Source organism: Ochotona princeps, chromosome 25, assembly GCF_030435755.1.
Source record: "Ochotona princeps isolate mOchPri1 chromosome 25, mOchPri1.hap1, whole genome shotgun sequence".
NCBI lineage: Eukaryota > Metazoa > Chordata > Mammalia > Lagomorpha > Ochotonidae > Ochotona > Ochotona princeps.
The window spans coordinates 20651580-20917227 of record NC_080856.1 but is presented as its reverse complement, the minus strand read 5'-3'; the positions used below and the strand labels follow the sequence as shown (position 1 = coordinate 20917227).

The following is a 265648-nucleotide window of genomic DNA, read 5'->3' as shown; positions in this document are numbered from 1 at the left end:
CAGTCCACTCTGCACCCCAACAGGCTCTCATGCGCACCCCTTGCCTCCAGAAGTAGCCCCCATGTATGGCAGCAGCTTGGCTCATCAGCAGGAGAGTTTCCACAGTTCCTATATTAGGCCCACTCCTAACCTGGACCTTACACCTGTCAGGGTGTCCAGTCTGACCTGATTTGCACCCAGTTCTGGCACTTGCCAGTGGGTGCTATGGCCTAGCCCAGCTGACCTGCACCCATTCTGGCGCTCTACCTAGACGGGCCTGCCCCAGTTCTAGTTGTCACACTCACCAGTGGAAGCAGCAGCCTGGCAGAGGAGTTGCAGAGGTTCCTCTACCACTCCCACTCTCAGGATTGGGTCTTAGGTGTACCAGTGGGTGCTGCAGGCCAGTCTTGGACGGCTTGCCCCTAGTCTTGGCATTCTGCAGGAGCTACAGTCTGACTCAGGCTGGCCTGACTCGAGTTCCACTTCTCAGCAATGGGTACAGCAGCCTAGCCCAGCCTGGACCATTCCCACCTCCAGCCCTCATGTGAACTGGCAGTGTTGTGGTCCACACCTGGCCTCGCCTGCACCCCATCATGGTTCTTGCCCATGCTAATGTGTGCTATGGACAGGCCCAGTCCAGCCTGAACCTAGACCTAGCTCACACACTGAAGCCTCGCCTGGCCTGGCCTGCCCCTAGTCCAACCCTGGCTCTCACACCATAAGGAGCTGCAGCCTATCAGAGCAGCTCTCTAACTTTCCCTACAGGACTGCACCTCACAGTGGATCTTGCGAGTGCCAGCAGGTGATATAGGCCAGCCTAACATGGTTGTCCCCCAGTTCTGGCACTCATTAGTGGCTACTGCAGTCTAGCTTGACTGGCCTGTACCTATTCCAGGTTTCACTGGTGGGGGCTACAGCTTAACTCACCCTTGCCTGTCCCAAGACCTGGCTCCCACATGATGTGAGGGGTACCACAACCTACCCTGGCCTGTTCCATATCTATTCTGGCCAGGGTATCAGCAGGTGCTGGCAGCTAGTCCGGTTTGGCCTGCTAGCCCACATGCATGTCACTGGGTACTGCAACCCTGCCTAGCCTCGTCCACCCATGGCTGCAGCCCAGCAGGGGAGTCCCCAAAGTTCCCCTACCAGGCACATTCCCAGCTCCAGGTCTTGAGCATGCTGGCAGGTGCTTCGGCGCAGTCTGGCATGCCCACCCCTGGTCTCAGCTCTCTAGGTGCTGCAGCCTGGTCCAGCCAGGTGCAGGTCACACTCTCATGGCTCTTGTATGTGCCAGTGGGTGGTATGGCCTGGCTGAGCACAGCCAGTCTCCAGGCTGGGCTTATGAAATGCTGACGAGCGCTGCAGCCTTGCCTGGCTTGGCTCATCCTCAGCCCCAGTTCCTTCAGTTGTGTCTGGCCCACTCCTGGCCACAGATCTCATGTGTGCTGGCTGGTGCTGCAGCCTTGCTTGGCCTGGTCTGCACTCAGTCCTGGCCTTTCATGTGCTGGCAAATGGTGCAGCCTGCTCCAGCCTGGCCTCATCCCAACCCTGGTTCCTGTGAGTTTGAGGTTGGTTCTGTGGTCCAGCCTGGCTCAGCCTGTCACCGTCCACAGCCCTTGTGCAAACCAGCAGGTGCTGTATGTTCCACAGAGGTGAGCCCACCAGTCCCCTATAGAATCTGCCGCGGAATCTCACATTCTGACAGGTGCCCTGGCCCAACCTGAGATGGCCTGCCCTCTGCTGACACCCCTGGGCAGGCATTGCAGCCTAGCCCAGCCAGGCATTCCCCCGCAGCCCTATGTTTTGACTGCATCAGTGGGAAGCAGGGAGTTGCAGCCACTCCCACTCCAACAGGTAACAGACCCCCTTCCCCAGGCAATCTGCAGCTTCCCCTGCCTGGGGCTGGGATGGCATGTCCCAGCCTGGTGTTCCTTGCCTTCCGCACGTATTTTAAAAAGTAGAATAGACAACTATGCTGCCACACTGCTATAGTTAACATGAATTTGGCATTAACCAGGTCCAGAATGCCTGTCAGCTATTGGCTGCTTTTCTCCCAATAAATAACAGTTGCATAGGTACAAGGCAACCTAGGCAGTTCCTATAGCTGGGGGGAACCTTACATTTGATGATCAGTTATTATTATAAACTTTCCTATCTAAAAATGCTTTGACCTTTTTTTTAAGATTTATTTTTTAAAGCCTGATGTGGACCAGGTCAGGGAAGAGCCAGGATGGGCAGACTATTCCTACTGGTGCAAACAAAATTAGAGTGGGTGAGGGTTGTCTGGGCTTAGCCGCAGCAGAAGCTGGCACTGGGGGCTAACACTGTCAAGTCTAACCACAGAACCACCTGGAGAGTGCATCATCTGGGAGTGAGAGAGACCTGGGAGGGAAATAGTGGGCTCCTCCCTCTTGGGTTACCACTCCCATGGGAGGGCACAAAAAACTAGGACAGGGGCTGGGGTGGCTAGACAGAGAGGCACTCAACAACATCCCTGAGGGCTGGATAGTTGAGCTGGTTAGATGGAACTAAGCTTCAATACCCATTGACATGTACGAGAGCCAGATGGAACATGGGGCAGACTGGACTAGTCAGCTGCACATACTGGCAAACCAGGGTAGGGGGCGGGCCTGGTGGGGGTTACTGTGGGTCGCTCTGACTGGCTACAGCTCCCACTGGTTTATGTGAGGGCCGAGTGTGTGCTGGGCAGAACCAGGCTGGACTGCAACACCCAGTGGTTCCAGTGGAAGTCGGGGCTGAAAACAAAACCCACCCAGCAATTGCAACCACCAGCTGATCGGGGCGATGGACTGTGGCGGGCCCTATACTTGCTTGTACACACAAGAATCAGGTCTGGGAACACCTCAAAGTTTCTTTTGGGGATCTACCCTCAATCGAGAAGGCGGACTCAGAACCCTAACAAAGAAAAGACGGAAGACAGAACAGGTCAATCCATCACCTCAGCTATATGTTGGCAGCGAAATACTGGGCAAACGGAGACTCTATGATGGACTATGTCAATCAGTGGATTCTTCAACAGCCTCATCGTGCCTGGAGTGGCGAGATTGGCAGTGATTCACAACTGGTGAACTACCGGAACCACTTGAGCAAGGATCTCAGAGCGTGCCCTACATCTGGGACCTGGGATGGGGGGAGACTGGGTGGGGCCTCTCCCTTAATATTTCCTTTACCTCAGATATATGAAGGAAACAATATGGAAATAACAGTCTTACCCACTTCCCTATAGCCCTTGTACCTTTTTACCCTAATTAACTATGTAGATTGTCAAAAATATAGTAAAAAAGGAAAAAGGAATTAAAAAAGATTTTTAGATTTTTATTGGAAAGTCAGATATACATAGAGGAGGAGAGAGAGAAGATCTTCCATCTGATGATTCACTCCCCAAGTGCTGATCCGAAGCCAGGAGCCCGGAGCCTCCTCCGAATCTCCCACACGGAATCAGGGTCCCAAGGCTTTGGGCTGTCCTCAACTTTCCCAGGCCACAAGCAGGGAGCTGGATGGGAAGCGGGGCTGCCGGGATTAGAACCGGCGCCCATAGTCTGGTGCATGCAAGGAGAGCATTTTAGCTCAGACCACCGCACAGGGCCCTATTTTTTTTTAAAGATTTATTTTTATTGCAAAGTCAGATATGCAGAGAGGAGAGACAGAGAGGAAGATCTTCTGTATGATGGTTCACTCCTCAAGTGACCACAATGGCCGCTTTTATGCCGATCTGAAGCCAGGAGCCTGGAGCCTCTTTCAGGTCTCCCATGTGGGTGCAAGGTCTCAAGGCTTTGAGCCGTCCTTGATTGCTTTCCCAGGCCACAAGCAGGGAGCTAGATGGAAAGTGGGGAGGGCAGGATTAGAACAGGTGCCCATATGGGATCCTAAGGTGTGCAAGGTGAGGACTTTAGCCACTAGGCTACTGCACTGGGCTCCACATGCTATTTTTAACAAATTATTTACTGGGAAAAAATTATTGGGGCCTGTGTCATGGCTCAACTGGCTAATCCTCCATTGTCAAGCACCAGCATTCCATATGGGCACTGATTTGTGTCCTGGCTGTTCCACTTCCCATCCACTTCTTGCTTGTTGTCTGGAAAAGTACTTAGTGCTTTGGGACCCTGCACTTGTGTGGGAGATCTGGCAGGGAGCTGGATGGGAAGCAGGGCTGCCAGGATTAGAACCGGCGCCCATATGGGATCCCGGGGCTTTCACGGTGAGGACTTTAGCCACTAGGCCACTGCACCAGGCTACACTGATTTTTAAAAAATAAGTCCTTGGGCCCGGTGCTGTGGCCTACCAGCTAAAGTCCTCACCTTGAATGCACTGGGATCCCATATAGGTGCCAGTTCTAATCCTGGCAGCCCTAGTTTCCATCAAGTTCCCTGCTTGTGGCCTGGGAAAGCAATTGAGGACGGCCCAAAGCCTTAGTACCCTGCACCGCATGGGAGACCCAGGAGAGGTTCCTGGCTTCGGATCGGCTCAGCTCCAGCCGTTGCAGCTACTTGGCGAGTGAATCAATGGATGGAAGATCTTCCTCTCTGTCTCTCCTGCTCTGTATATCTGACTTTCCATTAAAAATAAAAATCTCTTAAAAAAATAAAGAAAACTATCAAAAACTGTACTCAGCATGACAGGCTCTGTGGGATTTGCAGCCAGTTCTGACTACCTGCTGCACCCACTTTCACCGACAGCCTTCATTAGGGTCTGAACCTGCGGCCTTCGCCAGCCCTGGCTGCTGCCGGCATCTGGGGCAGTGAACCAACACATGGGAGCTGTCTCCGGGCTTTGCTCTCTGTCTGCCTTTCACATGAAGTTTTTAAACGATCCTGGTGAAGTCTAAAAGCAAACCCGTTTTGTAGAGGTGCCATTCGCACCGGGTTTGGTCTTGCAGTGCATGGAACAGAGGCATCCCACTGGGGCCCCGGTGCTCCGGAGGCATGAGCAGTGCGCTCTCCCCCGATGCCTTCCTGCCGGCTTGCTAGTCCTCGCCTCCCTGCTCCCTGGCAGCAGTGCCTGTGGCTAAGCATTCTGGTTTTGTCAGCATTCCGCACAAAGTCAGAGTGCTGTGTAGGGGGAGTTTTTAACACCCGGAGCCTTGACTCTGCCTGTGTTTCCTGTGCATGCTGCGTGAGATTCACGTATGCGGCCATGCGGCTGGGTCGATTGCTTTCCCTTTTCCTGCGTGAGTAGAATCTAGGATGTACCCATTCCTCCGCTCCCTGCTCCTCACATGCTTATTAGCATATTGTGTGTTGTGGGTGAAGGGTCTGTCTCGCTCTTCGCCAGGGAGTGTGCGCTTCAGTTCGAGCCTGCGCTGAGTGGGGCTTTGGTCATCTGTGAATCTCATCTCTCAAGGGGACATGAAAATGTGGTGCGGAAGATTCCCACTGCTCAGCTACCCTTCACTTCCGGTCCTCCCCCAGGAATGTGTCTGTTACTGCCCGTGGCCTTCCTGGACTACAGGGTGGAAGTTTCCATGTCATTAAGGACCTGACCTCGCTCCAGCCCAGAGGTGGGACTAGAAGGTGCCGGGTAGACGGGCTGTGTGCGCTGCAACTGTAAGAGCATGTGGAGGCCCCGAGGAGCACCTAAAGCTGGGCCCCCCGAGAGGGTGACAGAGATGCAGGAAAAACAGCAGAGTCAGAACACGAACGAAGAGCCCCACTGCCAGCTGGTCTCAGCCCAGCAGTCCACAAGGGCGCAGGGTGCCAAGGCCTTGGGCCATCCTCAACTGCTTTCCCAGGCCACAAGCAGGGAGCTGGATGGGAAGCAGGGCCACTGGGATTAGGACCAGCACCCATATGGGATCCTGGTGCATGCAAGGCAAGGACTTTATAGCTGCTAGGCTATCATGCTGGGCTCGAGTCACTGATTTACTTACATTTTTCATTGTTGTTTGTTAGGATTCACTTATTTTTACTGGGAAGACAGAATTAGAGAGAAGGAGAGACCAAGAGAGTGATCTCCCATCCACTAGTTCGCTTCCTAAATGGCTGGAACAGCCACAGCTGAGCTGGTCTGAAACCAGGAGCCTGGAGCTGCTTACAGGTCTCCTTCACGGGTGCAGGGTTCCAAGCACTTGGACCATTCTCCACTTCTTTCCCAGGTACTTTAGCAGGGAGCTGGATGGGAATTAGAGCAGCCAGGACTAGAAATATTGCCTATATGGAATGCCAGACTCATAGGTGGAGGCTTAATCTACTATGCCACAGCCCCGGTCCCAATTCATTGTTTCTTAGAATGCTTGAGACTCAGAGTCCCAGCTAACCCACTAACTTGTGGATTCATTATGGAGACGAATGCAACAAACTGTACAAGCGCACCATGTAGCAGAGCTGGCAAAGGCAGCAGCTGCGGTGTCCCAGGATGGATGATCTTCCGTTAGCACTGCTACCGAGCTCTGCTGCCCTGTGCCCCTACATGTCCCTAGGGCTCCTGGGATTGCTACACGTGTCCCTTAGTCCATGGGCTCACTTGTGCACCCAGTAAGCAAAGACCCTAGGGTACCCTCACCGCAGAAGTCACCTCCACTACTGGTCACAGCTTTAACTGACAGGGGTTAACCACCTTTAAACACCCTGGAAGCAAGAAATGGCATCTGAGAGGCAGGCTGTGGTGCAGAACTGGCAGGGCCTTCCATCCTCACATCTTCTCTGGTGACTAGCGGCTCCACCCCTGATGGATCTCCTCTGTTGGTAGGCAACCAGTAGGGAAAGCCCAGAGAAAGAAGTAGGTGTGGTCTCCCTGTCTCCCAGCCCTCTGCCAGAGCAAGCAGCAGCTGCATTCCCCCCCACCTCACTGTGCCTTTGGCCATTTCACTCGCTCTGGCCAGGGACCTCTCAGGGAATGGACAGTGGGTCTGAGTTCTGATCTAGGCCTTCAAAGGCCTTGTGTGCCTTTACTGACCCTCTTCAGCTTCTTCCGTGTTAGGAGAACATGCCCCACTACCCTGGCAATCCAAGGGTCCGGGGAGCAGGAGGAGCTCAGCCGAGGCCTTCCTAAAAACATGACTGTCCCAAGCCAGCTTGTGGATGGAGGGTCCACTCGGCCGAGTCTCACAGAGCTGCTCCAGCTCACTGCAGGCACACCAGTCAGGTAAAAACATAGGCAGACAGGAGGAGAGACAGAGAAGAACATTTTCCATTCACTGGTTCATTCCCCAATTGGCTGCAACAGCTGGAGCTGAGCTGATCCAAAACCAGGAGCCCGGAGCTTCTTCTGGGTCTCCCACGCGGGTGCAGGGTCCCAAGGCTTGGGCTGTCTTCGACTGTCTTCCCAGGCCACAAACAGGGAGCTGGATGGGAAGCAGGGCTGCCAGAATATGAACTGGCGCCCATGTAGGATCCTATTGCATGCAAGGCGAGGACTTTAGCCACTGGGCTATAGCACTGGGCCCGGAAATGCAGTTTTGAACAGTGAGAAACTGCTACCTGTGACCAGCATGGCTGACATTAACAAGGGGCAGGCGTGGGGGAACAGGTTAAGCTGCAGCTTTTGAAGCCCACGTCTCATATCAGTTGAGTCCTGGCCATCAGCTCCTGCCCAGCTTCCTGGCCACTCATATCTGGGACGAGGCTGGAGTCCCAGGCCCCTGGTGTGGAGCTGGTCTACTCCAGCTGTTACAGACATTTGGGGGGTAAGCCAGGGAATGGAAGATTCCCCTTTTCTGTCTCTGCCTTGCTTTCTGTTACTCTGCATTTCAAATAAATACATATATTTTTAAAGCCTGTTATGCCACTGCACCAGCCTCCATGGGGTTTTTAAATTTTATTTTATTTTAAATGTAAGGAAATAGGGACCAGTGTTTGTTTGCCATGGGAGCCATCACTTACGGTGTGGCATCCCATTTAAAAGTTTGGTTTAGTCCCAGCTGCTCCACTTCTGCTGTTTAAATAAAGACTTATAAGGAGGGGCCCAGCACAGTAGCCTAATGGTTTAAGTCCTTGCTTTGCATGTGCTGGGATCCTATAGGGGCACTGGTTTGTATCCTGGTTGCTCCACTCCTTCTGGCCTGGGAAACCAGTCAAGGACGGCCCAAAGCCTTGGGACCCTGTACCCGCGTGGGAGGTCTGGAAGAAGCTCGTGGCTCCTGACTGGATTGGCTCAGCTGTAGCTGTTGTGGCCACTTGGGGAGTGAACCGGTGGATGGAACATGTTCCTGTCTGTCTCTCCTTCTCTCTGTAAATCTAACTTTATAATAAAAAAAAAAAATCCTAAAAAAAAGTATTGAAGAAAGGAAGGAAGGAAGGAGAGGAATGGAGGGAGGAAGGGAAGAAGGAATAGAGAAAAAACAAAAGGGCCTAGTGTGGTAGCCTAGTGGCTATTGTCTTGCATGCACCAGGATCCCATATGGGCGCAGGTTCTAATCCTGGCAGCCCCGCTTCCCATCCAGCTCCCTGCTTGTGGCCTGGGAAAGCAAAAGAGACCTGCATTAAGACAGACATGACCACTTTCACCACTTTGAACCAACATATCCACACAGCACTAGAAGCACAGGTAGAACCATCTGGTAAGAGAAAGCAAAGCAGTCGGCGTTGTAGTGCGGCAGGTTAAGCCACAGCTGGCGATGCCAACACCTCTGTTAGAGTGCCAGTGAAGCCCAGGCTGTTCTACTTCTGACCCAGCTTCCTTGTAATGTGGCTGAGAAGCCAACAGAAGATGGCCTCAGTACTCTGGGCCGCCCATCTGGGCGACCAGGGTGGCATTTACGGCTCTGGGCTTCAGCCTGCAGCCCTTGCTTTCGGAGCCACCTGGAAATGGCACTTGCAGCAAACGGAACATCGCACTCTGTCCCTCCCTCCTCCCCTCCCTCCATCTGCTCTTCCTCTGTCTTTTTAAAAAAGTATTCAAATTTGAAAGGAAGCAGTTAAATTTGCAGAGGACATGATTTTGTACATAGAAAATCACAGAACTCCATCCCCCAAAATACCGATTACAAAGAATTTCCAGCAAAGTGACAGAATTCAAAGTCAATAGGTGAAAATCAGCAGGTTGTGTCATGCCAGTATCAGAGTAGCTGAAAAGCCAAGAGAGCAATTCCTTTGCCGACACCTATTAAAGAAACCAGAGGGAAATTTAACCAAAGAGGTAAAGGGAAATGAGACATGAAAAATGGAAGGACGCTCCGTGCCCGTAGACCAGAGGAGTATGGTTAAAAGGTTTGTACCCCATGAATAAATCTACAGGTTTAATGCAATACTTAACAAAATTGAGATGACATTCTTTGCAGAGCCAAGAAAACACTGTAAAATTCACATGGAACCAAAAGAGTCCTGTGGAGGACAAGCAAATCTGAGCCAAAAGAACAAAACATGAAACATATTGACTTCAGAACGTACGAGAGCCCTAGCAAATGGGGGATCTTCCTCCTTGTCTCTCCTCTCTAAAAATCTGCCTTTCCAATAAAAATAAATAAATCTTTAAAAATATACTACAAAATTACAGTGATCAAAACAGATGGTATGGGCTTCAAAACAGACACAAAGACCAATGGGACCGAATTACACATAAACCCAAGCATGAACAGCCAATTGATTTTTTTAAACAAATGCCAAGAATATCATCAAACAAAATAATAATAAAAATGCTACGAACAAGTATTGGAGAAAGAATTATTTATCTTTAACAAATAACACTTGCTGTGGTAAAATTAAGTTGCATTTCCACCATCTCACCATTCAGCTTATTTTTTTTTTAAGATTTTTTTTTTATTGGAAAGTCAGATATACAGGGAGGAGGAGAAAAAGAGAGGAAGATCTTCCATCCATTGATTCACTTCCCAAGTGGCTGCAATGGCCAAACCTGAGCTGTTCTGAAGCCAGGAGCCAGGAGCCTCTCCTGGGTCTCCCATGTGGGGAAGGGTCCCAAGGCTTTCGGCCGTCCTCGATTGCTTTCCCAGACCACAAATGGAGCTGGGTGGGAAGCAGGACCACCACTAGGATTACAACCAGCGCCCATATGGCATCCCAAGGCATGCAAGGCGAGGACTTCAGCTGCTAGGCTACTGTGCTGGGCTCTCCATTCTGCTTCTGATCCAGTTCCCTGTTCATGGCTTGTGGGAAGACAGAAGATGGCCTGAGTAGCTGGGCCCTTGAAATCTTGTGGGAGACCTGGAAGGAGCTCCTGGCCCACCCTTGACTGTACTGGGCATTTCGGGGAGTGAACCAGAGGATGGAAGATCTTGGTCTCTCCCTTTTTCTTTGAAACTCTCTTTCAAATAAATAAAAACCTTAAAGTGATGTTCGATCATCATACAAGGAATGAAATTAAACCCATTTTTTCTCACTAGATACACAAATAACCTCAAAAATGGATTAAAGATTTAAATGTAAGATATAAATTTATGGTACTCCTTGAAGAAAGTATTAGCAACTCCAAAAGTGGGACAACAAAAAACAAAACACAAACAATCCAATTTAAACATGAACAATAGAGGGGCTGGCATAGTGGCGCAGCGTGCTAATCTTCCACCCGCAATCATTAGCATCGCATATGGGTACCTGCTCCACATCCTTATCCAGCTCCCTGCTTATATCATAGGAAAGCCACAGAAGAGGGCTCAGGTCTTTGGGACCCTGCACCGACATGGGAGGCCTGGAATAAGCTCCTGGCTCATCAATTAACTATTTATTTATTTAATGATACAGTTCGATAGTCTCTGGGATTTCCAAATCCCTCCTCCCCAAATCTCCCCACAGTAATTTCCCCTATGTTATTACAATAGGATAGTCCTTCATTCTGCTATTTAAGTGTATCCTGACATCATAGGTATGGACAATGGCAGACAGCTCATCATCCTATTGTCAAGATAACTGTTTCATTAGGAGTCGATCTTTGATTTGGAAATAGCAATGCATAGTGCATTGTATCTTCACATCTAGATGACTAAATGGTCTCTAGTTGAGACCACTCTGCTGCAAATGATTGAATTTAATTCTTTTTAATGGCCGAGTAGTACTTCATGGAGCGAATATACTACACTTTCTTTATTCCTCTTTCGACAGAATTAGGGAATGTATTTTTAAAAATGATATTTCCATTCAGTAGAATGAATTGCTGACAAATGACACAATATTAAGGAGCCTCCAATGTATTTTGCTGAATGACGTGCATGGCACCAGATTCTATTTACATGAAGCCATGCAACAGGTGAAATTGACACAGTGGGTGTGGGACGGAGGGACGGCTCTGGCAGTGTTAGGAGGAACTGTGCAGTCCCAGGAGGAAGCAGTCAAAGACAAGGTGCTTTCTAAATATTTGAAAGGCAGAGTTACACAGGGAGGAAATAGAAGAATCTTCCATTACTGGTTCACCCCAGAAATGGCTGCAATTATTGGAGCTGAGCTGATCTGAAGTCGGGAGCCAAGAGCTTTCTCTGGGTCTCCCATGTGAGTGCTGGGGCCCAAATATTTGGGCCACCCTATGATGCTTTCCTAGACCATAAACAGGGACCTGAAATGAAGTGGAGCAGCTGGGATTCAAACCAGGGACTGCACAGGGTGCTGGCACAGCAGGCAGTTGCTTTGCTGGCTATGCTATAGTGCTGACCCCAGGGATGTGTTTTTTTCTTCTGGAGTTTTTTTTAAAAGACTTTATTTTATTTTTATTGGAAAGTCAGATATACAAAGAGGAGGAAAGACAGAGAGGAAGAGCTTGCATCTGTTGATTCATTTCCCAAGTGGCCGCAATGGCCACAACTGAGCTGATCCGAAGCCAGGAGCCCGGAATTTCTTCAGGTCTGCGGTACAGGGTCCCAAGGCTTTGGGCTGTCCTTAACTGCTTTCCCAGGCCACAAGCAGGGAGCTGGATGGAAGCAGGACTGCTGGGATTGGAACTAGTGCCCATATGGGATTCTGGGGTATGCAAGGCTAGGACTCTAGCCACTAGGCCACCACGCTGGATGCAAGGATGAGGTTTAAAAGGTAGCCGATGTCATGTGTGCCTGTGGGCACAGTAGGGTCCTGTTGCTGAGCATAGTGGGGCCTACTCATGGGAACTTCTGGCTGTGTCAGAGTCTCCTCCTCCCTTTTGCCCGAACTGCCATTCCTGAAAATGATTCCCACTTTCTCCCCAGTTCTGAGCATTGTGGTTCTCCAGCAACCTAGCACCCACATGGGAGACCCAGAAGAAGCTCCAGGCTCCTAGCTTCGGATCGACTCAGCTCTGGCTGTTGCGGCCATTTGGGGAGTGAACCAGTGGATGGATGATCTTTCTGTTTCTCTTTCTCTGTGTAAATCTCTTTCCAAGAATAATACATATTAAATTAAAAAAAAACAAACCACAGCCTTTAGGTAAAATACAGAATAAATAGATGTGGCTAGCCAAGCACAGATATACTCTCACACATGAATGTATAATGGAGACTAGCATACTGGGAAGTAAAGTTACATTAGAGTCCATGTCTCTACTGAATAAAGTAGGATTCCCATTTTGAAACGTGTAAATATGCGTGTACAGAATGACATTAGATATTCTATCTCTGCCCACACCCAACACATCGTGATGCAGTTACACAGCAGTAAGTTAACTAATCTTGGAACTGTTACTAAGGGACTCAACTGCTGTAATCGTTTGGGGATTCACAGTGGGGGAGGGGTGGTGAAAACGGGGAGGGAGATCGGAATGGGAGTGTGGAAAACCCCTATGCCTACAAAATTGTATTGTGGTAAATAATAAATGCATGAAAAAACCAAATAAGCATGAAAAAAAATATTTTTACGATTTTCCCCGCCTGTTTGTGAGAGCTTCCTGACCTTCCATTGCCCAAGCACACACATCACTCCACCCAAGGGCACTGGCTAGTTTGCTCTAGAACATTCTGGAAAGGCCGAGACATCTGCTTGACACATTCCAGGCCCCCTCCACAAGAGCATGTTGAGGACCTCGTGGGTGAGTCTGTCTGTGTGTGGTGGCTCACTTGCTGAGTGTCCTGGTGCCTGCATTCCACTCACTTGATGCCACACAGAAGGTGGAAAACCTCTGAAGATTAGCCTTCCTGTTTCCGGTGGCCTTGAACACTGTCACCATGAAGAAAGTAGTCCCGGGCCCGGCGGCGTGGCCTAGCGGCTAAAGTCCTTGCCTTGAAAGCCCCGGGATCCCATATGGGCGCCGGTTCTAAACCTGGCAGCTCCACTTCCCATCCAGCTCCCTGCTTGTGGCCTGGGAAAGCAGTCGAGGACGGCCCAATGCATTGGGACCCTGCACCCGTGTGGGAGACCCGGAAGAGGTTCCAGGTTCCCGGCATCGGATCGGCGCGCACCGGCCCGTTGCGGCTCACTTGGGGAGTGAATCATCGGACGGAAGATCTTCCTCTCTGTCTCTCCTCCTCTGTGTATATCTGGCTGTAATAAAATGAATAAATCTTTAAAAAAAAAAAGTAGTCCCACAAAGTCAGGTGGCTTTAGATGTGCCTGAGGCAGCTGCACCCAGGGACACCTGTGCCCTGTTACCAGCAAAGGCACTGGGCTTAGTCTACCCTCCTTCATTTGCAAATACTCACTGGTGGTTGGCGAGGACAAGTGGTGGTCTGCGGTAAAACCATGCCTTATGCGAAGGGGCCTTGGCAGTGGAGGGGAACCCTGCTGGCCAGCCCTCCAGGAGCTGCGATTGTTTCTATAACATGCACCTGTGTTTGTCACCGACCTGAGTTCTGTTCACAGCACTTCCCAGCATTCTGCCTTTTTCTGCCTTCTCAAGTAACATCAGGGGAGGGTGGAGAGGGCCAGGAAGTGGGTTACAGGGTACCCCAGGGCCCCCCACATTCTTTTTGTGTCTTGACCAAAGTTCATGGAATGCCTTGATGGCCACACTTTCAAGCGGGTTTGAGCACAAGCTGGAGGCTTTGAACAGTCCAGAAACACTGAGAGAAACCGACCTCAGGTCTGAAGCAAAATTCCTTCAATCTGTACACCTCGCCCCAGCCCTAGCTATGCATGCGCACAGGCCGGAGGGCACACTTCTGTTACTGCTGTCTCCAGGAAAAGCGACCACTCAGTAACCAGCGCTTTACACTGGCCACCCTGGCGTTTGGGGTGTCCTTGCTTGGGTGAGGATCCTGGGCAGGCTCTTAGGAAGGACTCTGCAGCTTTCTGGGCTGGCTACTCTAGCTGTGGGTGGGGCAGGACAAGCATGAGCGAGCCTGGCTAGATCCCGGGGTTTGGGTTTGCTGGACTCTGTCCGGTGAACCACCCGGAGTTCATCTTTGCAGATTTTTAAGCAAATAAAACACACAATAAGAGCAACCCATGACATCACTACAACCAGACAGTTACACACTTATTGTTAAACAAGATCGTGACAGAATCTTTTTGCTGCTGCCACAAATGGCTATGTAGTAACCTAGGACACCGCACTGAAGGCTTACCTTTGGGGATGCTGTTGGAGTGAAACTGGGGGTCAGCCAGGTTGTGTCTTCCTGCGGATCGGGGCTGGAGGCATACCCTGCTGCCTTTCCCAGCGCCAGGGGCTGCCCGAGCGTCTTCTGCCCGCCTTCTGGGCGCCACGCGGGAACTGCAGCTGCCTTCAATCTCTTCTCCCCGCCCTCTTCTGCCGGTTGATTTACTTCTCTTCACCCTGACTCACCTGTTGCTCCTTTGGAACAACCTCAGTTTCAATACAAGAGCCCACCTGGGTAGTCCAGCCTCCTTGCCCCATCTCAAGAACCTTAATGACGACAATCCCAGGAAAGATTTGCAAAGCAAAATTTAAAAAGGAGAAAGTATTGGGGGGAGCGTGGGGAGTGGAGCAGCCAGGATGTGAACTGGCACCCACATGGGATCTCGGCACATGCAAGGCGAGGATTTAGCCACTAGGCCATTGCACCTGGCCCTGATCTAGCTTTCTATTAATGGGCTTGTTAGGAAGCAGCAGATAATAGTTCAGCTATTTGGACACACTTGTTACTCATGTGAGAGACTCAGATGAAGTTCGTGGCTTCAGCCTCGTGCAGCCCTGGACGAAGCAGGCATTTTGGGAAGGAACCAAAGGATGGAAGATTTCTGTGTATCTCAGTCACTTGCCTTTCAAAAACAAATAAGCCCTGAGCCCCTAGTAACTTTGTAGCCCCAATTCAGAGTGTCAACCTTGAGTGAACAAAAGATGTATCGATTTTTAGCAAAGTCAGATATACAGAGAGGAGAGACAGAGAGGAAGACCCCCGTCTGATGATTCACTCCTAAGTGACCGCAATTGGCCTGGCGCCAATCCGAAGCCAGGAGCCAGGAACTTCCTTCAATTCTCCCACGCCGGTGCAGGATCCCAAGGATCCTCGACTGCTTTCCCAGGCCACAAGCAGGGAGCTGGATGGGAAGTGGAGCTGCCGGGATCAGAACTGGCGCCCACATGGGATCCCCGTGCGTGCAAGGTGAGGACACCAGCTGCTAGGCCATCGCGCAGGGTCCGGAAGTGCATCTTATTAAATGTTGCTTATTGATGCATCAGACTTTTAATGCTTTTGTATAGAAATATTAATTGTATAGTTTAATTATCATTTAAAAAAAAAAGAACAAATAGAGCAAAGTTGGAAAACCTTGCAATCCACTCAGAAATACCCTTTCTGGAAGGAAAAAAATAACATCCATATGAAGTACAGTAAGCTTGCAAAGGTAAATAGTGATTCATACTTCTATGGTCAGGATACGAAAAATTACAATGGAATGTGCCTGGCCAGCCCTTTTTATTTCAGTATTAGCACAGTGTCTTGCCAGTATTGCAGTCAATGTATTATTTTAGTTCAACTGGATGAAATGTTAAATAAGCTCGAAATGAAAATTAAAAAAAAAAAAAGCAAACAAGACAGTCTTTGGTCAGTAGCGGCCTGTGGCAGTTGTCCTTCGCCACTGGACACGACCCTGGCAGACCGACTGCTTCCTTGCTTTCCCTGTCCAGCAAGCCAGGGCTGTTTCTTTTTTTTTTTTTTTTTAAGATTTATTTTATTTTTTATTGGAAAGTCAGATATACAGAGAGGAGGAGAGACAGAGAGGAAGATCTTCCGTCCGATGACTCACTCCCCAAGTGAGTGCAATGGCCGGTGTTATGCCAATCTGAAGCCAGGAGCCAGGAACTTCTTCCAGGTCTCCCACGCGGGTGCAGGATCCCAAGGCTTTGGGCCGTCCCAGGCCAGCTCCCAGGCCACAGCAGGGAGCTGGATGGGAAGTGGAGCTGCCGGGATTAGAACCGGCGCCCATATGGGATCCCGGGGCATTCAAGGTGAGGACTTTAGCCGCTAGGCCATTCCGTGGGGCCCAAGCCAGTGCTGTTTCAACTACACTGGAACTTAGAGAACAGATAACTCTAGATCCTTCCAATGATGTTGGCATATTACTGTGAAAACCTAATAAGATAGCAATTTTGAAAAAGATTTGTTTTCTAAATATTTATTTATTTTAGGGGCTGGTGCCATGGCTTAACAGGCTAATCCTCCACTTTCAAGTGCTGACCTCCCATGTGGATACCAGTTCATGTCTCAGTTGCTTCACTTCCCATCTAGCTCCCTGCTTATTACTTGGGAAAGAAGCTGAAGATGGCCCAAAGCCTTAGAACCCTGCACCCGTGTGGGAAACACTGGAGAGATGTTACAGAGAGGAGGACAGATAAAGATCTTCCATCTGCTGGTTCATTCCCCACATGGGTGCAATGACTGGAGCTGAGCTGATCTCAAGTCAGAAGCCAGAAGTCCCTTCCAGGTCTCGCACATGGAGTTAACTCTCCGCTTGTGATGGCACGATCTCACATAGACACCAGGTACAGCCCCTGCCAACATGCGTGAGAAAGCAGCCCAAGACAGCTCAAGTGCCTGGGCCCCTGCCGCCCAGCGCAGCAGACTGGAAAGAAAATCCTGGCTTGGGCCTCGTCCAGCGCTGGCTGTTGTGGCCGTTTGGGGAGTAAACCGACAGGTGAAAGACCTTTTAATCTCACTTTCTCTCCTCTGTAACTCTCTTTAAAATAAATATACGTGCTTTTTTTTAAAAAAAAGATTTGTTTATTTATTTTTATTGCATATACAGAGAGGAGGAGAGAGAGAGAGAGGAAAATCTGCCATCCGATGATTCACTCCCCAAGTGGCCACGAAGGGTGGAGCTGAGCCTATCAGAAGCCAGGAGTCAGGAGCCTCCTGTGGGTCCCACACGGGTGCAGGGTCCTAAGGCTTTGGGTCATCCTCGACTGCCTTTCCAGGCCACAAGCAGGGAGCTGAAAGGGAGGGAAATGGGGTGGTTGGGATTAGAACTCTCACCCATATGAGAACCCAGCACATTCAAGACGAAGATTTAGCAACTAGGCTACCGCGCTGGGCCCCAAATAAATAAATTAAAAAAAAAAAAAGTAAAATTACTGCCAGGTCAACCCATAGGCTCATGAGGTGAAAAAAAATTGTTTGTAAACAAATAGCAAAGTGGGAGGACCATCTATTTCAGAACAGCAGTTAGTGGAAGCCATGGGTGACCACAAGGTGGGTGAAATAACCTGGCACTTCTCTGCCCTGTTGCACCTGTTGGCTGTCCACTGGGCTGCCTCCACGTGCTCCTGGAACCCTCTAGAGTCTGCTAAGGAGGGAAGTGCATGGCTTTGGATTCAGGCAGAGCTGGGTCCTACTCCAGAACTCCTACTTTCTGGCAGGTCACCAGTGGCTCATCTCACTCCTGGCCAGGAAATGTCCCCCGTATAGGGTCTTGGGTTAAACACACTAATGATAATTCTTTCCTTGCTTTTTTAAAAATTTCATTTTTGATGATGTTTACATAGTTGATTAGGGTGGAAAGGGTCAAGCAAACATTAGGGGAAAGTGGGTGAGACTATTTCCAAATTTTCTTTTTCTTCCTCCTCTATCTGGGGGAAGGAGAGAGATACGGGCAGAAGCTACACCAAGTATCCTAACCACAGTAGTACCTGGAGATGGTAGACAGCCACCCAATGTCATCCCAGGGTCCTGATGTGGAGCATGCTCTGAAGGTTCTGCTCAAGTGATTTTGATGGTTCTGAGATGCTGTCAATCTCACCAATCCAAGGATGAGGAAATCCTTTGCAGGTACATCGGCTGACATAGTCCACCCTAGCCCAGATACTTGTCAATCCCTGGCTGGGGTAGTTGGCCAACTTGTTCTGCCCTCCTTCCTCTGCTATGATACCAGATGTCCTCTGTAGGCCCCAATGGGCTCCCATATCCTCCATGTGCATCTGGGCATGCCGTCTACTGCTCCATCCAAGCCACTGAGGAGGCCCAGCTCTGACACATTAACTCCATGGTCAGACCACAGATCCTGCAATTCTCCCCGTGGTTGGAGCTGAGTCCAGTGGTTCAGTTGGGGGAGTCCCCAAAGACACCTCATCTGAGGTGATCCCAGGCCTGATTCTTGTGTGTGCTTGCCAGTACAGGGTATGGCTCAGTCTGTTACCCACATCAGCTACACGCACACTGGTAGCTGCAATTGCTGGGTCAGTTCTGTCTCTGGCCCTGTCTCTTACATAAACCAATGGATGCTGTGGTAACAGATGATTTGGCCCAGTCCATTCCTGCCTACTACACACTCCACCTACATGTTTACCAGTGAAACCTGTAGCCCAGTTGGGGCAACTCTCCATAACCCCCACTAGGCCTACCCCCAACCCTAGTTTCTGTGCTTGCCAGTAATGTGTATCAGACTGGTCCAGTCTGTTTCATACCAATGGGTGCTGCAGCCTAGCTCAGCTCAACTGACCCCACTATTCAGCCCACACTCATGCCAATGGGTTACATCACCTGTCTAGCCAGGTCAGCCCTCAGCCCTGGTTCTCATGCTTATCAGTGGGAGTTGCAGCCATCAGAGGGTGCCCACCCTTTCCCTATTGGGCCCACCCCTAGTCTTGGATCTTTCACTTTGCAGTGGTTCTGCAGGAAGGAGGGCAGGAATTCCTGACGGGACTTGCCCCCAGTTCTAGCACTTGCTGGCTAATGTCGTGGCAGAGCCCAACCAGCCTGCATTACTCTGGCTCATGCACGCACCAGTGGATACAGTTGGTTAGTCCAGCCTGGCTCTCCCTCTAACCCAGTTCACATGCAGGTCAACAGGTATTGTAGCCCTGCCTGGCCTAGTCTGCCCCCAGTCAGTTCTCATGCTCACCAGTGAGAGTAGTGGCCCAGCAGAACTCCCTGAAGCTCCCCTATCAGTCTCACAACTTTCCCCCAGGTCTCAAGTGTGTTAGGAACTGGCCCAGCCTGATCTGCCCCAACCTGACAACCGTGTGTACTGGTGGGTACTGTAACCTGGCCTGGTCTGGGCCGCTCCCAGCCTTGGTGCCTGTGCTCACCTGCAGGGACGGTGTCCTGACAAAGGAGTTCCCCAAGCTCCTCTATCATGTCCTCCCAGTGGCAGATCTTGCACAAACAAGTGGGTCCTTGGCCCTGCCTTAGTCCACTTCCTGTCCTGGCAGGAACAGTGGTCTTGTACAATTGGTCCACACCCATTCCGGTTCTTACTGTTGGGTGCTACAGCCAAGCCACCCCTGGCCCATGCCCAGACACAGCTCTTGCATGGTTCAGTGGGTGCTGACACCTAGCCCAGCCCGCCCCATATCCACCCTAGCTCTCATGAGCACCAGTAGGTGCTAGAGTCTAGCCCAGTTTGGCATACCCAAGTCATGTTCAGCCCAGATTGCCACATACATTTTGGCTCCCACTCACCAGCAGGAACCACAACCAAGCCGGGGTGTCCCCTTCACTCCCCAACCAGGCCTGTTGTTCCCAGCCACAGATCTTGTGCATGGCAGTGGTTGCTCTGACTCAGGTTGGCACAGCCCATCCTTCCTTCCTTTTTTACACAAAAATTATTTATTTGAAAGGCAGAGAGAGAAATCTTTCACTTGTTAGTTCACTCCCTAAATGGCCACAAGATGACTGGAGCCAGGAGCTTCATCCAAGTCTCCTAGTGAATGGTAGGGGCCCAGGCACTCATTCCCTATTCTGCTGCCTCCTAGCATATTAGCAGGAAGCTGGATTGGAAGTGGAATAGCCAGGACTTGAACTTGAGCTCCTGCATGGAATGCTGGCATTGCAAGTGGCAGCTGAACTCACTGTATCACAGTGCTGGCTCTGATAAAGGATTCTTTGGTTGGAGCTTGGGTTTGTGGTCTGACTGTACAGAGGAAGGTTCGTTTGCATGGAATAATTGGTTCACAAGTTTGCATGCAATGGTTGGAGTACAGGTTTGACACAGAGACAAGGCCCAGGCACAGTACCATTGCTTGGGGAGGTCTAGCCCAGAAAATGTGCAGAGCCTCTTCTGAGCACCTCTGTGCAGGCCTCTTGGGCTGCTAAGGCTGAGGGTGCAGGAGCTACCTTCCGCTTGCCTGCATTCCCCAGGTGCCTGGCCTTGCTGCCACTTTTGCCTACCAAGCTGGAGTGCCCTTAACTTCCTCTGCTTCCTCCCTGCCTCGGTCATGCATGCCCTGGGGACCCTGCGGGCCCTACCAGCTGGGTTGGCCAACACTCAGGGGACTGGAGGAAACCACGCCTTGACACTCCAGGCATCACGTCCCCACTGCACAGCTCTTGCACCAAGCAGCACACGACGCTCTCCCTGACTTCCTCCTGGACAGAAACAGGGTGGTGAGGCAGTCGATGGGAGAATGGGCAATGGCCATTTTAATGAGGGAAAGTGAGACAGAACGGTTACGAAACCACCCAGAGTCAGGGATCAAAGCAGCCTCAGATGCTGCCGACCTAAACCAGCAGCTGCACTGCAGCCACAGAGGGGCTCCTGCTCCTTGGATGTGACCTTGCATCGTGAGTCCAGTACCCTGGGTGACTCCTGCAGCACCCCTGAGCACACAGCAGGGACGGCTAACAGCTAGGGCCCAGGGAGGCAGCTCCAGGTCTCACCTGGGTCCCCTTTGGGCTCAGGGCAGATGGCATTGGAGTCACTGGGCGTGCCTGGTACAGACCCAGGGTCTGGGAGAGCTGCAGTTCACAGCCACAAGCCTGCCCTCCTCCAGGCTCCCGCAGCTGACAGCCGGGTCATCCTCCTCTGGGAGCCTGGGGAGAGGGAGAGGAAAGGAGTGAGGTCCCTGGCATGCCGGTCTGCTCACTTAGACAGGCTCTGCCAGGCTCTGTGCCCATGCTACAGTGCCCCAGGCCTAGTTCCCCATCCAACCACCGGGCAGTCAGGGAGTGCTGGGCAGAGCACCCTACTGCTCTGAGCTGCAGACCCCTCATGCTGCCTGGTGGGTATACCCCCCAGGCACACAATGATGGAGTCTGAACCCAGGCTGGGCCTCAGGACACCCATGTGGCTTTGGCTTCCTGAGTGTGATGCTGGATGGGGGTAGGGGAGAGGGCACGGGGGTTAGAACAGGAAGGTTGAGTTTGGGGCCTCAAGTGGTTGGGGAAGGGCAGTGGAGAGAGAGGAAGAGGTAGAGGAAGTGACTCACAGCTGGGGCGGTAGGGGCACCCCATCAGTCCAGTACCAGCCCTGGGGGCCTCGCCGGGCCCCCAGCCACGACTGCTTGGTTATGGGGTATCTGCTCAGGAAGTCCTGGGGGAGAAAAGCAGGTGTCACCCTCCCCTTGAGCACAGCCACAGTCACTTGGGGCATCTGTCACCTGTGAGGCTTCTGTAGGATCCCAGCTTCACATCTGGAAGAGAGAATCAGCTCAACCCAATGGTGCTGAAACACCAATAACGGTTACAGCTGCATGATGCCTGCTGGGGGCGGAAAGGAAGGTGGCTATTGTGCCGGGCCCTGTTCCGTCTTTTCTGGAACGTGATGCGGTGCTACCCACAGGAGTAGTGATACCCCCACTACTGCTCAAGTGGGTGATTCCACTTGGAGGAATAAATCCAAGAAAATGAAGTCATCCCGAGAACAGAGGGCAATGTCTAAAGAAGCTGAAATTCTGCAAATGCCCTGCAGCTCGTGACAGCTAGGCAAGTTACGGGATGTCAACGTGATGGAAAATCACGCTATGAAATATGACAAGTGGAAAACACAGCTATACAGGAAAATTCAAATACATAAATTTGTCAAGTGAAAACCCAGAGGAGGTCACACAAACAAGCACACATTGCTGACAGCATCAGGGAGGGGAGGTTCATGTCGACGGAGGTCGTAAGCAGGCTGGCATAAATGAATTGAGCGTACGTTCAGTTTTCCATCCCTATGAAATTGAGCAATAAAAGGCAAAGCCATAATTCATAAATCCATAATGTCAGCACTGAGGAGATAGCTGTGCCTTTGGCTACACCCCACCTATCCCTTGGGGACCCCAGTTGACCCATTCAAGGTGAGCTCCCTCCTGGGGCTCCCAGGCTGTGACAGCATTGAGTTTGCTGTGCTGCATTTTAACAGGTGGCTTTACTAGTCAAGCTTCCTACATTTCCTGTGCCGTGGACTTGGTAAAGCCCGGCATGTCGTAGTCACCACTGCACAGAGGAGCCTGCACAGCCTTCTTCCTGTGCTCACTGCCAGCAATCAGCTGAGGCCTTTGTGAATCCCAAGGGCTGACACATTCATGAGCTTTTTGCTACTCTAAAACACAACTCTGGGGGCCTGTGGAGTGTCATAAAAACACTCATCCGCTGTCTGTCGTGCCAGCATCCCATACAGGTTCTGGTTCTAGTCTTGGTTGTTCTGCTTCCAGTCCAGTTCCCTGCTTATGTCCAGGAAAAACTGTGGAGAATGGCTCAAGTTCTTGGGCCCCTGCACCCACATAGGAGAAACAGACGAGGCTCCTGGCTCCTGATCAGCCCAGCTCCATTTGGGAAGTAATCCGGCAGACGGAAGATCTCTGTTTCTCTCTGTAACTTACAAGTAAAGTAAATAAATCTTTAAAAGGTCATAGCTCAGACCTGGCTTGGTAGCCTAGTGGCTAAAGTCCTCGCCTTGCACATGCTGGGGTCCCATATGGGTGCTGGTTCTAATAATGGCAGCCCCGCTTCCCATCCAGCTCCCTGCTTGTGGCCTGGGAAGACAGTTGAGGACAGGCCAGAGACTTGGTACCCTGTACCTGTGTGGGAGACCCAGAAGAGGCTACTGGCTCCTAGCTTCGGATTGGCTCAGCTCTGGCTGTTGAGGCTGCTTGGAGAGTGGATCAACGGGCGGAAGATCTCTGTCTCTCCTCTTCTCTGTATATCTGACTTTCCAATAAAAATAAAATAAATAAAAAATAACCGGATCAAGCCTCCAACCTAATCCAGCAGCCACTCATCCATTCACTGTTACTGTAAGACTTGGGGAGTCTAACCAGACAGACTGCACAGGAGAAAGGAGCAGATGGTCACAACAGACAGGGCACGCACAGCTCTCAGGGACCACCACTCATGGCAGGTTACAGCCCTGTGTTACAGCCCTGTTACAGTCCTGGCTGCTCTGCTTCCTATTTGGATCCCTGCCACTTGTCATAGGGGACCAGAAAGGAGTTCCTGGCTTCTGGCTTTGGTCTGGTCCAGACCTGGCCGTTGTACCTGTTCAGAGAATGAACCAGTAGATGTAAGATTGCGGTCTGTCCCTCTCTCTGCCGCACTGCCTTTCAAACAGGCAAGCAAATAAATAAAGCCTTTAGGTGAATTACTAAGTGTTGCCTTTGCAACCTCCTGTTCCACATGCACGAGAGGCCAGGCTTTGTCCCTAACACGTGACCTCGTTGGAGGTTTACAGTAACTTCAGAAGGGGCTGTTCTGGCCCTTGGCCATCTGGTTCCCCATTCCTTGCTAGCTAGGCCTTCTGCAAACAGGAGCCGAAGGTCTTCACCAGCCACTCCATCCTGTTCTTACAGTTCTACCTCCTGTTCTGTTACCAAAACGTATGGTATGAAAAAGGCAGTGTCTTAGGTTTTTTTCTTTTTTAAGATTCATTTATTTATTTTTTATTTGAAAGGCAGAATTTATAGAAAGATCTTCTATCATCTGGTGCACTCTTCAAATGGCCACAATGGCTGGAGCTGAGCCAATCCAAAGCCAGGAGCCTCCTTTAGTTCTCCCATACGGGTGTAGGGGCCTGAGCTGCTTTCCTAGGTCATAAGCAGGCAGCTGGATTGGAAATGGAACAGCTGGAACTAGAACTGGTGCCCATATGAGATGCTGGTGCTCCTAGGCGGATGATTAGCTTGTTGAGCCACCATACTGGTATCTGTCCAAGGTTTTGCATTCCAGGAACTTCTGGATTTTCTGATGGCTCAAAGACCCTCTCACAATGGCCTGAGAGATTCTGCGGCACCAGTATGGCCTTCATTTATTTTATTTTATTTTTTTAAAGATTTATTTATTTTTATTACGAAGTCGGATATACAGAGAGGAGGAGAGAAAGAGAGGAAGATCTTCTGTCCAGTGATTCACTCCCCACGTGAGCCACAACGGCCAGTGCTGTACCCATCGGGAGCCAGGAACTTCCTCCAGGTCTCCCACACGAGTGCAGGGTCCCAAATATTTGGGTTGTCCTCAACTGCTTTCCCAGGCCACAGGCAGGGAGCTGGATGGGAAGTGGAGCTGCCGGGATTAGAACCGGTGCCCATATGGGATCCAGACACGTTCAAGGTGAGGACTTTAGCCTCTAGGCCACGGCGCCGGGCCCTGGCCTTCACTTTTGTATTCATCTGGGAAGAGGGAATGTGGTCTCGAGTAGAACGGAGCTGAAATCTCGTATTTCACATGCAGTGTGAATCACCACCACCTCCGGTACTCTTTCCTTTCCATCCTGTTAAATCCTTGACTCCTCGTCCCAGCCTGGCTCCTGGCAACCACTCTCCCGCTTTCTTTTTATACATCCCCGCAAGTCATACATGGCTTCATGACTTTATGCTCTTGGTTTTACAGTGCACACATGTCCACCTTTTGAACACTTTGCAATCAACACGTGGCTTATGGTCAGCCCGCACCATTGAGCTAGCGGCTTCCTTCCCTGTGCTGTCCTATGAACCAAAGCTGCTATTACCCCAAAGGGGAGGGAGTGAACACTGGCTGACAGCACAGGGAATACTTCCCTTTCATTTCAGATCCGAGCAAACCCGCTTCTAGGGAAGCTGAGTTAGGGTTCTGCAGTGTATCCCTGAGATTCAGGTGCCCAAGCTGGTATGTTTCCCTGGCTGTCCCAGCTCTCATGGAGCTTCCAGCCCTTGCACAGAACCCAGTAGGAAAGCAGAACCCCCAAACCCTGGCCCTGGATTCCACCTGCCAGGCTGCTGAATCCCAGCTTTGGGAGACAGCTGACTCCACCTCTGCCTTTTGTCTTGTAGGCTTACTTAAAAAAAATTCTATCTCAAGCTCTTTGTTTCTTTTTTAAAGATTTATTTGGGGCCCGGCGGCGTGGTCTAGCGGCTAAAATCTAAAAATCTAGTGGCTAAAATCTTCAAAATCCATGCTTAGTTTTTGTAAAGATCCGGTGTCTTAAAAAGATGTATTTAAAAGGCAGAGTTACAAGGAGGGATCTTCCATCTGCTCGTTGACTCCTCAAATGCCCACAGTATGAATGCTGGGTGAGGCTGAAGCCAGGAGCTTTATTCAGGTCTGTTCCGTGAATGACAGGGTTCCAAGTACTTGGGCCACTCTCCACTGCTTTCCCAGGAGAATTAACAGAGAGCTGGATTGGAAGCGGAGCAGCAGGGATAGAAACCGGTGCCCACATGGGATGCCAGTGTCACAGGTGGTGGCTTCACTTGCTGAGCCACAGTGCTGGCCCTCTATGTCCAATTTTCTTTCTTTTTAAAAAATTATTTTATGTTTTAAAGATTTATTTGTATTGGAAAGTCAGATATACAGAGAGGAAGATATTCCGTCTGATGACTCACTTCCCAAGTGGCTGCAGAGCTGCGCTGAAACGAAGCCAGAAGCCCGGAAATTCCTCCAGGTCTCCACGTGGGTACAGGGTCCCATGGCCCTTGGGCAATCCTCGACTGCTTTCCCAGGCCACAAGCAGGGAGCTGGATGGGAAGCAGGGCCGCCAGGACAATAAAATGTACACCAAAATTTGGACACTCCCCAAATGACCACAACCGAGCTGAGTCAATCCAAAGCCAGGAGCCAAGAACTTTTTCTAAGTCTTCCACACAGATTCAGGGACGTAAGGCCTTGGACCATCCTCTGCTGCTTTCCCAAACCATAAGCAGGGAGCTGGACAGAAGTGGAGTAGACATAACATGTATGGGATGCTGGCCCCAAAGGCAGAAGCTTAGCTTACTACGCCATGGCATCAGCCATGTAATACCCAATTTGCACAGGGCTGCCTGGACTTTCAAGTGCTCTTTTCAGAACTATAAGCAGTTTGATAAAAATTAAATGTGGGCCCGGGGGCATGGCCTAGCAGCTAAAGTCCTTGCTTGCAAGCGCTGGGATCCCATTTGATGCCAGTTCTAATCCTGGCAGTCCCGCTTCCCATCCAGCTCCCTGCTTGTGGCCTGGGAAAGCAGCTGAGGATGACCTAAAGCTTTGGGATCCTGCACCAGTGTGGGAGACCTGGAGGAAGTTCCTGGCTCCTGGCTTTGGAATGGCACAGCTCCGGCCATTGTGGTCACTTGGGGAGTGAATCATTGGAAGGAAGATCTTCCTTTGTGTCTCTCCTGCTCTCTGTATATCTACCTTTGTAACAAAAATAAATAAATAAATAAAAAAAATTAAGTGCCGAGGCTGACATCAAGCACAGAGGGTGAAGCACTGCCTGTGATACTGGCATTGCACACAGGCACTGGTTCAGATCCCAGCTGCTCTCCTTCTGATCCAGCTCACTGCTAATGTGCCTGGAAAGTAGCGTAAGATGGCCCAAGTGCTTGGGCTCCTGCACCCATATGGGAGACCTGGATGAAGTTCCTGGCTGCTGGTTTCAGCTTGACCCAACCCTGGCTGTTGTGGCCCTTTGGGGGGTGAACCTACCGATGGAAGATTTCTTTATCTTACTCTTTGTCTCCCTTTAAGATTTATTATTTTTATTGGAAAGCAGATCAGATTTACAGAGAAGAGAAACAGAAAGATCTTCATCTACAGGTTCACTCCCCAAATGGCTGCAATGGCCAGAGCTGAGCCAATCCAAAGCCAGGAGTCAAAGCTTTGGGCTGTCCTTCACTGCCTTCCCAGGCCACAAGCAGGGAGCTGGATGGGAAGCGGGGCTGCTGCGATACGAACTGGCACTCATACGGGATCCCAGCACGTGCAAGGTGGACTTTAGCTACTTGGCTACTGTGCTGGGCCCGAGGCAGGAAATTCTGACACACATACTACACTGATGAACCCTGAAGACATAACTGACATTCTTAGAGGCATATCTGTAGACTGAAGGTGAATAGCAGCTCCCAGGGATTGGGGGAGGGGAGATCGGAAGTCGGAAGTTCAGTGCTTCAGGATATACTCACAGTCTGTTATCCAAGATGAAAGGAGTTCAGAAGACTGATGGTGGCAGTGGTTGTACAACATGAGTTATTTACACCACTAAGCTCTACACTGAGATGGTTAGGAAGGTAGGTTGTATGTTATGTATACTCTAACGTGATTTTAATGTAGACATTCTTGAAATCTCAGATCACATCACCATTCCACAAATACTTCTCATTCCTTTTCCTCTGAGAATGTGCTAAGCTGTCCTGTCCCTTTGATGCAGGAAGTGGCCATGCTACTGCTTTAATAGATTTGGCATGGATGGAGGCCTTAAATGATGCTTGCATACTTGGACTAGCTTGCACTTTTGCCATTTTTATTATTTTCTTAAAAATTTACTTATTTTTATTGGAAAGTCAGATTTATGGAGGAGAGACAGAGAGAAAGATCTTCCATCTGCTGGTTCACTCCCCAAGTGGCTGCAATGGCCGGAGCTGAGCCCATCTGAAGCCAGGAGCTTCTTCTGGGTCTTCCATGTGGGTGAAGGGTTCCAATGTTTTGGATCATCATCCTCTGTCGCTTTCGTAGGCCATAAGCAGGAAGCTGGATGGGAAGTGGAGCAGCTGTGACATGATCCTGGTGCTTGCAAGGTGAACATTTAGCCATTGAACCATCACAATGGGCCCACTTCTGCCATTTTTAAATAAAGACTTTGTCTCAGGCAGGGGGATAAGAGACTCAAGCAGCAAACACAAACTCAGCCTGCTATCTTCAGCCAAGTCTGGCCAATGTGTATCTTGAATCTGAGCTGCCCAGCCAAGACCAGCCAACCCTTAGAGTAATGATCAAGAAATAAATGCTTGCTGTTGCCAGTCATTGAAGAATTTGGAAATGATTTGTTACCTAACCTTGTAATACCAACATCTCACTAGTACCTCCATCAACATCACTTATTTCTCTCACTTCCTCCCAGGACCAGAATAGCAGAGACCAGCTGCGGACTCCCTGGTAACTGGTCAACCACTAGGCTGGACGGAAGCACCACTGCTCTACCTTCACTCGTTAAAATGAAGCCCTTGAAGACCTGACATCTGGTCCCCTTAATATCAGTTTATTTCTCTGGGCTTTGATGACTTCTTTTTTTTTAAGATTTATTTATTTTTATTGAAAAGTCATATTTACAGAGAGGAGAGACATAGAGAAAGAGAGGCCACTTCCCAAGTGGCCGCAACAGCCGGAGCCGAGCCAATCCAAAGTCAGGAGCCAGGGGTTTCTTGTGGGTCTCATGTGGTTGCAGGTCCCAAGACTTTGGGCCATCCTCAATTGCCTTCCCAGGCCACAGGCAGGGAGCTGGAAGCGAAGTAGGGCAGCTGGGATACAAACCAGCGCCCATAAGGAATCCTGGTAAATGCAAGGCAAGGACTCCAGCCACTAGGCTGCATGCTAGGCCTGAGGACTTTTTAAAAATTTAACATTTATTATTTTATTTGAGAGACGGAGAAAGAGGTCTTCCATTATTGGTTCACTCCTCAGATGAACAGGTGAAATGTCTGGGCCTGGGTCAAGCCAAAGTTGAGAGTTTCATCCAGGTCTTCCAGATGGGTGCAGGGGCCCAAACAATTTGGTCAGTTTCCACAGTTTTTCCCAGGCCTTTAGCAGGGGCTGAATTGGAAGTGTAACATCCTGGACTCCAATGCAGCCGTTTAGGATGCTTTACTTACCTAGGTGGTGGCTGCTTTACCCCCTATGCCACAATGCCAGCCCCCCACTTGGTGACCTTTATAATATCAAGTTGTTTCAGATAGAAAGGTTCCTTTCTCTGCCCAAATTTTGAAGGCCTTGCCTGGCTACCCCTTTCTCACCTGGGTGTGGCTCAGCAGCGGGAGGGTGGCATGGTGGGCTGAGCAGAAAGCCTGGCTGGCCTCCCAGGTTCGTGCCTCTGCAGAGAGGTAGTAACAGTGCTCCTCTGACCATATCCAGCCCCGCGGGCATGGCTGGCACCGGCCTCCTGCAAGCACAGAGACCGCGGGATGAAGCGTGTCCAGGCGGGAATTGCCAAGGGCTGCATGTGTACACACAAGGTCGCGGGAATAAAACCTGGCCATGGCCTAGACTGTGCTTGGAGCAGGTGTGTCATGATGGGCTGGAGGATGGGTGGGACCTGAGGAAGGCTGAAGAGTCTGCAGTGTACAACAAACACATCCATCTGCATGGAGGCTGCCTGGGTGGGGTCGGCATGCCACGGCACGCCAGGTGCATGCTGTACCTAGCAGATGGAAGGAGCCAAAGTTTCGTAGGTTTTAGGGGTGGGGAAACTTAGATTGCCATTTGGATATTTCTAACATCATTTGTGGGCTATACAAAATGATGAACTTAAAAAACAGCCTGCTAAAGATGGGATTTTGGAGCCGCGGCAGGGCCAGACCACATGATTTCGCAGGTCTCACTGGCCCAGGGGCCAATGTTCCTCATCCCTGGGAGCTCCCCAGCCCTGGGTCTTCTTGCATGTCCCCAGTGGCGATGTCTCCTGCGAAAATCTCAAAGGTGCTGTAAGGGCTGGACACAGCCCTGGTGCTGGGGCAGCGGGCAGATGGGACACAGTACCTGTCTTAGAGGCCAGGATGACAATGACAACCGTGGAGACAGCCAGCAGCACGGCCATGACCGCCAGGGCCCAGCGCAGGGACTTCATGTAGGTGGGCAGGCCTGGAAAAAACACATAGGAATTCCTAGAGCAGCGTTTCAAGAGTTTGCAAAGAAGGATTCCATATAAAACATGTGTGTGCATTGGCATATATCCACATGCAAATGCACCTGTGTGCATGTGGCACACATGCATGCACAAAGAACACGTGTTCAATCAGAATTCAACTTTAAAAGCATATGCACTTCTAGAATCTTTTGTTTTTTTTCATTTGCATTGGAAAAACCACTTGCTTTAAAGATCATAAAGGAAAGCGTGCTATGCTAACATGTATTTTCTTTTAAAGGTTACTTTCTATTCATTTGAAAGGTAGAGAGAGAAAGAGAGAGAGACAATTTCAACTCAGATCCATAGCTTTGCTCGTCCTGCCTGTGTTGGCTACACCGTGACTGCCATTCCCAAACTGCTGCCCAAACTCCACCTGCTCCCTTGCAAACACTGTCAGGGGGAGGAGGCATCCAGGTCTTGTGGAACTTAAGGTTTATTCCATGGAGGGGCAGGGAGGCATCTTCTCAAATGTCAAGGGGTTTTCAGGGGGCTCATGCCAGGGCACCAACACCCCAGAGTCCATACGGGATCTGCAGGAAGTTCATGGCGCACCTGTCACTCTGAGCTCAGTTCAGCTTCTTGGAGTTCTCAGGCACTCCCACACCTCTCTTTTCCCCTGCCACTACGAATTTTTGACCCCTGGCAAAAAGTGGAAAAACACTCTGTCAGCTTGGAACATGTTATGCTTCAGAATTAAAACAATGCAGAGGTCTCTTGCTGCAGCGACTTGAGCAGGGTTGCTAGGAGCCGGGCTTGCAGCAAGAAGCTGAGGGTCTAAGAAAATGGCAGACAAACCAGACATGGGAGAGATCGCCAGCTTCAATAAGGCCAAACTGAAGAAGATGGCCACAGGCGAACACCCTGCTGACCAGAGGCCATCGAGCAGGAGAAGCTGAGCGAGATGTCCTAAGAGCCTGGGGGCAGGCCCCAAGGTGTGATGTGGAAGATAAGGCACCTACATGATGGAACTGAGCCACAAAGCCTCACTGTGGACCAAGGTACTCTGTGCTGCTGCTACCCATCTGTGGGTCTCTGTCAGGACCCTCCAACTAATTGACTGCCAAATTTCTCCAGTTTGCCCTGAGATATTATAGAAAATTATTTTTGAATGAAAATAAGAAACACTTCGTGACAAACACACACAGAGAGACTACAATTTGAAAAGGAAACAAAAACACAGCAAAAAGTCCATGGCAAATGTGTACTAGGAAAAAAATAATAAAACTACACCTGGATTTCAAAACTTTTGGCACCAAAATAAACTTGGATTAACTTGAGCCAACTTGTCCAAACAGGCCCTGGCTTGAGTCATGGAGAAGAATAAAACACCGGTTTGGAAAGGGACCCCACAGTAGGGATGTGGTGAAGGTTGGCTGGAGATGCTTTGGTCAAAGCAAAAGTGGCCCAGAGAGGGGCAAGGTTTTGTAGGCAAGGCTAGCACAGCTCTCTGAGGGCTCGGAGAACAGTCGGCTCTGCTTATTTGGAGAGTGTCCTGCCAAAGCCCCCTGTGGTTGTTCTCACCACAACCACTGATGCACCTGCTCATTCTGCTCACCGAGAAGCACTTCTGAATGAGTTTTAGTGGCAAGCCACGAGGACTCCATCTTTTAGTCCTGACTCGGTTCCTTCCACCTTCCTTTTCTATCCTAAACTTGAAAAAAACCAAAAAACCTTTACAGGATGCCCATTTTTTTTGGTTATTAACATAAAAGATTGCATCAACATGGTTAAATTCCTAGGACCCATACTTCTTTTGTCTTTCTTTTTTTAAATATTATTTTCATTGGAAAGGCAGATTTACAGAGAAGAGAAAGAAAGATCTTCGGGCCCGGCGGCGTGGCCTAGCGGCTAAAGTCCTCGCCTTGAAAGCCCCGGGATCCCATATGGGCGCCGGTTCTAATCCCGGCAGCTCCACTTCCCATCCAGCTCCCTGCTTGTGGCCTGGGAAAGCAGTTGAGGACGGCCCAATGCATTGGGACACTGCACCCGCGTGGGAGACCCGGAAGAGGTTCCAGGTTCCCGGCTTCGGATCGGCGCGCATCGGCCCGTTGCGGCTCACTTGGGGAGTGAATCATCGGACGGAAGATCTTCCTCTCTGTCTCTCCTCTGTATATATCTGGCTGTAATAAAATGAATAAATCTTTAAAAAAAAAAAAAAAAAGAAAGATCTTCCATTTGCTGGCTCATTCCCAAATATTCCCTTGCTTCCAGAAACTATCTTTTCTTTCCTCTGTGCCCCCCCATTCTTCTCTTATCACCTCCATGTTTCTGCGCCAGTCTCTGCTGGTAGCTGGCTCCTCCTCCCATTCTTCTAAGTGTAATCTCTCCCAGAGCTACCTCGCATTTGTTTCTCCCACCCTTCTCTCTCTCTCCATTGTGACAGACTGCAATCGCTGTGAAGCTGGCTGCAGTCAGGAGTGCGGGAGATGCCCCACCTTCATCTGTCAGTGGTCTAGCCTTCCAGCACTGCCTCCTGAGCCCTCCCTCTTCATTCTGCACCGGACACATCCTCCTTGTCTTGTTACTGCTCTCCCCTGCTAACTGGCTCCCCTCCTTCAGTCTCACCCCAGCTCCAGGCTCCCTCCCCAGGGCTGGTGGAGTTCACTCTCCCATAGGAAAAGCACCCATGTCCCCACCACCAGCTCCTCCTGTGTAGTCACAGTTTCCGTTGAATCCAACAACAAGAAGCTACCAACTCATCATGGTAGACAGAATGTCTCCCTAGAAATGTCCTAAGTGCTGCACCCTGTGCACATGCTCACTCAGCAAAGAGGCGGGTGGGTAGTCAACAATCTTTGAGGGGAAACAGAGCTCCCTATAGACTGGAAAAGCAAGGTGAGAGACTTCTCCTGGGTGCCCCAGAAAGCAGCACACCTTGACTGAGACATCGAGCTGGCCTCCGGCTTCTGGGTCATGTAAAGCTGCAAGGTTGTGCTACTCTGTTCCAACAGGAGTTGAGTGCTGACGGCCTGTTACAGGGACAATGTTATGACACCAAACTGACAAGTTCCAGAGCGATGCGAACTCCTCAACTCCTTCCTGGAGGACAAGCCCTGGGGGAGGTGGGGTCTTCCCTCTCAGCCCACCAAGCTTTGGGCCATCAGCCTGCTAGACAGGGCTGTGGACGCTGCTGGCCTCTGTTCCTGCTCTCCCTCAGCCCAGAAGGGGCCTCCACCATTTACGGCTCTAACCTCACTGCCGGAGCATCCTCTCCCTGCCTTGAGTTCACAACCATCCTGGTTTATATCCGTGGCTCTCTTCCTTCTCTGCCAAGTGCCCGTCCCCTCCTTAAAAAGAAACACAATCCCAGCCAGTGGGCACAGGCCCCCACTCAGCACCTGCTGAAGGGATGCAGCGGGGGCCAGGTGCACATTACAGAGAGAAAGAACCAGACTGGGCCCTTGGCAAGAGATCTTCGCTGTGCTCCTGAAAGTGCTAGAGCCCCGCCACGCGACTGCCAATCACTTCCCCTCAGCTACAATTCCTTCCACCTCTACTTCTCAGAGGTGCTGCGCACACCATGACGGAATGGAGAAGTTGGAGGGTGAAGAGTGGGAAGGCCAGGGTAGTGTACACCAGAATGCTACGGATTCTCAAGTGGGGCGGAACACCCAGAAGGTGTGCGCTGGGGGAGGAGTTAGGGCGCAGGACCCCTACCCGGCAGAGGAGGCTCTGGGTGCCGGTGAGCACTCACCTATGAGCGTCATCGCTCGGGGGAGCTTCTTGGTGTCCCAGCCTGCACGCAGCAGCTGCACCGCCTCTTCATCCACTTCGTGCTCCTTGCAGCGACAGCGGCACGTGGGAGAGCCGGGCGAGCCCGCGCGGCCCTTGGCGTCGCTGCCGCGCTCCGTCGGGCCAACGGCCAGCGGCGAGTCCTGGCCTTCGGTGGACGACAGCGGGTGCGCGAGGGAGGCGGGGGACTCGGGCACCGGCACGGTGAGGAAGCGCGAGGACGGCGACGGCGGGGGTGCTTGGCTGCCAACGGCGGCGCCCATCGGCTTCACGCGCACGTCCACCTGCAGTTCCATGGGCGCCCAGGAGCCGGACGGCTGCTCTCCCGGCGCAGCCCAGGGCTCCAGCTCGGCTCCGGCCGCCGCCTCGCCATCCCGGGGCTGCTCCGCCCAGGCGGCGCCCGGCGACGGCGGTTCTCGGCTGGCCGACCCCAGGCGGCGGAAGGCGCCGTAGCCCAGGCTGTGCGGCGGCATGGCCAGGGGGCCCGGGCGAGGAGGAGGCGGCTTCTTCTCATCCGGAAGGTTCCTGGCCGAGCCCCCCGCCACCTCACTCAGGCTGCTTTGGGGACTCCCGGGCTGTCGCCTCTCCCCAGGGCCCTGCGGCTGCTCTGGGTCCGAGTCATGGCTTTCCAGGAGCTCCACTTGCGGGAACTCCGCCTCGGCTCGGCCATCTTCCGAAGCCTTCCGGGTGCCGTCCATCCCGCGCGCCGAGTAACGCCGGGAAGCCGAGAGGAGCTCACCTGAGCCCAGGTGGCAGGCAGCTTCGCCCTCTTGGGCCGCGATTGGCTCCCGCCGCCTCATAGGCGTGGCCAGGTCCCGCCCCTCCGGCAGGCGCCCCGCTCCGATTGGCTGCGGGTAGGCCCCGCCCCCACGCCCAGCCCTCCACGTGGCGTAGGGAGTGGGCGGGGCCGCAGGCTCTGCCGAGCGGTTTTTGGGGTGTGGGCGGAGGCCTTTGGGGACAGAGAGGAACTCGACTGCGAGCAGGGCACTTTAGGGAGGACCCTGGAGCCCCTCCGGGCTCTTCCCTCTGTGACTGTCCCTGGCCCCACTCACTTTCCCTTCCGCTCTTCCCACCGCCCCCTGGCGTCGGTTTTGGGCGGGAAGCAATGGGCCAACCCCGTCTGGATTACTGGGATCTCAAACCAGCGCCGCACCCCAGGACTGCCAGTCGACCCAGGCCTCCCTCGGGGACAGCGGCTGCTGCTAGTCTAAATCCGGGAAGGAAGAGGAATGAGGAAGCCAGCAGTCTTTATTTTCACCAGGAGAGAGAGAGAGAGCGCCCCACTCTGGTCGGCGCACTGAACACATTTTAGGCTTGCCCGCTGAGCTCCTCCTAGACTTATTGAGAGCTTTTAGGTGGGTGAGGCTGCTGCTATATATTTTATTAAAAGATCTATTTGAAGGCAAAGTGAGAAGAACAAGTCTTCTGCCTGCCGGTTTACTCCCCAGACGCTGGGCCAGGCTGAAGCCAGGACCATCAACTCCCACCTGAGCAGCAAGGACTTCCTTGGATAGGGGCAGTCTTCCATGGGCCATCACCTGTTTCCTTTCCAGGCCCATGATTCCGAAGCTGGGACTTGAACCTGTGATACCAGCTACTCGGCCTGTAGTATTTTAAACAAGTGCCCCAAGATAGGATTAGCAGTGTAAAACACGGGCAATTCAGTGATACCTGAATTTCCAGGAAAATCAAGGAAGGATCGCGTTGTAGTGTGTCCCAGTGCCGTACCCTACCCCAGGAGCTTCTGCTGGCTGGGCTAGGAGCAGCATCTACTCATTAGAATGTAACTGCTCTGGGCAGGAATGGCTCAGTTGGCTAATCCTCCCGGTGAAAGTGCGGAGATCCCACATCGGTGCCAGTTTGTGTCCTGGCTGCTCCATTTCTCATCCAGCTCCCTGCTTGTGGCCTGGGAAGGCAGCAGAGGACGGCCCAAAGCCTTGGGACCCTGCACCTGTGTGGGAGAGGAGAAGGAGGCTCTCGGCTTCTGAATTCAGATCAGCTCAACTCCAGCATTGCGGCCATTTGGGGAGTGGATCAGCGAATAGAAGACCCTTTTTTCTGTATCTGCTTCTCTGTGTATTTCTGCCTTCCCAGTAAAAACAAATCTTTAAAGAAAAAAAGAGTGAAAGAGCGGAATCAAGGATGGCCACAGTTTCAAATTTGATAGCTGGTGCCAAATCTCCCAACACCACTCCTAGGAACCTAGATGCTGGGATACATGTTACTGGGACCCATTTGCTTAGTTTTATTTAAGTGAGAGCCAAAAGGTTTCTAGGCTTACCTAACATGTCTGGGGGATGCTATCCCCAACACCCCACCTCACTATCTTTAGGAGCCAACCTCACCATAAGGAAGAGCTGCACAAACTATTTGTTAAGTCCTATCAAGTTCCTACCTTCTGGCCCGGCTCCGTGGCCTAGCGGCTAAAGTCCTTGCCTTGAACGCACCGGGATCCCATATGGGCGCCGGTTCTAATCCCGGCAGCTCCACTTCCCATCCAGCTCCCTGCTTGTGGCCTGGGAAAGCAGTCCAGCACAGCCCAGTGCTTTGGCATCCTGCACCTGTGTGGAAGACCTGGAGGAGGTTCCTGGCTCCTGGCTCTGGATCGGCACAGCACCGGCCGTTGCAGCTCACTTAGGGAGTGAATCATCGGATGGAAGGTCTCTCCTGCTCTCTATATATCTGACCTTGTGATAAAAATAAATAAATCTTTAAAACAAAGTTCCTGCCTTCATCCTCCTCCCTTTTTTAAAGGTGTATTTACTTGAGAGGGAGAGAGAAAGAGAGATCTTCCATCCACTAGTTCATTCCTCCAATGTCTGCAACAACCAGGGCTGAGCCAGGCCAAAACCAAGAGCTTCTTCTCAGCCTCCTACATGGGGGCAGAGTCCCAAGGACGTAGGCCATCCTCCACTGCTTTCCCAATCCATAAGCAAGAAACTGCATCAGAAGTGGTGCAGCCAGGACTCGAACCAGCACCCATATGGGATGTCGGCACCTTAGGTGGAAGCTTAGCTTACTATACCATGGTGCTAGACTAGCCTAGATGGTCTTTTTCCAGGCCTGGCCCTTGCTTATGCAAGGGCTTGGGAACTACCCCCGGAGTCCAATTCCAGGAGCTTGCATAGGGACCCCGGGATCTCTTGGGGTCCTGCAAGAGTCATCTCACTCCAGGGTCATGTTTCACAGCTCTGCTGCTTGTTCCTGGTATACACACAGACTCCAGGCTTCAGGCTCTGTCGCCTTTCATATGCACCTGCTGAACTCCACATTCCCACCTCTTCCCATAGCAACCCCTGTAGGGGCAGCCTCTGCACCCATGCACCCCACATCCCTCCCAGCCCTTGCCCTGTCCCCATACAGTGGCCTCCATCCTTGGACCGCTCCTAGGACTCTGTCCACAAACCCTTCCTCTCGCGCAACCTCCTGGATGATTATTTTATGAGGCCAGGCTTTTAGAAACAGAACACTCAGCTTTCCCTGGGGCCAGACACATTTTCACTTTGAGGACAAAAAGTCCAACTGTTCTCTTGAGAGGAAATAGCAGAATCCCTCTTTTGTGGGGTTCTGCATAGATAGCAAAGTCAGATGGCTAATTTTAAATCAGTCTGTGCCCAGCCATCGCTGGATGTGTCTATGACGGCTTGTCGGGAGCTGCGGGGATGGCAGCTCCACGCCAGGGCTAAGGCTCATAGTGGTGCCTCTGTCCATAGCACCTGCTAGGACAGCCCACAGCCTGCTCTGTTGGATGAATGGTTCTGGTCCAGAGCCCCTCTTCTAGTACCTGGCCTCTGGCTCTGTTGTATGACTAAACCACAGAGGGAGACTTAGGGTTTGTTTTTTTTTTTTTTTTTTTTTTTTCAAGAATTTGGCTACTCAAGGCTAAACTATGCCAAGTTTCCTGAGGACAAAAAGATTCAGTTCTCCTCAAACCCACCAGAAAGAGGTTTTTCCATCTTCTGGATCAGGCCCCAGATGACCTCAATGTTTGGAGCTGATCCAGGCTGAAGCCAGAAGCCAGAATCCCGTCAATGTCTCCCCTGTGGGTGTGTGGACACAAGCACTTGGGCCACCCTTCACTGCCTTCCCAGGCACATTTGCATGGAGTTGGATTAAAAGTGAAGCAGTTGGGACTTGAACTGGCTCTCAGATATAGGATGCCAGCACTAGATAGTGCAGTTTAATCTGATGTGCCACAGTGCTGGCCCCATCAAACCCACCACATTCTTTTTCTTTTCCTTTTTTTTTTTTTTTCACATTCTGTTTCTATCTGAGGATTGGATGGACTGCTGGTTGCTGGGCAGGAGGGTAGGGTTGCAGATAGCCAGTGGCCAAGACCATTCAGGATCAAGAATCAAGATACAAGGCCTCAGTCACCCCATAGATGGGGTCCTAGACTTCTCTGTCTTTGGCCATGGACGTGGCTGTATCAGCTCTGAACTCACCAGGCTGTCACTGGCTGTCCTAGATACAGGGCCCATGTCCTTACAAAAATATTTTCACTTATGAAAGGGAGGGGAAGGGGAGAGAGAGAGACACACACACAGATCTTTCATTTTCTGGTTTACTCCCCAAATGCCCACAATAGCTGGGCCTAGGCCAGGCCGAAGCTTGGAGCCTGCAGCTTAACCTGGGTCTCCCACAGGGGTGACAGGAACACAAGTTGTTGAGACATCACTTGCTGTTTCCCAGGGAGCACATCAGCAGGAAGCTGGAATGAGGAGCACAGGTGGGACCTAAACCCAGGCACTCCGATGGGGCACATAGGAGTCCCATGCAGCACCTTCACTGTCCCCGAGAAGGGGGGTGTGGTCTCACATGACAGCTGCGACTCACCACAGACAGCTACACCCCTCCCTGGGGTGCAGCCCCAGGATCCCCATGTTGCTCACACGCTGCTCCCTGCAGGGCTTGTAGTCCGCAGAGCTCATGGCCAGACCTTCCCTTAGGCCTTAACCCAAACCACATGTTCTTCCGCAGTGGCTCAGGGGCTGACCCCGCTTCCCACCCACACCACCAGCCCGAGTGGCCCAAGTGACTCCTCAGCTGGAGCTGGCTTCCTAAGGCTATTTCATGTAACCCCCTCCTGCACTTTCAAGGGTGGTCCAGCCAGAGGCTGAAATTCCACCCAAAGTAATTCCACCCAAAGTGGGGGCTGTGAGGGCAAGTGATGGATGAGTGAGGGCTGGATGCCTGGTGAGGCTCTGGAGGAAGTGGGACAGCTGGTTGAATTTAAAAGAATCCGTGAGACCACATGGAGAGGGGGTAGGGGGTCAAGTCAACCGCTATGACGCCAGCATCCCCTATCAGCTATGAGAGCACTGGTTTGAATCACAGATTTATAGAGAGGAAAGACAGAGAGATGGATCTTCCATCTACTGGTTCACTCTCTACATTGCCACAACGGCCAGAGCTAAGCTGATCTGAAGCCAGGAGCCAGGAGCTTCTTCTGGGTCTCCCACTTGGGTGCAGGGGCCCAAGAACTTGTGCCATCCTTTGCTGCTTTCCCAGGCATATTATCAAGGACCTGGATCAGAAGTGACACAGCAGGCCCAGCGCAGTGGCTCAGTGGTTAAATCCTTACTTTGAGTTAAGAGTCAAAGGGCTGGTGCCATGGATCAACAGGCTGATCCTCTACTTGCAAGCACTGCACTCCACATGGGCACTGCTGGGTGTCCTGGCAGCTCCACTTCCCATCCAGCTCCCTGATTGTGGCCTGGGAAAAGCAACCGAGGACAGCCCAACATCTTGGGTTACTGCACCTGTGTGGAAGACCCGGAGGAGGCTCCGGGCTCCTGGCTTCTGATCGGTTCAGCACTGGCCATTGCGGCCTCTTGGAGAGTGAATCAATGGATGGAAGATCTTCCTCTCTGTCTCTCCTCCTCTCTGTATATCTGCCTTTCAATAAAACTAATAAATCTTTTTAAAAATAAATCTTAAAAAGAGTCAAAAGAAAAGTTTTACTCTTATTGCTAACAATTCTAGTTTCATGATGTACTTTCCACACAAATTGAGATTATGGTCTTAAGCTAAGGACTTGTGGGGAATGGGGAATTTCAGAATAGCCATCTTGGATTGGTAGACATACACATTCCTTTGAGATACCAAAGAAAGTTGGGATCCCTCTTCCCAGCCAAAGTGCGCGTGTGCACACACACACACGATTCACGTGGTTTTCAATTTTAGGCTTGTAGCTGCCTGGAGCCCTCCTCATCCCCACTGCCTACTGCGAGTATCTCCTAAGAACCCCGGCCCATGGCTGGAAGCTCTAGCCATGGGCTTATGGATTCCATGCCAACTTTGCAACTGGAGGCCCATTTCCTAGCTGTCCCACTGGAACTCCCAGCTGGTATTATGGCTGCCTTCCATCTGCAGCTGGACCCGAACACTCTGGCTCTGAGAGCACGTATGTGGGCTGGCCATGATGCTTGAAATCACACCCTGTGATTCCAGCTGAAGCCAGGATGTTTCTGCCAGCAAAACTCACCTGCAAAACCCCAGGCTGGGGCCTGTTGTGGTAGCCTAGTGGCAAAAGTCCTTGCCTTGCACACGCTGGGGTCCCAAATGGGTGCTGGTTCTAATCCCAGCAGCTCTACTTCCCTTTCAGCTCCCTGCTTGTGGCCTGGGAAAGTAGTCAAGGATGGTCCAAAGCCTTGGGACCCTGAACCCATGTGGGAAACCCGGGAGAAGCTCCTGGCTCCTGGATTCAGATCAGCTTAGCTCTGGCCATTGCGGCCACTTGGGGAGTGAACCAGCTGATAGAAGATGTTTCTGTCTCTCCTTCTCTCTGTAGATCCAACTTTCCAATGGGATCCACTACACTATCGTGCCGGGCCTGAAATAAATAAAATATATCTTAACAATAACAACCCCGGGTGCGTCTCTGCTTCCTTGCAGCCTCTTACTGGAGGTCTTGGTTTCCCAGTCAGGTAAAAAGTGAATTCCAGACCCCAATGGCGCCTGGGTCAGGTGTCCACAACATACACGGCAGTGCCAACTGTGCCCTGCAGCCTCAACTTTCACACTTACGCCTTGGCGCTGGGGACTGGTCCTGTTGCCAGAGAATGACTGCTAAGGCCCTGAGCAGGGGGCAGTAGGTGCTTAGTGGTCCACTTGCTCTGTCCAAAAGGGCCTCAGCTCAGGGTTCCTGGGGTGCTGTCTGCCCCCTGAAGAAGAGAGACAGGAAAGAGATGGTAGGCCTTTGGGAGCATGCCTGTATGCAGAGAGCAGACATCCTCTTAAAGAAGCAGGACTTGCCCTTTCAGAAACCAAGCCACTGGCTGTCGGAACATCCCTAGCAAAGATGTGAGAGGATGATGGAGTGTGGTTCTCTGAGCACCTGTTGACAGCACACAGTTCTTGGGTCTGTACCTGGGTTGAAGGGGTGTACCTTCAGGAGGGTGGGAGGTAGGCCTTCTGAGCTGGGCTTTTAGTCACTACGGAGAACCCCCTGGGGGTACCCCTATCCTCCTGCACACTCTCTCCACCTCCCCTACAACAAACACTGGGGTCCTATTGCCAATGACCTCCAGACCTCTTGCTTTAGCTGAGTGTGGATTCTCAGGGGGCAGCTTTCGGTGGCAGCAGCTGGGGCATGGTCCACAGAAGACCTGGTGCCAACGTGTGTGCTAGCGCAACCCTCCTCTGGGGAGTTGGCCCCAGACCACGAGCTGCCGAGGAGGGCCGGGCCACTAGTCGTGCCCCGTTACAGGGTCTGGCATCCGGAACACTTGGGATCCTAAACCTTTCTCCCGTTCCAAAACGTGCCGTTATACGTCCTGATGGTCGCTAGAGGGCGGCCGTGTGTAAAGGGAGCGTTCAGCCCGGCGCGCGCGCCCCCAGGCCCAGTGGGGCGCGAGGCAAACGGGGACCCCCCCTCTCCAGACCGGGTCTCTAAAGCTACGGAGAAAGCGGCGCTGGCGGGCGGTCTATTCCGCCCAAGGGCTCAGAAGACGATTTCCCCACCTCGCCCCGGGGCTCTTCCCAGCGCTCCATCGCCCCAGGCGGAGGTTCCCGGCCAGCCATGCCGGTTTCCCCTGGCGCCCATCGCCGGGCGCAGATTGTCTGCGACTCTGGGAACCTGTTTTGTCCTCAAAGGCTGTTTACAGATGAAGTGCTATCTCCAGGGGGAAGGCATGAGCAGTGAGGGAAAGAGTACCTGCCGAGCTGGGCGCCCGTGGCGCCAACTCTCCAGAGCCCGAGACCGCGGCCAGCTGGCTGCCCATTCGCAGTGGAGTGAAGCGCCGGCGAAGTTTCCTTTCTAAATCAGGAAGGTTCAGGGTTTGTGCAATTAAGTGAGCATTAGGGCCCGGTGTCTGACCTAGCGGTTAGGACGCTCGGCCCCGCGTGCGAGCGCCTGCATTCGGCTCCCTGCTGATGCGCACCCTGGAAGACAGCAGGTGGAGGTTCAAGTAGTTAAGTTGGTGCCACCCAGGTGGGATTGAGTTCCCAGTCGATGGGAATCCTTTCTCAAATAAATATTTCTAAAATAATTAAAAAGATGTGAAAATAATGAGTCTGCAGCCTTCTATGTGGAACCGGGTGTGAGTTCACTGTGCCCTGCGGACCTCAGCCAGCCTGGAGGCTCCTGGGATGGCCATGGTTGCCAACTGCAGGTTTTCAACTCCCTTCCCAGAGCTGCTAGAGTTCTCTTTATGTCTCTCTCTTTGAAAAGATCATCATCATGATTATTTTACTAGAAAGGCAGAGCAACAGAAAGGGAGATCTTCCATTCCCAAGTTTACTTCCCCGTGGCTACAGTCATCACGGCTGTCCCTGGTAGAAGCCAGGAATTCCATTTTCAATGGTAGGAACTCAAGCAGGTGCGTCAGAAGGGAGCCGGGTGGGAAGCAGAACAGCCTCCACCCAATCCGGACCCAAGTGGCACTTCTGACATAGGATGCTATCCTTGCAAGCGGCAGTTTAACTCACTACACCATGATGCTGGTCCTTTTTGGTTTTTGACCTCATGACCATTGTTCCCATTGCTTCAGGAGCACCTGCAGAGGCTGAGTGAGATCAAAGCTGCAGTAAGCAGTGGACATCGCATGCTGGCCAAGCCCACCCACCTGCTCCATGATCCTTATTTTTATTGGAAAGGTAGATTTAAAGAGAAAAGGAGAGAGGAAGATCTTCCGTCCACTGGTTCACTCCTCAAGTGTCTGCAAAGACTGGAGCAGAACCAATATGAAACCAGGACCCCGGAACTTCTTCTGGGTGCAGGCCCATCCTCCACCGCTTTCCCAGGCCACAACAGGGAGCTGGATTGTAAGTGGGACAGCCGGGACACTAACTGGTGCCTCTGCGGGGTGCTAGCACTGCACATGGAGGAATGCGCTGTGCCACTATGCTGTGCCCCACCATGTGCCTTTTGGTCACTCACAGTCAGAGCCTCACGGTACCGGGTTTCTTAACATCAGCAGAAGAAGCCTAAACAGTAAATATTAAATGGTGAGTTTAACAATAAGTGAGAAATCAAACCACCATCTAGACAGGCAAAGGGATGAATCTGGTTGGCAGGCACGGATGCTGACAGTCGGCCTCCGCCTGGGGGCGCTGTGCTCTTGTCTCCCTGTGCTGGCGGGGGGCTACGTGCCTGCCACCAGCAGGGGCAACCAGGTCCGTTGTTATGGATGCCACCGTACAGACCCTTCCCAGGCCCCTAAGAGTGGGGTCTGGGAGACACAGAGTCGGGTCCCTTTTCTGCGGATTGTCTGTCTCAGTGAGAAAAAAGAAACTCGAACATTTCTGAGCAGGCCAGCCCAACGGCAGAACCATTCCTACCCTCGGGCACACTTTCCAGTTGGCCATGAATAATTAACCAGCTGTGCACGCTATTTTATGCTTCTCTGGTCCGCAGAGTGCTCCCTTACGCAGAATAATTATCCTCCACATCCAGTTCAGTCATTTCAGAGAACTTTTGACCCAGGAATCTCACTTTGAGAAATTTCTTCCTAAGAAATGTTTCACATGGACATAAAATGTCTGAGAGGCAGCGCTGGTTTTATTAGGGAGAAAGTAAAAGCCATTCAAATGCCGATCAAGAAGAGAAAAATGAAGCCATAAGAGTTATAGTAGCTCTGGGCCAGTCATGATGGCTGGCTCAGTGGCTAAATCCTCACTTCGCGTATATGTCAGCATCCCATATGGGCACCGGTTCGTGTCCTGGCAGCCCACTTCCCATCCAGCTCCCGGCTTGTGGCCTGGGAAAGCAGTGGAGGATGGGCCAAAGCCTTGGGACCCTGCACCCACATGGGAGACCTGGAAGACGCTCCTGGCTCCTGGATTTGGATCAGCTCAGCTCTGGCCATTGCAGCCATATGAGGAATGAACCAGTGGATGGAAGAGCTTTCTCTCTGTCTTTCCTTTTCTTTGTAAATCTGATCTGCCTTTCTAATCAAAATAAATAAAACCTTTTTTCCCTAAAGAGTTATAGTAGCTCTACACTATGAAGTTTTATGTGAAGAATGGGATAAATATACAGGAAGTGACACAAATGGCAGGTAGCAAAACTCATCTCATATTTTTGTAAAAAAAATTGTAAACATTTTAACTATATTAAAAAGTACTAGGGGCAGATGCTTGACCTAGTGATGAGGATACTGGCGAGCACGCCCACATCTGATAACAGGGTGCCCGGTTTGGAGCTCCAGCTGCGCCTTCTGATTTCAGCCTCTCGCTAGTGCACATCTCCGGGAGGGAGCACATGACAACTCAAGTAGCTGGACTCTTTTTTTAAAAGACTTATTTATAATTTTTATTGGAAAGGCAGATATACAGAGAGGGGGAGAAACAGAGAGGAAGACCTTCTGTCCAATGGTTCACTTGCCAAGCTACCGCAACGGCCAGAGCTGAGCCAATCCAAAGCCAGGAGTCAGGAGCTCTTCTGGGTCTCCCATGCAGGGGCAGGATGCCAAAGCCTTGGGCCATTCTTGACCGCTTTCCCAGTCCACAAGCAGGGAGCTGGATGGGAAGTGGGGCTGCCGGGATTAGAACTGGCGACCATACGGGATCCCAGTGCGTGCAAGGCGAAGACTTCAACCACTATGCTATCGTGCCGGGCCCAAGCAGCTGGAATCTGAGCAGCCATGCTAGAGACCTGGATTGGCCCAGCTCCTTGATTCAGGCTGTTTTGGGGTGGGGTTGGGGATGAACCAGCAGAGATGAGTCCTCTTTTTCTGCCTCCCAAATAAACAATTTCTTAAAAGAAGTAGTACAAAGAAATGATCACGATAAATCTAATTTTTTACAACAATGTGTCTAAGTACATAAAGGGTAAACTGTGTTGTAAAGAAATGTTCTTTCTGAAATGCCCATCTATTGGCTTTGCAATAAGGAACTATCTGTTCATTTCTGCTGTTTTAGAAAAAAATACATAATCAGATTTGGGGTTTTTCCTTGGCGGGGGTGGGGAGAGTTGAGTTTACTGTCACTTGCAGGGTCCTGTTACCCTCCGGGGACAGGCTAATGTAGGAGGCAGTGGCTTTTGGCAGGGTTATTCCTGAAGGCGTCATGTTCATCCATAAGGCAGTCCTGTGGCCAGGACCTGCTTTCCTGGCTGCAAATTTTAGTTCCATTTAGAAACACTATCCCTAGTTGTCCCTGGGGCAGCCTGGTGGTCTCCCACTTATGACCTGCTAGAGAGAGAGGGAGAGAGAGAGAGAGAGAGAGAAACTAGCAGGAGCTGTAGGACTGGACTGGCTTCCTAGTGCCTAGCACGGGACCAGTAAGTTGATGTGATGGCTCAGGCTTTACAGAATGCACATGTGCAAGAGCTAGACATCAACATCAACTGCTTCACATAAATAATTGTAGGGCTTGTTTAGCCAAATCAATCATTTCTGGGGCAGCTTTGGGGCTGGGCTGACAAGAGGGCACTCAGTGGGCTTGCGGCTTCTCTCAGACCCCTTTCAAGCCCTTTAAATCCCCTAATCCAGGCCCCCACCACCCCCTGCCATTGCAGGATAGTCCTCACTTTGTTTCTGGAAAAGGAGAAAAGTCCTGAGCCTGGAGCTGAACTCTGAATTCCTTTTTACCTCTGATGGTCCCCACCCCAGCCTCTACCCAGTACTCAGGTGGTTCTCTTTGCCCCAGCACTTGTTCCAGGACCCCCACCTTGCTACCCCAGTGAAAACCTCTTCCAAGGCTCAGATTCCATGCATCTACAGGGTCTCTGCACTCTCCATGAGGTGAAAATCCCAGCACAGATGCTCTGAATGGAACTTCAAAGTGGGCCTGGGGACAGCATTGTGGTCCAACAGGTGAAGACCGCTTCTTGTGGTGCCGGAGACCTAAGCTAGAGTACTAGTGGGGTACCGGCTGCTCAGCTTTCACTGCAATCTCCTCAGAAGATGGCCCAAATGCTTAGGCCTGCTGCTCACGTGGGAGACCACAATGAAGTTCCTGGCTTCGGAAAGGAAATGAGCAGACATTTTTTTCAAAAGAACAAATTCAGTTGGCCAATAGGCATATGGAAAAATGTTCAGATTATCTAACTACCAGGGAAATACAAATAAAAAGCACAGTGAAGGTCTACCTAACTCCAGTGAGAATGGCCTCCATAGAGAAATCTACTAACAACACCTGCTGGTGTGGATGTGGGGAAAAGCAAACCTACAGCGTTGCTGGTGGGAATGTAGACTAGAGTAGCTGCTATGGAAGTCAGTATGGGGAGTGCTCAGAGAACTGCAAATTGATCCACTGTATGACCCAGCAATCTTACTCTTTGGAATATGTCCAAATAACGTGAAATCTGCTTACGAGAAATTGACCTGCATCTCCATATTTATAGTAGCACAATCTAAAATAGTGAACACGTGGAACAACACAGATGTTCATTGACAGATGAATGGATAAAGAAACTGTGGTACATCTACTCTATGGAATACTGCTCAGTCATAAAAAAGAGTGAAATCCTACCATTTGCAACAAAATGATCCCAACCTGGGACCATTATATTTAATGAAATAAGCCAATCCCCAAAGGACAAATATAATATGTTTTCTCTGATATAAGACAGTCTTCAGGCAAATGTATATGTACCCATATACATTGACTCTCACAGATGAATAGCACAACAGGGACTCACATACCAAGAAGTGAAGATATGTTGCAGTAAGGCATCTCTATTCCCTAATTAAAGGAGGAACCCTGAAATAGCTAAATACACCTGGACAAGATGATACTAGATTGTCTACCTTTGTCTATACTCACAATGCTATGACACACTTACATAGCAGAATGTTTAATTTGTAACTGTTTTTTTTTTTTTTAAAGATTTGTTCATTTTATTACAGCCAGATATACAGAGAGGAGGAGAGACAGAGAGGAAGATCTTCCATCTGATGTTTCACTCCCCAAGTGAGCTGCAACGGGCCGATGCGCGCTGATCCGATGCCGGGAACCTGGAACCTCTTCCGGGTCTCCCACACGGGCGCAGTGTCCCAATGCATTGGGCCTGAGGACTTTAGCCGCTAGGCCATGCCACCAGGCCCAATTTGTAACTGTTACTAAAGAGCTATATTACTTTGATAATATGGAGAGAAATTGTGGGAGGACAAAATGGGGAGGGAGGAAGGCAAGTGTCAGGGAGGAATCTCTATACTTAAAAAACTGTATCACAGAAAACAATAACAATTTAAAAAAAGACACACACAAAGTTCCTGGCTTCTCGCTTCTGCCTGGTCTGGAACTGGCTGCCGTGTTGGGGAATGAACCAGCAGATTGAAAATCTCTCTGTTTTTCTCTGTGTGTCTCTCATCTTTCTGTTACTCTGTTTTTCAAATAAGTAAAAATCTGTCAATATCATCAACAAAAGACACAGAAGGTGGAGCTGGTTAGTTGATGTTTCATAAAATTGCCTATGTTAAACAGCCAGAAGGTTGGGAACTAACACATACACACAAGTTGTCACTCCATCCCACACGCCCAGTTCCTCTCTAAGAGGTAAACTTGACAGACTGTTGTCTATGCATCCAAAAATCTCAGGGTCTATATGCATAAACTGCCTTTGGCAGACACAGATGGCAGGCTCTACACACACTGCTCTGTACTTTGCTTCCTTCTTAAGCCTCCTGGAGGTTGCTCCAAACGAGCATGCAATCTCTGCCTTATCCTTTGTAAATAGCTACGCATGAATCCACCATCCCTGCTTCTTACCTTTGTCTTTTCTTCTGACAGTAGCCTGGGGTTTCTTTGGCAGCCATCTTTCTCCACTTCTGCATTCGGGGTGACCCTGAACTCCGCCCGGGCCTGGCCCTAGAGGGATCTTCAAGAAGTTCACGAGCACGTGTACTGTGGGAAGACTAGGTATGGGTTTTACAAGTGTTGTTGCACCAAAATAAACTTTAACATTTGGTTCTTTCATCAGCTTTTTAAGGTCTCTGCCTATGAGCCAGCCCTCGCCATACATTGGTTCAGAAGGCGGGGCAGTGTCAGTCAGGGCCGGGACCTGGAATTACTAAAACAGGAGAAGCTTGGGGTTGGAGCAGTGGGGCCGTGCTGGCCTCCCATGTGGGTTCAAGTCTCAGCTTCCCCACTTCCAGTCCAACTCCCTGCTTATGACCTGAGAAAGCAGTGGAGAATGGCCCAAGTCCTTGGGTCCCACCCACATGGGAGACTCAGAAGAATCTCCTGGCTCCTGGCTTCAAACCAACCCAGTTCTGGCTGATGCAATCACTTAGTGAGTGAACCAGTGAATGGAAAATCTCTTTCTCTGTCTCTCCACCAGCTCTCTCTAACTCAAGTAAAAAATAACTAAATATTTTTGGCCCCAGCATGGTAGCCTAGTGGCTAACGTCCTCACTTTGCATGCACTGGGGTCCCATATGGGTGTGGGTTCATATCCTGGTGGTCTCACTTTCCATTCAGCTCCCTGCTTGTAGCCTGGGAAAGCAGTAGAGGACAGCCCAAGGCTTTGGGACCCTGCACCCACAGAACAGACCCAGAAGAAGCTCCTGGCTCCTGGCTTCAGATATACAGAGAGGAGGAGGGACAGAGAGGAAGATCTTCTGTCCGATGATTCACTCCCCATGTGAGCGCAATGGCTGGTGCTGTGCCCATCCGGAGCCAGGAGCCAGGAACCTCCTCCAGGTCTCCCACATGGGTGCAGGATCACAAAGCACTGGGCTGTCCTCGACTGCCCTCCCAGGCCACAAGCAGGGAGCTGGATGGGAAGCGGAGCTGCTGGGATTAGAATCTGCGACCAAATGGGACCCTGGCGCGTCCAAGATGAGGACCTCAGCCACTAGGCTATGACGCTGGGTCCAGTTTTTTTTTTTAAATTATGAAGGGATATTGTATTTTCCTGTGTCTATTGAGAGGATTAAATGGTTTGAGATCACCCCAATTCTGACCAAGTGCACTGGGAAGCTTCCTTAACAGTTATACTATGGTGGGTTCCCTGTGGGATCTGAGCTCTCAGTGCGAGGATCAGCGGATCTGAGAACAGAGAGTTTTATTACCTGGGTACTTTGGTGGGTGAGATTGGTCTCCCCACTAAGGTAAGCAGTAACTCCCTGTTTGCGTGTGGGGATTTAGCCAGTGCAGCCTAACCTAATTCTTTCATTGAGAAGGGAGGCCTATGTGATGTAGGAGGCACAGGTCTGTCTGGATTTCGTCTTCCTTGCAGAGCAGAATCTATTTTGCTACTGCAGGACTCCTTTTAAAGCTCTGTGCGTTGGGGGCTGGCATGATGACTCAACTGGCTAATCCTCTGCCTGCAAGCACAAGCATCCCATATGGGAACCGGTTTGTGTCCCGGCTGGTTCACTTCCCATCCAGCTCCCTGCCTATTGACTGGGAAAGCATCAGAGGATGGCCCAACGCCTTGGGACCCTGTACCCACCTGGGAGACCCAGAAGAAGCTCCTGGCTTTGGCTTGGCTCAGCTCTGGTCACTGTGGCCACTTGGGGAATGAACCAGTGGATGAAGGATCTTTCTCTCTGTACATCCACCTTTCCAATAAAAATAAATAAATCATTTTTTTTTTTAGACTCTATCAGTGGTTGCCAGTGCCATGGCATGTAGGCTAAACATCTGTCCATAGTGCTGGCATCCCATATGGGCACTGGTTTGAGTCCCAGTTGCTTCACTTACAATCCACTTCCCCGCTTAGGGCTTGGGAAAACAGTGAGAATGGCTCAAGTCTTAGACCCCTGCACCCATGTGGGAGACCCAGAAGAAGCTCCTGGCTTTGGATCAGCTCAGCTCCAGTAGTTTCAGACACTGGGGAGGGAATCAGTGGATGGAAGACCTCTTTCTCTTTTCTCTCTAACTCTGCCTTTCAAATCAAAAGAAAATAAATCGCAGGTGCGATCTCCCGCATCCAGGCCGCTTCCCAGAGGGACAAGGCTCCTCTTCCTTGAGTCTCATTGCCCTGTCCTGGCAAACTTCACTAGAATATTTTAAAAAATGCCGTTAGCCCCCGGAACTGGCTAAGAACCCTCCTCCTGGCTCCAAGCCGACACTCTCAGATCTGCAGCGTCCCCCTCCGACCAAGCGCGGAGGTGACGGGGTCGCACCCGGACTTGTCCCCGCTTTCCACGCCTCCTTCCTCCCGCTGGCTCCACTTCACTCGCCCCGCAACGCACCTCCCTCGGCCTCCAGCTCCCGCGCGCCGCCTTGCGCGACTCCGGTGCGCCCAGCTCCGCGGAGGCGCTGCGGTTCCGCCAGGGCAGACGCGACAAACACCGCGAGGGCCACTGGGCGCAGCTGCTCCGGCGCGGGGAGCCGGGCTCAGTCCCGGCCTTACGAGCACCGCGGCCCTCACCCACCTCAGGCGGGCCTGGGGGACTCCGAGGGTCGTACGGAGCGCAGAGTGCGCGTCGGGCTGGGTCCCGCAACCCCGGCACCGGAGCGCGGGTTCGGCGCGGCAGAGCGCCCGGCATGGAGTCCGCCCTGGAGCCGGCCCGGGAGCTCCCGGCGAGGACCCGGCCGCCGCCGCCCCCCGCCGCGCGCCCCGCACCTGCTGCCGCCGCGCGCCCTGCACCTGTCCCCGCCACGCGTCCGGCTGCTGCCCCCGGCGCGCCCAGGCCGCGCTCGCCCGCCGAGGCTGAGGGCCGCGGCCCCGAGGGGGTGCTACGGCGATCGGGGTCGGGCTACGAGGGCAGCACCAGCTGGAAGGCGGCCTTGGAGGGTAAGCGACCGGTCTCCCGCCCTTCCCTCCCAAGGACGACCCCGTCCTGGACCTGGGGATCCTGGTCCGGTCACAGTCACCTTGATCGTTCTCTCGGAGGGGAGGGCGGGGAGCGCAGCGCTGGGACTGGGAGAATTTCAGGGCCAGCGCCACTTTGTGGAGGCAGCGCCTGCCGGCAGACGGGCAACCAAAAAGGTAACGGGAGACTAGCCCAGGTCACAACCTTGACCCTGCCTCCTTGGCTAACTCCCCTCCCCCCCTTTTTTTAGCTTGGGGGTCAACCTGGTGCTCCCAGCCTTTGGTTTCTTACGCGGGAGGGAGGACTGTCGCCGCCCAGCACCCACCCTACCCGCGCGTTGGGAGCTGGCTTGAGTCTGGTAGTGGAGATGGTTTGAGCAAAAGCTATAGACCCCTGAGGTGGTGCTGGGTTCCTGGGAGGTGGCTCTAGGGGGTCTTTCTCTCTAGGTTGGGTTGCTCCACCCCCTTCCACCAGATGGGCTCAGGAGGTGACCCCTGACTGTCCGGGAAGCAGCAACCCAAGTAGGAGGTAGGGTTCAAATTCTAGCTCGCTTAGGAAACTTGTGTTGGCTGCTGGTGGTGTGCTTGTGGCAGATGGAGTTGACAGAAAAGGGGAGGGGGAGTGAAGAGGAAGAGAGAGAGAGAACCTGTGCTAGCTCGTCCTCCCAGTGCTTATCAAGGGGCTTTTTGGGCCCCACCCCCAGCAGGCCAAGGAAGACCTGGGCAGCATTAACTAGGAAAGCTCAGTGCCTGGATCGCCTCTCCTTAGGGAGCAGGTGTCAAACAAGGAGGGCTTCCTGGAGCCCATGGCAGGAAGAGGAAAAGGGGGTCTGGGAATGGCATGTTAGGTGTCCTGTGGTCATAGCTAGCTTGTCTTGTGTCGAGTGTTGAACTGTAACTTGTCCATTGGGGCCAGATGATGAGGAATGAATTGGAGTGGGGAGGGTCCAGACCCTGAATGGCCACCTGGGCCTTGCCACAGTTTGGACTTTGTTCTGAAGGGACTGTGGAGGGGCCGAGATGGTGGGCCTGTCCCTGTACCTTTTGGGCGGTGTGAGGTCATTGGGGAGGGGAGGGATGTTGCCAGGATCTGCACTGGGAATCTCGGGTCGGCTGGGGGCTGAGAGAGGTGGCTGTGTGGGTTGGAAGGGGAGGCAGACAGATAGGTGGCCAGATGTTGGGGCAAAAGAGGCAAAGGTGTGGCAGCTGCGGGCGAAAGGACCAATATCTGGACCAGGAGGGAATTGGTGGAAATAGGTGGATCCAAACTGCTCCTGATTGGTGGCGAGGTCAGCCCTGGGAGGCCAAACTCACTTTCTGTGGTTCCCTGCTCCACCTGGGTTTCACATCTGGCCATATGGAAATGTTTCTGAAGGTCTACACTGCCCATAGGCCTGACCCCCCCAGTGGCTCCTGCTCACTGGCAGCCTTGTGTTTCCTGCTGCCCTCGGTGCTGGGCTTACCCCCTATCGTCTGGCGGCAGGAGGGCTGTGCCTGCATGGGGAGCACCTCAGAGGTGCCCTTTCCTGTAGGCCAGCCTGGTTTCTCCTGGCCCATAAGGCTCTCTGTCTGTGGCTCTGTGACCCGTGCCTGTTGCTTTTTCCCTCCCTAGGTGCTCCCACTCCCTCTCCAGCCTCACAGCCTGCAGTTCTGGGGGCCAAGTTCTGTGAAGTGCTCTGGGCCTCTGGGGCTGGGACTGGTGCTGTCCAGGGTGCTGCCATGAGGCTCAGCCCTGTGCTGCTCCCAATAGGCCAGCACACAGCCTCCCAACTCTCATTTATCCTGCCTCCATCACCCGGCCCAGCCTGGGCCTGAGCACAGTCCGGCATCTACTCCACTGCTGTGGGCCAAGGTTTTAATTTAATCAAATTTTATAAAAATATACTTATTGGAGAGGCAGAGTTGTACAGAAGGAGGGAGAGAGAGGCAATTAAAAAAAACATTTATTTATTTTTATTTGAAAGGCAGACTTACGGAGAGAATGAGAGGCAGAGGGAAAGATCTTCCATCTGCTGGTTCACTTCCCAAAGGGCCGCAACAGTCAGAGCTCAGCCAATCCAAAGCCAGCAGCCAGAAACTTCTTCCAGGTCTCCCATGTGGATGCAAGGTCCTTAGGTTTTGGGCCATTCACCGCTTCTTTTCTCAGGCCATAACCAGGGAGCTGGATGGGAAATGAAACAGCTGATATATGAACCGGCACCCTTATGTGATCCTGGTGCTTGCGGGGGTGGGAATTTGCCAATTGAGCCATCATACTTGGCCTGAGAGAGATCTTTAATTAGCTGGTTCACTCCCCAAATAGCTGCAAGGGCAGGAGCTGGGCCAGCTTGAAATTCCTGTGGGTCTCCCACATGGATGGATTTAGCTACTCAAGCACTTGGACTATCTTCTCCTACCTCCTCAAGCCGTATGCAGGGAGTTGGAAGTGGAGCAGTTAGGACTGGAACAATGCCCCATATGGGATGCTGGTGCTGCAGGCAGAGGCTTAGCTGACTAGGCTACAGCACCAGTATGTTTTTGAAATCGTTTGTGCCACAGTTTCCTCATCTGTGGTATCTGGGAATAATTTGTACCTCCCAGGGTGGCAGACACAGGCCATGTGTGCAGTGACACCTCTTCCCAGTTCCTAGGGCTGGCCGCCTGGAGAGGCAGGCTGTGGAATGCAGTGATGGATTGCTGTTTTGCTTAGTGTAAGGCTTGTCGTACCCCAAACTGGGTGGCACACAGTGACACACCCTCCATGCCGTGAGACACCTGCCTGTTCTGCGGAGCCAGGACCCTGCTTAGCCCAGCACCTGTCATCAGGGAGATGGGACACTTCTTGCCTTGGCTGAGCTGAACACTCCTAGGGGTCCTTCCCATGTGCTGAGCACTTAGCCAGCACCTACTGTATGTTGACCTCACGCTGAGGGCCTGCAAGATAGCTGTGTGGTTTCATTGTCACCTGTCCCCCTTGTGGCAGGTGGGTGAATGCCCTGTTGGATGGCTGAAAGCTGACCAGAGCCATGCCTTAGGGTTTGTTGGGAGGCCCTGGTGAGTGATGTGGAAGCTCGCACTCTTTTCCACCCCTCCTCAGGCCTGGTGCAGAAATTAAACAGCGGGTCTTTCACTTGTTGCTAGGCAATCTGCCACTCCCAAGGTAGATGGAGGACCCCTTCCACACACGTGTAGGGCGTTGGAGACCATCTTCAATCAGAAGATGGAGTGGAGCCCAGGGCTCTGAGCCTCTTGTCAGATGGACAGTTGGCTGTATACATGGACAGCTGAGCATCAGTTTATTAGCTCCGACTCTCCTGGTGGGTGAGGGCCTCTTCTTCCACCATAGCCTGCAGGGAGAGGCTGGGAGAGTTGATGCAGAGCTCCTGTGTGGGGGTCGGGGTTCTGGGTTCTGGAGGTGACTTGAGATGGGGGTGTTTCTGGCTCCAGAGGGGCAGTGTGGCCTGAGAATCAGGTAGAGGGGACATGGTGACTCGGCAGACCACAGACTATAGATTTGTCCATCCTGGCCGATTCTGAATTTTTAATGTTGAAAGTCTCTTGATTAGGCAGCAGCCCACAGCTTCCTGATGAAAACCACACACGCGCATTTAGAAAAGCTTCTAAAAATTTTTAGAAATGACTGAGCTCCCCCTTTGATAGTTTTTCATAGTCAGGATTGTGCTTGCCAGGCTGTTCCCCGCCCGCTTTGAGATGTTGGTTCAGGAGGCCTTTTTTGGGGATGTGGACATGGGTATAATGGGACATTTGTCTTGCTTTGGGAGTCAGGTTTTCTTTTTTTTTTTCCCTTCCAGCTATTTTTTTTTTCTAATATTAGGCTACATCACACACATTTAGAAACCTAAACAAACTGAGCCCTTAATCCCCATCAGACATGGGGAGAGATTATTGCATAGTGGGGATAATGATTGAGTTTTGGTAAGAAGTTGAAATGATTCATTAAAAAGATTGGTTGAAGAGGTTCCTGGTTCCCGGCTTCGGATCAGCGCGCACCAGCCGTTGCGGCTCACTTGGGGAGTGAATCATCGGATGGAAGATCTTCCTCTCTGTCTCTCCTCCTCTCTGTATATCTGACTTTGTAATAAAAATAAATAAATCTTAAAAAAATTTATTGTTATTTGATAGGCAGATTTACAAAGAGAAGGAGAAACATCTTCCTTCCGCTGGTTCACTGCCCAAGTGGCTGCAATGACCAGGGCTGAGTTGATTCGAAGCTAGGAACCAGGAGTCAGGCGCTTCTTCCAGGTGTCCCATGTGGGTACAGGGTCCTTAGGCTTAAAGTCGTCCTCTACTGCTTTCCCATGCCACAGACAGGGAGTTGAAAGGGAAGTAGAGCAGCCAAGACACCAGCCGGTGTCCATATGAGATCCTGGTGCATACAAGGCAAAGATTTAGCCACTGAGCCATTGCGACCGGACCTAGAACCTGGTCATTTGATGCTGAGGGTCTATATATAGTTCCCCCATCCTGCCAAGGCCCTTAAAACTCAATTGGTGGAGGCTGTTGTCACTGCATGTAGCTAGGTCCTCCTGAGGGTTTCTGAGTCCCTGTTGGCCTTGTGGCCTCTGTAACCTCTGTAACCTGATGGGCAATGGGCAAGTCCTGAGCTTGGGCCTTCAAAGGCCAACACGGCCCAGTGCTGGACGCCAAAGGGGTGCCACCATGTGATTGGGTCTCAGGTGGGACAGCAGAGCGTATGGTGGGATAGGTGTGTTAGGGCCGCAGGTCAGCATGCTGGCATGGTGTGCTGGTGAACTAAGCTTGTGGATTCATTAATATGCTTGAGTCCTGGCTGGGTGGAAGGGTAGCATCCCAGGCTGGCATGTGTGCCAGAACTTTGGCTCTAGGGTTCCCGGTGGGCAGGCAGGGCCCCAGGCCAGCACACCACCCCACCAGAAGACTAAGCTGGGAAACACATGTGCTTGTGGGTGCGGGGGCTGTGGATTGATCAAGGAGGGGGGCAAAGGATGTGTGCGAGGGGATCACTGAGGGAGTAGGTTACAGGTGAGGAATGACTTCTGGGGAACTTCTGCTGACAAGGCCACTTTTACTTGCATGTGAGTGGGCTGAAGCCAAGTGGTTTAGAAGAGGGAAGCTAGAAGATCCTTCTGAGTAAGACTGATGTACCCACCCATGTAAGAGATCTGAGCTGGGCTAGATAGCATTGACCACCACTGACCACCGCCCACTGGCAGATAGTAAAGTTAGAGCTGGGGGCCTACCTGGTGGGGTAGGATCACAGTATTCACCAGTGAGGTCATAACAGGGATGACACTAAACAGAACATGAGAGAACCAGGTCTGGGGACAGATTTTGTGGGAGATATGTAGGCTCACCCCCGTGGAACTATAGTTTGCACTGGCTTGCTCAAGAGCTGGGGTAGATGGTAGGCTGAACTAGGCATGACCATGGAACCCCCTGACACTCATGGGTACTGGGGTTGGGGACAGGCCGGGCTGATCCAGGCCTGTAGGGGCACCTGTAGGTGCATCCAGGAATAGGGTGTGGGGTGGGCCAAGGTGCAACATCCACCAGTACACAGAGGCCAAGACAGAGGGGGCAGGCTATGTTGGGTAAGGGCATAGCACCCACTGGCACATGTGAGATCTGTGTCTAGGAGTGGATCTGTTGGGGGATCTTGGATCTTGGGAAACTCCCCTGATGGGCTGTCACTCCTGCTGATAAGCACTTGAGTCAGGCCTGGGTATTGGTCAGGCCAGGCAAGGCTGCTCCAGTTGTCAGCAAGTGTGTGGGCTGGTTTGTGGGGAGGTAGAGAGGGAGCAAGGAGCGAACCGGTCAGGGCCAGAGCAAATCTTAGCACCCTGGCATTTGCAGGAGCCAGGATGGAATGCGGGCCATGCTGGGCTAGGCTGTAACATCTACCAGTTTGCATGAAAGCTAGATATGGGGGAAAATTGGGCAGGGCTAGGTTGTAGCACCAGCCAGTAAGAGTTCGGACGGGGTAGGCCAGGCCAGGCTGCAGTATCCAATGTCAAAGGCCAAGATGGGGGATAGGCTATGCTGGGCTGTGTCAGAGTAACCACTAGCATGTACAAGATCTGTGGCTGGGAGCAGGCCTGGTCAGGGACCTAAGGAGATGCCCCAGCTGGGTTGTGGTTCCTACTGGTGGGCACAAGAGCTGGAATGGCGATGGTGAACTGGCTGTAACATGGCTGCTGTATACCTTGGCATGGGTGTGGACTGGGTCTGGGGTATCCCAGAGTTGACTGGGCTCCAATACCTGGTGGTGCTCATGAGAACTGGAGTAGGTGTGGGATGGGCTGGGCTAGGTCTCGGCATCCATGATCCACGTAAGAGCTAGTCTGGGGTTGGATCAGGTGTGGTTGGGCTGTGGCACCCTACATAAAAGCTGGAATGGGTGTAGGCTGAATAGACAAGGCCATTGTTGCTGCCAGGACAGGAGGTGGGCCAAGCAAGGCTGGACCAAGGAGCCACCAGTGTGTGTGAGATCTGCCACTGGGAGGTGACCTGATAGAGGAGCTTGGGGAATTCCTCTGTCAGGTCGCAGTCTCTATAGGTGAGTGTAAGAATCAAGAATGGGAGTAGCCCAGACCAGGCCAGGTTATAGTACCAACTGGCATACGTGTGAGTCAGGTCTGGGGACTGGGTCAGTTCATAACACCCACTGGCAAATCTGAGAAACAGAACAGGGTGCAGAACAGGCCAGGTTGGGCTGCAACACCAGTTAGTTCACATTAGGCCTAGACTGGGGGCTGGCTGGGTTGGGTTGGGCAGCAGCACCTGCCAGTGAGAGCTGGGACTAGGGGTATACTGGGCTGGGCCAGACTACAGCACCTGCCAGCAAGTGCTGAGGTGAGGCAGCACCCACCAGCACATGTAAGACCTGGGGTGGGGTGAGCCTGGTACGGGGGGCTGTGAGGACTCCCCTGCTGGGCTATTGCTCCTACTGGTGAGCGTAAGAACTGGGATTGAGGGTAGACCAGGCTAGGCAAGGCTACCTACCTGTTGGCCTGCATGTGAGCTGGGTTGGGGGAGAGCCAGGATGGGCTTTCTACTGGTGCATGCATGAGCCAGAGTAAGTGCAGACTGGTTGGACCTTGCTGCAGCATCAGCTGGCAAGTAAGTGCTGGGAATGGATGCAAGTCCTGTCAGGCTAGACTGCAGAACCACTTGAAAAAGTGCAATATCTGGGAGTGGAAGTGGGCCCAGTAGGGAAATTGTGGGCACTCCTTTGAGGGGCTGCAGCTGCTGCTGGTGAGCCTGAGTACCATGGCTGGGGGTGGACCTGGCTGAACAGGCAGTAGCAACCCACCAGGATAAGTGGGATCGGTTTGGTTGAGCTAGGCTTTAATGTCCATTGATGTATACAAAAGGTGAATGGGATGCAGGACAGACTGGACCAGTCTGCCTCACACACCTTCATGGGCAGGAACCAGGGCTGGGGGCAGGCCTAGTGGGGGTTTTTGGGGGTAACTCCAACTAGGTTGTAGCTCTTGCTGGTGTACATGGGGGCCGAGTGTGTAGTAGGCAGGGTTGGGATGGGCCACAGCACCCACTGCTTTATGTAAGAGACTGGGCTGGAGATAGATCTGACCCAACAATTGCAACTACCAGTGTGTGTGTGTGAGTGTGTAGGCTGGTGTAGGTGATGGACTGAACTGGACCCCATACTGGCAAGCACACATGAGTCAGGTTTGGGATCACCTCAGACAAGATTTTTTGGGGATTCCCCCTAACTGAACTGCTGGGCTCAGCTCCAACCATAGGGAGCATCACAGGCTCTGTGGTCTGACTGTGGAGTGCCTGTGTCAGAGCCACACCAAGGAATGAAGAACTGACACCCACCAGGATCAATCTGGAAAACACTTGCCAAGTGACGCCAGCCAGGCTGACAGGCACGATTGTATGTGCCTGTTTACATGAAATGGTTAGCACTGACAGCCTCAGCGAGATGGAGAGCAGAAGGGTGACTACCGGGGCTGGAAGTGGGCAGAATGGGGAAGTAACTACTTTGGTGGGTACCAAGAGTCTGTCTGGGAGGATGGACAAATATACAGATAGTCACCAGATGAACGCTACCAGATGAATATGCTAAAATGGCTTGACCCTGTGTTGGAGCAAGTTAAGTTGTTGGCTTGTGATGCCAGCATCCCATGTGAGTGCCAATTGAAGTCTCAGCTGTGCTGCTTCTGATCCAGCTCCCTGCTAATAGGAAGGCACCTGGGAAAGCAGCAGAGGATGGTCCTAAATGCTTGAACACCTGCCATCCATGTGGAAGTTCCTGACTGTTGGCATCTCCTGGCCCAGCCCCAACCAGGGTGGCTAACAAGAGAGAACTAGTAGATGGAACACTCCATCTCTCTCCCTCTTTCTGTAACTCTGTCTCTCAAATAAGTAAAAAATGGTTAAAATGGTACATTTTATGTTGTATATATGCTACTGCAATGAAAACAAAAAAAGGCTGTTTAAAGTCTAGAAGAGTTCCTTAATGAAACATAAAATTGAAATGCTGAGTGATGCTTAAAGGCAAATGAAAGGGAGGGTCCAGCAGACCAGGAGAGGTTGAAGATGGTGTAGGAGTGGGTGGGAATTTAACAGGAGCCCGTGGAAGAGGAGGACTGGGGGAACAAAGCCGGCTGTGTGGACAGGATGGGGACCCTTAGCCATGTGGGTGTGACTGAAGGCTGGAACTGTGCAGAGTGGCAGCAGGCGGGGGTGGTTTTCTCCACCACAGGATCCTGGGCGCCACTCAGCAGGTATCTCACCATTTGGGCTAGGGGCTGGCGGTGGTCAGAGAGTGACCCCTTTCTCTTCTCCTTAGACACCACCACGCGGCTCCTGCTAGGGGCCATTGCTGTCCTTCTGTTCGCCATCCTCGTGGTGATGAGCATCTTGGGTGAGCTTGCATGCCAGCATCCGTGCCATTCTGCTTTACACACGTGGTCTGAAGCACGCCTTAGCCAGGTCCTGAGCACAGTCCTGCGGGGAACACAGTGAGTAGAAAGTGCAGTGCTCACTGGCAGGAAGGATTTAGCCGAATGGAATACACTTGACTACACAACATTTTTTCTCTTAGTATTTTTCCCATCTTTTTTTTAATGTTCATTAATTTATTCATTATTTAAGAGAGAAGAAGAAAGAGACAGAGAAAGAGAGAGATAGCCCATCCACTGCTGACTCCTCAAATGTCAGCTGGGCCAGGCTGAAGCTAGGTGCCTGCAATTCAATCAGGGTCTCCCATGTGGGTGGCAGAGCCCTCAAGTGCTTGGGCCATCACCTGCTGCTCCCCTGGAGCGCATAGGAGCAGGAAGATGAAACTGGAAGCAGAGCTGGAACTCAGACCCAAGCCCTCCGACAGGCTCTGCAGGCATCCACAGCAGTGTCTTAACTGCTAAGCTCAATGCCTGCCCCACACATCCCTTTGATTAAGCTATGTGGGTGAAGCAGAGCTGCTACTTCGGTGTTGTTTCCTAAGTGCTGGGAGGACTTGGGACAAACCCCGGGTGCACTGGGCAGATGCTGCTTCTTGGAGGAGGCAGTTTGTGGATGAAGGCCTTTCCCAAGAACACACATTTAACAAACGTCTATGGAGTCCACCAGCATTTTAGGCCCCGCTCTAAAGAACTAGCAGCGGGAGGGAAAGAAAGAGGGAGAGAGAGAGAGAGAGAATGAGAATATGACACCGTCTCCTCTGTCTAGGCTGAGTGCAGTAGCAGAGGTAAACTGGCTCACTGACGTTCAGGGGAACACATGGGCTTAATTCTGAAGAGTGAGTAGGAACTTCCCAGACACCAGGAGGAAGGGAGGGAGAAACTGCCTCTACCCACTTAAGTTCAGAACCTAGGGGCCTGCAAATTCAGTCTATAAAGACAGAGGACAAAAAGGCACACAGAATTTTTATTAATATTTGCATTCAATGGAACTTACAGAAAAGAAATTGAAGCCAAAGAAACATCTAGACTCAGGGGCTCATATGAGGGGACTTCAAAAAGGTTTTGGAAAAAGTAATGAAAACCTAAGTTGATTTTGATGCAAATGTTTTTTTTTTAAGATTTATTTTATTTTTATTGGAAAGGCAGATATACAGAGGAGGAGGCACAAAGAGGAAGCTCTTCTGTCTACTGATTCACTCCCCGAGTGGCCTCAATGGCTGGAACTGAGCCAATCCAAAACCAGGAGCCTCTTCTGAGTCTCCCACACGAGTGCAGGATCCCAAAGCTTTGGGCTGTCCTCGACTGATTTCCCGGTGCAAATGTTATTAAAAAAAAATCCATGCATAGTTTACCTGAGTTTCATAGTATGTGTTTTTTTTCCTGAGCTTTTTTGAAGTTCCCTCAATATGCCTTTTTAACAAAGGCAAGAGAATTTGGGCTTCAAGGGATGCTAAATAGTTGGACAGTGACAAATACATGGGGGAACTGGAGAAAACGGAGGCTGTTAGTAAGATAATGCAGACCTGTCTCCCTGGCACAGGACAGGAGGGGTCGTGTGGGGTGGTGCCTTCCTGAGAGGGACAGGGATTCACTGCTTTGATGCAGATGCGGAGCGGGCAGGGAGCTCTGCCCACATCTGTCCATTCGCAACTGCCTTCAATTCAGTATAGTCCTTATTGCCCGGTGGTGGGGTGGGCGTCTTCTGGATGAGTGTGGCACATTTTGGACTCCATAAAGGCATCAGAACAGTGTACAGGGGAGAGGTTGGAGGGCCTCAGAGTAGGGTGTGGGACTTGGCAGAGATGGAACAAGTTACAAAGAACAGGGGAAGTTGTCTGAACCGGGAACTTGGCTACCCTGATGGGATCTAAGCCAGTGTGTGTCATGGGTTCTGAGGCACTTGCAAAAGAGATTTCAGGGCCTCTCCTTTAAGCTTTGAGAAATTCCCTAAGACTGGAGGCAAAGTGCTTGAAATGGGAAAGAGTCTGTTGGCAATATTGTTCCTGACCAAATTATCCTTTTAAGACTTGCAGTATCAGTGGGGAGTTAAGGCATGCATATAGAGGCCACTGGGGCCAGCCTGGATTGACTCAGAAAGACGATTTTGAATTAAATCTACTTCTTTCTTTTATCCTGTCTCAAGGTTGGAAGTTCAAGGTCAGGTGTAGACACAGCAGTGGGTGATTCTAGCAGACCATGATGGAGTCTCGTAGGAGATTCTTGTGCAAAGACAGCTGAAGGATAACTATGCCATGGCCGATTCTCCCAAGTAGTGCTTCTCCCTGGAAGACATGGCCAGGGAGTGTTGATTAATTAGCCTGTGTCCACGTGGCTGTAGGTCCCTGGGGCCCAAGCACCCTGTAGATTTGGCTCTTAGCTCTCTTCTGGTCTCTATGTTCATTAATCATTTGTAGGAAAACAAAACAAACAAAAAAAATGTTTTTCGGATTTGTAGCTTACACACTCCCAGGACACTATTCCATAGAACAGATGAGACCCTGGAAAAAACAATCAAGATGAAAATTTGTCTTTAAATACTCAAATGATGAGCCAAAGACAATTGACAGTCACCTTGAAGAAACTCCTTAACTTTGGGCTTCAAAAGTGGATTCTGCCTGTAAGGACGTGAGCGAGGCCCAGTGTGGAGGCAGATTGTAGGAGTATGGGTCAGTTGCTTCTAGCAGGAAGGCCCTTTGACAAACCTGATGGCGGCTCTGAACTTGCTTTCAGGCGAGTGCAGGTAGGCTCAGAGCTGGAGCCGGTCACTGCAGCACCTGCAGACCAGCGATCCTGTGACATCTGTGAGTCACGACTGGGGTCACTGCTGCTGGCAGAGTGTCCTGCTGGCCATGTGAGGAGTGGCAGGGAGCAGGCAGGATGGAGAGCGAACCCTGAGGGGAGGGCCTGGGAGAGACCCAAGGCAGGGGATCTGGTGGGAGGTAGAAGAAGGAGCAGGTATGCTCCAGGTCACTCCTGAGGACAGATGCCAGACAGCAGGTGCAGGGTTCAGGAGAGCAGGCTGGGAGCCAACATCTGCTAGGGACTTCCGGCAGCTCCGTGGCAGGGTGGGCTGTGTTGCTAGCTAATGAGGGAGGACGTGGTTAAGAAAAGCAGCTCAACCATCTACAGACACAGAGGCTGCGTGACTTTCAGTTCCCTTCCACATGAGTTTTGGGGCATTCTATGCTTTGCGAAGCTCAGAGAGATGGTAACCCAGGAGCTGACATGCCACTGGTTCCTCTCAAGGAGTGAACCTGTCAGCCTCTCCCTTAAAGGAGCTCTCACTGAAGGACCCCAAGGGCAAGGCAGGTGGAAGGAATCGCAGGAGGTGGAGTGGGACTTGGGGTAGGGAGAGGCATGCCAAGGGTCCTGAGCCTTCTGCTGCATCCCCACAGCTTCCAAGGGCTGTATCAAGTGTGAAGCGCCCTGCCCAGAGGACTGGCTACTCTACGGAAGGAAATGCTACTTCTTCTCTGAGGAGCCGAGAGATTGGAACACAGGCAGGCAGTACTGCCACACGCATGAGGCCGCCCTGGCCGTGATTCAGAGCCAGAAGGAGCTGGTGAGTTTCCCAGGGCTGGGGTTGCAGGCCGCTCAGCACCCCTGCCCCTTGGCTCCAGGGAAAGCCACCCAACCCCACCGTGGGAGCCTGTCGTATCCCTCCATGATGCGTCTCCAGAGCCAGCAGCCACTGCCCATGGCATGGGGTTCAGGCGAGTCCTGTGAAATCTGAGTGGGTCAGCTAGCAGCCATGTCCATTGTCAAGACCACTGGTTTTAACTCAAGGCTGGTTGACTCAGCTAATGCAGTGAAGTATGGGAATTAGAGAATACGAGCATGCTTGTGAAATGCTAAAGCAACATGTAATTATCTACTGATCCGTTCCCTCATGTAACATCGCAAATGGTTTGGTCTCTCGACCAATGTTGTGGCACACTGAACCAAGCTGCTGCTGCTGCTGTATTATTTTTTAAAAAGATATATTTAATTTTAATTTAATCCATATACTGGTTTACTTCCTAAATGCCCACAATGGCTGGAGCAGGTCCAAAACCAGGAGCCATGAGCTTTTTCCAGGTCTCCCACATGAGTCCAGCGTCCCAAGGTCTTGGACCAACTTTTGCTGCTTTCCCAGGTACATTGGCAGGGAGTTGGATTGGAAGTGGAACAGCTGGGACTTGAAACAACATCCATATAGGATTCTGGCACTACAGATGGAGGCTTAACCTATTCTGCCATGGCACTGGGTCCAGCTATCTGTAATGTTGACATTCTGTATTGGAGATCTGATTTGAGTCTCAGCTGCTCCACTTCTTGTCCAGCTCTGCTAATGCACCTGGGGCAGGGGAGTGGACCTTATAGTTGTAGTTGAGCTTCTGCCACTCATGTGTAAGACCCGGATGGAGCTTTATAGACTCCTAGCTTGAGCCTAGACCCACCCTGCCATTGCAACATTTGGGAAGTGAACTAGTAGGGGGAAGATCTCTTCCCATTATTCTGTTAAGAAATGTGAGGAACAGACATTTGTGATCCTGCACACTGGCTAGGATATGGCTTGGGCTGTCACATCCCACATCACAGTCTCAACTCAGTCCCTATTCCAGCTTCCTGCCAGTGCACACTTTGGGAGGCAACAGGTGATGGCTCAAGTCGTTGGGTCCCTATCATCTCCACGGGAGACTCAGATACAGTTCCTGGATCCTGGGTTGGATCTGGTTCAGCCTTGGCTGTTGTGGGCACTGAGGGAGTGAGCCAGCACTGGACGATCTCTCTCTTTCATATAAAATAAAATAATAAACGAAAAGTGAAAAAAAAAACCACAGGTAATTATCTCTTGGCCATTTTGGATTTTGAACTGCAGTGGTGTGGTCATCCAAACTAGCAGATTATTTAAAAACCATTATATGTTGTCCTCCTGCTGCAGGAAAATGTCCCAAAAGTATGCTGCAGTTGGAGGGAGAACTCACCTGGAGGATCCAGCAGGCAGCCCCCGCCACCGGGGCTTCCTGCAGGTCTGGTGTGCTCAAGGGAAGCCTGATGAAGCCATAGCTGGGGCGGCACTCCAGAGCCAGGGTCTCCTTCAGGCTGTCAAAGGCAGCTGCAGGGAGCCCTGTTTGAGCAGGGTGACTGCAGGGGATTCTGTTGGCCTGGCTGCAACTCCCTCAGGATGGAGTGGGGTATGGTTACTCCCCCCATTTTTGTCTTCCCAGAATGGGTTGCTTTTGGGGTGAGCGAGCAATCAGGAGATTGTGTCTGACTCTGAGGTTTTTCCCTCTTTCCTGGGTGCAGGAGTTTATGTTCAAGTTCACGCGGAGGGAGCCCTGGATTGGACTGCGCAGAGTCGGGGATGAATTCCACTGGGTCAACGGGGACCCATTTGACCCAGACACGTGAGCAGAGGCTTCATCTTGTGATCGTCGGGCTTAGACTGGAGCAGCCCTAAGTCCCAGAGAAGCAGTTAGTTTTGTGCTAGCTGGGGACAGTGGTCCAGAGTGTGTGACAGAAACCATTCACACAGAGGGACTCACTTCTTTCTCCCCTGTGGAGGCACAGCCCAGGGAGGTGGCCCTGCTTCACCTGCCAGTCAGAGCCCACTGGGGGCTGTGCCCAGGCTCTGGTGACTTCCCCATCCCAGCACTGTGGTTCCTCCACATCCTATTCAGCCAGGAGTCGGTAGGGGATGGGGACTCAAGGGAGGGTGTGCCCTGAGCATTCTAGCCCCACTGGCCAGAAGCTAGTCACATGACTGTGCCTAGCTGCAAGGGAGGCTGGCAGATGGAGCCTGCCCTGTGACTTGGGAAGCCAGTAAGCATTACCACTGCAGGAAGAGATGACAACTACATACAAGACTCCACCAGCACTCCCAGTCACACTTCTTAGAGAAAGCACCTCTTGCCTGGAGGGGCTACTGCTGGGTAGTGGTAGACATGCTGGTAGCAGTGGCACAATTTGCACAGCCCAAGATGTGTGTGATGGCAAGTCTGGTGTGTGGCATGGGGGTGCTGGTGGCCATGGTTATGGGAACAGTCGGGGGAGGCACTCTAGGATGTGGGAGGTGCACATGGGTAGGGATGTAGACCCTGTGGCCTGAGGAGTCGCCAGCTGGGAAGGGGCATGACTGCTGATCTGATGGAGGTGACACTTGAGTGTTCCTGTGGCAGCAGCTAAAGCAGGCAGAATGGCCGCCCAGCTTCCTACAGGGGACATGGAGCCTGGCCAGTCCTCCTGCAGCCTCTGGAGGAGCCATGGCTGGAGTTCTGCTCCTCCTGCCCCACACTCCCATGTGTGTCATGCTTACTGCCAGGGCCACTTCCTGTTATCCATTTCTTGCCCCATCCCAGGCTGTTCTAAAGCCGCTGAGAAGGTTTTGTACTTGCTATTCCTTTGCTCCCTTTCTCAAGTGTCCTGCTCTCAGAGTTCCTGGGGCACTGGCTTTTCTGGGAGAACCCAGGTCCCAGGCATTGTGGTGAGCAAGCAAGATCGTGGAGAACACCCCCAAACTGCAAAACAGGATAAGGGAGACTGGGGCAGCACCCTCTCACCCCAACAAAGGTCCACATGGGATGCCAGTGGCCTCCTGGGCAACGCTGTGCTGGTTGTCCCCATTTAATTTGGCCCATCTGTGCTCCTACTGTGTGCTGCACACTGGGCATAGCCAAGACAACAGCTCTGAGTCTGCACAGGGGGAGCTGATCTGGGAGGGCCAGGATGGGGACCTGCATAGGGCATCCCCAGGGTGGGGTGAACAGAGCAGAGAGATGGCAGGAGGCCAATCTGGAGAGGAATTGTAGGTACTAGAAGGAGCCCTAAGGTTCCCGGCTGTCCGCTGATGGGTGCATGCACCTGCTCTCTTCTCTCCTGGCCAGATTCACCATCTCGGGCCCCGGGGAGTGTGTCTTCGTGGAACCCACCCGGCTGGTGTCGACGGAGTGTCTGACGACCCGGCCCTGGGTGTGCAGCAAGATGGCCTACACATGAGGTGGGTCGGGCCAGAGGCCGCCCCTCTGCCCAGGCCTCCGGGAGGTGCTGGCCTCGCGTCCTGTCTCCAGTAGGGGCTGCCTGTGTTTCTGAGATGAAGCAGCTGGGAGGATGATTTCTGCCACCTCGACCCCAGCTCTGGGTCCCGTGTCCCACAGGCAGGTCCTGTGGCTCAGCAGTTAACTCCTCTCTGCTAAGTAGTGTAGACATCCATCCCCTTACACATGCACACATGCCCAGGCTGACCCACATGCAGGCGCAGACGCGGATCCCTCTCCGGCTCAGAGTCAGCATTAGCCTGCCCACGAGTCCTTCCCCGGCCCCGCCAGCACCCAGCCCTTCCTTGCTTCAGCTCTGGTGCTTTGGGAAGGATGGGGCTGACACAGATGGGGTGGCTGCTGGCACAGCAGGCCTGCCTTCCATGATAGTGCCTCTCCTGGTGGCCAGGGGGAGGCAGGCAGCAGGGCGCCCCTCTCACCTTGGCCAACCCCCACCACGCTGCATCAGCCCGCTTTGCTTGGCCCGGGGTTCTCAGGCAGGGCCCCTGCAGTGTTGGTGGTGCTGTTGCATTGGTCACTGATGGAATAAAGAGACAACTGGCATCCCGAGGAGTTTGTTGCTGTTTGTTGTTCTAATGCACAGCTTGGGGGAAAGAGGGGTGCGGAGCTGTGGGCAGGGCTCTTAAGTGCCAGTCCATAGCATGGCAGGATAAGCCTCCACATGGGACTGTCACAGCCCATATCGGAGTGCCAGGTTAAGCCCTGGCACCTCTGTTTCCACTCCCTGCTAAGCTGCATTGGAGGCAGCAGATTGGGGCTTGGGTGCTGGGTCCCTGCCACTCACCGGGGAGTCACAGAAGTTGTTTCTGGCTCCTGGCTTTGGCCCAACTCAGCTTCAGCTGTTGCGGTCATTGGAAAGTGAACCAGGTGATGGAAGATTTCTTCCTTTCCCTCTTACTCTGCCTTTCAAATAAATCAGTCTGTAAAAGAAAACGAACTTTGGGAAGGACACTGAGTTACTTGGAGTAAGGAGTGTGCTGCATTCTGGATCCATCATTACTGTCCCACTTGACACAGCCCATGTGTGTTCTTCTCTACCATGTGCTGGGCACCTGCCCCCCGCTGCCAGGCTCTGGGATCCACAGCCTTACCCTCCACTGACCACACAGGGAGCAGAGGACATAGCTTAGAAAGTACCAGAATATTCTGGAACAGCTGAGGCCCTGCAGGAAGGTGGATTGAGGGGTTGAGTGGGAGGGTCAGGTGGTGTTCATCATCTCAGGATGGGTGAGAGTTTGGGAGCATTTTCTGGCTTCTTGCTGGGTCTGCCTGGGGGAAGACATGGGGGCTGGCAGCTCCCTGGAGCCCATGGAGGTGGCCCAGCTTCGGATCGGCGCAGCACCGGCCATTGCGGTCACTTGGGGAGGGAATCATCGGACGGAAGATCTTCCTCTCTATCTCTCTGTATATCTGACTTTGTAATAAAAGTAAATAAATCTCCCAGAACAGAGAGCTTACTCAGGTACACACAAAGGAAGGAGAGCCAGCTCATCTGGAGCAACAGAGGACATCGACTACCTCAAAGGATGGAGAGAAGGACAGGTTGCACAGCAGGCACCTAGGTCTGTGGGTACATTGAGGTAGATAAGGAGGGACAGCAGGCCTTAGAAAGAATTCCATATGCCTGGAGTAACAAAGCTGATAATCTCCAGAACCATCAAGACCACTCAAGTAACACCCTCAGAACATTCTTCCCCATATTGTGGCCTCAAAGATAACATCAAATGACCATCTCCATCCCTGGGTGCTGATGTAGTGTGACAGCAAGGAGCAGCCTGCGTTCTCCTCCCCTCCCACCCTTGCCACAAACATAGGAGGGAACACTGGAAACCGCACCCTGTCCCATCCTAGTTGGAGGCACATTTGGGTCTGCAGTCTTATCTTTGTGATCGATACTGAAATGTCAAAAATCAAAATTTTAAAGAGGACCTAGAAAAGTGAAGATTTTAAATAAAGAAAAAAATAATAATAAAGACTGGGCCAACCTTGATGTCATCCAACCACTGCTGTTCCTGCTGGTACACCTCTGTCGCAAGGGTTATGTGTTGCTGATCTCTTAATAATACACAGAGAAAATGCTCCAGAGTGGCCACATATGGCTGTGGGACGGCCACCACCATTGCCATCATCACTATGTCCTGGCTGTGGCCATGGTCAGACTTGTCTTCTTGGCTCCAGTGGGCACAGCACGAGCCCACCCATTTTCTCCCAGGGCAAGCAGATACAAGTGGGTTGCAGGTGTGGCGCAGCACACGCCAAGCCCGGCAATGAGGAGACAGCTGGAAGGGAAACAAGGCCGGTTAGATTTGTCATTAGTGAACTTTCTGTTGCTTGTGGTTTGAGTGAGCAGCTCTCTGCTTCTGTTGCCTAGCATCGAGTGTGCCTGAGGGGGGACACTGAGGCATGGGGTTAATCTTTTCACTTACAACTTAAATTCCAGGGACACTGGTGGGAAGTCCCTTCCCATGTGTCACCACACTCTGCTCTCACAGGCCCTCATTCTGTTGGGCTCCTTGGTTTTGCTTGCCTCCCCATTTCTTTATGGAATGACCCCTACCTGCGCCTTTGCAATGTGAGAGAAAATGATAAAATGGGATGGGAGAGTTCTGAGGCTCTGTCACAAACTTTTACACACATTTTTGTATAATTTGGATTTCAATTGAGTGGAACATAATCTAACTTCCAGTTTAACGTTCAACGTTTTGTTGGTAGGACCAGAGTTTTAGGAGACATCCCATATGGAGAATGGGAAGGTGAGTGGGCAAGGGACATGCCAGTGGGCTGAGGAGTTTGTGCCTTTGTCCACATGCTCACCTTGCTGTGTGTGCCTGACATCATAACTGCTACCCTACAAACAGAGCTGCAAGACCAGTCCCCAGCTGTACAAATTGGAAGGTTCTATGGGGAAGGAAAGCAAGAACAGAAATGCTGACAGTGTAAGACAGTGAGAGCTGGGCATGGGGGTGGGTGGGTCTACCTTAGGAGCATCAGGGTAAAAGTCTCAGAGGGGTCTCAGGCTGATTCTTTTATCATGTTTTGAATTTATTTATTTATATTAGAAAGTCAAATTTACAGAGAGAAGGAGAGACAGAAGGGATCTTCCATCCACTGGTTTACTCCAAATGGCCATAATGGCTGAAGCTGAGCTGGTCTGAAGCCAGGAGCCAGGAGCTTCTTTTAGGTCTCCCACATGGGTGTAGAGGAATCCTCTGCTGTTTTCCCAAGCACATTAGCAAGGAGCTGGATCAGAAGTGGTGCACTGGGCCCAGCACAGTAGCCTAACAGCTAAAGTCCTCACCTTGCATATGTTAGGATTCCATATGTGTGCTGGTTTTAATCCCGGCAGCCCTGCTTCCCATCCAGCTCCCTGCTTGTGGCCTGGGAAAGCCATCAAGGATGGCCTAAAGCATTGGGACCATGCACCTGCATGGGAGACCCAGAAGAAGCACCGGGTTCCTGGCTTCAGATTAGCTCAGCTCTAGCTGTTGAGGCTGCTTGGGGAGTGAATCAACAGACAGAAGATCTTCCTATCTGTCTCTTCTCCTCTCTGTATATTTGCCTTTCCAATAAAAATAAAACATATCTTAGAAAAAAGAGAAATGGAGCAGCTGCAACTTGAACCAGAGTCCATAAAGGATGCTGTCGTCACAGGCAGAGGCTTAACGCTCTATGTGACAGCACCAGCCCCAACCTAGGCTGATGCCTGAGGGCTAGTGAAGGACAAGCAAAACATGAAAGTCAGAGAGGGAGGGGATGGTTGGAGAAGGATCTGAGGAGCAAGGAAAGGAGGAGGTGAGCACAGGGCCCTGCATCCCTCGTGGTTGGAGGGAAGGAGAAAGAGGTGCCGAGACCAGTGATCTGGTCTGAGGTCGAGGGAGCTCTGTGTAGAAGCAAGGTTTCCCTGGTGAGCAGGGGGTCTGATGAGGTATGGGGCAGGCCTTGGAGAGAGTGCTGCTTCCATTGGCTGCACATGGAACTCATGAGCACAGGAGGCTTGGCAGAGGCCGCAGGCTGCTTCTCGGGAGAGTCAGGTGACCTGCTGGACCTCTTGGAAACACAGCAGGTGGAGGGCTAGATCCATCCAGGGAAAGTGCACATGGTAGAAGCCAAAGGCCCAAGGAGCCAAGGAGCTGGTGGAGCGAGTTAAGGAATGTGGGAAGTGGGAGTCCCCGAAAATGGAGGAGCCAGGGGCTTGGAGGCTGCAGGATGCTAGAAATAGAAGCCAGGGTCATAATGCTGGAGAAGACATTGAATTGCTTGCCTGCTGCTGTTTGGGACTGTGAGATGGTACACTCCCTGTGCAAAACAAGATGGCAGTCCCTTGAAGGGGTACTGGATGATCCAGCCTCTCGCTTCTAGGTCCAACCCCTCAAATTGAAATCAGAGATATGAGTAGACACGTGCACATCAGTGCCTGCAGCAGCATAATCCACGAGCGCCCAGATGGCAAAGCAAGTGAAGCATTCAGCAGCGGGCGAACAGATAGGCAGGATGTGTCATAACTATACATGCCCTGTTATGCTCCTGTAGAAGGAAATTTCCAGGCCTGGTGCGGTAGCCTAGTGGCTAAAGTCCTCCTCTTGCATGGGTGCCAGTTCGTGTCCTGGTGGCCCCATTTCCCATCCAGCTCCCTGCTCGTGGCCTTGGAAAGCAGTTAAGGATGGCCCAAAGCCTTCGGACCCTGCACTCAGGTGGCAGACCTGGAGGAGGCTCCTGGCTCCTGACTTCAGATTGGCTCAGCTCCGGCTGTTGTGACCACTTGGGAAGTGACTCAGCAAATGGAAGATCTTTCTCTCTCTTTTTTCTCCTCTCTATCTGACTTTCCAATAAAAATAAACAAATCTTTTTTTTTTTTTAAAAAAGGAAATTTCTAATCTATGCCTACAAAACTGTGCCACGGATAAACCTTTTTTTTTTTTTAAAGAAAATTCCTGCGGCTGCGCTGTGGCACCATGGGTTAAAGCTGCTGTCTGAGGTGCCAGCATTCCATATGGGCACAAGTTTGAATACAGGCTGTTTCATTTTCAATCCATCTCCATGCTAATGCACCTGGGAGAGTTTTGCAGGATGGCCCAAGTGCTTGGGCCCTTGCACCCACGTGGGAGATGCGCAAGTTCCTGGCTCCTGGCTTCAGCTTGGCCCAGCCCTGACCATTGCAGCTGTTAGGGGAGTGAACCAGTGGACGGAAGATTCTCTCATCTCGGGCCTGGCAGCGTAGCCTAGCGGCTAAAGTCCTCGTCTTGAATGCCCCGGGATCCCATATGGGCGCCGGTTCTAATCCCGGCAGCTCCACTTCCCATCCAGCTCCCTGCTTGTGGCCTGGGAAAGCAGTCGAGGACGGCCCAAAGCTTTGGGACCCTGCACCTGCGTGGGAGACCTGGAAGAGATTCCTGGTCCCGGCATCGGATTGGCGCGTACCGGCCCATTGCGGCTCACTTGGGGAGTGAATCATCGGATGGAAGATCTTCCTCTCTGTATACCTGACTTTGTAATTAAAATAAGTAAATCTTTAAAAAAAAAAGATTCTCTCATCTCTCTAAATGCCTTTCAAATAAAATCAATCTTTTTTTTTAAGGTAAATTCCTATGTATGTTGCAGCATGAATAAATCCTAAAACCATTAAGCTAAGTGAAATGAACCAGTTACAGCTATATGGTTCTCTTGATAAGAAATATCTACAACAGGCCAGTTGAGAGAGACAGAAAGTAGAAGGGTGGTTGGTGGCAGGTGATGTGGAAAAGGCTGAGTGGCAGGACCTGAAGGCCTCTGTCTGCAGCCCCGAGTGGCGTGAGGGCTGAGCGGAGTAACTTCTGGAAGGCGGTATTTGCTCTAGGTGTGGTGCTGCGATAAATGAATGTGCCAGATGTGTACAGTGATTTCAAACAGTTTAATGTAATTCCAAGACAAAGTGTGATTACATTTCTACACATATACAATATGCATATGTGAGTTTACAAATTTTAATTAATAACTCATTTCACCTCAGAGACTGAAAAATGATCAAAAAAGAAACTGTGAGTAACACGCTATGACATAGTTCACCACGACGGGACTCCCCCCTCTCTCACCCTACAGTTAGTAATATTACAATTAAAATAACTATATTCTTCTATAATTTTTTCTGTTAAAATCATCTCATAAATTTACAATGCTATTATTAGTTTCCAAGACTAATATAAATTCACTCCATTTTTTTCTACAACGAAAATGATTATTAATTTAGAAGCACACGACGTCAGGATGGAAAAACACAAGCAATTTTAGTAGCAAGGACTTGATCAGTTCAGAATTAGTTTCCTTGTAAAACATTCTAAAGCCAAGTAAAATATCCATTCTTATAACATACCTATAATATGAGACTAAGGAATAGGTTACATTTAGGTCTACAACACATTGGTTTGTCTTTTCAAAAAAAAAAAAAGTAGACATTTATAAATAAAAAAGAAGAGAGGGACAATTCACATAGGAAAAAGAGGTACATGAGAAAATACTGTTGCACGCAATAATTTTTCACACAGATTAACATGGATTAACACTTTTTATTACAGAAACCGTACAGTGAAGGAACACGACAGATTCAAGGGCTTCCACAGGGCAGCTGAGATGGAGCTGAGATGGCCTGGAAGAGATGTGAGCTTGGGAGGGAACCCCGTCCTCGGGGCTTGGGCCCTGGCCACTGCCCGGTGCTTCTCCTCATTCTGGGAGTGAGTCTCTCTATGCAGAGGGTCCTGAATGCACGGGCAGTGGCAAGGCAAACATTTCTACAGATCTGTTCATTCTATCCTAATGGATATCATTTTTGGAAAGGTGATAACAGTATCAGAGGCTGCAGCTCGATATGTGTGGTCAAAGCCAAAATGGGATGGAAAAAACTTGTCGTTCTGATTGGCTGCCCCCCTATCTGTGTCCTTGAGGCTCCAGACCCAGAGAAGGGCAGGTGGCACCCTTCCAGGGCCTGGTACCAAGCCATGCCCCCCCTCCCCTACCTCATGCAAAGGAACAGCATGTGACACAGGTGTGCTGGCCTTCGTACCCCAGGGCCGGCTTCAGCCTCTCCACACCTCCTTCTCCTCTTTCATAAAGCTATACTTGTCCTATCAGGAATTTGGTTTGAGATATTTACACACACACACACACACACACACACACACACACACAGGTTATCAGCATCTACATCTATACAGTGATCAACTATGCTAGAAGTTCGGCTGCCCCAAAGTTTGACTTGCTTGTCTACTTCATTTGGTTAAGAAAATACACACACAGAGGGTGAAGAGATGCTTTGGGAGCCAGAAATGATTGTGTCCTGGAAAATACACCAGGAAGCTTTCAATGAACACTAACACAAGAGCTAGCCACGTGGGAGGGGGCTGGGCGGGATGGGGTTCCACATTCCATTCAGAAGTCACAGAAAGCTACCAAGTGTGGGCATGGTTAAGTCACTCTCCATTTCCCAAGTGTTTCCTTACTACCTGAGCTAAACTTTCTAGACAAGCAGTAGGCAAGCCACAGCCCCTGCTAGCCCAGCAGGGAAGTCTCTGGCAGCGAGGCCTAACCTGACTGCCCCAGGGTCAAGTGGGTCCTTCCTGCTGGCTTGTGAGCTTTCTGGGGAGTCCAAGGTGCCTGGACATGGGGGCTATGGGGATACAGAGGAGAGGCAGAGGTGGTCACAGGGACAGACACCCAACACAGTTTGTGTGTGTATGTGTGTGTGTGGTGGGTGGGCTGGGGTGGGGAAGGGCATCAGGAGAGCATTGGAAGGAAACCAGAACAAAGGATCAGGCAGCCCCTTCCCAGGTATGTTAGCTTTTCAAATGGAAGAAAGGGGTGGTGGTTTGGCAGTTTCTATACCTCTAGGTTTTACAAACATGCTGCAGCCCCCAAGCAGGGATACACAATTCATTTGGCTGATTAGTGCAAAGGAAAAGACATGCAAACAGGAGCACAGGAGTATGATTAGGAGGGCGAGATGAGAAATGCTTGACAGTCACCTAACAAAACGTGTGATTTCACTAAAGAGTTCCCTGGTCCCAGGTCCTCCCCAGTTTGGTTGGATGGGACCACAACCCAGAGACCTCAGCATCCCCCCAATCGGCCGGTGGGGCCCAGTTCCCATCTCCAGCATCTCGCTCTGACATCAGACATCTATTTAGACCCCAGCTGGCCCAGGAGCCAATCTCGTCCTCCTGCCCAGTATCTGAGTAGAGTATCTGGCCAGTCCCCCGAGCAGGGCTGGGCTGCTGGGGGAGGCATCTCCTCTCATACTGATTCGTTTTAAATGAGTAAATGAATTAATGACAATGAACATGGGCCTGGGATGGGGGAGAGGTATTGGTGGTGTTCTGGTTCTTCCCCAACCCCCAAGAGACTCTGGTCAGGATGTTGCCAGGGACCCAGAAATAACAGCTGCTCCCTTGGGTCCAGTGGAGTCTGGGTGCCTTTTGCCTGGTGACTGGGAGTTTGAAGAAGCCATTAGTGAGCTACATATATGAACACGATGACAACAAACAGGCCAAGTTCTTTTTTTTTTTTTTTTTTTTTTGCTGCCTTTTGCCGCCTCTTCCAAGTTGTTACCGGCAAGGCCTCGAAGACAAGTGCTGGCTGGACAAAGGCACGAGACCTTTGTGGCCAGCCCGACCCAACTCAGCCATTCTTACTCTGGTCTTCCTCTCACGTCCTCTTGCCTTCATACGGAAACTGACAATGTGGGAAGAAACGCATGGGTCAGGCTACAGGACAGTTTATGGGGGAGAGCTGCCCGCCTTGGGGAGACATGGGCTCCCAACTAAAGAGGCAGTCCCTGGGATCTCAAGGTGTCAGTGATACACAGAAAACCTCTTTAAAAGGAATGGTTTAAATATGAACTCTAAAACATGCTCACCAGAACGCAAAGCCAGAAGTCTCCTCAAGTCTCCATGGTTACTCATTTAAAATGTGACTCTCTTAACAGGCGGACAGCATTTTTCAGTAGCTAAAAACATATGCATTTTGCACATAATTCAACATCACATTGGATCACAACACAGAGATCACCTTCTGCTTGGTTTGATTTCCGCTGTAAAGACGAACCACTTCCAGAACACACTTAGCAACCACCAGGTGAGCGTGCATTGTTCTTTTCAGCCCATTTAGAATCCATGGTCTTTGAAGTCCCAAGATCAAGCTGGCTACATGATTAAAAAAAAAAAATTAAAACCAGGATGAATGCCCACATTTGAGGTAATTATTGCCAGTAGGTCACAGTTTGTGTAAGATAATGTATCTAAAACCTTTTACAAACAAAACAAAACAAAACCAAAACTGAAACATCTGTAGGTGTTATGTCAGAATCTCAGAATACCCCTTGCCAACAACCAGGAGGAGTTGGGCTTGCTTCCAAAGGAATTGGAAGTTCTAAGGATTCTAGAACTTGCGTAAACCACCCAAGAATTTAGACAAACAAGCCTGGAACCAGTCAACAAAGAAGTTTAGGCAAAAAAGCAAAAAGCAACAGGAAGAATCCCCCACCCCAACAACTGATTTCTAACAAATTCCTAACAAATGATCATAGGTTAAAAAACAAAAAAAAAAAAACCCCAAAAAACCCAGAAGCACTAAATCTCATAGCAGATCTAAATTCTTGCCACTTTTTAAGCATCTGTGTTATCTCAACCTCTTTTGTGGAATCCTGCAGTGGGTAGGGATTTGCCTCGGTTTCTACAATGGTTGCCTCCTGTCTTCAGAGAAGGGTATCTGCCTAGAGAGAAAATTGTGTTCCTTCTTTTAAAACAATCATCTTGTCCTCCTTCTTTTTTAAAATAGAAAGAAAAAAAAAAGTGAAAAAGTTCCTGGACACCAGACTCACACACGGTACTTACAAATTTGGTGTGAATCCTGCGACTGGTCCTGACCAGGGCTGAAGAGTGGATCTGCCACAGGAATCAGAGCTGTCCTGGTATTTAACAAGTGCAGTAAAAAATAGCATTTTGAAAAAAATATATACTTTTAATATTGCCTTTCTAGAAGTAACTATAGGTGAGACAAAAAGTATCTTTTTTTTTTTTTTGTAAAAGAAGAAAACTTTTTTTTTTCCTTTACTCTCTAAGAGTTTGTTTTAGCAGCATGGCTAAAGCTAGTTGGCAGGCTGGGAAGAAATCTAAATGGAAATCTACTGAGAATTAAAGAAACTCCCCTTCCCCCATCAAGATTCTTCACAGGAAGTCAAACTCACTTTGCTGCTTCCTCCTGCATGCAGCTCGCACTCCTTCTCCGCACAGACTTTCTGCTGATGCCACAGGTTAGGGGTGGCAGGGGTGGGTGGGCGACACGCCTGAAAGGTCTTCTGTCGTACAGAGCAGAAGCACAGAGGTGGCCGAGGATGGCTGCTGCAGGCCCCATGCTGAAGCTGGGCAGCTGTAGCAGGGGCTAGCCTGGCTGCCCTCTTCCAAGCTGTGTGTCCTCAGGCGTGGGAAGTGGTAGGGCTAGGAGCTCAGCAGGCCCAGAGCTCCCCCTTGGTAAGGGACCAATATTGCCAATCTCTGGGGCTGTCATAAAGACTCAGAGGAATGGAGACAACCAGTGAGCAATGCACAGTGTTTGGCACATGGGACATGGGAGTATCTTAGTCATCGGTCACAGGGCTAACAAATGGAAACAGTCACACAGAGGTCACATCCTGGTTAAAGGTCTGATGACAAAGAAACTGACTGGCAAGTTGAGGATTCTGGACCACTGTTACAATCTCTTTCCTTGATGCTCCCTAATCTGTAAGTAGGGACGGCTGGGGCGGGGCTGAGAGGCTCTGTGTGTCTAGACAAGGGAGAGCAGCCCACAGATGCTGCTGTCCCCCACAGCAGGGATCCAGTTCGCATTAATCAACAGCCAGCCAGTGTTGTAAACCACCGCAGGCCTCTCCAAGGCAGTGGTGCACTCTCACAGATCTGAAGGGGAGCATGGGGCTGCAGCCAGCTCTCTCTCAGAAGCCCTACGGGGAGGGCGCTGCCGCACAGACATAAAACGTCCGATGCACAGGATGCTACTGCCACGTAACGCCCCACACCTGGAGGGGGGTCTCTCTTGTGTCTGAAACCCAGCCTGCCATCTTCTGAGACTGGCCTGTGGAGGGGAGACGGCCAAGCGTTCAGGCATCAGAGAGGGCAAGTCCTGTCACCTGCAGCCCAGGAAGTGGCTGAGCTACCTGGTGGGTTGGCATGGCACCATCCCCAGGGTGGCCCACCCTCTGACAGCAGCATTGAAGGTCACTACTCCCTTCCTCTCAGAAGATGAGTGCAGGCTTGAAATAAACACAATTTATTTATTTTAAGGGAGAGGAAAGACAAGGACGAATGGAGTGGCATTACCAATGATGTCATTATTGCCCAGAAAGGAATTAATGAGGGAAGGGGGTGGGGTGCCATTTCATCTATCTCTGGAGGTGTGTTTGAGAAGGGGTTCTTTGGCTAAAGAAAGGAATGGCTTTGCCTTCCTTTCCAAGGTGGTGGGGAGCATCTCTGGCCTGCTCAGTGGTGAGGCCTCCCTGCTGGATCTCTGCAGAAACATGTCAGAGAGAAACACACACACACACATACACACACACAGGAGAAGCTCAGCAAGTCCCTGGGGCTGCAACAAGTTGGGGCAGAGCCACTGGGCTGGTGTGGCACACTCCCGGCCTAGGCCTCGCTGTTCACTGAGGGGAACTGGCTGTTGGCTTCTTGCAGTTTTCCATCTCAGCAGCTGCTCAGCAGGCCAGCAAGGGTAATAATGGTCCGCTAGGACCCTCTGCCCTTGGCACCACCAAGGAAGACCCTGGGATGCAAGTGGGGACCCACGCTTGTCCTAGCAACCGGGAACCATCTTGAAATACTTCCTCAATCCTCCTCACCTGCTCCCTCCAGTTTTCCAAGAACATCTGCTCTACTCACTCGTCCACAACGCATACCACCCATGTCGTCTGCCACAAGCTCAACTTACAAAGAGGGTTTGCGATTCCCATCATGACAGCGAGCTGAAGGAGTTGTTAGCAGTGGTTGCTAATCTCCACGTCACCCAACGTCTGACACCCTGGGGTTTCAGCACCCCAAAGAGGACACGGCCCAGCCTGCGAGGCCCTCCATTTCAGGACAGCCAGTGATGCAGACAGACCCACACTGATGTGTCCAGATCCTTCTCCCTTCGAATTACCCCTAACCACATGCTGTCCTCCTGCCTATTGGCCTGTTCATTCCATTCCCTGGAGAACACCCCAAATGTCACAAAGTATGACTCATTACAGAGGCAAGTGTGCTAATACCTGGATGCATCAGCCAGGACTCAACATGCAGAAGCAACCGGACCTGTGGATGACATGGCGCCAATTGGTTGTCCTCTACATCCTGCCCTCAATCGGAACTGCTGTCTTCCCCGCATGGGGCTCCTCCTGGGCCAGCTCCGGCCTGGCACTAAGGCATGTGCCAATGTGGGTTGAGCAACCGTGGAGCCAGCCATCTCCACTTTCTTCATTCATGGCTGGTGGTTTCCAGGTTTGGTGCACAGGATGCCAGCACCCATTACACACAGCACAGAGTCCAGTGGGGCAGCTGTGGGGCCTCACCAGGCTCTCTTGTTGGTTAGCCATATCTGAGTAGCTGCTGGACTCCATTCAGGAACTCTGGGGTCTTACCCCACTTGCCACCCAGCGTGGCTCCCTCTAGTGGTGTGCTAGGAGCTAAGAGGACACAAGGCAGGCTGAGCAGGGAAAAGCTGGTGGCATGGTTATGGACTACAAGGAGGAGAAGGAAGCTAGAAGGTCCTGGGGGAGGTGCCCCTGGCCTGTCTGTCACTCTCACTCTAGCTCGTTACAGCCATGGGGGAGCCTTTTGCTCTGTGCGGACAGGGACAAGTCAGATTCCAGGTGTGCTGATGGGAAAGCAGTGGGGCCGCTGTGGGCAGAGAAGTTTCTTCCGTTTTAAGCATTAGCGATGCGGCAGGCCCAGGGTGCAGCTAACAGATATGAGAAACACGGAGAAGTGGGGCCTAGGGTTCAAGAAGTCATGCAGGGGCTTGAAGACTCAGTGCCCCCCACCTCTGCCACGGCCATGAGATGCTTCATCAGGTCATGGGAAATTGGAAACTGGGGGAAACATATACAGCGGAGACCACCCTGCAGGCGCCTGGTAGGGGCTGAGCGCAGCCCAAGGCTGTGCCGCCTCTTCAGGCTTCCATGCCTCGGTGCAGCTTCCGTCACGGCTCTTTGTGGGACACAAGTGACAAGGACTGTTTCCTTCTCGCCTGACAAAGCTGGACATCTGTCTGTCCGTCCAGTCTATTTAACATACTCACAGATACATCATAAAAGTAAGTTTAAATATTAAAGGGAAAAACAGAGATACCTGGTATACATGTGCATTTAAAACCCTGACTAAAATATCAACACGATGATCATGATCACAATTACAACGGCAATAACAAAAATAATTAGTACAATATTATCTTTATGAGCAGCATGGAAGTTTCAGTCCTGATCCGGAAGAGGAAAGAAAACAGGCCAAAGAGTAAGAAGCCTCCAACGTAAGCAGACGAAAGACTTTTTCTTAAGATGGTAGGAACATGTTGTGTTGTCCTTCTCCCCTACAAGATGGGTTCTACAAAGGGCTGGAACTGCACTGTGCTGGGGAGCCCAGGGTGCCCCCCAATAAGGCAAATTGAGGCTTATCCCTAGGTGAGACTGGAGCCCTGACTGGCAACTGCTGCCATCTGGCCACCCAAAATCTGTTACCAGGTGCTATACAGCAGGTGGTTCTGGGAGGTCTCTGCTCTCACCTGTTGCACGTGACCTCAGGTTAGGCACCCCCTCCCCATCTCTATGTAGCTGGTGTGGACCACGAGCCCAGGAGAGAGCACCTCCCTGCTTTCCCCCCAGATCCTGACACTGCTTAGTGATGCCACCCGAGTAGCCTTCCCTTGCGGCGCAAGCCCTTCAACTGAGGCGTTTCCAGTTTGGGGATCTTTCTCTTTGTGAGTGAGAATTGATGGTGGAGTAGGGAGTGGAGGTGGGGAAGTATCCAGAGTCATTTCACAGCTAAGAGCTAAGTGATGGCTTCGTTAACTAAATCAGGGTGGCTATCACTACAAAAATCTTTCACAGTAGCCAGCTCACAGGGACGGCAGAGTGAGGAGGCAAGCAAAGAGGATGAGGATGGAGCTGTTGAGACAGGGAAGCTCTCTTTGTGCCTCGGAAGCTTGGTGAAGGGGGTCCCGTGAGGACTGCACAGCGATGGTCACCTTCTGAGGCTGCATGCCCAGCCTGATACCCTCCAGCGTCCCTGCGTTTCACAATTGTTAACTATGCATGGAGGGCGCACTCCCCGCCCCCGCCACCAACTCCCCACATCACCGGCAGTGTTTAGAGCCTGGAGTAATTCCAGGACACATGAAAGGAGCACACGAGGAAGGGGGGCAGATTTCTTTGGAAATGTAACTGTTCCTTGGGTGGGTCCTCCCCAGCAGGGCAGGGCCCCTGGGCCCTTGCACCTTCTGAAGCATCCCTTCAGCCTTCCGCCCACCAGACCCCTCCAATACTGAAACCAGAACCACAGACGTGGGTCACGCGTGAAGGAAGAACTCAACAGCAACTGGAGGATGGTAGTTGTCTATGGAGGGACGGGGTCGGGCCAGAACGCAGAATGTAGCCCCCTGGGAGCTGGTAGGGCTCCCTGTGTGAGTGCAGGACCAGCCTCCTTCCTTCCTCACTGGTGGCCAGGCGGGAAGGTGGGGGAGTCCCTCTGGGTCTCTGCACATCTCCCATCCCCACCCTAAGCAGAAGTCAACTGAAAACCCCCAACCGATCGTTGCACATGCCTGCAATCGTCAGCTCCCACGTGGCTCGTCCCACGGACTCTGTCCTTCCAGCCGCTGCTGGCTTCCCTGACATCCGTGAGCTGACAGCCCAGGGGAGACAACGGGCACGAGAAACCAAAGGGAGAAAGGAGAGACCAGAGTGAAACGTGTGACAACAGCACAACAGAAGAGCTGAGACCGAGCGGTGAGCCTCAGCCCTGGTTCTTGGAGTACCAGTGGAAGTAAACCCTTACACCGCGTCCGTCGTTTGCTAAGGCACTAGGAGGGAACGAGGCGGAATTGAGACTGCGCGGGCCGTGACAGCGGTGCTAGGAGGAGCCGGGTAGGGTGGCCAGGGCCCCTTGTCTGGACCCGCCACACTGGTGACTTGCCTATGTTCTACCATTTTGTCTCTTTGTGCAATTACATGGAGGAATCGTCTATTGGTATCATCGGGGGTGAACACAGGTAGAGGATTGGGGGTGCAGGGTGCTACATTCTACTTGGGCGTCCACCATGAACGCTAGCCCTACACTATGGGACTAGGGGCTGATTAAGAGAAGAAAGAAATCTTCGGGAAAAAAAAAGGAACCCCAAAGTTTGCAACACACATTAGTAATGACATTTGAGGCATAACATTGCTTAGGGATTTGTCCAGAGTGCTCAGAGACGCCGCCCGCTCCTCATGGGAGTGTGGGGGTGGGGTCTTCTCTCAATCTGGCTGGCCCCCAACATTCCTGACAAAGCTTTGCCAACCCCAGCCCAATCCCGAAATCTCAGCCTCCTCAGGCTACAACCATGACATTCTGGAGGGGGTGTCGACTCTGTAGAGTTCTGGAAAAATCCCTAATTCTCATGATTAATTAAAAATCTATTGGATTTCCACATGAGGTGCCCCTGACAGCAAAGTCCTCAATGTCAATTGCTGCCATATGAAAATAAGCTTTGAAAAGTTCACAGATAAAGTTCTTCCGACACTGGGGCCCCCTTCTGGAATCTTCCTGTGGCTCTCTTCTTCTCCTTTCCAGTTTGGTGCAGAATGGGTGTGTGAGCTGTGGTTTTTGTTGTTGACTTTTTTTTTCCTTTTTCTCTTCTTTCTTTTTTTTTTTAAATAAAAAGCATAGATTTCCCCCTCCTGAATCCCTTCCTTTTTAAAATGTTCTCTTCTTTGCTCTAAGTCTTCCCACTTCCCAGTTCAAGTTTCAGTTGCATCCCATCCCTGTCCCCACCCCCTCCCCCATTTGCATTGTTTGTGTGCGGTGTCTTCAGTATAAAAAGCCAGCTCCTTCCTAGGTCCCGGAGCACCTGCCCCTCCTCTGCTCCCTCTACAGGGCCCTCCCCTCCCTCCCACCTCCCCCCTCCTTCCAGTGTTTATATGTAAGGGTACTGGTTGACCTTGGCAGGGCTCAGTGGGTATCCAGTGTAGACGGTGGAGGCTGGAGAGGCGCTGATGTAGGTCTGGTGGGCAAACTGGGCCGGATACTGGCTGGGGTGGATGGTGGGAGAGGGCAGGACCCGGGGGCCCATGCTCACGGGCACCTGGTGGACGATGCTGGCCGGGTAGGCAGTGTGCTGCACGGGATGGCGCGCTGAGCCTTGGGAGGCCACCAGGTGGGCCACGGTGCCAGTGGAACCCAGGGCGGCGGGCGCCGTGTAGGTGTAGAGGTGGGGCTGGGTGGGGAGGTGGGCAGTGGCGGCGGCCAGGTGGGGATGGACGGTGCCATGGCTAGGGCTGTTGTGCGGGAAGGAGTAGGGCGCCTGAGCCATGGTGGGAGCGATGTAGGCCTGCTGCCGTCGGTGGCTTCCGGAACGGTCCGTGGTGACGTGCTGCTGGGCCTGTGGATGGGAGGTACTCAGGAGGGCTGCAGGCTGGGAAGGGGGTGCAGGGGTAGGAGATGGCAGGGGGGAGAAGAGGAGTGGTGGGTGTGGCCAAGGATGCTTCCTTCTGTGACACAGTGACAATGAGCCTGGGCTGAGTGGGGCAGTTCCCAGGCCTGGTCTTCACCATGTGGACAAAGCCAGTGGCAAGGTTACCAGGACCCAAAGGACTCCTGCTTTCTCACTTGCTGAGAAAGTTCTGGAAGCCTGGACTGGGAATCACTGCTGTTCAGGATTCTCCCAGCTGTCTCTTACCTGGAGAAGCTGAGTCATCATTATAAGGGGTCAGAGGCTAGCACATTCCTCCCTGGATTGGGGTCTCTGGGATGCATCCCTTGCCCCTACCCACCCCCACCAGTGAGGGGCACTGCAGAGCTCTCCCTGCTGTCTGACCCTCTGCAGGTGGGGGAGGGGGAAACAATCTGTGGGCTCCTATTTTTAGCTCCACACCACATGTAGAGTGCTTGGTAACCTTAGACAAGTCACTTTGTTCTCTGCTCTCCGTGACCCAGTGACAGCAACTTGCCTGTGAGTCACTGGCCACAGTCACTGGAGTGTCACTTGGCAAACTTCCTGCTCCCGGCTGAGCGTGAGGGGGCCACTCCAGAGGCCTCCTCTGAGGCTCTTGGGCAGGTGCTGGGCAGGGATGGGAGGAGGTGGGGGATAGGGAGAATAAGGTGGGGGTGGCAGGGCCCCCTGAGGCTCTTGGGGCAGGTGCTGGGTGGGGGGTAGGTGCTGGGTGGGGGGAAGGTGCTGGGGGGGGGGGCCGGGGCTCACCTGGCTTAGATTCAGAGGCTGTTGCTGCTGGAAGTGGGGGCCCGGCCGCTGTTGCCGGTAGGCGATGGCTCCAGATGAGCTCCCTGAAGAGTGACCGCTGGTGGAGGTCACATTGTTGGAGGACTTGGACTTGTAAGAGGACACGTGGTGAGTGGTGTTCACTGTAGCTGCAGGAGAGAGGTCACAGGTTAGTAGCCTGAAAGTTGCTCTCTTCTCAAAGTAACCTTCCAGGAGAGGATGTGACCCACCTCTGCACTAGCCTCAAGAGGTCCCCAGGCCCAGCAAGGTCATGGCCTTGACCCTGGCACTGGCAGCTTTGATGTGTGTATTCCCTTCATCTAGAGGGTGGGGGATTGGGGCTGCAGATGAGGGGACGAAGCTAAGAAAAAGGGGGATAGTGCATCAGGAATGAAGTAAGCTGCCACCCACAGCTGGACCCAAAGCTACCCTGTCCCCTGGACTTCCAGCCATGTGGTTTCCAGTGTCTGAGAGATGGCTGTAGATTCCTGTTTAGTCTCCTTGGCGGGCAGTAATGGGGATTCCATGACATTGTGCCTATGGAGGTGCTCAGGGAGCGACTAAAATGAGCTATGGCAGCTGAAACAGCTGCTTGGGAACTCTCTGGTCTAATCTCTTCACCTAGAGCAGGATGAGAGAAAGGCAGCCAGGCAAAGGCATGAGAACTGAATGTGCCCAAAACGAAGGACTCTCCCCACAGCACTGACCAGAAGGCCGTAACTGGAAGAGCTCCCTCCTCCCTACAGAGATGCTTTCTGGCCAGCAGATGGCACCATAGCCTGGGTGGGCCTCAGAGTGCACCTTCTAACAGGTGCCAGGGTGCTGCTGACACACTGCTGGGGTGGGCCACACCCCCAGTGGCTGGCCAGAGACTGTCAGAGTGAGGCAGGTGACATACCAGCTAGGATGGCTCCTGGAGGCCCAGCTAGGGACAAAGAACCTTTACAGAGGCTGTTTAAACCCATCCAACCATGTCTTCCTGAGTTGCTGCCATGTCGTGAGAGTAGCAGCTGGTGACAGTAAGGAAGTGGAGATTGGGCAGCAAGGGGTGGAGGGTCAACTTCAGGTCAAGGTCATGGAGGAGTACTGGATGGCCCAGGTCAGGTGTCCAAAAGACCTGATGGACAAGTATAGAGAGGTCCAATGCTATGCTGAAGTGGTCTTGTGCTGGCCTTGTCCCATGCTCAAAGCAGGCAGTGCGGGGTCCTTAAGATGAAGCCAAAGGGCGGCTCTGCTCGACGGGACGAGGCCGAGCTGAGGAGGGGAAGGTCACAAGCCTCCCCTCCCCGCCCCTTTCACCCTCCTTAGCTGACTTGAACATGTCACTCATGGTGCCCTGCATTCAGTGAATCCTGGCATGTGTCCAGAATACTTCTACCAGCTGGATTTCTATGCCACCACAGCTACAGTTCTCCATGTTCTGCAAACCCTGCCAGACTTCCCTATTACCATCTGGTGACATTGAAGAATTTAAGAGGGGCTCCAAGAGGGGACAGAAGGGCACAGTTGCAGCCTGGGGCCTCTCAAAAGCCAGGGTCCCTTGTCCTAGACTAGCAGGGGTGGGGAACCTTTTTTCTGCCAAGGGCCAGTTGGCTATTTCACCAACCATTCATAGGCCACACAACATGATCATCTTAAAAATCAGCCTGCTATAGATTCACTACATTTTCAGACCTGTGTGCAGCTGCTGTGACGGGGCCAGACCACACGATTCTGAGGACCTTGTATTCCCCACCCCCCATGAACTCAAGTTAAAAAACTTGAAGGAAATTGATAGGTTAAAGAGGTTTCCCTGTAAAAACTCCTTCTGGTAAGTTTCAAAGTTCAGGGCTCTGCAGCTGTGGGCTCCCAGCAGCAGGGACTCCATGTGACAGGCCCAGGTGGGATGGTCACACTCAGGATGACGTTACAAGACAGACAGTGCTACCGTTTGCCCGTTGGGCAGCCTCTCTAGAAACCAGAGCTGCTTTCCTGGGACCTGTGTCTAGCACGGCTGCATAACAATCAGCATGTAATCATGACAGACAATGTGAGAAGGGTCTTCGGTGCAAGGGACCTGGGGGAACCTCCACCGCACAGAAAGCCGCTGTGGATAGAGGAACCTTCTCTAGAGGACAAGAGAACTCATGTGAAGTGTCCACCACGAAGGATGAGGTGGCAAGGACTGGTTATAAATACCCCGAGGAGGTTAAGTTACATCTCTTGTCTGCGAGCAGCAAGGATCCAAAACATTTCCCCTTGGGCCTGAGTTAGCTCAGATGAAAACAAAAAGCCTACAACAATCTCATAAGATAGCCTGTGGGGAGCCATGGTAAAACTGGTGGGATCTGGCCATCCTTGGGGTAGAGAGTGCTCCCTGTGACTGGGCCATAAATAATAAACAGCACGCCCTTGACTGAATTGGGCTGGGTCGATTCTATTGCAGTTCTCAGAGTGATGGAATCAAAGGTTGTAAGGCAAGAGAGAATGCTGATTAACTGTTGACATGGAGAAAAATGTCCCTTCCCAGGCCCTGGCTTTGTCAAGTGAGCAGAGGGAAAATGGAACCCGGGGGATAGGAGGCTGTGGCGGACACTGGAGGCAGAAGGGAGCCTCGTGGTTCCCTCAACCCACCACCTGCCCCTGAGAAGGAGGAGGAAGGCTGCTTTGCTATGGAGGGTGATGATGACCTGAGCCCCCACATCTGACTGTGCCTTGGCATCTGGGGTCCCTCCCTGCCACTTACTCAATGAGAATCCCTAGAGGAGGTGTCTCTGAATTGCCAATTTTCTGGGAGAATCCAGAGCCAGCCTGGCCCTGGTGCAGTATATCTGCATTTAGGAACCAGGACCTTGAAACCCAATGCTGTGGGCAGGCCAGACTCCATTAGACCCTCCAAGGCCCTCAAAATCTCAGGGGTGGAGGGTTTTTGTAGACTCACAATATGGTTAAACAAAATTGAGAAGTTGCCAATGTTGGTTAGCAAGAGTACTTCAGCTCTTCTCCCTCACTTAGCTATCGGGCCCCTGTGTTGGAGTTAATTTTTTCCCTGCATGCAGCAAAAATATTAGGCATACGTGCTGTTTGGGTCCCGGCTGTGGATGTCCCTGCTCTGTTCCAACTCTGACTTTCTGGGTACTTGGTGGTTAACTATGTTTAAGAAACATCATTGAGCTTGGGGAAGTTATTGCTTGGGCCTGCAAAGTGAAGAGGTTAGGGTTTGACAGGAAGTGAGCTTGACAGGGCCTGGCATTTCACCTGTTATTGCCCATGCAGGGGCAGGAAATGAGAGCTGGGTCAGTGCAGGTGAGTCCTGAATAAGGGGGAAGGTGCAGAGAGGGCTGAATAATTAACATGGCCATTCCTCCTGCAGAGATGAACCGAGTAATGATGGATTGGTGCTGAAGGTTGGTCTCCTAATGGCTAAGTAGGGAGACTAGGTAGGATTTTCTGGTCATGCCTTGCTCAGTCTTCCCCTGCTTGGGGAAGACCCCTTAGATCTCAGTGTGGCCTCCAGTGTTTGAAGTAAGGGAGTGCTTAGCGGATGGATAGGCTCCACAGCCTGACCCTTGGAAGGCTCAGCCCTGTGGGATTAGGTTAACCTCCCTGGGCCTCCATGCTTTTACTGGTAACACAGGGGACATACTGGCAGCTAACTACAGATAGAGTTGTCACAAGCCTTAAATGAGTTAACACACAGACGGTTTAGCATGTAGCATCTAAATCTCAGGAATGGAGACCCTGGCACCTGAAGAGATTAGTGTTAGCCATGTCAGCTACTGTTTGTGTCATTATCCCTGGATTCTGCCCCTTGTGGAAGCTGATGTTCAGGAGCAGGTGTCTGCTCCAAGCTGTGACAACGGATTCCATCCTCCTGGAAACAGGAGATCGGAAGCCTGAGAGTCACTGACTCTGAGTCAGGCGAGGACAACTCCAGGGGTCAGCCATCTGGCTACTGCGGCTCTGGTCCCAGGAGACCCGGTGCCTGGCCTGTCTGGGACTGTCCTGCCGACTCTTCCCTCAGCCCTGATTTTTGCCAGTGAATTCTTTGTCTTAAGTCAAAGTAGAGTTCACTCTGTGGCCATGCAAAAGAACCCAAGAGACTGAGAAGGCCACGTGAGAAATTCCTGGGCATTCAGCCCACGCAGGGGCCCCCAGAAAGGACAGTACTACGGGCAGCTGGATGGTTACACAGGTAGCATTCATGCAGACCTTGTGGCTCAGGGGCCCTGATGCTCCAGCTGCTTCAGCTGGTGTGTCCACAACCGCCTAATACCTGTGCCTGCATACATCACCTGGGCAGCAGGATGCTGAGGCTGCCTGCCCTCCCCCACAGTCTCCCAAACCCAAGATGATCTTACAGTTAAAGGAGAAATGCCACAGGGGAGGGTAGGTGTCACCTTGCTCAGAAGGGCACTGGGCAGTGTGTTCCACAAGCTCCATCTACAGCTTCAAGGCTTTCATAAATTCCCATTTAAATAACTCAAACAGGTGTTGGCACTGTGGCATCATCGCATAAACTAACGCCTGAGACACCGGCATTCCACATGAGTGCCAGGTTGAGAATCGTCCAATCCACTTCTAATGCAGTTCCTGTTAATTGTGGCTGGGAAAGCATCAGAGAATGGCCCAAGTATTTGGATCCCCACACCCATGGGTAGACAGGGATGGAATTCCTGGCTCCTGGCTTTGGCCTGGTCCAGTTCCAACTTCATGGTCATTTGGGAAGTGAGCCAGTAGATGGAACATCTCTAACTCTGCCTTTTCAAATAAATAAAATAAATCTTCAAAAAGATGGATAAATAATGTAAATGGTGATACAATACACACATGATAGATATATCCTTTGCAAATATTAAAACCCAAAAATGTGTGCTGGGTATCGTTTAAAACAGTTCCAGGCTGTGTGAGTGGGAAAGCGGACAGGCCATTGGCATGCAGAATCCTGTGTTGCGGAGTGAATTACTCTCCTCGTCTCCACAGCTCCTCTTTGCTACTGCCCTAGAATGTTGCTTCCAATCAGGTCTTCTGCTTTGCCCGGGTAGAGGAACATATTTTTTTTTGAGGGGTGAGTGGGTGGGTGGGAGGTGTGGGGCATGGACTGGCCATGGGGAAAGTGAGTGCTAGCTCTCTCTAAAGGCTTGTGGAAAAACAGGCTTTGCTTTCTTTCCCTCACAAGGGTGCCTCACTTGGGAAGCCTGCAGTCTGGCCCATGCCTACTCATGTGCTGGCATCTGGCCCTGTGTGAGGGAGCAGTGGGGGGCCTTGCTCCTGAAGGTAGGGCCTCCTTGTTCTGGGACTGTCTGGCCACAGGGAAGAGGCCATGCAGATTCTGTCCACGCAGCTTGGCAGTGCTGTGTTTATTTCTCTGGTAGGACGCAGAGGCCACTACATCCCCTGTCTGCATGGTCCCCTAGCCTATTGGAGGGCAGACCTCTGGGAACCTGCACCAGCTGGTTAGAATTGTGGGGACCAAGCAGGATGTGAAACTGGAATCCCTCTTAGGGGTGGGGGCTGTCCGACCTGTGGGCTACATATGCGTCTGACCTCATCTTGTCTGGCCCTGCCAAGGCAACCGCAGGTGGGACTCGAAATTCAATCAACCTACAGTGGGCTGGTTTTAAACGGACAATTCTGTATGTCCCACGAGTAATGTTATAACTGAACTTGGCAGAAAAAGGATTCCTCGCACCTGTTTTAGAGAGTGCAGGGCTGGTTGTGTTCAATGAACATTTCTTCCAGGGAAAGGAAGGTAGCTGGAATAACCAGAAAGCCAGGGACAGAGTGTCTGATGCCAGTGTCTGAAAGTGAGCTCGCACCTAGTGTACCGCAGGAGTGCACAAGAGGCCTGCGGCTGCTCGTGCTTCCCCTGCATACAGAGCCATGCTGGGAAAGTCCCTAGAGACCCCACTGCTGAACCCCACTCTTTACCCTTGGGAGTAGCACCCAATGGCCCACAAACAATGGGCCTTCCAGGTGACAACTTTTGAGGTCCTTCTCGAAGACCGACTTTTGTAACTAAGGAAGTCTTCCCAGCAATCGCACCCCCTTTCCTTCTAAACAGTCCCACTGTGGTGATGTGGCCTGGCCTGGGTGTGTCTACTGGTGTTTTGGGGCAGAAAAGTTGAACAGGAAGATTTCTTCTGGGCTAGTCAGTTGCTGAATTTTCCCACTGAATTTATAACTCTATCTGTAGTTAGCTGCCACTATGTCCCCTGTGTTACCAGTAGGAGTTAGAGAAATGCCGACTAGAGTCAGGGTGAGCTGGCAGGCTTATTCAGGTTAAGGTCCAGCCTTTATTCCAGGGCCCGGTTTGCACGACAAGCCTCTCCTTAGGATGGCAGGAATCTTTAATGAGTCCAGAGCCCCGATTTCTCCTCCTACAGCACTACTGGGGACCCATGGGAGACCACTTCATCCCTCCCAGCGCCATGCAGGAAGCCTCTCCCTATACTCTGTGTCCATGGCACCCCCATTCCTGCCTGCCAGGGAAGATGTGAGATGTCAGCTGGGAACTCTCATCCCGGGTAGCCTTTTAGACCAGTGGGTAGGAACCGGTAGTTTTATTGTACAGGCGTCCACTTAGCCAGCCGCAGAGCCATTGCAAAAGGCAGGCAGTGAGTGCAGAATTAAAAGAGGAAAAGGCTGCTGATAACACATTCTGCTAGGCATGACAGGAAGGCTTATCTGTGATAATCGGGCACTTCCTGTCTCACCAGCGCTCGGGTTTGGAGTGGTGTGAAAGAGGAAAAGCAGCTTGCATAGGGACAAGTTCCTGGGCTGCGTGACCTCGATTTACCTGGTGCCAGGCTATCGCACTCCACCAGCACGTCGCTGGCCTGGGTTTTCAGGGGTGGCACGATGATGGTGCGGGGGTTGCCAGTGCAGTGGTTCTCCACGCTCCCCTTGCTTTCGAAGGCATTGGTGTTGCTGTGCCCGGCGCGTTGCTGAACAGAGTAGGGGCTGGTGTTGCTGGAGGAATCCGAGTACGGAGAGTCATGGACCGTGACGCAGCTGATGACATTTTTCCTCTGCTTGGACACAGTGCTGGGAAGGGAAAGGCAGGGGCAGGAGTGAGAACTGAGAGAAGATTGTAAAGAGAGGTGTGTGGCAGGAGGACACACTGTGAGTGCAAACGCTCCCTGCCTGTGCAGCCAGTAGTGGGGGCAGCTGTGGATGAAGATGCATGTGCGGGGCTGGCGCTGGGCCCACGGGTGCTTCTGGAAGCTACAGAGGGGGGGTGTTTCTGGGAAGGCCTGGACCCTCCTGCCGAGTGTGGGAGCTCAGCAGAACTGCAAAGGTGCCACCTGGAGCCCAGAACTGTGTGCCCACTTCTTCTGGATCACCCAAAACCTGTGGGGAGAGCCAGCAAGAGGCAGGCCAGCTGAGAGCTCAGGGCAGGAGAACAGCACTGTGGAAAGAGAAATGAGATCCAGCAATGCACAGCTCTGAGCAGGGAAGGTGACACTCTGGGAACAGGACACAGCCAGGACGCAGCTGCTCAGCCAGGCACGGAACGAGACATCGAGATGCCCCCTGCCAGCTCTCTGTTCCTAGAGTGCTCTGTGGGATGACTGTGAAGGCCACCCAGGACCCCAGGAAGGCCCTTCTTAGGCTGGTCTTGCAGCTTTCACCCTATCCAGTCTGTGAGTCAGAGAAGAGCCAGCACTGCACAGGGCCTGGTGGGAAGGCTCCTGCTGGGTGGGTCCTGAGAGGGGGTCATTCTGAATTTCCAGCTTTCAGCTGATATGTGCAACTTCATCCAGTGATAAAGGAGGAACTGGCTGGGGGTGGTTTTGGCCAGCATGTTTTTTCCCCAGAGCTATTGTTAGTGTGGTCTGGGAATCAATCCTGTCTGCCCCCAAGTTTAGCAAGAGACAGGTAGGATGACAGATGTGACATTTATTGCTTATAGTGTAAGGTTTTAAAAATGGATGCTCTTCCATTTTTATATATTGATCATTTATTTTTAAGAAATCACAATTGCCTAAGTAAAGTGATCTGAGCTAATTTGGTAAGAGAAACAGCTGAGATATAGGAGTTGGACAGAATCATGACACACTCCCACGGGATCTTGGCGAAGGTCACACAGCTAGGCCAGGCCAGGCTCTTTCCAAGGAATCTTGCCCATCCCAGGTACAGCAGATAAGTGGGCCAGCTCAAGGGCCCACGGCAGCTGGGCAGCAGGCAAGTGTAAGGACAGAGCAGGGCTGTTGGCCTGCAAGAAGCTGGAAGTGTGGAGGAGGAGACACCCAAGGGAAGGACGGGCCCTTGTCCCCAGTCCCAGACCTACTGACATCAGGGATAGACAGTTCTTCTCATGGCTGCACACTCAGTCTTCTCTGGTTCAAGGGGTCCCAACTGTGTCTGTGAGTAAGAACACAGCCCCAGTGCCAGATACCCGACTCCAGGACATCCAGCTGCATGCCTACTGCGTGCAGGTGACAGGACAGTGGGTGGGCTCATCAGTAAAACGTGGGGAATGACAGTAACTGCCTATATCCTATAGGCTGCTTTTCAGAACCAAGTGAGAGAATAAAGTGAAGTGCTTTGGTTAGTGAGCGACACATGGTAAGTATCCTGTGAAAGCTAGCTGCCATTACCATCACAGCTTGAGTGTCACTAATCAGGAAATGCAAAATGTTCTATAACCTGATACTTTCTGAATACCCACATGATGCCTCAAGTGGGAAACTCCAAACCTGACCTCATGTGACAGATCACAATCAAAACACAAGTGCACTAAAAATACTGCCAAAAATAACCTTCAGGCTGTGCATATGAGGTACATATGAAATACAGATGAACTTAGTGTTTAGGCTTGGGTTCTATCTCCAATAAATCTCATCACATAGATGCAGATGTCAAATACCAAGGTAGGCAAAGAGAATTCTATCAGGGTAGGGACTTGCTGGAATAGCTTCTTCTTTTCTAGTCTATGAATAAACCAGAAGATTGATACAAGAGAAAATTAGAATCCATCAGTTAGATATCTTGGAGGTCTACGCTAGGTACTACAGGGAATACCTGTAGAAAGAAATAGAATACCTGTCTCTGCCCTCGAGAAGATGAAAGTCTCAGTGGGAGACTGTATAAAAACATGACAAGTTCAACAGTAGAAGCTTTAAAATAGCAGTTAAAGAGAATAATGGATGTCACAAAGCCCTCCATGATTAACTGTCAAATGAGTTGTAACAGATGATAATTGTTAAGAACTCAAAAGAAAGTGAGAAGCGAATTGGGTGCATACATTTATGGCTCTTCTCATTAACTTAAGATAAAATAAATTTTAATTAATAAAGACTAACGCTGCCCACAGATAACCCTTTAAATGAAAAAGTACAAGTATAAGCTTTATTAACATGTGAAAACAGGTTTGCAGATGAGGTTAAGCTAAATGCAAAGTTACCATGTGATCCGTAACTCCAGTCCTAGGAATGTATTCAGAGGGATTTAAAGCAGAGACTGGAATGCCAACACGCCAGTGTTCATTGCAGCACAGTCACAACAGCCAAGTAGTGGAGACAAGGGTCCACCAAACACACAGATAACAAGCAAAACTGGCACATCTGTACAATAAGACACGATTTGGTCATAGAAACAAACGATTTCTGATACTTGATGCAATATGGGTCAACTGTGAGAACATTAAGAGAAACAAAAAGACAAACATTGTGTGACCCCAAGTAGGTATATTCACACACATAAGAAATAGATGAGAGGTTACCAGAGATGGGGAAGTCACCACTTAACAGGTGTAGCATTTTGGGTTGTGATGACAGGAAGGTTTCTGAGACAGATAATGGTGATGTATACAATCAGTGCCAATTTGCATCACTAGGGTTATATACTTAAAAACTGTTCAAATGTCAAATCTTCTGTATGTTACATATTATGCAAAAAACCTGAATTGTATAGGGTGTGCACTACATCTCAAAACAAATAAATAAAAGTCCATAGGCGCATTCAGAACAAAAAAGCAAATAGTCTTGGGTAGTAAAGACACCCAGAACAAGGGCAGGAAAGACATTGAGACTTGGCAAAAGAAATAGAAAGTAAGATGCTAGGAAAAGGTCCCTGGGCTAAGAAAATAGGGACAACGAAACATAGAACAGTAAGTAGTTTTGGAAAGCTGAGGTAAGAGGGAGTAAGGCGTGGGGAGGGGTCAGGAAGGAGGGGAAGTAAGGTAGGGAGACAGGCTGGATTGTTTGAAGAAGACAATGATTTGGGTGGGCGTTTGATGCAGTGGTCTAAACTACTGCTTGGGATGCCCATATCCCATATTGCAGTGTTTGGGTTTGAGTCAGCTCTGCTCTACATAGCAGCTTCTCATTAATGTGTACCCTGGAAGGCAGCAGGTGATGGGTCAAGTAGTTGGGTTCTTGCTGCCCATGTGGGAGATTCAGACTGAGTTTTCAACTCCTGGTTTTGGTCTGCCTTGCCTGGCCTTGGCTGTCGCAGGCATCAGAGGAATGAATCAGCAAAGAGATCTCGTTCCATCTCTCTACCTTTAAAATAAGCAAGTAAATGAATGTAAAAATAATATGATAAAGATGAATGAAGTGTGCAATTGTCTGTGAGTGGGGTGGGAATGGTCTACTGTGTAACAAGGATGTTAATAAGAACCCCTCACCTCCACCCCACCGCTGGCACTGGTAAAGTGCTCCCAGGGCCAAGGGAAGAACTAGGAGGCTGCTCCTGCACACAGAGAATCATGCTCCCTTGCCCTGCACTCATGAATTTGGTCATGGCACTTTGGAGTAACACACACACACAGTGGTGCTTCTCGTCATCTCACAAGACGTGGGCGTGTTGTATGGCAAGCACAAGTTCTGGGAGTGGGAGACCCACTGATGACATAGACTGGCTCACAAGTGTGTCCTGGGACAGTCCAGGCCTGGCTCTGCTGCCCTTTTCTGATGTGACTCTGGACAGAGGCCTGTGACATCCATCCTGCCTCAACCTGACCTGAAGTCTGTTAAGGACAGAGGAAGACATTACTCTCATCATCCAAAAGTCCACTATTAGGGCCCTTTGAAGATTTATTATTGCAGGTACATCAAAAAGGGTGGCTCCAGCAAGCCAAAGGGCTTCCCACTACAAGGTGGTCTACATTGTGGTGTCTTCCTGCCTACTGACGAGTGTGGAATATAACCTCCATTAACTCTTGCTTACAGCTAGGAAACCCCGGTGCCTAAAGAACAATTACAGACAACAGGGTTTAATGCTTATTTACTTGCCTTTTCAGATTTACATGTGACAGGCTTAGAAAAGGGTGAATTAATATGAAGGCTGTTTTCAATCTTTTCTATTGTTAGAAATTTCTGCTTTCCCCAGATACGCTATGCAGATCAGAGAACAAATGAGAAGCTGCTGAGCTCACATTTGAGATTACTACTGGGGATTCTTTAGGCTCATGTTTCTGTGGCTGTACTACTGGGATTCATCCCACTGCTATGTCTAATTATTAGTTATAGCTTATCAATTCCATTAAGGGGTGGCTACTGGAAGTGAGATAATGAGAGTAGGATGAGAAATATGTGCTTTAATGGCCTTGACAGAACATCATTTCTGAACAAGGAACAAATCTCTGTGAGTTCACGATTGCATTGTGTTGTCATGGCAATAGATGATTTTCATCATTTGAAAATGATGAAAAGAAATGAGGAGCTAACAAGTAAGGAAATCACTCGCAGTGGAAGAAAACATTATCTGAGGCTCAGACACAGATCTGTGACCCTGGCCAGTGGGGTCCCAGCTGGGCTGGACTTCTGATTTCTGTTTGCTAATCTCAAGTCAATTTCATCCTTCAAGACCAGGATCAAACCTCATCTCCAATAAGCTTCCCATGATTTCTTCCACTGCTTGGATTTCATAGCCAAGGCTGCATGCGAAAAAAAGAATCATCTTCTTTCAGTTATTGTGACACTTATTACTAAATGTAAGCAATGTTTATTGGATGCATACTAGTATTTGAAGTGTTTGTATTGTTTCCTCTCATCCTCATGGAAGACTTTGGGCACTTCCTTGCTTGAGATCACAGAGCAGCTGGGGCAGAGATAGGATTAAACTCAGCACCTGTGCTCTTTCTCTTTTCTTTGAAAAAAAAGTCTTTTTTTAAAGTTCATTTATTTGAAAAGGCAGAATGACAGATGGGCAGTGAAGGGGGACAGAGAGAGGCCTTCCATTTGCTGATTCACTCTCTAAATGCCACGAGCCTAGAACTCCATCCAGGTCTTTTACATGGAGAAGCAGGAACCCAAGTCCTTGGGCCATCAACTGCTGTGTTCCCAGGTGTACAAGCAGGAAGTTCACCAGTTATTTTTTGCCAGTAATTAGGTTTGCCATTTTGTTAACAGCACAGCATCTGAATCTCAATTCTGCCTCTTAGACCCTTTATCAGGGATATTTTCTGGGCCTTAATTTGCTTATCTATCCAGTGGGAACAGGAACCTCGGCTCTGCACTTGCTGAGTGTTGAGTGCGACGGTGTGGGTGAAAGCCCTTGGTGACTAGTCACTCTGACTCCCAGCCCGCCTCCTACATGCCCTGCAGCTCTCATCAGTGGCAGCTGCTGACCTTGTGTCTGCCCTGGCAATCAACAGTGTCACACATCTGTAGTCAGGAATGATTTTGCCTGGGCACTAAACATACAAAAATCTAGGTCATGATCTCTGGTCCAGTTAGGTCTAAAAAGTTGGCTTAACCATTATTTGTCTCACTTTGGTTCCAAAAGACAAGTTGGTAGTAGAGGTGCTGCCATCTCTGTGGAGAAGCATCAGTTCGGACCCTCCAGGTGCTGTGTTGAGGTTGAGCCACACTAGAAGTCAGAAGAATTGCAGGCAAAATTATAGGGCCAGCCAGAAAACTAGAAACGCCAGAATAGCCATAGGGAGCAAATCAGAAAGGAAGTCAGGGAGGTCAACATGAAGACATCCATGGGTGGGAGAATTTGGGATTAGGAAGCAGTGGGATGCAGTCAGGGAAGCAAGGGCTCCACTGGCCAGGCAGGAGCACGGGAGGGCTGGACTCTCCATGCAGCAGGACAGCAGCCAGGCGGCACTAGGGCTGCAGCCTGGCCACCCCAGGCCTGAGGCTTTCCTTTGAGTATGTCAGCAACTCCTGACAAAGCTCACCATGGCTGTCTGAGGGGCAATGCTCCAGCAACCTCCCTTTCATCCTGAAGCCCCTTCCCTCCATGCCTTCTGCTGTCTCCCCCAGACACTTCCCCTTTGAACTCCTGCTTTCATCCGCCCACTGCTGAGGTTCTAGCCAACCAGTCCCTGGGCTTGAGTTTGCAATCCTTTCTCCTCACTGTTGGTCCACAACCATCCAGACCCTTGGCTTTAAAAAAAGACGCGTCCTCATTGCTGTTTCCTCAAGCTACATTCCTGTTGGGTCCCTGTGGAGCTTTGCTGGCTTTTATGGAACTGACAATTCTGTTTTGTGTTATAATGACCTGTATGTATCTTCTCATGCTTACTGCACAGTGAGCCTCATGGGGACAGACTGTCTGCCTTATTTATGTAGGAGCCGCAGCACCCGTTATAATATCGCACACCGGTGCAGCTGCTGCCTGTTTACAGTGTTATGTCTTTGATTTCTGCAACTGCTCATCACAGGGGCCATACCCCTCCCCCACCCTCAGCTTTCATTTCTCATTCCCGAATGTCATCATAATAATGGGACTGCAATCACACAATGGCCCCTTTATAAATAAAAACAGCCACTGGCTTCTCAAATACACTCTCCTACTTTCTCGGGTCCTTAAACATTTTCTAAGGAAACAGCCATTTTTTCCCCCTCTGCAGAAAACGTTATTATCACTGTTTCTTATGCTTTTGTGACCATTTTCTGATCTTAGTCTGCAGCTCCTCCTCTTTACAAGCTGTCTTGAGCACGTCTTTGCTGTCCTGGCCAGTGCCCTTCACTTGCCACTTGGTGACGCCACAGCACTGGGCAGTCCACAGCTTGGCTGTAGTTGTCTGTCACACTGCACTTGCCCTCGGCTGCTGCCCTTGCCTCCCCAGGGGCCCTGCAAGTCACTCGCATCAAAGGCTTCACACTTTGCCAAGCACCACAGTTCTGCCTCTTCCTGGGGCCTCTGGGACTACTGCGGGAGCAGGTGCGTGCTCTGGCTCGACTTTTTGCTCTCAGCACTGTCAGTTGTCTGGCTGGAGAGATGGCTCTTTCATCCTCCTTTCCCCAGACGCCCCACTCAGTTCTCTCTGGAGCACACACAGAGAGGCGATGTCAACTCAGATCTCATACTTCAAAAATGATGTCCCAATCTAGTTGATTGTCAGACATTTAAATGGTGTTTGCTTTTTTCCATTGGTGGCAAAGTAGTGCAAGGTTGTTTGCCCCTCTGATGACCAGTGCTATATAAATCTGTGGACAGACTGTTTTAGGCCAGGGTCCTGTCTGTGTGAAAGGACTGCTGAGCCCACGGGAGCACTGAGCTTGTGTTCCTGGGTGGGGAGAGAGGTGGGGTACTGGGAGGTGGTGGATGGAACAGTTTTTAAAAGACACACACACAGATCTTTCATTTGCTGTTTCCTTTCCTATATGGCTGCAATGGCCAGAGCTGGAACAGGCTGAAACAGGAGTCAGGAGCCTCATCTAGGTCTTCCAATGAGTGGCTCCTGCAGTTGGATCATCTGCTACTGCTTTCCCAAGTGCATTAGCTGGGAGCTGGTTTGCAAGTGGAGCAGTTGGAACAGGAGCTGATGCTCTGATATGGGATGCCTGGCATCACAGATGGCAGCTAACTCCACTGTGTCACAACTATAGCACGAAAGACTGAACACTGATTCAACTTGGGGCTGGGATAAAAAAGGTAACTGGGGCCCATCCTTGGAAGAGGCAGGTGAGGAGTAAAGCAAACATGGCTGTCAAATACGTACATCCCCGTGCTTGGTCTCACTAGCCCAGTGTACTTTCCGCACCAATGCCAGGACCAGAAGTGTTCCATAGTCTTCTCTGGAATACACTAGCACTAAGGTGAATCATCCAACAGGAAAGAGGATACTTGAATGAGAAACTCCAGTTCCCAGCCACAAAAGCCAAAACCAAAGCATTTCCCTCTAGAGACGGGAAGGGAATGCCCCCTCCAGGACTTGCTCATCAGTCTCTCTGTACATTCTGTAATGACCTCAAGTAGGAGGATTTATTATGTAATCAAAAGGCTTTGTGATCGCTAATTAGTTACATTGTACGCCATCAGGAACGCATAACTCAGACCTGCCTAACTGTGAATGGTGGTAAGCCTGGTTCCCAGCTGGGGGATGCCTGCTGATGGGCAGTGCTGGGCTGGGGAGGGACAGGCCTCCTTCCCCAGCCCTTGGTTCTAATGCTGAGGAGTCAGAAAACTGGGGTCAGGAGACTGCAGTGTCTACAGGGTCCTGAGATATCCTGGGGTGCAGAAGACCAGAGAACCAACTGCCTTGGAGGGGTTTTCCAGGATGTCCCCCCCACCGTGCTGAACAAGCCAGATAAAAACTGCATTTTGTATGAGGGTTAGTAGTTTGGCAAAATAATAAAATAATACTAAATAAATATTTCTTCCTTCTCTCCAGGAAGCACACAGGGTAACATGAATTACTGCTACTCTAGAATAAATAGTATTGCTCTCTGGGTGAGGAGCCAACTGGCAATGTGAAAGATTGGGTTAATCAGATACAGAGAAATTTCTGATTAATTGGACAATTACTTCAAATTCTGAGTGAGCCAAGGCAATGTTAGGGAAACAGCCTGACCAACTGGGAAAACATTCAACAGCCTGAGGCAGAGATTTTTAAGCTTTATTGGGGTTGCAATGCTCTGGCCTCACTGTGGGTCTAACTTTAGTTTGAAGTTTCCGAAGTGTACTGAGCCTATAACTACTTAGAGGAGGGTCACAAAATGATCCAAAATGACTTTGGCTTTGAACTAATATGGAAAACATGCCTGCCATTCCTTTGCATTAGCTTTGGGACCCTAGGATACAGCAACACTGACAGGTAGGTCTGGAGTGTGGGATGGTTCCGTCTGATGATGGAAAGGACCCAGACACCTGGGTCACTGTGTCTGAGCTGGCAACGCCCTTGACCCACCCACTCAGGCTCCTTGTGGGAAGCTGTAGCAGTGGCACTGCCTCACCTGGTGGGGGCGTGTTTCTGTTCCTCCTCTTCGTCTGTGTCACTGCTGATGGTGATGACGCTGACTGTGGGACTGGGGGTGTCAGGAATGACAATTGTCTGCCGCTGCCGCTCCCTAGTGGTACTGGAAGCCATGTCGCCCCACCCGCAGGTGACCGAGGTGCTGCAGGCCGGGCTGCTGTGCACCATGGCACAACGGGGAGGGGTGTTCTCCTTGACGCGCTTGGATCGCTGGGGGGAGCTGATGGCCTGGGAAGAGGACACTTCACAGGTGGAGACATTTCTGTAACGACAAAACCGTGCACACTGACGAAGGAAGGTCTACCCCAGCGCTGCTTCCAAGGAGCCCAGCTCTCTACAGACATTCACTTTCTGGCTTTGCATTAGCAAGAGGTCAGAAGGTCACAGTGATCTGACATGGTCTGTAACTGGGGAAGTCAGTGGCCACCCATAGGGATCCCACAGACAGCTGCTGTGAGTTCAGGGAGAGCAGCCTGGCCTTCTCTGGGTTCTGGCTTGGCGCCACATGAGCTGTACCTGGTGGGTGAGTCTTGTAAAGGCAGATCATCATATCCGTGATTTCAACCATACAGTGACACTCAGATCTGATGTGCCTTCAGAGATTTTAGTATCTTTTAGCTAGTTGGATTTACAACTCAGTAAATGTAGATTTACTTAATTTTCTTTTCTGGTTGGTGTCAAGATATGCTTCTTATTCTTTTCTGAAGCTGGTAATAAGCTTTGCTAATAACATGACTCATGATTCACACCATAAACCTATGTATGTAACTGCTGATGTGTTACAATTTTATGTTTTTTCACAACTCTAGCAGTCACACTGTCTGCACTTGGTATTACTAAAATAACAACAACAACAATCCATGCCACAGCACCTGACAAGGGAAAGCCTTCTGGTCTCAGAATGTTTTTGCCAAGGCATAGGTTTTAAAACAAAGGGTTCTGAAAATGTATGCTAAGAAAAAACTATGTACAGTTTTCTTTCCTTCCTTCCTTTAGTATAAAGTTAATGTATTTTTTAACTACGTTTTCCACAAACTCTGGGAAGTATCTTCCAACATAATTTGCACTAGAATTAACATTGACCTTGAGTTATATTGGTCATTACCCTTATTAACGCCAGTTAGATGGCGAGCAGACACCTAGTGAGATGAACCTGCCACACAGGTAGGAAGGCTGGGGTTTCTGCTCATCTGTACCAGGCCAAGGCCTGAGGGTCCCAGTGTGGCTGTGAGCCAGCTCAGTGCCTGGCATGGTTGCCCCCTTAGTTGGGCATGGTGGTGCCCCCAGTGGCAACCACCAGATCAAATGACGACATGGGAGTATCGTCAGAGAGCTGCCAAGCCAAAGTACCCTGGAGGGCTGACACTGACCTGGGAAGAACTTCCCTGAGGTGTCAGGAATGCCTGGAGGAGGGGTTTTCTCTTGGTAATCTCCCACTCAGTGACCTTGATTCTGCTGCACTATTATAAAACCTTATACAAGTGGCGTTTGTACTATTTCAGTGGTACTGAAAAAGTCTTCCCTTGGCAGGTACTAGCAAGTATCATTGAGTAATTTTTTTAATTTGCTTGTTTCCTGTAACAACAAACACAGAAGCTCTTAAGGTATTGTACATACTGTGACTCTGGGCTCCTACACTCAGGATGCCAGCAGGGTGAGATGAGAGGCTGAGTTCATTATCACCAAGCCCAGATCACTTCCTACAAACCTCAGGGTTAGCCATGGGACCTATAGTTTGAGGAGCACTCCCCAGCCCGTGCCTGCGAAAGCTGTCTCTCTTTCATGTTTCTATGGTCTTTCTCCTCCACTCTGACTACTCACCTCACAGATGACTGGTGCTGCTTACTCTTCCGGGAGGAGGTGGTGCTGGTTGGCTGCTGCCGCATCACGTGGGCCACACCCACGTTTAAGGGCTGGGCTGCTGGAAGGGTCACGTGACCTGTCAACAGTGCAGGCTGCTGCATGATGGGATTGTAATGGCTGCCATGAGCGTGCGTGTTCCTGAAAAGGAGAGGGCACACAAAGCTGGTTACCGGCTTTAGGAAGGCAGAGCTTTATTTATTTACTTTACAATATGAAACTTCTCCAATAATAAAGTAACTAGGTGGGATTTAAAAAACTTTTTTTTAAAAAATTTACTTCATTTGAGAGGAAGGGAGTGAAACAGCACTCCCCTCAGCCTCTTTACTGCCTGAGTGCCTTTCACAGCACAGGCTGGGCCAGGAAGAAGCTGGGAGCCAGGAGTCCATGCTCCTCTTCCAGGAACCCATCACCTGTTCCTGGCATCCCTGTAGCAGGAAGCTGGGATTGTGTCAGTTAGCTGTGAGATGGCCCTAGAGATGAGATGTGTCAGGTGAGCCCCAGGTGGGTCTCCTGGGAGCTGTAAAGTTCTGAAGGAGCAGGAGGAGCCCCACTAGGTGGTGAGTAGGAAGGGTGACCAACAAGTGGGAGGAATGCCAAAGGCGCAGGCTCTGAGCTTTACACTCAGGGGACAGGAGACAAACCCTCCTCCAGCTTCCCAAGTCACCAAGCAGGTACTTATGCTGTGAACTATGTACACTGGATTTATAAAGTGTCTTCAATGGGTGACTTCATTTTGCTCTGTGAGGTAGGCAGGAAATCTGAGTATTACTATTTCATTGATGAGGACATGGTAGTTTACGTGAAAAACACACTTGGAAGGCTGGGAGTTTACCCATTTCTGGTGATAGCCAGTGCTAGCTTCACTGAATTCCCTCAGTGGCTAGCACAACACTCAGGTGTGCAGGAGCTGACCAGAAACATACAGGCTTGTGAATAGCAACTAGATGAAGACTGACTACACCTGTACAGAGTTTGATATTAGAATCAAAATTAGTAACAGTCCAACACACGTAGGTGGAAATACTAGCCAAATACACCCTGAAAATGGGTTATATTTCAAAGTTCTTCCAATCTGTGATGGTCAGACTGCAAAACCTTGCTTACCACAGAAATGTTTAAAGTGATGATTAATTCAGATATCTGCTCATAAAAGTCCAGTTAACACATAGTAAAATTAAAAGAATCCATTTCAGTATCAAAAAAGTTATAAAATTTGTGGACAGGTGTCTGGCATCCGGGTTGAGCCACCACTTGAGATGCACCCCATTCTGGAGTATGCGGGTTCAAGTCCTGGCTTTCCTCCTAATTCCAGTTTCCTGCTAATGTGCTTCCTGGCAGGCAGTGGAGGTGGCTTAAGTTCTGGTCAGACTCACGAAAGGAATAGGTTCCTTCTTCCTGGTTGTGGTCTGGCCCTGCCCCAGCAGCTATGGACACAAGGGGAGTGAACCAGTGGATGGGAGTGTATATATTGCATACTTATGTTTTTCTCTCTGCTTTTCAAATGTGTTTGTGTGTGTGAACATTCATTCCTCATTCCTACCAGATTATAAAATGCTGCCTTGCAAGTTGGGAAAAGGATAAAAACAGTAATATAAATACTTTTTGTAGAAATGGTGGTAGTGTTTTTAGGTATTTACATGAACTTTAGAAACTGAAGCTGCTAGGCCCAGTGTGATGGTTCAGTGGCTAAATCCTCGCATTGCATACATCAGGATTCCATATGGGCCCTGGTTCATGTCCTGGCTGCTTCTCTTCCCATCCAGCTCTGTTTATGGCCTGGGAAAGCAGTAAAGGATGATCCAAAACTTTGGGACCCTGTATCTGCATGGCAGACCCAGAAGAAGCTCCTGGCTGCTGGCTTTGGATCTGTTCAGCTCTATCCATTGTGGTCACTTGGAGAGTGAACTAGCAGATGGAAGTTCTTTCTCTTTCTCTCTGTAAATCTGTCTTTCCAATAAAAATAAATAAATTAAAAAAATAAACTGAAGTTATTGCTCTTTATTTCGTTGTGGTTATTTCTCCTGTAGCAGGAATGTGGCACCCTTTCCCCCTGGTAACAGGTCTTTTGCTGATAGTTCTCTTAGTAGCCATGGTTGTGGATGCTTGGGGTCAACCCGTGAAATGGAGAGACATTAGCAAGAGCTTGTGTTGGCCTTAGATGTTTTCTGTAGTCAGCAGATAAGGGACAAAAGAGGAAGGGAGAATGGACAAGAAATAATCATGAATGAGTGGATGTGTGACTATAGCTGGAACGAACCGTGCTATCATGCTGAAAGCCCAAAGCAAAGAGAAGTATGGCAGGAGTGTGGCCTTGCGGGAGAAAATGTGGCGAGCAAAACCCGAAGCAATTAGGCCTCTTTGCACTCCACTGCTGCTCCTAATGAACTAGAAGAGGGAAGGCCATCCTGCTGAGCATGATGCAAAGCGAGAGGGAAGGAGAAGATGACAGGTTTATTTATTGCCTGCCATGTGCCAGGCATCGCTACAGTATGTGTTAAATACAGGCCAAATGTTTGTGTTTTTCTTAATTTAACTTCCAAATCATCCCATGAGGTAGGCGTTATTATTCTCACTATATTCAAGAAGGGACTGTGGCTCAGAAAGCTTCAGTAACCTGTCCAAGCCTTGCAAGGCCAGAATGGAAGCCATGGCTGCCTAGTTTAGAAGTGTTCAGAGTAGGTGAAACTGGTGTGGAGATGCTGTCAGTGGGAAGTGCACCGGGCTGCAGGGCAGGGCCCAGGTACTCCCTTCTTTTCCATGGTCAGGAAATTCAGTGGAAAATGGAGGAAGCTGCAGCAGAGGTTCCATAGGGGCTTTGCATGTCTGTCTCCCTTTTCCCATGTACCCTTTAACTTCCAATAGCCTTTAGGTCACAGAAGGAGACCAATGGGGGCAGCTCAATGACTGGCTAATCATCCATCTCTAAATGCAGGCATCCCATATGAGCATGAGTTAGTGTCCTGGCTGCTCCACTTCTGATCTAGCTCTCTGTTTATGGTCTGGGCAAGCAGTGGAGGATGGCCCATAGCCATTCCCACATGTGCTCATGTGGGAAACCTGAAGCAGCTCCTGGCTGCTGGTTTTGGATAGGTTTAGCTCTGGCCGTGTAGCCATTTGGGGAATGAACCAGCAGATGGAAGACCTTTCTCTGTGTTTTTCTTTCTCTCTGCAAATTTCTTTCCATTAAAAAGAAATCTTTAAACACACACACACACAGAGGTGTTGCTGAGAGGACAGAAGACAAAACGGGAAGTGGTTATGAAAGCACCAGGAAGGCAGTGAGTTGGCCGGAATGTACTGTGCTGGTGGGCAGCAAACCAGAGGACTCTAGGATCTGTGAAAGGCGGATTCTGACCTCGAAGCTGTGACCCCTGAAGTGGCACACTCTCAAACATGCCACAGTTCACCATTGCTAAAGCATCGCCCTCTGCCCCGTCTCCCCCTGGGAAGTTGGGTAGACTTGATGTGCCCACGTCTCCTAGCATCATTGGGACACTTCCCAGAATGGCTAGGGCTTCAGGGACCCTGGTGATCAAAAAATGTAATTATGTTTTTGGTGGAAAAGGACAAGTGACTAAATTAATGAAGCTGAGTTTCTTATATTCTGGTGCTTCATTTATCTATTTACTTTTATTTAGTAGACCTGCACTTGCGTAGGAGACCTGGAAGAAGCTCCTGGCTCCCGGTTTTAGATTGGCTCAACACCAGCCATTTTGGCTACTTGGGGAGTGAACCAGCAGATGGAAGATCTTTCTCTCTGTCTCTTCTTCTCTGGTATGTCTGCCTTTCCAACACAAGTAAATAAATCTTAAAAAAAAATTACTTTGGAAAGAGAGAGAATGAATGAATCTTAGCTCCCGTCAGTTGGTTCATTACCCAGAAGCCTGCAAAGGCTGGGGATGGGCAGGGCTGAAGCTGGAAGCTGGAAACTCAACCCAGGCCTTCCATGTGAGTAGCAAGATCTCAATTACTTGAGTCATTTCCATTGCCTCCCTGGCACTGGTAGGATGCTGGCTTCAGGACCTGGAGCCAGGAATCAAACAAAGGGACTCAGGAGTGGGACCTGCACATCTTAACCACTAGGCTAATCGTCTACTCCCTTTGGCACGTTATTTCAGATGAGCCTCTGAAGACACTGCAGTCACAATCCACATACTACTTTAAATGGAAACAGTTCTCTACAACCTGGGGAATTCAGTTACAGGTCAGCCTGACAGCTCTGCATCAGCAGCAGACACACTTGCCATTCACACCCACCTGCACTCCTTGGAAGGGTTTCTCACTCACCTCCAGTCGGCCAGCTGCTGGGTGCCTGCCATGCTCTCGGGAATCACGGTTGCATGCTGCACTGAGGTGTGGGTGGCTACTCCTGTTAGCTGCTGCCAGGCTGGGGGGAGCAGGATCTGCTGGGTCCCACTTGGCCAGGCCTGCTGTGGGAGAGAGAATGTCTGTGGTCACTGTGTTTGTTAATCGCATGATCGGTTTCTAAGAATCCAGCACTTATTCTGTGCCTGTGGTTGTACTAGACCCAGTGATGGGTGTGAAAATGGAGAAATGGTTTCTGTTCTCAAAAAACTGAGGGAAGACAAATAAACATATGTGAAAGAATTGAAGATGATTAAGTATGTGGATAAGGAAGAATTCATTGATATTAAAGCATGTCTAGTTCTAAATTTGTTCTGGTGAGTGGTTCTGGAAGTTTCTAGAAGTCCATTAGCTGACTCATTTCATACAACTACGTAAAAGATGACAGTGGGTGAATTGGGATGTTTTTCCCTTAAGCAGCTTTCTTTATTTTAATATTCTACTTTTTGTAAACTTGAAATGTGAGCCACTATAGTTAATAGCATCTTTCATTTTATCAACAGGTATTTGTTAAGCATTTAAGGAATGAGCTGTGGGCTCTGAGCTCTCTGACTATATCAAAGCAAATTAATAATCAAGCAAGTGATATCAAAAATAGCACCAGAGATTGCATGGATGCTCATTTGCAACATGACTGGACCACTTCAAGTGTCTATTCAGATCTAAAATATGGCTGTGCCATTTTTATGCACTTCACTATGCAGTAAGTCAATTTACAAAAGTTAAAGCAGAAGTATTAATTTAATCAGTCAAAACAGTTACAAATTCAAAATATTGTTTTTTGAAATTTAAAAAGAATTATTTTAAATTTTGAATTTTATGGTACAATTCTGTGTTCTCCCTCCTGATTCCTACCCCTCAACTTTGTTACAATAGTATAGTTCTTCATAAAGAGTTATAATTCCATCAGTCTGTTATTTAAGTGTGCCCCGACATTGCTGGTACAGACAATGTCAGACAGTCCATCATCTCATTGTCTAAATATGTCCCACAGTTTCACTGTGAGTTCATCTTTGAATTTAAAGTAGGGATGCATGTTACATTGTGTCTTCACATCTGGATATGATAGTCTCTATTACTCTACCACTATACATTCCAATTTCCATGATGATTTCCTTATATTAGAGAGAACATATAGTATTCGTCTTTTTGGGATTGACTTGTTTCACTCAGTATAATGCTCTGGGACCATCTAGTTGCAGATGGTATAATTTCATTCTTTTTAATGGCTGAGCAATATTCCATGGAGTAGATGTACCACAGTTTCTTTAACCATTCCTCTTTGGATGGGCATATGGATTGTTTCCTTGTCTTTGCTATTGTACATTATTTACAATTTCATATTATTAAATGAGTAACAATTTCAATGGAGTAAGCTTCTCACTGACTTAGTCATCTGGACTTCATGAGTTTTGACTGATCCCATTTAAAAAATAAATGCTGATATCAAGCTAAGGTCATTTTTTCCTATTTCCCTGAAATGGATACTAACATTTTACTTCAGAGACGGAACAAAAGGCTATTCTGACATTTCCTTTTACTGGTTGGTACACACAGCTCGACTGAGAGGACACTTCCTCACACATTTCTGTGATTTATCAGTACTGCTGGGAACGGAGCTAATATTTCTCGATGCTGTGCCATGAGTTAAGTAATAAATGGATTTTTCTGACTTCTCAACATCAATTCTATGAGGAAAGGACTATTCTTTCCTCTTGATTCTCAGATGGATAAACCAAGACACAGAGAGGTTAAATAACTTGTGATTATTAATGTTAAATTAATACATAACTTATTAATACATTTATTGTTCTCTAAACCCAGGAGAGATGATAGTGGAAATTTAAAAATATGGATTTATAAACGCAGAGAGAACAGGAGAGGGACAATAACACTTAAAATTTCAGAAACTGGAAAACGGATGGACAATTACTAAGTGAGTTAGCAGACTGAAGGATTTCCAAGGTCAAGTCTGAATATTAAACCTTTCAGTTTCCAGATCCCTGGTGTGTAGGTTTCTACTGCCACTGAAGCAGGGAGCTGGAAGTTTCTTCATAGGGGAACTGATGAGTTCAAGAGAAAAGAACCATAGATAGGACACTTGAGGGCCCCAGGATCTGGCAATGAAAATACTGGGCTTGCCTCTTAATGGACAACAGAGAAACCCACATTGAGTGGTTCTCTTCCCCTTCCCCCCCCCGGGGGGCTTTCCACTAGTTTTACACTGTTTTCAGCCAAGCATCACCAGACAGGAAAATAAACTACTAACAGGAAAATGGCAAAGCAAGCAAACAAGTGAAAGACTCAGAGGAAACAAGCATCAAGAACAAAAAAGTAGTATAGAAGAAAGGAAAAAAAATTCACAAATCTATAGTTAGTGTCTCCACTGTTAAAAACATGCATGGAGTCTTCAGAAAGTTCATGGAAAAGTGTATCATGAAAAATCTATGTGTGGATTTCAAAGCTTTTTTTTTACATCAAAATAAATGCATTTTTAGATTGCATGAACTTTCTGAAGTAACTTCATACATCCACAAAACAGGATCATATCTAGAAATACATATTTAGATAGTAAAATCTATGTTGTGCTTACAAGAAAAAACTCAGAAATGAAAACTAAGCACAGAAGCAAACATTTCAGAAGAAGATTCTTAAAAAAACCCCAATGCCACAGAAAGTGCAGACACAAGATACAGAGGAAATGGGGCGGGGCGAGAGAGAGGGTCAGAAACAAGAAAACTGGAAGGCTGGTGTGGAAGCATCAAAGCGTAATCAGGGGGAACTGTGAAAATAAGAATCAGGAGACAGAGAAGAAACTGTCAGAGGAGAATGACACCTTTCCAGGTGCAAAGGGCACTTAGGGTGTCCGGGACTCTGCAGGAAAAGCAGACCCACAGGAGAGCATGCAGCCAGGAAATCCACGACCACTGCAGACCAGGGGAAAGCCTTCAGAGCTTTCCCAGGGAGAGCAAATAACAGACGCTGAAGTCAGTCAGCGCAAACAGGTCAACACATCAAATGCACCAGCACATCAAACACACAGATCTATTTATAGCTCTGGGAAGGATTGGAGTGCCATGAGAATGGACGGGTAAACAACTGACCCAGCGGGGGTGGAGGGTGGGTGGGTGCATGGGTGGGGTGGAGTGGGTGGAGTGGAAAGGAAAAACTCCAGGAAAAACAAAAGGACTTGTACAATAAAGGAATACAATCACTGTACTTGAGGGAATCCAGTTGAGAATGCTATAATATTGATGGCAGTTATGTAAAATTTATGAAGTGGTTGAATAAATTATATGGGAGGACGAAAGAGAGTGAGAAAAGGGTAACAGGAGAAAGACTGTGTGTGTGTGTGTGTGTGTGGACGGGCTGGGTTAGAAAGCTGTCTTCATCTTTCATGATGGAAAAACTTCAGGAGGAAGCCAATCGGCAATGTTCAAAGTGGAAAAAAAATCAGTGAAAAGCAGTCTTGTATGTTTAGAAATATGGAGTTAAACAACAGATTTAACAGTGAAGTTGAAAATTACTGTTTTGGCGGTAGTAGAAATTAAAGATGGGAAAGAATGGGAGACTGCAATTTTCTTATAAGGTTGTGGCATCTTTTTAAACAATATGAACATGGAATATTCTGACAAAGAATAAAATTTATTCTCTCTGATATAAGACAACCTTCATACAAAATACAAGATCAATAGATATATAGGTAAGTGAATATATAGGTACATATCCATATAGAGGAACTGTATAATGGAGACTAGCATACTGGGAAGTGAAGATGCATTGTAATATGTATGTCTACTTCTGAATAAAAGGAAGACTGTCAATTAAACTGTTCAATGTATCTTTTAGACAATAGATCATTGGATGTCCTACCATTGTCTATATCTACAACGTCAGGATACACTTAAACAGCAGTATGATGGACTTGTGACTGTTGTTGAAGGACTCTACTACCATAATAACAGTGAGGGGCATAAGGAATGGGGAGAGTGGAAGGGGAAATCCCTGAGCCTATGGCACTGTATTATAAAAAATAAAAATGAATTAAATTTAAATTAAAAAATAACTTCCTCAAAGTCATACAACTAGGATGTGGCAAGGCTGGCATGTGAATGATGGCAATCTAATTCTGATGCCCATTGGATCAGGTGCTGGTGGTGACTATATCAGGATGGGATGGACAAGTCACCCTTACTCATGAACAATAACAGGGGCCCAGCAGGACAGAACAGAGGGCAAGAAAATGGGTTGGAAAGACTAGTTGCTCGAAATGTTATCAGAGGAGATTTTGAGTAATAAGCACTGAAGCTTTGTATTTTGGACAATTTAGAGTTCAAAAAAATGATGTGTCCTTAGGGAAACACTTAAAGGATTCAGCTGATTTGATCTGATTGGTGATAAAGGCACAAAAATTAAAATTCTTCTCGAAGGGCAGCACCTGCAAGGTACCGTCACTTCTGAATTTTGGAGCCAGTCTTCCTAGTCAAAGGGAGTTTTAGATCCTGTCACTTGGTAAGTCAGAAAAATTCAACGTTGTCTTAAGCAAGAACTCTACCATTCCATCCCTCCACCTGCGGCAGGCCATTCCCAGATTCTTCTGGAGGCTGAGAGAACGGCTATGGCCTAGGGTAAGACACAGGTGCAAGGCAGTCCATGAGTATCACCTGCACATCACTGAGCTGACAGATGTAAGATGCCCGCCCCCTCCTGCTGCCATACACAAGATCTCAGAGCCCACCACAGAGGCAGCATTCTTACTAACAGCCTGGGATGATGGGAGGATGGGGTAGGGGGAGGCTTAGGAGGAGGGAGGAGAGGGGGCAATACAATGGAATGAACAGGAGGAATTGTTTCAAAGATTCTATATTTTAATTTTTTACAAACAAAATTCTTGAAGATTTTAGATACCTACATAAAGTTAGAAAGTGAGAATGCACAATTCTAAAAGTAATAAGTCTTTGCAATGCTCTCTGTGATATCCAGAAATTTACCTATAGAAACATGAAGAATGGGGCTGGTGTTGTGGCATAGCAAAGTAAGCCTCTTCCTGCAACCAATATGGCATCCCACATGGGTACAGATTCAAGTTCTGGCTGTTACACTTTCCATTCAGTTCCCTGCTAAATCTCATGGGACAGCAGCAGAGAATGGCCCAAATACTTGGTCCCCAGCACCTACATGGGAAGCCAGAATGAAGCTCCTGGCTTGGTGCAGTCCTGGCCATTGTGGCCATTTGGGAGAGTGGATCAGTTGTCGGAAAATTTCTGTCACTATTCTTTGTAACTTTGTCTCTTGAATAAACAAGTGAATCTTTTAAAAAAAAAAAGGAGATTTTAATTTAAGCGCTTAATCACAGCTTTTAAAAAAACAGCCACGGCCCAGCAGCGTGGCCCAGTGGCTAAAGTCCTCGCCTTGAACACCCCGGGATCCCATGTGGGCGCCGGTTCTAATCCCCGCAGCTCCACTTCCCATCCAGCTCCCTGCTTGTGGCCTGGGAAAGCAGTCAAGGACGGCCCAAAGCTTTGGGACCCTGCACTTGTGTAGGAGACCCGGAAGAGGTTCCTGGTTCCCGGCTTCGGATCGGCGCAGCACCAGCCATTGCGCTCACTTGGGGAGTGAATCGTCGGATGGAAGATCTTCCTCTCTGTCTCTCCTCCTCTCTGTATATCTGACTTTGTAATAAAAACAAATAAATCTTTAAAAAAAATAGCCATCATCGTAGTTTTACAAGTTAAAAGGGTCATTTAAAAACATCTAAGAGAGAACAGCACATTTAAAGCCTCATATGTTGGCATAGATTAAATGACAAGCAGAGATAAAAAGAAAAACCGGACAACAAGGAGACGACACGCTGCTTGATGGGGCATTTCTTGAAAGTCTTCATGTATCATGACACACAGGTCTGCTGCGTCCTCTTTAACGGCTGCAAGGTGTTTTATTTTATGAGTGCATCAATTTAACAAATTCCCTACTGATGAACACTGAGCTTGCTTCCAACAGATCCCTGTTATAAACACTGAAGCAATTAAAGATCTTTATACATACATTTTTGGTTCACTCTCCCAATTACAGCTTTACGTTAAAAAAATATTTGGAGATTTACAACCCTCTAGGGATTCTTTTTTAAGTTAGCAAAAGTTAAAAGTAAAGCTTTCCCCTGCTAGGATTAAAGGAGAAATTCAGAAATGCTGAACCTATTGGTTCTACTAAAGTGAACAAGGGTTCAGTGAATAAGAGCTGCTAATTATTATTTCCTTCAGAAATGGTTCTGGCTTACTAAAGTTAAGTGCGAAAATACACCAAAATGTTTATAATTACCTTTCAAGGTAATTAGCGCTTGAGTTGCAGGGGTGGGGCACCAGGAGGCTGGTCAGGATTTCTGCCACTAAGGTGTGAAAGACCTCTCCCTTTGGACTGAGCTGTGGTTCTTTCTCTTGATTTATCTTGGCCCTTCTGAACTCCCCATTACTGAAGTCTGCAAATAAGGGGACACTACTAGGACTGGTGAGAGAAGGAGCAATAAGCCTGTCTAAGATACAAGTGGACTCCAAAGAATTCATGGAAAATACACACTGTCTGTTAATTCAAACTTTTTTGAAGTCCTTTATACAGAAAGTTCTGCTTACAAACTTTCCACAAGCTAAATGTGCGTGTCATCAGCTTCTAGTGTTAGTGTTCACTTGCACAGTCTGGATATAAGAACAGACACAAGGAATGGTTTCCAGCAATCTTAAACAGGATGTCCTAGAAAAAGAAGAGGTGATGCAATCCAGATAGTTTATGAGACTGGAATAACCTTGAAATGGGAATTACATGCCATTCTTAGTTATGAACTTCAGTATTTACAAACTGAACCCAACATTAGAAAGCATAGTATCATATATCAAATATGACATGATCAAATAAAGCTTATTTTAGAAATACCAGCATACTTAAGCATTACAAACTCTATTAGGGTTAACATTCACATGAACAGATTATGGAGCAAAAAAGCCACAAGAGCATTGTACTAGATATGGAAAGGACATTTGCCAAAATTCAATACTCATTAAAAACTTAACCATGATGATAAAGTATCTATCATATTTATAGTAAATAAATACAAAATGGCAAATAGAAGAATTTACTTAAGTCAAGTCCAAGTTAAGAATGATCAATATTAAACACTGTTTTTGGAGTTTCTTGTCAGCTCATTGAAGTAAGAATATTAAACAATGGCCAGCACTGTGGTGCAGTGGGATAAGCTACTACCTACAATGCCGGGATCCCATATAAAGCACTGACTTGATTCCTGTCTGCTTTACTTCCCATCCAGCTTCCTACTGATGTGCCTGGGAGAAAAGCACAAGATGGCCCAAGTGCCTGGACCTCTGTCACCCATGTGCAGGTCCAGCCTGCAGCCTTCAGCCAGTCCCAGCCAGTTCAACCATTCTGGAACCAGTGCATGGAAGATTGATTCATTCTCTGGCTCCCTCCCTCCCTTTCACTTTTAACTCTTTCATTAGATCTCTCTCTCTCTCTCTCTCTTTAAAGATTTATTTCTTTATTTATATTGGAAAGGCAGATTAGATTTACTGAGAGAAGGAGAGACAGGAAGGTCTTCCATCTGCTGGCTCACTCCCCAAATAGCCACAATGGCTGGAGCTGAGCCAATCTGAAGCTAGGAACCAGGAACTTTTTCCAGTCTCCCATGTGGGAACAGGGTCCCAAGACCTTGGGGCATTCTCTACTACATCCTCAGGCCATAAGAGGGAGCTGGATGGGAGGTGGAACAGCTGGGATATGAACCAGAACCCATATGGGATCCTGGTGCTTATAAGGTGAGGATTTAACCATTGAGTCATTGTAACAGGCCCTAAATAAATCTAAACCAAAAAAAAAAAAAAAGAAAAAATTAAATAAAAAGTACTATCTTGGGTTGGCAGTATGGCACAGTGGGCCAGGACACCACCTGTGATGTTGGCATTCTCTATGGGTATCAGTTTGAATTCTGGCTGTTTCACATCCAACCAAGCTCCCAGAAAATGTCATCTGGGAACAGAACAGCTCCTTCCATCAAACTCTACCTTTCAATCAAATAAAATTTTTAAAAGTATTAGAATTGTAAAGGAGGAAATGAAACTATAACGCTTGCAAATGTCTACACAGCAAATGCAAGAGGATTCACAGAAATAATCAGATACTTGTCAGAGCCAAGCATAGGATTTTTGGGTAACAAATTCAATAGAATAGAATCAGTTATATTCTTGCAAAGGTGAAAAATTAGAACATGTAATTAATTCAATTATTAAAACCAAACTTATAAAAATCGTAATTTTCCAACAAAGGAAAACATTACTGAAATAATACATAAAGTCATATCATGTTCATGGATCAAAAAGATGTCACTTGTTCCTAAGATAAATACAAATACAAACCAGGTTTTGTTTTGTTTTTGAAATTAAAATTCTTATGAAAGAATGATGTGGAAATATAGATGGTTAGGGTAAGTGAAGGGACAAGACCAGACAAAGCAATTTGAAAGACTATTTTGGAGCAGGGCTTTCCTTAACAGACACCAAAACATATACTAATGCTATAATGGTCAAGACAGTAGGATATTAAGGAAGTCAACTGAAGTGACAACCTCCATTTAGTGAGATGCTATAAAAGTGTCTTTGGGAATACTTTGGTAAAAGCCTTTGGGATCCTAAGTTATTTAAAGATAAAAATGATTTTTAAGATAAAGACACTTTAGGTCAAGCCGTCCTTGATGCCCTAAAGTAGACATCATTATATACATAATGAAGAATAGTGATTGCTGTGGTTTGAACAGGATTTGGCTCTTCAAACCATGCAGCTGTTTAAACCCCTAACCGGCTAATGTATTAATGCTAATGGATAAGGAACGGAGACTTGATCTAACTATAGCATCTGGGAGGCTGGTCTAGCGGGAGGTCTTCAAGGCCCTGGGGCCTTGTGAGGGTTGGCTCCATAAGTCAAGTGCACTTTCTATCTGCTTCCTGCGGCATCATCCTCCAGCCTTGCTAGATATCTGAACCAGTAGGACTACCTCATCTTGGAATGTAAACCTTGAAAATTGTAAGCTAACACAGTTTCTTCCCTCCTCAATGGTCCCTCTCAGGAATTTTAGTGAAGGTGACATAAAGCTAACTAGTGTGGTGGTTACAATACAGAGGCTGGTGCTAGACTTCTTGGGATTATGTTCTGTTTCTGTCACCTAATTGCTGTGACACTGAGTCAGCTACTGTGCTTTAGGGTCCCAATTTGTTACATAGGGACCAACACTTTACTCTGTTGTTGGGAGACTTAGCAGCTGTAAAGTGCCTGACATAATACCGATATATTTATTATTAGGGATCAAGTATCATTCAGGATTGACAATCATTATCACCCATGTCACAACTATTACCTTAAACTTATTCAACGTTTTATAAATTTTCAACCATTTATTGTGTCTGTGAGCTCATTCTACCATTAGAGACCTCCACAGTGGTATCTAAACAGTTAAGGCGGGTTCCAGGATTCAGCTTCTCTAAGCCTGCTCTTTGAACTGTAAATAGGCGGTCAATCTCCAAGGTTCCTTTCAGCACGAAGAAAAATCTTTTCTATTATGTAAGAATAAAATTTAAGGCAAAGAGATGCTGTCTTGCCTTTGGTCATACAGAGATACCAGCACAGTTAGGCTTAAAACCTCACTCTCTCAGATTAATTTGCATTACAAAAATACAATAATAATTTCCCGGGACTCTCCCAGTAGCCAGGTTTCTTCCTGGGACTGTAAGCAGATGCTCAGGCAGCTAATTCCTTCAGGAATCATTCAGATGATTATGGATAAAGCCCAACGACTGGGAGCATCCAACTCCTTAGCAGGGAGGGCGTTAGTGGGGAAGCATCAGCTGTGAGCAACATCAGTATGGATAACGGTAATAGCAGCGGTAACACAGGATTACCTGGGCAAGCAGACCTGGTTGGATCTGAAGAGGCTGAGCTCCTGGGGCCTGAGTGACGATGGGCACTGCATTTTCCATTCGCACTGAATAGCCAGCATGCTTGGAGGGGGAGGCCTGCAGGCCTAGAGTCGCACAGTGGGGTGAGGGAGAAAAGGGTATGTTGAGTGATTCCAACTGCTGGGTGGAGAGCCTCTTTCAAATCACTGTTTCTCTGCCCAACAACAGGATACTACCCAGTCCTTTGGAAGTTTGCCCTCCCTCCTGTCCAATTCCCAGCCCTATAAAAGAGAAACAAAACAGTCAAATGAAAGCTAGGACAAATGAAGGAATCTGAAGGCTAACAGTGGAAGAGTTAGGCTGCCAAATCACAGCAGGAAAATCAGGGTTTCTTGAATGTATCAAGTTGTATATTTCAAAGAATGGGCAGAGCCCAAGTGGATCCACCTGGAGTTGCATTGGTGGACACTGAGCTTACACTGTGAGGTTTGCAGAAGTTAAGTCCTTAAGCTTGTCTATGTAAACTGTAACAAGCAAGCAGCTGACCTTAGCTTCTTTTAAAGTCTATGGGAAAAAAAAAAAAAAGTCTATGGGAGAGGATTGACGGCCCTCTCCTGACATCCCTCCCCCAACCCTGCCCCCACGACGCATCTCCCCCCACCCCCTTGCCCCACTCTGGGAGGTGCATTTCAGACAGATTTCTATTCTGTGTGTGAGCTGGGACTGTGTTGGCTGTCAGAACCAGCAATTTTCTATTGATAACCCACACAGAGGATATCTCAGAAGGGAAGCAGGAGCTGACATCAGCATAACAATGGGAGTCCAAACAATGTGCTATTAACAGACAGCTGAAAGGGGACACCAACTCTGGCAGGTGGCAAGAGGAAGAACAAATTGTCTTGGTGCTGAAGCACATAACTGTTTCTGGGCTGGCCACAGTAGGCCAGGAAGCCTGTAAGTCCAGTGATGCCAAGCGCTTGCGAGTGAGCATGATGATGTGGGATGCCAGAGTCCCAGAGGCTGGTGGATGGGAAGCAGGTAGGAGCCTGTGTCTACCTCTCCTTACCTTGGAAGCCGGGAGGGCACACGATGAGAGCTTGCTGGAAGGGGTCGGGCCGGGCACAAATCTGGGCTGTTCCTGTCTGCAGGGGCATGCTCCGCTGGGCCACTGCGGCCATGGATGCCGCTGAGGGCTGGTAGAGTGTAGATTGGTAGTTTAGTATGGAGACTTCGGGATTGGCTAAGGAAATAGTGGCACTGGTGGAGGTGGGAGCCTAAAGGAATGGCGGGGGTTAAACAAAAATAAACAAAAATAAAAAATGAGGGAGGTGGTATGCTGGGAGAAATGAATCTAAAAAACAAGTGAGCTCAAAGAAGAGGGAACAAGCAAACAAAACAAAAGCCAGGAACCAAAACGCAGAAACAGAGAGGAAGAGACATCCAGTCGAAAGGCTCAGAGAAAGCCCTGGAGCCACAGGGGGACAGTCTCTTCGGAGGTGGATAGCCTAAAGTTTTGGGGGCTGGGACAGAAACACAGTGACAGTAGGCTAGAAAATCACTCGATAAGGTAGTCTACTCCTCCACTTTAACAAGGACACCTCCATGGCAACCTGGAAGGCCGGGCTGGAGTGGAGGATACAGATTCCGTTCTGCTGGAACACAGAGTGGGGGGCTGAACTTTGCCTTCATCCTCCCTGCCTGAGTTCTGTTCCCCAGCTGAAGGGGTTTGAGGTGCACACAAAGGTGCTTGGAAAAGTTTATAAGCACTGTAATTAACAGACGAGCTTATTTTAGTACAAAACATTGAAATTCAGGCTTTGTTGTTTTTAAATGAACCATTTGAAGATTTCTGCATGTCCAAGCTTTGCTTACCCTTCTGTCCCCTTGGGCCAGGAGGTATGGTCTACACAAGGGAGGCAAATTCTGGAAGAGGTTCCTGCAGGTTTTATTTTATTTATAAAGATTTGTTTATTTTTATTGGAAAGTCAGATATACAGAGAGGAGGAGAGACAGAGAGGAAGATCATCCATCTACTGATTCACTCCCCAAGTGGCCGCAATGGCCAAAGCTGAGCTGATCTGAAGCCAGGAGCCCAGAGCCTCTTCTGGGTCTCCCATGTGGGTGCAGGGTCCCAAGGCTTTGGGCCGTCCTCGACTGCTTTCCCAGGTCACAGGATGCCGGGATTAGAATTGTCGCCCATTTGGGATCCTGGCGTGTACAAGGTGAGAACTTCAGTGGCTAGGCTACTGCACTGGGCCTCCTGTAGGTTTTAAAGAGCCAGGGGTCCAGGTCCCCAGAATTTGGTATGGAAGCACCCTTACTCAGAAGAGGGGCACGAGCAGAGCCCAGGAGGAGCCCTCTTCTGAGGCCCAAGGGCAGTACTGTTAGTAGAGGTGGCTACAGAGCATAGCTACTACAGACACGGGGGTAGGGGATGGGGCAGAGGGCAGAAACACCCTGAGAAGACATGCTGAGCCTGGGGTTTCTTATGGGAATCCCAAGAAGTTATGCCAGGGTTTAGCTAGAACAGCTGGCAAGCAGAGGGGAAAGACATCAGTGGGTAAAGAGAATTTCAGCTGACAAACAACAAGCCACTGAAAAGAGGTCCATCCCCTCCTGTCTCTTTCATTTGAGGTTGAGGCAAGGTCAACGAAAGAGCATAAGCTCTGAATTGAGAATTCTCCAGTTTCTCCCCATCTTAAACCTTCACACTCATCTTTTAGCAAGATAGATTGGGGCCAGTGTTGTGGCACAGCACATTAAGCTGCCACATATTTGATATGGCATATCAGCTGCTCCGCTTCTAATCCAGCTCCCTACTCACGTGCGTAAGAAAGCGGTGGAAGATTGTCTAGGTACTTGGGCCACTACTACCTGTTGGGAGATCCAACTAGAGTTCCCAGTCCTTGGATTCAGCCTGGCCCAGCCCCAGCAACTGTGGCCGTTTAGGGGAATGAACCAGTGGATGGAGGCTAGTGGAAGATCTCATTATTTCTTTTCTTTCTCTCTCTGTTACTTTGTGTTTCAAATAAACAGAATTAAAGATACACGGGGTTCACCCATGGTTTCTTCACTCTGTATAAGAGGCTTTGCCTCTAGAAGTTATAAGGATTAGGGGATGGTGACGGCAGGGAGGGGAGAGAGAAGAGTTACAAGGGCATCTTGGATGCACAATAGAATTTTGAGTAGGGTACATGCACATGGCACATTTAATAAAATGGACAAAATCTCATGTATGTTTTCAAATACTGAGAGAAGTTTTGTGCTGAATTTCAGTACAAAGTATGCTAATTCATCTGAAGAGAACTACTAGATATGTGGCCTCCATGTGTAGGTTTTCAGACATCACATGTGTTTGGGTAGCATCACCTACTCTGGGCATGCACACGGAGAAGCCAGTGTCTGTTTAGCCCTGACGATGTGACATGCATTTCCTGTTTTTCCCACACCACCATCTATTTCTTTTGGAGGCCTCCCAGGATTAATTTCCCCTTGTCACTCAGGTTCCATGTGCCAGAGTCTAGACCCCTCAGCCTTGGCACCTGAGGGATTCCTGCTGGCTAGGGACTCCTGGCATGAACAGCTGAGTCCGGGTTTGGACTCAGCTGCCCCAGCTTCTGGCCAGGAGCTGCTCCTGCCACTTCTTCCTTTCAAACATACCTGGAACCCACTGATTCTTTAGTTGCCCCTTCCCGGTGCCTGGGACCTGTCTACTTTGGCCCCTCCCATGCTTCCTGGGCACAGAGGCAAGATCATTCTTTCCAGGAGACTACATTGTACATGCCAGCACCCTGCTCAAAAAATTCCCAGTGCGCCCTTCTGAACATGGGGTAAGGACTGCACTGCTTCTTTCCCATGGTTTGGATTTCCTTCTGCAGGCCTCTCCAGGCAGATTAGTCCACGGGCTGCCTCGCAAGCCTCCTGTGAGCACAAGCTCTCAGCTCTCACACTTCCCTTGGCCCACAGCCTCTCCGTGAGCTGCTGGGCTTTCAGGCCTGGTCCTGATCGCCCAAGCTTCACAGTGCAACTTCTGACAGGAGCAACAGAAATTAATTATTCCTCTCAGCATAGTGTGGCCTTTTGGCCCAGCTTTTCCCAGTCTTCCCTGTGGTGCAGATGGTCTCTCCAGACTGAGGTCTCCTTTGGAGCCTCCCTCTAGCCTGCGGTGCGCCTCTAATTCCTCTCCACTCTGTTCATTTTTACCTGGCCCTTGGTATGCCATTCTGTACTCTCATTGATCTGCTTTTGCTCGTGGCCTGTCTCTCTATGGTGCCCATGGGAGTTTGAGTCTCTCAGCTTTTTGCAGGCTCAATGACAGACGGAACATGTGTCCTCGTGTGGGCCACAGTCACCAGTGCAACCATCATGCCTGCGGCCAGCTGTCTTCTAGTTTCTGATCCTGCATGAGGCCTCACTGAAGAAGCATGTGCAGGCGACACATGTTGCTTCTCTACGCCCTCTGTGGCTTTCATCTCTGATAGAGAGGGCACAGGGAGAACTGGCTGAGCTACTGATGTAGCTCATAGCAATGATATGAGAAAGCGCAAGTGGACCGGCAGCACAGTTTTCCAAAAATGGAAGTGAGTTCTGAGACTCTTGTTCTAGATGTTTCCATGATGACATCTAATATGGGATTTGAGCTTGACCTAAACTTCAATTAAAATTCTTGGTAGAAGGCTAGGTGCACAGAAACGTTAAGAGAAATGGCTGAACCATGGGCTTTTACAAGAAACATTTAAGATGGGATTCTTTTATTCAGCATGTTACCTGCTGGACAACCTTAAAGTTTTAGAATGTGGATGGAGTCAGTTTCCATGAGGCATAAATCATTACAGATTAGGGAACATTTGGGAACACATACTTTAGTTAGTCTACGTAGATGCATGTTCAGGGCTGCAAGGAACTCTTTAGGTAGTTTAATGTCCTTCATTTCTAACATAAAACTATGAGTACATGTTGTTGCTTCTAAATATCTGATCAAGCAACACTAGGAAACTCATGCAGAAAGTAAAGGATCAGAAACATGAATGAACAAAAGAAGTCTTGTTGGAATGAAAGGGCACGTGCCACCTAGGATGGGCACTCACGGACCTTCACAGATCCATCTGGCACTGTGTGTACATGCGTGTGTTCTAAGTATCTAGACTCTACAGTTTGGTTGCCTGGTTTAAAGGTCAAGCTAATCTCTCACGCACTAGGGAAGAAGCCTTAATTTATAGTAACATTAATAGAGGAGGGATAGCACATCTTAGTACCAAGACTAGGTAGCAATTATTCCCCTGATATATGGATAAATAGGGAATAATAAAATTCAATGCAAGACAGTGGAGATCCTGTTATCAGATGCCTTGCATCTGAAGGCTGTCTTTCCCCTTTATCCAGCACTCTGGTCCAAGCTTCATGCTAAGATCATAGCCATCTTCACTTCACTCCAGCCCCGAGCCAGATTTGGATGGTGTCAGTACTTGGAGAAGAAGAATTACTTCCTAACTGCCTTCCTGATATGGAATCCTTTTAGTGTGCAGAGTCTTTGGGACAGATGTGCCAGCTGCCACACTGTGTGTAAAATGGAGGGGACCTTTGCTGGTATGGTTGGGGACTTGGGGCCTCTAGCCTAGTGGCAGACCTCCAAGGACAGGGCAGCCTGCCATGAGGTGCACTCTCCCCTCTGCCTCTTTTGACTGACTGGGGACAAGAGACGGCAGATGGGGATAAGCAGCTTAGGTTGGAGTTAATATCCAATGTCACATGAGGACTGATTGGAAAAACAAACCTTCAAGAGGCAGGGGATCAAAACCCTGCTAACAGGCTTGCATGCCTGGTTATGGATGCCTTAGCTTTAAGGCTGGGCTAGGGGTTGGGTGTTGCTTTTTGTGGCTTCAAGCATTGGGTAACACTAGCTTTTCACCACAAGGACAGCCTCGAGAACACCAGTGGTCCTCAGGGAACAGCAAATGAAAAATGCTTGAGCAGACAGAGAGAGGACAGGGGAAGGAGGCTGGGTCTAAGTAGCTCACAGCAGTATAGGGATGGCCAGGTGAACAGAGCAGGTAGAAGCAAAGGTCAGAAAGCTGGGGTCAAGGACCACCACTATGGCACATCAGATTAAGCCTTTGTCTATAATGCTGGCAACCCATGTGGGGGCCAGTTTGGTTCCTGGCCACTCTACTTCCAGTCCAGCTCCCAGCTAATCCTGGGAAGCAGCACAAGATGGCTCCAGTACTTGGGACCCTGCACTCATGTAGGAGACCCAGATGAAGTTCCTGGTTCCTGGCTTTGGCCTAGCCCAGCTCTGGTTGTTGCAACTATTTGCGGAGTGAACCAATAGGTGGAAGATCTCTCTCTCTCTGTGTAGCTTCAACTTTCAAATAAATGAATGAAATTTAAAAAGAAAGGAAGAAAAGTAAAGCTGGGGTCAGCAGCTCCTCTGTTATTAACAGGCCAATAAAGGGCAGAAGCTGTATGCTCAGGACATACATGCTCAACTCCCGGGAAGGAACACGCATGTGCACACACACAGGAGTGGGGCTGTCACTCCAGACTCACACAGGATTGACATACTTCCTCAAGGGGACGGGTCAGACTGGAAGATGAGGGTAAAAGTAAAAGGTACAGAGGGCCTTGAGGCAATCTGAGCTGGGGGTTTCTTCTGTTCGCACCTGCTGGCATTCTGGGGACAGGCTCAAGAACTGATTTCCCCCACAACTTGGAGAAAGGACAAGGCTTCTTAGGAGATCCAGGCTCAACATGGGCATGAGGGGCAGGGCCTTTGGCGGAGAGCCACCTCAGTCTCCCCCAGTCCTAAGTCTCCTTACCAGACAGATGTGGTCAGCATGGAGAGAGGTTGGCTGAGGACCCAGTCCCTTCTGGGGGACACCAGGGGACCAATGCTCAGTCCAGTGGGGTCTGAATCTCTCAAAGAAAGGAACCGTGGAAGCAAATCCTTCCTTCCAGGGTTGAATGCAACAGTACAGGACTTTGATCTCTACCATCTCAGTGGGCAAATGGGAGTCTGAATGCTTATACTGTGTGGGCACTGCCCATCTCTCCCCTCTGCTCCCCACTTACCTGGTTGTGGACAGTGGTCAGTTGGTTGTTAAAGGTCATGGTCAAGTTGGTGGATGTGCTGGGGGCCACGTGCGTGATGAAGGGGGTTTTGCTCTGATTCACTGTGTCATACATATTCACCCGACGTTTGCAAATCTCCATGTTCTGGAAACATGATTTGACGCTGTCCACGCAGAAGGCAGAGGCAGACAGAGACACAGGGACAAGGTGAGAGGGTACATGGGATGCACCGGGGAAAGTCAGGGAAAGGGAAAAGAACCATTAATCTGGTAAAGTAGACAGTTGGGGAAACTTTAAACTGCCTGGGTTTCTGCAAATTCTGTGCTTCCGTGACAGTCCACATTAAGATTATTTAGATGAATTTCTCATACGTCCTACTAACCTTTCTCCTCATCCCAGAGGTGTGCGGATTCCACACAACATGTTTAACTCTTCCAACTGCACTCTCACCGGGCTGATTGGCCTACAACTTCACTTTCATTGTGGTTCCTGGCCTGTTGATGTGTACTCTTTGATTAGAAAGACCTTTGCTAAGAACGCCTGTGGTCACCTTTTCCTGCTACCCTAGGTGACCAGCGCCATCTAGGGGACAGAGAGGGAATGCTACTAGCCCATCTGAGGAGCTAGGGCTGCCATCTCCCTGTCTCTCCTCTGGAATCGTCCATGGAACCGAAGCAGTAGTGGCTAACATGTACTGAGAGCAGTGGGAGGGGTTCACAACGCCCCTTGGGTGAAGACAGAATTGCTGTCTGTTCCCGTTTCACAAGGAAGGCTGACCCCCAGGAGGGACGGTCCTTTGCCAAGGGCCAGGACTTGGTGTACCGACACTCCACGTGTGCGTGTACATCTTGCTTCCTTTCTTCGTTGCTCACGCTCTAATTCTTGTTTAGTTACATCAAATACAGTTTGCTGCTTCATTGTGTTTGTGAATCGTAAACAAAACCTTAGTTATAGATGTAAAGCATTAAAGTGGAGCTGATACCAGCAGCAGAGGAAAGGAGGCACAAGCTACCTCAACCATTCAAGTTGTTGAAACGTATCATGAAGGGTCCCTCACAACTTGTATCTTGCTTCTCATTCGCTTCTGTGTCTTCTAATACAGTTACTCTCCCTCAAATGCTAATATTCAAGATAATGAAATCCCACTGATTTTTAATGTAGAATGCTATTTTAATTACAAACAATGTAATAACTGAGTATAAGTAAGATAATGGCTTTCTACTGTTTTTCACAGGTGTCTACTCTTTCTGCACACTGTTGGTGTGCTCTATTGTGGACCAAGCAGGTGTCTGTGAGCTATGTCAGAGTCCTTTCCTTGAAACATGCATTGTGTTTCAAACAACCAACTCAGATATGACACAGAGAATCCTAAGTTCATGATGGCCTACACCAGCCATGTCAAATGCATACTAGATAAACATTAACTGACTCACGATACTGAAGAGAAAACACATTCCATGGTAACCAACATATGAAAATACTATTACTACCAATATTAACGTGTTCTGAGCTTCTACTGATGCTGCCAGATGCTTTCACATGGAGGCCGAAGTTAACAAACAATGCACTGTGCATTCTTTTTGGGAGGTATTTAAAGCATTGGTGGTTTTAAGACAGTTCAACACACACTAAACATTCAGGCTGCTTCAGAACCTTCAAACTGAAACGGTTGTGTTTCAGGAAGCAGCAAGCACTTTTTCTCTGAGTCAGTTTATAGAAAGAGTGATTTTGAAATGATCTATATACTGGAATTCTGACAAGGAGAAATGGATGGGGCTCTTCCATCTAGTAGCTGGGATGTCACGGTGGCTGTGGGCAGCTTGTCTCAAGGGCAGGGGTCTGTAGCCGGGGGAGACTGGATGTGTACTCTCACCCCCAAGCTCTCCAACACCTTTCCAGCAAGTTCTAGGGACTCCTTGGGATTGGATCCACTCTCAGTCAAGCCGAGGTATCCTCAAAGACCTGGCTTTCCTTCTTAAGCCCATTTTCTGACATCTCAACCATCACCGCTCTCTTTGGTGACTCTCATCAACTTGGTGCACATAGCTAATAGGAGTTCTCTAGAGGGTACACCCCATCCGTGTGACTGGTGATCACTGACTGAGTGACTTCTAATAAACTTGGTTACTTCTCCAACCTTACCCCTGAATATAAGACATACCAGGACAGTGCTTATGGCAGCCGTCCCACTCAGTCATTCCCTAAGCTTGCTTTTCTTCCAGGGATACCTCCTTGACTGTTCCATACCACATTCAGAGAGAGGACAAACCCCACAGCGTGAATCTGGAAAGGGTGAGTCCAGACTCCTCCTGCACACTGGAGTTGGGCTGTCTCTCATACATGCTTCTCTCCATAAATCTTAAACAAAATCCTCTCGGGGCCCGGTGCCGTGGCCTAGTGGCTAAAGTCCTCGCCTTGAACGTGCCGGGATCCCATATGGGTGCCGGTTCTAATCCCGGCAGCTCCACTTCCCATCCAGCTCCCTGCCTGTGGCCTGGGAAAGCAGTTGAGGATGACCCAAATATTTGGGACCGTGCACCCGCGTGGGAGGGTCCTGGTTCCCGGCTTCGGATCGGCGCAGCACCAGCCATTGCGCTCACTTGGGGAGTGAATCATTGGACGGAAGATCTTCCTCTCTGTCTCTCCTCTCTGTATATCTGACTTTATAATAAAAATAAATAAATCTTTAAAAAAAATCCTCTCATAATTTTTCAGGGCTCTTTTGCCCTCCGGTTTACCCCAGCGGCTTCAGCCTACCACTCACTCACTGCTGGGTCTGGTGCTTGGTTTGCCCATGCTAGAGCCTACACAGGCAGTGCCCTGTCTCCTTGTGCATTTCACCCCCACCCCAAGTCACTTCCTCAGGGTCTTCCATGATCTAACCAGGCCAGGTTCCCTTGCTGTGTGCGCTCATGGAACCAAATCCCTTTGCTGTTGGCACCCTGTCTCACACCTTTCTCTGTCTTCTAGATCAGACACTCCAGGGGGCAGGGGGCTCCATCTGCTTTGCTTGGTGCTGCCTCGGCACCTAGCACAGTACACGGTACACTGCATGCTGAATAAATGAACAAGTCCAGGTTCAAACTAGACAGTCACTCCAGGCTGTTTCAGGAGCAATTCTGGGTGTTGATGCTGCCACTTGGGGCACTGCCCTGGATGTAAACCTACCCAAGCCTGTTCACCCAACCTTGTGTTCTCACTTCACTATTTCCTCCTTTAACACAGCAAAGTTTGGTCCAGGGTTCCAATCTGGCTACCACCTGTTTTTGCAAATGTGTTGGAATGCAGCCTGATGCGTCTGTTCACGCGTCGCATCTAGGGTCACTTTCAACTGTTAACTCCAGAGCTGAGTTGCAGTAACAGAGACCAGATGGCCGCAAATCCTGAAATGTTTACTATCTGAGCCTGTAAGAAAATATGTGTGCTGAGCCCTGATATAAAACAGGGGGTGGGGCACTTACTGTGTGCTATGGGGAAAATCAAGTAAGTGTGTCATGGTGACAAAGGGGTGGTTTAGGGTTTCGATCGGCGTGATTCTCTTATCCGCATCTATGGTCAGCATCTTCTTCAACAGGTCAATGAACTCCCGCCGGTCTGCCTTTTCCACTAACATGTCGCTCCCTTCCAAATCCGTCGTCATATTCACCTGGAAGAAAGTAGGGACAGGTTACCAAGAGCCCCGGCTGCCAGCCTTGCTGCCCCTTTTTCTCTGCCCTGCCACTTCCTTGGCATCTCTCAAGCCCAGCTCTCCCGGGCTCCAGGCCACTGTGCTCTGTCCCTGTGGAAGGCACCAGCCTACACGCTTGTTAAAGTCCAAACGATGCAGCCAGGCTGGAGAAAGTGCTGAGGACAAGGGCAGAAGGCTGCTGCAAGATGTGCAAATCCATCTCACCACAGGACAGGACTGCTCCCACTGTAACCAGGTAAGCTCTCATCACACCTCGTTGAAAATAACCATGAGATAAATAGAGTTCTGGAGCCTGGCTGCATAACCATGTGAATGGACTTAATGTCACTGAACTGTATGCTTTAGAAAGGGCAAGATGGTAAGTTTATGCTCTTGTATTGCAATTAAAAAAAAAAACACAGCCTAGTAAATGTAAAAACAAGATGCATAAAAAAGAGAGGGTGTGTGTGTGTGTCATTTATTTAACCTCTGGATGGAAATGGAAGGGTTAGAGTGACTTCTTCCTCCATCTACAACATATCACCCTTCACATGCTTCCTGTATGCAGGCTGTCACCTCTGGCCAAGGCAGACAGGATATCTGAATGCAGTTTTTCTTTTAAGAGTTAAGTCTAGACTAGGATAATGGTGCTTTCTGTTTTCTCCAGGATATGCTCTGGAAACTGAATTCATCTTCTCAGATAATCAACCGACAAGCATACTTTACTCAGAATCCTGATTTTTGGTTATACTCATCTGTGGTGAGAGATATACTAAGTGATGATTGGCCTGTAGCTTTATTTTGCATGCTTTAAGGAAAAATGCACTTTCAGTGCTTTCATGTTTAGACTAGTCTTCACAGGAAAAGTAGCTGAAGTTCTACAACTTTCTCTGGGGCACACAAGTCAAGAGTCTGGTCCCCACCGGCAAGTGAAGGGAGATTGAGTGTGATGGATTGAGTTGTGTCTCTCTGAAACGATATGGTTAAGTCCTAATTTCCGGTAATGGTGACCATGACCTCATTTGGAAATTAGAACTTTGTGGAGGTAATCAAGCATGGAAGAGATTATACCAGAATAGGGTGGGTGCCATTCTAACAACTAGTGTCTTTCTGTGAGGACAGACTTGGACCCTGAGACACAGAGATGCAAGCCACCTGGACAGGAGGCTGATATGCGTGCAGGCAGCCACGCACCACAGGATGCAGAGCACTGCCAGGAGATATGGGTGGCTTCAGACAGAAATGGCTTTCATACAGATTTCAGCCTCCAGAATTTTGAGAAAACAAGGTTTGAAGACACCCTGCTCTTTGTATCTGGTTATAGCAACCCTTGGAAACTAGCAGGCTGGGTAGATCTTGAACATGTACTAATGGGCTAGAATTCTCCTCATGAAAAAGAAAATCACTAACAAGGGATTGGTCAGTACTGTTTTGCTAATGAGAACTAATATACTGAAGTTATTAAGAATTTTTGAGAGACAGACTGAGTGAGCATATACCCACAACAGCTGGGGGTCAGAAGTCAGAAGCCAGGAACGGTCTGGGTCTCCCACATGGGTAGAAGGGACCCAACCTTAAAGGCCATCCCTGCTGTCTTGCAGGGTTAGGAAGCTGGAACTAGGAGCTGGAGTTGGGTGAAGAACCCAGGCACTCCAATGTGGGGTGCAGGCATTCTAATCTGGGACTTAACCATGAAGTCAAATGCCTGCCCCCATGAAGCTTTTTTCTAAAGAGCTGGTGTAAGGTTTAACAACATTCCACAAACCAAATGGTTATCTCAACAAGACTGACATGCAATTGTTCAAGGTCAAAGATAACCACCACAGTTGTGCACTATAGGTTTCTACCCATTATCCTTCTATCCCTATTGCAGAAATCTTGCTGGCACTTGGTTTTTGAAGGGCTTTCAACTCATACTCACCCACAGAGCTTACCTGGGCCATATCATCTAAACAGTTGAAAATGTACTTTCTTGCTTCTTTTGACTTAATGCCCGTCTCTGCTTCATGGTCATCCGGTGTCTATTAAAAGAGATGAAAGTCAATCGCTAACGTGACTTATTCCTTAGTTGGCACAACTCCAACTCTTGAACTCTTTCCCCGTTTGTTGGAAGAGACTGGTCTCCTGCTATGGTTTACCCTGAGTCAGGTATAGAGGATTCTAAGATGCCACACCCCTGATCACCCATTCCTTAAGTGTCCCTAAGTCCCTAAGTGTCTAGCCTTCCCTAAGTGACAGGGATTAAGGTGAGATTTCATTATGGACAGTGGAAGCCTTCTCCCACATGATGGTGCATGGAAAAAATTATTTAGCATGTACTGATTTAAGCCCAGTTTCACACAGTTCTGGCACTGTGTGAAACACACAAATGCTTTTGCTTATCTTCATAACCATATCACACAGGACTGCTATCCCCATTTTCCACAGGTGAAAGCAGGATTAGAAGGCCTAGGAGCCGTGCCAAGGTCACATGGCCATGAGGTGGCAGGTGTCTCTGGAGTCCATGGTCCATGCTGTTCTGTCGGGGGCTTGGGCACGGACATCCATTCCCCCTGTTGGCTTGGCAAACTGCTATTGCAACTGCTGTGGGTTTTGAGGGTCATCCATGGGCCAGAGGTAATTAATCCTCAAAACCTTAGTCAAAAACAACAGCAGGTACAGCTTAAACTCCGAGAACATCTGGGCCTGCTGCACTGCGGCTTGTAGTAACACAGAAGTGACTCCTGCCTGTCCATTCCCCTCCTTCATTCTCAGGTGTTATACTGGACATGACCTTGACATTCATCTTCACAGTGGGCAAAGGTCAGGTTTCCCACCAGTAACGTGAGTGTACTTGTTTGGGTTCCAATTCACTTTTCACAACCTTTTACTGCCATTGGCCACACACTCTCTTTAAACTACATAAAGTTTACAGTTTAAACTGGCTGTGGTTCAGTCAAAAAGGAAAAGAAAAAACACCCACCCAGGATCTCTCCAAAAAGGAAAGCACCTAGAGTGAATATAAAACACATTGAAAATGTTTATTATTTTTTCCTTTTCAGGAAAATGTATTCATTTTCATTACTGGGCACAGATCAAAGGAAAAGTAAAATATGTTTCTGTTCAAGTAAAACCACCCAAGAGTTTCTGGCGTTCAGCGGTGCGCTGCACCACCTGCCGGCCCAGGATGAACTGGAGCCTCTCTGGGGCCCTGTGATACTCGAGCTGTTCTGGCAGCTTCTCCTTACTTCTCAATTGGGGCCTGGCTGAAGTGTTCCCTCTTGGTCCCCTGCTCCAGGCAGAATTCAGGCTCTGTGCCCCCTTGGCTCCTGTGTACTTTCCCTTTGAGGAAGAGGGTATTGTTTAGGGTGGCCCAGAGCTCGTGGGCCTTGGTTCTGCCTCTCTCTCGGGATTGTGGCTCCTGGTTCCTTTACGCTCACTGTAAACAGCAGATGGCTAACAAGGTGTATCAGATCACATCCCAGGAGCTCGGCAATCATGCTATGGAATTTAAGCTTGGCCCAGGCCAACAGCCCAAGGAGAGAGGCATTCTGAACCCTCAGCCTCAGCCACGCAGGCATCACCAGGCCGCAGCCTCCTGCACTATGTGGGCTGGATTCAAGGTGAGACCCATGTTGAAAGCTCCCCACCAACGGGAGATGTGCCCAGTGTTGAGCCACTGGTTGGAAACAGAGCGAACGAGCTTCCTACCTTGAGCCTCCACAAAGGATACGGTGAGTCTGTGTCACGGTTGAAAAACCTAGTTGTCTTTGTGCCTGCGCTTAATAAATATTCAGCTGGCAAACCCTGTGTTTGTGAAATATACCGAATCTGCAAGAAAAGATGAAAAACAGGTCAGGGGTCCTACTGTCACCGTACACGCAGTATACTAATGACTCTAGTGGCTTTGGGAAGAACAAAAAGACAGTTTTAAAGAGAAAGAAAAGAAGTAAAGAAAAAAAAAGTAATAAAGGTAAGGAAACTAAGGTTTGGGGGGTCAACATAACACCCTATAATCCCAGCCCTATGTCATGTTACAAATGAAATACGAACCCAGGCTATCACCCCAGAAAAGAACGAGGTGTTTTTGTGGCTGCCCAAGTTACCTGGACCCACCTGATCATACTCCGAAGCTCCCGGATATAAAGGCCAACCCAGGAAGAGCTCCGCGATGACACAGCCCAGAGACCACATATCAATCGCCTCACAGAATGGTAAACCGAGGATGATCTCAGGTGCCCTGAAGCAGAAGAATGAGAGAAGCCATGAGCAGAGCTGTTTCTACAAGAATTCTGTCTCCCACATCCATTACTGATGGCGGCCTGTGGTTCATGGGACAGGTGCTGGCCCCTCTGTTCCCTTGCTAGGTCCTCCTCACTAGATGAGGACCCAGGCGGAAGGTGGGCCAAGACGAAGGGCAGGTTTGAGGCTTTGGAACAGACCAAGGCGAACCACATCCACTGGCTTCATTACGATTACATCCCAACCCAAAGAGCCAATGGCCACTTTAGACACACTTGGGAGTCATTTTCTGCAGCTGAAAACCTGGAACACAATTTTTGGAGAATGCCTGATTTTGGTAAAGCAGTTCTGGGATGCTGGTGTTCTATTTACAGGAACAAATAAAACAAGCTCCTTCTGCCCAAAGTAATAGGATTAAATCTAATATCCACTCATGCCAATGACCTCTTTCTTCTGAATCTGCATCCCTTAGTCCCAAGGGCACATATTTTCCCCTCCCAGTAGCTTTTGAACAGATAATCTTCAAAATTCTCTAATATTACAGAGATAAAACCCTGCTTGTGATGGCATAGCATGAGCACTGAGCAGAATTCTGCTGTAAATGGCCCATGGCTGACTGGCAGTTGCTCAGAAGCAAGGTCCACTCACACAACAGACAAGACACGAATTCAGAAAATTCCACGTGTAGGTCGGCAATCAAACCCAAAAGGTCCACAGAGTACATCTTCTACTCTGAGAAAGTGGTATGGTTTTGGGTAGGAGTAGGTGTTGGGGGAAACCTAGCTCAAAATTCCAGAGATAAAGTTTCTATTTTTAAAAAAGACATGGCTCAAGGCACTCAGCTGATAATAGAATGCATTATCTCAACTTCCGTTTTCTCGGTAAATTCCCCCATTTGATACGGGGATGCTGAGAGGCTATTCCATCACCCTTCACCGGCTGGAATGAGAGTGAAGGGCTAAGGATGCCTGCCTCTGTCAAGGTCATCTCTCATGTCTGAACTCAAGGTGGAGAAGGAAGTGATCAGAAATGCCCCCAACATCCTTGGATCTCCCAGATGAACCTCTCTCCACTTAAAAAAACAAAGTACCCCCCACTTCACCTTTTCAAATTTACTCTCATGGCTAATGTTTCCTTTGTAACAACACTGCCAACAAACAAATAAAATGTCTGCTATAAAATTATAATTTTTTCACACAGAGGGGTATATATTCAGTTCTGAAAGCTGCAGATGGGTGTGTGGGGAGTGCACAGTGTCCAGCCTGGCACCTGGCACCAGGGGTGGGCAGTAAGCAGCCTCCCGGGGCATTTAGTGGATCCATCTCACTGCTGGAAGCAGCTGCAAGCATTCTACCCAGCCCTTCCCCTTCTCTTTGAAATTTTTGGAAAGAAAGGTTAGTTATTTTTATTTGGTCTGAAAGGGAGGGTAGGAGGAGGAAGGCAAGGAGGGAGGAAAGGAGACAGAAATAGAGTATCTTTCAACTGCTGGTTCACTCCCCCAAATGCCAGCAACAGCCAGGAGCTCTAGTGATGATCATTTCAAGGGACAGCAGACACTGATTTTGATGTTTGACATGACACAGACAGGGCCTTTGGGAGTGCTCTGAGTCCACCAAGAGAATGAGATGGCCCCGCAGCATCATCGCATGTCCAGCTGAGTACTTCTCTCGTGACCACAAAGAACAGTGCTCACAACTGGGAGAGCAGGGATGCAGCAGCACAGTCCTGCGAAGGACCTCCACAGCACACAGACAACGAAGGCTGGACACAAAGGTGTGCATAAAAGAGACAGGGAAACAGAGCCAACACAAGCACACGGTGAGATGCAGCTCCTACATTAGAAGTGGGACCCAAGAACAAAGCAGAAATAAAACCCAAACCCCATATTGTCTTTAACCCCCTTTCCTTCCTACAGAGGTTGTGTGTGATGGGTCATCTGCCCCTGTGGCTTCCTCCACTTTACTTCACAGTATCTTCTCAACCTCTGACACCACATGGAAGCTGTTCGGTTAGATGCTGAGACGGGCAGTGGTCTCCACAACTCCTATGCATGGGGCAACTTCTCAGCCCCGGGACCTGGAAGCCACTTTTCCTTCCCACAGTTGATGCTTCTTTCTGTTCTGAACCACCTGGTTGTCAACACATCTCACTATTGGTCTGCTGTGGCTTCTGGGGTTTGTCTCTTCCCATCCTGCTATGGCACTTTGGCAAAATTCCAGGCACTTGCTCCTTTTTCTGTCACAGGTTGAACTGGGTTGCCCTCCCTCCAAAAGATACACCAAAGTTTTAATCCTCAGCCTTTTGGTCGGGATCTAGTTAGTTAAGAGGGGGGTCACATTGGAGTGGGTGAGTCCTGTTCCAATGTGGCTGTTGTCCTTGACTTAAGGGACACTTGCACACTGAGTGGCAACAAGGACATGTGATGACAGAGGCAGAGACTGGTGTGATGCTGCACACGAGGAGGCCCACCTGAGCCACTTAGAAGCAGAAAGAGGCCAGGAAAGGTTCTCCCTGCAGCTTGTAGAGGGAGCGTGGCCCTGCTACACCTGCTTCCCAAAACCCACTGGTCTTAAGCCAGGCACTTTGTGGTGCTTGGCTTCAGCCACCCTGGGAAGCTGCTATAGCAATTCATCTGTTGCCAAGGGTTTACAGTCTATTCTCATGTTTGAGTTTTCAGCTCCATCCTGGCATCCCTTTGTATGGATTGTCATCTTGATATTTCCGTGGCAGTGCTTCCCAGTCCCCTCAAGATTGACCTGCTTAAATGGGAGCACATCTCTTCTCTCAATGACTCCTTCCTGCCTCCTCATTTTCCTAAATGAAATTTCAGTTTGGGAATGAGCGTTGAGTATTCCCTCTCTTCTGTCCTTTCCATCCAAACCATTCATATCATCAGTTTGACAGTCCAGCACAAACTGATCAGTTCTTCATCACTGCCACCACTGATCTGGCTTTGGCAACCCCTGAGTCACCCAGAGTGTCCCATCCCGTCTTTCCTTCCTCTACAGTAGCCAGGTGTCATGTGTCACACCTCCACTGCACTCAAAATATGATCTGAATCCCTCTGCAGCTCACGGACCTGCATCAAAGGACCTGGTCCGCCACTCCACTGCCACTGTAATCCGCTCAGTGAGCTCAGCGCACCCCGGTGACCCTTCCATGTCTGGAACACACCAGGTCCTCCTGCACTCAGGGTCTTTGAGTGATGTTGCTGCTTCTGCATCTGATGCTCTCCCTGCTGGCTCTCAGAAGGCTGCCTTCCACTTAAGTCTCAGCTTAATTGTCTCTGCCACAGACCGGTCTCCCTTGACAGTGCCCTGAATGTCACTTTACAACCCTCTCCCAATCACCTTACCCTCACCATAACCCCAACCCCCCTCCCCTGCCAAGTGCACGAAGGCAGCACAGTGCCTGGTGTTGGGAAGCCCTGCAATTGGTAAAGCATGATTAAACACAAGAAAGGGGGGCCCGGTGTGATTGCATAGTGGTTAAAGTCCTCACCTTGTGCATGCCGGGATCCCATATGGATGCTGGTTCTAATCCCAGCGGCTCCACTCCCCATCCATCTCCCTATTTGTGGCCTGGGAAAGCAGTCTAGGACAGCCCAAAGCTTTGGGACCCTGCACCCATGTGGGAGACCCGGAAGAGGCTCCTGGCTTCGGATTGGCTCAGCTCCAGCCATTGTGGCTGCTTGGGGAATGAATCATTGGACAGAAGATCTTCCTCTCTGTCTCTCCTCCTCTCTGTATATCTGCATTTCCAATAAAAATAAATAAATCTTAAAAAAATACAAGAAAGTTATTAACTATGTGGTTCAGATGGAAAGGTCTAAAGTAGTGCAGAGTAGGCTAAGGGGAGTAGAAAGAACAAATCTTCATGCAGCAATCAAAGCTCGGGCCTGAGAGGGCAGGATTCAGCCCAAGGAAGGGCATAGGCATGCACGCCACATCCCCCTGTGGAGGGGAGTTGAGGAATACCCACCTAGGGAGTTCACAAGTGAACTAGAGCAAAAGAGAGAATGGCAACAGGGGTGCTGGAGGTAGCATCTGGATCATGCGGGCTCTCAGACATGCAGTGCAGAGCTCTTATCCTGTGCCCCTAGGGATGCCCCCCACCCTAGAGTCTACCTCTTAACTCTGTCTTGAAGCCTTTTGGCTTCAACTGCTACTCACTAAATTGAGAACTCTTCAATCCAGGCCTCTCCAAAACCACCTACTGTGCTCTCTCTCAATCCATCTACTCTGGGTGCTGTGCCCATCCACTGCTGCGAGTCTACAAGGCTCCGAGCTCCTGAAGTCCAAAAGTCAAGATGAAGATCTGTTTCTTTTTGTTTAGCTCACTTGAAGCACACGTGATGGCTGCTAAGATATGTCTAGTCTTTAGTGAAGCTCATTGCACCAAGAGGATTTGGATGGAGCTCCCTTCACTCGATTATTCAGACATTCACCCACTATGAACAAAGTGTCGCTGTGTGCCAGGCACTGTGTGTGTGCTGAGGATGCAAAAACCCACCCAGAATCTTGGGCCCTCCAGGAGCCTGCTGTCTCATTATGGGTCAGCACACATGCACAGCTCACACACAATGTGCAGGGTGTGAGGGTTGGGCAGGGTGGGCTTCCCAGGAGAGGTGTGAACTGTGTCTACCTGCAGCCAGGCAGGGATGGCTCCCATGCCTCTGCACTGAATCCAGCACCTCATACAGTGCGGGGGCAGGACCAAGTCCGACACCCTATCCCTATAATGGTTGTCAGTGGTCTCTGAAATTGGCAAAATCACCCCTCCCCGCTGCAACATTGCCTAAGACAAGAGAGTAGCTGCTTGGCCTTGCTGTATCTGAGTTTGTGGGTTGATGGACCAGTTCCATTTTCTTCCACGGGGACCATTTCCATTCTCAGTTCAGTTACAGCACAGGTAAGACTGCTGGCTCCTGAACATGGGAAGTGAGGCTCTTCCAGGTTCTGCAAACAGCTCAATTGTCACTTGCTTCTCCTCACCTCCCCTGCTGAGGAGCCTGCCCCTGTTCCAGCATGGAAGCATCTGAATGAATCTCCCGTCACTATTCTGGGACATCAGAAATACTTAAACATACACAAAGTGTCAGACAAAATTTGCACCTAAGAGAGGGAACATTCCTTTCCAAAATTTCCATAGCAAGACACCAAAATTCTGGTATTTTTTTTACAGTATGATTAAAAAATCCATCAATGGCAAAAGCTCCATCAGCCCTCTCAACAGTGCCCAGAGCTGACAGGCTGTTCTGAGATCATGTCCAGAGCGCATGCTCTTCAGGGGAGTGATCACAGGGGTCCAGGGACCACAAAGCGGATCGCTGTGTACTCGGGCCCAGCCATTGACCTGCTCCCTGCTGCTGGCAATGCCTCATGGGAAGCACAGGGCAGTCAGTTCAGAGGGAATCATTTGTCTGATATGTCTGAGTCCAGGGGATGGCAATGAAATAAACAGAGCATGTCTGGTCTTCATTTTAAAGCCCACGTTCTTTCTTGTACACTGAAATGCTAAAAAAGCATTTAAATACATTAAAGTATATACACGAAAACAGTTTCTGTTTCATTTATCTGTACTAAAAAGTATAGTGCGAAGAATAACATATCCTACAACCAAAAGCCTACTACATGGTATTGGAAACAATACTCCTTCCCAACAACCCCTCTTCTGTTCCCATGCATGGCAAAACTCACTCTAAGTTTGCGTGTTCTCTTTCATTCAGTCCCCTGCTAGCTACAGACCATATAGTGTCCTGTGCAGGAAGGACTGAAGTTCTACTAACAAAACCCTACCTTTAATTTATTCATTTGAAAGTCAAAGTTATGTAGAGAGAGATCATTGTGGCACGCCAGAAATGCAGCTTGGGAGAATGGGTTTGGGATGGTTCTTCTGTGGACCCAAGGACCTGCGTGGGCAGAGCCAACAGTGTCATGGTGTTGTTCACAACATCAAACATCTGGGCTGCAGGACACGGAAGTATAATGTCTTCTCATCCCAACCTCCCAGGCCTATTAAAAGCCTAGAGCTGATGTGGTCAGTCACACCGAATGTGAGGACAAGGACAGGGTTCATGACCACTCTCCACTGGGCAACAAATCCACCACACCCCTCAGTGAGCATGGGAGAGCTGTACATTCCTGGAAAAAACGTTACCCAATTTTTCTGAGTTTTTATTTCACCACATATAAAATGTGATTATTAATCTTGCTTTTTCTCTTGTCTCTGCAGCAACTTATGAAGATAAATTGTGATGAGCAGAATTATAAAGCAGTTTGAACTCCTTGGAAGCAAGACACTCTATTAGTCCATGGTATTTTATAATCACTCATATTATAAGGTGTACTTGAATTGAACTGCAGGGGAAAAGCCCGTTCTCGCAAATATATGTAGATTGAAAATAACCTCAGTATGGCTGGGGCAGAAGCAATCAAAATGTAAAATCGTATTTCAGATGGGTTGTTAAATCTTATGTTTCCACTGCGGAAATAAGAAGACTTGTCAATGCGGTCACGCGCTCTGAGCCACTGCTTGAGCTGGTGACCTGGAGCAAGGGAGGCAAGGGACTACATGGAAGCAGCACAGGAACCGAGAAGCAGGCAGAAATGGGAGCAGTGGGAAGGGGAGGGCTCCTTGTGAGAAAGCAGAGTCGGAAGCCTGACAGAGCTGCCCACAGGACAGTAAGAGAAGGACTGGGGAGTACCTTAAGGTGGCCACACAGACAGGGGAGAGACCCTCTGACCGCAGGCAAGCCTGCCAGCAAAACAAAGAGCAGCACCTGCCCGAGATGAACTGACAGCACCTGCAGCATGCAAGGAAGAGCCCAGGAGATTCAAAATAGCAATGACCTGAGGCCAACCTGGGATCCAGTTTTTGAAAAAGCTTCTTGGGCAACCAGGAGGTAAGAGAAATCGCTTTGTCTTTGGGATGCTAGGTAGCTGTGCAGAAGGAAAATGAGACACAGGGGCACAGAACTTGGGTGTAAGCCAGGGTAGGGCTGAGCAGGAACCCTACGACGTTAGCTTGCAGATCATCGGTCCCAACACTGTGGACCCCAGATCCCTAGCAGCACTCTGAGGTACAGTTATGAGTCCCAGAAGACATTGTGATGGAGCACTGTTGAGAAGGTGCAAGGATATGCCTTCCAAAGGAGAGAGCTAGGAAGGAGCCTCCACTCACGCCTTTGGGTGGGTTAGCGCTTACGAAAGCACAGGGGGCAAACTGGCAGCAGAGGTCATTGCTCTAGGGATTCTCCCTGGGGGTCACCCCTCATGTCCACCACACTGTGTGCTGATGGGATCATGTTGAGAGCTTGAGCAGCAATTCTGTTGTATTTGAATGGTCTTTGGCCATCACCGGCAAAAATGCTGAAGATATGGGCATGAGGCATTGTCTTCCTCTTGGGCCACACCTGGACAATATCCTGTAGGAAGGTGGTTTCCCTCATTCCACTGGTCATTTCCAGGACAATGTTAATGATAGGGTGGAGGTTCTTTTGATTTGCATTGACAGTGGACATTTCATGCTGAACTGTTGATCACCCAAATCTAACTTTGCTGCTTATATATCAAAGGGAAACACTGGATCTGGAACTTCAACTGTAGCTAATTTCCAAAGGCTTCTGAGGATGTTGGGGGTGAACCAGATACCAGTTTTTACACGTCCAGAGATTAGGATGATGGCCTACAAATTTTTTGTGATGCTCTTGGCATGGAAAAGAAAATGAAGAAAATATAGCTAGAGATGAGGGGCTACTCAAAGGATACTGACTTAGCTTGGCAAAATAGGAAAAGCAAGAAGGGAAGGGAAAGCAAAGAGAATGGGGTCAGTGTGGTGGTGTAACAGGCTAATATTCAGTCTGCCAGTGCCAGCATCCCATATGGGTGCTGGTTCTAGTCCTGGCTACTCCACTTCACAATCCTGTTTGTGGCCTGGGAAAGCAGCAGAGGATGGCCCAGGTTTTTGGGCCCCTGTACACACATGAGAGACCTGGAGGAAGTTCCTGGATTCTAGCTTCAGACAGTTCCAGTTCTGGTGAATGCGGCCCTGTAACTCCCACAATCCTTACCATCCTGACAGGTGCTGTTACCAGTCATCAGTCTGGGTAGCCCTGCATCTCACAGGCTGGCTTCTAGTAATTCTGCCAGGAAGCCAGAGGCTGCTGGCCTGCCAATATCCTTTGGACTACAGGAGAACCAGCCCGGGTTTTATTCTGGCACCTTTTGATGAAGTACATACTCAGTAAAAGCCTTAAGAAGCACCTGTCACCCAGGAAATGGAATCATGATTCTCTGCAATGTATCAGAGTGAGCCTCTTCACACGCACACTGCCTTGTGTTCTTTGTCCAGGATTTTTAGTCGTGTGTGTGTGTGTGTGTGTGTAAGAGATAGCAAATACACCAATTAATGTACAACAAAACATGTATAACACAGTAACTTAGCAGGAAACAAAGACCAGTGTCACTACTGGTTAAGTGATGAAACCTGACCCTCAGGATCAAAAACAAAAACAAACAAGCAAAAACCTTCTTCTTTGTCTTCCCAAGGGGACTTGGAAATCAGTGTACAGGGTGGTGATGTACAGGCTGTACACGTGGGCCTGGGAACGGTGTACATCGGTGGGGTGGACCAGCCTCAGCCCTGTTCTGCTCCAGGAGGCTCTGAACAGGTGCACACAAAGGCCTAAAGCTGGGCAAAGTGAGCAGGCCGTGTGCGAGAAAGGAGACAAAGCCTTGGGCATGCTTTCATGATGTTCCTTATCACAGTTCCTTTTGTTGATTGTTTTTCTTGTGCTTTGTTCTTCTGTTGACTGAAGCTGTGGGTTGAAAATGTGCATTTGTAGTTTCTCAGGGGAAGACTCCTGATTCCAAACTGCACTGTCGCCTGCTGTCCCCTTTCAGCTTTCTCCAAGGCCATTCCCCTCATCTCTGCAGGGGGAGGGAATTTTGCAATTTCCGTGGATCAATTGCAAACGCAGTATCTCGGCCTGATGGGCATGTTACTTCCCAGGAGAGTGAAAATTAGAAGGCAGGCCAGGGAAAAGTCTGGCCCCTTCCACACAAACCAAATGCTACATCCAGGGTTGCTCTTCCCCCCACACCAACACATACTGAGAAAGTCATAGGGCTTCTCTACAATGTTGTTGATTTAAATGTAAAAGTTCTCATTGCGGTAATATTTAGTGCTGACTGGTTCAGAGGGAACACTCAGTAACTGCTTGAGGGATGCGTGAACGAATCCGAACCGACATGAGCCAGAAGAATCATGACACTTCCCTTGCCAGGGTTCCCCGTCCCACTTGGAAGAGCCCCTCGATTTCCCAACTCCCAGAGGAGGGGCTATGCCCAGAGATGAGCAGGAAGCAGCTCCCGTCCTCACCCCACCATCTGGTCACGTAGCTTGTGGGCTCATCAGTCACCATTCCTTAACCTTTGACAGCGTGGGACATGGGGAAGTGGGATGAAGGCAGAAACTTGCTCCTTTTTCGAATGGGAGCTGTATTCAGTGTCACCAGCAGGGGAATGGGAGCCAGGAACCCGGGCAATGAAAAAGAACCCACTGAGGGAAGGCACCAAAGGAACGCTAGAGGATGAATTTCCACTACAACCCTGGGGGAAGGGGAGTGTAGTTTCCCTAACACAGGTGTTATCACAGGAGGTGTCTCCTCTCGTGCTTTTAGTAGACAATTACTGAGAAGGAAGGGTCCAAACCACTAAGTTCTAAGTGAGTTTTCAAACAGAGCCAGAATCTATCCCAGCTGATAGAGAAGGTTTGCCTATACTAAGTATAGGATGCGCCTGTTTAGTGGGCAGGTGTACATGGGGTAAGAGGAGCCTGTGGCCGTGGCTGGCCTTGCACCCTGGGGAAGTATGTGCTGTCCTGGTTTTACCAGGAGATTACACCAGCCAAAGAGGACGCACTTGACCCATGCTCTTCCCCCAGTTTCTCAGCAGGAGGTGCCCTCAGAAAGGACTTGACCATGGCCCATCTTCTCCCAGCATGGTCTGCTCACGGTCAGGACCATGACAAAACTCATGGTAGCTCACTGTTCTGCTCTGGCAGGAGCTAGGAACGGGAGAGCTCTGCCAAACAGGATGGGCATCAACTCTGAGTTTCCAGCCCAGGGCAGCTTATTTAGAAAAAACCTTCCATTCCAACTTGTTCTAAACAAAATAAAACAGAATCCAAGTTTGCCTTTTCTTTCTCTTTGAGTCATGGAGGAAAAACTATGTTGGCTCTTTCGATCTCCCACTAGGGGGTGCTAGCGGGCAGCAGACACACCCCCTCAGGCTCTGAAAACACCGTGAACCTTCAACTCCTTGGGGTGCTACCCGGAACCCACTGAAGCTCACAGCATACTGAACAGAGTGGGTAAGATGTTACTGATTAGAATACCATCACCCCCATCTCCCCATTAACTGCTTTTCTCATCCTTGCAGCAGGGCATCTTGGTGATCTACAAAGTGGGACATATATGCATGGTTTTGGAAGGGAGCAACTTTTAAGTCAAGAGATTAGAATGTTCACTTGGTTCTTCGGGCTGTGAACCTTCCTCTAGCAGAGTGAGCTAACCAGGTTGTGGAGTCAGCAAATTGCCCTACATCAGCTGGGACTCCATGGGGGAGGGACAGAGTGGGAAGGAGGACAGCCAGAGTGGCCAGAGAGGGACCTCATGGTGGGTTGCCTCCGCAGACAGAGAGACAGGAGTCTCTGACATGGCCAGGCCATCTCCATTTGGCTTCCTGAGTACACAGCTCTGTCAGCTGCTGCTTCCAAGGCCTACTCAGAGCCTGCCCTGCTCCCTCAACACCAAGAGCACCTCTCTGATGCAGAAGCCTCTTAGCATCACGTGCACCTGCTGCACCGCCATGGCGACCCTCACTTCAGCTCTCTCACTCATCTTCCTGCTGGTTGGCTTTTTCTTTCCTTCTTCATCTGCTGGTTCATTCTGCAAATGGCCATAACGGTCAGGGCTGGGCCAGGCTGAAGCCAGGAATTCCATCTGGGTCTCCCACATGGATACCAGGAGCTGAAGTGCCGCAGCCATTGTCTGCTGCTTCACCAGCGTTCTGGCACAGGATGCTGGCATCATGGGTGATTGCTGCTGGGCCACGATCCCCTACATTTCCCCCTTTCTTTTATTAAAAATGAGGCAAACCCTTGATGGGTTTCTCACATCGATGGGAACCATCTTGAGACCCTGGCCCCATGCACTGTTAGGCTCCGTACACCTTGAACAGCCAGCAAATTGTCATGGCTACAGGAGGAAGGCGAGGCAGCCACAGGTATCATTGTCGCTGTTCAACAGTGAAGACCAGAAGATGCTGAGGATGTGGCTTCCTGCACACCACCAAGCAAGGTGCTCGGAGCAAAGAGGCTCAAGAGACAGGTGTCTGCTGGACTGAGTGCCTGACTGTGAGCAGGAAGTAAAAACAGGTGTTTCTCACCATTTAAGGAAGGCAGGGGCAAGAAGCAGACTCTTTGTGGGATAATGGGAATTTCAACAAACCTGAATACAAAGCTATGTTCAACAGGGGAGGCTTGGCACAGGAGATTATTTTTTTCAGAAAAAAAAAAAAAGCCAAGAAACTGTGTGAAGGGAGAGAGAGATGAGGGAGCCAGGGAAGTTTTTTTATTTGTTTGCTTTTTTAAAAAAATTTTTTTGACCAAAATTTCTTCTATTAATATTTTACAGATTTATTTATTTATTTAAAAGGCAGAGTTAGGGGGCCCAGTGCAGTACTAGCGCTGAAGTCTTCATCTTGCATGTACTGGAATCCAATATGGGCACCAGTTTGTATCCCAGAAACCCTGCTTCCCATGTAGCTCCCTTTTTGTGGCCTGGGAAAGTAGTAGAGGACTGCCCAAAGCCTTGGGACCCTGCACCTACGTGGGAGACCCAGAGGAAGCTCCTAGCTCCTGGCTTCAGATTGGCTCAGCTCTGGCCATTGTGGTCTCTTGGGGAGTGAATCAGCGGACACAAGATCTTTCTCTTTTTTTTTTTTAAAGATTTATTTTATTTTTATTACAAAGTCAGATATACTGAGAGGAGGAGAGATAGAGAGGAAGTGGAGCCGCTGGGATTAGAACCAGCGGCCATATGGGATCAAGGCGAGGACCTTAGCCACTAGGCCACGTTGCCAACACAAGATCTTTCTCTTTGTCTCTCCTTTTTGTGGATCTGCCTTTCCAATAAAAATAATCTAAAAAAAAAAAGGCAGAATTAGAGAGAGATCTCCCATCTGCAGGTTCATTCTCCACATATGGCTGCAACAGCCGGGGCTGGGCCAGGAGCCTGGAACTTCGTCAGGGTCTCCAAACAGCGGTGGCAGGGGCCCAAGTAACTGAGTTCTTTCACTGCTTTCTCAAGAGGCTGGCAGGGAACAGGATTGGGAGTGGAGTAGCCGGGACTTGAACTGGCCCCCCTTTGGTTTGCTGGGATATTAGGAGGTAGTTTAAGCTCCACACCACAATGCTGCCAGGCTCCTTAACCAAAACTGAAAAGGCAAGCGATTAAATACCTGTTTCAGAGTGTCCATGCTCATTGGTGTAAAGAGCTCTTTCTTCCCTCCTCCCCGCCTTTTTTTTGTCAAAGTATAGGAGTTTTATGACATCATTTAAGCCTACAGAGAGGCAGCTCTGGAAGTAGGTCTTTGCGAGCCTGCGTAGATCTAGGCTGTCCTGGATTCCCCCTGTGAGATCAAGAGCTCCAGGAGGAGGAGGAGGAGGAACCTACATTTGCTTCCTAAGGAAGTGCTTAGCTGCTGGGCTGCAGCTCAGCAGCAGTGGGGCTGCACACAGCAGGTGTTCAATCAGCATTAACGGACTAAATGGAGCTAACCAAATTCTGTCCCCAGTCTGAAAGGCTCTGACACAGAACTGTCTAGTTCCTTTCCACCCGGCCTCAAAAGGAGAGTGTTTAAAAAAAAAAAAAAAAAAAAGCAGAACAAGCTCAAATACCCAAAAGATTCAGCAGCTCCAGATTCAATTCTGCGGCTAAGTGAAACAATTCTGCCCAAGTCGTTAGTGACTCTGGCTTGTGTGGAAAATCAAACACAAGTCTTCCTTCTTCCCTTTTCTGGGGTTCTGTGACTGGATACAGGTTGATAGCCATCAAATGATCATACAGCCTAAAGTGCTGGGCCCTCCCAAGGGAGTCACGGCTCAGGCTGGGCAATGCACCCTGATAGAGTGACATCGAGTCTTCTGGGTGCGTGTGGGGGCGGAAAGTTGGATGAAAGCAGCCCCATGCACGCCTCTGGGCCTTGGCATTTGTGTCCCCCGGGGATTGCATCAACAGCTTTAACGTGAATGAGTGCCATTCCTGCCTGTTTGCACCAGCCCATCTGGTTGAAGTGATTCCACACTGTGAGCTGCAGCTCCGGCACCAAGTTCCATCCCCTTCCTTCCAGACAACCACATCCCACTCGGCTCTTCTCTGCGTGGCCTGCAGCACTACTGAGGCCCTTTTCCAGGGCTGGTCTTGGTTGGCAGGGAGGGTGGGGCAGAACAGTAGGAAGGATGCTCCCAGTTTTTCCCTCCCCTTTCTCCATCTACATTGTGTTCCATGTGCACAAATATTTGAGTAGCTTCTATATTTATCATTAGCGCTGGAATAGAGTCATTTAGCAGTTACATTTTCCTTTGGGAGGCAGCAAGGTATGGGGGAGAAAACAAACCCAGAGCGGAAGAGCAGAAACACGAAAAGCTGGCATCTGACGGTATTATGCAAAAACAATATGGGAAAAGGCAGAACTGTTATTTTCTCTGTTTTTCTAAGGGGAAGTTCAGAAAAAGGTCAGGAGGAGAACAATGTGGGCCATCTATCACAGCAGCCTCTAACCCAGAGAGGTCACTTACACATGGCCGCCTCATTTCTCAATTCTGTAATTACCACCCCTTCCGCAGATCACACGCCGCCACGGCCTGATGAATTATACATTTCATCTCCATTTACCAACACCCTCACTTGGTGGCCGCTGCCACCGTGGGCGGCTGCAGGGGGTGGGCTGAGGCCGGTCCCTTTCTCCCAGGCTCACGTATAAATGTTACGGGTCCGGATCACTGACGCACATGGCTCGGGCTGACCTTCAATTCCCAGTGTAAGGTTTTGTTTATCGAACAAACATGCACTGGCAATGAGGGGAAATCACACGGGCCACCTTTCCTTCCCTCTGCACAGTTTTCTTCAGGCAAAATCGGGTTCAGACGGAGGCTTGGGCTGGCCTTCAAGGAGGGAGGCAAGCGCGTGGTGTGGGTGCCATTGGGCAGGTGTTTACAGAAGCCGTCAGCGGCTCTTACTTGGTCCTAATGTTGGGAGGGTGGGTGGGTAACAAGTGGGTACCAGGCACCGATGCAGGAAAGGAAGTGGTGTAACCCCACTTCTCCCTGTCTGCTGTGCTAATTAACTGGCACCTGGCTCTTCTCAGAAGTTTGGAGGGTCCCAAGGTAGGTCTGGGGGCTGCCAGTCTTTAACATATTACAGAAGGTACTATTTGTCCCTGATGACTTTCCTCTGAGAAAATGATAGGTTTAAGAGAAAAATATCATGTCAGGTGACTATGAATGTGTGAACGAGGCCTCTAGCCCATGGAGCAGGCACAGCCTGTAAGAACAGGAGAGTCCCTCAAAAAGCAGATAATACACCTGCTCCCACTGCTCCCAGGGGCCAGCAAGGACTTTTAGATTTACTTTTTAAAAATGAGGTTAGATATACTCAGGGAAGACAGGCCTAAGATGGACTATAACAATACAATATTTAATTTCTGAGTTGGTTTCAAGAACACAATGTCAGTGGGATTACCATGAGGTAAAACCACTGTGACAAAAATGTTAATTTTTTTTAACTGCTCTCAGTATTTGATCATGCCTGTGAAGAGGATTCACTGGGGATGTGTGATGAGCACAGCTGTGACAGTCTCTAAGACGGAACTCTGGTGATCAGCACTTCCTGGTACTGAACTTGGTGGTCTAGTCACCTCCCACACTGAGAAGGGAAACGCTGTGTAACCACTAAGATACTGCAGAAACCATGATGTGAGACTTCTGAGATGGGGGTCCGAGACGGCACTGTGGATTGCTCTGGCTTGCAGCACTGTCTCTGGAAGACGCCAGCTGCCATGCTGTGAGAAAACTTAGAGAATCCTACTGGGAGGGCCACATGCAAACCCCCGGAGGTCTCCTGCCAGCAGCCCACACCAGCTCACTGGACTTGAGAGTCAGTCATTGTGGAAACTCTCCTAGCCCCTGTCAGGCACTCAGATGCTGACAGCCCTGACTGAGGGCTTGCAGCAACCCCCTGGGAGGAGAAGCCCCCAGCCAAGTTGCTGCCAAGGTCCCCCCTCATGGAAATGGTGAGACAATACAGGTCCACTGGGTGAGACTGTTTAATACACAGTGAAAGATAAGTCATGCCCAGTGTGAGTGTAGCTCTAGGAAGAGAGCAAGGACTGCACAACACACAACGGAAACCTGAGATTTGAGCAGCAGCTGTCTGATATTTGACACTGTACTGGTCCCTGTCCTGATAGCTTTATTTCATTTATTTGGCTTAGTTCTAAACACTCTTTTAAAAAGCAATGGATACAGGGACCGGTGTGGTAGTCTAGCGGCTAAAGTCTTCACCTTGCACATGCTGGAATCCCATAGGGCACCGGTTCTAATCCCGGCAGCCCCACTTCCCATCCAGCTCCCTGCTTGTGGCCTGGGAAAGCAGTCGATGACAGCCCAAAGCCTTGGGACCCTCATCTGCATGAGACCTGGAATCCTGGTTTCAGATTGACTCAGCTCTGGCCGTTGTGGCCACTTGGGGAGTGAATCAGTGGATAGAAGATCTTCCTCTCTTTCTTTCCTCCTCTCTGTATATCTGACTTTCCAATAATAAATAAATAAATCCTTAAAAAAAAGTAAGGGACACAGTGAAAAAACACTAGCACAATGCAAATGATGCCCGAAAAGACTTTAAGGCATCTAGAAGTAGGCAGGACTAAAGGGATGGGAGGAAGCAGGCTAGGTTACCAAACATGAAGACTCTAACAAGGAGACACGAATGGTGTGGCCTGCGTGGATCTGAAACTATGAGTTAGTAGAGCTCAGATGATATTTCCTAAAAGTCTGGGTTTCCAGCTTTTCCCTGCAAGTCACAAGCTCGGGCAACTCTGGCCACATTTGTTCATGGCAGTATGAACTCGGGCTTAGTAGTGCAGCCAGCTTAAATGGCACACGTGTGTTCCACCTGCTACTTTCTGTACCAGTTCATGAACTGTACCTGCCTGCCCCAAAGGCACTTGAGTCTGGAATCTGTAACACAGAGATTAGAGGTAGAGTGAGAGCTATTTAATGAAACTGGGATACTTTTTAAGAAGTAAATATAAAAAAAAATAGTTTTCACTTTTTCAATTAAACAGAGTTTAGTCAACAGATATCCCAGAGGTGAGGTACAACTTAGAACTTAAGAGGGATCTAAGACAGTGATTCCACTTCATATTGAATAGCATGAACTTTAGTAGGTGGGATCCCAGGTGAAACTCAAGCAGAATTTGTTTAGGAAGTGCTTCATTATATAAGGCCTCTGCAGGGAGGAAGTGAAATGTTTGCATCTCTGCTGATTTGGCTTTTTTACCATAACAATAATTTACAATAACAGAAGAAAGGAAAGCTCTGGTGCCATAACTCAGTGTATCTGCTGGAATTTTCCCTCCTACAAGATACAATATTATATCCTTTGTTGGCTTTCCGCCAACTCTTCATTGCAAACAGGATTATAATCAGTTTTCAGAGTGGCTTACTCAGGATTTAATAGCCAACCACTGGATAACTGATGCTTGAAGAATTCCATACAGTCCTTTGTATATTTCTGGAAGAGGAGTGTGATGCTAACAGCTTTATGCTCTCTGGACTGTCCTGCCTGCTGAAGCAGGGGCTGGGTGAAGAAAGTGGGGGTAGGGGGCCTTGCATTTGCTTAACATGCTACTCAAGGGTGGTCCTCCGTGAGACTCACATGGCAAAGACATGTCATCTGCCTCTTGCGCCAAGGCTCTGGGGACACTGCTACATTATGGAGGGATTACACAATAAACTCAATCCCTGATACATCCTGAGCTCTGAGTGTGTTCAACATTCTGTTAGCAGCTGAGACAGTCATGGTTTCTGTTGTGAAGCATTATATCACCTGGTACAGGTGTACAGCAACAGTAACAGATATGTAGGGTAGATTTTGCCAAGTGTCAAGGGCATAATCTTTCTCAATGTTTCCTGGGCATCTACTGTGTGCTGGGCTCTGAGTACTTGGCAATGAACAAAGATGACAGCCTTCTCTCAGGAAGCTCAAACTTTCAGGGGAAGAAGATCTTATGGAACCAGAATTTAATAAGATGTGAGGGATGGGCAGATGTTAGGTGGTCTTCAGGGTTTAGAGAAGGCAGAAGGCACTGAGCATTAACAAATAGCATCAGCAAGGAGAATGCGAGGAATCTGGTAGAGAGCTAGGCAGGGACACGGTGAGCTAGAAGGGGGGGACTGACACCTGTACAGAAGATAAGCTCCTGGTTGTCAATGCTAACTCTACTTCCCAAGCTACAGTCCCGAGGAGGGCCAACAAGGCCTTCTCTGACTGCTTGCCAGCCATGAGGGTATCTGTAAAAATGAGTAGGTGTGTGACACCACGCTTGGGCTATCTGTGCGTGCTGTAAAATGATGATGGGCTCAGAGACTTATGAGACTAATCCCACCTCACGGACTGCCACCCAAGCAGGGAAAAGTGGCCTAGCAGAGCTACAGAAGCAGGCCTTTGCCTCCTGGGAGAGCTAGCTGTTGAGCGGCCCAGGTGATAAAGGAGCAATAGAAATAATCCCTCACTGCTTCAAGGGCACAGCCTTGGATTACCTGATCTGGTGTCAAGGAAATCTCCAGGAGTCAGCTTGCATGGACAGAGCCTTCCTGCCCCTACCACATACCCACCTTGGCAAAAGTTGGGGGGAGAAAAGGCCACTCTCCTGGATCCCCAGTCTATTTTTCTACTGGAGACTAAGCCCAGGGAAGGTGAGCTGGCTGAATGGTGAAGGAGTCACACAGGGCTAGGTCTGCCTGTCCATCTCCTCTTCTTCTCTCAATCACAGAGAAAACATCTACATGTGAGTGAAGCTCTTCTAGTTAAACGCCATTACAAACACATGCTCAGAGCTGCTGGCTGCATTTAGGAAAGAGGGAGTCAGTGCTGTAAGACCCCAGCCCTCCAAGCCCTCTTTGAGAAGGCTGTCTCTACGGGGAGGCGGTATGGCATTATGAGAGGGACGACTCAGACAGGAAGGTCAGGGGGCAGGGCGGATGTCACAAGCCTAGTGAAAGTTGTCTTTTTATAAAGAGCTTGTTCACTTCAATATTCCTGGTAATATCAACTTTCAAGCTACTCTTTGGATCACCCACCCGATATTTATTCTGGGGAACAGTTCAGAGCAAGAGAAAGGCTATTAATAAGTGAAATAAAAGCTGTTGAAGGGATTCCTGTGAGTGGGAGGTTGAATAGGGTGGTTTCTAAAGCCCTTGCCAACACCATGATTCTAGGATCCTATTAATGCTTCCCTTCTGATCACACGCAATTACACATTCACAGGCAACAAAGAGCACTGGAAAATAGTTAATTCACATGAAGGGCTGTTGCAACTGGGGGAGGGATTCACTTGAATAAGAAAGTATCTCTAGGAATGGGTCCTGAGCCTGGAGCTGAGGTATTGATGGGCAGCTTGCTTGCATTCCAAGTACCCACAAGGTGCAGAATTCATGGCAAGGGCCACCCTCAGTCGGGGACAACAGTCGTAATCAATGCAAATCGGGGCGGGGTGGACCAGGAAGGCAAATGAAGCATTGCATGATAAGTAAGCAAATGTCAATCTTCTCTTTAGAACAAAGCTGCCGGTTGCCCTGCAAAGGAGGCTAGCATGGAGTTCGTGGTGGCGGGGAGTCTGTGAGGCTTGTCACTGGAAAGCATGTGTGAGGGACCCGGACAGCAATTCTATCCTTGGCAGTACCTTCAGCTTGTCTGGCACTGCAGGGTCCTTCCTGCTTTTGTTCTTTGTTTTTTTTCTCCCTAAAAAATAGATTTATTTATTTTACTTGAGAGTCAGAGTTTCAGAGAGAGGGAGAGAGAACTATCTTCCATTCACTGGTTCACTCCCCAAATGACCACAATGGTCAGAGCTGAACAGGTCCAAAGCCAGGAACCAGAAACTTCTTCCTGTTCTCCAAGGTGGGTACAGGGGCCCAAGGCCTTGATCCATCTTCCACTGCTTTCCAGACCATTAGTAAGGGGTTGGATTGGAAGTGAATCAGCTGGGACTTCTACCGGTGACCATAAGGGAGGCCAGTGCACAGGCAGAAGATTAGCAGGCTAGGCCACCACACCAGCCCCTCTTCCTGCTTTTGTTTCAAACACACTCAATTCTACCTGCTCTGTTCCCTTTTGCTTCTCTTCTTCATGCTGTTGAAATAGAACCACTGGTCCCCACCCCAACTCCACTGCACTTCTGGACATACTGCTCCAGTACCATCCCACGTGGTCTTCCTCAACCAAGTTATCAAATATACCAAGAATTTTCAATGTCACTCAACATTTTCAAGCAATAATATGTGCAAGGAGTAGGAATTCACAATTCCAACTAAACATCCTGCTTAAATCTGTATGTGAGACACAGACTACTCCCTGATTATGATTTTAAGCAAAGAGAACTCTTCCTGCTGGGCTCTGGGAGAAGGCTTGGGGGCAGGAGACCTCTAGGAGAAGGGGTGATCTGATGCAGATTTAATGAGCACCAGTGAGGCCCATGGGGTTTAGGGGGTTGCCCTAGAGAAGGGGTGTTCCTCATCGCAGGCTGCCTCTTTTGGAGAGCCACTGGCCCGTCCTGCTCGGTCTTTGCTCTGATGCCCTTAACTCTCTCTCTCTTTCTTTTTTGTTTTATTTTATTTTATTTTTTATTGGAAAGTCAGATATACAGAGGAGGAGAGACAGAGAGGAAGATCTTCTGTCTGTTGATTCACTCCCCAAACAGCCACAATGGCCAGAGCTGAGTCAATCTGAAACCAGGAGCTTCTTCTGGGTCTCCCATGCGGGTGCAGGAACCCAAGGCTTTGGGCTGTCATCGACTGCTTTCCCAGGCCACAAGCAGGGAGCTGGATAGGAAGCAGAGCCACCGGGATTAGAATCGGTGCCCATATGGGATCCCGGTGTGCAAGGTGAGGACTTTAGTTGCTAGGCTACCGTGTCAAGTCCCTTAACTCCCTTTCAAAATCTCCACGGGACTTACATGTGTTTTACTGGCTAGCTACTGGTTTCCTTCACCCTCTTTCCTTCTCTTCTGCTGCTACCTATTCCTCCTCTTGCACTGGTTTCTTCACTCGGGATGCACTGTCCCACCTCCCATGCTGAACTCATGTTGTCTGGCATGGACGTCAACCAGCTCCACCCCCAGCCCAACCTCTCCTCAGCTTCTAGGCACAGATTCCTGAAGACTGAATTAGGCACCTCTGCTTGAAAGCCTCAAGGTGCGCTTATCACCTTTGTCCCTCCAAAATGGGGTTCCTCTCCAATGCTGCTCGTTTCTCCCAGGAGAAACAGCATTTTTCCACCTCTGAAGCTGGGATGCTTAAGGGGGCCCTCAACCTGTCACATCTGCCCTCACTGTTGGAATGTACCTCACAGTCACTTATTCCTTCTCTTTCCCTATGTCATTACTCTCCAGGCTTCACCCAGATTATGGACATAGTTCCCTGGCATGAATCTCTGCCTCTATGCCTTTTCTCTTGAAATCCAATTTACAGCCTGCTGTGGGCTTGGTTTCCTAACACTGCTTTCTCACACCATTTCTTTCATCAAGAACCAGCTTGCTCATCACATGATAATCCAAATTCTACGTGCTGGCAGGTCCCTGCAGCAGTCATTCTTCCACAGTGTTTCCTCTCCAAGTTCAGTTCCTATCATCCTCTTCACCAGGTCAGAATCTTCACGGTCCTTTGTGCATACATGGGCTATACTCTCTTCCTCCATGCTTTCAAGTTTTGTTTGCTTTTGCTTCATTTTGTTTTGGGGAGGGGGATCTAAAATGCTTTCCCCTTCTTCTCTTCAATTGCTAAACAACCACAGAGTGCAGGTCCACTCCCCTCCTTGGCTCTAATCTAGAGCTTCCAGCTGCATCTCCACAGCAATATTATGCCATCCGGTGCTATAGTGCTTGCCTCAGCATCTTGGGTCTTGGAGTGGCTGGAGTAACCCAAAGGCTCCTTCTGACCTGACCCTAGCCCATTCCATGTTTCACATGACTGGTACATCACCAGGATGTACCTTGGCTGAGCTGCCGTCAGCTTCTCTACCTCTACAACTAGATCAGACCTACACATTCCTCCCACAGCCAAAATACCCCTGCCACAGTCCCCTGCTCTCCTGGGCCTTGGAGTTTTCTCAGTCCTGTTTCTGCCCAAAATTCAGTTTCAGGTCTTCCCCTAGGAAACTTCTGATGCATTCTAGATCTTTCCTCCTTCCTTTTATATACATTCCATTTAACTTAAGAGTCCCATAGGGGCACTTAACTGTTTCTGGGTGTAACAGTATTGATCTGTGCTTGATTGATTTGGCCACCATTCTTCCAGATGCTCTGTATCAGATACCTGTGTTCTTTACCCAACTTTACTATTCACTCATGCACTCATGTTGTGTTCCTGGTTGAGTCACTTCAGTGTAAGTAGCCTAACTGTCCTCAACTGTAAAATCATAAGTAACATTCCTGTCTAAACTCCTTACTTGTTAGTGCAGAGAGCAACTGAGGGGTAATGTATGTGCAAAACTGTTCATCTTAAATTTAGTAAACTTCTCCAATGTATACTATACAAATAACAAACCAAAACATAATTTTCACCTTAGAAAATACATATATCTTATAAACCAATTGCTGCAAATTATAGTAGAGTTTCTGGAAGCACAGATTTGGCTTCTTAATAAAAGACTTAACCCTGGCTAGCTTAAGAGTTCAGATAGATAGACCAAAGTTGGGAGGAGTGGTAGAGGCAAGGGTGTGATCTTATTTTGAATGGTCCTAACTCCAAGTGCCCATTGTCTTCTGCATCAGCCCAGTAGGACGCTGGGATGTTTGCTGAGCTTATACTGGGAGGCTAGTTTCTGCTCACTGCACGGCTAGACTTTCTCAACCAGGGTTCTCCATTTGAACTACCCCACACGGAAAATTATCTGCATAACCAGGGCCTAGCTGTGTACCACTCTCAGTGGCTTGGAGAGAAGTTGTATTGTTAACACAATGATGGCTTATGGAAGTGGGGCTTACTTCTCTCCTCGATGGGGAAGGCTGGATGCAATTGATAGACATGTTTCTAACTGAGGCCAACGGCCAGAGGTATTGGTACTGGCTGACCAAGAACAATAGGACTCTGTCTTTGCTGCAAGGAGCTAGAGGGATTTTCTTGGCTGAAGAATACTACCTTAATGAACTGAGTTGCTTTTCTAGGCCCCTTCTGTCCATGTATCCCTCACTGTTCTACTTCTCTGAGTGCCCCTTTTCTTAACCTTTTGCCTGCCATGTGTCACAATTGGGCCATTCAAATCACACTTGGTATTCTAATAACATACCACAGGTATGCATTTCATGCAACTAAAGATTTAACAGTCACAATTTAATGGCATTCAATTCTGCCTGTGCCCTTTGAAGTCAAGGCAATCTTTTTCATGTCCATTCTTCTGCTAGGTTCTCTATGCCCTGAACCCAGGGGTTACAGTTCTTGCCAGTAAGCCAGTTCAAATGCTTAGCTAGTTTCTGTACATCTAGAGAGTGATTCTTCTCTGGGCTCCAAGCATCTCCAATCTGGCCTGTCACTGACACCTTAACTATTACCCTATAGCTTTTGCAGTAGGAATATAATTTTTTCCCCTTCATTCCCTGTCCTTGACCTATATTACAAACGCTTCCTACAAAAAGTTTGTCATTAACCTATGAACTTCTATTGGCTACATTCTATCTCTTTTTGCTAGATCTTGCTTTTATTCCCTTTATTCAAATCTACTTGATCTGCCTTCATATTTACTTGGCTTAATTTCTTTAGAAACAGCTCACTGGGGCCATGCTGTGGTAGAGTGCATTAAACTGCTGCCTATGATGTCGGAATCCCTTATCTAAGTTCTAGTCCAAGTTCCAGTCACTCTACTCCTGATCCAGCTCCTTGCTACTGCAATTGGGAAGGTAATAGAGGATGGCCCACATGCTGGAACCTTTGTTACCCATATGGAAGACTAAAATGATGTTTTGGGCTCTTGGGTTTAATTTAACCTGCTTCAGCACTGGTAATTGAACCAGTGTGGGAAGATCTCTGTCTCCATTGTTACTGTGCCTTTCAAATAAATAAATATTTTTTAAAAAGACCTATTTTCAGCAGGCAGGTGTGATGACTCAACTGGCTAATCCTCCCCCTGTAAATGTCAGTATCCTATATGAGTGCCGGTTCATGTCCTGGCTGCTCTACTTCACATTCAGCTCCCTGTTTATGGCCTGGGAAAGCAGCAGAGGATGGCGCAAAGCCTTTGGACCTTGCATGGGAATCATGGAAGAAGCTACTGGATTCAGATTGGTTCAGCAGCAGTCGTTGTAGCCATTTGAGGAGTGAACCAGAAGACGGAAGATCTTTTAGTTTCTCCTCTCTGCAAAAATGCCTTCCAAATAAAAATAAATGCATTTTATTTATTTATTAAAGATTTATTTTATTTTATTGCAAAGTCCGATATACAGAGAGAAGGAGAGACAGAGAGAAATATCTTCCATCCAATGATTCACTCCCCAAGCAACTGCAATGGCTGGTACTGCGCCAATCCAAAGCCAGGAGCCAGGAACTCTTCCGGGTCTCCCATGCGGGTGCAGAAACCCAAGGCTTTGGGCCATCCTCGACCAATTTCCCAGAGCACAAGCAGGGAGCTGGATGGGAAGTGGGGCCGCCGGGATTAGAACCAGCGACCATATGGGATCCTGGCGCGTTCAAGGTGGCCACCGCACCGGGCCCAAATACTTTTTTTTTTAAATAGAGCTTTTTAAAGCAGCACTTATAGTTCAACTCCCTTAATGAAAATTTGTATTAATAACTGAATATGGAGATTCAGAGTTGTTTCACAATTAAAAAATCATCTCTGGATAAGTTATTTGCCAAGAAAAGTTCATCCAATACAGTTTGTTGGCTGGCAATTCACACACTGCTGCAAGGCCTCCCACAGTTTTTGAATTTTATACATGGCAGCCCAGCCCAAAGAGCCATGCACACATTGTCAGTCCCTTGGGAAACCAATAAGGCACAGCAGTTACAAAAAGGCACTGTTGGGGCATTGTGATTTCAAATACAACATCATGGGCATCTCCGAAAAGTAAAAACAAGCAATATTTTGACTTAGAGCCTCAGGACAAACTCAGAGAGAATTTGCATGACCAAAGCTGAATTTGTCTATTACATCTACCAAAGGGCATTTACATCATCATTCAGATTTTATTTAAATCTTCTCTTTAAAAAAGAAATGAGGAAGATTGTGTACCATAGATTTAAGTTATTCTTTGCTTTCTCCAGATAGCAGGGGGACAGAGGCTGCTGGGAGGTCAGCCTAAAGTCCGCAGCATTTAGGCTGTTACTGCCTAGAGCCTGCAGCATTGTGTTATGTTCAAGTTGGGCCTGGCACCTGTAACCACTTTTTCTCAACACTCCAGGTGTTTCCAAGTCCGAGTTCAATGGCTGAATTCATTTGATATTCACAGTCCTGCAGGTTAGTGTTGAGAAAGGGGTGGGAGGCACCTCTTGCAGAGAGTTAGCCAATCTAGATACATAACAAGGAAAGAATTATTCCAAGAAACAGAGGATCTCTGAGGTTCCCTGGCATATCCAGTGACAGGGAAACTCAGCGGCCCCAGGTCTTGGCAGGAGACCGGAGGTGGTATGAGCGCCCACACGGGGAGCTAGGCACAATGAAGAAGGGGGAAAAAAGAATGCAAAAAGTCCAGAGGACATAAACCTGGACCTTCCCTATGCCTGGTTTGCTTGTCCACATTCCACAGAGCCATGGTTAAAACAGATGCTCTTTATTACAGACAATGGGGGTGGATTGCTGGCACACTGGCCCTGGGGTGGGGGTGGGGAGAGGTGGCGTGCAGTGGGGCTGATCTGTAGGTTTGCTAACATCTACAGTGTAAGTTCAACCTTCACAGGCTATTTCAAGTGACCAACAGTTTAAGTGTTAACTTATAAAGTTCCTGATTATTTACATCCAGTTCATAGAAGTTGGTACAGACTAGTTCCTTCATATTGCTGGATAAGACTAGCATAGTGGGAAACCCTGGGGGAAAACCCTGGACCCAAATACAAGTCTCTTCTACAGGAACCCTGACAACTGCTCTTCAAGCCTGTGTCCTCTTCCTCCGATGAGCTGTGTCATTATCAGCCCAGCATAGGAAGAAGCCCCAAGTGGGCGCACTGGAGGAGCAAGGAGTGAGTCCACCTGCCTGTGGTATCTTCAGCGTATCTGAAGGTTACTCTCATGAACTCCGACGTTGTCTTCTTTCTTCCTATGCCAAACAAATAATACCCCGAGAGTCCTCAGCTACCCTTCACATTAAAAGTACGACTGGATCCACAACAAGATGACCATATGTAACATGATCGGACATGATATAATGGGACTATTCTCTTGCTCTACATACTATTTTCCTTACTGTGATCTAAGGTTGCATTAACCCTCTTAATTGTTACCTGATACTACCCATCTCCCTCTCCCAAAGTGTGTTAATATGCTCTAGACTCTACAAGCAATTCAGGTTTCTCCCAGATCTTTTTTTTTTCAAGCCAAACCTACATTGTTCTAAATGTTGTATGGTTAGCCTGACTCATGCTTCTATCCTATAAAGATCTTTTTCAACCATGATTCCATCAACCAACATCCTCCAATTATTGCTCCAAAGGTTGTGCAACCCACAAACTTGATAAAGCAAGTCTTTGGTGTCTTTGTTCCGAGAATGCTGCAAGGGACTTGGCTCTAGATCTGACAATTCTTTATGCTCTTTGAATATGGTTGTCAGCTAAAATCCCCCCAACTGCCCCACTCTGTAGATCATACTGCTCCATCTTGTTCACAGACGCACTTGGCAAGTACAGGTTTGAATATAGAATGTAATTTTTACAGGAAAGCACCATCTAATGATAAGGATTTATGTGCTATTTCCCTGCCACATCTATTTCTTCAAGAATGTCATGAAGAAAATAAATGAGATTCATCTACCATGCTTTTTTCTTAAGGAGGTCACATGGGCACTTCGTGATCTTCGGAGTTGCTTTATAAACCACTTGCCAAATAATTCCTCTTAGAATCATTCTGGGACCCAACAGGTCCTTCCACCTGGCTACCCATCTTTCCCTAGCTCTGTTACCTGGCTACCCATCTTTCCCTAGCTGTGTTTCCTTACTACTGCTGGTCTTGGTTTTTTTAAATGCTACCTTGTGTTTTGCTATCCCAGGTGTCCTTGACTTTCAGTGTCAATGCTCTCCATTTTTGGGTGCCACCTTCCCATTGGCCAACCACCACAGCCTTGGGTTGTATTTCAAGTGGCTTCCCTTGCCTGTCTCCTACTGAGCACACCAATTGCTGCTTACACTTCTCTCGGCCCATAAGCTTGCTCCCTGCTTTCTGCCTTATTCCCATAGATCCTTTCAAGTACACCCCAGGGTCCTCATCCATGACACCTTTCCTCACAATCTGGTCCCTACTGACCTTTGACTTCTTTATGTAGTATTCATCTACACTTAGTCTCAGGTTCAAACAATGGCCTTTACAACCTGGGAGGCTGGGCTTATGATCATCAAATCTAGCTCTCCCTCTTAGCTACCAAGAGAGCTCATCCCTGCCAGTGAGGGCTCGATGACCCCACAGGCTTTCCTGGTTGTCCTAGGGTTCAGATATGCATCTCTACTGGAAGTTCCTGATAAGTGGAAAAGGGTAGCATTCTTCCAAAGGTTTAGCATTCCTTTCAGGGAAAGATGTTTGGCTTAGAAGTTAAGACATCAATTAAGATAGCTCATCTCATGTCAAATGGCATGGGTTTGATCTTTAGCTCAAGATCCTGATTCTTTGCCCTATCCCCTCAAAAATCACCACCTTCCTTCCAGCTCTTCCTTCTTACCACATATTCTGTACTTTAAAAGCAAATGGAACCCAGAAGATTTCTTTCATATAAAATATTCATAATTTTCTATGTCTTCCTTTTTCCCTCAGCAGACGGCCCAGCTATGCATGCAGTGACCCAATTCTCCTGGCTTCAGCCCCATCTTCAGCCCCCTGGCCATGCCAATCAATCCACTCATGCATCCAGCAATAGCTTCATCACATCTTTTGTTTTACATTTTCACTCACCAGAAACAGGCTAGTGCTTTTTAGTCTTGTCACATTACAAAACTCATCTCTTTCACATGAATACCTGCCAATTAACTTTGTCTTGCACACATGCTCACCCAACCTGGGCATCCTGTGTCATCTGCTCAGCTGATCTGACCTGGCTCTTTGTTTGTTCAAGATCCCTCACTGTTCAAGCCTGTGTATCTGTGATGTGATTGGTTCATCCTGGGTTTTGAGAGCCTTCTTTAGTTGTGCATGTCTTCTCTTTTCAGCTAAACTGCAAACTCTCTAAAATCAGAAAGGAGGACTATTTGCTTAATACCAAGCAGCTCAGCTGGTGCTGTACTTCCAATCTATCAGTCACACAACAGGCCTTGCCCATGGGCAATGACTGCTGGAAGCAGGGAGCCAGTTTCCACAAGGCCACCAATGACACATGCTCAAGCTCATATCAGAGCAAAGGCAAGCACATCTCTGGAGATTGACATTTCCTAAATACCTGATTGGCACAGCTCAAGAGCAGTGTTTCACCTGTTTTGTCCTTCCTCCTTCTAACAAAATGAGGACTTGAAAATAAGCACAGCTTGAAATGTGGTGGGGAATGCCAACTATTCTTTCTCTGTGCACTAGTCACCATGGAGTCAGGCTCCCTGAGATGGCAGCAGGGGTTGGCCATGGCATGCCCTTGGTAGAGAGACCATCACTGAACACAGAAGCTCTGGCTTCACTGGACCCACGTAGGATCTGAACCCTCCTTACAAGTCAAGGAGGCAGTACACTTCCTTCCTGGGAGTTTGAACTCAATAAGACACCATAGAACAGGAATGCCTGACTTTCAAGGAATAGAAAAGGGATCCCTCTTCCAGGATGCCACAGATGGATGTGGTCACTTGTTAAGTGGCACCAATCACCAGAACACCCCTTATTTCTGGTGACATTACAGGAGGTATGAATTGATGCCTTCTAGTCCTCAGTTAATTAACAAAAGTATGTTAGAGAATATACTCAGCAGCTTTGTAACATGAAACGTTAAAATTTAAAAACCTGTATTCTAGCCTTAATATAATGTTTCACTTAATTCTATAAATTCATAGTTGTAATCATAGTGCCCATACAAGATTTAGTTTTTGCTACTTCATGGTTGATAATTACTCTCAAACTTTTAAAAAAAGATTTATTTACTTTTAGTGGAAAGGCATATTTACAGAGAGGAGAGACAAAGATCTTTCATCCACTGGTTCACTCCGCAAGTAGCTGCAATGGCCAGAGCTGAGCTGATCAGAAGCCAGGAGCTAGGCGCTTCTTCAAGGTCTCCCATGCAGATTCAGGGGCCCAAGGCTTTGGGTCATCCTGTACTGCTTTCCCAGGCCACAAGCAGGCAGCTGGATGGGAAGTAGAATAGCTGGGACATGAACTGGTGCCCATATGGGATCCCAGTGGATGTAAGGCAAGGATTTAGCCACTGGGTTATCGTGCCAGGCCCTCTTGTATACTTTTGAGTTTTATACTTAAAATATAGAGTTCATTGGCCATTAATATTCAGTTTTTCACACTTTCACTCATCACCGCTTATTTGCTGATCTGGCTTTGCCTTTAATATTCAATTTTAAGGTACGAGAGTTGGATAATCATATATTCACACATAGTTTCTAAAATTAATTACCTATAATTTGAGGAATGATGTCATTAGGTGAAAAGGATATAAAAATAGTTCTGCCTGCTGGTATAATTTGCCAATGGACTCAGCATGAATGCTCCAAGCTCTAAATTCAACTTCATAGCTTTTGATTCCCCCTGTAACACTGCAGAGTGTCACTAAACGAGTGCCCAGTCACTGCTGGAGGGTCCTAAGGTAGAGACTGCCATTCCAGAAATGGCATCAACCTCCTGGCTTGGACACTGGGTCTTTGCCAAAAGACTGAGAAGCTATGACTTAGTGGCTTTTACAGTCCAAAAACAACAACAAAGAATGAACTCCTTGGGGGCAAGCATCTGGGCTAGCGGTCACTTTGGAGGCCTGCATCCCAAATCAGAGGGTGCAAGGTCGAGTCCCAGCTTCTGCTCCTGATTCCAGACCCTGGAAGACATCATGGGATTGCTCAAGCAGTTGGATTCCTGCTGCCCATGTAACAGACCTACGCTGAGTGCTGGATTCCTGGCCTTGGTATGGCCCAGTCACAGCTGTGGCATGCATTTGGGTTGTGAACAAGAGGATGGGAGATTTGTTTTTTCTCTCTGATTCCCAAAACAACAAAACTTCTTTAAAAAGAAAAGTTATATTCTGGAATAAGTACCTGTACATTTATGTAACATATCAAAAACTTTTTTGCACATGAAGATAATCTGGTTTCAAATGTAGCTAAGCGTTGAACGCATTTTCTTTTACTCTGGATTATCTCAGGGAAAAGAACATTTGTTGCATATGATACACATCAATTAGAATCAGTAACATTTTATGAAATAATACTGACATAACCTCAATGTAAACTAAGTAGGCTTTTGGCGATTGTGAAATGTTGTAGTAAACAGATGTGACTTCCTTTCCATTGAACTGGGCATATAGTGAAACATCTCTCACCTAAAGCAGTGTCAAACGTCTGGAAACGGACTGGAAGAAAAACTAAGAAAAAAATCCAACATTTGGTTAGAGTTTAATGGCATGAGTTTTTTTTTTTTTTACTAAAAGTTGCACATGCTATTCAAAACTCCTGGGACTAGTTAATGCTAAAATTGCACACTGAAATGGATACTGTCTGTTCTGTTTAGTGAGACAAAATCCAGCCACTTGATTCCAAATGGTTAAAAATGGTAAGTAAAAACAAAAGGCCAATGACTATCTTTTATTCCCCTAAATGCAATTATTTACATGACTGGCTACTGTCATATAGACCTTTCAAATGTCAAGATATTTTGAAAATAATCAAATAACCATGGGAGAATTCAAGCAGCAAGAATACTATAACGTGTGCCTCTGACATACTCAATTCTCATATCAAAAACAACAAAATCAATGACTTGGTCTTGAAATCTCTTCCTTTGAGGTTAACCCCTGTCACTAACAACTGCATTCTGAAAACCCAGGGGCTGATTCTGGACAGGGAGGACTTTCCAGAAGCTTCAGAGCCCTCCTCCCTTCCAGGAGACCAGGGGGAGGGGAAAGGGGTAGATCACTGTGTACCCAGCCTACTTTTTAGTCATTTCAAAGGAGGAACAAGAAACAGAAGCCATGTTCTCTCAGAAAACATGGCACAAAGGAGCTAACTGCATTGTAAGCCCACATAATTAAAGACTAATAAGCCCATTCCTTCTTTGTGGACTAAGAAAGATCTTAAAAAAAATGATAGTCCTCTTAAATCCAGCCTTTTAAGAGTCATTTGTGAAGAAGAAAATTGGACTGTGACAGGTTCTCTAAAAATTATCTGTTGGTTCCTACATACATGGAGAGATGATCATGAAACTACACTTGCAAAGACAATGGGAAATTCCTGTCTCACTGGATTGTTCCATTAATAATCTTGTTGTCACAATCAGGAAAAGACAGCTAGGCGGTAATATAAAAAGTCCTAAAGTCTACAATAACGTAACAGATTATATCCCATCCAAAAATCGCACAACAATGCCAAGCTTCATCAACCATAATGGGAAAAAGGGGCTGCAAACATCATGTGTTAGGATGGCTTTTAGAAGAAATTGATTAAATATAAAGAGCTATTGATGGTAGTCAGGTGGCAATGAGGTCAACAGGAAAGCCAGGCACAACAGCACCCACGGCTGAATTCTAAACTGGAATAATTAAGCTTTATTTCCTTCAGTGCAGCCCATTATTTTAACCTTTTATTTATTGAGACATGAAGTTAGAGCAAAAAAAAAAAAAAAAAAACCAAAAAACAAAAAACAAACAAACAAAAAAACCCAACCAACCTCCCCCACCCCCAAAGAAAACCAGAGCACAATTAACAGGTTAAATTTATTTTTTATACTAAGTCTACTAGCCGATTTGGTTAAAATTACTCCCTAATTGCTTTAAGACATTTGGCAAATGAGAACTAATATGACAGGAACTTAGACCTTTTCAACTCTCATTATTGGTTTGAAAAGCCAGCCTGAGAAGGCTCAAATCCTATAAGAAGGCTGTTCTTCTGCATGTGGCCAGTGGAGGGGTGACCAGCTGAAAGCGTCCCCCCAGATCTATATTCTGAGTTATGTATCTAGATGCCCCACATCGCAGGAAAAAATATCATGTGATTACTGATCATTCCCATTGACTACTACAAAATTTTAATTTTTAAATTTTATTTTCTCAAAAAAATTTTAAAAAGGCACCTTTGTATTTGAGACTCAAAATAGATTTGTTTAAGCCATATTTAAATATCTCCCAGTTCTGATTACAACCTGAAAATAACACTTTTAAAACCCACAATTTGAAACAAAGATCCAAAGGGGTGACTTGTCACAAAAGGAACATTAAAGTGTCTGTATAATACTTGCAAACAAAGTATTACAACTGGAATTCGGTGAATTGAAATTGGTCTGTCAAACAATAATAGAAGGTTATAAAGGAAAAAAATAGCAAAATTAAGAGAAATAGCAATTATACCAAAGACAGGTTTATAGAAAACATCACTGGGGGATTCTGTATGTGCAGACTTATTTCCAGAGAACTGCTAACGTGACATTTTTCCCTAACATTGTGATTGCCCTGCACCTATCTTTATGCCAATCCCTGTAAACATTGCTGAATGCAGATCAGAAAACTGAAGCTGATTAGGAACTATTTATATGATCTGGGTGCCAAAACGGATTAGACTCTCTTCTATCACTCGGCTGAGAGCAAAGTTCTAGAAATGGCTTCAGTGAACCTGTTAGAAACATGCATTGCCCAAATGCAGGCGTTGAATGCTACAGTTCAGATGAGTAACAGGGTTTTTAATTACCTCCTGCGTTTGTTCACTCTCTATAGATGGGATTTAAAGAGATGCTTGAAGTCTGTTCTGAATTCTCAACTATTTTAGTAAAACTTAGGTCTGCGGCTCCGTCATTCATTAATTCAATAGTTACCTTGAAACACAATGTGTACCGTACTGACTTTAAGCTGGAGAAACAGAATAAAACAGATGCAACTCCCCTGGAAAAATCCTGGGCCTCCTGGAACTAATATTTACTTGATAACTCTTTAGTATTTAAAAGAATGAATTACTGATTTAGTGGTTTGAAAACTAAATACCACATTTATTTAAGATAACATGAATTATATAAAATTCCAGAAAGGGAAGATCCATTAGGATCATAAAAACAACTGGAAAAGTTCTAAATATTTGTATTGCCTCCCCACGTCCTAGTGTTAAGGGCAGTTAAAGTCACGACTTTGGGGACTTTACAGAAATAATTAAAAGTGACATTTTTATTCATTCTGCTGCTTAGTTACAGATCACTGAGCTGGAATCACAATTTACTGCGTCACTCTGGGTTGTCTTCTATATGACTACTCATCTTTAACTCCCATTTATATTATGTGGAATTCACAGTTTTACTATTCTCAGTCATGGTATGATTTAATGTTTTTATAACTCATTTGGTATCCTCCTTGCAAAACGAATGCACGTTGGAACAAAACCCATGAGACAAAATAACTACTTGCAACAATTAAAACAAATATTTTGATAGCAATAAATCTGTGCCAGACAGAAAGTCTCGGTGGTTAGAAAAGTGGTGATTTAAAAAGCAGTGGTTGGAACTCTTTTTGTGAAGAGAGGGGGGTGGGTGGCAGAGATGGTCACTAGGTTACATTTGACAGCCTCCTGTTGCGGAACTATGGAGGGAAGAGAGCATAAACTACAAACTGAGAAAGCACAAGCCAGAAAGCCCATGAGCCTGAAACGAGCCCAAGGAGCCTGCTGCCTGGCAACACTGAAGATGGCAGTGCCCGGCTTCTGACCTTGACAGTGATGTGGTCTCACTCTCATTCGTATTCTGTCAGTTCTTTCCTGCACAGAGGAAATTGGGCTATCTGGGGAAAAAAATCAGCCAGCCTCCAGTGTTTCTGGGTGCACTGTCAAATTCCCCCTGACCTCCTCTCTGAACAACCTCCTGACAGCGTCAGTGCCTTGCTGTAAGACTAATGGAGGAAGGCCAGGGCTGGGGAAACCCCTGGGGGTTGAGGTCTGTCACAGGCCATCTGTGGGAGGGCTCCCAGGGCTGGGGGAGCCCTCTTGGCTTGCTCTAGGGAGAACTAGTTTGGGCCAGCCCCAGGTATTTATCCATTACCACTTAAGACTCTTAATTGCTTCATGCAGTGGTCTTCCCTAGCTGCTGCCTATAGCAGCAGTAGGGAACTTGGCTGAACTTGACTGTTCTTTTTAAATTCCCAATAAATTATCTGGCACATGGCAAAGCCCATTCATAAGGGATGTTCAAAACCTTTTTGGCTACTGGTTTGGGGATCATTAAGTACAATGTAGAAGAGAAACTAAGATTCAGATATATAGCCAACCATAATGACATCAATAACTCCAACAGGGTCTTCCCCTACATGATCTCATTTGGTCTTTGGAGTTGCTTTGGTTGAAGTCCTCTTATTCGCTTAGTGAGGTTAGATTTCACGTGACTAATGCCAAGGGAATGAGACTGTTGTTTGTTTAACCTTTTAATTCTTCCCCAGTATTCCACACGTTTAGTAACAATAAAAAGTAAATGCTAAACTGTGTGGCATTGATTAGGTAAAATGGTGAATTTGAAAAAAGGGAGGTCTGTGATGCCAGGATGGCCCAAATCCACTTGGTGGGGGAGGAGGGGTGTGTGTGTGCACAGGGGATGGAGGGTAGGATAGGAGCTGGCCTGGGAGGGAAAGGAGGGTAGTGGAGAGAAAGCACCAATATACAGCTTTGCATTTGTGGAGCCAGTAGAAACAAAAACACCAAGATGGATTCAGAGAAGCTATATGGAGTAAGAAAAAACAAACCAAAGACTCCCCCAAAACAAAACACTGCTTCCAGGCACAGTGTTTCCAGTCTAGCCCAAGTACCCAATCTGACATGGAGCAGAGATTGGCTCCTTTCCCATGAAAGGAAGAAAAATGAACACAGTAGTCGTATGAATCAATTAGTCCTCTGCTTGCAACTTTAATCCCCACAGCTAATTAATTACCCCATTAAGTTTGGGATTCTCTCTCGATTTAGGTCATTAATGAATATGACTAAATAAAACCCAATTTATATTTCCCAAATTTGTGCATTTCCAACCTTTTTGAGGCTTGGAGTTGAAATGTGTGAGAGAGGACTAGCTAGGATCTTGGGAGCATAGTTTCAGGGCTCCATGTCCCTCTGCTACCCTGGTTCCTCTGCAATGGCCAGCCACTGACTGCTCTTGGAGGCTGGATGCTTCAGCAGCTGCTTTCAACAGTCTTAAAACTAACACTGGCATGAATGCGCTCATCTCAACTGTATTTCTGTGGTGTCTAATTCTAGTTTGTACTGAAATGACTGACGTGGGTTTAATTGCTTTATCCAAGAGATGCTGGTGCATTACACTAACAGATGTCTGCTCTTACCGTTATTAGCCTGGTGTATTCTGACTAATTTTTGGAACGAAATGGGGTATGTTTCCTTCTACAGCACATTCTGCTCTGTGACTGTATGTCCTTATCACAAAGCATTTAGAAAGGCCCAATTGCATTACAAGCGTTACGTTAACCACTGAGATCACACAAGTGTGGGCACAGGGCATGCCCTTTGGGGCACCTGCCAGGTGTGAGCCTGGTCACACATTTGCATGTGGATGACACCAGGAGAATGGGAAGCAAGGGCCCAAGCACAGAGTACTGGGAGTCCACAGGTCCAGACTGGCTTCCATGGGAAGTGCCATGACTTCCCATGGTGACTGAAGTCTGTCTAACGGCTCTCAGCGCTCCTTTGTGTAGAGAGATGGGACACAGCACTATGGGCAAACAAAGGGAGAGCAGAGACAAGTAAGAAAGTACAATAATTTCTGACCTCAAAAGAGTAATGTGGAGAAAGAAGAAACGATCCAGGGCAGTTAAAAAACAGATATCAACAGGAACCATGGAACTCAAGCATCTTGAGTCAACTGTATTTGTGCAGAGACCACCAAGAAGGAAGTAAGGGTGGGCCTGACCAGTTGGGTGTGGCTGATTGAGGTTTCTGGAAGGAACTTTGAGGTGGACCCCCAAGCTAGTGACTTGAATTGAGAGAAGGACAAAAGTTTCTGGTCCAGACATAACATGTGTTAGGCCAACATTCAGACCAAACTCAAAACAACATTCTTTATTCCAAGTTGTCTGATGGGCTGCAATGGTCTCCAAGGCTCCATTGCACTGAGTTACTTTCACGTTAACTTGACTATACCATGAGAACCCCCAATCAGGTTAGTCACCTTCTCAGCAGAACTCTCCTCACAAGGTGCTTTGGGAGGGAGTGCAGCTTTTAATGGTTTTAAAGCTTTTAAAGTGTTGTCACTTCACAACACTTTACAACTGAGATAACTGCAGCCATCAACTTTGTTTCTCAACAGCAGAGTTCAGCAAAGTCTTCCTGAAGAGGACAGAAAGTAACATTTCCTGCTTAGCTGACCAGGTGTTGCAACTCCACTACGTGCAATGTAGCATAAGAAGTCAGCACAGGCAACAGATGAATGAATGGAGTGGCTGACCTGCGTCGTTAGATATTCAGGCTCAGGTGTGGTACAGTATCCTCAGGCTCATCACTGACTCTCAGACCCACAGTCCCCCATCACCACACCCTCCGGCTCAGCCAACCAACTCCTCCAACAGGTGCCTGTCAGTCAGTGCTCACAGTGTGTCAGGCACCTGGTAAGAGCTGTGTGCTCAAAGTTGGTGGTAGGTCCCTATGTGTGAGCAGCCCAAGCTGGGGGTAACAGCAGTAGAGTGTAAGTTCAGTAGGCCCTGAAGACCAGATGCAGGTCCTCCCTTGCTCTGACTTAGATAGCACCTTTTCTTGTCTTAGGGGCGGTGTCTGTAATATATTCCATTATGGTTTCTTGCACAGAATGACGACTCCAGAAGCATGCACCACACTGATGGAAGTTTAAATTTGTAGTGTTTTACATGTCATTGACACATAAACTTTAGAACCTTAATAGATTTCCATGTGGAAAACACTACATTAAGGTGTGAAGGCAGACTCCTAAAGACTAAGATTGCGAGGAAACTGGAAAGAAATAAGGGCTAGAGGTTGACAGCAATCTATCCACCTACCTATATACAAACCAACAGCCCTGGGACCATGTCTATCTGGGTAAAACAACTTTAAGTTAATGGATAGCTAAGAAGATTAGGCTGAAGATATGTGGTTCCTCCAAGCAGGCAAAGAAGTAAGTGTAAACAGGATTATGGAGTTTTATTAGAACACCATAAGCTTTGAGTATCAATCTTTAAACAACCTATCAAGCTACCTTTATGCACACTGCAGGTTAAAAATATGCTATACCTGATGGGAACAAAATTCCACGGGAGCTTATAAAATCTTGTCAGAAGTATTAAAAACTCCTAGCCATTTCATGATTTGTCATTCAGCAATGTTAATATTTCTTTTTGTATTCCTACTGAAGCTTAAAATTAATACAGCTTTTTGTTTATTTCTTCATTTCTGTACTCCTGTCAGCTCATCTGAGGAATACGGCTTGTTATCCCACTGCTGCAGAGCCACACACAGTCGCCCAGAGAGACTCAAACAGGGCTAAGTGAAAGGCTCGGCATGAATATACATTTGTTTTTTAACCTTGCAGAAGTAGAACATTTAGCTTAACATAAATATTTACACTCTGGATGCTTTTATCAAGAACCATTTTGACGTGGACATTGGTCTCTCTCCATCCCAGAGCCAGAAGCCCTAGGCAGCCTAGCCTACTACAGATGCCTACAAGGGAATGGAGAGTCCTCGGCAGGGACAGAGAGAAGCAGGTGAATACTGAATTTCTTAAGGTAAAACAATCTCTTTAAGCATGTCCCCTCTCCTGCCCTCAAAGAATCATTAAACCCAATGTAGCGTAAGTTTGTTATTTTCAAATCACTCAGGGACACAGGTCCCCTGGAATGTTCCCTCTGCCCCAGGATTGTTTGTGTTGGAGTCTAGCCCGGGTCCCACACAGCTCCAGCAGGGTGAGGGGCCTGGGATGGGACAGCATTTCCCTGGGCTGGAGGTAATGATGGGAGCCAGAAGGAAGTTCTCTAGGGAAGAAGGCTCAGTTTACATTGCTGGCTTGGATGCCCTCCTCAGAAGGTGCTTTAGGAAGGGGTGCAGTTTTTAATGGGGGCCAGGGATGTTTGGAAAAGTACAGAGTTTGACACGCTTGGGTATTGAATGTCCTCTGGAATGGGGTCATTAGGAATCATTTCCAAAGATGGCTTGGAGAAACGCCTTAAATTCGGCAAATCACTTTTGAACATTTGTGTTAAGACTGAAAACCAGCAAAAAACAGGAACTTTCCCACACTGGCAGGGCAGGTATATGTTTACATGTGCTTCAACTACAACGGGACAACTTCCTGGACCACTGCATCTGGGAGGCTCAGGAGAACCACCTGAGTGTGGCTCTGTGTCCTGTTTCAGGCCAGCTTCCCCAGAGCTATCTCCAGCCCATCACATGGCCAAGATCCAATGAAGGAGCCACAGGGCCACCACATTCCACAGCCTACCTCCCCACCCATTCTCTTTTTGCTCACAACTTTGTCGTGCTCAGTTCATTTTTCCTCTTGGCAAACACTGACTCACCATTTGTTGAAGCTGCACTGAGTCACTGTTGGACACTGTTGGTCTCTATTTTGGGTGCACTTGACACTTCACAGAAGCTGGTAAGGCACCTTTCCTGACACGCATGCAGCTCCCTGACGGAGCCTGGAAGTTTCAATTGGGTCAGTGTTTTAGTTGCTGCTATCACTTGACCACTTGATTTAAATGTTTCAACTTTACATTTTCTTCTTTCTTACACAGCTGTACTGCCAGGTTTAATTTTTTAAAAAATTTATTTAACTATGTGAAAGGCAGAGTTAGATAGATAGAGAGGAAGAGACAGATCTTCCATCTGTTGGTTCACTCCACAGATGGTGGCAACAGTCTGAGCTGCGCTGGTCTGAAGCCTGCAGCCAAGAGCTTCCTTGGGGTTTCTTACATGGGTGTAAGGGCCAAAGAACTAAGATCATTCCATTGATTTCCCAGGTGCATTAACTGGGAGCTAGACTGAAAGTGGAACAACTGGAACTTGAACCAGCACCCACATGAGATGCCAGAGTAGAGGCTTTCCGTGCAATGCCACAGTGCTGGTTCCAAGCTCACTGTTTTTTAAGTTTAGAGTGAAATGGCCCTTTCTTTGGCTTATTTTGATAATGGAAGTATCTCAGTTCAGGACTAGGGCAGGATGGGGGTGAGCAGATAAAGAGGGAAGCAGTGATCCTGCTTTCTATCTGTATGAAGTCTAGCAGCTTCAGAGAAGAGGAACCATGCAATGTTGCGCTTTTGGAGATTGGCTTATTTCACTTAACATAAGGACTTCAAGTTTCATCCATGTCATAGCATGTGTCAGGATTTGCTTCCTCTTAACAAGGCATTATCGTCTGCACAGACCACATACTGCTTGCAGATTCCTCTGCTGATGAACACTAGCGCTGTCTGACTTTTTGGCTTAATGTGAAGAACGCTGCTATGAACATGGGTGTGCAAATATTTTTTCACATGCTAAATATGTAAACATGTTTTGAACATTTTCAACAACTCATGTCACTGACGGCATCATTTCAAGTCCTTAGCTGGCGACATCCTTGCATTTGGATGAGTGTCAAGGTTGAAGAGATCAAGCAAAGCAGCAGCTCCTCCTCAGGCTCTGCTGGACCAGGCTGTCCTTCCCCTGTGTCAGGTAGGGACATGGCATCTTGGCGAATGTCAATGACTGTGGAAGCTCAGCTGCCACTCCATTCAAAAATGTTGCGATACGTTTAGTTAGCTCTTGAAAAAAGCAATGCTCCTTAATAAAATAGATACATTATTTTTCAAAATTCAAGCAGCTCTATGGAGACATGTTGATAATAGATCCTGGGTTTGAGCCGCTGCAAAGGAAATACTTAAAACCAAATGTTGGCTCTTCTAACACCCAGCTCGTAATTCTAAACAGCTGGAGGCTTAAAATTAAATAAACAGACAATAAGCAGCTGAAGACAAAAGTTTGTCCCTTCTCTCTAAAAGGCCAAATATAGCCATATTGTCCACGAATTATTCTTCAATTGGCTACAGTTGCCTACCACTGAGGTGAGCCCCTGTGCAATGATGAACCCACTACCCAGAGGAGCTTTGGAAGCCAAACCAGCCAGCAGGCTGGAGCTGTTCCACAGAAGGAGGGCACCTACCCAGAGGTGTCCCATCCCTCCGGGGTTTAGCCAAGTGCTGGGGGTGGGGGGTGGGGGGTGGATAAGGACTGAGGATGAGCAATACGACCGTGAGATTCCATATGCACTTCAGGACTTCAGATGCCTACCACTGTTTAAATTCATTGACAACAGGCAGGAAACTCTGTATTATTTATAATGTACCAGGCGTTGTTAGGTGCTCGGGACATAGGATACACTGGTGAAGAAAACATACAAACATACTGAACACAGAACACTTTATGCTGCCTAGAATCTCAGGTATTAGTGGATGTAAGATCTGCATCTATCTCTTTTTGCCTTTTAATAGATACATATAAATCCTAAGATCATTAAAAAAATTTCTAGCTTCACTTAAACAGAATTAATTAAACTGCCCCATATGTCTAAAGCATTGCACTACATACCCCTTACCAGCATCAGTATGCCAGGCATCTGGAAAGGATTCTACTTTGCTAGACTTCTAAACTTGTTAACCTCAACGAGTTTGGTAACCAGCCCCTCCTGCTCCAATGTAGTAAAATTTTGGCTCAAATAGCTTAGATCTGGACTTAATTTTCTGAGGCAGCCGAGGAGCTGGTTCTCAAATGACATGGACTCTTGTCATGTCTACCCCCCTTGATGGTCAAGGTCAGAAAAGTCATTCAGCTCCCTGGGGCTGGAGGGACAGTGTACCAGTCCAGCACACACATGCACACACCCATCCTTTTACTGCCCAGGGAAGCCTGGCCAGGTCCAGCCTGTGAGAGCTGCCCTTCAGACTGGAAGGCTAGAGCTTAGGACTGCTCATCCAGGACAGGCTCCGTCTTTTCCTTCTCTTGGCCCTGATGCTGTCTTCTCACACTTTTCTTCAGCTCTCCTGTCGAGCCCCTCTCCTTAAACTTACCCTTGACTGAAGTAGGCATAATCAAGTAGATGGTAATCTGGCCTCTGAATATGAGAACCAGTTTGGGGTAGCTCAAGACAGAAGAAAGAGGAAAGACAGAACTGGCTCCTCCCTCTGTTCCCTCTAGCCTGGGACAATGTCAAGGACTGCAAGGTAGGAGCTGACGGCTGCTGTCAGGTTCTCTCCCCCCAGCAAAAGGTCAATGTCAGAAGGTGAGTCTCCTGTTTTTATCCACAACCTACGATTTTAGCATCACATCCTTCCTTGGATAACCATACAGGATAATATTTGTGTATCAATCACATGTCAACCTTGCCTATTTTTAACACCAGAGATCAGTTTCCATGTAAAACCACTTTCCCTCTTCCCACCTGTACACAGCAACTTTCAAATACAAATGTTCATTATAAGGAGAACTCTGCCTATATGCAGATTTGACATCAGTACTGCCAGAATCTGGGGGAAAAAACTGCAAAAGTGACCATTTAAGAATCAGACTCTTTTTTAAAACACCAGGGAGCTTATGTTTATTAAAACATATCACAATATGAATTTAAGTCTAAGAACTCATAGTTTATTGCAAATCAAACCCCAATATGAACAACGTAGATGAAGGGAAACACTCTAAACGAACACTTCACTAATTGCCAGTTGGAGACCCAGAGCAAAAGACAAAAAGATAAATGCTGGTAAAGCCTGGAGGTACCTGCGGGGTACTATGTTTGGCTGTAGTATGATGCAGTCATGCACCCTGCAATCCTGACCAAGAGCTTGTAAGTGGATTTCTGATGGGGCCTGTGCTGTATGGGGACAACTTCTAAGTTGGGCACATGCAAGCAGAAGAAAGTGGTTGCATTTCACTGGTGTTAATGGAGCTGCCTATTTCAATTGCCACTACGAGGCCTATGTACTGAAGAGAGCTCTCCAGATAAAGGGTTAGCCAGCACAGGTGTGTTGTCTTGAGATGATGGAAGGATGCTCTCTTATAACAAAGAATTGGCTTGCTTCCAAATTTGGAATGAAAATAAATATTTCTACTGAAAGAGCTCAGAATTGTTTTCACAGGAGATCCTTTATGTATCAGCTACGCTAATGCACAGATGTAGAATATTTCCATCCTATTAGTTCGTGGCTGTTGATGGTGCCCAGTGCTTGGCCTCCTTTAGGAGGGGTGCTCAGACATGTTTCTCATCCAGTGAGCTCAGGCTGGCTCTCTTCCCCATCCCAGCCTGCCAAACCCTACTTGACAGTTTCCGAGGTCATGTTTGATGACATATTCACTCATGTGGCCCAGAACTCCCAAGTTCTGGCTTGCACTATGTTAAAGAGTCAGGACTAACTGAGGCCTACAGATCTCCAACTCTAAACTTAAAAGGAGAGGGGCGGGCATGGGAGAGGACAAATGGGTAAGCAAGCACAAGAGATGGAGAGGGGATATCTCCCTTGACGGGGTACAGGGATAGAGGCAACTTCCAGTGAAAGCTTGGCAGGGTGCTGTAACTCACCATCTGAGAGAGCTTGTACACACAGCTCAGGCCACCTTGGTGTACGTACAAGGCTGGCTGAGCTTCACCCTGGCGCCCAATCAGTGCAGGACCCCCATGCAATTGGCAGCGGCTGATATCAAAGGCTTGGTGGGACAACAGGGACAGTGCCTGGGAAAGAAGCCATACCCAAAGGAAGATCACACCATTCAGAACAGTTGCTTACCAATGTTAGCCAAGTTAAAGGGGCAGTGACTGCCTCAACACAAGGGTCACTTACTAGAAAGGGTGTACCTCCGTTTGTATCATCAGCACCAGATACGGAGTTCAGGAAGGTGAAGAGCCAAGAACAGGGGCGTCAGCAGCCCCTCCATCAACCACATGCCTGATCCCAGCTGATTTGCCTTGCAAGTCTACAGGGTGCTCACTTCAGTATCTGGCTGAGGACTTTAAGCCTATTGTACTGGTTAAACAGGAGTCTGTGATGAAACAGGTAGGGTTAAATAATCGCCAAGATCACTTTTGGGGCCACAATGCTGGGGTTCTATGGGAAACTCCTTCTTGTTCAATTAATTTATTTATACAGCAGAGAGAGACAGAAAAATTTTCTCTCTGCTGGTTTACTCTCCCAAAAACGGCCAGGACGAGGCTTGGCCAAGACTAAGTGCCAGAACCTCAATGCTGTTCTTTGGCATGGGTGGCAGGGACCTAAGGACTTGAGCAATTACCTGCTGCTTCCCACGGGGTGCATTAGCAGGAAGGTGGAGCAGAAGTAGGGACTTGAACCCCGGCACTCCAACATGGGAACACAGGTACCACAAGCAGCCTCTTCACCACTCCCTCCCTTTCTCAACCAAACAAAAACTCCTGTCATTGTGAACACAATCTGGTATCGGCTACAGATGTGGTTAGCTGCAGAGCGACTGGCATGTTCCTACAGTTGCATAGTTTCTATTGTGCAAACAGCTGGCACCACTGCTGATAAAACGGAGCATCAAACACCATGGCGGTTACTGGTAATTTAGCATTCTGATGATCCCTTTACTATTACAGCTGATAAACTTCAGTGTTCCTATCTGTGGAAAGAGTGAGAATAAAGCCAGGCTCTCATTATGTAATAAGACAACAGGATCTGCTAAACAAAGGAACTAGGATTTGTTCTTTTGAGTTTTCCTTCTTGCAGTAAATGTTTCCTGGAGTCATTTAAACCTTGACATGGCATCACTGTATGGAAATAATTTATGTATGAGAAGCCATTGGGATCCAAATGGAAGCTTGATTCTTAACCTCAGGAACTCTCACAAACCACATGTGACAAGGGTGGTACCCTGGGCTGCTTAAGAGTAGCAGACCCAAGCAGCTAAGGCCACAAGCCCCTGCGCTGGGAGTGCTGGTTGTGGCTGGGCACCTGCTGGCCCAACTCCTTCACTGTTCTGTGTCTTGGAGGTAAGTCAGGTTCTTAATTGCCTCATCAATGAGTGGGGATAAAATTAAATCACACATGTGATAGTGCTGTGTCAAGCATAAAACGGTATCTATATCAGAATTATATCTTACAAGGAAAAAAGCCTCAATTTGCTTTTGACATATAATGCTATATGTTATATTTATTTCTCCTTTCAAGGAGGTATCAAATCAACCAAAACCAGAAGTGTAAAGAGAGAAGATTGTTAAAATTTCATGTTAAAAGACAAAATTTAAGGCAGAAAAAATGTTTTAATGTAATTATGTGCATATCTATACACAGATAATTTTGTTTATAATTTTATCAAAAAATTCCTTATTTAAAAAAAATTTTTTTTTGAGAGTGGCAGAATGCTAGCACTGGGCCAAAGCTGAGAGCCAGATCTTTCACTGGGTGGCAGGACTACACGGATGTGACAGACCCCGGTGTGTAAGCCATCATTGCTGCCTCTCTGGGTCTGCATTAGCAGGGAGCTGAAATCAGGTTTTGGAGCAAGGTATTGAACCCATGTGCTTCAACGTGGGATGCAGCTGTCCTAATCACTGGGCTAAATGCTCACTCCTATTTATACTTTTAAATAGTCAGTGCTCAAAAAAATTCAAGTTTTAATTATGATACATCTCAAACTGAGTTTTTTCTGTAGAAGAAATATTTGAATAACATTTGGAGTTCATTATTATTTGGCACCAGTAACCACCTAGAACCCAATCCAGAACACAGAAGTAAACTGAAATGGCTTTTGGGAAAAAAGAAAAAGAGGAAAGAGCCTTAATTCATACATACTAATTATGTACATATTGGTTACAGACAGAAAGAGAGAGGCGAGAACTTGCAAACATGAGAAGGTGCCAGGTCCTTCCCAAGAACCTGTAAAATGCCAGTGCTGCTTTGTAAGGTCAGGGTCCTGCAGCCAGCTGCAGATATACCAGACTTACACAGCCATCAAGGGTGCAGACAGGTGCTTTCCCTGTGGTATAGAGGGAGGGAACTGTGACTCCTTGACAGGAAGTGGAACTCGGTCATCATTTGCAGAACAGGGGGTGAGGCGGTTACATTCATATGATGGTAACTTACTATTTTCCAGTGGAGAATACACAAATGCCACAAAATAGCAGTAATCAAGTTACATTTTAATCTCAATAGTATCTATATGCATCAGAAAGGATAAGAGTTGTGTACATTTGTACAAACATAATTTAGTCAGCCCACCTTATGTGAATGGAACACATAAAAATTCTCATACAATTGTGATAAGTGAACAGTCAGGTGTGGGGCAGGGGCCAAGGGCTTAGTTTTAAATTTCAGAGTCAAGGACTGGCTCAGGGTCGCATGCCCAGCTTGATGCTAGATGCTAGAATCCTGAACTTCTGGCTCCTATACCTGTTTTTTTTTTCTGCCACTTGCAACAAATTCATTTACTTGGAACTGTGGTGATAAAGATAAAGAAAATGACATTGAAAGAGGAGAGGGAATTGGACTGGGATTAAGCCACTGTTTGTGTCTTAACTACCAGTTTGAGTCCTGGCTGCTCTAATTCTGATCCAACTTTCTGCTCGTGTGTCTGGGAAAAGCAGTAGAAGATGGCCCAAATACTTGGGCCCTTCCACTTACATGAGAAACCTGAATAGAGTTCTGGCTTCTGGCTCCGACCTGGCCCAGTCCTGGCCATGGTGAATAGTAACCCAGCAGACAGAAGCTTTCTCTGTCACTGTTTTTCAAGCAAAACAAAACAAAACAAAATAAAACAAAACAAAACAACAACAACAAAATCTCAAAAAACACCAACAACAAAAGAGAAAGCCATTGCAGGAGAGGAAGTCCAGCGCCAAGAATGGGCAGAGATGGCAGAGGGGTCAATCACTGTGAGGAAACAAATGCTGGCAGACAGAAAGTCCTGGTCTTCCTGCTCAGCGGTTACAGGATCAGGAGCAGTTGCCTTAACCCCTTGGAGCTGGTTTCCTCCTATATTACACAGGACCATATCCACCGGCGAGAGTTACAGAACCCAGAAGGAATGTATGTAAAGATCCTGGCACATAGAAGGCATTTAATAAGCGGCAGCTCTGGCTAAAATGTTAAGAACTCAAGAATACAGACACTGGGAGCCTTTTAACTTTAGAGCAAAGAGAATGAAATGTCTCTGTGGGATACCTATGTGTGTCTGTGTCTGAACACATTTCCTCACACGGACAGAAACAACCTGAGGGACTATGCGCAAAGCTTCAGCTGGAGGAACAGCATTGTCCGGCGGAGGGAACGGATGCATGCAGCTCTATTTCTAGCTGCAGTGCTAGCCTTGGGTTGCTTGCTTGCTTGTTTGCTGAGACTCAACTTTCTCATCTCCTAAATGGGACAACAGAGTTTCATCACAAGGATTCAATATTGTCCCTTCGCCTTTAGCAGGTGCCTATTAAATGTCAATGCCTTTTCTTTTTTCTCTTTTCATCTGTATCAGCAGGCAGGGGATGTCATGGTGTTTTATTGTTAAGCTTCCACCCAGAAAAGTGGAATTGAAATGAGTAAGTTTCAGTCACTTGGAAAACTTAACACACGTGGTATTATCTTTATTTCCCCATGGTGGGTGACTCATGTAAACATTTCTTAAAAAAACAAAAACCACATGCATCAACCAGAATACCGAAGAGTTTCTGGTATACAGTAGGCACTCAGTAAACACTTGCTGGAACTGAATTTATAAAAGGGATGATAATCCAGCTCTGAAATGAAGCCATTCATGTGTGCATAGAAAGTGTCCTCTCCCCTTGCAGAAATAACTGAGGTGTGGGTTGTGGGGAGGGGACACAAACCAGAAAAACCCTGGAATTAAAAAAGCAGGGACATAGTTCTCCCATTCAATAATTAATCAAGAATGGTTAAGTCTGAGTGGTCTGCATTACACAGTGCTTAAAGATTCTCATTTGATCTGGTAGAAATAGACACATTTTGAGTTAGCAAAAAATTCATTTGATCTTTCTGGCTCACAAAATAAACATATTAAGTTCAATCTGTCTCCTCCCAGCGCTCACACAGCCCATGTGAGAAGTCACGCTCTACTCTGCCAGAGACACATGTCCTCGTGTGCTCTGCAAGACACCAGATGTCACCCTGTCTTGTGACAGACACCCCCATCACTGTCACACAGAACTCGGACTGCTCATGTCAGACCCCAGAGCTCCACAGGTGTCCCCTCCGAAGGTACAGGGCACAGGTTGAGGAGTCATCCTTTGCCTCCACCCACAGCCACTGTTGGCCTCTGCACCCACATGGAAATCCCATGCTGGTCTATTAGGTTTCAAGGGGGCCTCACCTCACGCCAGGGTTCAGTGACCCAGGAATCTCTTCTACTACCTGGTAGCCTGTGTTCTTGCATGCCCTGTGATACCCACGGTTACACAAAAACATGGGCACTAAGAAGTGATAGGCGGGGAGGGCGGTGTCTGCTCTGGTGGGAAGAGATCAGATGAGAAGGAAGTAGGGGATGCAGGCTGGGAAGCAGGCAAGTGAGTAGGTTAGGAGATGAGGCTCAACAGTGACCCTAGGCCTAGTATGATCCAGGATCACTCAGGAAGCAGGGCAGGCAGCTGGCACACTCAGACATTAGAATGCAACAGGGCCTGTCACAGGAGAACCATGCCGAAACCCCAGACAACTCCACATGACCAGGCCTGCTACTACTTGTCACACTTCTCCTAGTTAGCTGCTCCTAAGCGTGCCCTTGCCCCTGGCTGCTCTCTTCGCCATTTTGTCAAGAAAACAAAATATCTGTCTACCGCTCAGTACATGGACTTCACTCACAAACACCATTTCCACGAAAACCTAATGAAAAAGTAATAAAAGTGAAATACAGCTTATAAATATTCATGCTGGCTCCCCGCCCCCCCGTCTGCAGCTGTGTGTGTTCCATCATTAGAGGAGATGGCTGTGTTGGAGACCAGTTCACAGGGAGCCGTAGTCCTCTGCATCAAAGTGACCAACACAGTGGGCGACCAGAAAGGAAGGTGAGGTCCAAGTAGAGCTTCAGAGCCACCTCTCCTTCCTGAGCAGCGGGGCAGCTGGGGGACTCATCATGGCGCCTCCTGGGGCCACCACCATAGCGAGCGGTGCTGAGGATGCTATACCACTGGCCTGACAACAGGGCTGCACCATGGGGGGGGCCCTGCTGCATCTGGGGCAGGGAAATGTGCAGCTCTGAGGTAGAAGATGTTAAAAAATGTTGAGAGGCCAGAGGAAGGCAAAGCACTGGAACAAATTGGAGCTGCTCTGAAGAACGAATGACAGGACAGTTGTTAAAGCCGATACGAACTTTCAAGAAGAGAAAAGGACACACACACAAGAGGAACATTTAGTTAACGGAGATTCACAAATAGTCACAAAATACACCCTGCAAAAAGTATGCTGAATGCATTACCCACAATTATGGAAGAAGCATGACTGAGGACTAAAATAGCTACAAAATCTGAGGGCAGTGTCCCATTTCAGAAAGCCTCATGGTGAACTAGTGATCTCTGCTTTTCCTCTCAGGATCCTCCCTGAAGGCAGGTCTAATTCGAGTGCGTCAGTGCCAGCTGCCCAGCCTGGAACAGGCGTCCAGTCACTGCTTCCTGGCCGAAAAGGAAAGAAAACAAGTAACGCGTCAGGATATGGGGAACAGCCTGCTTGCGGCGAATGCTTCAGACTTAAGCGCACTGGCCAGCAGGGGACATGTGCGTCGCTAACAGGAACAAGGATGAGCTGCTTGGGAAAGCCAGAGATTAATGCTGACCTTCAGCTGCTATTGTTGACAGAAGTAGGGATGAAGCAAACGGGTAAATACACAACGGTAATAGGCAAACTTCCTTATGGCCTATGAGATGAAATACAACTACTTATGTGGAAATGTGGGTGTGGAGAGAAAAAGTGTATTAAATACATATTTTTAAAAATAATTGTATTTTGGGGGCAAGTAGAGGTCTCTAATCCACTGGTTCACTCCTCAAATGCCTGCAAAGAGCAAGGCTGGGGCAGGCTGGGGGCAGGGAAGCCAATCCAGATGCCCCAGGCTGGATGGCAGGAACCCAGTTGTGTGGGTCATCACTCATCTCTGCAGCCTCCTGGGGTCTGAGCTGACAGAGTGAGGAACTGGAGTCAAGCACTGAGCCCAGATTCCCTGATCTAGAAAGAATGCTGGCATCTCAGTCACGGGGCTGGACTCCAGCGTAAACTCTTTTTGATTAAGGAACACAGCTGATTGTAAAGCAAAACCCAAAAAAGCCCCAGGTACTTTTCACTTCCTCGAAATGACAGCTCAAAGAGAAGGACACAAACGTAAGGGACAGTGGAAAATGGTAAAGGTGGAAGTGTCAGAGAGTGAAAGGTGTGTGTTTCTCCCAGGAGTCAGCACTCAGCAGGTGACACATTTTCGTAACACCTGCCTTCTTAGAAAGGTTTGTATTTCTGTCCATTTCCGCAAGCCAGGCACTGTGATTTGCTCATCAATCCTTTATGTGATGGCAGTATCTCAGGTGTAGGGATCAGAAAGTTGAGGTGCAGGGAAGGTTAAGCAACTTATTCAAGAACACATATATAGTACATTGCAGAAATGGAATTCTATTTTAGGCTTACCAACCATATACTTTAGGAATACTAAACCAACCACATACTTCAGAAATACAAAAATATCGTAAGTGAAGTATTTTTTCCCCTGGGATCACTCCTTGTAAGACAGATCCAGGGCCATACCAGGGGCTGCTGGCCTGGCTCCGTGTGTGCAGCGCACCTATTCCTCAGGTAATGCCACATCTGCCAAGGCCACACCCATCTTTGTTTTTAAATACGGGGGTGGCTCTGGAGCCTCCAAGGAGCTGGAAGCAAGCTTCTTTTTCTCTCGGAATCAACAGAGAACAACATAGTAACCTAAGTATTTCAGTTTGGAGCTGGAAAAGTATCTATCATTTCCCAAAGTTCTTTTGTACAGATTTTTCAAACCAGTTCCTATAGCTATTGTGCAAATACATTTCTCAAAGAAGATCATGTTCTAGCTAGAATTCTGCCTTAAACCTTTGCTAGTTTGTTTGAGAGACAGACAGAGAAAGGCTGAGAAAGCTCCCAACCATTGGGGTGCTCCCCCCATGCCCTGCTGGCTCCAAAGCAGGAGCTGGGAACTCAGCCCAAGTCTAACATGGGCAGGAGGAACTCAGTCCCTTGAGCTGTCACTGCTGTCTTCCAGGGTCCCCACTCATTGGAAACTGTAGTCCTAGATGGAATTGGACATCAAACCCAGGCACTCTGATATGAGACCAAGGCATCTTTTCTGTTGGGTCAAAGGCTTGGCCCTTCACTGGTATAGCTAACAACTCTAAGCCCATGCACCAGTACGGGCTCTAAATCTCAGCTCTCTGTAGCATCAACTCTTATTACAATACATCCGCCTGAAGAGATTTCTTTTTTCTTTTTAAACAAGAATTTGAGGTGAAACTCATTTAACATAACTAAGTCAATTTAAAGTGAGTAACGCAGTGGCATTTAGCCAATTCACAAGACTGTGCACATCACTTCTAACTAGTTGGAAAACTTCTGCATTACTTGGAAGTAGTACCCTTATCTGTTATAAGGGAAGTAGTACCGTTATCTGTCCATTCTCCTCTCCTCCCAGCCTCTGGTAAACTCCACTTTGTATTCTGTTCTTACAGGGTTTTTCTATTCTAATTTGAGTGTGTCATGTAAACATGTGATCTTTTGTGTTAGCCTTCTTATGCTGAATATGGTGGTTCAGATGGTCCTCCATACTAACCCATTGTTGGAATGTGCCACAGTTTGTTTACATAGTCACCTGCTGATGGACATTTGTGCTGTTTCCATCTTTTGGCTGCTGTGAACAGTGTTGCTAGGAATGGGCACGGACAAGGATTTGTTGGAGGACTTATTTTCAGTTCTTGCGGGTAAGGAATTGTGAAGATCATATACGGCAATTCTGTGCTGAACTGAGGAACTGTTAAATGACTTTCCACAGTGGCCATATCATGCTGTATTCCCACCAGCCATGGAAAAGGGTTCCTAAAAATGTTATCTTAAACATAATGAATGAAGAAAAAAATTGCTGAAATGATTTTCATTAATGCTGACCTTTGCAGCTCATCAAAGACTGAGGGGATTTATTTAACAGCTTTCCTTTTTACAGGCCTTCTGAAATCCCTAATCTCCTTTCCCTTCAAGTACAGAGAATATGTTAATTACAAGAACAGACACCCAGCATGGTAACAATCTAGCTGGTTGCCTAGGACCAACACCCAGGACACAATTACAAAACAGCTATCAGTCTAAAAGTGCCACTGAATGCAAGAAGACATACAATATCAATTGTAAAGGCAGCACAAATTTATGGCAGAGAAGGGAGAGATGTGTGGAGAACAGCCTGGCCCAAGAAAGACAAAGGGAGAAATGAACCCTGAGAGTGCCTGGGGGGCATGTGTAAGAAGTCCACAACAGAAATAATCCTCAGGGAGCACTCAGCATCATGGCTCTCTGTGATCCCAGCAATCTGCTCTGCTCACGCCCAGGAGTGTGGGCAGTAGGAATGTGCAGAGGGCAACTCGCTGGCCTGGGACCCTCCATTTCCCCCACCAGCACAGGGCAAGATCTCACTTCCCAAGGGCTGTGGGGAGCATGTCTCCTGCATAATAGCTCCCTTCTTACCTGCTAGCAAAGGTAATGTCAACATGTTTTGTTAGAAATGTTCAATTTCTGTGCCAGAATAAACCTAGCAATTCTCATGTTGTGCAGGCAAAAGGGAAAATATTTAAGTGTGGTGAGTCTTGCTGGGAAGAGGGATGGCAGAAATGTGTACAAGGTCCCTCCCTGCCTCTTCTTCACCACACAGAGAACATGGCTGCACTGATCCACGCATGCCTGCTTCTCTCAGGACACAGCAAGCAATCAACTTCCATTCAGGGAAGACTTGCCAAAGGGCTGATCAGTGTGTGTACCTTGGGGACACCCGGCCCTCAGCAGGCAGGCAGGGACTATGGTCATGGAGGGTGAAGCTGAAAGGGTCCCCTAATCCTGTATGACTGCTGTGTCTGCCATGGCAGTCCCAGGCACATACCCTTGTATCTTTCTGACCCTTGAGGCCAAAGAGGAGCCCATTCTGAATCCAGCAGCATGTGCAGAGTGGGCTTCACAAAGTGTGTGCACACACATGTGTGGTAGAAGCAGACTCTTCCCAACAGCCTTAATGTCTCACACGGACTCACAAATTCAGCATGGGGTGGGGAGGGTGGACTGGGCGCTGCTTTGCCTGGTGGTGTCAACAATATCATGGTGGCTTTGGACAGAACAAAGCAATAATAGGGGTCCACACAAAGTCCTGAGGACCAAGCACACCCTCCCATTCTCTGGAGCCTGTGAGGTGGGGGAGAGGATCAGAGACTGGGGGCTGTCTCTCCCTGCACCCCACACCTGGGGCTCCTCACTGCCCTTGTTCTCCACAGTGGCTGGGAATGTTCTGGTGGGAAGAGGCTAGCCATGTGTTCACGAATATGAGGAAGATGCAGGGCCAGCCACACAGTGTTCTGTGAATAGAGGACAGGAAGGCTGTCAGAGCTGGTCTCAGAGCCACTCTAATGGTCACAGAAAGCCCTGTTCCTGGAAATCACTCAGAAAACATGAGTCACCACCAGAACCAGAGGCATGGTCAAACGCAACTATTAGGTTTACTGCAAATGCACAGCTACGCACCCAGCTTCGGAAACGGCCATTTCCTGTGGGCACACAGCACCTTATTCCCTGAAATCTGCATTTTTTACAGCTAATCCTCCCACCTTACAGAGGGCCTATAGATACACCACCAATTCATTTCTCTCATGGGACTTTCTTCACAGAAGCAAGTCTGGCCAGTTCAAGGCCTGGACTCACTTCTTGGGTGGCCTCTATATTCCGGAAGTACTTCCCCACATAGGGTACACTCAGAAGAGATGGCGCTTCCCCTGCCCCAAGCCTGGGACAGATTTATGTCCCTTCTTTATATGCAGAGGCTCACACACTGTGGGTGAAGCCACTGTGGAATAGAGCAAAGTGGCGAAGTGAACTTGGAGGAGGAGGTTTCCCAAAACACCACGCCATAGAACAGAAACACAGCAAGTTGGGGCAAAGGAAAAACAGTTGTTTCTCAAAGAATCTCTCTTTAGTGTTCCAGTTTCTGTCAGTGCCAGTGTGGCTCTAAACAGAGTGGCATACTCCTGCACAGGCAGCCCTGTCACAGCAGCCCAGGAGTTCACTGACAGCCTTCTGGAAGTGGACACTTCTCCTTCCAACGTTCCTCAGTGTCTAAGTCTAGCTGGCATATCCACTGCCGGTGTATCCACCTGGATTTGTCTGGGGGATCCTTAGGAACGCAAACAGTAAAGAGAGGTCAAGGTTAGGAGTAACAACACATTCACAGTCCTCAGGGAGGCTGTGAAGTTCACACATGCTTCTGGCATCACACGCCTTGGCAGCTCCCCGGGCCATGAAGGAAACATCCTTGCGAGCTGAGAGAGGTGGCGAAACTGATGCTGCATCACATCTGTCTGCCTTCACCTCACCTCCCCAGACTAAACTGACGGTGACAAGTCATTCACCTGGTTAACAAAAGCACGTTTGCTTCTCCTACAGGGTCTCGGAGCACTGGACAGAGGGATGCTTAAGAAGGCAGATGACGTGAAATTCCAGATATTTAAGAGGGGGAGAACTCTCTTCTGGATGTGGTGAAAATTTGGCACTTACAAGTTTCACCCAGGGCATGGGGCAGGATTGGAATTAGAGGCAAACAACCCTGGGGGAGCAGTGTAGGTCACATGGGGCAGAGGAATAGGCTGGGGTCCACTCAGCAGGACTCTGAATTCTACAACTTCTCATGTCAGCTTAGGAACTGGGAGGTGGGAGCTAGAACAGAAAAGAAGAATGAGTGGTGGGTCAGGATACAAGCTTGAGGCAACATCTTCTAGAGAAAAAAAAGGACTGATGGGAGTAAGAGGCTGGCCTTGGTGCTGCTTGGAAGGTCAGTGATGCAGCCTCAGGGGTGGACAAAGTGCTGAGGTGTCTGCAGGCCCACGGAGCCCCCTCCAGCCAGGCATGTCACTGCACACCCATGTCTTAAACTGGCTGCCCTGAGCTGCATGAGACACTGTGGGATGAGACTGGCATGCTGCTGCCTCATTTCTTCTAAGGAAACAAGGGAAATATCTTGCAAATGGGGAGGTGAAGGCAAACAACCCAGCCTGATGACTAGTGAGCGGGTACTCCTGGAGGCCCCCAGCATTTGGAACTGGGCAAGATGGTAAACAGGTGCATGCTCACTGAGGGACAAAAGCCCTTCCCTGCAGAACCAGCTACTTCTCTGTGTTTGAGGTTCTCCCCCTCCCTCCCACCTCCCTGAGGGAAGGCAACATTGCTGTAAGGAAAATGGCCTGTCTCATAAGGCCACAACAATGCAAGAATCAAGGGCAGAATTCTGGGCTCAAGGCTGGGCTGGGGGAACAAACTCCACTAATTCTTGATTAAATCCTCTTTCTGACTTCCAAGGCCTTGGCATTCAGCAGTAACAGTTTGTCACTTCCATTTCAAGCAGTCACTGTCCTTGGCTTTGAGAGGACAAGTGCATGACCCACACAGACGAGCACACACAATAAAGAAGCCGCACGCGATCAGGGCTTCCGGCACCAGTGGCTGTTTACTCAACAGAGCTGTTTTCCTAGGCGTCCAGAAACAACTGTGACCCTCCTGTGGCAGGATGAACAAACTTCTACCCAAACATAAAAAAGCAAAAACTTGGAAGGGAAATTAGGCATGATAAGAATTATGGGCTTACGATCATTGTTGATTTCTTCAGCAGAGAGTGGATTGGTGGGTTGGGGGAAGCGAAGGAAAGAGACAGATTTTACATAAAAGGACTTCATTTTCGTGTGATGATTTGTGACACAGTTGTAAGAGTCTGAACCCCTGTGTACCCTTGTGCTGCTACGACCATGACCACACCAGAAATATGGAACAGCTCCATCTCTCCAAAGCCCTGGCCGCCTCTCACTTTCACAGGTGCTCTATTTACATTCCAGGGGTTCACACTAATTCACAAAAAAGATTAGAAATAGTTCCCTGGAGGTTAGGTGATGATCAAGAAGTGGCACTAACAGTTTGTCCCTCATGTTCTGGTAAAAGAATTTTACATTCAGCATCTGCATAAATACAGCTGTGACTCGAGACACTTATCCAGGCATGCTACTTAGGACTAGGAAGCAGGTCCAAATACTGGGACCAGCATGGACCTGCCCTGTTTTCAGTGAACACACACATAGGCACTCCATACACTGCTCACACATACCAATGCACACTGAATTCCTGCATCACCCCTAGCACATACACACAACACATGCGCAATCATGCCACAAACAAACTTTCTCAACACAGATTCTAATTTACTCCTAACCACCCCCCCATCAACACACAAACACCCATGCTGCCCACAAAGGAGTTTTTGACAACATTCTTGTCGTGGTGACATCAGTAGTGATGACACTGAGTGCAGGGAGCATCAGCAGGCATAAAGTATTCCATTCACTGGTTTGCTCCTCATATGCTCACAATGATCAGGGCTGGGCCATGCCAAAACCAGGTAACTGGAACTTCATTTGGGTTTCCCATATGGGTGGAGGGGCTCAAGTACTTGGATAATCTTCCATTGTTTTTGGACACATTAGCAGGGAGCTAGTTGCAAAACGTAGTAGCTGGACTCAAACTGGCACTCTGATATGGAATGCCAGCACCATAGGCTGCAGCTTGGCCTGATGTAACACAACGCTGGCCTTTTCATTAAGCTCTTGGGGAAGACAGAGTCACAGAGCACATGAGCAGCATGCCCAGAAAGCCTCAAAAGCAGATAAGGTTAGGAGGCCTAGAGGGTGACACTGTCATTCCATCCTCAGGGTTACACAGTCAGGCCTTTCTGTATTGGGCCCCTTATCTATGCAGCACCAGTCATTTTTAATATTCCATAAAGATCTAATGGTACAAGACAGATGTTGGCTAGTTTCAGGGAAATGATGTGTTAGAACCTGAGTCAGCTGTCTTTAGGTTTTACATTTCAATCTCACAGGTGGAAAGGCAAGATGAGAATAAAATCTTGGTGAGACGCATTTGCTTTGTGAATTGCTGAGACTGAGGACCCCTATAATCCAGCTAGTCAGCAGTAAAAATATCTGCATGAAAGACAAGAAACTGGGCATGGGTTTCTGGTATATGTCAACACGAGTTGGGCTATTTTAAAGCACATGAGGCCAGTGACACTATTTATTTTTCCACTTGGGCAGTTAGAATTCAGCTCATTCCACAACTGAGTCTTGGGAGTAGACACAAAACGTAACAGGCACGGATGCAGGAGACACAGAAGCAGAATCCTGCAGTTCTGTTCCAATTCACTGCTTCTCGGGCTGGACTTCCCACCTAGTCATCCCATCTTAGGACCCACCCCACCTCCTGGCCCTAGCTAGCAGGCCTGCCAGCCGATGGAGAGGGTAGAATAGATGCCAGATCATTTTCCTTTTTTGTCCCTAAGACTTGCTTATTTAATCTAAAGTCAGAGTTACAGAGAAAGAAAGAGAGACAGAAAGAGAGAGAGCTTTCATCTGCTGCCTCATACCCCAAGATGGTCAACACTGGGACAGGTCAGAAGTTACGAGCTAGGAGCTCCTCCCAGATTCCTTGTGTGGTTGGCAGGGAGCAACCACTTGGGTCATTTCTACTGATTTTCCAGGCCATTAGAAGGAAGCTGGATGGGAAGTGGAGCATCTGGGACATGAATAGGCCTCCATTTGGGATGCCGACTTTGCAGGTGGACGCTTAACCTGAACCACCACAATGCTGGATCCGAGGTGATCATTCTTCATGTTAGATCTCCAGGTACTTGAATACAAAAGTTAGAGCTCAACTCTGTGTTCTTAGCCTTCTGTTCTTAAGTGTGCCTTTAAAGCCATTTCTCCTTTATTAACTCTCCATTTACAAGTACCCCACATGTGATTGGCAGGGAGGACAATGATGGATGGCTCAGGTGCATGACTGCAGCACATACTGGGTTGAGGGCCCCAGTCCCTTGGTGTCAGTCCTTTGCTCCACATCTAGCTTGGCTTTTCTGCCTCACAGCTGGGTCAGAACTCACTGAAGCCCACTCAGTCTTTGCACAAACTTGGCTCAGATGAAGGCACAGGAGAGGGGCCAGTGTCGTGGCACAGTGGGTTAAGCTATACTTGGGACACTCTCATCCAATACAGAATGCTGGTTTTTGTCTCAGTTATTCAGCTTCTGGTTCAGCTTTGCTCAAGCTTCTGGGAGGCAGTAGGTAATGGCTCCCTGCCACCTAAGTGGGAGACCCAGCTGTAGCTCTTGGCTCGTGGCTTCAGCCTGGCCCAGCTCTGGCTCTTGAGCAAATCGGGGAGTGAACCATTTGATGGGTGATCGGACTTTGCTTCTGTCTGTCTCCCTGTTAATGCTCCCAGGCTAGCCTTCAGCCCTGGAGCCCAGAGCCCCAGTTTCCTGTTCTTTTATGCAGTTCTAAGGAGTTTTTTACATGCTCCCGAGAGGTGGCTTGGAGCCTTGTGGTGATAAAAGACAAATTAACTTAAGAAGTTAATGCCTGCATCCAAGTGCTTTCACAACTCCTCTTTTTAACCACACCTAACATGCAGGCAGTTCCTTTTTATATATTACAATCTGCATATGTTGTGCCATTTTTGAAATGACCCATGTTCTTGGCTTTATAAAGCTACACCTCTTTTGTGAAACAACTTGCATTTTCAGTCTATGGCATGAGTTTCAGAATATACCCTGCCCCCTGCGAAGGAAAGATCAAGCAGGACTCTCATCTGGGTTACTGAGGCCAAGGTTGACCCTCAGGACAGCAAACCGCTTCCTGACCACAGACTGAACTACCAACTCTCGTTGACTGGCAAACATAGGCCCCAGTGAAAATGGGATCCAGATGGAGGAGTGTGGGCCTCCAGGCTGACCCTGGACTGCTCAAGAGGCAGTGGGAGCCCTGGGCACGGGCAGCAGGACTGGAGTGGAGGTCTCTGGTCTCTGCTGGCAGAGCCTCTGATTCTACAAGCACATGGTGGGATTGGAAACCAGGTGCTGAAAGACCCAGGCTGCAGAACTGTGCTGCAGAACTGTGCCGAACTGTGCGAAAGCAAGCAAAGCAAATAAAAAGCTATGCCATCTCTCCATTCAGCCATCAAAACAGAAATATTAAATGTGCTGCAATGCCCCATTCACGGTGGGGGATGGGAATCCCCATCACAGCCTAGTGCCCCTTTCCTTTATTCCTGAATAACTACCATCTCCTAGCCTCTGGCTCTTCCTCTATTTAATTAATTAATTTATTTGATTTGACATTCCCATTGATTTATACCCTCGGCAAGTTCATTAACTCATTCCTTTGAGAATTTACAGTGGCTGCCAATGCTGTCTCTTTGACTAAAGCCAGGCCACTCAAGCTTTAGTCGAAACTCTCCATTGTCAGACCTCACTCACCTAACCATCACGTCCTGCCTGGCCCTCAAACTCCTGTTCACTATTGTTGTCTTTTCTCCCATCTTTGTTCATTTACAGTCAGTCACATGTCACTAAATAACAGGGATACATTCTGAGAAATGTGTCACTGGACAATTTCATTGCACTACGTTGGAATGACAACACCACTTAAATGAGATAATCTTGTGGGACCACCATAGTCTATGTGGCCCACTGTTGACTAAAATGTCCCATTGCAACACTTGACTGTACTCCAATCTCTCTGGCGCCAAGAACATCCTACTTTCTGGTCTTATCTATATCTCATATTTCCTTTAAAACCTATTATATTCATTATAGCCGTTGACCCATGAATCTCTCTTATTAAAAGGTTTTATTTCTTTTTTAAATCATGAGACAGAGTGTTGTGATCTTCTGGTTCGCATCCCAAATGCCTGCAACAGTCCCAGTCCAGGTCTGAATGACAAGCACCCAACCACCTGAACCATCACTGTTGCTTTCTTGATTACACATTAGCAGGAAGTTGGAGTCTGGAGCTGGAGCCAGGCAACAAACTGCTGTGGGATGTGAGCGTACTAACAGCTGGCCTAAGTGCCTACGCTCCTATGTTACAAATCTGTCATTGATTTTTCATGTATTTAATTAATTTTGTTCATTTCATTTCCTTGCCCATTGTAGGTTTGGCTAAGTTATCTGCTGCATGACCAAACATTTACGATATCAAAGCATCAGCATTAAGCCCTAGGCAGTTCGTGTTTCTCCTCTCCAGCTCCCCAAGATCAGAGACCAGGCCTTACCTTCCATGCTCCTGAGTGCACAAATAACACAGGGCATCCAGGAGGCACCCAATAAGCATTGAACAAATGAATCTGAGCTATAGACCACCTCCAGAAACTGATAATGATTGATATGGTGGTGAACTACTGCAGGAACCATAGGAGGCCAAGGGAGAAATGGAATACTGTGACCAACTTAGAAAGGAAACGTCGCTTCAGGCAGAAAAGGCAGGTCAGCCTTTCATGCTGACTGTGATGCCTTTGACACCAGGGCTGGTCTCCAAGAAGGTGACCGGGAGGGTCATAGGCCAAAGTGACCCTGAATAGGAAGAGGTCGCTCTGTTCCGAATTTTAGGTGATGGTCACTCACAGGTTAAAGGAAGGGCCCTTCAGAGAGAAGATATGGGGCCAGATGTGACTGGGCCAGTCTGTGACATGAGATGGAAGAAGAGAATGCATAAGGCCCCAGGACTGGGAGCAAGCCTGTCTTGAGCACACACCAGAGGTAGTTTTGAAAGGCTCGACTGTGTCACTGCAAAGTTCAGTTAAAGGATACACAGTCTGTCCCCGACCCTCACAGCCACAGGCCTCCTGAGATCCCCTGTGTCCTCAGAAGAAGGGACACCAGGGAAAAAAGAAGAAAAGAAAAATCGCAGTGTTCCTAGACAGGGTACCTAGGTGGGTAGCCAGGGCTGCTGCAGGAGCACAGGGATACAAAAGGGGCTGCAGGATTCTAAATGCAACCTGCTAGATTCACAGGTTTTGTCCTAAGGTGCATTTGAAACACATTTTTTTTTTTTTAAATCTAAGAGGTGACAAAGAGAGAGAGAGAGAGACAGAACTTCCATTTCCTGGATCACATCCCAGATGTCCAGGGGCTGGAAACTCAGTCATATCCCCACGTGGTGACAAGAACTGAGTGTTTGGGCTGTCACCTGCTGCCTCCCAGGGTCTCTGGAAGCACTTGTGGGACCTGAATCCATGCACTGTGACATGGGATACACATGGGATACCCATGGGATACCCATCCCAACTGTGTCCTAGCCACTACCCCAAATGCCTGCACTTAGTTTCTCGGTCTTTCTATAAGTTGCCAAACCCAACTTTAATGAATTTTCAGAAAACTGAATATCTGTTTACTAGACAGCAATTATGCTAACTTCATCACAAAAGCCTGGGAACCCTCTGGGTTAGCTGCAGTGTGCCCTAAATTAGGCCAAGAGCTAGGAAGAAATAGCTTTCCGGGGGTTGAACTTACAAACTGAAACACAGCCTCCCGCTTGTGAGTGGAAAACCAGCCCTGGGTGACTGAGCCATCACAGAGGCACGGCCATCACAGAGAACTGGCTTCCAGAGAGCCTCTGGGCTCCCTTCAGAGAGAATGCAAGCTTTTGGTTCCCGGTTCCCAGTCCTCCAGATTCGTCTCACCACACATCCTTCTATGCCCCTACCTTCCTCAGTGGCATCACTCAGGGCTTACTTCTTCCTCCAACCCCAACCCCGCTCTTCTGAGAAGTGCTAGGCTCCGGGGCCAGCCAAGCCATCTCCTCAGAGTGGTAGGGCCAGAGAGTGGACTGCAAGGCTCAGGAGGGGCTGTGTGGAAAAGAAGCAGAGTCCACAGGACTAGAACTGCTCCTGGTGGAGCCTGCAGTCAAAGTGGAGGCCGCTGGAGACTCCTACTACGATGGGGGAGCCGTGTGCACATGTGCATTTAGAGAGAAAGGAGCTGCTGGACAAAGTTGGGCTTAAGTAACCAGACCAGAGCTGCTGTAACTCAGAAAACACCCCTTTGAAGGAGCAGGGAGATAACAGTTAGAAGCAGTGGGGGAAGAGCTAACAATTAGAATGAGAAGTGACAGGGAAGAAGGTAAGGTGACCTGGAGCTCCTGGCTCACCCCAGTAGGTTGCGGGATGGGGTGGGAGGAGCAGAGGCCTGTGGGGGAGAGGCTTGCCACAGTACTGTGGGCAGGCAGGCGGCAGCCTTGAGGGAGTCATGGCTGGAGGGAAGGTCTTGCAAGGGTGATCTCGGGAATGGGTGACAGGTTGGCTGTGGTGACACGGCGTTGAGCAGTTTCCAGCTTTCTCTTGGTGGCCTTGAAGCCACCAGGGTGGAGGGTCTCAGGCATCGGTGGCTCTTAGGAACCTCTAAGATGTCATCTTTCTTCTCACAGGATTCTGAGTTTCCTTTCTTGCCAGTTTCAACTTCCACCTGACTGGTCACTGTAGCCTTAAGCACAACCCATCCCCAAACCACCTCTTGTCGCCTTCCCCCTGTGAGCTTCTTCCTGTGCACCTACCTGGGCTGGTTGTTGCCTGGAGCATCTAAGGCACGTAAGCCACAGTATGTGATTGGCCCAGTAAGCCTGCAGGCTGGGTTCTCCCAGGTGACAGATTAGGAAATGAATGAGTAGGGAAAGTAGACAACTGGACCCAGCTGCATAGCTTTGTGAGCGGAGGAATCGGGTCCAAGCCTGGGAACTCCTGACTCTTGGAGCCAGCACTCTCATCTCAGAGCCAGCAGAGCAGCAGGTGTTGGCCCTGACTGTGCCCTGGGGTGGCAGGAAAGCTGGTAGAGAACAACCAGCTGGACCCTACCCCTGAGCTGTGGATTCAATTTGTGGAGGTTAGAAGTTCCCCAGGTGCTTTTTATGTGCAGCTGGGGATGAGAATCAGCAGGTATGCAGGAGCCTCCAGGATGGCAGGGCCTCCACTACATCCCTCTTCCCAGCGCTGCACCTGGCTGGCAAAACTTTTTGGGTGGCTGACCACGTGAAGCAAGGGCAGCCTGATGCACATGGCTCTTCTGTCACCTAGACCCAGGCCCAAGGTCTCTTACTGCGTGAGTGAGCCAGTTGGCTCCCTGGCTAGTCCTTCCTCCTCGGGCTGGTGAAAGCAGTCTTCTCAGCCCTAACCTTTTGCTTTGCAAACTTGCCAGAGTTGTTTCAAATCTAAGGACACAGTTGCTGTTCTTTAGTCTGGCACATGATATCCCCAAAACAACCCGGTCTCAGTCAGTCCTGGCTTGCGACCACCTCTCCCCTCTGTGCTGCTAGGTGGACAGTCTCCCTGACAGCATTGTGCACATTCCTACCAGCGGGGCTTAGACGGCACATTCCATCCCCTCCACCGTGAGGACCCTATCCTGTTTTTCACCCCAGCTCCCAAGGATCCCTTCCAACTCTGACCATCCAACCTAAGCATCTCACATGATTCCAATCTTACCTGGCTTCTCATTGTCATGTCAAAATGCAACTGCCCTAATTTCCCAACTACGTTAAGATCGACTTTTGGTGCATAATTTTATCTCCCCCTTGGTGACTCCCACTGCACATTCTCTGTGTTTGCCACCAAGCATCTCACACTGTCTGTGGGTCTTGGTGCAATCTTACCTGTAATATCGGGACTGCAAGTATGTGGAGCACACAGCCTTGGACACATGACTGGCTGAACCAAAGTCGATGACCTTCACTCTGTATGGCTGTCTGGATGGATCCACCAGCATGATGTTTTCTGGCTTGAGGTCAGCGTGGATGAGACCAAGGCTTTTGAGTTTCATCAGGGCTGTGGCTACCTGCTGGAGGACTGGGCGGATGTATTTTAGGGGCAAGGGGCTAAACTTGTTCTGCTTGAGAAAGTCATAGAGGTTCTGTTCCAACATCTCAAAGACCAAGCAGGTGTGGTTCTTGTGCTGGAAGCACTCATAGGCCCGCACGAAGTTATAGTCATCGGCACTCTCTGTGCTCAGCCGGGCCAGGATGCTCACTTCAATCTGACCCTGTCGGGCATAGGATGGGTGGTTCTTCAGGATCTTGATGGCCACAATCTCATTGGTGCCCCGTTTCCAGCACTTGACCACTTGCCCGAATGTCCCTCGGCCCAAGAACTCTAAAACTTCATAAGTGTTGGTCATGGAGCACAGCACTTCATGCTGGACCAGCTGGTAATCTCCTTCGCTGTTGGAGCCGCTGTTTTTTGAGGTGGCAGTGGACGTGGTGGCAGTGGCTACAGTGGCCCCACTGGCATTATTCTGAATCATGGGTGGATGCTCTTCGATGATCTGTACGCTGCTCGTGTTCTCGATTTCCTCGCTCTTACGCTTGAGTCCACATTTTTGGTAGGTGTCAAGAAGGCTCACAGTGCTGCGACGCATTAGGTTATGTGGTCCACCGAGGACCTGCCCAGTGACAGACGTGCTACTTGCTGATGTTACCACTATGTGCCCGGTGCTTCCTGGGAAGATGATGGTCTGTTCGTAAGGTAGGCTTGGGTTTGGGATTGGCAAGGAGGTGCTGACGGTTGTGGTGGCTGGCTGAGAAGGTGCTATGTTCTTGCTCTGGCTGTACACTTTGCTGTGGGAGCCGTACCCAGTCATGTCCCAGTTGGAACTCGGCTCTACTTTCAGTTTCTTCACACTACAGAAGGCACTTGATTGGAGGGTGTGAGGGGAGAAAACTTGCACATGTGAGGCCATACCTGTAAGAGAAAGAAAAGAAAAAATAAATGCCAAGGCACCTTGGTGTGTATCAACCCAACATATCCATTTCAGCTCTTTCTGATGAATGGCTTGGATTAAATACAGCATTATCTGCCTCCCCAACTTCAAAATAAGCCCCATTCTGGGGCTATTCTGATTGATATCTTAGCTGCCTTAATTCTTTTTTTTTAACATATATTTTTATTGCATTTCTTTTTTTTTAAAACTAATTACATTGCATTATGTGATACATTTTTTTTATGCACTGGGATTCCCCCCGCCACTCCCAAAACCCTCCCCCCACGGTGGATTGCTCCACCTTGTTGCATTTCCATAGTTCAAATTCAGTTGACATTCTTTCATTGGAGGTATTTACCAAGCATAAAGTCCAGCATCTTATTGTCCTGGTAAGTTCAATGGTTTCTTGGTGAGACCATCTCTGGTCTGAAGGTAGAGCCGGCAGAGTATCATTCCAATCAATTAAAAGTCCCAACATAATATTTCCAACCATTTACAACATTATGGCATTAATTGACATGGTATTGATTAACCAGTATGTTAATAGGAAAATGCAGGTTTTCAACCACAACCTGTGACTTCTTCATAGACATTTCAATTTTGGTTTACATTCAACCGTATTCTATACACCTTAAAATGGCTTAGATTGCTATTCAGCTGTCTCATGCCTATTTTAATTTTAGTCTTTAGCAGTTTATAGCATTGAAGCATGATTTCGCTGAACCTGGCTGTTTTTCGGGTGGTCTAACTCTATAATTCTAACAGGATATATGTCAACAGTTTAGGTGAGCATGTTTAGGAGGGGTGTGCAGAGAAATCTTCCATACCCCAGTTAGGAGTAACTAATCTTTGTGTCCCACCCAGTGAGATATAAGTGCATCCCCGCTGACCGTTTCCTGTCTGGTTCTAAGCTTTTCTTGTTGTTCTCTGTCTATCTATTCTAGTTTTGTTTATTTGTTTGTTTGTTTTGAGGGGTTTCTGGAGCGTTCCTGATGGTTATTACGAGAGGGGGGTGGGGACCCAAAGTTGGAAGCAGGCAAGGACCAGAGAAAGCTCCTCTCCCTAGTCCCGAAGGAAGTTTACTGTTCTTCTGTTTCTGCGGACCACTCAGGGATCCTGGTTGTTGTTCCGATGACCTTGGAACCTGCTAGGCAGGATTTGGGCTTCTTCCATCCCATGTGGTAGATCCAAATGGGGGTGGTTGACCTCAGAGTTCTTGGTCTCCGAAGAGCTGCCTTAATTCTGTAGGATTGTTTTACAGTTGTTCTCCAGGCAGCTATTTAACCTAGTGCTTGACATCTGTATCCCAAAGCTGGATTCAACACCCAGCTCCAGTTCCTGACTTCAGTTCTCTGTCAGCATACATCCTGGGCAGCAATGGCTATGGGCCTCCTGCATGAGACCTGGACTGAATTCCTAGCTTTCAGCCTAATGCTGACTATTGCAGGTATGTGGGGAGTGAACCAGCAGATGGGAACTTTTGGAAATATATATATATATCGACATATGGATATATCGATATATATATATATCGATATATCGATATATATATATAGAAGAGTCCGGCATTTTCATTTAGCCTAAAACTCTATCAGTCATTTTGTGGGGTAGTGTGTAGCACAGATTACAGATTCTATTCACTCAATTTTCATGCTAAATTCATGTACCAATAAGTATTTCTAGAAAGTACTATTAGTTCATACTAACATTTTAGCCACACTTCCAATAACTTCAGAAATCTATAGGACCACTGCTTGGGAAGAGCTGTATAATTTACAATCATAGTGATTACTAGGAACAGAAATTTATAGAAAACATATTAAGGAAAAATAATAAGGAGATGAGGAAGAATAAGTCCTGTAAGCAAAATGTATCTGCAACTGACAAGCATTTCCTAAAAGAGTAGAAGGAAAGTAGAGTTTCTGTCAGCCACTATTGGTGTTTAGTCATCCTAATGGCCAGGCATTTGTGAGCCCGTGGCGTTAGGAAGAGGGGCTGTTTTAACCTTTCCTCTGTGCTCCATCATTCATCACCCTGGCCACCCTCACTCTCAACAGATGTCTCACCCCTTGCCTTGGTCAGAAGCCTGAGGCCAGCCTTACTTTTCTCCTTTATTCTTCTTCAGTTTAAAACCTGCCTGAACCTCTAGCCTCTGTTCCCTCTGTCAATTCTCTCTGAAGTCCATTCTCCCATTTCCTCTTGAATTCTGCTTACACCACTTTCTCCTGCAGCTTTCAGATTCTCCTTGTTAACTAGACCCAGTCCTTAGTGGAAAATTCATAAAGGTTGGCCTGTCTGTTTTGTTTTGTTTTGTTTGGAAAGGCAAGTCAGATTGACAATAAGAAGAGACAGAAAGAAAGATCCTCCACCACTCGTTCACTCCCCAGGTTGCCACAATGGCTGGATCTGAGTCGATCTGAAGCCATGATCTATGAGCTTTTTCCAGAATTGTCCCAAGGCTTTGGGTCATCCATCACTGCTTTCCCAGGCCATAAGCAGAGAGCTGGATGGGAAGTAGAGCAGCCAGGACAATGAATTGGTGCCCATAAAGGATCCCAATGCTTGCTAGATGAGGATATAGCCATTGAGCCATCTTGCCTAGTCCAAGGTTGGCTAATCTTTTTTTTTTAATATATATATTTTTAAAGATTTATTTATTTTATTACAGTCAGATATACAGAGAGGAGGAGAGACAGAGAGGAACATCTTCCGTCCAATGATTCACTCCCCAAGTGAGCCACAACAGGCCGGTGTGCGCCGATCCGATGACGGGAACCTGGAACCTCTTCCAGGTCTCCCACAAGGGTACAGGGTCCCAAAGCTTTGGGCCATCCTTGACTGCTTTCCCAGGCCACAGGCAGGGAGCTGGATGGGAAGTGGAGCTGCCGGGATTAGAACCGGCGTCCATATAGGATCCCGGGGCGTTCAAGGTGAGGACTTTAGCTGCTAGGCCATGCCGCTGGGCCCAAGGTTGGCTAATCTTAATAACTTACTCTTTTCCTTCTTCCTTAAATGCTCTGTGTATATACAGCTCCCAACTTGGAAGAAAAGTGACAGCTAGATTCCAACTCTCATTGTTATTCTTTCCTCTTCTCTCCTGTAATCAATGGTTGATACTCTACTTTTCCTTAGTGCTTACTTCTTAATGCATCTTCCCTTTACTTTTCATGCTTGACAGGACTATAGTCTTAAAGATAAATGACTTTCTAGATGCCCAATCCGATGGCATTTTCTCAACCTCTATTATTCTTGTCCTCTCTGCAAAATTGGACACCAACGACCACTAGTTTCTCCTTGATGCTCCCATCAGAATGTCTATGAATCTGTAACCTCTTCCGTCCAACTGTGCACTGTGCTTGTGTGGGTCCTCTTCCTCCTTTAAAGTGCTAACTAAAACACTGATTACTTTTTGATTCAGTTCTCCCTAGAATACATCAGCCATTCAAACAGTTTTAACTGCCATCTCTAGGCAGGTAACTCTCACATGTTTATCACAGGCTGGGCCCTACCTCATAGTTGCAATATTTTGACCTTCTGCCCCCAAATCAAAGATGATCTCCCAAAGTGAAATCTTCATACTTTCAAAAAAATCTAGCCATCTCAACTTCTTCCTAAAATCTCTATTTCTGTCCATAAAATATGCTACCAGTTATCTGGGTCCCAACTGTTCATTTTCTCTTACTGAGTCGTCTTCTTCTTTCTTTTTTCTTTCTTAATGAGTCTTCTTTACCTCCTTGAACAAGAAGATACAATGTCTTAACAATCTCTCCTTCCTTCAGAATTTCTCATGCACCCCACTCATTTTTTCTGTTCTTGCCGCCCCTTCCACAATTAAGGCACTCATCACTCTCAGGTAGAGCCAATGTAAATACATTGGTCTATCTGAAAACTTTTTGTCCAGCTTAGGCCATCAGATTAACCTTCCTGAAACATCTCTGAGGATGTCATGTTGTTCTGAACAAAAATCACTCATTAGTGTCTAAGTGATCCCAACTGTCTTGTTGGCTTCAGCGCCAATTAGTAATCTTTCTGAAACTCCTGACTCTAGTAACCTGATCCATCCACTCATTGCAGAATTTTTCCTATACTCCACCCACTCTCATTCCCAACCCCTCCCGAGCATACCTTCGTCACTCCTTTCCACTTGACCAACCCATGTTTGTCCCTCTCCTTTGTAAACCACTGCAACCCCAGTGTCATTTCCGATGCTCTGGTCCTACAGCACTTAGTATAGGTAGCATTTATTTGGTCGCAGATTGTGTTTCTGCCTCTAAAATCTTCATCCTTATTGAGTTATCTATCTTTTATGCTGTTCAACTACTTACCCTTTTAGGTTCTGGGGACAAGTGCTACAGTCTACATTTCAAGCTTCCCTTTATTTTCCCCAGCATCATAATAAGTTTAGTACACATGGCAGGTATTCAGATGATGGAATACAATACTCTGACCAGCAAGGCCTCCAGGAACACTTAGTTCTCTGACCATGCAGCAATCGCCAGCTGGAACCTGGACTTCTAGAGATTAGGGAGGAATCTGCCAATATTTGCCCATTCAAATCAAGGTTTTTTAAAACCAAGACAGAAGCTGGGCAGCTTCTGTCCTGGACTTAGTAGCCATGTCCATCTGCACTTCAGCCTTCCCAAGACGTGAGTGCCCAGCGAGTGATCTCACTTCCACTTTTATCCTGATCCCAGGGCTGTACAGAGGCTTCTTTTCTTGTTGGAATTTAGACCTCTAGCCTTCACCTGTAGGCCATGATTGCGTATCTGTGTACATCCTCAAGCCTTGACAAGACTATTCTGTTACTCATTGCAGAATCCATGTCACCTGTTACTGTTTATTATTATTATTATTAAGATTTACTTATTTGAGAGACAGAATTACAGTGTGAGAGATCTCTCTAAATGGTTGTAATGGCTGGGCCAGGCCAGAGCCAGCAGTCAAGCGCTTCATCCAGATCTCCCAAGTGGATGCAGGGGCCCAAGCACTTGGGCCATCTTCTTCATTTTCCCAGGCACTGGATCAGAAGTGCAGCACCCAGGACTTGAACTGGCTTCCATGTGGGATGCCAGCACAAGCAGGCGTTAGCTTAGCTCCTGGCACTGCACTGTCAGTGCCTAGGTGTCACCTGTGTTTTCCTTCTCTTGTTCAAGTCGGCCTCTCCTTAATTCTATACAATGGAAATGGTTGTTTTCTATTTATTAGTATTAAGTATCCATATTGTTCTATAAAAGATATTGTTCTAGATATTGTTCTGTATTGTAACAGAAACAATCGCTGCTCATCTTTCAATCACTTATCCACTAAAAAGGCTCAGTAAACGTTTCCCTCATCCCTTTGTCTCTAGCTGGCCCCATATGCCCTCAATCCTGCAAATCCCAAGTAGGCGTGGAGACTGACCTGAGGAAGCAGGGTACAGGCATGATGGTCATACACAAGGACAGTGAGACCTTCTTCTCTATTTTTGTTATTTCAAAAAGATTTTGCTGGAAAGGCCAGGGTGTAGAAGTGGAAATTTACAGAGGGAAAGACAGTGGCTTATGACTTCTTTGTTATTGGGATGACGGCCAAGGGTCATAAAATTGTGAAAACCGTCACTGGCTGTCTCTGGTGACAGAATCCCAGGATCAGAGTAGAAACCTGCATGGCCAGAAACCCTTCCACACAGCAGCTGCCTCCGACTCTGGCAAGGCCTGGTGTGGCCACTGTGGCTCCTTTATAAGGTCAACAGCCACCATTCCAAGAACTGCATGTAATTCCCAAGCCACTCTTGTCACCTTTGTTCTGTAGCAGAGGCGATTTTGCTCTGGGCAGCCGACTGTTCAAACAAGATTTCACTCAGGAAAATCTGTGCTATACTAATAACTTTAAAAATTCCTAAAATATCTTTGTAAGGAAGAAAACATTACTGGTGGTTTCACAGCTTAATTTTTAAATAATCTCGTGGCTATGATCAAATCATGTCCAATTATTTCTCCACGAAAGTATTTTTTCTGGAACAACCCTCTCAGTGAGTTCACCAACTTTTAATCTTCAGTTTAGCCCTGATCCCTGAAGTTGGGTGGGGTGCTTTATGCATCCCATTGTAAAGAAGAGCTAGATCTTTCCCGTCACTTGTGTCTGTGTTGACTCTGTACTCTCCCAGGCCCATTCCCCTCCTTATTTGTCAGTACTCTTTCAGAAAAGGCAGGGGCTTACTGGACACTTGCAGCTTGACCCTAAAGTGAAATTTCAATAGCTTTTAAAGTCATCTCTGCCCTTTCTAATTGGCCCTTGGAAGAGAAAAGTGTATTTTGCCCCTCATAAATGGAAGGCTGGGGAGGCTGTTAAGACACAACCATGGGACTGAGTTTTGAGTCCACAGCGAATGGTATGGGCAAGCCTCCTCCTTACACCCTTAAAAACAAAACAAAACAGTAGGACAAATCTGCTATCATTACACCTGTCCCCTAGAAGAGAGACCCAAATTAGATCTTTCAAAAAAAGCCTTAGTGGCCTTCCAACATAAAAATCTGACCAAATGGTTCCACTCTCATTCAAAGTATATATTGGCTCTACCATGGATGTTCTATGGACAGTGTGAGTATTTCAGTTTGGGATGGTTTAAATGTCCCTTGGAAGCTTGATATGGTGATGTTGGGAGTGGTATGACCTTTAAGAGGTGAGGCCTGGTGGGAGATCCTTGGGTGGTTGCTTTCAGGAAGGATTAAGAAAGCCCCTAAGGAAATTCCTGAACTCTTTCTAAATCAAGTTGTTCTTTGGCTCCCTGCTTGGGGATGTGATCTCTCACTCCCACACCTGCTCCCACCATTTGCCATAGTGCCCTTGCATAGTTTGTACCATGTTGTTTGGATTTTCAGCCTCTCTAACTATGAACTAATAAACCTCTTTTCTTTATAAAGTTAGTTGGCTCTCGGCATTTTCTCATTATAACAGTCGATGGGTGAACAGGGCAAGCAGACTTTTCCTGAACAGTCACGCATAACCATTGCTAAGCCAAGCTGGTTAATAAAAGCACCCTCTCCACTTTATTCTCATAAAGTATAAGTTAAAAAAATAGGAAGTCAAGTGATGGGCTTAAGCTCCTATGAGAAGTGAGAGCCTCAGAGTTTAAGCCTAGGTAATTCTATGTACCACTTTGTCCCTCTTTGTCTTAATAGTTTATTCAATTTTTAATGGTAATTTTTAGAAATTATTTATTTACCATATTTATTTGAAAGGTGGAGAGAGAGAGAGAGAGACGAGATCTCCCAATCCACTGCTTCACTCCCCAGATGTCAGCAACAGCTGAGGCTTATAGGCGAGGCTGAACCCACGAACTGGGAACTCAGCCAGGGCTTCCACCTGCATGGCAGGAACCCAACTCTTTCAGTCATTGCCTGGTATCTGCCAGGATATACATTAAGTAGGAAGCTAGAATCAGAAAGTAGCTGAGACTCAAATCCAGGCACTCCAAGACGGGATGTGAATATACCAAGATATGCCTTCACTACTATGCCAAATATCTGCTCCCATACCTTAAGGTTTAAGAAATTTCTTTTTCTGTTATGGATTTTTTTTCCAATTCAGTAAAAAGAAATCTAAAACTCTTCATAATCTTCTTGAGGTCATAACTCATAGGTTTGTTAAAATTAACATTTGCTAAGGAATTGACTTATGTAGTCTATTTCCCTTCCTTAATTGCTTAGTTTCTTCATAACTTTATATTTCACAATGAGATGAACTGAAAAGTTGCTTCACATCTGAGTACACTTCCTTTCCATTTCACCACCCTCAAATTATCTACTGGAAGATCAAATTCTGGTGAAACTGCAAGGATGAGCGAGGGTACACTTTGATAAAAATAATTAAATTAGATATCATTGAATTTGCCAGCGCTCAGGGGAAGGAATGATAAGTGAAACAGTAGCACTTTTTTTTTTAATTAGTACAAGTATATAATATTTAATTTGGGTTTGGCTGACATTAAATAGAGTATCACTCAGAATCCAGTTACATTATTAAAGAGAATGGAATCAAGAACATCTTATTTTAAGAGGTACCAGCTTTCTCACTTCGTAAAATCATCTGGACACACATTCAGGCTGAATGAGTATTTGATGAAAGCTGTAAATCTGTTTCTAAAAACTGAAATCAAGAACTCAAAGGAAGGACCAATTCTTATGCCTAATGGAATGTCAAACCATCCCACATATTTTGTATACAAGATACGATAAAATTACAGAACACATCAAAAGGAGTCTATTAAAAACATAGGAATGTTAGGCATATGCATCTGAATGGACACTTCCACATACTGAGAAAAGGTTTAATCTGTATGATCCTGAATAAAAGTTGATATGATGTCCCAGGAGGTTGAAAAGTACTTGGAAAAACTTACTCACTATGAAACAATATTCCTAAAATCTTGGTAAGTATTCTACTTATCAAGTTTGTATTTCACACGTAGTACAAAGATCACTTTAGGCTAGCCCTTTCTAAATGATACATTTTCCCAAAGAGTATATGTTAAATGTCTGCGGGCCTTTTCTGCTATTTTCAATCAAAATCTGTTTATCCACCAGCTATATGATGTTAACTGTGTAGTAAATTCCACCACAGCACAGTTTCAGATCAACCACAAGCCCAACAATAACAATACTAGTTAATTATAGCACTGGACATTGAAAGCTACGAAAAACAGTGAAACAGAATCGACTGTTAAATTTGCATTAAGGGTCCTCTATGTAAAAAAGACTGAGGCTAAGCACAACAGGAAATGCAAAGACCTCTGAGACATCACTTCTTGACTTGAAGGGGCTTAAAATCTCCTGGGGTTGCTAAGTTCAATGTAAATTTAAAAGGTCAACTGGCAGTTCCAGCCAACCTAAGCAATTTTCCAAAGTAAACAATGTTAAGAGTTCAGAGGCAGGAATCATGGTGGGCTGTGGTTAGACAAGGTCTCACTGCAGAACTAAAATTCTAGCTGCATTAGAAAGAGGGGGTGTCTTCTGCAAGGCAAATGCATGAAGTTCCAGACTCTAAGAATCAGTCATAAGTCAGTCAGTGAACCAGTGTCAGTCAAGCAAGCAACTAGCTCTGTGGTCTTTGTCCTCAGGGAACTTTGGCTTTGCTTGGAGACAACCAAAGCACTCTGGCATAGTAGTGATAGATCAGCAAACGATAAAGCAAGAAATAGCCACCTGTGTACACCAACCCAACCAGCCACCTGTCCAGGATTATCATCCCTGGATAACTTCAACACAGGAACAGCTTTTACATATGAAAGAGAGCTAGTGTGCAGGGCAGCCACAAAGCTATTCCATATCTCTCTTGACCTTCGTTCTTACTGTCACTAACACAGAATTAGCAAGTTTTAAGGGGACGGTCAATATTGTCTTTGCTCTGTGTCTGTCAGACTCTGGCTCTTACTTCCCACAAAAGTGAGGTACAGTGCAGCCCCCACATTTTACAGATGAGTAAAAGGAGTTTAGGGAGATAATATAAGTCTCTATGCTACTATTCCCATGTTAGCCATTCTGCTTCTTTGTTCTTTAGGCTCTTAGGTTAGAAACATTAAATAGAGAGACAGGTACAGCAGAAACCAATGGAAAGGGGAAAGCTGATGAGGGAGAGAAGGTGGTTGCAAACTGTGGGACATACTTGACTGCCTGGTAAAGTGATGGACATCTGCCATAATGATTTTAAGTCATCTATCATTTTTGTATTCTCTGGTGAGTATGACATTTGAGAAGTATAACCATCAAATCACTAAATGAAATTACTAAGATGAAACGAATTTATTTCTTTAAAGAGGTAAGTGTCACTCATATGATGCATGGTGGCACAGTGGGCAGAGCCCTGGGCTGAGTGACCTTGGGTGGGCTGTCACAGCAGTCCAGAGGGGAGGTGGGAAGGATCTGCACTAAGAAAGTGCCTGAGCAAACAGAAAGTAAGTAGTAAAACCATGAGGCTCTGTACAGAAGAAAAGGTAGGACATACTGATGGGCTGTAAGGGCAAAGCAGAGAGGAAATCAAAGATGTCTGAGAGAACCAAATGAGTGGTGGTTCCATGAACGGTGTTAGGGAAGATGATAATGGTGTTGAAATGTTACTATTTGAGAGAGGGCCAAAAAAATGGGACCAGCTTTCAAGAAGCTGAGTTCTAAGCACTCATTGTAGATCCAAGTTGAAATGTCCTGCACTCAGCTATTCATACTGAAACTCTGAGGCAAGGAATTAATTCACTAAGGTTAAAAATGGCAGGATCTGCTGGTCTTCAACATCAACAGCTACTTCCTATTTTTTGGCTGAAGGCTGTGAGAAGACTAACCATGCTAAAAAGACAATGGCAATCAACAGGATGGCTTAAGCCTATCAGGATTCATTGGAAGGGAAAGAGGATAAGGTGGTTAGGCCTGAACTCATTCGTGGATGTGGTCAAAGACAAAGGAACATGGCCAAAAATACTGTTAAACAAAGGACAGGATGACAATTACAAAAGCAGAACAAGTCTCCATTCCTAGCTGACTGAGAGAATGAAGCTGTTGACTGTGAGAGCATATTTAGCTAGAAGGGCTCTCCTGGAACGGCATTCATTTCAGGTATGAGTAACAGCAAAGAGGAAGTGTTTCATATGGACCAGAAGGAGAAAAAAACCAGGTCAGGAGAACAGGTGAGGTCATGGTGAGAGATGGCGATATGAGGGCTCCCATCAACACCCCGATGAAAATGAAATCCATTTGAGTAAAGCTGTTTCCCAGGAGAAATGGTGCAGAAAGTAGAGCAGATGGCAAATGTAGTAATCCTTGGGGGCAGAGGCATTGTCAAATCGTATGAGGAGGACAGGATGAGTCACAGGGAAAAGTCAAGGATAAAGTGATAATAAACACAATTAAGGGATTGATCCAGGAGAGTGAAAACTGAGAAGGCGGGTCGGGGCCTGGCTGGGAATAAGCCAGGAGTGTTCTCTTTCCGCAGCGGTCAGAGGGGAGAAAGCAGTGCTCCCCAGGAAGAGAACCACACACAACACGTTAGGCTCCTTGTTCTTCCAAGAAATGTGATTCTCCTAAGAACATGCAAAATCTTTTACATTATTTGCCTTAAATTTGTAAATTATACCATGAGCTATACTTTTTCAATTGGGAAAACATCTTTTTGCTACTTTTTGCAAATTATCCACGTATCTGTGCAGTTACTGGCTCATTATTTGTCAAAATCCGCCCTCCCTACATTCAGACTTAACTTCTTTTTCTGAACGTTGTCAGTCTCACTGACGACTCCAAATCTCTCTAAACACCTTTCTATAACTCTGTCACATAACTTTGGACTATACTGGGCTTTCATTGTAGTTGGTGTATTCAAATTTGACTATCAATAGGCCATAGTATGAAGTGGTCAAAAGCAGTCTGAAAATCCCTAAGCCGATACAATTTTGGTGCAAGACAGAATGACATTTATAATACATAAATGCTTCTCAGGTTCTTTGTCCATGGGATCTATGGAAGAAAAACAAATATGTACAAAAAAACCAAACAATCAAAAATTTTGAAGCAAGAGCTCATTAAGAATTTGAACTAGTGGGACTGACACTGTGGTAAAGTGAGTTAACCCACTCCCTACAGTTCCCACATACCATACAGGTGCTGGTTTGAGTCCCAGCTGCTCCACTTCAGATTCAGTTCTCTGCTAAGATGCCTGGGGACAGCCCAAGTGCTTAAGCTTCTACACCCACATGGGAGACCTGGAACAAGCTGCAGGCTCCCAGCTCTGGCCTGGCCCCGCTCCAGCTGTTGTGGTTATTTAGAGAGTGAACTAGCAGATGGAAAATTGATCTTTCTCTTTCTCTGCAACTCTATCCTTCAAATAAATATTTTTTTAGGGCCTGGCGCAGCAGCCTAGTAGTTAAAGTCCTCTCCTCGCATCTGCTGGGATCCCATGGGCACTGGTTTGTATCCTGGATGCTCCACTTCCATTCCAGCTCCCTGCTTGTGGCCTGGGAAAGTAACAGAAGATGGCCCAAAGCCTTGGGGCCCTGCACCCAAGTGGAAGACCAAGAGGAAGCTCCTGGCTTCAGATTGGCTCAGGTCTGGCCAATGTGGCCACTTGGGGGGTGAACCAACAGATGGAAGATCTTTCTTTCGGTCTCTCCTTTGCTCTATAGATCTTTCTAATAAAAATAAATAAATCTTAAATTATTTTAAAATTTTGATTATCTAAATAAGCCAAAAACAACAGTTAGGGTTTCTGTAAGAGTACCAGCCTGAGCTGCTTAAACAGAAACTTGATGCCATAAAACTCTGGACACAGGAGTCCAAAACCTAGGGGTTGGCAGGATTGGTCCCTGCTGAGGCCTGTGAAAGAAAGATCTGTTCCAGGCCTCTTACCTTGGCTTACAAGGTGGGCATCTTCTCCCTGTGCCTCTCCTACGTGCCAGCTATGTTGGATGATGATCCACCTGGAACACCTCATTCTAACATGGTTATCTTTAGAGATTGTGACCTACAGCTGAAGCTGCTACTTGAGATACCTTACACAAGAGCACCACTTTGGGTCCTGGCCACCCTATTTCCAATTCAGCTTCACTCTGGTCCATTCTAAGAGGCAGTGGACGATAGCTTAAGTACATGGGCTCCCGTTACCCAAATATGAAGCCTGGATGGAGTTCTAGGTTCCTGGCTTCAGCTTGCCTAGAGATTCTGTCTTCCCGCCCTGCCTAATAACAGACATTTGGGGAGCAAAACAGCAGACAAAGGTTTCTCAGTATGTCTCTTTGTGGTTTTGCTTCTCAAGTGAATAAAAATGAAAAAAATCTAAAAGACCTATCTCCAAATAAACTTATATCCTGTAGTACTATGGGCCAAGGATGCACCAGACGCATGAGGCATGGAGCAGGAGCACAATTCAACTCCTAACAATGGGTTTAGATAAACTAAAAACATTTAACTGAAATGCATTTTTTTCTCAGGACAAGTTATGATATTACCAAAACAAACAAACAAACAAACAAAAAAAACAAAAAAACAAAAAAAACCAAACCAAAAAAACAAAAACCCTGATTTTCCCTCCTTGGAGATAAGGCATTTTACTGTATGCTTTCATTATGTCTTGCTATAAATGACCTATGAGTATTTTACAATTTGTCAAATGCTTATGTGGAAATAAGGAAAAGCAAAGAAAGGGATTATTTTAAATCTAGTTCTTCATGAGTTGATGTTCAGTGCTTTTGCACAGTGCCACACAGGAATGCCAATCTGTGTATACTTCAGTGTAGAAGAGCGGGTAGTAAGATCTTCAAAATTAGGTTTTCAGTTCTAATTCTGAGGACTTCAAATATTTCAGAAGTGACCCATGTAGGCTCAAAAGTAAACTCAGTTACAACCAGGCATAGCATGATAATTTTTAAAAAGATTTTTAAAATTTATTTTTATTGGAAAAGCAGATCTGCAGAGAAGGAGAGAGAGAGAGAATCTTCCATCTGCTGGTTCACTCCCCAAATGATTACAATGACAAGAGCTGAGCTGATCTGAAGCCAGGAGCCAGGAACTTCTTCCAGGTCTCTCATGTTGAAGCAGGGTCCCAAGGATTTGGGTCATTCTCTATTGCCTTCCCATGCCATGAGCAGGGAGTTGGTTGGGAAGTGAAACAGTTGAATCATGAACCAGTGCCCATATGGGATGCTGTGCTTGGAGATGAAGAATTAGCCAGTTGAGCCAGAGCGGTGCCCCTGATTAGGGATTAGTAAGGTCTCCTCCCCAGTTCCATCTTGGTGTCAGTGAGGAACTGCTGGATGTATCTTTTCTTACAGACCCTCTAACTCTCCCCTATTACCAATGTTACTCTTTTAGCTCAAAATCTGTACAGACTGGACATTTTTCTTTCTAACTGAGGAGCTCAAGAAGATAGCCTTTAAACAAATAGGTGAAAACGGCAAATACCTACAATCAAAACAGTCAGCTACACTTCCGGTTTCAGCCCTGTTGAGTTCCATTTAAGTATGCTTTTCTTTTTCTTCAAAGATCTACAAAGGCTGTTCACTTCGTCCCTGATATGTTCTAAAAATAAGAATGGTTAAAGCCTCAGCAGTACTAGTTTTCAGGTGCTTGAGTCATAAATCTCTACAGAAGCAGTTGTCCCTGAAACCTTCTACCCATTCTCTACTGCAGACACATCAATCCTCCACTGGCTCAGCCCCAGGGGTGATGAACGCAGGAAAGGAGGAAACCGGTCTAGCAGCAGGTTTAGATGCGAGGTAAGCCTTGGTATGAACTTTTTTACACTTTATAAATGTTTCATAAAGTCTAAATCAAGATAGATCTGGTAGGTTTTGTGTTTTGTTTTATATGAAAAAAAATGTTATCTTTAGCTGTCTGGAACCATACTGGTAAAGAAATATAATGGACTATACTCACCTGGCTCCCCCAGGTCATGCCCAGCCCACAGCTGAATTGTCTTTTTGCGCTCACTCATGTTCTGCCTCAGAAATACTGGCCATACTCTGAATACAAAATGGAAACCTAGTTTGTTCTCCCCCATTTCAATGTTCCCATTATGATATGGCTGCTAATCCTCTTTAAAAAACAAAAAACAAAAAACATTCTATTACTCTGTGGTGCTCTATCACTGTGTCTCTCAAAATGATACGCTGAAAATTCTAAATCACAAAATGTTGCACATGACCTGTTTGGAAATAGGGTCTCTGCAGACGTAACTGAGTTAGGATGGGGTCATGAAAGTGAGTCCCAATCCAATGCGACTGGTAAACTCATCAAGAGATATCACACACACACACACACACACACACACACACACACACACACACGAGATGTAGATGTGGAGGCACACAGCTGCACACCAAGGAACTAAGGATTGTTGGGACCCTCCCCAGAGAAAAGGAGGAGGTAAAGAAGGAGTCTGCCGAGTCTGGGACGTGAGTGTCCTATTGATAACCTTGATTTCTAACTCCTGGCCTCCAGTGGTTGTTTAAAGCCACTTCATTTGTGGCATTTTGTTACACCGGCTCTAGAAAACCAATGCACTGTGCAATATACTTTAGGGGGTATTTCATGGAAAAAACACATTTGAACTCAGAGCTATGATAAAGTATTTATAACAATCATAGTTATACCAGCCAACTGGCAGGTGCCTTCACAGTCTTACAGCCTGTGTTTGTGGCCTCTGGGTTGAAAAGCAACCACGGTTTTACTCCCACGTTTTAGTTCCAATTCCTGCCAGGGTGCTAAACACCTCCTCTCTCTATGCAAATATATTTATTCATCGTGATGGAGGCCTGACTTCAAACAATGAGACTTCTGAAGAAGGCATATGAAAGTGGAATCTGCCCTCCCAAGTGGCAGCATCAACAGCTCAGGAATGCATTTGCTCAAACCTGCCTTTCCCCACTTGAGCTTCTTGCTATAGAGTCATACAAGGAGACCAGTACAAAGGACTGTCATCTGTGCTCTGCTCTCCCTGCAACACCTGTCTGCTGCCTCCTGCACTCATGTTTATGTATGTCTTGGAACATTTCTTTCACAGCCTGTTATCTAACTGCAAAGAAAACTTTGTGAAAGACATTATCCAGACACTGGGAAGCCTGTGATGCAGATGCATATAACCCTCTCCCCTGGGTTCTCTTCCATTACAGGATTCCTCTCATCCTCTCCCTAACCTGTAATACTCTATCCTTCCTATTTGGTTTAAATGGCAACCACTGTTTATAACAGCAGCTCTGCATTGCCACTCTTCTGTTCCCTGGAGGGTGGTTCATTCCTTCCAGTTGCCTTTAACTGACATCTGACTAACCTCCATTAGTGATCACTTTGGGAAGGTGGAGGAAGCACCACCTCCACAGAGTGACAAAGAGCAGGAAGGGCAGCGAGTCACCAGAGGAAAAAAATCCACAGGGTCATGGGGAGAGAAGGAGGACAAAGAAAAAAGAAAAGGCAAGAAAAGCGAAGGCTGGAGAAATTGAGAAGATGTTCAAAATAATAAAGTAACACCATCATAAGCTTTGGAAAACTACTGAGCACAATAAAAATACAATGTGCTATTATTTACAGTACTAAAACCGGTCTTTCTGTATGCATTTGTGGATATGGAAGTCAGGCATGTGACCAGGAGCCCAGGCTAAACTGTGCAAGTTAGTGAGTTCTTTGATTCTGTGCAAGGAAATTTTCACGTTGTAAGTCACGGTCATCCAATGTGCCACAGTACCAAGAGGAGGTGCCACTCTGCTCATGTTCCATTCTCGCTGTGGGGCACCCTCCTCTTAGTGCTCAGCTGACAGGCAGATAGCACTCCAATGGTTTGCTTCCTAACAGACAGGATGGCATTTGGCCATACAGGCCATTGTCTCCAACCTAACAGTGTCTGTATTACTGGAGCTCATTTGCAGATTGTTCCTGAATTTCAAGTCAGCTGCCAGCTTATCCGGTGCTGGATGTGTGATCTCAGCAAGTTAACGTCTCTGTATCTTTAGACCTTTGTCTAGAAGTAGAGGCAGCATCACACAGGGCCCCAGAGAATTAATTGAGGAGTATTCACTTACAACTACATACTATGCGATAAATATGTTCGTGTATACACCCACCCACATGCATACACACATGTAAAATCAGTAGGCGTGGTGCCCAACACAGCGTAAACCCTAAAGAAGTGTCTGGAGAAAAATGAGAAGACAAAGGCCAGAAAGTTCACCCAGGCTATCCAGCCTAATGTGGCCAATGCAGTGCTTACCAGAAAGATGAACACTCATGGCACTCAGCATGCTTCCTGGCACATGGGATACATTCAATATTCTGTTTCTGAATGAACAGACAATGGAAATAGACCATGGAACGGGATAAGGGCTCATTTGTCCTTTTTCTCAACTGAGATTCCTTGAGAACAGAGAAGTTTAATTAGGAAGACAGCAACTCCCCGAGATTCCCTAGAGGACGCTTGGGAAATGCCAAGGGCTTCCAAAGACTCAAATACAAGCCTGCGCTTTATGTAATTTACCTTCAAGACTTGTATTTTCTAATGTAACATTTTCATCAAAAGCACTAGCCTTTGTTGTAACTGAGACCCAGTTCCCATGCACAAAACATATACAGTACAGGTACTGCATATTTGTATTTGTTAGATACATAATGATGTCACCCTTGTAGATGGAGTGCCTAAAAGAATTGGATACTCACTTTTTAAAAGCATTTATTTATTTTTGTTGGAAAGGCAGATCTACAGACAGAAGGAAAAATAGAGAAAGATCTTCCATCTACTGGTTCATTCCTCAGTGGCTGCAAAAGCCAGAGCTGAGCCAATCTGAAGCCAGGAGCTTCTTCCAGGTCTCCCACAAGGGTGCAGGGTCCCAAGGCTTTGGGACATTCTCTTCTATTTTTCCAGGCCACAGGCAGGGAACTGGATGGGAAGTGGAGCATCTGGGACACGAACTGGCACCAATATGGGATCATGCTGCTTGAAGAGGGGAAATAAGCTAACTAAGCCATTGTGCTGGCCTGGACATTCACTTCTAATATATGTGATATTTGTTTTCTTTAGAATATGTGTATTTGTGCATATGTCTACTTCACTAGTCTACTTACTAAAAACACAAGGATAGAAAATGTTGAAGGATGAAATAAAATATACACATCAAAATACTTTCCTCCGTATCCTAATAAATTGCGTTGAACTCACTTCATTTTGAAAATCTCTGCTAAAACTTGGATAACTTGAATGATGCAATGCAGGATTAGTCCTGGCTGAAGAAAAGTACATAGGAAGTTATCCTTTTTGGGCCAAAGCTTTTCGCGCCAGCATGTCGGTTGCTCATTGGAGCTCTTTCCTTTGCTACCATAATCGGCAGAAATCCAGGAAGGAACCCTCCTTAGCCTGGGAAGTGAATAAGGATAAAGAGACTCAAGAGGAGTCAAAGCACAGAGTGGGAGAGTAAGTGTGAAACAAATCTTTGTTTCCAGCCCCTGAGATGGGAGTTGTTTGTTACTATAGTGCAACTTGGCCCATCCTAAATGCTGTAATTTTCCTTAATGCTGCTGTCCCTAATGAGTCTGAATTAATGAGGTTTAATGCAATTACACTGTGATGCACAGCGTACTCACCCATTAAAACCAGACCACCCATTCTTAGAGACAACTTTACATTTTCTAAACATTCCACATTTTCGCATTGCTTCCAAAACTTATCAAAATGTTTAATGAGATCAATGTGTCCAATATTGCAGAAGTCCTTGTCATCACCACTATTAGTGATTTGAAATGTGCACATACTAATTACCACCTATAACTTTTCTGCACAACTAGGAGGCTTAGGATTATCAGCTACAAATGTGCCTGCTTTTGAAACACTGAATCAAATTACTTCATGGTGACTAAAACTGGAAAAATTTCCTTCAAACTGGATGTAGGAGTTTGGCACTGTTGACTAAGTGTCCTAATGGGAGAAGCAGTTTTTCCCTGGGTTGGTGTTCTTCCTGGGGAAAATGGATTCCACACACCCTGGCCTCAGGGGTATTCTCACATTCCAGGAAGCAATGGTTCTACTCTTGGTGAAGAACATCACGTTCTGATGTCATAACAGTTGTGACTACTCCCAGTAAGCTCAGGCACTCAGCAAGGCACATTCTGTCCCCTCTTTGTCACTGAAGTCAGCATTGAATTTAAAAATAGCATTGCTTATACACCTAGGGTATCATGGATTCATTAATGGGCCAAAAAGTGCTATTCTAGGTATCTAACTTAGATGGGGGTTTAGATAGCAATTTCTAGAATTTGTGAGGCGCAGGCATTTGTTATTTCCCTGGTAGAGGCATTATGTTATGCTAATTATGATTTAATTTACAAACAGTGATTTTCAGACCCTAACAGGGAATCATAAAAAATTACAAAATGATCAGCCTAAAATGCAGTTAATGAGGATATCTATAAACTTGGCTCTATAATATGATGACTAACAAAATGAAGAGGGTGGTATCATAAACACCATCGGCAGTGCCTGTAGTAAAGTCAGGAGGTAAACAGCCTGAAGTTTCTTATTGCTAAGAGGGATTTGACTTCTGGTCCCTTAGTGGGCCCCCAAGAAGAGGCCTCTGAGCAGGCAGGAGGTGTTCCCACTCATATAAGCCTCGCCTCTCTGGATGCTAGGCTCTACATCCAAAGTGATTCAGGTTGATCACTCATGTGGGGTGAGTGCTTAGTGTAGCAGTTAAGATGCTACTCTGGACTCATTCCACAGAACACTGCCTGGGTCCAAGTCCCAGGGCTACTCTGAGAATGTGTCTCCTAGGGGAGGTAGCTCAAGTTGTTTGGGATCCCAATAGCAATGCAAGTTCCCAGTTCCTGGCACTGGCCTGATCCAGCCGCAACATTTGGAGAGTCCAATAGCAGATAAAAGATGTTAAATCCATCTATTTCCCTCTTTACCTTTCAAATAAAACTATGAAATGAAAAAAAAAATAGTGTTATGCAGTCCTTCAGAATCTAATAATCAAATCAAATTCCCAAATCTGTTATGTGGGGGAGTCTAGAGGTCACAGTGAGCACCCAGCAAGACCCACTGCTGCCTGTGGTGTGCAAGTGCCGCCCCAGCAGCTACAGGCAGACTCCAGACATTGCACAGAAATTCCCCCTTGCTTTTCAAGATACCAACATTACAAGATGAATAAGACCAGAAAAGGGAACTGACCAATATGGTAGCTGTGACCATCACTGATGGAACATCATAGGGCTCACAGGAAAGAAGGGGTGCTCTTGGCAGTGGATGCCATCTTTATACAGGAAAAGTCACTCAAGGGAAGGAGAAAGGTACCTGAAAAATACAGGTGAGTAAGCAGTAAACATTGTACTGGATTTGAGGGGACAAGAGTCGAACCATTTTTTTTAAAGATATAAATCTTAAATTCAGCTACTTCCCAGGGGACCTGGAATAGTTTGCAGGTATAATATAAACAATGGCGAAATGAGATAAAATAGGACTGAAGCCATCAGAAGGGAACACAAAGAAGAGTGAAGAAGCTGACCACAGCTGACAGCTCCCATAGGACAGGAGCAAACAGGTTTGGAAAGACAGGTTGGAGTTGGAAGATAACAGGTCTTGAGCGCCAAGTTGTGATTTTATCTTGCAGCCATCAAGGAGTCACAAGAGGTGTTTCTGGATGGGAAGCAGGCTTGGACCTACCTTGGAGATGTGTCTGTGAGGTAACGGGAACCTGAAAGAAAAGACGGTGCCAACAGAAGGCAGGACCAGGCCTGAGACAAGAGACTCTGAGGAACAATCTAGCAACCTAGACCACTGACTGGGAAAGGGAGATGGTGGCAGAGGACTCCATGCTAATGTGGAAGGTCCAGTCCCAGGAGTCAGGGGAATGAGGAGAAGGGGTGCCCTGCTGGTCATGGGCAAGCTGCTGGGTAGTTATTCCTTTGCCCTGACCAAGGCTGCTCCATTCTGCTGCTAGAAGGAACCCAGATACACCTGGGTGGACCTCACTAGCGAGCACAGAAACTCAATCCCTAAGTAGGGGACCTTGTAGAACTACAGGGTCAATCAAAGCAATTTTGGCAACCAGGGAACTCACTGAGAACATGCGAATTTCTGTTTTCCTTCTGATGGCTGGAGGCAGTGAACTCTGCCTTTTTGACCAGCAGATACACTCAATTTACTCCTCCAAATGAGCCGAGCAGGCACAGGCTGGAAGTCGTTTTGGTTAGTTTTCAAAAGGTGGAGAAGGGCAGACACTTTGGTGTGCTCTTGCACCACACAGCTCTCAGCTGCTGGCCTAGCAGTCCTGACCCTGCCAGCCAAGCCCTTTTCATTCTCTTTTAGTTAAGCACAAAATAAAGTTACCAGCTCCATTCCAACTCTCGCTGCATGAATCCATTTCCCTTTTCCATCTTGGCTCAAACTATATGGTTCATAGAGGATTCCCACTGAGTTCTTAGTGATTTTAACTTGCCAAACAGTGTTCCCTCTGAAAAATTGCTGAATCAAAACATAAGGTGGGGAAAGAAAGCCTAAGAACATATTTTAAGGACAAACAAATACATGGAAAGGACAAAAGAACAAGCCTGTTGACTTCTTGTTTCCCAGTTTTTATATCCATCAAAATGCTACAGATTTTGAGGAATAAGGGCAGGGGAATTTCTATGGATGCCAAGTCAGCAACCTGCAATCTGCTTTTACACTTACTCATTTCACAAAAACCCACTAAGTCACCAGAAATCCCCCAGAAGAGAAGCTCTAACTCCAGTCAGCACAAGAGCAGAAAACACTCTAATTTCTTGATTTCCCTAGCTCTTTGGGCAAACCTTGTAGCAGCTCAGTGCCAGGAGTCTGCCGGAGGAGAGCTGATGACAGCCAGAAACGGCATTCCTGGGTCCTGCACATCTGCCTCTGCCACCTACATGAAGCCTTGGCAAGAAGTTCCCCTGTGTCCCAAGAAGGAACCCAGTGCTCCAGATTCATGACTTAGCCAAGAAAACAGAAAACAAATATGGGACATGACAAGCTTTTGCTTCATTTCAGGGTAAAATGTGGGCAAATGATTAGAAAAGAAAAACAGTGCTGTTGCTGGGGAGACTGATTTCCTTTTACTTACAGGAAATCTTTCCTGCCGACTTCAGAGCAGGGCTGCACCTGCTCAGAGACCAAATGTAGAAGAGGAGGAAGCCGTGCTTATAACACCAGTGACAAAGACATGAAAACAATCCTTAGCTAGGGAGATCCAAGCTAGGCTCCAGGCCTCAGACCAGCTCTCTCTCGCTGCACATGGGTTAGAGGAAGCATTCAGGTTCATGGAAAGAAGGGCTGTGCAGAGGAACACCCTCAACTCTCGACCTCACAACCTTTACTCCATTCATGTGGCTTGAGCTGAAACTAAGCAGATGTGGGCCCACAAATAAGACCTAAGACCTACATTCCACAAGAAATGAGAACACAACTGGGCCAGCCAATAAAACTGGATTGCAAACAATGGGTTAGATAACAATGTCCATCAGTGTTAACTTTTCTCAAGTTTCTAACTGTACTGCATCTCTCTGTGAGGGTGGTCCTTCTTAGGAAACATACATTGAAGCATTTAAAGCAAAGCAGCATGGTGAAGCAGAACTATGAGCCATACCCAAAATGCCTTATGGTAGGCTGTCTAGCTAGCCACACATGTGGCTACTGTGTCCTTGAAAATGCAGCTAGTAAGACTGAGGACCTGAACTTGGAATTTTATCTAGTTTCAGTAGCCACTGGTTAACTGGTGGTTACTGTAATAGATGACACAGTAATAAAAGGCCTAACTTACTCTCAAATCATTCAGAAAAAATATCATCCAAGAGCCAGTATTGTGGCAGCAAGGTGAGCTGCCCACCGTGACACTAGCATCCCTTACGGGCCATAGTTCAAGTCCACATTGCTCCACTTCTGATTCAGTTCCCTGCTAATATGCCTAGAAAAGCAGCGTAAGATGGCCCAGCAGGTTGGGCCCCTGCCAACCATGTGAGGGACCCACATGAAATTTCTGGCTCCCGGCTTTGCGGTCATCTGAGAAGTGAACCAACAGATGAAAAGTCTGGGAGTGTCTTTGAGTGTTTTTGAGTGTGCATGTGTGTGTGTGTGTGTGTGTGTATCTCCCTATAACTCTTTCAAATTAAAATAATGTTTTTAAAAAATAAAAACATCTGCTTATGTAGATACAGTTGTACATCACCAGCCACGTAGCACTGGCTCCAAGAACCCCAGAAGATTCCAAAATCTATGGATGCTCAAGTAGTTTACATATAATAGCGTGGTCTTTGCTTACAGCTAACTCACAATTTCCATATACGATCCATCATCTCTAGATTACATATAATGCCTAATACATTGTGTTATCTAGATAGTTGTTACACTGTACTGTTTAGGGAATAATGACAAGAAAAAAGTCTAAAGTTATTAAGCTCAGATGCATTTTTTTCCTGAATATTTTCTACCTGTTGTTGGTTGAACCCAGGGATGTGGCGTTCAGAGTCAGCAAGTACCAACAGTGTACACATACAAAAGGTCTTCAAGTTCATAGAAAGTGCCTAACATGAAATATGTAGGGAGCTCAACTTTTCTTTTGTACCACATAAACATATATTTTAATTCCACTTTCCACAAATCTTTCAAAGTACCTTGTACACACACAAACATGTTGAGGCCGTGGTCCCAGGGAAGGCCCACAGAAGGCAGTGCTATGGAAAGGTATGCCCTTCTGTCATTCCATGAAACACTATAATCTACATTCAAAGCAAGAGTCAGGGTCTGTTTGATTTGAGGTAAATAAATGAGAGAAGCTGTGATTCGCTTGGTGCCAGCAGTATGCTTAGCCTTGCAGCATCCTGGAGAATGAGCCAGCACCTGGCATGGAGGACAAGGGCTGGCACGGCTTGCACTTGGTTGCCAGATGAAGAGCCGCTCTGTGCGAAGTGCAGCTGCAGCAGGACGCAAACTGGCGATCTCTTTCACTGTCTCATCACAGGGGCAAGGCTGTGCTGTGGGCTAGGGCCTTGGGGAGCGCTACTGACTGTCACCCACACACTGTGCTCCTCAGAGTGCCTGGCGAGAAACTGGCAGAGAGAAAACCTAGAGGGGGCGTAGACTGTGAGGACTCTGAAGGTATCAAAGAGACTGGCCTTGAGGACCACATGACTGCTGGTGCTGTTATGTGCCACACCAGCTCCACCACTGGGGCAACTGGTGATTCGGTATTAGGCACATGTCCTCTGCAAGCTGGCAGTAAACAAATGCTGGAGCTTCGTGTTCAGGCACTAGACTAAATTCCTAGGCAGGAGTGCAAATTCCAAAGTTACACAAGCAGGCTGGGAGGTGGGGGAGCTGGGTTAACGAGGCAAGGAAGAGTTCTGTAGAGGAAAAGCCCTGCCGTGGCTGCCTCTGTGTTCTGCTTCTCTCACAGCACTTCTCTAGCTCACATCCACCCCAAAGAGACGCTCAGCTTCACCACAGTCCCTGTGCTGCACCCTGCGGGACCCTCCTGCACTACAAACTTCAGGCTTGGCCTCCAACAGTTCTCTGGAGGCATTTCACTTCCCTTCCTTTGTCCTTCACATGTCTCCCTTTGGGACATATTCTGTTGACAAGTCTGACACTATTTTTGCTTTTTAAAGGAGTCGTATTCCAAAGGCAAACTGCTATTGTTTTAATAAGGACACCTCGACAACACTTATCCTCTAAGGGGACAGAGGAGGGAGAGACAGGTAGCTTGAGGTCCTGGACACAGCCCCCACTTGCAATCTGTTCACCTGGCCCCGGTTTACCACTATGCTCCAGTCCATCTCACTTGCATTTCCCACCTCTCCTCTGTAATCTCATGAATATTTCACAGTTAATATAGCTCAAATTACCATTGGCAATTACTCCTATCTCATGTGCATTCATTCTTTTACTCACTATTGAATAAATACTCATTATGATCATTTTCATGAATTTCTTGATATCTATAGGATGCTCAGTCTTGTAAAAAAAAATTATAGATAACTGAGACCAAATCCTGTGTGATGACGAAAGTCAGCAGAAGCAGAAATAAGAGTTCAGACTGAATCTTTTTGTAAGTGGTTTCATCTGAGCCTCATAGCATCCCAGGGAGGTCATCTTTGTCATCCTCATTTCATGGAAGAAATTCAGAGGGACCAATAGGTTTAGCTACCCAAGGTCAGAAGCTAGGAAAGGGAGCCAATTCCATGGTTCAACTGGCTAATCCTCTATCTGAAAGTGCCAGAATTCCATATTGGTGCCGGTTCATGTCCTGGCTGCTCCTCTTCCCATCCAGCTCCCTGCTTTTGACCTAGGAAGGCAGTGAGGGAGGATCCAAATCCTTGAGAACTTGCACCCATGTGGGAGACCAAGATGAGGCTCCTGTTTCAGATCACCTCAGCTCTAGCCATTGTGGCCATTTAGGGAGTGAACCAATGGTTGAAAAATCTCTCCATTTCTTCTCTCTGTAAATCTCCCTTTCCAATTAAAAAAATTATTTAAAAAAAAAAGGAAAGGATTCAAATGCATGCCAATACAACTCTAGGTCTGTGTGTTTTTCATTAATAATGTAAACAGGTTTTTAAAAATCATAAACCCTTATTCAAGCAGGATATGGTTATAATCTGTGAAAGGATAATGGAGTAGGAGGTGGAAAATCTGGTTTCAAAGTTCACTTTGCATTGACTTTGGGCAAGGAACTCACTAGTTCTAAACACAGGCTTACTCATAAACAGGGGAGGCAGTGCTTCCCAATGTGCTCACTGTCTTGTGAGGTGCTAACATCTACTATGGAAAAGAAGAAAAAGCACTGCTAGCAAAATGATTTAAGAGATGTTGGGTTAAAGCAACTGAAGCTACTTTCTCTAATGATGGCTTTAACAGGCTGGCATATATTCTGAATATCCAAGATGGCCCAGCAATACAGTCTGTGATCTCTATTTATTTATGCAAGGAAAACTTTTTTTCAACACAGAAGATTTAATATTTTCGGTCAGGATAGGAGATGGGAAAATAATAGATTGGTTAGTATCCAAGCTATCTACTAGCTCCAACACTGAGAAATGTCCTGGTTTGACTCACCCTTGCAGCTGCAGTACAATGTGCTCAGCTATAAAATGGGGAACATGGCAGGGAGGTAGTAGCAGGTCAGAATGCTCAGAGAAGCAAAAGGAATCAGAGTTGGGTCTGCCTCAGAAACTGTTCCCATCTATGGAGGGTGTGTCTGACTCAAGGTATCTCCTTCTAAAACATTAGCCAAATGCTTTTGGGCTGGCTTTGTCCTCCAAAGGAAATTCCTGGGCACTATATTTTAAACAGTCTTGACTGACTTAAGGGGAGGAATCAATAATGCTCGCCCATAAACTGTTGAACCCACAACTAAGCACAGGCCAAGGCTTTAGGGCCAGACTGCTGGGCAGCTCCACAAATTGGCAGAGATGGCTCTCTGGAGAGTGGTCCAGGCAGGAGTGCCCAGCTCTTCTAGGCACTTCTTCTCCAGTGTGCAGGAAATGGCTTCAGCCATAGAGAGCCTGAAGGCTGTGGAGAAGGGAGAGGAGACCTAGCTGGGTCTGGCGAGAGATGGTTTGGGGTGAGTAGATTAGCAAACTGAGTTAGCAGAGGAAGAGATGGTAAATGGGCAACATGCACAAAGACCAAGGGCAGCAAAACAGACACCATGTCTCAGAAATACAGAAAACAATTCTCAGAATAATGTCCACATCCTCTTAAGTAGCTGACAGGGTTTCCTCCTCTTTAAAATAGACCCATGATTTTCCTTGGGACATTTTTATATATGACTTAGGATTGCTAGATCACTCTTGGAAAACTCATTACTCATCCTGGCAGTGGAAACAAGCCAACATCCTCAGCTATATCTCTTTGTGGTCCCCAGCCCCAGTATCCAGACACCCACAGCACAGAAGGGAGAGTATGTTAGTGCTGCAGCAGCAAAAGAGCTATGAAATCACCCCAAGTTAAGCTGTCCATCTAGAAAAAACTGAGAGAACAGCTACTGCCCCATAGATTCAGTCAGAGTTCATGTCAGAACCTAGCTATTCCCTGCTGTCCCACCTTCCAGATGTGGGCTTCTGGATCAGAACATTGCATGGCTCTGTGCTAGGACTCAGAATACAGGGGACTTAACAGCTGGTCAGCTAGTTCTAGAGGTACCCTAGAAGATGAGACTTCCATGAAAGTCCTTGGATATGGAACCAACACTGATTATCTGCCTATTTTAAAGGCACTGTGGGACAGATACCAGCATCCCATAGGAGCACGAGTTCAAGTCCTGGCTAGCTTACCTATGATCCAGCTCCCTGCTAATGTGCCCGGGAAAGCAGTCAAAGATGGCCCAATTACTCGGACATGGAAGACATCGATGGAGCTCCAGGCTCCTGGCTTCAGCTTGGCCCTGTCCTGGCCATTGTGGCCATTTGGGGAGTGAACAAGTAGATGGAAGATGAATCAGTCAATCTCTCTATCCACCATCCCCTCCTTCTCTTTTTCTGTCTTCCTCTGCCTTTCAAATAAATAAACAGGTCTTAAAAAACAAAACAAAATGCTACGCACAGTATCCAGAATATATAAAGAACTCTTCCAAATCAACAATAAAAAAACAAAATTTTAAAAGGAGCCAAGACTTTACAACCCCATTTCTCTAATGATGGCATATAAACAGCCACTAAGCACACGCTCATGAAATGATTAACCATTAGAGAAATACAAATCAAAAGCACAATAAGACACCAACTGAAAACATATGTCCACACACAAACTGACACACAATGACTCAGCGCAGCATTATTCATAATAGCCAAAAAGTGGAAACCACTCAGATGTTCACCAAGGGATTAATGGATAAGCAAAACATGGTACATCCATACATTTGGAAATACAAAGCAATGAAGTGGACCCAGTGGTAGCCTAGCGGCTAAAATCTTTACATGCACTGGGATCCCATATGGGAGGTGGTTCATGTCCTGGCTGCTTCACTTCCCCCAGCTTCCTGCCTGTGGCCTGGGAAAACACTGGAGGATAGCCTAAAGCCTTGGGACCCTGCACCTGCATGGGAGACCTGGAAGGGGCTCCAGGTTCCTGGCTTTGGGTTGGCTCAGCTCAGTTCCGGCAGCTGTGGCCACTTGGGGAGTAAACCAACGGATGGAAGATCTTTCTGTCTCTCCTTCTCTCTGTGAATCTGACTTTCCAATAAAAATGAATAAATATTTTTAAAAAGCAGTGAAGTATTGGTCCATGCTACAACATGGATGAAACCTGAAGACATTATTTAAAAAAAGGCATCACACACATAAGAAATTTTGCTGTATGAGTCCGTTTATATGAAATGTCCAGGACAGGCAAATCCATAGAGACAGAAAGCAGATTAGTGGTAGCCAGGGACTTGGAAAGAAATGCAAGTGGAATGACTGCTAATGGGATTGGGATTCACTCTGGGGTGATGCAAAGGTTCTATATTTAGTGATACTGATATACACGTTAGAACGGACTAAAGTGCGAACAAATTGCACATGTCAAGAGAGTAAACCTCATGACAGGTGAAATATATACACTATTACCATAGGTACCAAAGTACAGTGATCTTTCCTTGCCTGAAGTACCATTTTCTACAGTTATACTTCAGTTAACCTTAGTCCACTGTGGTCTGAAAGTATCCAATTCTAGAAATAATACATAAACCCTAAATTCAGGTCCACTCTAAGTGGTGTGATGCAGTTCTGCTAGTCTTGCCTAGGCCATGAACTCCTTTGTCAAGCACATGCACTGTGTATCTATATCTTGGTCACCAGATCAGCACTTGGAGTATTGAATGTTTGTATTCCAGTAACCTTTAAGTAGTAATCCAACACTGTTTCCCAGCGCCTACTTATCATCTCACTTCATCCCAACATACAGGCCTTGTATCAAGTCACATCGTCATCATAAGGGGAAGGGTGAACACAGTACACTAAAGATATTTCGAGACAGACCACATTCACATTAGTATTTATTACAGTACATTGTCACACTTGTTCTATTTAATGTTGGTTACTGCTACTGATCTCTTGTAGTTAGTTCCTAATTAGCTTATCATAGGTATGTATGGATATATAGGAAAAAATGGTGTACATAGAGTTGGGTACTATTTAAAGTTTCAGGAATCCTTTGGGGTCTTAGAACACACCCCTCCCCCTTGGCCAGAGAGGGGAGACTATTGTGGTTGTCTGATATGCATTATCCTTCAGTGAACCTGAAATCCTATCACAGCCCCATTTTATAGGTATGAAAATTTGAGGGCTGGTGTGGAGTAGCGAAGGGCCAGGAGTCACACTGCTGGCTGTGTGATGACTGGGAGGAGTGCATCTGAACAAGGTCTGCTGACTCCAGAGGTCATGTGCTGCCCCTCTCACCACACGGGGTGAGAGCCAACCAGCAAGTGTACAATGCACTGGACCCTCTGGGAGAAAGCTCGCTCCCTATACAAAGGAACAGTGACCGACATAAAATGTTAGTGTCGGAAGTCACAGCAAAGGGCATCTTGCCAAACCCCTTTATCCTTTCATTGCCAAATCCCCAGATGAATAAGTAGGACTTCAAGGCACTAAACTGACCTGCCCAACCAAAGCAGCAAGGCTGATGGGCACACTCACCCTCTCATTTCACACGAGACAAGCTGGTGCCCTGTTCCCTGCAATTAGTTAGGAATCAAAAGGTGCATGGAGTTCACCACATTGAGGCATGCAGGTCAACAGGCATTCATGGCCCTTCAAAAATGCCAGCCTCGTTTCCAGGTCCCAGCTAGAAGATCACTTGGGCTGGCTATAGCTCACATTATTCTGCAGTTACCCCAGAATTTCTCTTGTAACCTGGGGAGTGCTCTGAAAAGTCCCGCCAGGGTGCGAGTGTTTCAAGGATCCCTTGGAGCTTTTGAACTACTTAGCAGGAATAGGGAGTTCTGGATTTAGCATTCAAACATGAGGATAAAGCATTCAAACATGAGGCCAGGGAGACTGAGGAAGAAACTTTCCTCCCCCCTAATCTAAAATGACTCAATGGGGATCCACTTAAGAAGGACAGGAAAGAAAAAGAAAAAGCCAGAGCCAAATGAATTCACATTGTAACTACAGGACTTGAAGTACTCCAAGTTGGGGGTCTTTTTACTGCCTACTTCATCTCCATGGGGATGTCCTATCTCAAACTTAGAATATCCCTAACCAAGCTCATTATCCCAGGTTTGAATCCCACAGCCTCATTCCTTCTTTTGTTTTCCCTTTCTCTAATGACTACATCGTCCTTCCTTGGGTGGCCTAAGCTAAGTACATGGGGTTTACCTTTCACATCTTGCTCCCCTCGCTTCCAACTTCTAGACAGAGGCTGACGCCTGCTGGCTCTCACTCCTCATCCCTTCATGCTTTGCAAGCACATAGTAAGCATCATCCTAGACACTCAATAATAAATGTGTAGTAAATCAGAGGTCAACCCCACCCACTACTAGTTAGGTCTTTCATAGCAAGTAATAGCCATGACTAGACACAGAAAAAGAGAGAAAGAGGAGAAAGAGGAGGTGGATGACCTCATGTGAGCAGGTGACAGAGGTTATTAAAGCAAAACTTGAGCCAGAAAGAGCAGAGTAGGTGGGGCTGGAAGCCCCTGTTTGTGTGTATTCCGCTGGAACACAAGGGCGCACCAAGACACCAGGGCTACCAACTATATCTGCAAATTAATCATTGGTTCCTTGTAGTTCCTATGAACACTCCCAGCCGCTGATGGCTATTACAGTCACATAGTCACATTCAAATGCAGAAAACCTGTGACCTGTAACTCAGTGAGTCAGAAATCCACTGTCCTCCAACCACGTGCACCCCTATCTGGGGCAGCCTCAGACTGCTTTGCTGCTTATCCAGCTCAAGGTCATCCTGCAAACAAGGCAGTCCCAGTCATTGGGACCTCCGAGCTTCTCTTTTTGTTGCTCCAATAGTGCGTGTCACAGATCACCTTGCAATCCTTTCTATCTTTTGTTGATTTGCTTAGTTCCATATGCAACAAGCTTACGAATTTTTTTATGTTTTTTGTTTTTTTTTTTACTTGAAAGGCAGAGTTAGAGAGAGGCAGTGGAGAGACAGACAGGTCTCCTATCCACTGGTTCACTCTCCAAATGGCTGTCCCCCAAGCCTAAGCACATAATGCCACGCTCAAGTAAGCTACCAAATCTGCAGACATGAACAACAGGTTTCCCTCAACATCTTTTCTCTCCCTAATCTTTTCTTGAATGAAAATTCCTCCAAAACCCCATATTTCTGACTGGGTGTCTCCATTCCCTCTAGGCCATCACTCCCCTGCCCCCAGGGCTTACAGAGTCCTATCAGCCACCAGCAGGCAATTTCTGGGGAGAAGCTGACCCTTTTCTGACCCACAGCGGCTCTGCAAGACACCTCTTGATTATCTCAGGGTTTAGAAAAATTATAAAAGATGCCATTTGCTTCTCTCTGAAATCAGAATGATAGCTAATTAGAGTTGGAGAAAGAAGCCATTTTTAAATTATACCAGGCTCAGAGCCAAAGCCACTGGGGATACAATGACAACACTCATTTGTCCAGGACCGGCCAAAACAGTCACAGGGAACCATTCTATTTCAGTGTGAAACTACATCTAATAATGCCCAGTTTGGGGTTCTATTTTGGATTCTGAAATGTACCTCACACACACATTCCATGCAGTAACATCAGTTGAGAGGTGGAGGGGTAGGGGAGGTGGACAGTCACGAGAGAGCCCATGGCGGCTGAGCTCTGTGGGCTGTCCCTGGGCACTGCTGATCGCAGGGCTTGCAGAAACACTGCAACAATCTTCCTTCCTAGCACTGGGCCCGGAAAGAAGGCCCCTCAGGGCACATCAGCAGCCAGCACGCAGAGCCTGAACTTCTCAGCCTCCCTATCGCTATAGCCGGCCTTCCTCTCTTCTCTCCTCTAGTCAGTTCAACCTCTGTGTTTCTTCAGATTACTACACCAGTCTGAGACTCTATGGAATACAACACTGGTCTAAAATAATTATGCTCAGAAAAAAAAAAACAAAAACACAAAGAACAAAGCCTTGCATTAGCATCTTTTTGACATAGCATCTAGAAAACTCTGCTTGTGTTACTAACTTTCACTCCCGCCAGAGTCCCTCTAATTGAGAACAGAACTACATGTGAGGGCCCCAGCAAAGCAATCCAAGCAACCTCATTTTTGCCCTTGAGCTCAGTCCCACTGCTATCCTCATGTTTTAGATCTTACAACCAATATCATTCACATTTAATTAAAAGAAAATGCTTAGTTCCTCAGCCCCACTACCCAATAGTCCTATGTTATCAAGTGCTATTATACCACAGCACATGGATCTAGAGCATTATCATTAGTACAGAGCTGTTCTATATAGTAAAACTTAAACGTGGAGGTGGCAAACTAAAAAAAAAAAGAGAGAGAAACTCACTTTATGGTCTTGAAGAAAACGAATTTCCAACCCCAACGGACCAAGCTGCTTTTCCTAAGAAACTTAATTGAGTAAAAGGTTGCCTGAGCGGTGACTTTGGGACAAAAGCTTGCATTTTGCAGAAGTTGGGCTGCTTGTTGGGACTGTATCTCTTCTTTCTACCACCTCAGCCCTAATTCCAAACTCTATACTGCAGTGGAAACTTGGGACAGATCACACACAGCCCTTCATTGCCCTTCTGAAGTTGGTAGGTCACTGCTTCTGTATTGGCCCTCCAGGGCTGCAGTGAAAGGTTTAACAATGTGGAGGGTTAACAAACTGAAGCACACTGTCTCACAGTTCCAGAATCTACAAGCTTGGAAGCAAGGTATGGGTGGGTGGGCTCCTTTTGAATCTGGGAGGGGGAGAGGGTAATGTATTTCAGGCCTCTCTTCTAGTTTCCAGTAACATGCTGGAAATCTTTGCAGTCCCTCAGCTTGTAGACCTACTGTTTGACCCCTCTGCCTTCTTGTTCACATGTTCATGTCTTCTCCCTGTGAGTGTGTCTGTGTCCAAATTTCCCCTTCCTAGATGGACATTAGTCCTGTTGGATTAGAGACCCTCTCTGTCCTGGTGTACCTTCAATTTAATTGAATCTGCAATGACTATATTCCCAAATCAGTTCACAATCTGTGGTATCAGGGGTTAAGACTTCAACAAGTGAATTTGAGAAAGAAGGGAATTCAATTTGTACCATAACAAGTCCTCCAAGCCTCAGAGCAAAGCCATCCTCCTGGCACACCAGCTGCCTTACCTTACTCTACTAATACACAAGGCTACGTAAAAGATCACTGTCTGCTCAGACTTGCAGGAGCAGGTGGTGACGCCGGGAAGGAGCTTATGCTACGAAAGGCTAATTCCATGATACATCAAAGTCAAGCTCATGGCCAGCACACTACATTTAACTAGACCCCACACCAAAATGAAAAACCTGGACTTGCACAGAAGTTTAAAAGGAAACTGGCCACCAGCCCAAATGTGGTGCTGATCATCTTTTCCAAGTTCATCTAGTCGAACCACTTCAGCGTACAGGCATGTTCTCTGGGCCGTGATGGCAAATACACATGACAAAAAAGTCTCCTGATCTGGATCCGTAACATAGTGCTCTACTGTCATTGTCATCAAACAAATAAGTCACCACCCACATTCATTAAATGTAACCACAAACGACAGAAAGTCATCTTGGTGGACCCAAAGAAGATTTTGGTTGATGACTCATTTATACCAACAGAGTCATCTGTAAATTACAGAACAGAGAAAAATAATAGGGCTTAATTTAGTGCTAGAAAACTCAGTCTGTATCTTAGCTTTGACACTTACTAGATGAAAGAGCTTGGGTGAGCTAATTTGCCTTCTTAGGCCTCAGTTTATCCACCTTTGCAATGGGGTGCATGATGCTAAACAAACCCATTTATGCTAAGACAAGCCTGTGGATGACTGTCTTTATGTTAACTCTCATTTCCTAAAGTCTGACAATGTATTCAGACAGCTCCCAGTGAGTTTGAGCTAAGGCACCATCGTATCTCCATTGTTTTTTGGATGGAAACACTTGGGCAAGAGTCTAGAGCAAGGAGTCTCTGGCTACAAAGCCCTGTTCACCACCATTTCCTGATGCTGTGTCCCAAAAGAGGTCAACAGGTGTATGCTAGGGACACAGTAGGAGCTCCATCAATGCTTTTTCCCTCTACTGGCTACTCCGTGCCTCTGGGCTCACTCACACTGCACATGGTATTGAGCATTCCTGAAATCTTCACAAGGACAGAAGATAACAGAAAGTTACTTATGATAAATAACACCCCTGACAGGACACAATCACACCAAACAACATTTTCATACCCTTTTGCACATGCCATTCCTAGCGGACTGAGGTACCTCAGGGACTACTCTTTCTCCTGCTGATCTGCCTCCATCACCCACTGCTCACCCATTTGAGATAACATGGAACCCAACAGTCTGGCTTTTGACTTCCCCACTCCTTTGTAAGACCATATAGAATGACTTTGGTGTGTTGGTTATAGCCTAATGGTTTAAACACTCAGGCTTTGTCCCTGAGAAGCGGTTAAATAAAGACAGTTATTAGCACAGCTTCCCACCCAATTATCCTATTTACAGAAATAGAACTCTCCTCTGTGATCATTCCAAATAGAGGTCTTAATTTCTACAGATGTCAATGTTACCAGGTCGGTTCCTAAAGCCTCCATCAGGGAGCTAGAACGCACCGCAATAGGCAATGGAATGTAATTTTCACTTGTTCTTAGCCAAAAGGCTGAGAAGTGATGGAAGTAATCTTAAACTATCTCTAGTTCTACGGCCGCTTATCCCTATTACACACACATAATCTTTACCTGTCTGAAGAGAGATAAAGGCTATCTGAAGACGTGTACACATCTTCAGTGTACTACCCAGTGGTCAGTAAGGCCACTGGATGTTCGGAGTTGCAGCACTGCACCAAACCTCCCCAGGGGAAGGCTAAGCACAAGTGGGAGATTGCTTGGAGAGGCAGCTTTGCTGGGCTGCATGGGATGCTGTACCCTGAGCTCCCAAGGAGGACTGCTATGAGAAGTCAAGCTTCCATGTGCTGAATACCCTGTTGAGGATACCATGCAGTGCTTCCCCGTCCACACACAAAATGTAGCTAGAATGAAAAGAACCGCTTTGCTTCTCCTGTGCGCCTGCCATGTCTTCCTCTGGCTGCATTTCTTGTTCTCGCACATGTGGTGTAGTCAGAGAAAGTGTGAGGCCTGGCTGGGCAGTAAAGTCGGGGCCTGAGTGTTCTGACAGCTGGGATTCTCCTCCTGACTCTGAACTTCCTTATTTTTTCTATTTATGCTAAGCCTACTCCTAAATTTTTGTATCACACTGTCAATTGCAGTGTAAATAAAAATTTGCAGAACAAGGTGAAATATAAGTAGTTAATTGAACAGACCTCCTCTAAATAATTATCACAGTTGGCCTACTGTGATGGCTCAACTGGCTAATCTTCAACCCTGCAAGCACAGGGATCCCAAATGGGTGCTGATTTGTGCTCTGGCTGTTCCCCTTCCCATCCAGCTCTCTGCTTGTGGCCTGGGAAAATAGTAGAGGATGGACCAAAGCCTTGGGATCCTGCACCCATGTTGGATATCCAAAAGAAGTTCCAGGCTCCTGGCTTCAGATCGGCTCAGATCCTGGCTGTTGTAGCCACTTGGGGAACGAACCAGGAGATGGAAGAACCTTCTCTCTGTCTTTTCATCTCTCTATAAATCTGTCTTTTAAATAAAAATAGAGCCCAGCGTGATAGCGTAGCAGTTAAACTCCTCGCCTTGAATTCACCAGGATCCCATATGGGCACCAATTCTAATCCCGGCAGCCGCGCTTCTCATCCAGCTCCCAGCCTATGGCCTGGGAATGCAGTTGAGGATGGCCCAAAGTCTTGGGACCCTGCACCTGCATGGGAGAGCTGAAGGAAGTTTCTGGCTCCTGGCTTCAGATCAGCGCAGCACCAGCTGTTGCAGTCACTTGGGGGGTGAATCATTGGACAGAAGATATTCTTCTCTGTCTCTCCTCCTCTCTGTATATCTGACTTTGTAATAAAAATAAATAAATCTTAAAAAAATAAATCTTTTATTAAAAACTACTATTAAGCCTGGCCAAATTTATTGAATACTGTCACTAAAAAATAATTACACAATCAGAACAAAATATGGAAAAAAAAAAAACCCCACACTGAAAACACACTGTGAGCTGCCTCCAACTTCATTCCTTGTTTCTCCTCTGGCAGAACCCTGATTTGATTCTGACGTCACCTTTGCCTCACCTCTCACCTTCCCCCTGCTGACTCAAGAGCCAACAGTGCTTCATACAAACTCATCATTTCCTGCCTGGGAGTAACCGATCTGGGTTATGCATGTTAACCAGTTCGCAACTCCAAAAAAGCGAGAAGAAAACCGCTAGGGCCTTCAGGAAAAGTTTCCTTATTTTATGAATGATCTGCTTAGATGGGCGGATAGCCAGATGGAGAAGTGAATAACCATGGATTTTTTTGCTGGGTGAGGCCTCCACACTAACTTTTAGCATCACAAAGTGCAAGGCGCTAAATAAGCTGCATAGTTTGAAAGAGAGAAGTATAAATGAGAAATGACCAAGGGTCAGAGCAGATGGGTGCTGTAAGCACTACTGTATTACCACAGCGCTCTCTTGATTCTTCCTTGAATAATGGGTGGTATAGGACAGGGCTGGGAGCTGAAAAGGAAATCCCTAACAAACACCTGGGGCGCTCTACAGAAATCCCAAATCACCCTTTCCCTCTTGGTCCCCCAGAGAAGAACCTCAGCAGGTCCACAAGGAACACAAAAGGGAGGCAGGCATGCCAAGAAAACTTACTGGCCCACTTCAAAAGCATACTTTGTATACTCTGAAGATTAGATAGAATTTTTTCCATGTGTCATGGCAACTACTCTAAGGCCACCAACAATCTCTTCCGATATACCAGACAGCACTGCAGGTTTGAGAACTATTTCAAATGTTCTCCAAGCCCCACCCGCCCTCCACCTAGAGATGCATCTTTGTGGCAGACCAGGGACTGGAGTCCTCACTACCTATACCTTTCCCTGCTCCCCCTGTGACCCAGATGTCAGGCACGACCCACTAACCCACCTCCTCTTGCTATCTGAGAGGCACCACCCTGTGTTCCCTAAGAGTGCCTGGAATGTGAAGCAAGGCACAGCTCTTCTCCACTCTCTGATTCACCACACATATGGCAGAAGAAAATGACAGTCATCCTCACCTGTCACACTGTGTGCCCTCCCCTAGCTGCTCATCACTCGCACCCTGCTCTCCATTTCCCTGAATCCAAATCATGCCCACCTCCCTTCCGAACGGCCTCAGAAACAAAATCCTCTGGAAGGCACCCAAAAGCACTCTCCGATCTTTAGGTTTGTTTTTCTTTTGAGAGTCAACTTTTGTAAAGTAAAATATAGTTCTTGCCGATCCATATTTTATCAAAGAGTTGACACTGTTTTCTCAAAGCGTTAAAAAAAAAATCCAATGATAAACTTGGCTGCAACACAGGCATAAGCAGCCACAGCAGACCCACGGCAACATAAGGGGCTTTCCTTCACTGGATTTCCCAGGCTCAAAATTCCTGAACTTTCCACATTAGTGCAATGTGGGCTGAGCTCGTACACATCAGATTTCATCCTAAAAGGGTCCCAGGTGACAAGCAAGACAAAAAAGTAAGCACAAGTGTGGTCCCACTACCAGGAAATCAACTCCAAGCACACATTCCACATGAGGGTTGTCTCTCCAGGCCTGGGACGGCATAGGTATGTATTTGCCCCAAAGTTCTTCTGTGCTGCACGGCTGCATATCTGTTCTGTGCTTGCTACACCACCCAGCACTGAGTGGGTCTCCAACGTGGCTGAAACTGACTTTAGAAAGTGACATGATGGGACATGGGTACCTCCAGGGGACACAGTGCAGCAGCACTGGCAGGCATATCACTGGAGAAGCCTCTGGTGCAAGGTGAGCAGCAGGAGCTAAAAGTCATGTCCCAAAGGAACTCAGCTGAAGGGGCTGGCCTGGCAGCTGGGCTAGAAATCAGGGAGGACGAGCAACCATGGGAATGTGGTACACGGCCAGCTGTTCACTGAGGACCAGCTCTGACTTGCCAGAGACACACCTGTAGCTCAGAGTAAAAGCAGAGAAAGAAATACAGGTGGAGAACGACACCAAATGTCCTGCGTGACAAAGCAAATTTGACTTGGGACTATGCAGAGAGAAAAATAACTTTCAGCTCAGGGTGCAACTTTTCCAGCAATGTACCAAAAGCTTTGTGCATCACTGTAACCAACTTACATTCAAAGCAAAGCTAAAAAACACCTGGGTTGAGAATGGCAGGAAAGATGCAAAAGTAAAGCTTATGCATTCCTAATGACGCTTAACCCTTCTGAGAAAGATCACTTTGGAGGGCTAATGGATGGGACATTTGTGCACAAATACGGGCATACACACAACAAGGCACCGCCCACCCACACCCACACCTCCATCTAGCCACAGTATAAGCAGTTAAAAAGGTGAACCTGTCCCTTTAATTATGCCAGTTGTGAGATGGGGAAGGCGCCAGTGGAGGAGGCATTTAAAACAGATTGCCCCATTTAGGGAGATAGGATTCTTGGAAATGAAGATTGGCATTTTTCCTAGACTAAAGGTTGCACTAAATAACCTAAGAGCAGGAGGGCAGCAGCCCTGCCTGTTGGGCTCCCACCTGACTTCAAAGGCCGGCGCCACGCTGGAGCCAGCCACTGAAACGGAGCAGTAAAGGGGGGAAGCTCAGAGCCTCAGGCTGCTCTCTGCCCCAATTTAGGGTCAAGTCCTGGTTCTCTGGGAGCCTACTCCTCCCCTGACACACACCCCTAGAAACTGCAGAGAGGAGATGCTGTCAGGCCCTTGCCTTTCAGTGTCAGAACACTGATTTTTTTTCTTTTTAATCTGTGTCTCCTGTAATAGAAAGCGCACACTTTGGTGGTTGCTCAGGAAGCATGAAGCTGAGGGTCAGAACATCCAAGTTTCATTTTGTATTACTGGAAGAGGATCATTGGACGTGTCCGAACCATTATATAGAACCCATAAGAAAAAAAGCTAGAAGCACATACCTTAGACCCAATCTTTCATAGTAGGACTGGGAGGTTGAGCAGGAAGGAGTCTGCAGATAGAGCAATATAGCTGGTTCCATCAAAAGCCAGGTCAGAATAAAGATACAGGTGCGCGTGCACACACACACACACACACACACACACACAGACACACACACACACACAGTCACACACTGAATTTGTGTATATACGGGCCATGTATAAGTCTGTATAGTACATGAAAAAAACCCATGGTTAGTTCTCTTTTACATAGTCACCTAAAAACTTCTACAAATTAACTTCTGGACAATAATGAGTTTCCTAACCAGTAAAACAGGCTGCCACACCTGAGGAGGTATCATCACTTCTATGCACAAACCACAGAGGGTTTGACAAGGGACTTCTCTGCTGAAAGCAGCCCTTGGGGAGGGTTGGGGAGGGTTCGGGAAGCTGGAGGGCACAGGAGGGAAAGACAGGATGGACTCCAAAGCAAGAGGGGCCACTCGATGCTCTGCGCTAACGAGGAAACCGAGAGGGGATGCGGCTTCCTGAAGATGACACAGTGAGTCTAGCAGGCACTGCTGACAGCAAAGAGGACACAGCTACAGCAGAACTCTCCACACTCACTGTAAAAGCATCCCATACCACACAGCGTTCCTTAGGGAACACGACCTTATTCCAGGTCTAGGGGCACACACATTCCGATCAGTTTCACTCAGTTGGGGCTCACATTGTACTCCTGTCCATGATTGGACTTAAGTTCCGGCACAGGACACCTCGCGGCCAATGAGATGGCACGGGAAGTCAGTAGCAAACCTCTGGGACTAGTCTCCTTGTTCTTACCAAAACAAGTCAGGCAGAGGCACCTAGGAAAGCAGAAGGCTACTGTGGCCACTTGGGGAGTAAATCAGCAGATGAAAGATCTTTCCCTTTCAAATAAATAAACACAAATATTAAAAATAAATGAAGATCAACTAGAAAGACATGCTCTTTTTGCCAAGCATCTTGCTAAGTTTGGATGTGATGTCTGAAATTGTGGCAGTCACTTTACCAATACACCATTGTGGAGAGAGTGAAGAAAGTACAGCAAGTGATTCTGTGAAATTAACCTGGGAACTGACCACCTCACAAGTGCATCTTACAGGCACTGAGTTTCCCTGTCTATTTTAAGCACTTAAAACTATGTTTCTGTCCCTGCAAGCTAAGAGTGCCCTCGTCAATGGTCTAATAAATAGTCCATAAAACAGACAGCAATTAGTCCTCTACTATCCTGCTGTCTCCGGGGAGAAGTGAGCGCTGTTGAGGCCTCAAGGGGACTCACTACCTGCCTGCTCCCCTACTTCTTCTGCACTGTGGCACGGTGAGTTAAGCAGCCACTCCAGATACCCTTAGCCCATGTTAGAAACAGGTGTATGTTCTGGCTACTCTGCATCCAATCCAGCTCCTGGCTAATATATCTTGTTAAGCAGTGAATGGTGGCTCAAGTATCCAGGTCCTTGCCGCCCATGAGAGGGAACTGGATAGAATTCCTGGCTCCTGATTATAACACAGTCCAGCCCTAGCTGTTGTGGCCCATTTGGGGAATGAACCATTGGATGGAAGATCTCTATCTGTCATTCTGTCTCTTTCTAATATGAATCAATAAATCTCTCTCTCTTTTTTTAGTCACATTTTAAAACAAAACTGGGGCAAATGCAATATTGTCACTGTCTAAATCCATGGGCAGTGTCAAAAGTCTGCTGCAAACACACATTGTAAATATGACATGACCCAACTGAAATACCTTTCTTCAAATACTGACATTGAAATTATTTCTTCAATATTATTTTTATGACACTTAATAGTCCCCTTTTCCTACAAAACGTACATATTTCAGCAATATTCTATTGACATTTTTGTGTATTACGTTTGTTTTTAGAGAAGTTTTTGGATCACAGCAAAACTGAGTGGAAAGAACAGCTTCCTCATATACTCGCTGTCTCACATACACATGAGAGCCATATACGTTCTCTTCTATGTTCTTCAAGGTCATCTTGATAGGCAAATCTTAAAAGATTCTCACTCTCTGTTGCTAACAGTAACGTGTATGAAATCCCCTTAAAAAAACAAGTGCTGGAACACAGCCCTCAGTAAACTGAAGACTTCTTAAATGTATATGAAGTCATTGATTTCATGCAAAACTCCCTATTGCCAGTCCCAGACAAACAGCTTCACCCAACTTCTCACTTCTGTTTTATGTATGTGGCCAAGCAGTGTCCAATAATGATAGAATCTAGGGCTGAGAATTATCCTCCCATAAAGATACTGCAGCTTTTGGACATCTACCAGCAATGCTCAGTCATTTTAATATAAGAAGGAGTAATGCTGATCATTATAACCACATATCATACAAAATGACTTTTACTAGGCTCTTTGACGTAACAGAGTAAAACATACACACACACACACACACACACACACCTTCTAATTACATCTTACTAGGGAAAAACAAAAAACAAAACTTACATGTGCTAAACCACATTTTATCTCTAAACAGTAGAGCTGCTGGGACTGTTGTGGCACAGCTAATTAAGCTGCCACTTGGAATGTTGGTATCCCATATCTAAGCAGTGGTTTGTCCCTGCCGCTCTGCTTCCTGCTAACGCATCTAGGAAGGCAGCAGAGAATGCCACAAGTACTTGGAGCCCTGCCACCCATATGGGAGCTGGGGATGTAATTTTGGCTTCTGGCTTTGGCTTGGCTCAGCTCTGGCAGTTGAGGGCATATGGGGCATGAACCAGCAGATGGAAGATCTCTTTCTCTCTCTCTCTTCCTGTCACTGTGTTTTATTTATCTCTTAGACAAATTTTTTTTACAGGGTAGAGGTGACCTGGAAATGTAATAAATGCAATCATTCAATTAATAAGCAATTATTGGATATAAAATATTTGCCAACCGCTATGGCAGGGAGTGGAGATTCAGAATTGAAAGCCCATTTTTTACAATCAAGAAATCTCACAGAAGTTGGAGGTGGGCATTGTGGTACAGTAGGTAAAGCCATCATCTGCAATGCTGGTGGCTAATTTGGGCACTGGTTCCTTCCCAGCTGCTCCACTTCCCATCTAATTCCTTGTTAATGGCCTAAGGAATATAGCAGAAGGGAGCTTGGGAGACCTGAATGAAGCTCCTGGCTCCTGGCTTCAGCCTGTCTTGCCCTGCCCATTGGAGCCACCTGGGGAGTGAGCGAGTAAATGGAAGACCTCTCCCTCCTCTCTGTCCCTCTCTGTCTCTGTCTCTGTCTCTTTTGTTTTTGTTTCTGTAACTCTTTCAGATACATAACAAGTCTTTAAAAAAAAAAACCCTCTCTCAAGTGGGTCTTGAAAGAAAATTACATATAGAAATCAGCTAATCAAAGCCACAATTAAATAGCATTTCATGCTCTGAAGGACAGCTACCCGAAAAAAAAGACATTGATTTGTACAACATGCTTGTATTTCAAAAATATTATGCTAAGTGAAAGAAGTCAGTTGCAAAAGACCATACCTTATATGTTTCCATTTACACAAAATGTCCAGAATAGAAAGCAAACTAGTTATTTCCAGGGGTTGGGGGAGGATGGTAATGGGTAGTTTCTTTTTTAGAACGATGAAAAATGTAAAATTACAGAGCAGTAATGGTTGCAAAGTTCTATGCATGCATTAAAATCACTGAACTGTATACCTTAAATGTGTAAAAAGTTGTCAAAATACATATGGAAATGAGATTGGCATTGTGCCTCAGCAGGTTAAGTCACCATCTACAATGCTGATATCCTATTGGGCATCAGTTCGAGTAATGCCTACTCCATTTCCAATTTAGCTCCTAGGCAATGTGTCTGGGAAAGCAGTGGAAGGGCCCATGTATCCATGTGGGAGCCCAAGATGCAGTCCCAGGCTCCTGGATTAGCCTGGCCCAGGCCTAGCTATTGTCATCATTTGGGGAGTAAACCAGCAGATGGAAGATCTTTCTCTGCTTGTTTCTCTCTGTAACTCTGCTTTTTAAATAAGTAAACAAACCTTAAAAAATACAAACAAGGAAATCAAAAGTCTTCATGCATGTAAACAATCAGAAGAATGCAAACAATTAGTTGGAAAGATATTATTTACAGAAATTAGTAATAAGAAATATGTATATAAGCTATACACAGAACATTTTTAAACACTGCTAAGAAATGCATAGAAAAAGAAGAAAACATAATGTTTGGAAGATTCCACCTTATAAAGATGTTAATTCTGCTAAGCAATTTCTAAATATAATGTGATCTCCATGGAAATATCAACAGGTTTTTTTGATTGTAGAGTTCATACGGAAAAACAAACATGGAGAATAACCAGGAAATGACTTACATGGAAGAGCAATGAGCGAGAATTGGTCCTTTCAAATATTAAGAGACAATATAAGCTGTAAAATAATTAACAAGCAATGGAAAAATACATACAGTCCAGAAATGAACCCCCAAACCTATAGAATTTAGTGTAGGATAGAGCAAACACTATGATACCATGGGAAAAACACAGACTTTTAAACAGATGTTGAGCCAAGTAAGTACAGAGAAAACAGAAAGGCATAGCCAAGCACCAGAATGGACTGCAGACAACCAACCGCATAAATCAACAAATAAGTGGGAGAAAAAATGAAATTACTGAAGTACCCAAAGGGTCATGAAAACACAGGTAGGAAAAGTCCTTCTAACTCTGACTCAAAATACAGAAGCCATCAATCTGCTGGAATAAACATAAAGACACTTTCAAATCGGAAAATTTCAACATCAGTGAATCAAAACTTCATACATGAATTGTGGAAAGAAAGCTCATATGAAAGATAATATACACTGAACTTTTAGAAATTAAAAAATGGTTAAGAATATAGTGAGAAAATGTCTAGTATATGTGCTGCCAAAGCGAGCACGAGAAAATGTCTAAAGTACAGAATGCAATTCATAAAAATATAAAATTAAAGGATATTTACTCTCATTTATAACAAAATAAATATAAATTACAGCTTCAGTGAAATATCATTTCTTATCTATCAGCAACTATTTAAACATTTGACAATAGAGTCTGTGAATACTGTTCTAGGGGAACAGGCACTTTTTAAAAATTTATTTATTTTATTATTTTTTCTATTGGAAAGGCGGATATACAGAGAGGAGGAGAGACAGAGAGGAAGATGACAGGCACTTTCATATATTATTTGTAGGAGTGAAATACGGAACAAACCTCACAAGGGAAACTTTCCAGTATGTTCTGAAAGCTACAGATGTAGCTACCCTTTGACAAAACAAGAACAACAACAGCAAAAACCTAGCCTGACTTCTAGATGCACCTGCTTGAATGTGAAACGACACGCACACAACATTACCTAGGCCAGATGACGTGAAAGAGCAGAGAACTAGAATACTTTGTGGCCATAAAAAGACTGAAGAAAATCTGTATGAACTAACTGGAGGGAGTTCTGGAATATGGTATTAAGACAGAAATTTAAGATAGAGAATGCAGATTACACTTTATATAAAATAAAATAATACACACACAAACACACAACCTGTACAAAGGCTAAAAGGGTTAGGCTTCTAAAACAAAATAGTTAGCCATGAAGAAACAGAGTGAAGATGCCAAGATTTCTTCCTGTATGCCTCTATATATTATGCTTAATTATTCTAACTTTTAAACATAAAGAAATAAAGACAGGATAATTCAACAAATTCCTAGATATCATCATCCAGATTTAACATTTGTATGATTTTGGTCTTTCAGTCATGTTAAATCCATACTTCTCTTTAAAAAGCTCAATTAAATTTTTTTATTAAATTGTAAAGAAATTATAAGCTCTGAGCCTATGTTTAATATCAAACTAATGACAGTCACTCTGAGTAAGAATCTATTCCTAGGGACTTCAGAAGATGACATTTAAATAAATACCCTTGGTGAGATACATTCTAAGGATAAAACAAAATACAAAGAAATGTTAAAGCTCCATTTTTATAATATAAATCTTAGCATTCTGAAACTAAATTCTCTGTATGCTAAAGAAAAAAATAAAGATTTTCTGCATGGGAAAAAGGAATTACAATGATGAAACCAAGGAAAGCCCAGGGATGTTACATCTAAATTAAACAGGGGCCAGCATGACGGTATAGCATGCTAAACCTGTGCCTGCGGCACCAGCATCCCATACAGGCACCGTTTCAGCTGCTCCACTTCTGACCCAGCTTCCTGACTGTGGAATGGGAAAGCAGTGGAGTATGGTTTAGGTCCTTGCATCCTTGCACCCTTGTGGAGGATCCAGAAGAAGCTCCTGGTTCCTGGCTTTAGACTAGCCCAGCTCTGGCCATTGCAGCCATTTGAAGAGTAAACAGGCAGATGAAAGATCAACCTGATCTCTGACTCAGCCTACTGAAATATGATAAAAACAAGTCAACCCCACAGTAATAAGCACTTCCAAGTCCTGGCTGTGGTCTCCATTACCACTGATACCATAGTCTAACACCTCTGAAAAGCGCAAGATGAGATGGGGCATCTCACACCACAAGGCAAGAAAGCTTTTCAAGATTATGGAAGTCCTGCTATAAAGTCACAGGAGCTTGCTGAAAGGGTCCAGCTATCCAACGTTGTAATAAGAGAGACTAATGATGAAGCCAAAAGTACCAAGTCCATAAAGCTCATGACTGCACAGTAAAGAAGGAAAACTCCTGTCACTATTCAAAGTAGTTACTCCAGAATTCCTAACCGAGAAATAGTAATTAGAAGAAAAGTCTTACAAGAGCTCCTACCTTTCCAGCTGGAACTAATGTCATAGTAACCAGACAGCCCCGACAAATGAGGGAAAAGCTCTATTCTATAAAGGAAGTCAAAGAATCAGAAAAACAGCTCACAAAACTCCAAGTATGGATCCAGGCAAGAATGATCATCTGATGCCACAGTAATTAAGTAAATGGTCTGTATACCAAAGCTCCACCACACAGATGCCCTTCAGTTCTCAAGGAGGAGAATGTAATGGACAATAGAGGGTTCAAGAGCGACACAGCCCCGAACCAGGGGTCCATCTCAGCATCACCAGCAGTGGGCCTTTTCAGGAACAGACAGTGAAGATTTTTTGGAATCACCTCTGGTGTGGTCAAGTCCAAACAATGAACTTGAATCCAGCATACCTTCAGATACAGGAAATCAGAAGATGAAGAAATCGACCCCACCACAAGGGAGCAAGCCCATACAGCCAGCAAGAGTCCACTACTCTGATAAGAGACAGCGCTAGGTTTAAAAAAAAAAAAAAAAGCTAAGAAGAAGTCCTAATCAGACAGAGGGCATGAGTCTGATTAAATACTCACTTCAACAAACTAGTTTCAAAGGATATTTGAGGGTTGATTATGGAAATTTGCATAGAACTTTACTACTGAAGTAAAAAAATGTTGGAACCTGTTAACCAAAAAAAAGTCAGGAAATGGTATTTTTTAAAAAATTGTACATATCTATATTAAGAGAGTATTTGTGGGGTGAGAAAGGGGAAGTGAGGTGAGGCTTCCTTGACTTCTCCAGAGAGTAACAATATTATGGGGGGGGGAATCTGAGAGGGTTGGGGTGAGGCCTTGTGAGAAGAAACGAGAACTTTTTTAAAAGAGGTGCTGAAATGCTGCCTCACGCACATTTTAACTCCACTTCCTGGTTTGAATACCTTACCAGCAAAATTCCAGAGGAAAAGGGAGACTAGTAGGATTTAAGACAGCATTCAAGTCCCAGGAAGAAAGCTTCGGGTATTCCTGTAGGCAGAACATCACCGGTTTCAGAATCACCCTTCAAGGCTATTTACAACGGTAACTTTGTTTCTAAGCATCACCGTGTTAATTTCAGAAGATATGATGTACACTCTAAAAAGGGCAGCAGTTTCCTCTACTGTGACGTTACACACAAAAGACTGTGTGGTACCATCACTCACTGACTGGTAAGCTGCAGGAAGTATCCATGACATGTGTAACAGCCACAAAGCAGAGGACACAAACCAACACAGAAAAGTTCCTAACTTCAGGGAGCTCTGAAAACAAACACACACGGATAACTAGATGGCTGGGAACTGTAAGATTCATGAAGGCTAAGAGTCAGCGCTCTGAGATTAGAAGAGGTGTAACATGATTTGCACTGCAAGGTCAGAGGTAGCCTGCCAGAGGAAGCTACATTTCAGGTCTGATTGCAGGGTAAGCCAGGATATCCAGGTGAAGAGAAGAGCATTACAGATGGGCAAGTCTTTATAAGGATAAAGTTCTTGCGCAGGAAACAGCTGGGAACCAACTGAAAGAACCCAGCACGTAGCAAAGTGAGAGGAAGACTGGTGTCAAATGGGATTGAGAAACCAGCAGGGACTGTGACGTAACTCACGTTATCTAGGACTGGGGACTGCATTCCAGGTATGCTGGGAAGCAGCCGGATATCTCAAGTGTGCCGAGACCAACTCCACACTTTTTATCACTAGGGGAAATCAATGGGGAGGCTGAGGAAGAGTGTGAGGGGACAAGATAAGAGGTCAGTCCAGCTGAGACACAAGCATCTCAACTAGAGCCCGCGCAAGCATCTCAACTAGAGCCCAACTGCACTCCAAGTCTGCTTCTGTAAAGAAAGTTTCATTGGACCGCAACTCCACCTCCTCTTTCAGGCCTTGCCTGGGTGCTTTCACACTCAAATCAACCTGTTGAGGAGGTACAGCAGAAACCATACATCACACGGCTGGAAAGTGGTCACCCCTGGGCTGAGGGTGGCAGCAGACAAAGAGGGATGGGTTTATAGCAGTACAGTCCACATTCATTTTTCCCCAATTCTGTGATTGTGAATTCACTAGCTTACTAAGACAGAGCAACAAAAACTTGCTGTGCTACTCACACGCACCTGCTCACCTGAGGCCTTACAAGGCGAACCTTTGCCTTCTTCAACCTCTACTACAAATGAATGTCCTTGAACCACTCTATATGGCACCACAGTTTAGGCATGGTTGTGTTTTTGCTGGTTATTTCACTGTTGAAAATGATCCACAAGTTCACAGTGCTCGAGTGCTATCTGGTGTGGCTCAGCGTTGAGACGGCTGCGCTGTGCCTTATTAGCAAGCATTTGTGTCAGCTAAGCTCACTCAGGCATGAGTTACAGTGCTCTTGGCTGAGTTTGATGCTAGTGAGTCAACAATATATATTAAATCATCTTTAAAAAGAAACACAGGGACTGGTGTGATGATGCAGAGGGCTAGGCTGTCACTTGTGACCACCATGTGCTGTAGCTTGGAGCCAGTTCCAGCTACTCTGCTTCCCATTTGGCTTCCAGGTCTCACACCTGAGAAAGCACAGCATGTGGACCTGAGCTGCAGCAACCCATGTGGCAGATCGGAACAGAGGTCCTGGCCCAGCCTTGCTATTACATCCATGTGGGGAGTGAACTGGTGGTTAGCAAGTGTCACTCTCTCTCAGGCTTCCCCTCTCTCTGTTGCTCTGCCTTTCAAATAAGAAAAAGAAAAGAGAAAAGGGAAGAGTGAGGTAAGACATAAAACAACATCTGAATAAAGACATCAACTAGGTTGCTGCCTTCAGGACTTTGTAGCTCAGAGAAGTCCAGATAAAGATACAATTTCAGAGTCACTGACATATAGAGATGGCACTAAAAGCGTGGAGATGATATGTCACCTGAGGAGAGAAAGCAGAATGAGAACAGAGCCCAGGCTTGAGTTCAGCAATGAACTGTTACTTCTCAAATGAACAGGTGGGTTAAACTAAATCCTTATCTAGCTATATGTATCTAGAGCCTGATACATGTTAAAACTCCTTAAACTAGTAAATCTATTTTGGTGAAACTACCCTGGAATTCAGACAAGCCTTAATGTTACATAACATTACCCTGAGGAATAATTCATGACAGTAATATTAGAAATAACCTGAACATTTGAGGACTGTTTATACTGACAAAACTAATGATATTTTCCTCCATGTTCTAATCTTAGAAATTTCACCCCCTCCAGAAGTCTGATAAAAATAGCCACTTCTATTTCCTTCAAGCTTTTGTTAAAGTGATACATAAAAAATGTGCATACTGGTTGGTCATTGTTGTTGTGCAATGAGTTAACCTGGGTTAAGCCACTGATTCCAACACTGGCATTCCATACGATCCTTACTCCATGTCCTGGCTGCCCCACTTCCAATCCAGCTTCCTGCTGATGGGCCTGGGAGAGGCTGGTCCAAGGCCTTGGGCCCTTGTATCCATGTGAGGCTTCTGGCTCCTATCTTTGGCTTGGCCCAGCCCAAGCTGTTGAGGCCATTTGGGGAGTGAACCAGTAGTGGAAAAATCCCTCTCTCCATATATCTCTACCTACCTCTCTCTATATATGTAGCTCTGCCTTTCAAATAATTTTTTAAATTGCACTTATTTATGTTCTTATTTATTTAATACCATGTAATGTTTCAATTCGTGTATGCACTGTGCAATGTTCAAACCAGGGAAAGCCGACCTATCTCTTCTAAAAGTTCTGTGTCTTTTGATAAGATTTAATTATTTGTTTGAAAAGTAGAGTCACAGAGAAACAGAGAGCTTCCATCAGTGGGTTCAATCCCTAGATGGTTGCCACAGCTGGAACTGGGCCAGGCCAAAGCTAGGAATCTGGAACTTCATTCTGGTCTCCCATGTGAGTGCAGGGGTCCAAGATTTGGGCCATCATCCACTATTTTCTCAGGTGAACTTATAGCGAGCTGCTTTGGGTGGTGACATAACTGAATGTACCAAAATGCCAATATTCAAAATCTTTTTGGATTAAAAAAAAAAGGTAAACCATCATTATCTATAATCACCCTACTGGGCAACAGAACACCAGAACTTCTAACTTGGCACCCATTAATCAGCCTTCTCCAGTCTTCACTCCTTCAACTTCTCTTTAAAAACAACTGCTTGCGCCCTGCACAGCAGCCTAGCAACTAAAGTCCTTGCCTGGCATGCACTGGGATCCCATATCGGTGCCGGTTCTAATCCTGGTGTCCCTGCTTCCCATCCAGCTCCCTGCTTGTGGCCTCAGGAAGCAGTCAAGCATGGCCCAAAGCTTTGGGACTCTGCACCCACATGGGAGACTCAGAAGAAACTCCTGGCTCCCGGCTTCGGATCGGCTCAGCTCTGGTCATTGCAGCCACTTGGGGAGTGAATCAGTGGACGGAAGATCTTCCTCTCTGTATATCTGACTTTCCAATAAAAATAAATACAGCTTTTAAAAAAACTGTTAATTTATTAGAAAGGCAGATTACAGATTAGACAGAGATCTTTCATTTGCTGGTTGCTCCCTTAACAGCCACAATGGCCAGGGATGGGCTAGGATGAAGCCAGGAGCTTCTTTCAGATCTTCTACATGGGTGATAAGGGCACAAGCATTTGAAACATCTTCCTTGGTTTTTCTAGATGCATGAACAACGAGCTGGATGGAAATGGAGCAGCCAAGACTCGAACCAGTACTTTAATGGGATGCTGGCATTGCAGGTACAGACTTAACTTGCCACAACACTTTGCTAGCTCCTCAATTTCTTTGAAACTGTGGATGATTTGCCTCTATCTACTAAAAGGCAAACTGCTTCAGGACAGGGATTTTTATGCATTTCATTAATTGCTCTATATCCAGGACCTGGAAGAGTCCCTGGCATGCTGAACAAGATAAACAGATTTTTTTGGGTTGAATTTCCTATTTTAATCAGGTAGAATTTATGGCGGTGTAAAGATGTGAGATGATGAGACCTGTTGAGATTTTTCAAATTGCTGTCACAATGTCCCACTCCCATTTGTCTAATCAGTTTTCCTTTCCCTGTTACTTTGCATCATCTGTTAAATGCTCACAGACTACAGGGCCTCAAATCTGGCTCACCTACTTTGCCCCACGGATGTGTCTGTCAAACTGCGAGACAAATTTGAAGCTTTATGGGTTTGTTTTCATATTTGCAAGAGCTGGTTGTGCTGCACTCTTACCTTTTAGATCTGACTGTTCTATGCTCACCTGCCACCTTATCTTTCCAGAGAAGCAAGAGAAATCAGTTTCTCAAATGTTAAGAGACTTACTCAGATTTTAACTGAAACAAAGCCCATTCACATTCAGAAGAAAACTGATGAATTTACACATTTCATACCCTCATCTGGGAAGGGTCTGGGAAGAATCTCTAGGATGCAGCTACAAGCTGGTAGTCACTGTTATGGTCTCTGGATGCACACTACCTGGGGCCAATCTAGTCCTGCACTGAGAATTAGAACATGGTGGAACTAGAGCCCACCTTGCAGCACTAGCGCAAGAACTCAATGAATTCATGTCTGTAAAATCTCAGAACAGAGCTGGCAATGGCAAGGGTTCTTTAGGTTTTTACTGTTCCAATCATCTTTTCACAACATTTTTTCTTTACAGGTCTTACTAAAGTTATTCTTAGTTGATCTGTTCTGCTGTTGTAGAGGGTTCACTGGGGGTAGGGTGGGGTGCTGCTGCTGGGAGTCCATGTACCCTGTAAGAGTGCCTGATTTAAATGCCTGCTGCTCTGCACTTCTGATTCAGTTTCCTGCTAATGCTCCTGGGAGGCAGTAGCTTACAGCCAAAGTAGATTCCTGCCACCCATCTGGGACACCTGGATGGTGTTCCTGTCTCCTGGCTTCAGGATGTTGGGGTGCTTGGGAACAAACCAGTGGACAACAGATCTGTGTGCGTGTGTGTACATGTGTGAGTTTCTGCATGCGTGTGTTTTTCCTTTTCTTCCTGTAATTCTGCCTTCTAATAAAGTATTAAGTCTTTGAAAAACCAACATCAACAAAAGAGGGTTCATGGCTAGGCTGTCCTTCATCAGATCCCTCCTCTGTGCCAGTACTGGACTAAGTGCTTTATACTCACTACCTCCTCTGACCCTATATGATAACTGTGAAGCAAATGGGACCACAGAGTGTGACATTTATGCTTAGGTTACTAACACCCTGTCATTAGAGGTCTCTAGCTTGGTTGCCTCTTCTCCAAAGAGAATCTCAGATCCATCTTACTTGGGTTTAGTCTTGTGCCTTCTTGCTTTGTGCTCTGTGGACTGTTCCAGATCACCTGGGAGAGGCAGGCAACCTGCCCATCAAGACAAGAGCATGCTCTGGCATCAGGTAAACTCAGGTTCAAACTCTGGCTCTGTCGATTACTGGTTAGGAGACTCTGGAAACATTATTTCATATCTCAAAGCCTCAATTTCCTCTTCAGTAGATGAAGAAAATCACAGAGCTCTTAAATGTTAGTTAATACTAATAATTTACTGTTGAGAAGAATATCTGCCTGTTGTATTCTGGGGCTCCAGGACCAATGTGAACGGACTACAGACTGGCTCCTGCGCTTGCTGACCTGCCCTTGGAGAAGATGAGAAGTAGGGAGGCTGGGTCTACTTAGTTCCATGGTTTCTGGAAGTTGGAGACAAAAGGCACTAGAACAGTGAATAATATTAACACCAAGTCTCTGGCTCTCACATGTCCAAGAAAAGCTGATTTAAAACTTCTGATTGTAATGATTTAGTGGTTTGTTTCCTTCTGAATGTGTCCTCCAGAACAATGACCCTCAATAGGAAATGCAATTTTTAGCCTCACCATAGGCCTACTGATTTAGAAACTCTGAGGATGGGCTTAGCATGTTTCCTTTTTGAAGATTTATTTATTTGAAAAGCAGAGTAATAGAGACAAATTTTCTATCCCCTGGTTTACTCCCCAACTGGCCAGCCAGAATGAAGCCAGGAGCCAGAACTCCAACCGGGTCTCCCACATGCCTGACAAGAGCCCAATTACTAGGGCCATTTTCTGCTACTTCTCAGGCACTTAGGAAGGAACTGGATCAGATGAAGAGCTGCTAAGATTCCAACCAGGACTCCAACTGGTTTTTCCATATGGAAAGCAGGTGTCATTGGTCAGGGCTTAACCACATTGTACCATAATGCCAGCATTCCTCTGGCATGTTTCAAAAAGCCTTCTAGGAGATTGATGACCAAAAAAATGTTGGGGAATCATTTCTCCAGAAAAGTTCCACACACACATATACCTCCAAAAGAGTTCCAGGTATATGTCCACAAGGACCCTCACACCTGCAGGTATGTAGCAAGGCAAATTCCACATCTAGGCCTATAAAGTCAAAAGAATAAACAGGTAGGGAAAGGAATCTGCGTTTGTGGGGAGATAATAAGTGGGTGGAAGCAGACAGGAGAGATGCCATCAAGGATGATGGAAGGAGAGGCCGTGTCTGCCAATACCTGAGACCCACAAAGAGAAGAGCAGTCAGGTTCACTGAGTTCTCTGTGAGGTTTCATGAGTGGGATGAACATACCAGTTATGGAACACCTTAAACAACTGCCTCAACTATGCCTTACTAAACAACTATAAACCTAGGACCAAGGTGAGGAGGGAGAAGAGGACAGAGCATGCCGTTGAAGCAATCAACAGCCAACGCTTGTATAAACAGGAAATGTTCCAGGTTGCCTTTGTTGCCTAAATGTTTATAGCAAGCTGTCCCCCTTATCTGCACTGCACAAGGGCTCCAGTCCTGGAGCTCATGCTGCCAAGGCCCCAGTCACACCCTCTTCCAGGGGAGAGGAGCCCCCTGGGTCTAGGCATGTGGCTAGGCCACTGATGAGCACCCACCCTCTCCCAGAACAGGCTCTGTGTACCCAGAGCTGTGGGATTCCCCTCATGCCTGCTGCCAGACCCTTTCCCAGGACCTGGAGGCACAGACTTAAGACCTGCCAGGTGGCAGAAAGCATCAAGAAAAAGGTAGGGGTGGTCATGGTTTGGACATGTAAACCAGAAGTAGAAAAAGAATGGGACGAGTGGCAGGCTGGGGGCCTTGTGTTATATTCTTGCCCCAGGACTACAGGACAGCTCTTTGCTTGTGCCCTTAATTAAGTGTGAGAGTCTGTGTGTTCTAATGCTCTAAAAGGCCACTCACTTAAAATGAAACACTTCCAAGGCAGGTCAGGAGCAACACCACACTGAAGATGCACCAGTAGAAGCCTATTTAGGGTCAGAATGTTAGGCCTAAAAACTCATTTTGGTTCTGCCAAAAGCAAAGAATAACTCTCAACTGTACCACCTTAGGAAATCAGTTGTGTTTTTGGGTTTTTTTTTGTTGTTGTTTTTAAATGTAACGACTTCAAAGTGCTTTCAGGCTCTGTGAAACTCATCAAGATTTTACTGGTTTTTCTCTTGTGATTTTGCTGCTGCTGTTGTTAATGAGTAGCTCATGGTGACAAGCTGTGAACTTTCTCAGGGAAACATAAGGAACCACTTCCTAATAGAAGACTAAATGCTGGAGCTGAGGGTATTGCAGCCCTGCTCTGCTTTGCAAGAAAGGGGACTCCTCCCTCAGGATGGGCTCAGGCAGTACAGAGGCTGCAAGGAGGCCCAGGAGGACTCCAACAGCAGCTCCTTAGGAGTCTGGGCAAAATAGGAAATGACTTCAGCAGCCTCTAAGAGATTGCTGACACTTGAAGCTCTACCTGATGGCACAGTCCAGTGACACTCACGTAGGTGCTGTAGAGGTTCTGGGAATCCCATGCACACTGCCTGGGGGCCCAGGTACGGGAGAGCCCTGCTCACGCTCAGCCTCTGTGCCACACTGGGCCAGCCTCTTCACTGCTCTGGGTGTTGGCTGAACATCTAGAACAAGTGAAGAAGTGAAGGCCCCACAAAGGTTCTTCTGTGACCCAACAAAAGGTAGCAGGAGATAAGCAAACTTCCATGTAGGAGAGATGTTTTAGAGAAACAGAAGACAGCTTTCCACAACCCAGGGCTCCAGGGCCCCACCAACAGAATAAGGATATTCAGGAAAAACCAGCTGTACTGAACTATTTATTCTTCTCATCATCATTCCCTTAACCATACAGTATGATAAGTATTTACATGGCATTTGTCTTATTATTATGAGTATCAGTAATATAGAGATGATTTAGACTACATGGGAAGATGTATGTATATGTAAGTTCCATACCATTTTATACAGCAGACCTGGGCATCCACAGAGTCTGGTATCGGTGGGTTTTCATCCAAGATACTAAGGGATGATCAAAAATATCACGGTATTGCCAACACCACTTAAGTTCTCCTGATTCTAAACCATTGCCATCAAGTATGGAGGGGAAAGCAAAACAGAACAAATACTGAACCCTCTGGACCAGACGCACCGATGACAGCCCTCTGGTAGCCTCCGATGGGAGCCCACCCCATTTCCTTCATGCTGGCCTCTTCCTGTTCTCCCCCACCTCCCAGCTAGGCTTGCCCCAGGCTGCCTCCTTCCTTCTATTACATACAGGCCTGTAAAAATTACCTTGTTCAAGTAGCATTTTGATTTTATCGGTCCCCTTCTCCACACCATAAAATGTCTCTTGAATTAGAACCCCTTTTAAACCTTTCAACAACTGAGCCCAAACACTTACCATTCTCATCTGCTGCTCTATTTTGTGCCTTACCACTCCAGCCAAGCAAAAATTACTTTGCAAATGAATTCCATTATGCACTCTCCTTACTCACCTTGTTAAGCCAGCACAAGAGCTTTGACTGTTCCTGTTGTCTCTTTATATAGGAATATCTCATTTATCCAGCTTCCTTGGAAATAAGCTGATCCACAAAACTAATCTACATAAATGAATTCTCCCTTCTACCAGAAACTTAACCCTTGATGCAGTCTTAAGTCATGGTATAATCACACACAAGAGTTCCTTTATTGTAAGCATATTCACGTCTGCAGTACATTAGAGAACCTCCCAGTCTCGGTTAACAGAACATAATGAACATCGATTAATCTTTTCCTGATGGTGCAGGTCATACTTAATGAATGTCAGTAATCAGCCTGTGCTGTGGCTGCGGATACAAGTGGTTGAGGGGATAAAGCTGCATGCAAGTGTGTGTTCCTCCTGCGCTCTCTCTATCTCAATCATCTTCTTGCTCTTTCTCCCTGTCCCAGGTTCCTCTCAAACCCACTCTCTTCCCAAAGACTCTGCTATCATCTTGGGTCCTGGTGAGCAGATGCAGTTACACAGACTCAGGAAGGTGTAGCCTGATATCTTGCAAAAATGCACATGCTGGTTTTTGTCAGAGCCCTGGAAAGTCTTTGTGTGCGTGTGTGTATATGTACGTATATATATGTATACACACACACACCCCCACACTCAAGGCTGGCATTGTGGTGCAGCGGGTTAGGACACTGCCTGCAACACCTGCATCCCATTCAAGCACCCATTCTGAGTTCCAGCTACTCCACTCCTCAACCAGCTCCTTGCTAACACATTTGAGAAAGTAGCTGAAGATGGCCCAAGCACTCGGCCCTGCAATCCATGTGTGAGAACCTCATGGAGTTTTAGGATCCTGGTTTGAGCCTCTCTTTTGTGGCCATTTGAATGTAAACCAGCAGGTGGAAGATCTCTCTTTCAGTCTCTGTTTCTGTAACTCCACCTTTCAAATACATAAATCTTGTTTTCAAGAAAAAAGTCACATTTTTAAAAAGATTTATTTATTTAATAGTTATTTCTTGTGCTAAGTCTTAGGAAAAATCATCTTATGATATGAATAATAATTGTACAAATCAAATCTTAGGAAGATACTGGTATGGGGGGAAAGTGATAAAAAGTATACAAATGAGTCTTTTTCATCCTGATGGAGTCTTTCTAACTGTGGGCTGGAAGTGCTCCTCTGACCAACGTTACAGAAGACTCCCCAGCAATCTTTCACTGCAGATGGACAGAACTACCTGGGGGAAATGCCCTTGTCGGCTCATACATTATAGCACCTTCTGTGTGAGACAAAGGTTTTATAAAGTCCAAAGCACTAGCACACACAGAAGAGTCAATCAATCTTAATTCTGCTTAAGCATGGTGGCATTTAATTAATCAGAAACTACTAGGGCAACAGCAGTTAGGGGAGAACTGCTCAAACAGATCGCTTCCAAAACCCTACAAATCTGTTCAGTGTTGAATTCAGAAAGAAATGGTTGTAAAACCACAAAATCATTTTACAGTTTAAACAACTGTGGGCTGGTTTGAGGGTTTTGCTTTTTTTTTTTTTTTTTTTTTTTTTTTTTTTTTTTTTTGCAGTGACTTCACGAGCCTGCTCTCTAATGGTAAAGTCAATCCATCAGGAAACACACAGGCCACACTGAGGCTGCTCTCGCCTCTTCCCTCAGCTTCGGATCAGAGGGCGAGGGCACTGCCTCCGAAGGAAGTCAGACCTGTGCTCTCACAGACACCTAGCTCACCTGCCTCCAACAGCCCAGTAAAACAGGTATGGATTGTGCTGATTCAGAATCTGCCCTTTGTAAGCCTGGACAAACTGACACTCCACTGAATCATCGGGATGCACCTGGAGTCTCTCAGGGTCATTCAAAACTCCGATACTCATGTCCATCACTTTCAGGGCGTCAAATCTGCAGATCATGAAGACTCCAAACAGGTGGAGGCAGCAGGGTGAAAGTCAAAGTGACCAAAAGTGTCAGACAGAGGGGTGGCTGTGTCAGAGGGCGGGATCCAGCAGTCTGTGCGAGAGAAATGGAGACTTGAGGGTGAGGTTGATGTGAATGGAATGTGAGTCACAGAGCCAGGGATGCTGGGAAGTAAGTTATTACTTAGATCTATTAAAAGGAACTGTCAATTCACAACGTATTTATGAAGCACCTACTAGGCTGAAGGCTGCACGGTTATTGTAGGTGATACCAAGATGATTCAGAGATGGCTCTTACCCTCCAGGGATTCACAATGATGCAAGAACCCTGAAGTCATTTCTCTTACATGAGCTGTACTAATGAGAACATTATTAAAGAACTATATTCAGTTTTGATCACCAGCATATTTTGTTTTGTTTTGGGGGAGAAACTAGAGAGAGTTCAGAGGAGATACTGTCAGGGACACAGAGTGGCTCTGTAAGGAAAAAGCTACGGAAACTCAGTTATTATTTTCAAGTGTATGAAAGGTTTTTTGAGAATGGACCTGAGCAAAACAAAACCAGTTTGAATGACAGCAGGTGAGATTTCAGCCAGGGTCAGGAATGTCTCACCCATCAGGTTAACAGAACAGTGGAACTGGTCACTGAAGGACTTCTAATGCCCTTTTCTGGGGGAAAAAACAAAAACAAAAAACACGAGCAAACCGACAATTTCAAGTTCTCCAGTGCCAGACATTCACCTTCCTGCAGGCAGGAAGTAAACCACATCTCCCCAGAGCCTCCTGCTTTGTGATCCCCACGTCCCCGAGGGCAGAGCCCGCCTTTTCTTCTCCCACGACTCCCCAGGTGAGCCACTCTGGGTAATTCGCCACCGATCAAGACGGGTGTCACTCCATCTACTTCCCCACCAGGAGCCACACAAGGCCACTTGAAACACAAGAGCTCTGCTGGGCAGCAAAGCAGGGAACAACTCTCCAACAGCCACGTGTGGGTGCCAGAGTTCCATGTGCAACACAGCCGGTAATACTAAACGCAGCAAACACCGGACTCCAGGCCAGCAGGTGCAAGTGAAAAGCATATTTGCATTGACAAGGAATGTAAAGTTTATGTAACGAAAAGAGGAAGACAGAATTATTTGCAAATGAAAAAATAGCAATACCTGAGAAATTTCTAAGGAACTTCACAATGAGTATTTTCTACTTACAGAAAAAAAAGTCTTTGAGTCCAAATGAAGAAAATATTTCAAGAGAAAATAGGGAAATGTAATCTTTCCTTTACACCTTAATGAAACATGAGCTTGTAAAAAGTAAGTACTGTCACTAAAAAAAAAGAAGAAAAATCCACTTTAAGTCAGACTCAAGGCCCAAGGAGTTATACTCAAAAGTCTTAACTTTCATTTCCTACCACTCCTCAACACTTTGAGCACAGGAGTCAAGGCCAAGTCTCTGTCACTTCCACAACCCCCAAACCTACCTAGCACAGGGCCTGGCACAGAGCAACCCTACATTATCAATGTTTGCCAAGTGAATGCATGCCCTGAGCCCACATGGGCAGCGGGGACAAAAAGCAGAACAGCAGGAGGGGCCTAAGGCACAATCATCATCATGAAGCTCTGTAAGAGAGAAAATTAAGAATCTCCTACATTTCACATTCACAATCTTCTTTTCTTCCTCCAACAGGGCACTGCTGTATGAAGCGGAACTGTTACGAGCTTGGGACTTTCAAGTTCACACTGCATAGGTGGTTATATAAAGTCTGCTGACATTATCCTGTCTTTGATAGCAAGCCTGGGTGCTTGAATTGTCATAAGACTTCCAGAAAGCACTGGGAAATTGCGTGCTCAGAGAACAATAAAATAGCTCACATATCACACCCTGCCGATCATCACTCCTTGGTTCCACGCAGATCTCAAAGTTGGTTCCCCCAGATAGCTCTCCATGGGAGGAAGGAAGAGAGAATTGAAGAAACATAACACGTAAGATACAAAGAATATGAGCAGCTGTAGCATGCATTGAAGCACCCAATTTTCTTTTGTAGGAAAGTGATGTTTTATGCATGATGAGGCAGCCCCTGGCTTGTGCTTGGCTGGGTGGGGGGTGTCTCTCCTCCGCCCCCAGAGGAGCCGGTAGGGAGCAGCTCAGGGGCGTGCCCTCACCAGGCACCAGGCCCGCTATTTTGTTTAGGAATGGATCCTGCAGTACGGCAGAGGTTATCTTTCCTCCTTGAGGATACTTTCTCAGGGGCACAGCTGCAGCTCCTGAAACTCAGCCCTGCTATAGCAATTTCTACGGTTTTTTAAGTGACATAGAAGGTGCCACTGTAGCAGAGAAAATTCTCTACCTGAAACCAGCAGAAACTCAATGGGAATAAAGAATCTGGAAAGGTCACAGGAGAGCGAAAAAAAAAAACAAAAAAAAAACCAGGTTCTTTCTTCTGTGGCTATAGGGGGCTTATTGTTGCTGGTACCCAAACTGGAAAGGGAATAGCGGGAGATTAATAATTGAAATGTTGCTATTATTGGTTTTCTAAACTATTTGTTGGTTATTCTTTCCCTGGAGTCATCACGCCTGCCAGCAGCTCAGAAGACAGAGGGATGTAACACACTCCATGAAAATGCCTGCAACTGCCGACACCTTATACACACTTGTTTCTAATGGGGTTCACACAGGGTCCAGCACAGTTTAAAAAAAATAAAACGAAACAAAACTTGGAGAAAGTATCATGTTCCCCCCCTCAATCACACGGCTAAAGTCAAACCAGTTTTTTTCTGACTCGAGCATCATATCAGATGTCTCAAATCAAGAAAAACTGTATTGATATTTACTCATTTTAAAAAATACAAAACAGAAAAAGAGATTTTGGAACTTGTGCTATCAAATTCTCTCTTTTATTTTTTTAATTTATTCATTTTTATTTGAGAGGAAGAGAGAGGGAGGTAGACACACAGAGAGCCTCCAGCTGCTGGGTCATTCCCCAGAGGTCAGCAATAGCCAGGACTGGACCAGGCCAACATTAGAGAATCGAACTCCATGCAAGTCTTTCTTGAGACAGCTGTGACCCAAGTGCGTGAGTCACCACTTGCTGCTTTGGAGGGTCCACGTTAGCAGCAAGAAAGACCCGGAAGCAGAACTTGGCACAGATCACTGACCGATTCCCACCCCTCAAACTCTCTGGAACAGAAGATGATTCTGAATCTCATTTCTTGGTTGGCACCTTGATACACAGCTGTTTACCAGGTATATGCGATGATGGGTTGCAACATGATAGTTTCTGTAAGTCTAGCTATTTACACATTAGTGTTCCATAATACAAGGGAACGCTTACAGGCATAAAGCACATCCCAGGTACAGTCAGGCATCATTAACCCGGAAGTTGCATCCCTCTGACTCTGGACCCTCGGTACAATAGAACTTTGTGGCTGGCCTTTGCACCACATATTTAAAAAGGCTTGCTAAGCAAGTTGATGGGGTAAATACAACTGCAAGGCAAATGTTTAACTTTCTAAAGAAAATAAACCCTTTTAAAAGAGGTTTAACTTAATCAGCACCAAACCAAGCCATGGAAAATGAATGTGCTATTTATGAACCTATCCTTAAAGTGAGCCCTGGAAGATCAATTACACTTTGTTATTCATGAATTCATACTGTCAAATATACCCTGCTGGAGCAGGCACAGAGCCTAAGACACCCGAGTACCTGGGTTTCCATTCTAGTTCTAGCTTTCTGCTAATGCAGATTCTGAGACGCTGCAACGATGGTTCAAGTTCCGACTTGGGTTCCTACCACCCATGTGGGAGACATAGATTGCATTCCTGTGTCCAGGCTCCGGCCACAGCCCTGGCCTCACCCTGGCAGCTACAGGCATCTGGGGAAGGAACGCATGCATAGGAGTGCCCCCTCCCTCCTCTCTTTCTCTCTGCCTCTCAAGTAAAAAATCTTTAAAAATACATTCTTTATTTCAAAAACAGCATTTCTCTCAAATAGTTGGCAGTTCTGAATGCTCCACTAAGCACTCAAGCCTTTGCTGGGTATTCCAACATGGCGTGGCTGCACCCCATTTAACCAATTCTAGCTGAAAGGCCTGTTGTGTCATTAGACTCGTCTGGAGAAGAATGATGTTCAATTTTTAGAAGCTTAAAACCCATTAGAAATGCATCTTCTTGGAGAATTGCACAGGATAAGCCCTGCTCACCCCAGACCCAATGTAGGCAGTCCTTGTGTCCTGATGGGGGTATGGTAATAATCCGGTCCCCTGAATCCAGCAAAGCTGGCCAAGGAGGGAAAAGGGACTCACCGAAATCTTGGAAGCACTTGTCACAGCAAGTGAACACAGTTCCCCACAGGGGACCTATGATCGTTTGATCGTAGAGATGATCTTTCTATTTTAGAGCATGCCCTACAATCCCTTTCAGGCAGACCTGGGCCTGGGCTTGGGGCAGAATGAAGTTGGACTGGTTAAGGAGAGCTAAGACCAGGAGAGCTAAGACTGTTAAAGATGCCAGAGAAACTTCAGCAGAGTGGAAGAGGACAAGGCATGGAAATCCGTGAGAGAGGGCAGGGACAGACTAAGGGAAACCCCTCCTGGGAAGAGGTGATCGAGAGGTCGAAAGGCGGCAAATTAAACACTGCCATCTGAGAGCTCTGAGCTCTCCAGCCTGAAGGAAGAACACCTTGCAACACACCTACAGCGGGGTTCTGTTACAACGCAGGGGAGACTAATGGGGGCTGGGGTGAGGGGAGTAAGCCAAAGACACAGCTGGATGGCCCACATTCCACACGGAATGCAGGATACATGCAACAGGGGAACAACGCAGTTCCCACGATGGCCTTCCACCAAGTTGAGAAAATGCACCCCAACCCAGTCCATCCTAATAACAGTCCAAAGGGCTACCACAGTTCTGAATTTAATGCCAAGTTCTTTCTCTTAAGACTCGCCCAGAGTGTCCAGCAGAGGGAGTCCGAAGGAGGTACTTAATAAAGAGAAAACTGGTTCATTTTAACACTCCAGACAGTGGGAGCGGTGACGGTTACCCCCTCCCCTAGACACAGAGGAACAATGAATGCCCACCACGGTTTCTCCTGTGTGGTTGCAGACTCCGCGGCAGGTTTCATTCTGCACGCTGAAGTGATTAGAAATTGCATTTTGTTTTGTCCCGCGGTTAAATGGACCTTGTGTTCTTCAGAATCAAAGAGGAAAGCCCCTGGAATAACATCTCTCTGTTGCCTTCTAAACAGCCCCTTTGTTTCTAAGAGAGTCCGGAAAAAAAAATATTTACAGCTGATAGGTTATTTACAACCTTGCTATCCAGGGCCTGACTGGTAATTTCATTCCATCCAGAAACCTAATTCATGTTGGAGCTCTGGAACTATTAACAGATTTTCTTTTCAGATAAGTTGCTTTCTTTCCTTCCTTCTTTTTTAAGGCATCTCTCCTCCGGGAGAGAACAGTGCATATGCCAACCCTGTCTCACTCAACACAACCGCTCTTCAGGTTTGCAGAGGAGCAGCTCCTCTCATGTCACACGGAACCTCTCGCCTCTCACTGACCATTTCACCCACAGGCAACAGAACAAAACCGAAAGAAAACCGGATAGACTCAAAGTACCGGGGAGGCTGCTCAAGCAATGATTTCATGAGAGAAACATGTTCGCAAAGGCATGACTGAAGGAAAAAAAAAAAAAAACCGGCACACTCTAGCTGGGGATTCCTCTTACTACAAGCACACACCAAAACACATCCAAGAGTAGAAACTTAGTTGATTCTGGTCTGATTCCGGGCTGCTGGCTGACAGAACGAACCAGAGAGAGGAGAAGAGAGAGACAGAGAACAAGCAAGAGTGTGTGGGCCAGGCAAAACAAGCGAGAGCTCTGGCCTCAGGCTCCTTTCTTCCCCCAGCGCCCCGCCAGGTGAAGTGCAAGCCCACGAGCTGACCCCCCAACCGGTCCCGGCTGCCGCCCCGACGGCCACCGCAGAACTCCCCTCTGCCTTCCCGCACGCCGCAGCGGGGAGATTTCGGCCAAGCTCATTGTTCTGGCCCGGGTCGCTAATGGACTTTTTTCCTCTCTACCAACTCCCCCTGCCGCCCCAACACACACACCCACCCAGTCACCCACCCACTCCAGGCCACCCCGACCACCTCGCCCCCCAGGCGTGCTGACCCGACGAGGCCACCCCTCTCTCCCGGTCCCCCTCAAAGCCAGGAGGCTGGCAGAGAAGAAAGGAGTGAGCGACCATGGAGAAGGGGAGCTGAGAAGTAGAAAGGAGAGCCTCCGAAAGGTAGCGCTCTCCGGAGGGGCAGGGCTGGGCCGCATCACCTCCATTGATCACAAATAAATCCATAAGCCTGGCCCCGCCGCCCCCTCTCCGTCCTTGTCTCGGGGCAGGAGCAAACCCCCGCTCCCCCCCTACACTCCCCGCTTCGCCCCTTCCTCACCCCCTTATCCTCCCCACACCTACCCCCCACCCCGCCCCGGCGCTTTCTCCTCCCTGGAAACAAGATCCTGGGAAATGCCGGATCCCGGTCATTTTCTGGGCCAGGGAGCCCCGCTGCAGTCCGCGGTGGGGTGGTGGAGAGCCGGCGCTCCACACACACCCCCGCCACCATCCACCATGGGGTGTGGGGGCATCGGGCCAGGGAAGGGGAGAGGGGGCGTGGGGAGGGAGGGGGGTCTCTGCCCGGCCAAGGGGGGCGGCGGGCAGAACAAAGCTGCGGGGGCCGCGGCGGCCGGGCGAGCGAGCGAGCGAGTAGAGGGGGGTCGCCCCCTTACCTTCGTACACGGGGGCCATCGGGGCCGGGGTGTCCGCGATTCATGGCAACGGAGCCGGGAAAGCGGCGCGCGAGCTCGGCCCCCCCAGCCTCAGTCGGAATCTGCCATCTTGAGCCTGTGTCTCCGCTCTCGGCGCAGCCGAGGCCGCCAGCGCCCGCATCACCGCCTCACTTGGCCGGCGCCGGGGGAGGGGGCCGGGCGGGCGCGCCACCGCCGCTACCGCTACCGCCGCCGCCGCCGCCACCGCGGCCCGGGCCCTGCGCGACGGGCTCGGGCGGCTGGGCGGCCCGGCGGGCGGAGCGGCTGAGGGGGCCGAGCGGGCCGAGCGGGTCCGCGGAGGGGCGGGAGCCGGGGCGGGCTGCGCGCGGCCAGGGCCCGGCCGGAGCTCAGCTCAGCATGGCTGTGTGTGTGTGTGTGTGTGTGTGTGGTGTGGTGTGTGTGGTGTGTGTGGAGAAGCGGGGGGTGGGGGGGTGCTTCGGCAAAAGTTGCTCGGGAGGAGGAGGAGGAGGAGAGGGGAGCGGAGGAGGGGCGGCGCGGCCGAGCGAGCGAGCCGGGAAGAGCCACAGGGAGTCCGCGCGCAATCGAGCGCCGATGGCACGGATGCGAGGTGGGGAAGGCCGAGACGAGGGCAGGCCGGGCTGAGGGCGGCGGGCAGAACGCTGGGGCGCAGGGCCAGCAGAAGTTTGTGAGGGGGAGGCCCCCCCGGCTCAGCGGGAGCGCTTGGCAGCCGGTGGCGCCCCCAGAGAGACACGGCGTGTGCTGGAAGGCACAAGGAGCCGCTGCACGCCGTCCCCCGCGGCAGGAGGAGGAGGAGGAGGACGGAGCCAAGGGGCTTCCGAAATCCACCTGGACCGAAGCCCTGGGGCGCGCCTTCTGCGGGCATCGGCCTTGCAGCGCTGTCCTGCCATCCCCAGGCATCCCCGAGGGCACATCCCACCTACCCGGTTCCCTGGGCCTGATCGGAGCCCCCAGCCCCATCCCTAGCCGTTCAACCCCGGTGGTCTCCTGCTCGCCTGGGCAGGATACCCCGCGTCGCCTCCAACTTTAGGAGGACTTGTTGAGCCTCTTCCTCTCTGCCAGTGTTTTATTCAAACGGTGGGTCGTGATGCAGGAGTAGATCATAAAATACATGAGTGGAATAAAATCCGGTGGGAAAGACCGTGAGTCCATTGCCCTTAGCAAGGACGATGGATGTGTGGTGAACCCTTTGTTTCCTTTGCATAAAAACTGGACCAGCGCGCTGAACCGTAATGGAATTGCATTGCCTGCTTGTAGGTGGTGAGCCTCAAAAATAAAAAGCAGGAAAGCTGTCTTTGGAGGTGTAACAAATGCTTTCTAACACTGTACAAGCAAACCTATGATTTGTAAGTCCCATACCCCATGACCAGTCCCCTTCCCCCCCTGCTTACCAGGTCTGGGTAGTGGTGCTACACGCCCCCTTCCTTCCAGGACCATCTTGGCACCTGCCGTTCCTTCTTGGCCATGACTGCAAGCAAGGCTGCCCTTCCTAGGGCTTCCCTTGACCTAATGTCATTTGTGCTGGCAGAATCCCTTTAGACTCCTGTGGCTCACAGGGACCTCAGAGATCCCTCAAGTCAGCCCTCCCCTTTCAGAGGTGAACTGAGGCCTGGAAAAGGCAAGTGCATTGCCCAACATCTCAGTGGGTTGAATCTGAGGATTAGATCTCTGAGCTCATGCTCTGCGGTGCTTTGTTTACCCAGTTCCTTCATCCCTTCTCTTCCAACCTTCCCACAATCCTTGACTGATCTCCCTGGTTTGAGCCTTGGTCCCACTCCTGCTAAGTACTGCCATCTTCCTGTCATTTGCACTGCCCCAACTGTGTACCTGAAAGGACTTGACCTCTGCACGAAGAGCTGTTTCCCAGCTCCTTGACTGCCAATCAAAGCAGGCAGGTCCTGACTTACCTTTCCCAAGGATGCGAGTTCAGTAGGTAACTGCCTCTCTGGCCAGACGGGTTTACTTGTGGTCCTCTGCCAGCCTTGCCCATTAAGGATCTTTGCTCAAACTGTCACTTTTCTACCAGGGGTGTCTTCTCTACCTTTTCTCTTTAACTAAAATTCACCTACACCTGCCTTGTTTCCTGCAGCGAGCAGCCTGCACAGGTGCATGGGAGTGAGACAGGGCTGTCCTTGAGTTGCACTTTTCCAAGTGGCCGTGTGCACTTGATTCACTTGCTTAAATTCTGTCAAATCCAGTCTCTGTCTATAGGTTGTAACGAGAACAGTAGTAGTGTTCTCCCTTTACATCTATACTTCTCCACCACAGCCTTTGCCATTGAAAGCATATACGTACCTGGTGTTTCTCTGTGCCTTCCCAGTGCCAATCAGTAGAACTGTCTACAGTGATGGCAATGAGCTACTTTAGCTGTGGGCCACATGAAAGATGACTGATGAGTCTAATGGTTTAGTAGCCACAGGTGGCTCGTGGTTACCATATTGGACAGCACATCTGTAGCCTGTAAACTCAAGGGGAGGAAAAATAAAAATAAAACATGTATATCTGGCTTGCCTTTGCATCCCTAGTGACTAAATTGTGTGGCACAAAGCAGGTAGGTACTGCACAAATATTGGCTGAATGGATGATAGCTACAATTTATGGTTATTCCCTCCAGTCACCTCATATAGGTCCTGAGGTGATGCTAGGTTGGAGAGAGTTTGTATGGGTAAATTGTAGGGGTTCAATAAAACCTGGTTGTTTTTCTGTATGTGTCTTGTGACATGTAAAGACATTGGTTCGTGTCTACACTTCCAGAACATTTCTTGCCTACAGCACGCCCTTTCCCATGGCCTAGCTCACCCTAGATGGCTGACTCTCCCTTTCTGTGTAGGTACCCTAGATTGGCAGCTCCTTGGGGCAAGGTCCATGGCATCTTCTCTTGGATGCCGCTGAGCTCTGCATCAATTAGTGCCCAGTACTTGGCTCCAGCTCTGTTTATGTGACAGACTTGGCTGCTGTCTATGTGAGTGATTCTGAATAGTCTGCCTTTCTGGAGTACTGCCCCCATCCTCAACCCCACAGTGATCCCAATGGAGAGCACTTTGTCAACTGAAAAGAGCTGAGGGTGATCTCCTTCCCATGGAAAGGGGACTTTGCTGGACAAGGAAGTGGAGTCCCCTGAAGGAGAATAAGATGTGGCCACAAAGATGGACACTCACCTCCTCAGACCACCACCATGACCACAGTGGTCTCTAAGTGACACAACTCAGGGAAACTCACTCTGTTGAGCAAACTTGGTAGCAAGTAGATTGAAAAATATTACTAAAATTAATTGAGATTCTATTTTCCGTGGTTGGCAGAGTGAGTACAGAGTGAGTGCCTCCTTTTCCTCTGATCACTGCAGTCAAACAGAAGCAACTCCCAGCCCTAACAGTAACATACACTGAAGAGGGGTGGAACTATGGTGCTACGTGTTAAGCTGCGGCCACTGAGGATGCCCACAACCCATAGCGGAATGCTTGGTTTGAGTTCTGGCTGTTCCTGGTTCTGTTCCAGCTTTCTGCTGGTGCACCTGCGAGAAGGATGCTGGCTCAGGTATCTGGGTCCTTGCCAACCACATGGAAGACTCAGAGTTCTAGACCCCTGTCTTCAGCCTGGCCCAACCTGGTTATTTCAGGAATCTGAAAAGTCAGCAGAGAGAGACAGAGACAGAGAGAAAGGGAGGAGGAGAAGAAAGAGTGTGAAAGCAAGACAGTGAGAGGATCTGAGACAACCCTGGAGCTCGTCAGTAATCAAAGGATGAGAAAGAGGGGAAAATTCAGTAGAGGGGAAGGCAGAGAAGTCCAATAGCTGGGGAAAGGTGAGACTTGGATATCCCAGGGCAAAAGTCACTTGAAGCATGGTCAGTAATGCTGTGAGCTACTGAGAGAGCACAAAAGATGACTATGGATAGTTATCCATTGGATTTAGCAACGAGAGTTTTACTAGTGACTTTGATGAGACTACTAATTTCCAGAGAAGCCTAAGGCTCTCAAATTCTGCCTCAAACAAGTAAATTGATAGGGAGTGGGATGCGCAGGGCTGGCAGGTGCCAGAAGAGGGCACTAGAGAGCATTTTGGGTGGAGAGTAAGGCTGAAGTCCAGGCACTGAAATGGGTCCCAAAACAGTGCCTTTTGACTGTAGATGCTATGTGCTATATTTTATTCATTTAATAAACATATGAGAGCTTAGTGTTTTAAGAGGTTTACAGGTCATGCTGGGCTGGGGACCTTTCCCGCCCGGGGCAGGTGGCTCCTCAGGTCTCCAGGCGGCATACTCTGGGGATTTGGAGGTGTGGATTTGCAAGGGGACTGGGGGGATCACAAAGGCGGGGGTGAACAGTTACTTGTGGCTTCATGTCCATGTGAGGAATTACTGCTGAGGGACAATCACAGCTGGGGCCATTGTACGTGCAGGTAAGTAAGGGACTGAGACCAAATATGGTTTGGAGGGGGAACAGGAGGGCCTTTAAAGGTCAGGGTGAAGTACTAGCACACATGGGAGATCTGAGCTGGGGTAGTTAGCATAGACCATCACCTAACACCACTCATTGGCACACACTAAAGCTGAGGCTGGGGCCTACCTGTCAGGGCAAGATTACAATACCCACCAGTAAGAATTGGAATAGGGAGTGAGTGATGTTAGGTTGGGCATGACAAGAGTCGGGTCTGGTGGCAGAATCTGTAGGGGATATGCGGGCTCACCCCCTGTGACACTGCAATCTCTGTTGGCATACCCAGAAGCTGTGGATGGGAACAGGCCTGGCTGGAGAGTTAAGGGGATGCCATAGCTGGGTCTTGGCTGAGTCCTGGGGGGAGGAGGGGTGCCTGTGAGGTGGTTGCTGGGTTCATGAGCCACAGGGTCGAGAGATCCAGGGGGTCTTGGGTTGCCTGACTTGGGTCCCTTGGCCTGCCTGAGCAGTGGGTGCCAGGTTCTTGAGCCCTGGGGTGGGGGCTCTGACAGGGCTCAGTTCACCTGGTCCAGGTCCTGGGTTCCACCTGTAAGTGAAAAAGGCGGAGCAGTGGACACAGACCATGATGCACAGGGAGAATATGACAGCTCATTGGATACCATAGCAGAGGAAGGAGGACTGAACAAATTGAACAACTACCCTAGCCAAACAATGACAGCAAAAATCTGGGTCGACTTGAGGTCGATTATGGCATCCAATGGACATTGGGAGGGCTGCCTCATCCTTGGATAGGTGAAACCAATAGCATTTCAGAACTATCCAAACCACTTGGGCAGAACCCTTAGGACATATATTACAGCAGGATGATGGGTTGATATTGGGTGGCGGTTCCCCATCCCTGGGTGATTTGGGAGACTGGGTATGGCTTCCGCTTTATCTTTCCCCTTCCTCTGATAGAAGAAGAAGAAACAGAAAATTTGGAAACAATGATTTCACCCACTTTTCACTTGATCCTCCTCACCCTGATCAGCCATATGATCATTGTCAAAAACAAGAAAAAAAATAGGTTTATAAACACTAGTTTATTTAGTAGGTCGTTTTTTTCTTTCTTGTAGTCCATAGAATACTAGATTGCTAAAATACTGCTTGAAAGGCTGCTTTGAGAGAGAGAGAAAACAAGATAAAGTAAGAAAACTGGAATGGAAAGGACTTGGTTATCACCTATTCAAGGTACCTCTTCCTAAGACCTCTTCCTCTCTGTCTTTCTACAACATGACACAAGCTGTATCTTTCCCAGGAGTCAGCAGGGTAGATGTGGCAGAGCTTTGATCTTGTTTCAAGTTGGTTTTGCATACAGGACAGGTAACAGAGAGTCTTTTGTTCATGAACGCCTAGACTTGTGAAAATGCACCTGACAATATATTCAAGGTCACAGGTGGAGATATTTCTCTTTTTTCTGGGGTCCATTTATGTGTACGTCTTGTCATTATTCTTGGCAGGTTCATCACACGATGTCTGAGCAGGTGCATCTTCTTTGGTGTGGTATCTGTTGCTCTCATTTCCTTGACAGCCCCGAATTTCTGTGCCTGGGACTGTAGCCTCCTTTGCGAATATGTTGGGGAGATGCAGTTCACCATCTCAAATTCTCCCTTTCCAGGCCATGTGTCTTTTTTGGTCTCTAAAAATTGTTCCTGTTTTTCTCTTTCTGAAAATGTGTGTGCTTCATTTTCTTTCCCTCTGTATCATCTTTCCAACACATTATTTTTTCTTCTTTTTTTCGCTGCTTTTTCTGTTTCTTAGCAAGTCAGAATAGTGACCTCTTTTCTTGTTAATTCTTCAGAAACGACTTCATATTTCTGCTGTAAGCTTTTGATTGGTTTCAGTGATACATTTTGCAATAGAGTGGTGTTTAATAACTGCAGAGCTCCGTAACTGAAAGCTTCAGTGCTAAGACATTTCACGCACAGGGAATTTGAAAAGAGTAGGCACTGCATTCAAATGAGGAACAATAGAAACTATAGCTTTAAGGGCAAAGGGTAGAATGAGGCTTGGCAGGGTGAAGGGAATCAGACTGGAGACGGCAGGCTTGGAGAAATTACATTGGCAAAACCAGGGAAATAAGGAAGCATCCTTTTCTGCTTGGACTTCTCAAAGAAAGAGGATCAGACACCTGAAGAGCGGTGTTGAAACAGTAATGCAGTGACAGCACTCAACAACATAGCAGTTATGTTATGGCCAAAGAAAAAGCAAAAACCCACAACCTCACAATCCCCTTGTGCAAGAAGGAGAAACTGTAATGGAGAGGCCCAGAAAGTAGGGTGGTTTTGTGGGATGTTGCAAGGGTGCAGGTGCACATGAGAAACTCGAGAGAAGCAACCCAGACCCACAGAGAACTTTCTCAGTGATGGGGAGACCAGTAACACCTTGATTTGCCTGACATATGGCCC

At 47.6% G+C, this 265648-nt stretch overlaps 3 protein-coding genes across 9 annotated transcripts; 1 reads left to right on the top strand and 2 right to left on the bottom strand.

Moving 5' to 3' along the window:
* Positions 1–19841: 19841 nt before the first annotated feature.
* KLRG2 (killer cell lectin like receptor G2) lies at positions 19842–34536 on the bottom strand. 3 transcript variants are annotated; one of them, XM_004594475.2, is made up of 5 exons: positions 33697–34535; positions 29855–29956; positions 29113–29258; positions 21385–21488; positions 19842–20989 (listed from the first exon to the last, which is right to left on the bottom strand). In XM_004594475.2, the coding sequence occupies exons 1-5, from the start codon at positions 34532–34534 to the stop codon at positions 20875–20877; spliced, it is 1305 nt and encodes a 434-aa protein (XP_004594532.2). In that variant the 5' UTR covers position 34535; the 3' UTR covers positions 19842–20874. The 3 variants fall into 3 exon arrangements, with proteins under 3 accessions (XP_004594532.2, XP_058511052.1, XP_058511051.1); XM_058655069.1 differs by lacking the exon at positions 19842–20989 and having other exon boundaries at positions 21481–21588; positions 33697–34536; XM_058655068.1 differs by lacking the exons at positions 19842–20989; positions 21385–21488 and adding an exon at positions 21564–21658 and having other exon boundaries at positions 33697–34536.
* Positions 34537–50382: 15846 nt separating this feature from the next.
* CLEC2L (C-type lectin domain family 2 member L) lies at positions 50383–67384 on the top strand. 2 transcript variants are annotated; one of them, XM_058654921.1, is made up of 5 exons: positions 50383–50868; positions 59687–59761; positions 63194–63360; positions 65088–65188; positions 66665–67384. In XM_058654921.1, exons 1-5 carry the CDS (start codon positions 50619–50621, stop codon positions 66774–66776), a joined length of 705 nt encoding a protein of 234 aa, XP_058510904.1. In that variant the 5' UTR covers positions 50383–50618; the 3' UTR covers positions 66777–67384. The 2 variants fall into 2 exon arrangements, with proteins under 2 accessions (XP_058510904.1, XP_058510905.1); XM_058654922.1 differs by lacking the exon at positions 59687–59761.
* A 15255-nt stretch (positions 67385–82639) lies between these two features.
* HIPK2 (homeodomain interacting protein kinase 2) lies at positions 82640–259236 on the bottom strand. Of its 4 annotated transcripts, none has more exons than XM_058654902.1 (15): positions 258793–259236; positions 193905–194988; positions 131451–131574; positions 131046–131165; positions 129290–129376; positions 127150–127334; positions 123689–123851; positions 117687–117894; positions 116624–116745; positions 106593–106732; positions 102264–102443; positions 100423–100704; positions 91083–91330; positions 84287–84453; positions 82640–83467 (listed from the first exon to the last, which is right to left on the bottom strand). In XM_058654902.1, exons 1-15 carry the CDS (start codon positions 258809–258811, stop codon positions 83003–83005), a joined length of 3594 nt encoding a protein of 1197 aa, XP_058510885.1. In that variant the 5' UTR covers positions 258812–259236; the 3' UTR covers positions 82640–83002. The 4 variants fall into 4 exon arrangements, with proteins under 4 accessions (XP_058510885.1, XP_058510887.1, XP_058510884.1 ...); XM_058654904.1 differs by having other exon boundaries at positions 117687–117813; XM_058654901.1 differs by having other exon boundaries at positions 106593–106735; positions 258793–259235.
* Positions 259237–265648: the final 6412 nt, after the last annotated feature.

Bases quoted from the DNA above. Each gene is read 5' to 3' on its own strand.
- CLEC2L (XM_058654921.1), top strand. From the start codon at position 50,619: ATGGAGTCCGCCCTGGAGCCGGCCCGGGAGCTCCCGGCGAGGACCCGG. The intron at 59,762-63,193 runs GTGAGCTTGCAT...GCATCCCCACAG, and splicing joins CGTGGTGATGAGCATCTTGG to CTTCCAAGGGCTGTATCAAG. The intron at 63,361-65,087 runs GTGAGTTTCCCA...TCCTGGGTGCAG, and splicing joins TTCAGAGCCAGAAGGAGCTG to GAGTTTATGTTCAAGTTCAC.
- HIPK2 (XM_058654901.1), bottom strand. The intron at 117,895-123,688 runs GTAAGTGGGGAG...CCATTCCTTTAG, and splicing joins TGACCACTGTCCACAACCAG to GCTCCCACCTCCACCAGTGC. The intron at 116,746-117,686 runs GTAAGGAGAGGT...GTGCGACTCTAG, and splicing joins GTGCCCTCCCGGCTTCCAAG to GCCTGCAGGCCTCCCCCTCC.
- KLRG2 (XM_004594475.2), bottom strand. From the start codon at position 34,534: ATGAGGCGGCGGGAGCCAATCGCGGCCCAAGAGGGCGAAGCTGCCTGC. The intron at 29,259-29,854 runs GTACTGTGTCCC...CTGTGCTTGCAG, and splicing joins CATCCTGGCCTCTAAGACAG to GAGGCCGGTGCCAGCCATGC. The intron at 21,489-29,112 runs GTGAGAAAGGGG...TTTCTCCCCCAG, and splicing joins CGCTGCTGAGCCACACCCAG to GACTTCCTGAGCAGATACCC.